Below are 273,824 nucleotides of genomic sequence, written 5' to 3' on the forward strand. Positions count from 1 at the left end.
TTCCTGTGTCTCGGCGGTGCTGGTGGGGGAGGAGGGAGGAGGGGAAGGAGAGGAGGCGACCCTCGCCCAGCTGCCTACCTTGGGTTGGTTGCAGGCGGCGTCGCCAGATGAAGCGCTGAGAGCTGGGAACTCCGCTGCTCCGGGTGGTGGCGTTACCGTTGCTGTCTTGCCAGGGGGAGGCATCACGCCACGCCGTGGCGTCTTCTGGTTGTTTTTCTGCCGCCCTCCCCGTGTAGCGCCGGCATTGGCTCCCTTGGATGGCGTCCTGGTCCCTGGCTGCGGCAACTTAATGAATTTGGCGGTGCATTCGCGGGAGCTGGTGAGGTGCGGGCCCCCGCAGATTACGCACATAGGATTGCAGACGTGGGGGGCCATCCCCTCAGTTCCAAGCCCCACGTTTTGGCCACAAATGCCGCATCTTTCCTTGACCGGGGTGGGACAGTTGTCCACCCGGTGCCCCAGTGTGCCGCAACGGTAGCACGCTGGCACTGTTTTTTTATACTCCTTGACGGGAGTCAGTTCTGCGTTATAGTGAACGTAACGCGGAACGGTGCGTCCCTCAAAAGTCAGCACAGCTACGTTTGATTGTCCCAGCTTGCGCACATGAACTAGTTCACCACCGCGCCACTGCACATTATGTTTTAGTGACTCACTGGTTTCTAAGTTGTGAACAGATATCACACCGCGACACACATCACCGGTGAGCTTGAGGTGGCCGTGAAATGCGAGCGATCCTCTGCTGGTGTTGAGTTGAAGGTCCGTGAGCAGCTTTTTAACCACCTCTGGGTTCTGCGTGCCACAGACGATGATATTTTGTTCCCAATTTGGTGAAATGGTGATGGTGTTCATGTGCTGCCTACCGATGAGTTGCGAAATGGCAGCGCCGAGCTCACCTTGCTGGAAGGCCGTCTTGAGGGAGACCGTACTGCGTGGCCGCAGCACGACCACGTAGTCGTCAGGGTTCATCCTGACCGTTGGCTTGGGAGTCCACTTCGAGACTGGTGGAGAAGTCTTCAGTGGAGGTGTAGAAGACGGAGCGCGAGCGTCTCCCGTTGTTGAATTATTGAGAGGAGTCTTGGGCATTGCCGCTCCTCGTGCGTTCTGCCGGCGGCGGCGCCGGCTCTCAACGACTTGGAAAAGGGCAGCTTGCTGCGCCGAAATGGTGGATGGGCCGTCCTCTGGCTGGCTTACAGGGACAGATGACCACGACAGAGTCGTGGGGTCATATCCGCGTTGTTCAGGCAGAGCCATGTTGAGAGGTTGGCCGGCAGGCGTCTCCGCAGCCAGCGGCGGAGGAGCCGGAGCCGTTAGGCTTGGCTCGACCGCTACGTGGTGATGCGGAGGGTTGCTCGAAATGGCCAAAAATTCGGCGTACCTGGGTGTGATCGGGCTCTCCAGGTTCCTGCTGACTTCACGGTTGCAGTCGCACAGGTTTGCTAGGCGTTACATCAGGTTGCCGCGGTTCCAGCCGAGAAATCGACGGAGCCGATGCACCACGCGTCCGATCGCTCCGCGCTCAAACGCGGCGTCCTCGCCGAGTATAAGGACAAGGATGCATTTGCAATTGCGGTGGTGGACGGGCGGGGACGCTTGATCGCCTCTGGATCAGTCAAAACCCGCTCCCCAGAAACTGCAGAGGAAGCGGCGATAGCACTAGCTATGACTAGTAGTAATGCTGACCTGATCTTCAGCGATTCCAAAAACAGCCATCCGAAATTTGGCGAGGGGCAGAATATCTGTCACAGCGGCGCGGTTGCTGAATCGGACCACGGAGCGAGGGATTACGGAGGCGGAAATTGTCTGGGTACCTGCACACTCTGGGAACCCTGGGAACGAGACGGCTCACATGAATGCTCGAGGTTTCGTCAGCCGAGTAGGTGAGCCGGACGTCCCGGGAAGGTCCACGAGAGATGGGCTGGTATCCTTTCATGACATCACTAATCATTTCAGACTTGAGCGGAGGATTTACCCACCCCCGGACAAGCAATTGGTGAAGGCGCAGGAATGCGTCTGGCGACAATTGCAGACTAGATGTTTCTTCAACCCATACGTGTTGAGCAAAATCTACCCGGACATTCAACCGGAGTGCAAATGGTGTCACGAATTGGCAACCTATGACCACATATTATGGAGCTGTAGCATAGCACCGCCACCGGCGGACATTATGCGTGATCCTTCCCTCGAGCAGTGGGTGTTGGCCAGCTCAAACCCGGTCGTTCAGACCAGGGCCGTGGAGTGGGCCACCCAGGTCGCCGTCAGCCATGGGTTGATGGCCATCCAACACGGAATCGGCCACACTGCTCTCTGACGAAAATAAAGTTTTTCCATCCGTCCATCCATCAGGGTAGGCGGCTGGCACGAGCGAGCTATTACACGAAAACATACAGCAACCGCTCCGATACCCTTTATGTCGACGCGGCAAAAATTCGAAACGAGGATATTTCACGGCAGTCGCAGCCTATGAAGACGGCACAGGGGGGGGACGCCGCCACTATCCGGTCTAATTCGCCTGCAGAAGCGGAAGGAGCTGCCATCGCACTTGCTCTGGCTCACTCCACCATTGATAAAAACGTAACCGAAATTTGCACAGATTCCCAGGCCGCGTACCGCCACTACCTGAAGGGCGTGGCGACGCCGGCAACACATCGTATTCTTGCCACAGTCACCCCTCTCGACCGAACGGTTACTCTGTCGTGGGTTTCGACCGCAGAATAAGAGATACGCGGTTTTGAGGCATCACACGCGAGAATGTGTGCTAGCCTTCGGTCGCAAGGATGCAGATGAACAGTGGAAGTATAAATTAGAACATGGCCGAGGTACTCGCGCTTTTTTGCATCACGGCGCAGGGGCGCGTGTCTGTGAAAGCAACTGGTTGAAGCAGCAGTCTGCTTCAACCAGTTGCTTCAACCACTGCTTCAACCACTGCCAGTGCAGCAGCACTGGCAGTGGCTTAGCCCAGCTATGCCAGGATATACGTAGCGAGACCTACAGTTCCCCGTGGTTATGCATGTTGTCGAGATTGTTGTTGTTGCTACAATGTTAAACAGTGAAGAAGTATTCGGTCAACACCACCGCATAGCGGCGGCTGGAGTATCCTTTTCGGCACCCACACGAAGCGATTGTGATACACCGAGTCGTATCACCTCAGCTTTTGTACACATAGCCGCGCATGCGCACATACGCTGTTTATCCACACGACCCCACACGCGGCCGTGACGGCTGCCGAGGTGTGACGTCATGCGCCGCGCACCTGCTGCCTTCTCTGATTGCCGCGCATGCACATTCACGCGAGGCGCCGGCGGCGGCGAACTCTGACGTCATGCGCCGCGCCCCTGCTGCTCTTGCGCGTGCGCACTATCGGCCTCCCAGGCTCACGGCGAAATTCTCGACTGGGCTGCGTAGTGTAGCTCTCGCTACAAAAACCAGCGTCGTTCTTTCTGCAGCCTAAGAGATTGACGCCCCAATCTTCCAGAAGTACCACTAGGCGGTCTAGCTAGGAGGCTGCCTACCCACCTACTGCCAACCGCGAACCGCTGCCCCATCACACCTCCGCTTATTTTCACTTTTCAAAAAACGCATCCACCACCACCCACCCACCTACCTTTACTCTACAGAAGCGCCAATAGCGCCAGACCACCTTCCCTGAGCCCTCCACAAAGCCTCCATCCGTAAGAAGTACATGCAGCAGCAGAACGAATAAGTGATCGCGTAATCGAATTCAAAGAAGCAGTGGGAAAGCCACCTGCTCTCCAGAAACACCACCCAACAGACACCTGTCCACCCCACATTCCTAGGTAAAAGGCCATCGCTATCCACTTAACCCGCTGCCATCCTCGACCCAGCTTCTTCCGACTTCACACTCCAGAAAAATTCTGTCACACTTGTGAACCCTTGGCATGGAGTAAAAGCATACGTTAGAGGAAAAGCTTCAACTTAATCCCCGAGGGTAAACCCAACTGCTTTCGCAAAATTCTGGCGTCATATATCTGATCGCCCCGTACAATATTCAAGGAAACCAGCCATTATTGCGCTGCCCCGTTGATTCCCAATGAAATGTAAAGACTCATCGCCAAATAACACCCCTTATACATCGCGGCACTGGTAGCGGTCACGTTGGACCAGTACAACACAGAATCCATACATTTCCTACTTTCTAATCATAGTGCTATGTTCTCTGCGACCTGTGGCGGTCACGTTTCGCGAACAGCCACTCACATTGGATGGATTCCTCTAATTCTCGAGAAAAGCACCGCGCCTTAGGATTTCTCATTCTAGTGGAACTGCGTCACCATTAGCTATGGCGAAAACTAACGCACGAACTACGCTTAGACTTCCTGCTTCTGCGGAGGTTGGTGTCGATGATCACGGCCCTCCATGCACTGCAGTGCCCTAAGCATCGAACTCCCCCTCTGTGGCGGCACATAGCGTAGCAATACAGTCTAGCCTGGCTCCGCTACGCATTGCAGAGCCCGCAAGCTTTTGCTGCCGACAGGGCATCCTATCGCCCTCCACGCCACCGATTTTTTTTCGGCTAAGCAACTAAGGGCAAATAAATGATTCAAGACCTCCGTAACAAAACTCTAAAGCAAGCGCTACAAAACTCAAAGGCCGATAATATTACTTGGTAGTGCGAAATTACAACTGCTGGTGGTTTCTCCAATTGAATGATCGTGTATGTTTTAAGCATGTCTGCTTTTTGAGGAGTTACCTTCGGAACGACAAAGGCGTCTTTGTAGTCTCTTAATTGAGCGCTTATGTGTCCAAACTGCCATACCATGAGCTAAGTTTCGAACAGGAGGTCTATTAAGCGCTCTCTCTTAGTAGTAATTGCATCTTCCGGTGTCATCATCTGCAGATGTCAGTGATGAAGTGTTTGTACTTTCGTATGTCTTTTGTTCAAATTCACATGTAGGGGGAAAGAGAAACTGTGTATTGTCGAAGCGAGTGTCAGGAACCGTATAACATTCTGGTTAGACACAATAAGAGAGAAATGGACGGCAAAGATGGGCGGTCATTGTGCAACTTTGCTTCTCACTCTTCGGCCACATTGGTTACGATGAGGTCAATCAGCATGGCAGACATTTCAGATCAGAAGCAACTTGGCAGTCCTGCCTAATAATTCTTTATTTTAGCTCACCGGCTCGCCAGGTTCAATCCACGTTTCGGAGAGACATCAAAACATATGCAGGCTTGGTAAGGTACGTGTTAGTGTTGTATGTCTTCTGTCATTTGCATTGAAAGAGCAGACATAAAGTCCGGCTAACAAAACGTTTGGGACCATCTCGGCACCTACAATTATGTGGTGGAGATTGCGATCATTGGCGTCTAAATTCATCGGCAAGTACTCTTCCCTGATTCCCTTTCCTGTTCTAGATTTAGAGTTTGAAGTCACCAGCATTGGTGAAGTTGAGGCCACCGTCTAATATTCGCAGAAGCGATCAGATGTGTCGGAGAACTCACGCGGGCAATGACTCCATGATTCTAAGGTCTAATACGAAGTGTCATATGAGCGACATGAGTGATAATGTAATTATTATGGGAACTAATCAGAAGCCTTCAGTAAGTAATCGGTCACAGGAAAATGAACTGCTGTACCCCCAATGTTTAAGTTTAGAAGCTAGCCGTTGACAGCCGGGTTGTAAATTTAACATGCCGTAAGCTACAGTAATGGCAACTAGAGTGGGAGAAAGCAAGACAGTTGCAGTTGTTTGGCAGTCCACAACATCTACATCAAACAAACAGCAGGTTTAGATCATGACAGGTGATTGAACCGCATGACAATTAGCGGATGCATTGCACCGTCAGGACTGATTGTTAACACTGACTCACACATTTCCGTGAAGAGGGTGATAGCTAACTGATGGTTTCTGCCCGTACCTTTCTATTCTTTTATGGCGGTTTAACGTCCCAAAGCGCCTGAGGCTATGAGAGACGCACTTACCTATTGGTCCGATAACACAGCTAAACAAGCGTTCAAATCATGCTAACCACCGCACTACGACTGATAGAAAACGAAGGGTGTAAACTTAACTGAGGGCATAAAAGCAGCATGAATGAGGGAACAAACGCGAGAGAAGGATATTATTGCTGACCTTGAGAAGAAGAAATTGATATAGCATTGGCATGTACTCTTCAGAGAACGCAAACGGCATTATACTGAGTGTGCAAAAAGCGAATTTTGAGAAGAAAGGTCTAGTCTGGTACGACATGAGCATGGAAACAGTGGTGGCAAATAAAAAATAAGGAGGCCGTATCTTCCACACGCTAAAAGCCTATTCGAGGTTAGTATGTTAGGCTTTAGTGGTCTCGACTCATTGGTATGCCACTGCAACTTTTCAGAAAATGGAGGTGTAATCCTGAACCGTATGCATTTCTATGAGCTAGCACGAATGCTGTCAACACTACTCATCCCCGTCAATGGCAGTCAGAGCTGCATGCGCACTGATGCACATATGCAATGGCCTGTGTCCTCCGCAGGGGGCGCGTGGAAGGTGAGCCGGTTTACGAGAAAGGCGACCCTTGCACAAAATGCGTGCATACGTTGTGCAACGAAGCGACCCAACTCTGTGTAAGTCCGATCTTTATATTGACTTATTTTACTTTGAACACTGCCGCCGCGGTGGCTCAGCGGTTATGGTGCTCGGCTGCTGACCCGAAAGACGCGGGTTCGATCCCGGCCGCGGCGGTTGAATTTCTTTGGAGGAGAAATTCTAGAGGCCAGTGTACTGTGCGATGTCAGTGCACGTTAGAGAACCCCAGGCGGTCGAAATTTCCGGATCCCTTCACTACGGCGTCTCTCATAGCCTTAGCTGCTTTGGGACATTAAACCCCGTAAACCAACCAACCAACCATTTGTTGCACACTTTTTGGAACGCCTTCTGGATTCCTCTATCGTGTTGTTGGTGTTAATGCATTATATATTTATTGCTGCGATTAATGTGCATTGTAATATGTGCGTAATAGTAAATTAGAGGCAAAAAAGCTCTACTCGGGGGTAAAAATTTCCCCAGGACACATGAGCAGCGACCGAAGTCAATAACTGTGTTTTAACGGCTACCTCGAGACCGCACCTGTGGAGGTTGTAGCCGAACTCAGTACGTGCTCTAATCTATGACAATGAAGTGGGGGTGGTCGTTGGAAGACATTGCATCTATGCGCACTGATAGCTTTTCACGTGTCCAGAATACTTCTCTCCTCAATTGTACTACCGTGAGCAAAAATTTTATAGCGCCCTGCGACCTTGCGCCGAACTATGATATACTCCATGCTGGCGCCGGCTCGAGAAGCACTTGTGATGTCGGGACCGGTGGACTGGCACATGCCAATCTCGAGCAGCGCGCGCGCTACTCGAGACTGATTGCTGCCGCTGCCGCTATTCCCCCCATCCCCAACCCAACCCGGGATGACTGGCAGGCGACCCTGCTCGGCTGCCACGACTTACAGGCCCAACAAGCCTTAGTCGGGCGCGCCCGGGCGGTAGCCACCGCCACTGGGGTCCCATTCTAGGGACCTCCATCTAGTCCTTGTAAGGATCCGTCACTAACGGACTGATCCAAACATACGTCCTGTCCATTTTTAATAAATGTTTTCACCACCACCACCTTAACCCAGTCGATGAGCCTGCGCTGATCTTCCGAAGCATTGCTGGGCAGTGCTGCCTCTCAGTGCTCGAACAATACGTGTGATGTTTTAAGGCGAAAGCCTTTACTGGCTCATGCACGCGGTGTCCGTCCTTGCGCTGGAATCGTGCCAACTGTGGCCCCTACTCCACGCAGCGGCGCAACCTCCTTCATAATTTTCTTCCCTAAAATTCTTTTTCTTCACTACGGGCCCTCTTTCTGTCCCTTCTTTCACTCCCACTTCCTCCCTTCCTCTGCAAACGGACGTCGGGTTTCCACCGAGAGACACGAGACAGTTACTACAGTTACTGCGTAATTTCTTTTCCTCAAATGGAATTTTCATTTTCTGCACTACGGACCCTCTTTCTCTTTCTCCTTTCACTTCCACTCCCTCCCTTCCTATACGGTGCAGTTCGGGTGCCCACAGCGACGGTTGCTAGGCAATGGCTCTTGCAGTCGCAAAAACAACACAAAAGCGCGATTCAGGCGTCCATTGTCCCAGGGAGCCAGTTATGAGCGCTTCCTTTCCTGAAAATGATCACAGTGTAAAACGTCAACGCCAACGGCAATGAACGCCGAACGGACAACGGCGACGGCGACGTCGCGAAACCGGCGCCAAAGAACTCCCTTTAAAACACTGCAATCAAATTAGAGACCGCAGTCACCAAAGACGATAAAAAACCGCACATGCGGGAAGCCCGCCACGCGTCAAGCGGTTCGGGAAAGCGGTGGTTGGTTGGTGGTGGTAAAAACATTTATTAAGAATGAACAGGAGGTATGTTTGGATCAGCCCGTAAGGGACCGATGACCACAAGGCTTTCGCCAAGCGCAGTTCAGAATTTCCAAAGCGTCTTCGGCAATTTTTGGGACCATGATCCATCCATCCTTTTTGAGCGAGCTCATTTACTTCTACAGTGCCATGAGAGTTTGAAGCCTACGTTGGTTTCCGCGCCAGGGGCATGTAACATAGTCTTGGGGCAGAGAAAGGGACGGTGCAGTTGAGGGCTCCCGACTAATTTTATCCAGCTGGGCTTCTTTACCGTGCACTGACATCTTATGCATTTCGTCCACATCGAAACGTGACCGCCGCGGATCAGATTTGATCCTAATTTTTCGGGATTAGCTGCCGAAACCGCTATCTTCTGCTGAGCAGTGCACGGTGATGTATAAGGATATGCACCCTAAACTACAGCGGCTGCTGTTTTGGCATCCATGCAGCCTGGCGAAAGGCTATGTAGCCTATGTAATCTGGTTGTTTCCCTGTCCATGCTGCATGTCGGAAACTGCGCGTTAGGCGCCAAAATGGCGTCCGTGACGTCCTGTGCATACTTTATTGTGTATTACATTGTATCGCTTGTATTATAACCCGTTGTATCGTACTGCATCGCATCACATCGTGTCCCATCGTATTGTATCATCGCATTGCATGCATTGCATTGTGTTTCATTGAGCGGTTAACGTCTCGACGCGACAGATAGGCAATGACGGACGGCGTAGTGAAGTGCACTGGACTAATCTGGACCATGGACCACCTGTAGATTTTCAGGCGAAAGCCTTTAAAACACTTTAAATCACTTTAAAACGCTTTAAAACACTTTAAAAAGCCTTTCAATCAACAGAAGGTTGTTAGCAGAGGTGCCACCTTTTTCTAGTCGGACCAGTAAAAAAAGTTTTGTGCTCGATAGGATCCGAACCACGATCCTTCCGTTCTGCAGCCGGGCGTTCTAATGGCTACGCTATTTGCTGCCAACGCATATGCAGTTGTCCTTGTCTAGAAAGCTGGAGAGTGTTTACAGAAAGGCGTCGAATTAGACGGATGCCTTCCAAACGCCCTCCAGTGTATCCAGCATTTAAGATTCGCAAACAATTGTGTACTTAACATCTTAACCACAGATCAGTGACACAAGCAGCAACACCACGCTAAAGACTGTCGCCTCAACGCACTTTAGGTCAACAAAGTGCCCCCCTGAATTTTTTAAGGCGGAAGGCTTTAATGCCTCATCGTTGCAAGGAGGAGCTGTCGACAGAAATGTCACGCTTTTCAATTGGTCGAAATGGTCGTAACGTCACAGTGCGCGAATTTCAAACGGGCCAATTGTACTTTGGCTAGTTTAATTGTTTCTTTGTTTATTGGGGTTTAACGTCCCAAAACAACTAAGGCTATGAGGGACGCCGTAGTGAAGGGCTCCGGAAATTTCGACCACCGGGGGTTCCTTAACGTGCACTGACATCGCACAGTACATGGGCCTCTAGAATTTCGCCTTCATCGAAATTCAGCCACCGCGGCCGGGATCGAACCCGCGTCAGCAGCCGAGCGCCGTAACTACCCAGTCCTCCCAGGTCTTGAGGTTCTCTAGGTCCCGCTGGGGAGGGTCCGCCGGGCAGAGGGAAATGATGTCGAGGGAAGAGGCGAGGGGTTCTGGGCATAGGGCGCATGCCAGAGGAGGGAAGGAGGGATGATAGTGGGCTATGTTAAGGGGTAAGCGGAGATTGTGTGTCTCTAGTCTGCTCCAGAGTGCTGCGTGTTTGTTATCTAGGGAGGGGTGGGGCGGGGGTATTGCTCGCGTGAGGCTCTGTATGCCTGGGTCAGCTTACTGAATGAGTGCATGCTCTCCTTCGTGAATCCCCGATCCTAGGCCACCTGAGCCCGGTTTAAAGAACCTCGAGCTAAAAGGTTGGCGGCCTCGTTTTCGGGATTCCGGGAGTGCGAGGGCACCCATATCAGCTCCACTCGGCGGGGCGGGGGTGCATCGGGCGAGTCCAGTATGTCAAAAGCAGGGACATGAACTCTGCCTCGAGCAAGATTTTGAATCGCAGTTTTAGAGTCACTTCAAATATACCGGGCGTCCGTGCGAGTGATAGCAAGTGCAATGGCGGATTCCTCTGCAGCCTCTGGGGACGTGTTAGGAGGGAGAGGTAGTGTGAGGAGGGTGGATGAAGAGGAGTCCACCACAGCTGCTGTCGCTTCATCACCCGTGCAAGCAGCGTCCACCCATACGGCGTCCGGCTCGGAACCGTATGCCTGATGGAGAGCCTTCGCACGGGCTCTGCGGCGCTGCTCATGGTGGGACGCGGTGCATATTTCTCGGGAGCGGCCTGATGAGAAGCCCCCAGTGAAGGGGTCGTGGCATGGCGAGGAGGGTTGGGTCGTTGGCCGGTATTTGCATTCCGAGGGAGTTCACGATATACCGACCTGTGGAACTTTGTGTGAGCCTGATATATTGGGCCTGTCGGCGGGCCTCCACCAGTTCCCCGATCTTGTTGTGGAGGCCCAGGCCTAGTAATCTGTCTGTGGGTGTGTTGAGAGGAAGATGAAGTGCTACCTTGAATGCCTTGCCAATCAAAGCATCCAAAGCGTGTATGTCATGTTTGGATAGTTGTAAATATGGGGTAGTGTACAGCACACGGCTGAGGACAATGGCAGAGCCGAACGGGTGACGGCGTTCACTAGACTCCCTGGCAGCGTTGCAAGACGCTGTCGCGTTCCACTCTTACAGCCGAAGCTTAACATCTTAAGCACACAGTGACACAAGCACCAACACCGCGCTTAAGGCTTCCGTCTCACCGCACTTTAGGTCAACAAAGTGCCCCACTGAATTTTTTAGCGTGTGCGTTAGATAAATATTTCTCCTTGTAAGATAAATATTTTTTTCGGTCCTTGGACCAGGTAGTGTATCTAGCTGCTAATTTTCATTGCACAGGGATGCGGATAACGATTTGACCACTTGGAACGACCGTTGGATGCTCCAGCGGTCAAGTTTTGTGGAGTGGCAGCAGGTTATCAAGGTGGCTACTTCACTCACGGTGGCTACCTGGACCACCGCTATGGAAGCAATGAAGAACGATGGTAGATAAGGAGGGAGCAAGGTGTCGTCTTCACTCATAGAGGCCCACAGACAAGCACAATACACTCGTGTAGCTCAGTCTTTCACACGATGTCATATACTTGACGTCCTCCAAATTCGCATACCAGCAGCCGACCTCACACTACTACCAGACTCCCACCCCACACAGGCACACAGCTCCTATTAAAACCCCTACCTCGGGACGCCCACACCCCATATCACTCGGCCCGCCGCATAGCTCGTGCAAAAACTCTCCACAAATACAATGGTTCGGAAGCCGACGCCGTATGGTTGAACGCAGCCTACAGGGGCAAAGACGCAAGCAATGCAGTCGTTAAATACACACTCCAGCCCATCGCCACCCTGCACCTTGCTTCCACATCCACACCGGAATTTTTGAGGAAGCGGTAATCGCGGTTACACTACACACACTAACCTCCGGTATGTCCTTACTGCCTCAAAAACTGCTGTCTTATATTTTAGACGACAGAGAGTGCATGAGACCATTTTCCGCATCCCCTGCTTACCCGCGATAAACCCGCCCAGCATTGCGTAACTGATCTGGGTGCCTGAGCACTCTGGGACCCCGGCAGCGAAGCCGCCATTGACCACGCCCAAGTTCTTGTGAACCGGGCGGCGGCAAAATCCACTCCTTCAGCGAGCTGACCAAAACGTATTGCGCCGAGCGTCATCTATACACCCCACCCCACCAGTCAGTTAACAATTGCCACAAATATTATGGCGCTGCATTCAGACCCGCACCCTTCCCTGCCCCTATTTACTGTCCCGGATTCCCCGGGAGCATACACCCCCTCTTGCACCGATTGCACCCACCCAACGCTACTCTTACCAACAATCTCTTTGAATGCCCTGTGAACCATCACCCGCGGGGCCTGCAGCTACGGACCACTTGGGAGGAATGTGAGATCCTACGGCGCTCTGGACCTGGCCAGGCAGAAGAACGCCACTGACCAGGACGCCCACGTCTTGGAACTCCATGAACTCTTGAACGCATAGTGTTGTGGGGTCGAGCGGGGACCCATGGACCTACGTGTCACAAAGCACTAGTTTATCTCTCTCTGTTTAAAGGGATGCGTTTAAGTTGAGGAGTACAGTGCGCACGTTGTGTATAATATCCAGCTCTCTACTGTGCATTGCGTTTAATAAAGCTTTTTTACTACGCCTGTAAAACATGCAAAATGATAACCTCTTTCCGGCGAACGGACCACTCGCAAAGTTTACAACCGGCTGTCGACGCTCCTTAGGCTTGCATCGCTTCCTTCAGAAAGGTTCCGGAGTGGTAAAATAGCGCATGCACAATGTGCGAGCTTTCAAACGTTCTACTACTGGCTGCGTTCAACCTCTCTTCTAGCTTTTTTTTGTCTCTTTAAAACCAGTCCATAAGCGCATTGTTACATGGAGAAGAACCGCGCTTCTATTGTTGGCAAACATATTACTGTTCATTTTGATGGTGCTTGAGCTAAAGCGATGGAAGACATTTTTCTGAGCAATGGCAACCGTTACACTGTCGATTGACTGCTGCTTAGTTCATGGTTTAGGGGGGTTTAGCGTCCCAAAGAGACTCAGGTTATGAGGGAGGCCGTAGTGAATCTGACATCGCACAGTACACGGGCCTCTAGAATTTCGCTTCTATCAAAATGCGACCGCCTCTGCCGGTATCGAACCCGCGTCTTTCGGGTCAGCAACCGAGCGGAATAACCACTGAGCCACAGCAGCGCTTCACCAACTGCTGTGTCTTCAATATCGAGGGACGAGGGGTGCCTGTATGGGCATCGGTACTTAAGGCATTGTTAGTCGGTAGCTGGCTCGCAATGATGATGACATCAGTCACCTCCAGTGTCAACATGGCGGTGAAGGTTACCTGCCCCGTGTCTATAAGGAGACAAGGACCGCTGGTGCCTGCTCAGTAGGGGCTTATTTTATGCTTTTTTCGCCTTACGAGGGACCCACTTGGAAGTTTCGTGAACCTCAAGTTCCTCGCTGTTATCGGACTCTTCCGCGCAAGCATCGAAAACTATCGACTGGTCATTCAAACCACGATCCTTAGAAATCAGCTCAGCAGTCCCCTCCAGGACTATAGGGAACGCAGATGTAGGAAGACCACTCATGGTGATTTTTTTTTCCTTCGGACAGAACGTTGATCGGCTAACCACACAAATAGTACAGTTCATCTCCACATCCTGACAGCGCTAACATCGGCACAGTTTTTCCTTGCACGCTATTGATAGGACCGTGGACATAAAAGGTGAAGCAACTTAATCAGTCTGAAAATTGATCACGACGTCCTGCTTCAATTAGTTTTCATGAAAACCGCCATCATTACGCTGTTGTTCCGACGTCAATGGCGCCATCTCCCGAACAAAACTTCACCTCGGAAGAGAAATTTAGGACTTTTGTTTTAGAGTAACATGTGTGAAACGCACGGATCGTTGAAGCTTTTTCAGCACAGGTGCCGACACTTCACTGTTGATCAACTAGCTTTCTGCGCCACCTGAATGCTCATATGCCGATGTACTGCGTTGTACATATGGCTGCGAGTCAGATTATCCCAAATGGCCGAAACTAATCCGCGGTTCTACAGTATGGCGTCTCCCATATAGGCCATATGCAACTTGGGAACTTTAAACTAAAAATACTTCTTTGCGTAAAGAATACCGCAAGATCGCCATTAAAAGAGGCTCCTAGGTCATTTCTAGGAACGTGCTTCTTCTCGGTGCCTTGAAAGATGGACAACTTTTTCAAAGTGGTGTGCCCTCCATGTTATTCTGTCTAGCGAATGTCTGCTGGCGAAACTGGCCTGTGTGCTTCCTAACAAGGTAAGCGTGAATAGATGGACAGGTCAGCGTAAGATGATTCTTTTCACGAAGGAACAAAGATATGGAGGTAAACTCCCATGACAGTTCTGTTCTTTGTGCTCAGTGCTAATGGCGCTCGGCTGCTGACCCGAAAGATGCGGGTTCGTCCCGACCGCGGCGGTCGAATTTGGATGGAGTTGGAATTCTAGAGGCCCGTGTACTGTGTTACTTCAGTTCGCGTAAAGAACACCAGGTGGTCTAAATTTCCTGAGGCTTTCATGACGTTGTTCTTCATAGCCTGAGTCACTTAGGGAAGTTAAACCCCCATAAACCAAACCGTTTCTGTTCTTTGTGCCGATGTCCCTTCATTGCGCCATGTAACGAGGAGGTATACCTAGGAGACATATTATATGCTGACCTTTTCTCCGCCTCGACATTGCAGAGAAACGAGTTCGACGAGATGAATGAACGGCACACGAGTGCCGACGACAGCGGTGCGCTGCTGGGCGCCCTGGGCATCGTTGCCTCCGTCATCGCCGTCTTAGTGGCCGTGGTGGGCGTGTGTTGCATGCGGAGTGAGCGGCGTAGCGCCGCCGAAGCAGCCGAAGAAGCCCCATTGGCTGGAGGCGGAGCAGACGAAGGAGCCGGAGGCGGTGGAGACGAAGGAGCCGCCGCCAAGCTTGCCTCCAAAGAGAATGAAAAGACGGAAGGAAAGACGGAAGGCACCGAAGGGATCGGGAGCCAAGAGGCGATCACCAAGAGCACCGGGTGATTCGCAGTTGTGCCTGGCTGCGGGCGCAGCTCTACTCGAGGTGCCATTGTGCGAGCGACTTACTGCTGACGACGATAACGATATCTAAAAACCAAAATAGAAGTCCAAATGCGGTTTTATGCAGCCAGTTTGGTACGGTATTTATTCATTTCCTTGCGCTACAGAAAATGCAGAGCACACAGGACGTAAACGCGAAACCTTGGTGTAGAAGGCGGTACTGTTGCTCATTTCGAAACAAGGAGGGAAACATTTGCGTGGAGTGTTAGGAGGTCGCTGTTTATTTGGCATGTCATTTGAGGAAGGGCGCAGGGGCATGTAGCGTTTGGTTAAAGACAAAGACGCGATTGAAGCGGAAGCCTTCAAATTTATATACAGAAAAAAAGCTTGCAATAATAATGGAGCAATGTTTAGGTAGTGAGGTGCTGGATGCAGTTAGTGAGCACACTCTTGTTGCAATACGAAGCACCTGAATATAAAAGCAAACAAAGCCTACGAAAGCCGCTGCTGTTCCCGGCGCCATATAGCTCATGAACCCCGCTTTAAGCTCCGTTATTTGTCAATATAAACTGCGGCTTCTAGTGAAGCGTGGCAGATGATTTTTTTGCTCCTCAAATGTCGAAGTTCTAAACACCTCGTGAATTTAGTTCTTTGATGAAAGCGTTTTTGCCGAGCAATGATTTACATTTTGTAGGAAGTGCTGGAGGCCATCACTAATTCGACAAGTAATGTGCTACGTCTCTGTGTTATTCCAAGTCTTTGCTACCTTCAGAATTTGTAGTACAGGGCTCTGTTAACTAGAGTACACGAGCGCAGATGATCGCATTGGTTGTTACGTCGCAATTTTTTAAACAGCGCCGGATGAAGACCAAGATGAATTTTTGGTCGCATACGGGTATATTACGAGAAAGAAGCACAGAAAACGTTACAGGACCTCCCGGTTAGACTAGCTTTATGTGCTTTGGCGTGCTAAAGAACAGTTAGCTTGTAGAATTAACAGATAGAAGAAACGTTTATGACCCTTATCCTACCTGATGTGATGGGCATGTTCAAAACTGCAAAGTTGTAAAGAAAAATATAGGCAGCCTTTGAAGACAGATAGTTACAGAAAACGAAGTCAAAACACCTTAAGGCATTAGCGTTAGCGCTGCGTCTATCTCTACCTTGGTTGAAGAATTACTGTTTTCACTCCCGCCTAATTTTGTTGCACTTGTTATAATGTATGCGCGATTGTTAATGGATTTATTAATTTACGGGTGTTTTCTTGGTAATTTTTTTCTTGTTTTCTTGTGCTATTTTTATTTCTTCATGTTTGCATGAAAGAATCTGGCATGTATTTATACGAGTGGTGATGCGAATAAACCGTAATTTCTGAGTGCGGTGTTGCATGTTTTCTTCGTTTTTTTCTGCGTGCGCCGTCGCGCAGTTTCGCCATCAACAATGCTTTCAAAAGGGCCGTCAGGGTTATTCACCCACGCAAAGAAACAAAGGAGTGGTAGCTGGGAATTTTCGGTAGCCGCGCACACACACCCATCCTGGTCAACATGCACGGAAGGGGGCGTGAGAGCAAGAGAGAAAACTTTTAATTAGCATACTAACTCGGAGGAGCCGGGTGGTCGGGGCCCCAGCGGAACAGCTGACTTGCGTACTAGCTGGATCATCCAAGCATGCTGGTCCAGGTCTCCCTCAAGCACGGGCTGCCGGTTACCACCCACGAGCAGAAGCCAGCCCACCTCTGAAATTTTTAACTCTAAGGGCTTCGCCAACAATTTTTTTTTGCCAACATCTTTTCATATATCGTAAGACTCCACTATAACAGTCAGTATATCCGGAGACGCCCCCTCGGCGGGCTTGCACTTTTTTGCTATCAGTCTTTTTCCTATCATCAAAGAAGTTCTTATTTGTTTTCTTTTGCAGTCTTGACTCCACGGAAAGGTGGAGAAACCTGGAGCGCCACGCATCGCAATGAGCGCCACGCATGGGAAATAGCGCGCCGGCATGCCGCTGGATGAAAACGGTCACCTCCTTGCCTGTCTCTACAACGGGCGCTCCTAGACAGTTACGCGCCAATCAAGTCTAACCGAAGCGCTAGTATTATGTACCATTTTTGCTCCCGACAGTACCGTAACATGACTCACAGAAAACTACTGCACACTTCTAAGTAACTTGAACAGTCAGTTAGAGCCGTTTTCAAAAGCTAATACTACAAGGCAGGTGTATGAACAGAAAACAATATTTTGGGGTTTGCAATAATTGTATCATTATCACTACTTTCAGAAATAGTGCATAAGATTCTCTCTAGGAATAATATTTACTAAATCATTGCCTTTTTGACGAAACTGATTTAATATTCTTGGAGCCATGGACCGCAACAGTGTCCCTTAAGTTAGTTCCACTAAAAGTGTTCAACCGATCCCGGACGCCGCGGTCGAATTTCGATGGAAGAGAAATTTTAGACGCGCGTGTACTGTGCGATGTCTCCAAGTTAAAGAACCCAGATGGTCGAAATTTCCGGAGCCCTTTCACTACAGCGTCCCTCATAGCCTTGAGTCTGGCGCCTTAGACCCCTCGGCCATGTGATATGTTTCACATGGTGTGGGCATGTACTCAAAATCCCCACCTCCCCCTTCCCCTACCCCTTCCAGAGAGGCATGGGAGACTGCCCTCCTCAACTGCTCCTCGCTTGAGTCCCAAAGGGCTCTGGTGAAACGGGCGAGAGACGGGGCTTTGTCATGCGGTGTCCCGGACTAAGGACGCCAACCATGTAGCGCGGCCACTCTGTGGCTTTCAAACTCTATCTCATCAAATAAAAGTTTTCACCAACACAATAGCCTGAGTCGCTTTTAGAGCTTAAACCCCATCAACTTAACAAGATAGAAAATAAGGAGTCTTCTTCACATAGCACTCGTTCACCCAGAAATCTTACAGTATACCACATGGTGGACCAAGAAATCATGCAGTCAGCAATGCAATCCCTTTATATATATATATATATATATATATATATATATATATATATATATATATATATATATATATATATATATATATATATAGGTTGCGAAAGCGTGAAGTACTAGACTGCTTATAAGAATATATAGCGAAGTACACGCTTCGTTAAAGGAAACATATTTATTCAACTCGACGTTTCGATCGGAAGACCGACCTTCTTCAGGAGTGATTTTACATTGTGCTTAACAAAGCAGAGGCCGCATCTGGACGTTGTATTTTCTGACTGAGTACCTGTTCCTCGGACTCTTTTTTTTTTTGGTGTATGTGTGTGTGGGTCGCACTGCCTCTAATAATTTTTTATGTGTATTTTTCTGCTATGTGCTTTGTGTTTCCCACTTTCCTGTTCTGTGCCCGCCCCTATAAAAGGGGATGCCTTCACAATGTAAAATCACTCCTGAAGAAGGTCGGTCTTCCGATCGAAACGTCGAGTTGAATAAATATGTTTCCTTTAACGAAGCGTATACTTAACTATATATATATATATATATATATATATATATATATATATATATATATATATATATATATATATATATATATATATATATATATATATATATATATATATATATATATATATACACGAGGGGGTAACCAAAAGAAACCGGACTAAATTTTTTGGTCGTCAAAGCTTCTGTTGTACCGCGTTTTGCCACTAGGAGCGCATAGAACGAACATTCTAGAGTCAGTAAGCCGATTGCCGTTGTTGAATGAGGTCAGACTAGTTTAGGCAGAGTTTTAGAGTGACGACTGTTTTGTGTGAATGTCGTTTTTGCAATGGCTGATTTTCGTGAACGGCGTGCGCCGGTGAAATTCTGATTTTTGCTCGGAAAAAGTTCAATGGAAACTGTTGAAATATTAAGAAAGACGTACAAGGACGATGCTATGGGGACAACTCAAGTGTTCCTGAATCGAATCCTGAATCAAAGCAACAATCATGCCAATGGAAAACTTCAAATTTACCTCGCCCCAAGAGTGCTCGTCAGGTGAAACCAAACCTCAAAACAATGCTGATTTGTTTTTTCGACGTGAGAGGAGTCGTCCATTGAGAATTTGTTCCGCAGGGTCAGATAGTTAGCCAGGCTTTCTACTTGGATGTTTTGAAAAGATTGGGCACAAGTGTGCGGTGGAAGCGGCCAGATTTGTGGCGGTCGGGTGACTGGTTTTTCCATCATGGCAATGCCCCTGCTCACACAGCCCTGTCTCTACGACAATTTTGGACCAAAAATGGCATGGCCCCTATTCCTCAACCCTCATACTCTCCCGAGCTTGCCCCGTGCTACTTTCTTTGTTTCCTAGAATGAAAAAATAGGTGAATGGAAAGCGTTTTGCTGATATTGCTGAGGTGAAGAAAAAAATGACGGAGGCACTGTCAAGCATCACAAAAGATGAATTTAAAAAGTGTTTTGAAAAATGGAATGAAAGATTCGACAAGCGTATCATTGCAAGAAGGGAATACTTTGAAGGAGATTGAAGGTCTGTGCTTAAAATGTGAACAAATAAGTTCAGACAAAAATAAGTCCGGTTTCTTTTGGGTACCCCCTCGTATATATATATATATACATATACGAGGGGGGACCCAAAAGAAACCGAACTGAGAACGCGCTGACATTCGTAGACGTAGTAGAGAGGTCTACCGCTAGACGGGGTTAGTAGAGACCTTCACGAAACAGCTGTGCAGACGACATAAATTTGTAGGCAAACATTTTAGCGTAGCACAGTGTTTGATTAGGAAGTTTTATCTCTGCATCATTGTTAAGCGCGCTACTTTACAACACAGTCACACGGAAAAACGAACAAATGTTTGTTTGTTTATGTTTGTTTGTTTGTTTATGGGGTTTAACGTCCCAGAGCGACTAAGGCTATGAGAGACGCCGTAGTGGAGGGCTCCGGAAATTTCTACCACCTGGGGTTCTTTAACGTGCACTGACATCGCACAGCACACGGGCCTCTAGAATTTCTCCTCCAAAGAAATTCAACCGCCGCGGCCGGGATCGAACCCGCGTCTTTCGGGTCAGCAGCCGAGCACCATAACCACTGAGCCACCGCGGCGGCGCCACTTACATAGAGCATTGCACAACTTTACAGGAACGACAACACAGCTAGCGAACACGCTCAGGGATCGATACGTGTGCACCACTGTGGACCCCCGGCCGGCGGCGTATTCGTATGCAGGCGAAGAGAACAGGAAGCTGGACACGAAGCTGAACACGAAGCTGAACAAACATGAAGTAATCCTGGACCACCTCAGTAACACCAACTGTGGCCACAAAACATTCCATTACATAAGAATTTCTTACAGACCGTCAAGCCTATATACGCATGGAAGATGCGGAACATGGGCCATACAGCATCGGCTCGAGGGGAACACCTCAAGGCGCTGTCCTGTCTCCCCTGCTCTTCAATTTGGCAATGCTTCGTCTTCCCTCGAAATTGTTTTCTTTGCCCGGGATACATCACGCTCTTTATGCGGATGACATTACACTCTGGGCCACGCAAGGTAACCTGGGCCACATGGAGTCCTGCCTGCAAGCAGCGGCGACCCTAGTCGACGACTACGCGGCCTACTGCGGACTGCAGTGCGCCCCAGCTAAATCAGAATTTGTGCACTTACGTCCCTCCCCTCGGGACACAACTCCGCTTCGCATCAGTCTCCCCTCGGGACCGATCCGCGAGGCCAAGGAGACCCGCGTCCTTGGTCTCTTCATACACCACCAACGCAGAGTCGATACCACCCTAGCCAAACTTCGCACAGTGGGAGACCAGGTGGGCCGCATGGTCCGCCGGGTCTCCAACAAGCAGGGTGGATTACGAATCAAGGATGCACTGCGGCTTGCCCATGCTTTCGTAGCGAGTAGAATCCTCTACTCAACCCCCTACTTGCACCTGCGCAAACATGATGATGACCAACTGGAGGTCATCCACCGGAAAGTCATCAAGCGGGCTCTCGACCTCCCGGTCACCACGTCCAACCAGCGACTTCTGGCCTTGGGCGTGGTAAACACATTCCGGCAGCTTAGAGAAGCTCACTTAGTCCACCAATACACGCGTCTTGCACAGACCATGTCCGGTGACCGCCTCTTGGACCGGCTACACATCAAACACGACTACTACATTGAGGAAAGGGATAGAGTGCTAAAACCGTAGAGATGCGCTCTGCGGGTCCGACCCCTTCCCCGCGACATGTCTCTGGACATGTCGCGGGGAAGAGACATGTCCTTAGAAGATGAGGAAGAACGCAACGGGCGATTGGAAAAAGACAAAGTGACTCTGCTCCGTCTCGTGCTGACCTGACTGGCTGGTGGTGTTCCTCGGTGCAAGAGTGACTTCTTTGTAACGTTACCTTACAATATTATCCAAATCGCTGAGGTGGCGGTGGTGAAAGCATTTATTTGGAAGGGACACAGAGTGGGCTTGGATCAGCCTGCAAAGGACCTATCCTTACTAGCACTAGGTGGAGGTCCCTAGTTGGGACCCCAGTGGCGGTGGCCGCCGCCCGGGCGCGCCCGACTATGGCTTGTTGGGCGTGTAAGTCGTGGCAGCCGAGCAGGATGGCCTCCAGTCTCCCCAAGTTGGGTTAGGGTTTGGGGAATAGCCGGGTTGAAGTGGCAGGTTAAATGTAAATCACTTTATTCGCCGGAAAGAGCTTTGTAAGAGGTTGCGTTAAGTGATCGAGAGTACATAGCTCTCGACGACTTTGTCAGCCGACTCTACTGCCAAAATTTGCGTTCTGGGATCAGGCAAGCCAGCACAGTCTCCCACTGCTCGAGAGAAGGAGCGGAACTAGATCACCCGGAGGGGGCTCTATTTTACAACCCGACAGGCTGTGATAGTAGTTGGCTCTTTTGCCACTGTGTTTACAGTTTGGGTTGTATAAATCCGGATAAATGCGCGCGAGGAGTGATGAGGTGCGTATCGATCTCTTCTGTAGACGGCGCCACGTAAGCTCTTGTTCTTTAGTCAAGCTTTTGTCCGGAGGGGGTAAGTTCTCCTTTGTAGTTTAAAATGATTGGTGCGATCATGATATGTGATCATGGAGTCCTTCGTAAAATTCAGGGATCCAGACTCATCCACTGCCCGATCGACGAAATCTAGGGCTTTATCGTGGGCTACGTCGTTCCCCGGATTCCCCGAATGGGCTGGGACCCATATCAGTTCGTTATAATTTGGTGGCGTTAAGGGTTCTAAGGGAGGTGTTTGTGATTCGCCTTTTTGAGAAATTATTGACAGGTACTTTGGAGTCACTGAGAATGATGCTCTCTTGGGTATGCGCTAGGACGAAGGCTATAGCCGCGCCTCTTCTGCCGTTTTAGAGGACTTCGTTTGACTGTTGCCGAGACAATGTGGTTACCATCCTCGTTCACAGCTACAATTGCAAAGGCATTCGTATGTTTGTATTCTGCTGCATCTACATGGAGTGTTCCAGCACACTGTCCGTATTTATTATGTAAAGCTTTGGCTCGAGCTTGTTTCCTATCCTCATGGTGTATGGGGTGCATGTTTTTGGGGAGTGGTTAGATTATTAGGGATGTCCTGTAGTCGCGTGGCAAGTCGACTTTAGCGTCTTTATTCCTAGGCTGAAAGTTAATTCCAAGCCTGATAAGAATACTCCTGCCACTTCTGTAATTCGCTATACTCGCTGTTTGAGCCATTAAATGGGCTTCTTTCAGTTCATTGTAGGTGTTGTGTATTCCTAACCTCATAAGCCTTTCGGTTGGGGCATTTTGTGGGAGTCCTAAGACAGCTTTGTAGGCCTGCCGTATCATGTTATTGAATTTGGCCTTTTCTGCTTTCTCAAATCTGGGATAACGGGTGGCATAGAGGGCTTAGTGGAAAGGGCTGCACTACTCGGCATAAATCTCTTTCCTTGACTTCTTGTATTCGATTAGCTATTTAGCTATGCGGCGGATTAATCACATCGTCACTTCTAGCATGCGTTTTAGCTTAGTGAGTGTGTCATTCTTCTTTCTATTTGTAAATACAACCCCAGTATCCTCATGGTTTGTACCTCTTTGACGGATCGTCCATCGACGTAGACATTTATTTGAGGGGGGGGGGGGGGGGGGGGCGAAGTCATAGTTCTCCTAAAAAGAAAAAGGAAAGGGCACAGGTCGGAGCCCTCTGGTGTTCCTTTGCATCCTAGTGTGACTGGGACAGACTCTATTGTTCCGACCGTTATCACTGCTGTTCTGTTAGTGAGCAAAGATCGGATGTTGTTGTACGTCCTTTCTTTGGGGTTGATTTCTGGCAAGTTTGTCAAAATGGCTTTGCGGGTGACGCTGTCGAAAGCTTCAATAATGTCTAAACTCAATATTTCTTTCGTTCCTATTCCCACGTCAGCTTCAATTGTGTCCTTGTTATGCTGTGAGAGCACGTCGTGTGCAGATAGTTGGGCCCTGAATCCTAACATTGTTTTAGGTAGTTGGTTCATGTCCTCCACATAGTTTTGTAAACTGTTGAAAATGACATGCTCCATTAGTTTGCCTAGGCATGATGTTAATGAAATTGGACGTAGATTCTCAGTGCTGACTTTCTTACCCGCTTTAGGAATAAAAGTGATTGTCGTGTGTTTTCCGTCTGGTGATCTGTTGCCTGCATGCCATTATTCGTTCACAAGGTATGTAACCACCGCGATCATGTTGTGTCTAAGTTCCTTAGTGTCTTATTTGTTACTGTGGCGCAGATGTCGTCGGCAGTTTTCTACTTGCGTACCAGACCTCTGCGTCTGAGATGTCGACATCTAAATATGGATTAGGAGTCCCCCGGTAGTCTGGTTGTATGGCACCTTCATCTGTGTTTAGATAGCGTTCTGCTAGCTCTTTGATTAGGTCTTGAGTTGTACCCTCATATTTATGTATAAGTCGGTGCAGTTGAGTTTGTTGCATGGGACGTGTTTGTTCTCGGTCAAGCAGGTGTCTTAGAAGGTGTGATGTCTTTTTATTTCTATGCTGTGCATTGATGCTTTCACATATTTGATTCCATTGTTGTGTTTCGAGAGTAAGTGCATGTTCCTTGATTCGCCTCTCGATTTCAGAGATCTTTTTGCGGAGTCGCTTTTTGTGTTTTTTTGCTTCTTAGAGGGTTTGTGGAGGCCTTTTTGTGCTGCCGCAGGTGTAAGAGTTTTGAGACTGCAATTTGGTCCGCTTTTTCAACTAGCACCACAAGACTAGCGGAGCTGACATCCTCATTCAGGGAGATAACCAAGCCGCCAAGGTTAGAGATCTCCTTTGGAGCTGTTTTATTGCAAAGTTCTCTCAACTTGCCCCAATCCGTGGTTCGTATTTCTTATGCTCTCCCTTTGAGTTTTATTTTGGGGAAAGTAATGCTAAGGATGAAGCAATCACTACCAAAATTTTGCCTGGTGTTGACCCACTTTGCATCCTTGTCGTTTTTGCACAGGGATAAGTCTGGAGATGTGTCTACGCATGCACTGTTAGCCATGCGTGTGTGGTCGCTCGGGTTGTTTAGCGTTCGAGCCCTAGTGATTAATTATTTGCCAGGGCAGTTCCATTCGCAGTTGCTTTGTTATATGCCCATGCTGGGAGTTGTGAGTGGAAGTCTCCCACAATTATTGCTTCAGCTCAAGCAGCCAGCTTTATTGTGTTTATCAACAGGTGCGGGAGTCCGTTGCCTTTGTTTCTGGGCGAGTTGTATACATTAAGGATGAAGAGATTTGTGTCTCCTTTTTTGCCTTGTCACTATCTCAAGTAGGCTGTAATCTTCTTCTGATTCGTTTATAAAATGTTGAACCGCGGTGATGTTTCTATGCACCAGCGTGGCTGTGAAGTAGCCGGCAGCGTTGCTCGTGTCATAATGGGGTGGCAGATATGCTTTATAGCCTGGCAGTGCAGCCCTGCCCCTAGCTTCTTTCAATGCAGTCACGTCTGGGGTTGTAACAGACGGTGTTTGTTGGATATGGAGCTACAGGTGGGCCCGCTTTCGGCGGAAGTCTCTGCAATTGCATTGCCAAATTTCAAATTTTTGGCTTGGAACCATTTTGGGGTATAGATGGTTGTGGGGTCGTGGACAGAGCCAAGAGGGGAGTAGGCAGGTCTCGATGGTAGTAAGCCTATCCATTATTTGCTCATGCAGGTGGCTATTTGGGATACTTGTCGCTCTAATGTTGCAAAGCGAATATCTATCTCTGCAGACTTGGCGGTAACGAGGCCTTGGTAGGTTTCTTGTTCCGTTGATATATAGCGCTAGTTCTCTCTGACAGAGTTTTGATATCTGCGCTGAGATTGGAAGGCGCTTTCGACGGCTGCGGGGGGTCGGCTTCCGACTCTGGGACTCTGGGCCGAAGACTGGGACGCGGTGGGGGAACTGGGGGAATTGCGTCTGTTTCCATCGCGTTATTGGTCGATGTGTGGGGCGCAGTGAGTGGCGTTCTAGCCACAGTGGCCGTATTTACCTAAGGCGCTTGTAAGAAGCGTTTAATTTCAGCCAACTCTTTTTTAAGGCGGGCAGTTTCTCTGTATCGGGATCGTAATTGGATTTGAAATTCCTTCTCTCGAGCGCCAATAGATTGGGAGGCCTCTGCCGGCCAGCTAACCTTTTGCTGGAGCGGCTATCGCTGCGTATCGCTGCATGGTTCCCCAGGGGCGGGAAGGCGCTGGAGTGGTTCCGGCTCTGGCTGCCTCCTTTTCCGGTAGCACCCTACTCCTTCTTCCTGAGCTTTGAATGGTGTTCGTGTAAAGGCGAGTGGTTGTCCTCTTGCTTGGGCAGGCCCACAGCATATGATAGGTGTCAGAAGACACCGCTCTACAGTGAGGGCAGCTGCAGCTAAAGATGGGGTCAGAATATTTTAGTGCTGCCTGGCACAGCAATGTATCGGTGAGAAAGCGAAGAGGGAGCCGCTCATCCGCCTTCTTGAGGCCGTTACACGAGCAGCTACACACTCGGCAACAGATTCGCTAGGTTGCTGACAGCGATACTGAAAACGATGCCTTTAATCACCAAGCGACATTCAGTTGAAAACTCTCTCTCCAGAAGAGTAAGTGTTTGCTTATATATATCTGGTGTCGCATCATCAGTGCAAGGCTGTGACTCATTTGTCTATCCTTGCGACGCGATTTGGGCGAAGTCGATTCTGCGGCTTTCATCTCCCAATATGTAAACCAACAATGACTTTTTACTTTCAGCTGGGGCTGGTGCTCCACCAGAAAAATTCAAGTTCAAAAGGCTTAAACCATTGTGTCCATGAGACTGGTGGGCGACCAGATCGTTGAAGAAATTGTTCTGGCAAAAGCACACCCATAAAAACGATGTAGACAGTGCCATTTCTTTTGCCCACTTCCAAATATTGGCATTATTAGGAGTCAAATACTGCAAAATATTCTTATTTTTTTTGCTTGAGGTCATTCTTCGTCACTCTAGTCAGTACTAAACGTGGCAATCAATGACGTAACACATTTCTCATGGACGAACATGGCTGCTCGACCTCCCCGAGTGCCAAGTCAATATTGAGGGGTCAAGCATCTCCCTCCTGAAACGATCACTGACGTTCAATACGGCTGCTCGGACTCCCCGAGCTTCAAGCCAGTCAACTTTTGATATCGCTGCTTCGCCCTCCCCGAGCTTCAAGCCAGAATGGAGGGTAAGCGTTTCCCTCCCAAATATGCAACGTAGTAGAGTAGTGCAGCTCTTTGACGCTGTAGGGGTCAGCTGCGCAATCAAGCAAATAGCGCCACGCGCTATTTTGTTTTTGCAATGAATGCAATAATTTCGCTCTCAATGAGGAGCGCAAACACTTTCCTTTGTAGTTTAGATGAAAGCTTGGTAAATTAGTAAATTGGTTTTTGAGGAAATGAAACAGCTCAGTATCTCTCTCACATACCTCGGTGGACACCTGAAAAACGCCGTAAGGGAAGGGAGGAAGGGGGGAGTGAAAGAAGAAAGAGAGAGAGATGTCCCGTAGTTGAGGTCTCTGGAATAATTTCGACCGCCTGGAGATCATTAACGTGCACCGATACCGCACAGCACACGGGTGCCTTTTGCGACCCGCCTCCAACCAAACGCTGCCGACGCGGTCGGGTGAACCCAGGTACCCCGGCTCGGTAGACAAGCGCATTAACCGATCCGGAGTCACACAATCCTATTTGCTGTTTGCTTTTGCTGCTACCATATACAACGCATTTATGGTAGGCGTCAGTCTTCTTCAAAGTCATACATGAAAATCTCGTCGAAACAGTTCTTGTCGCTTGTCCGTAATCGCACCACCGAAATGCCATGACACTAAAGCAGGCGAGATGCAACCCACAACTTCAGCATCCGCCGGGCCCTCCACGACCTGCGACTTCTTCAAGAGCGGCCTGGGCCTCTATGAAATGACGCAGAAAAGCTAAAATCAGCTGCACAGGAAAGATTTTGCCAACTGGTAATGGCAAAACATGCCAGCAGCCTGTTTGAAACTACGGGAAGAGGCGATTTTACTTTAGATTAATTTATTTTGCCCGATTACGTTAGGGGCTCAAACTTCGTTTGATCTCTCTCATCCTCGCGTCGCCAATGTTGTATCAACCGAGGCGGCCGTGCGAACAGACCACAGTTCGATGCGAACGATGACCAAAGACGCAATTTATTCGACGCGCGCAAGTATCCATAGATAACAGGCACGGAACTCAAACAGCCGATTCCCAACTACACTAACAAAAACAAGCAAACAGCGAAACAGTCAAATCGAAACCGATACTTAAACCAATGGATACAACAGGCCACGAAAATGAAAACGTACGCCGGCGGCCTATTTCTCCAGTGCCGCGTGTCTGCCACGTGACCCACCAGAAGGCTTAACTCATCACATGGATTTCGCCGATATGCAGCGAGTGCTTTTCTACTAAAAGTGACAGAAGCCAGCAGCCACAGAAACCAAGGGGCACAGGGGATTTTTTTGTTATTTATTTTGTGGTGTTGATCACTTTAGCATATTACTGAATATGTTATCGTTTAAAGATAACTGATTAGAAAAGCAGAAAAAAAAACAACCACCTGCCGCCGGTGGGATCCGAACCCACGACCTCCGAATTACGCGTCCGGTGCTCTACCTCTGAGCTACGGCGACGCTGTCAATTCTTCTGCTTTCAGGGGTATTTATCTTTACAAGTAACCTAACCTTGAGAGTGTTCATCAGCGCCACCCACGTTCACAAGCGGCGGACGTAGAACGTCCTGAGTTACCGCAGGTGTGACGTAGAACGTCATCGAACGGAGAGGGTGGAAGCTGCGTGAGAACCCTCTTATGCTTCCTAAGGCGTCAAGGCTGCCAGAATCGAGGCCCTCGCTAAGCAATTAAGCAAACAAGGAAAGGGGATGAGGGGCTCGTTATAAATATGACAGAAGCCAACAGCCACAGAAACCAAGGGGCACAGGAGATTTTTTTTAAGTTATTTATTTTGTGGTGTTTTTGGATTGGAAAACGTTTATTGTCAGCACTGAGCCCTAGTGGGTATTATACTAGGTGGCTTCGAGCCCATGGCTCTTGGCGACCTTGTGAGCCCACATATTACTGAATATGTTATCGTTTAAAGATAAAACGTCCCAAAGCGACTCAGGCAATGAGAGACGCCGTAGTGAAGGGCTCCGGAAATTTCGGCCACCTGGGGTTCTTTAACGTGCGCTGACATCGCACAGTACACGGGCCTCTAGAATTTCTCCTCCTCCAAAGAAATTCTAGCCGCCGCGGCCGGGATCGAACCCACGTCTTTTGGGTCAGCAGCCGAGCACCATAACCACTGAGCCACCGCGGTTTCTACTAAAAGAAGAGAAAGAGGCACCACAATTCAGTATCGATGATCTAGTTTTTTGTATATTATGCAACGACGTCGCACAGCACAGTGTCCTCATTTTGGATTTTAAGGTAATAAAAGGCGCAGTCAGTGTCTCACATCACGCTAGTCACCCCAACCGCGCCGTGAGTGGACAGAGGAAGATGGGAGAGAAATACTAAACAAAGAAAAGGGTGCTTAGAGGGCTCCGGAATAGTCTGCTGGGGTTCTTCAACGCGCTCTAACATCGCTCAGCATGCGGGCGTGTTTTGCGTGTCGCCTCCATCGAACTGCGCACCATGTTGAGGATTGGGTCACGCGTCCCCGAAACAATTCGCAAAGAAAAGGAGGAGAACTGCACGGATGGCACGAGGCGCGCGCACAGTGCAACAGGATCGAGAAGCAAGAGCTATGGCGATCGTGACGGCGACCTGGGCTCTCCTGGCCTTGATGACGGCGGCGAACAATGCACAACCAGGAGTGGCGGTCGGGCTACCCACCTTCAAGAAACTCCTGGCTATCCTGTCACCACGGGCCGCAAACCCGGACTGTGAAGTGGCGCTAGTCGGAGTGGGCCGAGATGATGAGGAAGCGATCGTAAACAAGCACAACGAGATACGGTCGAACATCGCCTCCGGCAAAGTGACAAAATTTCCAGCGGCTGCCGGCATGAACAAGCTGGTACGTTAACGAGCCGGTTGCATGCATTCATAAGAATCCATAGCGCTGCTGCTTAAACAAGTAGGACGCATGCTGATTCCTCGCCGTTTATTATTCCCAACTTTGATCTTAGCTTTGTTGTGCGCCACCGCGGTGCCTCTGTGATTAAGACGCTGGTCTACTGAGCAGGAGAAGCAGGGATCCAACCCGACCACGGCGACCGCGTTTCAATGGAGGCGAAACGCAAAACACGCCCGTGCGCTGTGCGATGTCAGTGCACGTGAAAGACCCTCAGGTGGTCTAAATGCTGGTGGAGACCTCCACCCGGCACGTCTTTTATTTCGAAAGCAATACTGCGCTAGGTTTTGAGCCTTTCAGCGTCGTCCCGGCGGTTCCACGTTTGACCTTTAGCTTGACCTCTGTTGTGGCGTTCATTGATGCGCTCAAACATAGACAGCGTTGTAGACTGCGTTAATTTGGAAGAAAGGAAAGACGCCTTACCATCTCTGTGGTTTACTGGACACCTCAATAGCACTTTAAGCTAATTCCGGCGTTCATTTATGCGCTCTGATATAGACAGCGTTATAGACTGCGTTGATTTGGAAAAAAGGAAAGGCGCCTTACCAACTCTGTGGTTTAGTGGACACCTCAGTAACACTTTAAGCGAATTCCGGCCTTCATTGATGCGCTCTGATATAGACAGCGTTGTAGACTGCGTTGATTTGGAGGAAAGGAAAGGCGCCTTACCAACTCTGTGGTTTAGTTTAAAGTCCCTGTATGAGCTTTTCTAAAAAAAGCAAAGCTGATCTAGGGACTTTAGTTTAGTTGACACCTCAGTAACACTTTAAGCAAATTCCGGCCTTCATTGATGCGCTCTGACATAGACAGCGTTGTAGACTGCGTTGATTTGGAGGAAAGGAAAGGCGCCTTACCAACTCTGTGGTTTAGTTGACACCTCTGTAACACTTTAAGCAAATTCCGGCGTTCATTGATGCGCTCTGACATAGAAAGCGTTACAGACTGCGTTGATCTGGAGGAAAGGAAAGGCGCCTTACCAACTCTGTGGTTTAGTGGACACCTCAGTAACACTTTGAGCAAAATCCGGCCTTCATTGATGCGCTCTGACATAGACAGCGTTGTAGACTGCGTTGATTTGGAGGAAAGGAAAGGCGCCTTACCAACTCTGTGGTTTAGTTGACACCTCTGTAACACTTTAAGCAAATTCCGGCGTTCATTGATGCGCTCTGACATAGACAGCGTTGTAGACTGCGTTGATTTGGAGGAAAGGAAAGGCGCCTTACCAACTCTGTGGTTTAGTGGACACCTCAGTAACACTTTAAGCAAAATCCGGCCTTCATTGATGCGCTCTGACATAGACAGCGTTGTAGACTGCGTTGATTTGGAGGAAAGGAAAGGCGCCTTACTAACTGTGTGGTTTAGTGGACGCCTCAATAGCACTTTAAGCTAATTCCGGCGTTCATTGATGCGCTCTGACATAGACAGCGTTACAGACTGCGTTGATCTGGAGGAAAGGAAAGTCGCCTTACCAACTCTGTGGTTTAGTGGACACCTCAGTAACACTTTGAGCAAAATCCGGCCTTCATTGATGCGCTCTGACATAGACAGCGTTGTAGACTGCGTTGATTTGGAGGAAAGGAAAGGCGCCTTACCAACTCTGTGGTTTAGTTGACACCTCTGTAACACTTTAAGCAAATTCCGGCGTTCATTGATGCGCTCTGACATAGACAGCGTTGTAGACTGCGTTGATTTGGAGGAAAGGAAAGGCGCCTTACCAACTCTGTGGTTTAGTGGACACCTCAGTAACACTTTAAGCAAAATCCGGCCTTCATTGATGCGCTCTGACATAGACAGCGTTGTAGACTGCGTTGATTTGGAGGAAAGGAAAGGCGCCTTACTAACTGTGTGGTTTAGTGGACGCCTCAATAGCACTTTAAGCTAATTCCGGCGTTCATTGATGCGCTCTGACATAGACAGCGTTACAGACTGCGTTGATCTGGAGGAAAGGAAAGGCGCCTTACCAACTCTGTGGTTTAGTGGACACCTCAGTAACACTTTGAGCAAAATCCGGCCTTCATTGATGCGCTCTGACATAGACAGCGTTGTAGACTGCGTTGATTTGGAGGAAAGGAAAGGCGCCTTACCAACTCTGTGGTTTAGTTGACACCTCTGTAACACTTTAAGCAAATTCCGGCGTTCATTGATGCGCTCTGACATAGACGCGTTGTAGACTGCGTTGATTTGGAGGAAAGGAAAGGCGCCTTACCAACTCTGTGGTTTAGTGGACACCTCAGTAACACTTTAAGCAAAATCCGGCCTTCATTGATGCGCTCTGACATAGACAGCGTTGTAGACTGCGTTGATTTGGAGGAAAGGAAAGGCGCCTTACTAACTGTGTGGTTTAGTGGACGCCTCAATAGCACTTTAAGCTAATTCCGGCGTTCATTGATGGGCTCTGACATAGCTTTGTAGACTGCGTTCATTTGGAGGAGCGGACGGGCGCCTTACCAACTCTGTGGTTTAGTGGACAGCTTAATAGCACTTTAAGCTAATTCCGGCCTTCCGTTCAGCCCTCAGGCTTTTGCCTTTCTCTACTGTAGTCGCTAAACTTGCTCGTAATTTGCTTTCACAACCTTCCGTGCTTAACCAAGCTAAGCCTCTGCCAATTTTTTCCTTCTCTCACTCCCTACTTTATCTGTTCCCTTTCAGCGCGGTTCGGGTTCCCTTTCTTTCTTAGTTGTATTTTTTTCTGCACATTACATCTTTTTCATCTCATTTCTTATTTCTCTTTCTTTTTTACTGGTTTCTACTTTTGTTATTCTTATTTTATTTATTCCTTTTATTTTATTTATCTAACTCATGCATTTACTAGAGGCGCCTTTATTCATGCTTTATTCATGCTCAAGCATTCGTGGCAGAGTCGTAGGGTCTCGCTGCGGTTCAAAAAGCGCCCGTGTGCTGCGCGTCGTCAGTGCACGTTAAGGAACCCCGGGTGGTCGAAATTATTCCGTAGACGTCCACTATGGCACCTCTTTCTCGCTTTCTTCTTTCATTCTCACCTTCCTCCCTTCTCTTACGGCGCGGTTCAGGTGTCCACCCAGATATTTGAGTCAGATACTGCGCCATTTGCTTTCCGCAAAAACGAAAGACAAAAAATTGGAAGACCCTTAAGCTTCGCCTTAAAGAGTGGAACGACGCCGCCGCGGTGGCTCAGCGGTTATGGTGCTCGGCTGCTGACCCAAAAGACGCGGGTTCGATCCCGGCCGCAGCGGCTAGAATTTCTTTGGAGGAGAAATTCTAGAGGCCCGTGTACTGTGCGATGTCAGTGCACGTTAAAGAACACCAGGTGGTCGAAATTTCCGGAGCCCTCCACTACGGCGTCCATAGCCTTTGTCGCTTTGGGACGTTAAACCCCATAAACCAACCAACCTAAAGAGTGGAACGCGACAACGTGTTGCAGCGCTGCCAGCTTTGAACGCATTTTTTAAAAGAGGAAATGTCTGGGTAATTTTTCTCACATCTCGGTAGACACCCGAACCCCGCCGTAAGGAAGGGGAGATAGGTGGGAGTGAAAGCAGAGAGAGAGAGAGAAAGACTCACAGCCCCGATTATAGGACGCCGGTTTGAATTCCTGCCGCAAGCAGCCCAGGATATCCTGTAATCTGCCATAGACATCACCACCACTCATTCAGCAAACACAGGCCTCCGTTGCTGTCCAAATAAATCGGAACTCCTGCAGCTAAAGCCCCTCCCGAGTGACCCCCAGACTGAACTGCACATGTACGGGAAACGAGTGCCCATTGTGCCTCAGGTGAAGATTCTCGGCCTTCTCATTAACAACACACTCGATGCAACCGCCACCCGTGAGCTCTTGCAAAGACAGACCAAACACGTCGCTGCACTTATCAGGCGGGTGGCAGCACGCAATCATGGGCTCTCTGAACGCGAGACCCTCAATATGACAAATGCACTAATCATTAGCCGCATTACATACCACCTTCCATACCACATACTCACTCAGCGGCAAACAGAACAGGCAGACATCCTAATACGCACGGCTGTCAGTCACCTCCGCCCTGCGTCTTGCACGGACGGTTAGCACAAAACGTCTCCTAGCCACTGGTATCGACAATACAGTTATCGAATGAATGGAGGCTCAACGCACCAACCAATTAGTCCTCCTGAGTCGCACAGAAACAGGACAACGCCTACTGCGATTGCTACGTCTCAATCCACCCATTCCCACCCCAACAAGTCCTACACCTTACATGATTTATCTGCGCACTCAGGATCACATATATCGGAAGCCCCTACCGCGGAATATGTGCGCTAGTCTCCTGTGCGGATGACATTACTCTATGGGTAACAAGAGGCAGTGACGCACAATTGGAAGAAACTCTACAACAGGCGGTGGATATTGTGGAGGAGCTAGCAGGGGAAGCAGGACTCTCGTGCTCTCAGCCCAAGTCCGAGGTTTTTGTGCTGAGGGATAAACCAAGAGGGATACATGCGAGGCACTATATGCCGCCACCACCTTTAGAGGTGAAAGTGGGGGGGAGTAAATGTCGCTGAGGTCCAAATGATCAGGATCCTGGGTATGTATCTGCAGACTAACAGGAAGAATAGCGAGTCCTTGCGAAGGCTTAAAAATACGGTCAATGCTACCGTGCGGCTAATCAGGAGAATCGCCAATCGTAAGAGAGGTGTTAAGGAAAAAGACTTGTGTAAGCTAGTGCAGGCATTTGTGCTCAGTAGAATAGTGTATGCGACGCCTTATTTGAAGTTGGACGCGGCGGAAAAAGGAAAGGTGGAGGCTATGATTAGGCAGGCGTATAAAGCGGCCCTTGGGTTGCCTCAGAATGCGTCTACCGAAAGGCTGCTGGGATTAGGGGTGCACAACACCCTAGAAGAACTACAGGAGGCGCACTTGGTGATGCAGCTCGGTAGGCTTTCAAAAACAAACGCAGGAAGGGACATATTGGAAAGGATCGGCATTGGAGTTGACGTTCCAGCCGGTGACACGAAAATTCAGATGAGGCGGGAAATGCACAAGGGCTTGTACATAAAACCTTTGCCCAAGAACATGCATCCAATACATCATGAGGACCGCAGGAAGGCAAGAGCCAAAGCTTTACATGCTAAGTGCGGGAAGTACAACGGGGCAATCTATGTAGATGTCGCCGAGTATGGTGGTGGTGAAAAACATTTATAGTGCAATAAATATTTACAGAGAGGTGATTGGGGTGGGCCCTATTGGCCCTTTCCCTTAACAATACTAGGTGGAGCCCCTATTCCGGGGCCCCATTGGCAAGCAACGCCGCCCGCGTCCGGTGAACCAAGGCCTTTTGGGTATTTAGGTCCTGACAGCCGAGCAGGGCCGCCTCCCAGTCCTCTCTGGTGGGGTTGGGGTTGGGGGGGATGGATGGGTTGGATTGACACGCCCAAACCATGTGGAAGGTGTCAGCCACCTCCCCACAGAACTGGCACGTGCCATCAAAGGATTCGTTGAAATGTTTAAGTACCGCCGGGCACAGTACAGTGTTAGTAAGAATTTTGATGAGGAGGCGCTCGTCAGCGCGATCCAGTCCCTTACAAGGGGCCGGGTAGCGCCGGTGCTCCTCCTTGTAGTAATCGGTGATGTGTTTGAATGTAAGGGCCAGACTGTCTGATTGGGAGTAGGCTTCCAAGGACAGGGAGATAGCCCGGGGAGAGAGTGCGCGGGCGGCCTGATCGGCCTGTTCGTTTCCCTGTAGGCCCTGGTGACCGGGGGCCCAAATCAGGTTGCGTGGAGTTGGATCTTCGCATCGGCAGCTATATTCCAATATGCGCCAGGCAAGCGGGGGAGCCCAGCCCAACTCGTAGTTCCGACAGGCCCCTCGCGAGTCGGTGATGATGTGTTTTGACTTGGGATTCGTGAGAGCCAGAGCAATGGCAATCTCCTCCGCGTGTGTTGCGTTGTAGGCTTTGAAAGTCAGCCCGTTAACTGTGTTTGTGTTGTGTACGACTGCGGCCGTGTACCACCCCCCGTGGTGTGGGCCGGTAACGTCCACGTAATACACGTGTTCTTGGTTACCATAGTATCGCGCCAACGCTTCCGCGCGCGCCTGGCGACGACCGCTATGGTCTTCTCTGGACATGTTGCGGGGAAGGGGTCGGACCCGGAGGGCGCGTCTCCAGGGTGCTGGCACTCTCTCCCTTTCCTCAATATGGTAGTCATGTTTGATGTGTAGCCGGTCCAAGAGGCGGCGACCGGACGTGGTCTGTGCAAGACGTGTGTATTGGTTGACTAAGTGGGCTTCTCGAAGCTCCCGGAATGTGTTCACCACGCCCAAAGCCAGAAGTCGCTGGTTGGACGTGGTGACCGGGAGGTCGAGAGCCCGCTTGATGACTTTCCTGTGGATGACCTCCAGTTGGTCATCATCATGTTTGCGCAGGTGCAAGTAGGGGGTTGAGTAGAGGATTCTACTCGTCACGAAAGCATGGGCAAGCCGCAGTGCATCCTTGCTTCGTAATCCGCCCCGCTTGTTGGAGACCCGGCGGACCATGCGGCCCACCTGGTCTCCCACTGTGCGAAGTTTGGCTAGGGTAGTGTCGACCCTGCGTTGATGGTGTATGAAGAGACCAAGGACGCGGATCTCCTTGGACTCCCGGATCGGTCCCGAGGGGAGACTGATGCAAAGCGGTGTTGTGTCCCGAGGGGAGGGACGTATGTGCACAAATTCTGATTTAGATGGGGCGCACTGGAGTCCGCAGTAGGCCGCGTAGTCGTCGACTAGGGTCGCCGCTGCTTGCAGGCAGGATTCCATGTGCCCCAGGTTACCTTGCGTGGCCCAGATAGTAATGTCATCCGCATAAAGAGCGTGATGTATCCCGGGCAAAGAAGACAATTTGGAGGGAAGATGAAGCATTGCCAAATTGAAGAGGAGGGGGGACAGGACCGCGCCTTGAGGTGTTCCCCTCGAGCCGATGGTGTATGGCCCGTGTTCCGTATCTTGTATGCGTATGTAGGCTTGACGGTCTGTAAGAAATTGTTTTATGTAGTTGAATGTTTTGTGGCCACAGTTGGTGTTACTGAGGTGGTCCAGGATTACTTCGTGTTTGACGTTGTCGAATGCGCCTTTAAGATCCAAGGCCAGGACCACCTTGTCGTTGTGGGGACATTCGACAGGATCTAAGATGTCGTGGTGAAGCTGCAGAAGTATATCCTGTGCTGACTTGTGAGGGCGAAAACCGAACATGGTGTCCGCGAAAGTGTGCTGTGTTTCGAGAAAATCGGAGAGTCTGTCGCGCACCATCGTCTCCATAAGCTTGCCGACACAAGACGTGAGGGAGATGGGGCGAAGGTTCTCCACATCAATAGGTTTGCCGGCCTTCGGAATAAAGGTCACGAGAGCCGATTTCCAATCGAGAGGGAGAGGAGTCTCTCCGTCCCAAATGCTATTGATGTATTTGAGAAGCGCGGCGTAGGCTGCGTCGGGAAGGTTGGCCAAGAGCTTGACCGTAACCCTGTCGCGCCCGGGTGCAGTGCCCCGCTTCATTTTGCTTAAGGCTGCCCGGAGGTCGTGGAGTTGGAAAGGCTTGTCCAGCTCCGTGTTCTCTTCGCCTGCATACGAGAACGCCGCCTGCCGGGGGTCCTTAGTGGTGCACAGGTATCGATCCCTGAGCGTGTGCGCTAGCTGTTCTGTCGTTCCTGTAAAGTTGTGCAAGGCCCTATGTAATTGGCGTTGGGTTTCCGTGCGTGTTTGTATTGGATCGATGAGAGCGCGGAACAGGCGCCACGTGTTGCGGCCAGACATCTGGCGAGCAGCCGCGTTGCACCGGTCCACCCAGTTAGTGTCGGCTAGCTGAGTAGCATATTCCGCTGCCTGTTGTGTGAGTTCGAGGATGCGGTTCTTTAGGCGTCTGTTATGTTTCTGTTTCTTCCATCGCTTCGTGAGGCTGCGACGGGCCTCCCAAAGGTGGAGAAGGTGGTTGTCCACGTCTGTTTGTGTTTCTGTGAGCTGTATCTGCTTTTCGTGTAGTGTGAGTGTAGACGTGAGCGATCTGGACCAGGCGTCGTATCCCGACTGGAGGGGGTCTACGATAGGTAGAGAGGTGCGGAAAGTCGTCCAGTCAGGGATACGAGCTTGTTTTAGTGGGCGTTTCAGGGGACGCATGTAAATGGTTGTGTTGATAATACAGTGATCACTACCTAGAGTGTCCTCTGTATTCAGCCAGTCGGCATGACGTATGTTGCGTGTAAATGTGAGGTCCGGGCAAGTATCTCGTTGAATGGAATTGCCGACACGTGTTGGGTTGGCGGGGTCAGTGTGCAGGGTGAGTCCAAGTGTGGAAAGAAGTTCCGCAAGCTTCCTCCCACGCCTATCCTCCCGGGGGTATCCCCATAGCCTGCTCGCAGCGTTGAAATCGCCGACGATTAGGAGGGGATCCCTACCCGCCACCTGCAGAGCTTGAGTGAAAATTTCATTGAACGTGACGTTCTTAAGTTTCGGTGGGCAGTAAATATTTAGAATGTGTACAGGTGGGTCAGACCGTTTTAGGGGCAGCACTGAAACCATCGTGTATGGGAAAGACGGTGTTGTTGGAAGTGTGACCTCCTGCGCAGTGTATCGCTTGTGAACAAGTATACATGTCTGCGGGTTGTGTTGAAATGTAGTGTAGTTTGTGAGTTTGGTACCGGCGCCGGATTCCTGAAGGGCAACCACGGCGACGAGGAACTCAAGGTTCTCAAGAAAGAGGCGGAGATGAATCCGCTTCTTGTGGTTCTTGAGACCCCGGCAGTTCCACTGCGTTAGTGTAAGCGGCTGAGTTGTTCTTGCTCGCGACTTAGGGTTGGGGGCCATGGTCGGAGGCGGAGGGTGGGGTCACGTTGTTTAGACTCCCCAGTCCGCTAGTGCCCGGCGCAGACGTGCAGGAGTCTTCCGAAAAGTCAAACTCATCGGGAATAGCTCTATTGAATTTTGAGGGGCGGTTAGCGTCCCTGATGGGTCCTACGCGTTTAAGGACGCGCGGATTGTCTTTTATCCATTTTTGGATAATGTGCGTTACGGCTTGTGTCACCTGTGCGATGACACTCTCCACCTGACGCGCGATGGTATCATGGATAATTTTGGGGAGGTCAGCCAATTGTGTTTCAATTGCGGTCACCCGGGTCTCCATGGCCGCGGCGCTACTCTCCACAGGAGGAGGGATCTCCCTGTCTGTTATGTTTTCTGCCTCGTCGCTCGACGCGGGCGGAGTATGGAATTGGGATTTGAGCGAGTTAAGCTCGCTGGCTAGTTTTTCGTTTTGAGCTCGCAAAAGGGCGAGCTCGCGCTTGAGTTCCTGTGTCTCGGCGGTGCTGGTGGGGGAGGAGGGAGGAGGGGAAGGAGAGGAGGCGACCCTCGCCCAGCTGCCTACCTTGGGTTGGTTGCAGGCGGCGTCGCCAGATGAAGCGCTGAGAGCTGGGAACTCCGCTGCTCCGGGTGGTGGCGTTACCGTTGCTGTCTTGCCAGGGGGAGGCATCACGCCACGCCGTGGCGTCTTCTGGTTGTTTTTCTGCCGCCCTCCCCGTGTAGCGCCGGCATTGGCTCCCTTGGATGGCGTCCTGGTCCCTGGCTGCGGCAACTTAATGAATTTGGCGGTGCATTCGCGGGAGCTGGTGAGGTGCGGGCCCCCGCAGATTACGCACATAGGATTGCAGACGTGGGGGGCCATCCCCTCAGTTCCAAGCCCCACGTTTTGGCCACAAATGCCGCATCTTTCCTTGACCGGGGTGGGACAGTTGTCCACCCGGTGCCCCAGTGTGCCGCAACGGTAGCACGCTGGCACTGTTTTTTTATACTCCTTGACGGGAGTCAGTTCTGCGTTATAGTGAACGTAACGCGGAACGGTGCGTCCCTCAAAAGTCAGCACAGCTACGTTTGATTGTCCCAGCTTGCGCACATGAACTAGTTCACCACCGCGCCACTGCACATTATGTTTTAGTGACTCACTGGTTTCTAAGTTGTGAACAGATATCACACCGCGACACACATCACCGGTGAGCTTGAGGTGGCCGTGAAATGCGAGCGATCCTCTGCTGGTGTTGAGTTGAAGGTCCGTGAGCAGCTTTTTAACCACCTCTGGGTTCTGCGTGCCACAGACGATGATATTTTGTTCCCAATTTGGTGAAATGGTGATGGTGTTCATGTGCTGCCTACCGATGAGTTGCGAAATGGCAGCGCCGAGCTCACCTTGCTGGAAGGCCGTCTTGAGGGAGACCGTACTGCGTGGCCGCAGCACGACCACGTAGTCGTCAGGGTTCATCCTGACCGTTGGCTTGGGAGTCCACTTCGAGACTGGTGGAGAAGTCTTCAGTGGAGGTGTAGAAGACGGAGCGCGAGCGTCTCCCGTTGTTGAATTATTGAGAGGAGTCTTGGGCATTGCCGCTCCTCGTGCGTTCTGCCGGCGGCGGCGCCGGCTCTCAACGACTTGGAAAAGGGCAGCTTGCTGCGCCGAAATGGTGGATGGGCCGTCCTCTGGCTGGCTTACAGGGACAGATGACCACGACAGAGTCGTGGGGTCATATCCGCGTTGTTCAGGCAGAGCCATGTTGAGAGGTTGGCCGGCAGGCGTCTCCGCAGCCAGCGGCGGAGGAGCCGGAGCCGTTAGGCTTGGCTCGACCGCTACGTGGTGATGCGGAGGGTTGCTCGAAATGGCCAAAAATTCGGCGTACCTGGGTGTGATCGGGCTCTCCAGGTTCCTGCTGACTTCACGGTTGCAGTCGCACAGGTTTGCTAGGCGTTACATCAGGTTGCCGCGGTTCCAGCCGAGAAATCGACGGAGCCGATGCACCACGCGTCCGATCGCTCCGCGCTCAAACGCGGCGTCCTCGCCGAGTATAAGGACAAGGATGCATTTGCAATTGCGGTGGTGGACGGGCGGGGACGCTTGATCGCCTCTGGATCAGTCAAAACCCGCTCCCCAGAAACTGCAGAGGAAGCGGCGATAGCACTAGCTATGACTAGTAGTAATGCTGACCTGATCTTCAGCGATTCCAAAAACAGCCATCCGAAATTTGGCGAGGGGCAGAATATCTGTCACAGCGGCGCGGTTGCTGAATCGGACCACGGAGCGAGGGATTACGGAGGCGGAAATTGTCTGGGTACCTGCACACTCTGGGAACCCTGGGAACGAGACGGCTCACATGAATGCTCGAGGTTTCGTCAGCCGAGTAGGTGAGCCGGACGTCCCGGGAAGGTCCACGAGAGATGGGCTGGTATCCTTTCATGACATCACTAATCATTTCAGACTTGAGCGGAGGATTTACCCACCCCCGGACAAGCAATTGGTGAAGGCGCAGGAATGCGTCTGGCGACAATTGCAGACTAGATGTTTCTTCAACCCATACGTGTTGAGCAAAATCTACCCGGACATTCAACCGGAGTGCAAATGGTGTCACGAATTGGCAACCTATGACCACATATTATGGAGCTGTAGCATAGCACCGCCACCGGCGGACATTATGCGTGATCCTTCCCTCGAGCAGTGGGTGTTGGCCAGCTCAAACCCGGTCGTTCAGACCAGGGCCGTGGAGTGGGCCACCCAGGTCGCCGTCAGCCATGGGTTGATGGCCATCCAACACGGAATCGGCCACACTGCTCTCTGACGAAAATAAAGTTTTTCCATCCGTCCATCCATCAGGGTAGGCGGCTGGCACGAGCGAGCTATTACACGAAAACATACAGCAACCGCTCCGATACCCTTTATGTCGACGCGGCAAAAATTCGAAACGAGGATATTTCACGGCAGTCGCAGCCTATGAAGACGGCACAGGGGGGGGGACGCCGCCACTATCCGGTCTAATTCGCCTGCAGAAGCGGAAGGAGCTGCCATCGCACTTGCTCTGGCTCACTCCACCATTGATAAAAACGTAACCGAAATTTGCACAGATTCCCAGGCCGCGTACCGCCACTACCTGAAGGGCGTGGCGACGCCGGCAACACATCGTATTCTTGCCACAGTCACCCCTCTCGACCGAACGGTTACTCTGTCGTGGGTTTCGACCGCAGAATAAGAGATACGCGGTTTTGAGGCATCACACGCGAGAATGTGTGCTAGCCTTCGGTCGCAAGGATGCAGATGAACAGTGGAAGTATAAATTAGAACATGGCCGAGGTACTCGCGCTTTTTTGCATCACGGCGCAGGGGCGCGTGTCTGTGAAAGCAACTGGTTGAAGCAGCAGTCTCTCAAGTTTGTTCGGCTCACCCCCCCCCCCCCCCCCATAATGCTTAGAAACTTGCAGAGGCGCCCGGCGAACGCTGTAGCCGCATTTCCGTACCGACGAAAGCCTGCACGTTCTGATAGTAAATGCACAAGAACAGTTAAAAACCTTGTAGACTGATGGAAGCTACGACCCCAATGAATTGTATTTATTGATGCTTCTGGGATTTTTCCCTCGCGGCCAACGCCGCCAACGACGACGACGACACCGGCTTTTCTACAACACGGGACCATTAATTAACGCTGCCGCATTAAAAAACGCAAACCACAAACACATGGAGACAGAACCGGTCACCAGGATGGGATGTTTGACTCAGGATTGGAGGCGCCGGGCTGCTTCTAGAGATCCCTACGACAGAGAACGTCCTGAAGCCGCGTTAACAAGAGATAAGTCGTGAAAGCGGGATGGTCTAGTTTATTAAGCCGATGAAGAACGGGAGGTACGTCTGGAGAAGAGGCCGAGTTGATCCACATCATTTTGGTTTGGTTTGGTTTTATGGGGTTTAACGTCCCAAAGCGACTGAGGCTATGAGAGACGCCGTAGTGAAGGGCTCCGGAAATTTCGACCACCTGGGGTTGTTTAACGTGCACTGACATCGCACAGTACACGGGCCTCTAGAATTTGTCCTCCAAAGAAATTCAACCGCCGCGGCTGGTATCGAATCCGCGTCTTTCGGGTCAGCAGCCGAGCACCATAACCACTGAGCCACAGCGGCGGCACACCATTTTGTGTCTCGCCTCCGACACGCGGCCACCGGGTGGCATGGAAATTAAAATCGGTTTTGAGGCAAGGAATTGAAGCAGGAATTGTCTGACATCACAGTGTACACCTCAACCGCTCCATAAAAGAAGGAAGAGATGCCGTAATGATCATGTCCGGAATAATTTCGACCACCTGGGGATCTTTAACGTGCACTGACAACACACGCAGGTCATCATAGTGGGTTCTGCATAGAAAGCCGGTGCACTTTGAGGCGTGCGTTGGACCGAACGCTGGTTGCGTTCGATGCAAAGCCTGTTGGCCACAGCCAAAGCTCTCGGCCGAGCATGGTAATAACAAAACATCGAAACCAGCATTGTGTTATACAACCGGAGCTATCGCTCGATGAACCCCTTAAGTTTTTGCCGCTTTTTGTGCAAATATTTTTTCCAATGTCATGACTGCTACTCAGAGCGTTAGCAGAACCGCCACTCGGAGGTTTAACGATCCAGGCGGATAAATTGGTTTTTGAGGAAAGGAAACTGCGCTGTGTCACACATATCTCCGCGGACACCTGAACCGTGCCCTGAGGGAAGGGAGGAAGGTCGGAGTGAAAGAGGAAAGAGAGGTGCCGTAGTGGAGGTCTCCGGAATAATTTCGAGCACCTGGGGATCTTTAACATGCACTGCCAACGCACAGCAGACGGGCGCCTCTTGCGTTTCGCCTCCATCGAAACGCGGCCACTGGCAGAAGTGGTCGCTGTCCTGGGCACGGTAATGCTGAGAGCGTGTCCGCGCTTCTGGAACAACAGCCACAGGGTAAAAAATTGATGGGGCTTAGCCTTAGTTAAGCCTGGAAGGTTGCGAAAGCAGGTGTTTTATACTGCATATGCAGCGCCTCTAGTGGGAAGAGCGCGGCGCGCCGTGGCAAGCGGCCGCCGTTACCCGACGAGCCGAGTTGGTAGCCCGTCTCTCGCTCCTGGTAGGACCTAACGCTGTGACGTCACTAGCGCCTCTAGCGGGAGGAACGGGGCGCGCCGTGGCAAGCGGCCGCCGCTACCAGACGAGCCGAGTTGGTGCCCGTCTCTCGCTCCTGGTAGGACCTAACGCTGTGACGTCACTAGGCATGGTACGACGTCGGGGGTCATTCTAAAGGTTAAACGTGGCAAGTGGCCGCCGCTACGCGAAAGGCCGTTCTTGGGAGTAGTATTGCTTTCGAAATGTTCATTGAAAACCTAGGCACTGCTTGTATGCTGTCAAGAGGAAAGCATTAGTGTGTGATCGTGTGTATCCGATCTCGATGGAGGTCGCGCACTCACGCCGCGGTGTCTCAGTGGTAATGATGCTCGGCTGCTGGCCCGAAAGACGCGGGTTCCCGTCCGTGGCGGTTGAATTTTAAGGCGGAAGCCCTTAATGCCTCATCGTTGTAAGCAGAAGTTGTGGGCAGAAATGTCACGCTTTTCAATTGGTCGAAACGGCCCTGACGTCAGAAGTGTGCGAATTTCAAACAGGGCATTTGTGCTTTGGCTAGTAACCATGCAACCAACTAAAGGGATCGTATAGTGATGCTCCATTGAGTTTAGTTAATAGCTTAATTACCGAATTAGCCCAATTAACCTTTCTAGTCAGGCCAGATAAATAAATAAAACCGAATACAAAATTGGTCAAGGTCGGGAATCGAACCCCGGTCTCCGGAGTGTGAGACGAGCATGCTAACCGCTCCGCCATGCCAGCTCGATGGTTTGGAATAAACAAAGGCGCGTCTAGTGAATACGGTGTCTTCGCTCACTCCCATCTTCTTCCCTTCCCGTTACGGCGAGTTTTAGGTGTCCACCGAGGTATGAGAGATAAATAAATTTCCTTACTTCAAAAACCAATTTACCGAGGAGCAAGGCGTAGAACCGAACGGGCGATGGCGTTCTATCGACTCCCTGGCAGCGTTGGAAGGCGCTGTCGCTTTCCGCTCTTAGAGGCGAAGCTTAACATCTTAACCACACACGAGTGACACAAGCAGCAACATCGCGCTTAAGTCATTCGCCTCACCGCACTTCAGGTCAACAAAATGCCCCCCTGAATTTTTATGGAGGCAAAATTCCAGACGCCCGTGTACTGTGCAATGTCAGTGCACGTTAAAGAGCGGCAGGGTGTCGAAATTTCTGTAGCCCATCACTACGACGGCTGCATAGCTTTGGGACGTTAAGTGCCCTAAACCACACAACAAATAAAACGAAGACGCGCCTCCGAAAATTACCACTTAAACTTGGTTTTGAGAAAAGTAAATTACGCAGTATCTATCTCACATCTCGATGGACACCTCAACCACGCCTTAAGGTGATGTCCGTTGTGTTTGTTCCCGAGCAACTCAGGCTATAAGAGACGCCGTAGTGAACAGCAACGAAAATTTTGACCACCTGGGGTTCTTTAACATGAACTCACATTGCACAGTACATGGGCCTCTAAAGTTTCGCCTTCATCAAAATTCAGCCGCCGTGGCCGGGATCTAAACCGCGTATTTAGGGTCATCAGCCGAGCATAGTAACCACTAAGCCACCGCGGCGGGGGGCTTACAATTGAAGGTGCTTACGCACTAGATTGCAATCCTTGTCGCATTAGCCTTGACTAGCACATGCAAACTAAAATCAACGAGGAGCTAAAATCAACAAGGAGGAGGATGAAAAAGTTTATTAAAGTGAAGGGGAATTCACCGAGCTTATGGGTGGGGCCCTCATTCAAGGGTCCCAGCCGCCTTGCAGACCTATTATATGAGGGCCCGTTGGTCCTCCTGTTTATCGCTGACCAGGAGCGCAACTGCTCGAGACCATCCATATTAATCAGCCCTATACAATTGACCAAAGGGAAGAGGTCCCACGCGATGTGCGAAGACGCATCAACGAGCACCCCATTCCGCGGAATATGCATCCCGCATATAACATCGAGAAGAAGAAAGCATGAGGGGAAGCCCTGCAGAAGAAATGGGACAAGCAAACTAACACCCTTTACGTGGACGCAGCAGGACCAAAGAATGGAGTCATGACTATTGTGGTCTCAACGCCTTCAGGGTCGATGGTGAACTGCGCCTCGGTGAAAACATCGAACCCCACTCACGCAGAGGAGGCAGCTATTGCATTAGCTGTAGCATCTAACCCCAACGCCGTTGTGCTCACTGATTCCCAGAACGCCTGTCGCAACTTCAATTACGGATTAATTCATAAGTCAGGGTTGTCATTGCTGACTAAGCATCCACCCAACCAAGCCTCAGTCATCTGGTTTCCCGGTCACCTGGAACTACCAGGAGGAAACGAAGCCGCTCACAGGCATGCCCGAGCTCGTCTATACCGGGCGTCTCCCCCTGATGACCATGAAGGGTGCCGTGACCTGATAGGTTTAGCAGTGTATGCTGACAATCTCGCGCCACACAGAACAGCCAGAAAGGAGTACCCAACACCACACAAATCCCTCAATAAGAGGAGAACACCCTTAGGAGACTACAAACCGACACATACGCAACACCAGCTAAATTACACCAGTGGTACCCTACACTATACTCTCCGCAGTGCCCACACTGTGGAGAGGTAGCTAACCTCTACCATATGGTGTGGGCATGCCAATTTAATCCCTAGTTGACCCCATTACCATCGCCTCGGAGGAGCAGTGGGAGGCTATTCTGCTCAGCGATGATCCTGACCGTCAGCACTGGCTGGTGGGGAGGGCCAGCGTAGCAGCAGCAGCCAATGGACTACCGGACTAGGCGGCCCACCCACATGTTCTGAGAATACTGAACAAATAAAGATGTTTTTAACCAATCAATCAACCCCACCACTCAAAAGATGTGCTTTTCGCGCGACGAGAAATCGTATAACACACTCAGTAGGCTGTACGAGACACGGTCCCTTTCAAATTTTGTGTGCATTTAGTGAGGAAAATTGGCGACGCATTGAGGTCAGTCAGAATGGGGTTTATACAGACGAGCGACATGTATACGGTTCTCACAAATAACGGTGCTGGGCTTGCTGTGTGCGTACTACGGCCGCTTGATGACATCGCCTTAATTTCGATGCGATCGCTGGGGTTTTCTGTACCATCTTCGAGTTCACCAACACGCGCCAGCGGCTTTTCTCGTAATGTAACTAGGAATTCTTTTGTATAGTAAAAGTGAATAATTCAGGAGGCGTTCTAAGGCGGTGCGTACGTTGAGAACGTTTTTGGAAGTACGAGGATGCATCAGCAGCCATCAGTCTTGAGATATATCCCTTAGCAAAAAACAGGATGTGCTTAAAATGCATTTTAAACATATTGTATTAATTTCTTATTTATTTCGCATTTTTTTGTTCCTATGCTTAAACAGCAATACGAATGCTTTCTAAGTATGCTACGAATAATCTATTGAACGTTCTTGAAAATACGTGCAAAGTACAATTTTGTCCGCTTAGCATATTTATAATGCATTAAAAGTATACTAAAAATCCCCATTGAATACATTAGATTACTTTAGAAATACACTAAAAATATGCATTGAATACATTAAAAATATATTCACTTTGGCTTAAAAAGGTCGACTTCACAGAATGATACAGGTTAATGCGTCAACTTGAGAACAAATTGTATAAGCGCAATTATCATCAATCTCAATGTACATGAGATTATAAGGTCACGTGACGGCATGGGAAGGGCAAAGATACCTACACAGCAAACCATGGCGGAAGGGCCGTAGCAAACAACAAATTCTCTTTTTTTCTTTACAAACAACGAATTCTCCGACAAGCGTCACACTTGGCTTGCCTTATATATACCCACTGAGAGCGACGCTCTATCTTGCCCGGTGAGCCGTTTATTTGCGGAAGGACTGTGGGCGCAAAAATTATCCGAGAAGTTCCCTGCTGGTCGCGTTCAAATTAGAAGGTGAATTAAAACAGAATGGCTTGTCGAAACTTGCGTCAGAAATAAGTCGGGAGTCGAACTGACAACCAACAGAAATACGGGCGTCTATGGGAGCCGGTCGGCCTTGCCGGTCGTGGTCCTTTTCGCTGGAATATTCGGGCCTGGAAATACCCAAGGTGCCTTTGCCGGTATCATGCTGTCACGTTCTCCGCACGTAGTGTAAATAAGTGGTGATTGCCTTCCTGCTAGAAGTTACCATAAACGAAAGGACTTCAGAACAGAAAAGGCATGGGCACGTTTGTAATTCATTGCAACACAGTAATCATAGCGCGGGAACAACGCAGGCGTTCTCGTCCGGTCTCGTATTTGTCCTTCGTTGTTCTCGCGCTATGATTACTGTGTTGCAAAGAAAGGCCGACAGGAAAGGGAGAGTTTTCACTGTTGCCTGAAACGTCATTTCGAGCTCTAGATTATTCCACGGTAAGATTGTTCCACGAGAAGGGTAATGCAAATATGTTTACACGGACTGCCCATTTGTTCGAATCGAAGTATACTTGGACGGATTAATTGCGTATATGCAAAAGTACACTTTAAAAACATTGCCAACACCAAAATGTGATTTCCCTAAACTCGATTTAAAGCATTAGGTTGTTCAAAGGTAGCTGGAAGTGTGCTGCAAATATGATAAGGCGGACTGCCCATTTGCTAGAGTTTAAGTATTCTTTGGACGAACTAATTGTGTATTTACGGAAGTACACTTCAAATACGTTGACAACACGCAAATACCTTTTCCCGAAACCCGATTTTGAGCACTCGACTGTTCAACGGCAGCTTGAGGTGTGCTGGAAATACGTTTAAAAGCACTGCCCATTTGGTTTAACTGAATTCAGATGAATTAATTTCATATTTGCGAAAGTACACTTTTAATACATTAACAAGATGCTAAAACTGCATGCATATACGTTTACAAGGACTGCCCGTTTTTTAGAATTGAAGTACACTCTGGATGAATTAATTTCATATTTCCGAAAATACGCTTTTAATACATTTACAAGATGCTAAAACTGCATATGTATACGTTTACAAGGACTGCCTGTTTTTTAGAATTCAGTATACTTTGGATGAATTAATTTCATATTTCCGAAAATACACTTTTAATATACTGACGAGATGCTAAAACTGCATACATATTTTTTGACGCATTTGAAATGTGCTCGAAGTATGTTTTAAGTGAGGTATTTTTGACATATTTTAAGTATATATTTCGAATACCAAGCATGAAATTTAAGGAACGTATTTTCTAAATATTTTTAGGGCACTCATGAATACAAAATATGATTAAAATACAATTTAAATACCCCACCGTATATTCCAAACGTATTAGGTTTTGCTCAGGAATGCCATTCTCTGGCCAGGGTAGTAGCCGTCGCATCCTACTTCGGCTTATTTATTACAACTCCTCATTGTGCTCTACCTGTTCGTTTATCTCTGCAGATGTGGGACGAAGGTTTGGCCAAGAAAGCCTTCAAAACAGCGGAATTCTGCGACCCTACCCGGGAAGAGAAAGCGGAAGATTTAAAGCCAGAGGGTGAGCTTTCTTTGATGCTGAACATAACTCCACGTCGAGGCTGTAGCCCGCAGTAGGGGGAGGGGAACCGTGCATTCAAGCAAAATGGGAATAGCGGTGGCTAGAAAGTCCATTCAGGTGGGCAGGAGCCCTGGCGCGCTCACGACCTCTGTGGCACTCCCGGTGACCCGCTGTTTGACTTCCGGTTCCGCAGCTAACGACACGGCCTACGCATATTCCGGATTATTGAGGTGAAGCTCCTCAGACAAGGGGCCTTTGAGGCGTGCTTATAGAACATGAACTATACCGGCTGTGAGGCCGACTGTCTTAGAGGGGACGTGGACAGCCGTTTACCTGGCTGCATATAGGGCGGATTTGGGTAGGAGGGTTGTTTGGACACTTATGGGTGGAACAGCGCAGCCGGACCAAAGACAGACAGAATGCAACTACACATACGAGTGCTGTTTCGTTCTGTCTGTCTTGCGTCCGGCTGCCCTGTTACACGCAATATGTATCTACACCAACTCGCACAAGTCTCCATTCTACTACAGAGCTTGTAGTTGCCTCTACATGGCTTCTTGCTTTTTGCTTAGGGCTTTACGTCCAGGTTGATATTTGGTGCGTTCTAAGAGATTTCTTGGTAGTTAACCATAAGGCATAATTTCCTGGTAGGTGACCAAAGCTGGTGTACTGGCCTAAGTATCAGGAGGGGTGGGGTACCCAGCTGCACGGTCGGTTAGTCCTCGGGTGATAATGTGAGCTGCCCCGCTTCCGGATAGTACGAGAAGCATGCGAGTTCCCTGAGCAGCTGTATGATATAGGGGCTCCTTTATCGTTGGAGACGGAATCTCTTTGACAGGATAGATTGCGGCGCGGGATGCCCTACATCTGTCGAAGCTGCCGATTTTTAGTCACTGAGGATGTCTCTGCCGGAGGTCGAGAATAGGGCGAAGACATTGGCAGCCTACTCAGCCTCTACCGACACGGCAGCACGGATAGCACCTGAGGCTAACGATGCCCCGTGGCGGTCTTCCACAGGTGCTATAAATGCGATTCTATGGATGCATTCAGCTTCGTCGACAAAGCACACGCCCTGTAGCTGACCGTAGTGTTTGTGGAGAGCTCTGGCTCGTTCTTCTCCCCTTTCATCTTATTGGTTAGAGTTTATTGTTAGAGGAATCGGAAGGAGCTTCAGCCGACTCTGTATGATCAGAGTAGTCTGGCAGAGAGCTGCGTGTCCTATGTAGAGGAGGTCGGGATAATATCATCCCGTGCATTTAGGACAGTCGCTCGTATTGGTCTGTGAGGTGGGCCTCTATTAGCTCGTCTAGAGAATCATCAGTGCCCAGTTGTAGTAGCTGTCGGTGGCAGTGTTGCTAGATACTCCTAGGGCCGGTTTGTAGCCAGTCCTGATTAGGCTGTCGAGCCGCTGTCTGACTGCCTAGGTTGGGCGCATGTGCAGTCCGGCTTCCGCTCGGCTTCGTTTACGCTATTGTGTTTGCTGGCGATGCGCCTCATCAGTGTGACTGTTCGCGTAACACAGACCTCTTGTGTTTTTTATGGTGTCGCATTTATCGCGTCGTCGTCTTCCCAACAGCTTTAGATCAGGCCTATCACCTGGATCGTGGCGATATCCGGTATGCTTTGGCCATTGGCGTGAACGCCGGGCCCGAGTTGGCCTCTTAGGAGGAGCAACTCGGACTGCTGTGGGGCGCAGGATGTGCCTGCTCCTACCACGTAATGTTCTTTGACTTCTACTGAGGACTGCAGTGTCGTCTCGTTTTCGGCATCGTTTTCTGCTGTATCTATAGTGCACTATCGCCCGCGTAGAACGTATGGGACAGGCAAGGTATTAAAACTAGTTTGGCCGGGTGGCAAATGGGGAGGCTGAAAAAAGAAAGGTGAGAGCACCACCCTCTGAGGAACACTCGTGCTGCCTATTGACAAAGCTGATGTCCTGAGGTGTCCTATGCCGAGATCCGCCTTACGGCTGGGCAGGAACTCGCCAATGTAGTTGTAGTGTTCCGAATCCTGAGCTCAGCACCTGCGAGATTGAGATGATCGCCTCATATTACACGTTATCGAAGGTTTTTGCGATGTCAAGTCCTAAGAGAGCGCTCGTGCCTCCTTTGATGGATGGTTGGATTACCGGTCTCCCGGAAGGATTTGTTCAAGCAGGACTAAATTAAGGGACGATCAGAGATTCCATGCGACAATTCTGCGATAGCAGTTGGATGTGCCCTAGATGATTGTTTTGATGTTTTTACTCTAAGCCCAAGTTTCAGACACGCGACAAAATTTCTCCTCTGGAAGAAGGCGGGCGGAGGGTTGGTATAGGTGGATGAGACAGAGGTGGGATGGGGAGTTGGCTTGTCTGCAGTACTTCTGGTGGGCAGCTGGCTTTTGCGCTTCGTTTTCGAATTCGACTAGGAAGGTGCGTTAGAGCACGTTAGAGCACGTGCGTTAGAGCTATCGCGTTAGAGCACGTGGACTTTCGGCGCCAACCACGGGGTTTTGAAAATGTAAGTCCAGGTGGTAGACTATCTAAGGATTGTAACATTACACGGAATGAAAGGGAGACATAAAGGGAGACTTTGTATGCCTGGTAGTGTTAAAGGCACTTAATTAAAAATGAAATGAAAAGAATTAAATTCATACGAAAACAACAAGAAAGTATTTATTAAGTAAAATGAAAGATCAAAAATTGAAATAAAAAGGAAATACAAATAAACAACAGTGTCAGTGTCTGCGAAGTGATGTCCAAAGAAAGCTCCAAGGCCGCTGGCATACCTATCGTGGCATACCCTTACGGAGGAGCTTAACTCCCCGCTTAATTTTTTGATTCAGCTGCTGCACGGGATTTTAGTGGACGGGACCCTTGTGGAGGACTGACGATTGGTGGTGGATACTTAATGCTTGTACATAGCGAAGGTAGCAGGGGCTGGATTGTTAAGCGAACGTGGCTGTAAGCGTTGTCATTTTTTTTTAAATATGCGCCCCCTTTCACTCATTCGTTAATCGCTTCTTCAACGGTCCGGTGTGCATATACTGTGAGACTGCTGGTGAGTGTTGGTGGTAAACTTTTTTCCAACTATGTACAGAGAGGGTTTGGGGTCAGACCTTACTGGTCTGACCCTGACAAATTCAAAGGAGGGGGGGGGGTCCCTAGTCAGGGATTCCCGTGGCTTCCGCAGTGTGCCCTGGGCTCGAGCCGCATCCTCAATTGGACCACCTTTCACCAAAATTTCCCATCCGACACCAACACGAGCATCACAGAGCAGCGATATGCAAACTGGTCCGGGTTAGTCATATCGCACCTTCGCTCCCACTAGAAGCAGATAGAGCTCACAGAGGTGGTCACGGACGTGGGCAACCACCTCCTCCACCTCTGGGAAGCGCGCCGCGGCCTCACGCGCCGCTAGAAGCGCCAGAAACACAACAAGAAGCTCAAAGCGTGCATTGTGGACCCACCTGGCAGGCAGCAGAGTACGCAGCCCAACTCGCTGACTCCACCTAGGTAGCCCGCTGCAACACAGCGGGGAGGCAGATGTCGAGCCGCAACACGGTGAAGTTGAAGTTGAATTTTATTTCTCGCTCTCAGTGGTACAAGTATTACTTACAGTATTACAGTATTACAAGCATTACAATGGTACAAGTACAAGTATTACTGGGAGAGAGAGGACGCAGGGAAAAAAGCTGCTTGAATGCAGCTTGAGAGGCACCCTGCGCCCACACTGCTGAGGCAACGTATTGCCTCAGTTGTTAGTTTACAAGACAGCTACAGGTGAGGCACTCGAAAACAATAAATAAAGTATCAACATGAATATAATATTTACAGTGCCACTTAAACATTAGTATCACAATCACAACAAAAAGCGTCATAAATACTCAAAAAACCAAAAGCATCACATAACCAGGTGTACAACAGCAGAATTCACACGTGTTACAGCTTTAATCACAGTTCGGAACAAGTTGTAATTAAACGTCTTCAAAAAGATACAAAATGGTTTTTAGGCTCTTTACCGTGATGCATTTTAGCGATATGTTGTTATTTTCTAAAATGTTTAGGTATTTCGACAGAATAAAAGATAAAGATTGCATACCGTATTTGGTCCGACAAAGAGGCAGTGACCAAGGAAAATGAGAGCGGGTATCGTAGACGGTTGAATAGCGAGACATTTTTAGAAGTGAGAGAGTGGTTTCATTGTTAGTAAAAACAGCAGTTTTGTACTTTGATAGCAATCTGAAAGGAAACAAAGAAGTGAACTTTAGAATGCCAAATTTAATGAAGTATGGATGCGTGTGGGTCTGCCTCGATACGTTTGCTATGAGTCTAATTGCCCGCTTTTGTACTGTTATTGGTTTGGATATGTTGTGCTGGGTCGTCGTTCCCCAAACTGTGAGACAGTAAGTCAGTGATGGGAGAAAGAATGCTTGATAAATGAGGACCTTTACTCGAGACGGAAGTGTGTCCCTATGTTGGCAAATAAGACCGTTGAAGCGATTCAGTTTTTTCCGAACATGATTGACCTGTTCGTCCCAGGTGAGACACTCTGAGAAGATAACTCCTAAGCATTTTATGTTTTTCACGATTGCAATTGTTTTGCCTCCTAATGATAGGGTGAAATTGGTGTGAACAGTTTTGTTTCTTGTTCGGTATAAGACGGCCTTCGTTTTTTTCAGAATTAACTTTTAGATCATTATTTCTTGACCACTCGTGAAGATATTCCAGAAACTTATTTGCTCGCGAAAATAATTCGGCTTCTGTGCTACCCGACCACAGTGCTGTAATATCATCAGCAAAGCCCACAAGGTCAACGGCAGGGGTAGAAAAGATGTCATTAATATAAACAAGAAAAAGTAAGGGCCCCATTATGCTGCCCTGGGGAACACCAGAGAGAAGTGGCTCAAGGCTAGATAACTTGTTATTATGAGAAACCATTTGTCTGCGATGAGCTAAGTATGATTTGAGCAGAGACAAAGTGACTCCCCTAATTCCGTAGTGTTCCGTGGCGGCTCTTCCGAGCCCTGAACATAACACATACCCTCACAGAAACGCAGAAGCAACTGCACAAAGCCATGCACTCATTCCAAGGAAATACAAAGCAGTTGGCACAGGCTCTCCGGGATCGCTACCTGTGCACAACTCAGGACGCCCGCAGATCGGCCTGCTCACAGGCAGGCAGGGAACACTCGGAGTTGGACAAGCCTTTCCAGTTACACGATCTGCGGGCGGGTGTGGCCAAAATGAAGAGGGGCACCACGCCAGGCCGGGACAAGGTCGCCGTCAAACTTTTGGCGAACTTTCCTGATTCAGCGTACCAGTGCCTTCTTGTATACATCCATGCGACCTGCACGGGGGAAACTCCGCTCCCGATTGATTGGAAGACGGCCCTTGTCACCTTCATCCCGAAGGCCGGGAAACCGATCGACACGGAAAACCTCCGCACCATCTCTCTCACCTCGTGTGTGGGCAAATTGATGGAGACGATGGTGCGGGATTGACTATCCAAGTACCTCGAACAACACAAAACCTTCGCGGACACCATGTTCGGATTTCGCCCACATATATCCGCACAGGATGTCCTGTTCCAACTCGACCGCGAAATCTTAAACCCCATTACACACCCCCAAAACGATAAAATTGTCTTTGCGCTCGACCTGAAAGGAGCGCAGAAATCGGAATTCGTGCATCTGCGTCCCTCGCGCACATGCTCGACCCAAATCAATCTCTCGTTGCACAGCGGTCCCATTCGCGAATCCAAAGAAATCAGTCTTGCCAAGCTCCGGCAGGTGGGGGGCCAGGTGGGCCGCATGGTCCGCCGGGTGTCCAACAAGCGCGGTGGGTTACGATGCAAAGACGCCTTGCGGCTGGCGAACGCATTCGTGACCAGTTGAATCTTGCATTCGACTCCCTACCTCCACCTGCGGAAACAGGAGGAGGATGCCCTCGAGGTCATCCTCCGCAAAATCATGAAACGAGCGCTGGACCTCCCGGTCTCTACCTCTACCAGCCGCCTTATGGCACTGGTGATAGTGAACACTTTTAGGGAGCTTCGTGAGTCCCACCTCAACAACCAATACACTCGTCTCACAAAGACAGAGTTGGGTCGCCGCCTTTTAGCCCGACTTCACATCCAGCACACTCAATTCACAGAGGAGTGATGCCGCCTTCCCGTACACTGGAGACGCGCCCTCCACGTGCGGCTCTCCCCACCAATATGCCCAAAGACGATCATAATGGAGCGCCTGGGTCGGGCGGAAGCCTTGGACCGCCATTTTCGGAGCAAACCAGGAGTCTTCTACCTGGACGCGTTCGACCCGGACCCCAGGGTATGGTACACGGCCGCGGTAGTCCACGAGGGTAAAACAGTAGCCGGCCTTACTTTCAAGGCCCAGACAGCAATTCACGCAGAAGGGGTTGTCATCGCTTTGGCAGCCTCTGACACCACCTCCAAATACATAATCACCCACTCGTGAGGAGCTTGTCGAAACGTCACGCAAGGGTGGGTTACTCCCCTAGCTTATCGCATTTACCAAAATTGTAGCCGAGACTCGGATCCTGCGCACCGATCTCTCGTTTGGGCTCCAGGTTACCAAGGCGTCCACGGAAATGAGGCAGCCGACGCCGCCGCCCGCGCGCTCTCTATCCGGGCATTTCCCATGAGACCCGACGCCGACCGGGACTTCGATTTCAATCCCATTTACACTTTTAAGAAAATATGCGATTATTACAGATCCACGCACCAAACTCTTCCCACCCCGTGCAAAGGGCTGGGGAAGGTCAACGAGCGGGTACTCCTGGGCTTGCTCACCAACACGATGTTGTGCCGGGCGACTCTACAGCATTTCGATCCTCAATTCGACGGGTGGTTCTCATACTGTGGGGAGGTGTCTGACACCTACCACATGGTGTGGGCCTGCCAGCATAACCCATTCCTACCGCCTATCCCAAACCCCACAAGAGAGGACTGGGAGGCGACCCTGTCCGGTTGCTGCACCCTCGAGGCCCAAAGGGCCTTAACGCAGTGCGCCCAGGCTGCGGCAAACGCCAATGGGGTGCCTGACTAGGCATTCCCCCTAGTGGTTGTAAGGGCGTGACCCTTCAGGTCACGACCCCCAACATCTCTCTCTATGATTAAATAAAAATGTTTTCACCACCACCACCCACTCCTCTTGGGTAGGGTGCGGATCCGGTGGGAAGGCAGGATTTGAGGGGCAAGCCCACGCCTTGTGATAGGTGTCCGAAAACACTTCCCCACAACGTGCGCACTCCCCTGAGAATGCGGATGGAAATGTTTTAATACTACGAGGCACAGTACCTCGTTCGTGTACAGGAGAAGCCTGCGCAACTGTGTCTTTTAGAGGCTTTTGCAGGGGGTGGGGTAGCGGCCGTGCAAAACTTTGGGAGAGGAGGGTAATCTCGCATTAAGTAATAGAAGGCGTGAGTTCCTCGTCCTGCACTGGTCGTAGGTGAGGCGATAGCCGGTGAGTGAGCGCGCGGGTAGCAGAATCTCACCTGCCTCATTCCCATCAATGCCTACATGCGCTGGGGCCTATACAATGGTGTGATGAGTTGAAAACACTGGTACTCACAAGTTTTCAGAATGTTGAAGGCCCTGTATAGGATGTTCAGTGTTACGGGAGGCGCTCCGAGAGTCGGAGATGATGATTCGAGACTCAGGATCTGCGGAACTAACGCGATGGCGATTTCCTGTTTAGGGCACGGAAGTAGAGGGCCTGAACAGATTTGCCTTGGTGGACGACGGCTGCGGTGTACCAGCCTTCGCGGTGTGGGCCAGCCGCATCCACGTAGAACTCTCCCGGCTTAGTGCCGTATTGTTGTAAGATGGCTGACGCCCGCACGAGGCGGCGGCCCTTATCAGTGCCTTTTCTAATATTCCTAGGGAGTGGGGGCATCTTCAAAGCGAAGGGCCAGGCTTCGGGGATCTCCACCCACTCTTCCGTACATTCTCTGTATGATCTATTGTTACGGCATACGACCTACGCTGACCAAGAGCACACTGCGCTATACGAATAAAGAAGAGGCGCGGGGCGAGCGCGAGGGGAGAGCGCGCTGTGCTAGCGCGAGACAGACCGAAAGAGAATCGCCGCGGCCGGTGGTGCCTGGGTCTCCTGCGTTCCTGTGTGCCTTTCTCTGCGCGGGCCCGCCGTCCCGTAACAATATGTATGCAGGCTTGGAGGCGACGGCCCCCGTCTGTTTTCCTGAGTCGCAAGAACTGATTATTAAGATCGGCGTCTCGTAGCTCCCTAACAGTGTTGCTCTTCTCCAAATTAAGGACATGCTGGTTAGATGTGGCAGGCGGAGATCGAGGGCTCTCTTGCAAATTGCGCGGAGAATTACCTCGCGGGCATTCTCATCGCATTTTCGTAGGTGAAGGCATGGGGCCGAATGGAGAATCCGACTCGTTACAAATGCTTTCGCCAGCCACACAGTGTCTTTGCATCGTAAGCACCCTTTTTGGATGCCCGGCGGACCATGCGCCCCACCTGGTCCCCCACCTTGCATAGTTTCGGTAGAGTGGTATCAATAATGCATAGCCTGCGTATATGAAGCCCCAGGACCCGTATTTCGGCGTGTTCCTGTATTTGACTGCTGCGCAGAGAGAGCACATTTTGGGATGTGCACTTAGGTTTGGGGCGAATGTGCACGAAATCAGATTCGCTCGGGGAGCACTCGAGACCACAACGACGTGCGTATTCGTCCACAATAGCCGCCGCTTGCTGCATGTTCGTCTCCAGTTGTCTCACAGAGCCGTGTTTCGCCCAGATGGCGATGTCGTCGGCACACAACGAGTGTTGTATGCCCGGGACCGCACTCAGCTGTGGAGGGATCTTCATCGTCGTCAGATTGAAAAGGAGGGGTGAGAGGACCGCTCCCTGCGGAGTGCCCCGCATGTCTAGTGAGTAGGGGCCATGTTATCAGCCTTGAATTCGAATAAAGACTTCCCTGTCTATGAGGAATTGTCGTATGTAGTGAAACTTATCTACAATCCACTTGGCAGAGGTAGGCTAGCATGATCTCATGGGTCACGTTATCGAAAGTACCCCGCAGATCTAATCCAAGCACTGCTTTGTTGTTGCTAGGTGCTCGATCTGATCAAGGGTCAAGGAGGACATCTTGTGCGGACCGGTGTGGTCGGAATCCGAACATGGTGTCCGCTAAGATTTTGGTCGTTCCATGTAGGCTGACAAACGATCGCGGACCATAGTCTCCATTAGCTTCCGCACACAAGAAGAGAGATGGACCGGAGGTTGTCGGTGTTGATAGGCTTACCTGGCTTAGATATGAAGGACACTAAAGCCGTCTTCCAAGCTATGGGGAGGGATGTTCTCGTTGTCGAGACATATATTTGAAAAGTCGCTCATAGGCCTTGTCTGGGAGGCTAGCTAGAAGCTTGACCGTCACCTTATCGCGGCCTGGGGCTGTGCCTCTTCATTTTGACTACGGTTGAATTTAGGTCTTGGAGCTGGAACTGTTAATGGAACCCGCGGGGATCCTGCTGGGTACGAAGATATTTAGCATGAAGCGTATCAGCCAGTCTGGTTGTATCTCCGTCAAAGTTTTGGATGGCTCTGGGCAGACGTTTCTGCGTCTCCGAACAGTCTAGGCACGGTGCAGGCGCTATGTGCTCCGGCTCGACATCTGTCGGGCGGCGGTGTTGCAGCGGTCCAACCAATTGGAGTCGGCGGCCTGGTGGTGGAGAAAAATTTTAATACTTAAAGAAAGTTTGAGGGTCAGAAAATCCCGCTGCATGGTCGATATCCTCAGTCCGGCGCACAAGCTCCGGGGCCATTACTTGTGCACCACCCAGGACCCCCGCGGGCAGGCGTACTCTTATGCAGGTTCTGAGAACGTTGAGCTGGATCAACCGTTCCAGCTCCACGACCTGAAGGCGGTCCTGGCAAAAATGAAACGCGGCACCGCTCCAGGTCGGGACAAAATTAGTCAATTTGTTAGACAACCTCCCCGACCCAGCATACCTGTCTTTATTGAATTACATTAACTCAATCTGGCTTGGGGAAGTGCCACTCCCCATCGACTGGAAGACCGCCCTGATCACCTTCATTCCTAAAGCTGGCAAGGCCATCAACACGGACAACCTCCGCCCTTCTCTCTGACTTCCTGTGTGGGCAAACACATGGCGACGATGGTACGTGACAGGTAGTCCGAGTTCATGGAATCCAAACACCTTTTCGCAGACACCATGTTCGGGTTTCGCCCACACAGATCTGCACAAGATCTCCTGCTACAACTCAATCGGGTTGTCCTTGACCCAGTCGAATGCCCTCACAATGACAAAGTCGTATCCGCCTTGGATTTGAAGGGTGCATTGGACAACGTTACCCACGAGATCATTCTCACCCACCTCTCTCAAACTTACTGCGGCAGAAAGCCTTTCAATACATTCGGCAATTTTTAACCGACAGACAATCCTACATTCGAATCCAGGATACAGAACATGGCCCTTTTCATTTAGGAATCAGGGTACACCCCAGGGCGCGGTGCTCTCTCCATTCTTATTCAATTTGGCTATGGTGCGCCTACCGGCCCAGCTGGGCGCTGTCGCCGGTGTGCAGCACGCGCTGTACGCCGATCACCCTGTGGGCAACGCAGGGTTCCCTTGGAGACATTGAGGCTAACCTGCAGGAGGCGGCGACCATAGTGGACGGTTATGCTCGCCGCTGCGGCCTCCAATGCTCCACCCAAAAGTCTGAATTTGTGCACATACGCCCCTCACCAAAGCGCACGGCCCAAATTTTATTGTCTCTTGAGACAGGTCCCATCCCTGAAAATATCGAAGTCCGGGTACTGGGGCTCTTTATACATCAAGATAGACGATCACAAACAACATTGGCCAATCTCCGTCAGGTGGGGGACCAGGTGAGCCGCTTGGTCCGCCGGGTTTCTAAAGGCCGATTCACACGACGGACCGTTCGTCCGCAGCCCGCGCAGTACGTGTGCATACGTCAGCACTTTGAGAGGCGCGCTAGATGCATGGATGGATGGCGGCCGACAGCGCGCCCCTCAAAGTGCTGACGTATGCACACGTAGTGCGCGGGCCGCGGGCGAACGGTCCGTCGTGTGAATCGGCCTTAACAAGCGCGGGGGGTTACGATGTAAGGACGCCTTGTGGCTGCACATGCATTTGTAACCAGTCGAATTCTATATTCGACTCAGTCGAATTCTATATTCGACTCCATACCTCCACCTGCGGAAGGAAGACGAGGATTCACTCGAAGTCATCCTCCGCAAAATTATTAAGCGGGCTCTAGGCCTCCCCATGAACACCTCCAACAAGCGCCTTCTGCAGCCGGGCATGGTGAACACATTTCGGGAGCTTCGGGAAGCCCACTTGACTAACCAGTACACACGTCTCTCGAAGACATCGTCGGGTCGCCGCCTCCTTGCCCGGCTACACATCCAACACACCACTCTTATGGAAGAGCGCGTACTTATTTCATCCCAGTGGAGATGCGCCCTCCACGTGCGCCCTCTTCCCGCGAACATGAACCATGAGGACCATAATGGCCGGCGTCTGGCGCGGGCGGGAAGCCATGGCCTGCCGCTATGGATCGAAACCCGGCGCATTCTACGTGGATGCCTCCGGCCCCCACCATGGGGGATGGTACACAGCCGCAGTCGCCCACCAATCCAAAACAGTGAACGGCCTTACTTTCCGAGCCAGTGACATAACACACGCGGAGGAGGTCGCCATTGCGTTGGCTGCTTCTGATTACAATTCAAAAACAATTATTTCCGACTCGCGAGGGGCATGCCGGAATGTCGAGCAGGGTTGGGTACCGTATCTAGCCTACCGCATTCTCCAAAACAGCGTCTACACCGGTGACCCCGCGCACAGGCGTATCGTTTGGGCTCCCGCTCACATGGGCCTTGAGGGAAATGAGGCAGCTGACGCCGCCGCCCGCGCGCTCTCTCACCGGACATTCCCCAACTACCCTGACGATCAGGAACTCGAATTCACTCCCACTTACTCCTTCAGAGACAATGTTTTACTTTATCAATCTGGCCACGGTCTTTATCCCCGCCCGTGTAAAGGTCTCTCAAAGGCGGAGGAGCGGCTTCTGCTTCGCCTCTACACTAATATTTTGCTGTGCCCGGCAGCTCTCAAACACTTCGACCATTCTTTCTCGGACAGCTCTCCGCACTGTGCGGAGAAGCCTTCGGACATCTACCACATGGTGTGGGCCTGCCCCTCCATCCCTGCTATCCCCCCTCACCCCAACCCAACCCTGGAGGACTGGGAGGCGACCCTGCTCGGCTGCTCTGACCTGCAGGCCCAACGGGCCTTGGTCGCGCGAGCCCGGGCGGCGGCCGACGCTACTATGGTCCCGAACTAGGGACCTCCACCTAGTATTTGTAAGGGCTGGCCCCCTCTGGGTCAGCTCATGCATAACCTCCTGTAGTATACCTGCACATAAATATTTTCCACCACCACTACCACGGCACGACGAGGCCCCCTCTCGAGACCGCTTTTTTAGAGCCCTTTGGGACTCCAGTGGGGAGTAGTTCAGGAGGGCAGTCTCCCATGCCTCTCTGGTGGGGGTTGGGGAAGGAGGAAGGTGAGGACGCTGAGTACATGCCCACACCATGTAAAAGATATCGCATATCTCTCCGCAGTGCGGGCAGCGCCCATCTGTGTTCGGATCAAAGTGCTTTGCTATGGCAGGACAGAGAAGAGTTCCTGTCTGCAGGCGTCGCAGAGTTCGCTCCTCCGCCTTACTCAGTCCCTTGGCAGGTGCCGGGTAGAGGCGGTGGCTGTCGCAATAATGCATTAGGATTTCGCGGAACCGCAGAAGCGGCTTATGAGCTTCTGAGTCAGGAGAGCTAGAATCAGAGGCCCGGTGTGTGAGTGGTCGGGCGGCCGAATCAGCGGCCCCATTGCCTAGTAGACCCTGGTGGCCCGGAGCCCAGATCACGTTTGTGCGAGTTGGATCGGCGGGAGCACATCTTAGAATTTTGGAGGCAAGAGGTGATACTTCCTCTACAAGATAATGCTCACAGGCCCGGTGAGAGTCTGTGATAACCGTTCTCGATTTTGGATTGCCGGCAGCGAGAGCTATTGCAACTTCCTCCGCTCGTGTTGAATTTGGGGTCCGAAAAGATAGCCCATCGACATTCATTACCCGGTGGACTACGGCAGCCGTGTAGAATCCCGCGGGCGACGGCCCTGTGATGTCCACTTAGTAGACGCCCTCTTTAGATCCATATTGCCTCTCAAGGATGCGAACCCGCGCTAGTCGTCTGCCTTCATGTGAAGCCATGTCCATGTGACGCGGGAGCGGAGCGACCCAGAGTATGTGGAGCCACAGCACCGGGATGTTCTCCGTCCCCTCTGGTATGCATGTGCGTTGGATGTTTAAGCGGTTTAGCAGGCGGCGCCCAGAAACCGTCTGCGATAGCCGCGTATATTGGTTCACGAGGTTGGCCTCCCGCAACTCCTGATAGGAGTTTGCCACACCCAACGCCTTCATATTGGCGTTGGAGGTAGCCACCGGGAGGTCCAGTGCTCGCTTTGTGGCCTTCCTGAAGATGGCTTCAATGCGCTCGTCTTGTTGTTTGGTTGTGCGTAGGTACGGCACGGCGTGGAAAACCCGGCTGGTCACGAAGGCATGGGTGAGCTTTAGCGCGTCCCTGCCCTGCAGACCACCCCGCTTGTTGGAAACACGGTGGATCATGCGCCCTACCTGTTCACCTATGCGCTTGAGTTTCGCTACAGTAAAGTCCGGCCTAAGTTTGTTATTGATGAACAGACCCAGGATCGGGAGCTCTGCCACTTCTCTGATGGGACCACCCGAGAGACATATGTGTAGAGACGTGTTGTCCTTGTGGTTTGACTTCACGTGTAGAAGCTCCGATTTGGCGGGAGCACATTGGAGACCACAATCGGCAGCATATGCATCGACTATGGAGGCGGCCTGCTGAAGGCGGTCATCCATCTCCCCAAGACTACCCTCGGTGGTCCAGATTGTAATATCGTCTGCGTAGAGCGCGTGTTTTATGCCCTCCACCTGAGCCAGTCGGCCGGGCAGGTGCATCGTGGCGATGTTGAAAAGGAGGGGTGATGACACCGCCCCCTGGTGCACGTCTTGTACCCATAGAGTACGGGCCGTATTCCTTGTCCTTGATCCGGAGGAGTGCCTGACGCGCAGAGACGAAGTCTTTGACATAGGCGAAGACATTCGCCACGCAGTTAGTGGTGTTCAAGTTAGACAGTATGGTACCATGTTTAACATTGTCAAACGCCACCTTAAGATCGAGGGCGAGAATGGCCTTGTCGTTTTGTTGCATGGCTGTTGGTCGTATTATGTCCCTGTGTTGCTGGAGTAGGACATCCTGTGCAGACATGTGCGGGCAGAACCCTTACCCTCCATGAATGGAGAGAGGCGATCCCGAACCATCGTCTCCATGAGCTTTCCCACACTCGAGGTCAATGAGATGGGTCTCAAGTTGTCCGTAGTCACAGCTTTACCCTCTTTGGGGATGAACGTTACAAGCGATGTTTTCCATTCGAGAGCGAGTGGACACCCATCCCAGATCTGATTTATGTATTGTAGCAAATGGAGGTATGCAGAGTCCGATTGGTTCGCCAACAGTTTCACTGTTATACAAAACGTACCCGGAGCCCCACCTCGGCGCATTTTAGCCAGGGCCGCCTTAAGCTCATGCAGCGCAAAAGGGGCGTCTAAATCGATTTGGCTTGCCAGAGCACGTGTACTCCGGTCCAACCGGGTCATTTGTGCGGCAGAGATACCTATCGCACAAAGTGTCCGCAAGTTGCGCCGTCATACCTTAGTTCCCGTGCAGAGCCCGCCGGAGCTGTTTTTGCGTCTCCCTTTTCGTTTGAGAAGGGTCGATGACGCTGCGTAAGAGACACCAAGACCCCTTCGAGCTCATCTGACGCGCTGCCGAGTTGCGACGTTCTATCCAATTGGTGTCTGTGAGCGGTGCGGCATATTCCGCAGCCTGCTCCGTAAGTTTTGCAATGCGAGCTCTAAGCTTGCGATTCGTCTTCTGCTTATTCCACAGTTTTGTTAACCTCCGGCGCGCCTCCCACAGATGCAGGAGGTGATTGTCCACTGCGGGGATCTCGACGGTGGTGTGAAGTGTTTGCGTGTCTTGTTTCTGTTTGTTGGTGACCTGTGTTGCCCACTCCGCATAGCCGTCGGAGAATAGTACGAGAGGGATGTCATGAGTGCGAAACTGCTGACAATTGGCTATTCTGGCCTGTCCCCATTTTTTGCGGGCTGCCTTCGCCAAAAGCATGATGCGGAGAAGGCAGTGGTCGCTGCCCAGGGTATCCCCCAGGTTCTCCCAGGTGGCGTTTCTAGTGTTCCTAACCAGAGATACGTCAGGACACGTGTCACGCGTGTCACGCGTGTCACGCGTGACCGATGGGCAACGCGGATCCGTGAGCAGCGTAAGACGAAGGGTGGAGATGAGCTCCGCCAGCTTGCGTCCCCTGGCTTTCTCGAAGTGATAGCCCCAGTGAAAACTGGGGGCGTTGAAATCCCGAATGATCATCAGGGGTTCTTTGTCAGCAAATTTGAGTGCACGATAAAAACTTTCGCTCAAAATAATGCGCGGCTTATGCGGGGGGCAATACACATTCAGTACATGTATTGACGGGTCGCGGCGCCTGAGAGGCAGAGACCTCACCATTGTGTATTCGCGCTCAATCTCCAGATCAAGATCGACCTGCATCGCGGTGTATGCTCTATGCACCAGTATGCAGGTCGAGGGGCGCTCCTGAAAAGAGCTATACCCAGATAATTTAGCATCATTGCCGTGCTCTCTCAAAGCAAGAAGCGCCGGCATGTCACCGAGGCACTGCAGGTAGGTCTGGAGATGTGACCGTTTGTTCCAGGCTCTGAAACCTCTGCAGTTCTATTGAATAACTTCGTCTACCCTCTAAACTCTCTTCTCTTCCCGCGATACATCACGCTCTTTTTGCGGATGACATTACAATCTGGGCCACGCAAGGTACCCTGGGCCACATGGAATCCTGCCTGCAAGCAGCGGCCACCCTAGTCGATGACTACGCGGCCTACTGCGTACTCCACTGCTCCCCAGCTAAATCAGAATTTGTGCACCTACGTCCGTCAGACACAGCTCCGCTTCGCATCAGTCTCCCCTCGGGACCGATCCGGGAAGCCAAGGAGATCCGCGTCCTTGGCCTCTTCATACCCCACCAACGCACAGTCGACACCACTCTAGCCAAACTTCGCACGGTGGGAGATCAGGTGGGCACGCATTGTCCGCCGGGTCTCCAACAAGCGGGGCGGATTACGAAGCAAGGATGCACTGCAGCTTGCCCATGCTTTCGTGAAGAGTAGAATCCTCTACTCAACACCCTACTTGCACCTGCGCAAACATGATGATGACCAACTGGCGGTCATCCACCGGAAAGTCATCAAGCGGGCTCTCGACCTCCCGGTCACCACGTCCAACCAGCGACTTCTTTCTTTGGGCGTGATGAACACATTCCGGGAGCTTCGAGAAGTCTACTTAGTCAACCAATACCCGCGTCTTGCACAGACCACGTCCGTCGCCACCTCTTGGACCGGCTACATATTAGACACGACTACCACATTGAGGAAAGGAAGAGAATGCCAGAACCCTGGAGACGCGCCCTCCGGGTCCGACCCCTTCCCCGCAACATGTCCAGAGAAGACCATTGCGGTAGTCGCCAGGCGCGCGCGGAAGCGTTGGCGCGATACTATGGTAACCAACAACACTTTTATTACGTGTACGTTGCCGGCCCACACCACGGGGGGTGGTACACGGCCGCAGTCGTCCACAACACAAACACAGTTAACAGGCTCATTTTCAAAGCCTACAGCGCAACACTCGCGGAGGAGATTGCCATTGCTCTGGCTGTCACTAATCCCAAGTAGTCAAAACACATCATCACCGATGCGCGAGGGGCCTGTCGGAACTATGAGCTGGGCTGGGCTCCCCCGTTTGCCTGGCGCATACTGCTATATAGGTCCCGATGCGAAGATCCAACTTCACGCAACCTGGTTTGGGCCCCCGGTCACCAGGAACTCCAGCAGAACGAACAGGCCGATCAGGCCGCGCGCGCTCTGTCCCCGGGCTATCTCCCTGTCCTTGGAAGGCTGCTCCCAATTAGACAATCTGGCCCTTACATTCAAACACATCACTGATTACTATAAGGAGGAGCACCGGCGCTACCCGGCCCCTTGTAAGGGTCTGGATCGCGCTGACGAATGCCTCCTCATACAAATTCTCACTAACACTCCACTGTGCCCGCTTAAACATTTCAATGCATTATTTTATGGCGCGTGCCAGTTCTGTGGGGAGGTGGCTGACAACTTCCACATGGTTTGGGCGTGTCAATCAAACCCATCTATCCCCCCAACCCTAACCGCACCAGAGATGACTGGGAGGCGGCCCTGCTCAGCTGTCAAGACCTAAAGACCCAAAAGGCCTTGGTTCAACGGACGCGGGCGGCGTTGCTTGCCAATGGGGCCCTGGAATAGCTGCTCCACCTAGTATTGTGACGGGAAAGGGCCAAAAGGGTCCGACCCCAATCACCTTTCTGTAAAAATTTCATTGACGATAAATGTTTTTCACCCCAACCAGCATTGAATGATTTCGAATTGTTCTAATTTGTTATCTTTATGAGAAGGTTTGCCAGACGTATTGATGTTTTTATTATTACGGTGCTGGGTATGCACTCGGTCCGGAGGCCGGTGCTGCCCCAGCTAGGAGCTGCATCAACGCCCGTACTCTGCCGCCTATTGGGTAATTTCCGTTATGTGAATTTTGAGCTTCTTGTGTTTTTGTCTGCCCCAGGGGTGGACAAGGCTGTGCCAGGCCTCCCAGAGGTGGAGGAGGTGGTTATCCTCCACCGGGCTCACCTCTGAGCTGTACCTGTTGTTCCACTGTTCTGAGATGATATGAGGTGCTGAGAAGGGTATCGTAACCCCGATCTCCGATCGCGAGAATGTTGGCATAGGTGGACCGAAATTTTGTCCAGTCGGGGAGAGTTGCGGTGGTGTGTCATTTTGCGAGTGGATTAGTGCGAAGGGCTTTAATGATAAGGTAGTGGTCGCTATCAAGGGTTTCCTCGGTGTTGCACGAATCTGCATATCTGATGTTTTTAGTTAGGGTTAGGTCCGGACTGGTCCGGTAATGTTCAACAGCCTAGCAAGGGAACAGCAGTTCGCAATTGGTAGCGAGCTGCTGGAAGTAGTAAGAGAATATGTCTACTTAGGGCAGGTAGTGACCGCAGATCTAGATCATCAGAGGGAAATAACTAGAAGAATAAGAATGGGGTGCGGCGCATATGGCAGGTTCTCTCAGATCATGAATGGTAGCTTACCAATATCCCTGAAGAGAAAAGTATACAACAGCTGTATCCTACCGGTACTCACCTGTGGGGCAGAAACGTGGAGGCTAACAAAGAGGGTTCCGCTTAAGTTAAGAACAACGCAGCGAGCTATGGAAAGGAAAATGATAGGTGTAACGCTAAGAGATCGGAAGAGGGCGGAGTGGGTGAGGGAACAAACGCGGGTTAATGACATCTTAGTTGAAATCAAGAGGAAGAAATGGGCTTTGGCAGGGCATGTAATGCGAAGGCAAGATAACCGCTGGTCTTTAAGGGTACCGGGGTGGATTCCTAGAGAAAGCAAACGTAGCAGGGGACGGCAGAAAGTTAGGTGGGCGGATGAGATTAAGAAGTTTGCGGGGATACAGTGGCGGCAACTGACAGAGGACAGGGTTAATTGGAGAGACATGGGAGAGGCCTTTGCCCTGCAGTGGGTATAATCAGGCTGATTATGAGGTCCGGACAGGTGTCACGTGACTAAAAATTGCTTATTCTAGTGGAGTCCATGGTAGAGAGAGGGTGTGGTAGATGGTCCTTGGCGATCACAAAATGAACAAGGGAGGGGAAAACCTCAGGTTGCTTGAGCCAACGTTTCGACAAGGGGACTTGTCTTCGTCTGGGCAAAGCGTTCATCATTGGCAGGGATTAAATAGCGCCTTCGCTCCGAGGAGGAAGGCGCCGGGGGTGGGGAAGGAAAGTGGTGTGAGAGGGGATGCGTATCAGGAAGGTGAATCTTGATTCGTTAAGCTGCAATAGTGGAAAAACTTATATCCCGAGGGTGTGTAATGAACAAAGGCTTTGAAGGGGCTTCGACGGTGGGTTGGCGCTGGGTGGACCTGAAAAACTCAGATAAGAGGATTAGTCAGCGTGGTACAGGGAAATGAGAACAAGGCAAACAAAATAGGCTGTTACTGGAAGGAGAAGGAAAGGGGGGACATTTCCAAGGAAGGACAAGGCAGGGGGGAGGGGGGGGGGGGGGGAATGGCTCGAGTTCAGAGAAAGCCAAAAGGTGGGGGCAGAGGGGGTAACAGGAATGTCATGGTTTCCGAGAGCTGATAGTAGGTGTTTAGGGAAAAAAAAGGTGAACAAAGGGAGAGGGTGAGAAAGCCGGAAATTTGGTGGAAGATATGACGTGGGAACGGTGCAAAGAGCGATAGTATACTCAGTACTTGTATTTGGGCGTGTTGGTTCATAACTTTTCAGGAGGACAAAGGGGCGCAACAAAAGACACCGACATAGAAGCAGACAGGGACAAGGGCTTGTCCCTGTCTACCTCCACGCCCGCGCCCCCCATCGCGCCCCTGTGTCCTCCTGAAAAGATAATATACTTATGCGAGGTTCTAGGAAATGGTCTGACCACGTGCAAGACATTTGTTAATTTAAAATGATGCTAACCCTGAAATGTACCTGAGAGATTCCAGGTTTCCTCTGGATATGTTAATCCCTGTTGGTTGCAGTGTTTTAAATTTGTGGATTAGGAATGCTTCTCTGTATTTTCTGTCCCTAGTCGATTTGAAGCCTGACTGAAGAATGAACAATTTGAGTTCGTCGAATTTGCGATGGCGTTGATTAAAATGGGTCGACACTGCCTTCTGTTCATTCCGTGTTGTGTCAGCCCGGTGCCCGTTTAATCTGGCACTCATTGTTTTCCCGGTTTCTCCGATATATTGTTTCTGGCAGGAGCACTGGAGCATGTAGATAATATTGGACGATGTGCAGTCAAAACTGGTCTTTATATCGAAACTGAAATCGCTTGCCGTACTTTTAACCGTAGTGTCCCTTTGTAAATGTTTGCATGTCTTGCATCTAGGTCGGAAGCATGAAGTTACTGTCGGTGGTGGTTTCTTACCGAGCCTAGCATGCACCAGGATGTCCTTCAGGTTTGTGTTGCTTCTGTATGTTACCCTATGTTACCCTCGGTGCGTCGGGAAATATTTTCTTGAGACGGTCGTTACCAGTTAAAATGGGGTGGTATTTCCGCAGGATATTGTTTATGTTTGGAAGCGCGTTTGAGTATTTCGTTATAAGTGCAGGAAGTCGTTGACTGTTAGCTTTTGTTCGTTTTTTAAGAACTACATCTCGTTTCAAAGTGGTTGCCCGTTGGACGCATTATTAAGGGTTGTCTGTGGATGATTTCTGGTGATTAGTGTGTTTTTTAGCGAGTGGAGGTGTTTCAGGTAGTCGTCGTCGTCGCTACATATTCTTCTTAGTCTCGTTGCCTGTCCTACGAATATACCTTGTTTGCAGTGTCTTGGATGATGGCTAGTGAAATCTAAGTATTGTTGTCGGTCAGTAGGCTTCCTGTAAAGTGTGGTTTTGAGCTTGCTATTTTCTAAATGGACAGTGGTGTCAAGGAAATTCACTTGCGTTTTCGAGGAGTTGAAGGTGAATTTAATGCTGGAGTGGCATGAATTGAAATGCGTGACGAATGTCTTCAGGGTCTCAGCCCCATGCTCCCATATCATGAAAATGTCGTCTATGTAACGCAGATTTTAGTGGTTATTGCAGTGTTTTTTTTTAGAAATGAATTTAGAAGTTTAGATTCTAGTAGCCCCATAAAAATGTTCGCGTAGGTGGGTGCGAAGGGAGTGCCCATGCTTGTTCCAAATACTTGAAGGTAGTAAGAAGAATCGAATTCAAAGTAGTTGAGTGTTAGTACCAATTCAAGTAGCGTGAGGTACACTTCAGTTTCGTGCGGGTGAGGACTTTGAGTTAGAATTTTGGAGAGTGCGTCGATACCTTCATTTATGGGAATATTTGTGTACAAAGCGGCGACGTCAAGTGTTACAAGTATGCTATCTGCCGGGATAATGGAAGCGTCATTCAGAGACTCTATTATGCCCAGAAAGTGCGGTGTATCCTCGACAAAGGAAGGGAGGTGGGCGGGAATATCTGCAAGATAGTTCTTCAGGAAAATTGATAAGTTCTCTGTGGGAGTGTTATTGTTTGAAACGATAGGTCTGCCGGGGATATCTGCGGTATACGAGTCTTCTGCGGAAACCTTATGGATTTTGGGAAGTAGGTAAAAGCGTCCTGCCTGTTTGTTTAGCGGATTTAAGAAGTGGTAGTCGGACTGCGTGATTAGTTCCCTTGATAATAAGTTTGCCCGTTTGTTCAGAATCAATTTGCAGAACTCTGAAGTGGGATCTGAATCTAATTTCCTATAATGACAAGGGTTGGTGAGTTGCCTAAAAGCTTCTTTTTTGTATTTTTCGGCCGGGAGGATAACTATGCTACCTCCCTTGTCTGCAGGCTTAATGACTATATCGGTTCTAGAAGCTAAGTCGTTCAGAGTAGCCTGTTCCGTTGGGGTGACGTTTCTGCGTTTTCGAGCTTGCTTTGTTTGGTCTATAATTTCTTTCGAGACAGATTTAATGTACAAGTCTAATTCAAGACTCTGCTGCGCTTCCGGCGTCCACGTGCTTTCGGCTTTGAGAGGGATGGGATTAAGGCTGGTTACTTCAGTAGGGTGAGCACGTGTTGACCACGTGTTACAGGAAAGAGCTAGGTTAGTAATCGGGGTGTTCGTTTTTTCGGCAAAGAATTCCTTAATTCGCAATCTTCGCGCAAATTCTGTGAGATCTCTGTGAAGTTCATACTCGTTAAAATTATTGTTAGTTGGACAAAATGTAAGGCCATGCTTCAGAATCCGTTTGTCGCTATCACTTAGGGATTTGGAAATGTCGACGATGTTGCTGTCAGTGTCCTGCGGCGGAAAAGGCGTGTCTTTTTCTGTATCGAAATTGGCGGGCGGTTGTTAAACTGTCCAGATGTATTCGCATCTAGCGGAAATTTATCTCTAATTTGTTTACGCTGTTGTTTATCGTGCAGCTTGCGTTCCTTTCTGGCTACAAAATCTGCTAGTGCCTGGCTTTCGTCCGAATTTAGTACTATCTTACTAAGTTGATCATCGAGGGAATTTAACTGCTCTTGACAATGTTCTTTTAAAATAGCTATTAATGAAAGGGATGCGTCATTTGAAACCTTTTCCCATCGAGCGAGGAGTTCAGGCCTGAGCGCACCGAGGGAGCACCTAACATTAACTCGAAGTCCTTTGGGTATTGTCCTGTGCTGCGAGTAGGATTTGTAAGGGTGTAAATGGAATTTGTAGTTAGTTTGTTTAGTGGCTAGTTTTCTGGCGACCAGGAAAATTCGTCTTGGTTATGGGTTATGCTTGATATTGGGTTATTGGGTCTTGGGTTATGCTTGATCTGTATGGAGAGTGAGACCTAACTTGGATGTAATTTCTGCCATCTTACGTCCACGTCTCTCATCACGGATATACCCCAATAACGGGCTGGTAGCTTTAGAGTCCCTAACTATAATGGGGGGTCCCTATTTGCTCTCTGCAGTGCTTGGCTGAAGATCTCTGCAAATAATATGTAATGTAGCTTCGGTGGGCAGTAAATGTTGAGAATCTATAATTGGGGATCCTCTTTGCGCAGTGGAAGGATCATCACCATTATGTAGAAAAAGGCCATGTTCAGATCGAGGTCTTCCAAGGAGGCAGTGAAATTTTTATGAACACAAATACAGCTCTGCAGGTCCTGCTGATATGAGGTAAATCCTGCAAAGGTGGCTTCAGCCTTAATAAGTGTCATTTCTAGTACATAGCGTCTGTGCTGTGTATTTGTGTTCTTGTCCCGTGTGTTCACTAAGCGCTAGCAAATGTGATTCCAAACGCTTTCCAACTAGCCCAAGTTTCCGCCTTAATAAGTGTCATTTCTAGTACCTAGCGTCTGTACTGTATATTTGTGTTCTTGTCCCGTGTGTTCACTAAGCGCTAGCAAATATGATTCCAAACACTTTCGAACTAGCCCAAGTTTCCGCTTAATAAGTGTCATTTCTAGTACGTAGCGTCTGTCCTGTATATTTGTGTTCTTGTCCCGTGTTTTCACTAAGAGCTAGCAAATATGATTCCATCCCCTGAACTTTGGAGGGCCACTACAGCAGGTAATTCATGGAATGTTGTCAAGAAAAGCTTGAGGTCGGCACGTTTAGCTCGCGCCTTGAATCCTCTGCAGTTTCATTGAAGAATTGAACAGCAAGTTATGGTGTGTTGCGAGTACCGTTCTTTCGTAGGGTTGCCCGCCATGATTGCAGCTAGAGTTTTCGGTAGAGAGGGGGGAGACCATCGGGAAGCCATCTGTACTGGAAGAACACACTTCTTGCACAGTAAGCAGGGAAAGGTAAATTCCCCGTCTTCCTCATAAGCGGGGATCGCTGGATCGTTTTAGGGCGATGACGCTCACTGTATTCGTTTTGGTAGAACGCTTAGAGAGGGCGTGCGGCTTAGCTCAGTGGCAGTAATGTCAGGAATGTTGTTGTTGCGACTGAGAGAAGGATGAAAAGGAAAGTGCACGGACCTACCGACTGGCTCGAGCGTATAGCCACCACCGCTGCCATTTTCAGATAGAGGAAAGTAAAAAGATAAGAGGAAAGAAGAGATGCGCGTCGCAACAACCGCGTCCGCTGAAGCGAAGACGCTGGCTGAAACACGGATACTCTAAGATCTAATTGGTTCTTCTTATCTAGTGCCGCCGTAATGGTCGCCGAGAGTTGCGTTTCAAAAGTGCCAATTCTAGAGTTGAGCTTCTAGCGCGCTCATTATCACCTATAGCGCAGTTTGCCATGGCTGCGCGGGGACCTTAATTGCTAAAGAGGATTGTCACTCTCCATGGCCTCCAGTGCGGGTTGTGGAGCGGGTGGAAGGGATGCACTACGCCGCGTTTCGGTGATGGAGAGGCGTTTTTGAACATTTGCTATCTGCGACTTAAGGGCAGTAATTTCCACATTTCCAGAGGGAAGAGCTGGAGAGGATAAGTTACTAGAGATTGGAGAGTTGGGTGGCATGGGCGGTTTAGGGGCTGCCCTGCCCAAGCCGCTCATCTGGGGTCGGTTCTTCACCACGTTACCCCAAGTCCGGGTGGGTCCGCTAGATTTACACAGCTCGGACTACTTTTCCGCGCTGGCACGAGGTGGCTGTGGTGGAGCTGGTGTTTTGGACTTGCTCCTTCCCATGGGAGCCAAAGTCTTGCTGTCGGGCGATGCCTTTCTTTCTTGTTTTTGCGAAAGCAACACTACGCCCACCGTTTCGCCACTTCAGCCTGGCTGCACTTTCGCTGTGGCGGCGACTCCATAAATTACCTTGAGCCGCCGCCTAGGAACCACAGCAGATGCCACCGCCGCGCTTCGCCAGACTAGCCACGCCTAACCACAAGCGAGTCCTAAGACTAGCCAGGCAGCCGTTGCTTTCGCAATCCAACCACGTTTAACCAGAGCTGAACCACTGCCATTTTAGAGCGCAGCTCTTAGCCGCCCGTTTTTGCGTTTCGCGGCGTCGCCGTCACCGTTGTCCGTTGTAAGCAGCAGTGGACACCCTTTAAACTGCGAAAGCAATGGAGTGGGACCTTAGACAGGAGAAAGTAAAAGCGCAACCTTCTCTCCTCCTTAGCAACCGGCGCGCCAGTTAGGGCGTAGCTTGGCTAATGATGATGATGATATCAGCTTTATTTTCCGCCAGATAAGTTCTCCAACTGGGTGGGATTGATGCACACGACCGCGCGACAAATGTCCAGCCGAAACACGTGGCGTCTCTCTCGAGCCCTAATCAACCCAACCCAAGCATGAACAGAACCAGAAAAACATGTGCAGCGAGCCATGCACGCTTTCACTGGCAACACAACTCAACTGCCACATAAACTTCGGAATCAGTATCTGTGTACGGCCCAAGACCCCTGTGCATCTGCGTACTCCTATGCAGGCAGAGAGAACCCAGAGCTGGATAAACCTTTCTAGCTCCATGATCTGCGGGCGGCTCTCGCCAAAATGAAAAGGGACCCTGCGCCAGGAAGAGATAAGGTCAGCGTCAAGCTTTTGACCAACCTTCCCGACTTCGCATACCAGTCCCTCTTCGACCACATGAATGGAATTTGGCGCGGGCACAGCCCCTGCCCATCGACTGGAAAACGGCTCTGGTCACTTTGATTCCTAAAGAAGGAAAACCAATTGACACAGATAACCTCCGCCCCAACTCTCTCACCTCCTGTGTGGGCAAACTAATGGAGACGATGGTGCGGGATCGGTTATCTACATATATTGAACACAAACATGTCTTTGCGAGCACCATGTTCGGATTCCGCCCACACAGATCCGCACAGGGTGTTCCGCAACTTAATCTGGAAGTCCTTGACCCCGCTCGAATACCCCCATAATGACCGGGTAGTACTCGCCTTGAATCTTAAAGGGGCATTTGACAATGTAACACACGAGATCATACGCACTAACCTAAGCCAGACCGACTGTGGCCAACAAATTCCGATACATAAGCCAATTTTTAATGGATCGTCAATCCTACATTCGAATCCAAGATAGCATGCTCCTCACCTACTCGGCACGTGGGGAACTTCCCAAGGCGCGGTACATAAAACCAGCCTGCAAACAGCGGCGACGATAGTAGACCGCTACGCCCGCCCCTGCGGTCTTCATTGTTACCCTCACAAAACGGAATTTGTGCACCGCCACCCCTCACAAAAGTGCACAGCTAAAATACCTCTTTCTCTTAAGAGTGGTCCCATACACGAAATTGATGAGATTTGGGTACTCGGACTCTATATCCACAAACACAGACGGCCAGACACTACATTTGCGAAACTCCCTAAGGTGTGGGACCAGGTGGGCCGCATGGTCCGCCGGGGTTTCCAACAAACGGTGGGTTTGTTGGAAACCTTGCCGCTGGCAAACCTTGCGGCCTTGCGGCTGGCAAACGCCTTCGTAACTAGTCGAATTCTCTACTGGACTCCTTATCTCCACCTACGGAAACAAGAGGAGGATGTGCTTGAGGTCATCCTTCACAAAATTATTTAGCGTGCCCTTGTCCTCCCCATCACTTATTTAAACAGCCGGCTTATGGCCCATGGGGTGGTGAATACTTTCCAGGAGCTCCGGGAGGCGAACCTTACAAACCAGTACACGCGCTTGTTACTAACGGAGTCGGGGCGCCGCCTTCTTGCTCGACTCCATATCCAACATACCACTCCCATAGATAACAGGTGTCACATCCCAGAACTGTGGGGACGTGCCCTCCATGTGCGGCCTCTTCTTGCCAACATGTCACACGAAGACCGTAATGGTCAGCGCCTGTCACGAGCGCATGCCCTAGCAAGACAATATGGGAACAAAACAGGTGTATACTATGTGGACGCCTCCGGCCCTCAAGGCGGGGGATGGTACACGGCTGCAGTAGTTCACAACAGCAACACAGTTAAGGGCCTCACCTTCAGAGCCCGCAGTGCAACACAAGCAGAAGAGGTCGCGATTGCTCTGGCGGCCTCACATTCCGATTCAATATACATAACCACCGACTCGCGAGGGGTCTGTCGGAACGTCGAACAAGGCAGCACTCCCTTCCTAGCCTGTCGAATCTACAAAAATTGCATACGGGATACGGCCCACGCACACGGTTACCTTATATGGGCCCCTGCTCATCAGGGGTTGGCAGGAAACGAGGCAGCAGACGCAGCCGCCCGCGCGCTCTCTCATCGGGCGATGTTTTCTCCTCCCCACCCGATCAGGAACCCGATTTTAATCCGGTCGATACGTTCAAACGTACTATCAAGATAGCCATCGCCTTTACCCTAGTTCATGTAAAGGCCTTAAGAAGGTGGATGGGGGGCTCCTTCTCCACCTTCTCACCAATACATTGCTGTGCCCGGCAGCACTAAAACATTTTGACCCCTTCTTTAGCGGCAGCTGCCCGCACTGTAGTGCGGTGTCTTCGGCCACCTATCACATAGTGTGGGCCCGCCCCTCGAACCCGGCTATTCCCCCCATCCCCAATCCAACCCGGGAGGACTCGGAGGCGACGCTGCTCGGCTGCCACGACTTACAGGCCCAACAAGCCTTAGTCGGGCGCGCCCGGACGGCGGCCACCACCACTGGGGTCGCAAACTAGATACCTCCACCTAGTGTCTGTAAGGATCGGTCTCTTACGAGCTGACCCAAACATACCTCCTTTCCCTTCTAAATTAATGTTTTCAGCACCACCACACACCATCTACGCCAAGAGTGAAATTTCAAGAACCAGAGTTCTTACAAATTATTCTTAAGGCCTCCGCAACCAACAGCGCCTCTTGCTCTTCGTTTTATCTGGCGTCAATCCCTACCTCTGCCTTACGTCTTCCACGGACGGTTAGCATGAAACGTCTCCTGGCCACTGGTACCCACAATACAGTGATCGAATTATAGAGGCTCAATGCACCAACCAATTAGTCCGCCTGAGTCGCACGGAAACAGGACAATGCCTACTGCGACAGCTACGTCTCAATCCACCAATTCCCACCCCAACAAGTCCTACACCTTACATGATTTCTCTGCGCACGCAGGATCACATATATCAGAAGCCCCTACCGCGTATTATGAGTGCTAGTCTCCATCACGGTAGGCGGCAGGCACGAGCGAGCTATTACACGAAAACATACAGCAACCGCTCCGATATCCTTTATGTCGACGCGGCACAAAATTCTAAACCAGGATATTTCACGGCAGTCGCAGCCTATGAAGACGGCATAGTGGGGGCCGCCGCCACTATTCGAACTAATTCGCCTGCAGAGGCGGAAGGAGCCGCCATCGCACTTGCTCTGGCCCACTCCATCATTGACAAAAACATAACAGAAATTTGCACAGATTCACAGGCCGCGTACCGCCACTACCTAAAGGGCGTGGCGACTCCGGCAACACACCGTATTCTTACCACGGCCACCTCTCTCGACCGAACGGTTACTCTGTCGTGGGTCCCTGGGCATGCCTCGATCCCCGGTAATGAGCGCGTTCATGCGCTGGCCCGAGAACTCTCCTCCCGGACCCCGGAGGATCAGGCACCCAACCCTGCGCAAGAAGCCCCTTCGGTCCTCTCTACATATCACCAAGTTACCACATGTTACAAATTCAGCCGCATGACACTGCCACCACCCCACAGTACCTTGTCGCCCTTATCCAGCGCCACATGGCGGCAATTACAGACAGGCTGCTTTATTTCACCCCACCGCCTCTCATGCTTTCATCCCACCTTTCCTCCTGATTGTAACACCTGTGACGTGCCCAAATCCACACTTTTTCATTACCTTTGGGAATGTCCTTCCCCAAAGGCAGTATCCCCCATCCCCAATCCCACTCATTCTTCCTGGGAGGCTGCTTTACGGATCGCTCAGCCCGCCGGCCAGAAATGGCTAGTGGATCGGGCTTTACGTGAAGCACTAGCCCGGGGTTCGGGATCGCCTCTCTCCATACATGGAGGGTAAGGGCCTCTTTGCAGACACTATGTTCGGGTTCCGCCCGCACATGTCTGCACAGGATGTCCTACTCCAACTACACAGGGACATAATACGACCCACAGCCATGCAACAAAACGACAAGGCCATTCTCGCCCTCGATCTTAAGGGGGCGTTTGACAATGTTAAACATGCCACCATACTCTCTAACTTGAACACCACTAACTGCGGGGCGAAGGTCTTCGCCTATGTCAGAGACTTCCTCTCTGCGCGTCAGGCACTCCTCCGGATCGAGGACGAGGAGTACGGCCCGTACTCTATGGGTACACGAGGTACACCACAGGGGGCGGTGTTATCACCGCTCCTTTTCAACATCGCCATGATGCACCTGCCCGGCCGACTGGCTCAGGTAGATGGCATAAAACACGCACTCTACGCAGACGACATTACAATCTGGACCACCGAGGGGAGCCTTGGGGAGATAGAGGACCGCCTTCAGCAGGCCGCCACCATAGTCGAAGCATATGCTGCCGACTGTGGTCTCCAATGTGCTCCCGCCAAATCAGAGCTTCTACACGTCAGGACAAACCACAAGGACAACACGTCTCTACACATATCTCTGTCAGGCGGTCCCATCAGAGAAGTGGCGGAGCTCCGGATCCTGGGTCTGTTCATCAATAACAAACTTAGGCCGGACTCTACTATAGCGAAACTCAAGAGCATAGGTGAACAGGTAGGGCGCATGATCCGCCGTGTTTCCAACAAGCGGGGTGGTCTGCGGGGCAGGGACGCGCTACGGCTCGCCTATGCCTTCGTGACCAGCCGGATCCTCTACGCCGTGCCGTACCTACGCACCACCAAACAACAAGACGAGCGCATTGACGCCATCATCAGGAAGGCAACAAAGCGAGCACTGGACCTTCCGGTGGCTACCTCCAACGCCAAACTGAAGGCGTTGGGAGTGGTAAACTCCTATCAGGAGTTGCGGGAGGCCCACCTCGTGAACCAATATACGCGGCTATCGCAGACGGTGCCTGGGCGCCGCCTGCTAAATCGCTTACACATCCAACACACATGCATACCAGAGGGGACGGAGAACATCCCGGTGCTGTGGCGCCACATGCTCTTGGTCGCTCCGCTCCCGCGTAACATGGACATGGCTTCACATGAAGGCAGACGACAAGCGCGGGTTCGCACGCTTGAGAGGCAATATGGGTATAAAGAGGGCGTCTATTACGTGGACATCACAGGGCCGTCGCCCTCAGGATTCTTCACGGCTGCCGTAGTCCACCGGGGAATGAATGTCGATGGGCTATCTTTTCGGGCCCCAAATTCAACACGAGCGGAGGAAGTCGCAATAGCTCTCGCTGCCGCCGATCCAAAATCGAAAACGGTTATTACAGACTCTCGCCGGGCCTGTGAACATTATCTTGCAGGCGAAATATCACCTCTGGCCTCGCAAATTCTAAGACGCGCTCTCGCCGATCCAACTCGCACAAAAGTGATCTGGGCTCCTGGCCACCAGGGTCTAGAGGCAATGAGGCCGCTGATGCGGCCGCCCGAGCGCTCACACACCGGGCTCCTCATCCTAGCTCTCATGGCTCAGAAGCTCATAAACCGCTTCTGCGGTTCCGCGAAATCCTAATTTATTATTGCGACAGCCACCGTCTCTACCCGGCACCTGCCAAGGGGCTGAGTAAGGCGGGGGAGCGAACTCTGCGGCGCCTGCAGACAGGAACCCTTCTCTGTCCTGCAATAGCAAAACACTTCGATCCGAACACAGATGGGCGCTGCCCGCACTGTGGAGAGATCTGCGATATCTTTCACATGGTGTGGGCATGTACTCAGAATCCTCACCTTCCCCCCTCCCCCACCCCCACCCGAGAGGCATGGGAGACTGCCCTCCTCAACTGCTCCACACTGGAGTCCTAAAGGGCTCTGGTCAAGCGGGCGCGAGACGGGGCCTCGTCATGCGGTGTCCCGGACTAAGGATACCGACCATGCAGCAGGGTTATTTATTTATTTTTTTTTAACCCTCAAGCTCTCTTGATTAAAGTTTTTCACCACCACCACTACCACTCCTGGACCAGTAGGGGACCACCCTGGAAGATTTTTTTTTTAATTTTTTTTGTGTGTGTGTAATAAAGTTGTTTCCATCCATCCATCCCCTTCCTCACGGTGCACTCAAAGCCTCCACAGTACGAGTGAGACCGTTACTGGGCCTTTACTTTTCTTAAAAGCGCTTCGCAATTTGTTGGCACGCGCTCTAGTGCGGACAGGGGATAGTGGCTTCCTAGATTTCGCCAATTTAAGTACCATGGTTTAAATGTCAGCATTTGTCAGACAGCTGGAGCGCTCACGTGCAAAATGTTTTACTCGCCGGACCAACTCGAAGAAGTGAAGCTGGCGCTAGGCATGTCTTTGGGTGGCCACTGGATCGATGTAATTAAATTTAGTTTGGTTTGGTTTATTGAGGCTTACAGTCCCAATGCAACTCAGGCTACGAGGGACGCCGTAGTGAACGCCTCGGGAAATTCGACCACCTGGGGTTCTTTAACGTGCAGTGACATCGCACAGTACACGGGCCTCTAGAATTTCGGCTCCATCGAAATTCGGTTAAAATGGACATGTTATTGTTGTCCCATTATCCGCGACGGCCGCGTTTCGATGCAGGCGAAGCGCAAGATTCTCCCAAGTGTTATGTGATGTCACTGCACAGTTAATAATAATGGGCATCACACAGAAAATGGATTCATTTTGAGCCTCTCCTCCATCGAAACGCGGCCGCCACGAATTACGTGGCTATAATGTGCCCATTCTTTTAGAGCGGAGCTCTTTGGCGCCCATTTCTGCGTTTCGCGGCGTCACCGTTGCCCCTCGTAACGAGCAGTGGACACCTTAGTCGTACGTTAAGCTACGAAACCAATTAAGCGGTCGCTGAAGTCGTAGGTGGTCGGCGTTCATTGTGTTCATTGGTATTGGCGTTGACAACGCTTTGCATTCGATCATCTTAATGAAAGAAAGGCTGCATAACTGGCTCCCTAGGTCTGTGGACACCTAATTTCCGCTTATAGGCACCCTGCACCCGCCAGGCACCGCCACCGTCGAGGCTGCGTTCAGCTCCCCCGCGCGGCCAGTTCCTCGTCCCTGTCAGGAAGGCTCGCCCCGCGACAGCGATGGGATGGCATCTGCTAGCGGCTGCCGCTGTTCGTAGAGGCGGGATTTCGACCTATGCATTCATGAGGCTGAAAAATTATTTCGAGGAGCGAATGTCAGGAAAGGAACGAAGCTTTTTGAAGCAGGCCATGTACACAATGTGAAAAAGGTGGTGTCGTGCGACGGGAGCGAATCTAGCTCTCCGGTGCATTGCGCAGACAAGCATCACTGCGCCACCGAAAACGATCAAATCAACGCTAAGAAATATTTCTATCTAATACCTGTCAGCGCTGCACCCACTCAATTTTTTTTTTTTATGTAGCTATCTTCCCGTAGACAGCGTGTAGCCGCCAGCTGCAGTTGCAAGGCAGGCAAATGTAAACACGCTGCTGCCGTTGCCGTGTTTTTGGAGCGGTGTGAAACGCTCTCCAAAACGAGCCACCTGCAAGCCGGGGGTGTTCCTGCATTTAGAAAGGCTTACCCTGAACTTTTAAAGGCGGCCAGGCGGCATAGCATTTAAGGTAATTAGAAAACTGCAGTTTCTGAGCGAACGGCGCAAACCTGACTTCATAACATTCTCGTTTGTCGCACCTCCGGTGTTCGATGTGGAATACCCTGTCCAAACTACGCCTTGAAATGATGTGCCAATTGCGTAATCTGCCACTCATATTTTCTCTTTTTTCAGCAACTGCCAGGCCATTATCGCTACAACACGTGCGTCAGTATTTTGGTGATATGAAATGTGGTGGTGGTAGTGGTTTATTTAAAAAAAAAGTGAAGCAAAACAGTGTTGCCAGCCGCGGCAATTGCTATCTAATATCTTAAGCACCCGAGCTGCAGCCGGCGGAAATGAAAGGGAAAGGGAGAGGATAGTGAGGAAAAGTATAGACGGGAGCGACAGCTAGAAAGGATAGGGGAGAGCTTTGTACACTATTTACAAAATACAAAAGTAATCAAGTTCGCGCCGCTCGCGCGCTAATGTCCAAACATTGTCCGAAAATAAGTGCGCGCGAGCGGCCACTGCGCACAATCACAAAAGATGTAAACTCTATGTACATAGCCGCGCGCACACATAGCGTCCTGTCTCGGACTAAATGAACGATGTTTTGCAAGCAGAAGGGAATGCGAGCTGCGGCGATGCGCCTGGGCGCACTGAAACTCCTGCGGAAAACATAAAGCTTTTTGACTGGGATTCTGCAAAAAAGGAGTATCCTGGCTATTTCATGCAGGATTCTTGCAGAAAGCTTGTGCTCAAAAAGCAGAATTTCATTGCAAGGTTTGTTTAATTTCTACGCATTTAGTACAAGTGCCCTGATTCTTCGACATTAGGATTTATGATTATTGTACAAAATTATCATCCAGTCGTTCAAACGTGGAGGCAAAGATTTATCAGGAGCATGTTGCCGTTGCCCCTGAAAACGTGCCTTTACTGTCGAAAAAGACGCTGGACGACAAGGCGCAGTGGAAGCGAGCAAGGATTCCGCGCATAGCTGAAACTAAGGTAAACGATTCTTTGCAGCGCAAAATTTGGGCTTCTTCCTCTGGTGTGACTGCGGGCGAGTTTCGGCGTGCCTTTTTGAGCCCACATATTGTTGACAGCCAGGTCAATGACCGAAAATCGTGCAAGAAAAGGGAAGGGTTCCCAGACCATTAGCATTCCTCCGAGTCTGCTGAATTTGCCATGAGTCAAAAGCCTGTCTAGGAGGTAATGCATGAGTCAAGTAAGCGTCTTCCGCATGGGTTTGACCAATGTTTGACCAGAAACCGCGCGCGCGTGTTGTCCGTCGCGAAGGGTGGGCCGTCTCCCAATGTCGCGTTGGAAATCCATAAAACCTTGTCCGAGGCGAATTTCTATATGTATTATTGCATCCTGCAACACAGCAATGTGTCCTGCTGTTGTTATGTGCCATTTTGAGCTCGGGAAGGAGGCGCACAACTGCTTCACGACGGCGCGTGCAACACAGCGAGAGCTGTGAGGCTGCCCCCGCCTTCCTGACAGGGACGCGCGCGCCGCCGGCAGTGGCGCGCGCGTCGCGCGGGAGTTAGATGCGCAGGGTGCCTATATATTATAGGTACGTGGGATGATTAGAGAGGCGTGGGCTGCATGAGTTAGCGCTGACAACGGCGAACGAACTTTCGCGATCAACCATTAACTGCCACCTGACAACCTGGCACGGTGGGAGGTGATGGTGAAAACTTCTATTAATCACAGATCCCGCGACCCCCATAGGCTACGGCCGCTTATCTGTTTTTTCAGCCAGCGGCCGCTTCGGCAGACTTGGTTGTTGCGACGCGTGTCTTTGTCCTCTTTTTCTTTTTCCTCTTATCTTTCAACTCTCTTCTATCTGCACGTGGCAGCGGTGGTGGCTCGGCTTCAGCCAGTCGTCAGGCCTGTGCACTTTTTTTTCCATCCTTCTTTCAGCCGCAACAACAACCCCCACAAGATTGAATAGCGTGAGCCCGGACACATGCCCGGACCTCATCTTCGTGAGGAAGAGCAGGGAGTTACAGTGGGGAAACCTTATGGAAAACCTAGGCAGCGATCACTTTATCCTCCGGACACGATAAGACGCAAGATTGGACAGGCGAAAACCACAGACTAGAACGCGTTTCGTGAGGCATGCACCCAATATGACAGCGGTATCCAATCACTGGAGGAATGCAGTGGCATGCTCAGAGAAACGCAAGAAAATGCACAGTGTAAAAAGAACAACCGCAATGCCCGATGTATACGCCCGCCTTCTCAGACTATGGGAAGCCAGGCGCAGTCTCAGCAGAAGATGGCCGAAACAAAAACACATGAACTAAGACTAAAGACAGCAGAAATTACGGCAAAGGCGGAAGATTAGGCGACGCAACCCGCGAAACAAAAATGGGAACAACTCAGCGACTCGCTTAGGGGAATTCTAGGCACGCCCAGAACCTGGAATCTCTTAAGAGGACTAATCGATACACCAAAATAAAATCAGAAAACAATAAAACCACCCACAGGTTCATCCACTCCTTCCAGCGATCAGACATCACCCTAGTGGAGAAGGCACGAGAAAAATGTTTCGGTGATCACAAATCCCCGCGATACCAAGGAACGCATCGGGGAGCCGAAAACGAGAAACTCGACCGCCCCATAACTGTGGAAGAGGTTTACGCGGCCATAAGAAGCAGGACGAACAGGAACACGGCAGCAGGAGCGGACAGAATCGACAACGCCCTGATTAGCAACCTGAGCGACGACCTCGTAATAGCTAGTAAGCTTTTTCTACAAACATTGGGAGGTGGAGACGGTTCACGAAGATTCAAAAAACGCAAAATAATAATGATGCCTCAACCTGGTAAAAAGCTCTAAATTCAAAACCTTATGCCCATATCACTCACGTCGTTTGTTGGCAAGCTTTACGGACGGGTGGTTACTATAAGAATGCAAAGTTACATGGAAGATCACGACTGTGTACCCCATACCATGTTCGGCTTGAGAGCAAAACTCTCGACGCAGGACGTTCTCCTCCAAATACAAGATGTCCTGCGAAACGTGCCCCGAACGGATGGAAATTTCATAATGGCCCTGGACATCAACAGGGCATTCGATAACGTCAGCCACGAAGCGGTCTTTACGGGCCCAGACGACGTGGACTGCGGACGCAGAATCCAAAGCTTCGTCAAAGACTTCCTGTACGATAGAATTTCCACCATCGGCATAGCAGACCTTCGATCGGACAAAATTCGCACTCCAAACAAGACAACACCCGAAGGGCCAGTTACCTCACCCACACTCTTCAATGCAGCTATGATTGGCTTAGCTCGAAAATTAGAGAAGATCGAAGACATCAGGCATGCCATGTATGTCGACGACATAACAGTGTAAACAAACACGGGCTCCCTCGGAGAGAAGAAATAAAGGCTACAGGAAGACTGCACAGCTGCAGAGACCGAGGAAGTAGCTGTTGCTCTAGCGTGGTTGGCACACGAGGGTGGCAGGGAGCCAAAAGACCGGCAGGACAGCTTGAGGATACATTACTTTCCGAGCATCCGACCAGACCGCGGAACTCCCGCCACCACCCAACGAATTCTCGGCCATAGTGAAAATCTATGGAGCCAGAAAAATGCGATATCCGCCGCCGCACAAATCTGACAGCAGAGAGGAACCTGTCACCTGGAGACTATTATAGGTGGGCTCTTACCCAAACCTACGTATACTCAGCAAAATGCACCGTACGATATACGCGTACAAATGTCCCTGGTGCGACGAAAAACCCACTCTATATCACATCACATGGGCCTACCAAAACATAGACGTGGTCCCAAAATACGAAACACGAGTGCGGAGCAGTGGTAGAATCTCCTGTCCAGCGACCGCTGTGAAGACTAACACGATCTGGTACAGCGAGCTCAACGGGCGGCAGTGGCCAGCGGAGCACTGGACTGAGGACAACCGGCCATTGATTAGAGGTGGACGACGTCGACAGAGAAGACTCCTGGGGACAGAACCAAAGAAAGAACGTCTTTAAAGATGCCCCCAAACCGCAGGAAAAAGCACTAGAGTGAAATAGTTTTCCTTTCTCTTCCCGAAGAAGGACGCTGCCTATCCCGTGTCCTGACCCAACCAACGTTACAGACACCAAGCCGCTATCTGTCTTATCTCAATCTATCGAAAAGCTGGAACAGCTGATGAGCTGCGCTCAAATTTCGCATTAGGCAGTACGTAATCGTCGGCGAAGTGTAAAATGCTCCCATGTGCTATGTGATGTCACGGCCGGTTAATGACTGACATCACATAGCACATAGGTTCATTTTGAGTCTCGCCTTCTTCAAAACGCGGCTGCCGCGAATATAGAGGCGATAATGTGCCCATTCTTTCTGAAGCGAAAAGCTTCATTACGAGGCTTGGAGCCGAGCTTCGCGTATGCCGTGAAACCGAATGGCGAGTTCTGCGCATACGCGAAACCGATTGACGTCAAGCGCAGTACAGGTCGCCGCAGCCGTCGCCGCCGCCGACTCCGCCACCTGTCCTTTCGGCGCAGTCGCGCGCTACTGAGCATGTGCGCCGCCTCCTCACTGCCGCTACTGATGCGCGCTCGCCTCCTCGCCACCGTTTGACCTTTTGAATCGAAAAGCTTCACTACGAGTGTCGGAGCCGAGCTTGGCGTGAGCCGGTGCACAGATTTGCCAGTTCTGCGCATGCGCAAAAACCGAGTGACGTCACACGCGGCGCAGATGGCCGCAGCCGTCGCCGCCCCTCGTCACTACTTAAAAAGAAACAGCGTCGAGCCTGGGAATCGAACCAGGGCCTTCGGTATTTGAAGTGGGAACGCGACCACTCCGCCACGAAGGCTCAACGTTTGAGCATGAATAAAGGCGCTTATCGTGAATGCATGGGTTTCATAAATAAGATAAAACGAGTGAAAGGGTAAAGATAAAAATAAAAAGCAATATAAATGAGTAAAAAGCTTAAAAATAACAATTGGAAAAAAAATATAAAATTATATTAGAAATAAAATATGAAAAATGAAAAATAAAAATTCAGAAGGAAAGAAACGAAAATAAAAATTACATGAAAAAAGTAAATGCAAAATAAAAACAATAACATAACAAAAGAAAGAGAAATAAAAATAAAATATTAACAAAAAAACTGCGCCAGGAAACGCTTTCGCCTTGCAACACTTTAGAGAGCCAAAGTGCCCCCTGAATTTTAACCGCGCCGATCACCGTCTCCTCCGCCACCTCCCCACAGGCAGTGTGTGGACGGCCGAACGCCTCCACCGTCATCGTGGTGCGCCCAGAGCACTGTGCGCGAACTGCGACAGCCATGACATCAAACCAAGCAACTGCAGCTTTTCGCTTGTATATCCAGGCTGAACCAGAGCTGAGCCACTGCCTATTTTTTTTTCGCATAGGAAACACGTAGGTGTGGAGTCACATGGTAGCGGCTGGGGGGATGAGAGAGAGCGGGTGTGTAGGTGTCTCCACGGGATCGGTTGGTAGTTGGTAAGGAAGGGATATTTGCGTGAACTCTGGAAACGTGTGCGTCCGCTCCCTCGAGACACCCAGGTCGAGGCTGCCCTGAGCGCGGCAAATTAAATCTAGACCTATTTATTGGCAGAAGTAGCGAGTGTGCTTTAGCAGCAACACTGAGGCTGGCTACGCGTAGAGTCCATGTTGCGAGTGGATTACGATACCATTCGGTTCATTTCATGCAGGAGAAGCAACTTTGGTTTCACTCCAAGAAGCGCACATTAGGTCATTCAAAACAATATTTCAGTCAATATGTCAATAATCTTTGTCGCCAGTTGTTTTTGGGCGATTCCTCCAAGTAAGGAACAGCGATCAACGAGAGGGATCAGGCTGCTGTCGCTAGTGGTGAAGAATGGTTCGCCCTGTCTGAGATCTTTGTACACGCTACAATCCGAGCATATGAGGTGAACACCAAACCTTTATTCCGGTAGCTGCGCTTTGAAACATGGTGATTTCGCTGAGCTTTAAAATGGTTTTATGTTGTTGTTTACACACGACCTCATTACGAAATGCGCAGAGGGGGATCCCGAAGGAAAGATCGCCCAGAACACGGGATCTATGGCCGTCACAGGCGACGTTTCGGGTGCAGGAGTCAAGATAATAGATAATTGGTTCAAAGCGGCGGAAACATTCGACGTCGCAGCCTTGGACAAGTACGCCGACCCGGCTGACGCCGATGCCAAGAGGTTCGCGCAGGTAAGAGATGAGATCTGATTTCGTACAAACCGCTTATTTTCTTTCAAACCGGGTTGAACAAGCATTCTACGCATTAATGTACAGGAATTGATACACCGAATTGATTGTGCGTAGTAATACAATAACATCAGCCATTCCGCCCCACAAAACCCGGCTGCGTTGCACGCGTCACAAAAAAGGCTCATTAGTCTGGACGGTCGTGACGTCAGTGCAATTTCATTCGCCGAGAGCAGCATACATGAACGATTGCGAAATGCAGCGGAAAAAAGACACTTTCGCCGAAAACAGAAACTTTTATCGGCAGGAATTGAACTCCTGCCCTTAGGGTCGACCCGCCGCGGTGGCTTAGTGACTAGGGCGCTCATCTACAGAGCCCGAGTTACCCGGGTTCGATCCCAGCCACGAAAGCCGCGTTTCGATGGAGGCAGAACGCAAAAGGGGCTGTGTGCTGTGCGATGTCAGTGCACATTAAAGATCCCCAGGTTTCCAAAAGTTATTCCGGAGACCTCCGTTATGGCACCTCTTACATTCCCTCCTTCCTGAAATTCCTTACGGCGCGGTTCAGGTGTCCACCAAGACATGTGCGCCAGATACTGTGCCATTTCCTTCAAACCAAAAATCCAAAAAAGCCCGTAGGTTTGCAAGTAGACCGCGACACCTCTCAGCCACTGTGGAGCGTTTGTGTAGAGCGATAGTTTAAGGCATTACACATGTGGGAGGCGAAACAGGGTCTGGAAAGGCGTCTTAAGAAACAAACATGGAATGGCTATCTTCGCAGGAGATTAGCGAGACATACTAAGGAAATAGAAAAGTACTCATTCAAACTATGTGAACAAGTGGGGAAACAAGCGATCGCATGGAAGGTGAAATGATCCTGGCCAAAACATGGAACATGCTGTGACACCTACTGGACCCTGAGAAGACAAAAAGCTAGGCAAGCCTTAGACAAGCGAAGGTCCGGCATGCATTCCAGGGAGATGACGAGGATGTCGTGGTACAACTCGCGTCTTGTTAGATCACGGTGTGCGGAAGGGTAGAAACATCATTCGAGCTGGTAGTGCTCGAGTATGTCCGTGTAAGTGGTGAGTAGAGAAGCGCGTGTCTTTTGGCTGCCTGTGAGTCAGTGTAGACAATGTATGCAGGGGCGGGGGGTAGGGTGGCAAAGTGAGTGATGGCATCGGCGATCCCATGTATTTCAAGGGCGAGAGTTGAGGGTGGGGAGGTGTATGGACCGGTTCTGTATGTGCTGGTTGTAAAGAGGCAAGGGTGGAAGAAAGCTGCTGTGGAGCCTGCGGTTTCCGTGAGACAGGCGTCTGTGTAGACCACCGCCGCAGCGTCCAAGGGTGTCTTGTGGTTGTATGCGTATGCCTGGCGGCGGCGTGCATGTGTGTGGGCGGACATATTCCGTGGAATGGGTGCGAGGCGGAGGTTAGGGGGATAGATCGGAGACTGCGGTGGGTCTGGGAAAGAGATGGGTGCGTAGGGAGTCTGGGAAAGTATCCACCGTATCCACCGCCCAGCTCGTGAGCTGGACAGGCGGATGTTTTATCTCTCCCGGTGCAGGTTAAGGAGGGCTTGAAGAGGATAGAAAAGGCCTGTACTGTACAGGGTGTCTGTAGAAGCCTGAGGGGCAGTTCTAGTGTTGCTTTGTATGGAGTATTGAGGGCCCAGATTAGTTTCCCTTTTTGTGTACTTGTAAGGGGGTAGTAAGAGATGTAGTAGTAGTACAGGATTTTGTTCACGACCAGCGCTTGAGCAAGTCGGCTGGCGTGTGTCTCGGAAAGGCCGGCATTGTTTAAGACTCCGCGGCGGAGTAAGTGTGTGATTAAGTGACATGTGCATATGGACTGATTGACGGCAGAGGTGAAAGTGTTGGAAGTCAGTGGCATACCAAGGATGCGACAAGAGTCGACACGGGGGATGCGCTCTCCGGCGAGGGTGAGAGAGATGGACGGGTTCATCGTCCGTTGATATTTGCAGTGTTATGAGTAGAGGTTCACATTTCTCCTGAATGGGTTGCAGGCCCGCTCGGGAGAGGTGTGAGGAAATGGTGTTAAGTGCCCGTTGGAGTGTGGTTTACACCTCTGCCAGTGAGCCAGTGGTGGCCCACAAGGTGAGACTGTCTGCATAGAATGGGATATTAAGGTCGCGAATATCGGTTAGGGCCCGGGCGAGCGGGACAATACCTAGGTTAAAGAGAATGGGACAGCACCATGTGGAGTGCCACAAGTGAGTGGGATGGGGTGAGGCAGTTTGTCGAGGGAGCGGGTACGAGCTGAGCGATGGGAGAGGATGGGAGTAAAATAAGAGTGAAAGAGCTACCGCACTGGAGCGCTCTGGAATAATTTCGACCACTTGGGGATTTTTAACGTGCAGTGACATCGCACAGTACACCGGCCCCTAGAATTTCGCCTCCATCGAAATTCAACCACCGCGTAAACTATAAACCAAGCAACCAAACAAAAGGCTAGCAGGCAGGGTGTAGAAATGAAACGAAAGAGGTGAGGTGAGGTGGCAGACATGCGGCACTGCAGCAATGGGCCGCAGTGTTCACTGGGTGAGCAAGCCCTCGCGATCAACAATTAACTGCCACCTGCCATGGTGGCGGGTGCGCACGCTGCCTGTCCATTGTCTCGAACGCACCCAAAGTTACAGAAGCCAAGCCGCATATAGTTTCCGTATAAGCCATAACTTTCCCTCTCTAACCAGGCTTAAGAGTAGCTGAACAGCAGCAAATTTTAAGGCGAAAGCCTTTATTGGCTCATTCTCCCGTCCGTCCGGCGTTACATCCTGCGCTTGGGGTGATTCATCCACGAGCGCCGCTGACGTCATCAAACGGATGACGGGTGGGAGAGATGTGAGATGATTACTGCGTAACTCCCTTGCCTCAATTCCAATTTTCATTTTCTTCATTACGGCCCCTCTTTCTTGTTTCGCTCCCACTTCCTCCCTTCCTGTACGGTGCGGTTCGGCTGTCCATCGAGATGACAGAGAATTACTGCGCAATTTCCTTTCCTCAAAAAGCGTTGCGTTCAAAGGTGTTGTTGTTGCGACTGAGAGAAGGATGAAAAGTAAAGTGCAAAGGCATGCCGACTGACTCAAGCCGAGCCACCAGCGCTGTCACGTGCAGATAGAAGTGTAGTCAAAGATAAGAGGAAAGAGAAAAAGAGATAAAAGACGCGCCTGGCAACAACCGCGTCCTCTGAACCGGACGCTGCTGCAAAAACCGGCAAGCCATTGAGAAAACGGATGGTGGCGTTCCGCGGACTTCCTGGCAGCGCTACAATGTCACGTTCCACTCCTAAAGGCGAAGCTTAAGTGTCATGAATTAGCAGTTACTTAGTAATTAGTAATTAATTATGTGTCACGTCATCCACTGGTGACGTTACCAGTGCCATAGCGGGAGTCAAAGTGATGCTGAAAACGCTTTCGCCTCTACGCACTTTAGACAGTCAGCGTGCCCTCTGAATTTTTTTTCACCTCTCTCAAGCCTCCAGCAGTGGTCCCCTAAAACCCGCTTATTTTCGCTGCACTCCTTCTTTGCAGCTCATCTGGGCAAAGACTCTCCGCGTTGGCTGCTCCCACATAGCATTCTCGAGCAAGGCCCAACCCGCCGACGGCAAGAAGGAAATGCTCGTGTGCAACTACCACCCCGGGTGAGTTTAGTCCGCTAAGAGGCGCAGTAATTAAAGGAATAAAATTGCGCAAAGGGGTTGAAGAAGAAAACGCAAGAGCCGTGAGGACAGGACAGCGCGCAAACTTCAAACTAGTTTTTATTTCCGAGACACCAGCTGCTTATATATCACAAATTCTATTATCAGGAAGATAAAAACAAAAAAATAATAAAAACTAGTTGGAAGTTTGCGCGCTGTCCAGTCCTCACGCCTCTTGCGTTTTTCTTCTTCAACCCCTTTGCGCAATTTTATTCCTTTAATTGCTGTTATGAACCAACTCGCCCAGACGAAGTGCTTATTGAGGCACAGTACATGTCTGTTGAACACGCGCTAAGCTTAACTATTACTAGCGCCGGTAGTGCACTGATATTAAGAGAGATATTTCGGCTCTTGAAGTTATTAGAGAGGGCTTAACTCACATTTTGCCCTTGCTTTTTGGGGAAACCAGGTGTTATAACACAAGCCTTGTAAGTTCGAACAGTTAACTCCCTGTTTAAATTGAGGCGCTGCTCCGAATAACCTGCAGGGGTAGCACGGGCCAGCAACCGTCCACAATTTGCCCTTGTTGAATTAGCTCCTTTGCGTTCTTCTCTGTCCGACGGATCTAATTATGCTCTTTCCTTCACAATCCTCTCACTTCCAACAACTCCTTTCGAATTAATTGCTAATATATACCCTACCTACTTTAAAATTACCAAAGCTAGCCGCATCTTCGTCGGCGCCTCATTTACGTCAGGCTGGAGGGACCTACTCTGTGTAAAATGGCCTCATGCCGGAGGGGCGGGGGGGGGGGGGGGGGGGGGGGGGTCGATCAAATTCTTGAATATTTGCATGGTCGCTCTTGACAGGTGCGTAAGGGGTCCGTACTGAAACATCTGCCTTCTATGCTAAAAAAACGCACGAACTGCATTATATTTGCTGCCTCGAAAACTGCCTGTACCGCTATTACTTCGGTGAGCCATGCAGCGGAAAACTGATACAGAAATTCGGAATGTATTCCGCACGAAATTCGCTGAGGATAATCTATCTGCACAATTATCCTTATCACAACCTTTGCGTGTTGGAGTGACATTCGCAGTTTTTTCCTCTGCACAATCAATTTACCCAGGGTTCGCACCTCCGAAATCGGAAAAAGTGGCGAGCCTACTTTACTCTCAATATTTTTTCTACCATTTTTAACTGAATCTTATAAAACCATCTCTCTTTTTAAGTTTAACACAACACGGATTCAGTAAAACTTTTCTGAAAAAACGCAACCCCTTTGCTTCCTCTTCGCCCTTTTCCATCTCAAACCAGCTGTACCACTTCTAAATTTCCCTAGTGCCGATACCAGAAAATTCTGGACAAGTCAACCTGAAATTGTTTCTGGACCCAGTTGTTGTATATACCGTGTCAAATATTCTAAGATTTCGCGGCAACAATCAATACATCCGCAGATATCCCCGCGACAGGGTTTGATTTTTTTTTTTTTCCTATTAACGTTTTTGCTCTCGTCGAAAACGTCCACTGGTTTTCCATGACAGTCTTAACTACACGAAGCTAGCGATGGACCAGCGCCTCCTCTATATTTACAATGCCAGTTGCATCGTCCGCTTCGCAATGGGAGCCGTCGGTACCCCTCACTTCAGTGAGTTGCCGCGATGTGGCGCTACCCAGATGGCAGCACTGCTTGGGTCATGCTTGCGTATGGGCGCGCGGTGGTGATAGCGCTGTCCTACTCCTAATCCTGGCGTCTGTCAGATTCTTGCTTCCTACCCCTTCTTGTGCAGCTCTCGCTTGAATCGCTGCGCGGCGCTTTTTCCAACGATAATCGGCTGGAAGGAGCGCACCGTTTGCAGAGGTGGGCTGTGGCGTTCGCTCCGCGTATCACTTGAGAATGGCAGCTCGCATACTTGAGGCGCTGTTTGAGGTGTTTTCGCCGCTTATTGCTCTTAATTGGCAGACGAGTAGAGTGTAATAAGTTTTAAGGTTCGTTCGTTTCGTCGCACCATGGTTAACGAAAATTGTTTGGCGCGGGTAAATGGTGTCCGCGATGCTGACGAGGTGTCCTCGCAGCAGCAGGAAAATGGCACTGGTTAATTATCTTCAGTATGGCTGCTGCTTTGAGTTTTTTGTGAAGTGTGGGAGATTTTATGCTTGTTAATGTGAAGCTGAGGAACTTCGCTGCACAGACAGTACAAATGAAGGGGACGTTTACGTGCATTTAATCACATATATTTCCAGCAATTTACAGCAATAGTATATACAATAATTTGCATCTATCTGCGGCTATTGACATTAAAACTCTTTGCATTTATAGCCATTTACAGTTATATAAATGGTATCTATTTGCTTGTATTTGCAGGTATTAACACTCTTAAGCAGTTTGCATTGTAGGGCAACCACTTTTGCATGCGCAAGGAGGACAAAATATCTCGTGCGCGAGCGGAGCTCAACAACAAATGAAACAAAACACACCTAACGCCCAGGTGGAGACGCCAGTTCGTGCGCCCTCATGTGTTAGTCGTCCTCTCTTGCGGCGTAGAACGACAACGCCAGTAGAAGAGACACCGACGCGGCGCCGAAGAAACGCTGCCTTGTGGTTCGCCCTTTACGGTGACTGCCCCTAACACGTGCTGAAGCGGTCTTGATTTCCGTTTTATCTGCGTCCTTTTCTTCAACTGTTCTTTTGTAGTTTGCATTGTTTTATTAGCGCCTGGTTGTAGTGAGGACCACGCAGAACTTCCGACATGCTTTGGCAAACAGCTGCTGCGCCGTGTATTTGCGAATGAAGTTCATTTTCCGATTCTCACAACAATCGCAGCTACAGACTGCCAAGGACAGCGAATAATCTTTATCTAGTTGTCGTAACGATGGCAGCTTATCCTAACAAAAGTACAGCTACGACTTGAAAGCTATTGCTATCTCGTAGTTTCTCTCTGTCCGCGACTCCGTGACTCTGTGACTCCTTTTAAAACCAGCGCTTCGCGATGACCAGCGCCACGGTGAGCAGCGCCACGAACAGCACGCTCCATGACGCGTCCATACCTGACAGGCAGCCTGATGATCATGCGGGATGCAGAGCGCCGCCTAGTGAAGAAAGAGAGAACGTTTAAAAAATTGTTTTCGTCCGCTTTCCGTCATTTGGCGCCACTTAGATGGTACTTTCCCTCACAGGAGCACAGCAGGCGCGAAGGCTAGTCAATGGGGGAGAGTAGGAAAGGAAGGTAGGAGGGGGCCTTGGACGTTTGGATCGTGCGTACTCGGCAAGCATTGTTAAAATAATTGAGGCGCTGGATGGACAAACTTCAGAACAAAGATTTTGCTATGCATCGGAAGTATGAACCATTAACTTCAATATTTTCTTAACAATACCTTACAATATTCCAGTTACCTCACAGTTAAAATTGATCATCAATGATCCCGAACTTTGTTTAGAAAAAGAGTTGTCTCCTGCTGCCTACGAATATTGGGCTTTCATATTGACCATAAACCTCTATGCTGCATGCGATGGCGAATAATCACATCACCGCATGCATCTCCACGTAACACTTAATATTGAGCAATACGGGAATGTGAATACTACTTTCTCCAAACCAAATAGAATACTAAGCGCTTGCTAAAAAGTAAATCCAATTCGAATCGCATAGTGAAGTAACCGAATCGAATATTTTGGATGAATACCTTGACCTCTGCGAATATTCGCATTAGACGAATAATCGTAGGAAACAGCGTAGAGTGGCGCCGGTGTGGCTTATGAACTTAGCTTTCACTATCGATAAACAACACTGTTCTCCGCTAGGTTGTACGCAACAACGAATAAGTATATACAGGTACAGACTATGGCCGTCATGTGTTCGTTTTCGAAAATCTGAAGTTGGTTTTTGAGGAAAGCAAATGGCGCAGTAATTGTCTCAAACCTCGGTGGACACCCTTACTGCACCGTAAAGAAAGAGATAAAGGAGGGCGGTGGTGATGGTGTACAACATTTATTTGTACTATTTACAAGAGAGGTATTGCTTGGACCGGGCCTGAAAGTCCCGGCTATCACAATCACTAGCAGGGCTCGTTGGTCCTGGAGAGTTGAGCAGCCGAGGAGGGCAGCCTCCCAGTCCTCTCGGGTGGGGTGGGAAAGCAGGATTGGCAGGGCATTGCCACACCATGTGGTACGTGTCCGCAGACACTTCCCCACATTGTGGACACTCGCCTGAAAAGGGCAATTGATACAGGAGACAGCTCTCCAGAACAGTAATAGCCGAAAATGAAATCAGTAGCCGCACCAGGCAACGAGAGAGGCGATGCCCGGTGGTTAAGCGCGCGGGCGGTAGCATCCGCTGCCTTATTTTCCTCTGTCCCCGCATGTGCTGGGGCCCAGATGATGGTGCGCCGGGTTGGGAAACCCCGTACTCACATCTACGTAAAATTCGGAAGGCACGATCTTGAATTTGCCCCTGTTCAAAACTGCAGCAAGCTCCATTTGAGTCGGTGATAATGACTCAGAACGCTGGATCCGCGGCTACAAGTGCGATAGCAGCTTCCTCCGCGAATGTAATCTTTGGAGCACGGAAGGTGACGCCCTGAACTGGGTTGTTTTGGTGGACGACGGCAGCCGTGTACCAACCCCCATGGTGTGGACCGGCCGCGTCCGTGTAAGATAACCCTGGTCGAGCACCATACTGCTCGGAAATGGACTCCGCTAGCGCGAGGCGCCGGCCATCATGGCCATTCTTTTTCATGTTATTGTGGAGGGGGCGAACATGCAGGGTGAAGCGCCAGGCCTCAGGCAGGGCTAACTGCACGTGTTTTGCATAACCGCAAATATTTATTGTTGAGATGAGCCTCACGCAGCTCCCCAAAGGTGTTCGCAATCCCCAGGCCGAGGAGACGTTGGTTGGATGTTTCAATTTCGAGGTCGAGAGCTCTCTTATAGATTTTGCGGAGAATCACTTCGAGAGCGTTCTCATCGCGTTTGCGCAGGTGGAAGTACGGTGCCGAATGCAGGATTCGGTTGGTTACGAATAGACTGGCCAGCCGCAGGGCGCCTTTGCATCGCAACCTCCCCCCCCTTTTTTTTTATACCTGGCGGACCATAAGGCCCTCCTGATCCCCCATCTTGCGGAGCTTTTTCATCATGGTGTCAATCTTGCGGTCCCTTTGTGTGTAGAGTGCCAATACCCTGACTTCCTCGGGTTCACGTATCGGCCCACTAAGCAGGGAGAGGGCAATTCTGGCTGTGCACTTTAGATTGGGACGTATGTGCAAGAATTCCTATTTGCTCGGGGAGCAGTCAAGGCTGCATTAGACGCCGCTTGCTGCAGGTTGGCCTCGATTTCTCCAACCAATCCGTGTGTTGCCCAGAGGGTAATGTCGTCCGCGCACAGGGAATGCTGCACACCGGGGACCTCACCCAGCAGGGTAGGGAGCTTCATCATGGCCAGATTGAAGAGAACAGGCGAGGACTGCTCCCTGTGGAGTCCCTCGCATACCAAGTTGGTACGGGCCGTGTTCACTGTCTTGGAGTCGGATATATGATTGCCGATCGGTGAGGAATTGCTTAATGTATTAGAATGTGTTGTACCCACAGTCCACTTGGGACAGGTGGAGAGGATGATATCATGCGTCACATGGTCGAAATCACCCCGCAAGTCCAATTCGAGAACCACGTTGTCGTCGCTAGGGTGCTCGACAGGATCACGAATCTCTCTATGAAGTTGCAGCAGCACCTCTTGTGCAGACTGGAGTGGGCGGAACCCGTACATGGTGTCTGCAAAGGCGTTGTGCGTTTCTAGGTAGCTGGACAGTCTGTCAAGTCTGGATAGTCTTCATCAACTTGATGAGGATTGCTGGTCACTGGCCAAAGCCCATAAAGATGGAAAGACGTTTCGGGAGCGCTACGGCTCCCTTGTTCACTATCATAGTGAACACTATCATAGATATTATCATAGACACTATCATAGATAGAAAAGTATACAACGTGGAGGCTAACAAAGAGGGTTCCGCTTAAGTTAAGAACAACGCAGCGAGCTATGGAAAGGAAAATGATAGGTGTAACGTTAAGAGATCGAAATCGGGCGGAGTGGGTGAGGGAACAAACACGGGTTAATGACATCTTAGTTGAAATCAAGAGAAAGAAATGGGCTTGGGCAGGGCATGTAATGCGAAGGCAAGATAACCGCTGGTCCTTAAGGGTAACGTAGTGGATTTCAAGAGAAATCAAACGTAGCAGGGGACGGCAGAAAGTTAGGTGGGCGGATGAGATTAAGAAGTTTGCGGGGATACAGTGGCGGCAACTGACAAAGGACAGGGTTAATTGGAGAGACATGGGAGAGGCCTTTGCCCTGCAGTGGGTGTTGTTAGGCTGATGATGATGGTGATGATGATCATAGATACTGAACAAGGGAGCCGTAGCGCTCCCGAAACGTCTTTCCATCTTTATTGACCTTGGCCAGTGACCAGCAATCCTCATTACCATGATTCCTGTCCAGACGATATGCCGTCAAACCCGCGACTACATTCTTCATCAACTTCCCCACACAAGAAGTGAGAGATGTTGTCGGTGTTGAGATGTTTGCCTAGTTTGGGTATGAATGTGACGAGAGCCGTCTTCCAATCCACTGGAGAGGCGTATCTCCCGTCCAGATGGTACTGAGCTATTCGAGCAACCGCTCGTAGGCCGGTTCGGGAAGGTTAGCGAGAAGTTTCACCGTCGCCTTGTCCCTGCCCGGGGCTGTCCCTCGTTTCATTATGGCCAGGGCCGCTTTGAGGTCGTGAAGCTGGAACGTTCGATCCAGCTCTGCGTTCTCAGAACCTGCATAGGAGTACGCCGGGCCACGCGAATCCTGGTCTATGTACAGATATTTATCTCGGAGCGAGTCAGCCAGTTTGGCTGTGTCTCCGCTGAATGTGTGAATTGCTCGTTGAAGATGTTTTTGGGTTTCGGTGCGGGTTTGAGTAGGATCAATGAGGGCCCGGAAAATTCGCCACGGGCTCCGGTTCGACATTTGTCGAGCAGCGGTGTTGCATCTGTATACCCACTTCGAGTCGGCGAGTTGAGCCGCATATTCTGCCGCTTGTTGGGTGAGTTCCGCGATGCAGATTTTGAGTTGCCGATTATGCTTCTGCTGGCGCCATCAGCGGACGAGGCAGTGCCGGGCCTCCCAGAAGTGAAGGAGGTGGTTGTCCTCCGCCGGGTTCGCCTCTGAGAGCTGAACGTGCTGTTCGGTATCTTTGAGCTCGCAGATGAGGTGTTGTGACCAGGTATGGTAACCTTGATCCGCTATAGTGGTAGGCTAGTGTACTTGGATCTGAATTTGGTCCAGTCAGGAAGGGTTGCTTTGTGGGGTCTTGTAAAGAGTTCGGTGCGGATTGTAGTTGCAAGAATGCAGTGGTCGCTACCCAGGGTTTCCTCGATGTTGTGCCATTCTGCATATCTAATATTTTTGGTAAAGGTGAGATCTGGGCACGCGTCGCGTGGCACGGAGTTCCGAATGAGAGTGTGTTGTGCAGGGTCCGTGTGAATAGTAAGGCCCAACGTTGACGCAAGTTCCTTTAGCTTTCGTCCTCGTTTTTCTTCACCTATGTACCCCCATAAGGGACAGGGGGCATTAAAGTCCCCAACGATTATAAGGGGGTCCCTGTTCGGCACCTTTAACGCCCGAATGATTATGTTCGCAAATGTGACGTTTGGAAGTTTGGGAGAGCTGTAAACGTTCAGTACGTGCAATGGAGGGCCGTGTGTGCGTAGTGGAAGGATCGTCACCAACCCATACGCTAAAATAGCTTCGTAATTCAGGTCCACCGGGGAGGCCGTATAATTATTATGTACGCAGAGGCAGCTCTGTGCATCCTGCTGATACACTGAGTAATTTCTGAGAGTGGCTCCGTCCCCCGGCTATTGGAGAGACATTAACAGCAGGAAGACTGGGGAACGTTGTTAGGAAAAGCCGAAGGTTGGCCCGCTTAGTGCAGTCCTTCAAACCTCTGCAGTTCCACTGTAAAATTTCGTCAGGGGCCGAATTGCTGCACGAGTGCCATCGCAGTTTATGAGTGTCTTCCATGATTATGACTTGAATTTATGCTTACTAGGAAGGGGCCTTCGTCTGAGCCGGGTGCCCCAGCGACAGCAGGTTCAGTCGCGCTGGGCAGGTTGAGGGCGGGCTTCTGTTCCTCATGTGCGACTTTTTGTCTACCAGCCTTAATACTGAAGCTCCTTATACGCTTGTGTGCGCCGGAGTGCATGGTAGTTAGAGTTTGTTTGGTTATGCGTGCTTCTATAAAGGTCGGAATTTTTTTAAGAGCCGCTTTGATGGTGGCTGTGATTTGCATTTATAAGGCGGAGAAAGCGGAGGTCATCTGGGCCTCCAGTGCGGTGACCCTCGCCTCAAGCGCGGACTGTGCGGATGCAGTCTGCGCGTTCGCCGGTGTGTCGCTATCCATCTCCTCCACCGCGTGGGGAGTGGGCATCTGGACAGGAAAATTTTGGTGCGCCTCAATCAGGGCAAGACGTTTCTGTAGGTTAGCGATTTCCTCTTTGAGGGCGGAAATTTCGGATTGCTCGGCCATTTCTGTCAGCGGTTTAGAAGGGCGGGATGAGGAGGGGCTCCCTTGCCCTTGCTGCTCACTTGGGATTCCTGGATGACGGCTTGAGCCCACGCCCGCGAAGAACCTGATGGGGAAGCACTCGTTCGTTTTTCCACATCGGCTTGGGGCGGCGGTGGTATTGTTTTAGGCTTGCCGGCAGATGGGCCGCCTGGCTTGCTCGGGTGCTGGTTTGCTCCCTTGTCCTTGGTGTCGCGCGGCCGCCGTTTCCGACGTTTACGGCGGCCCTTCTTGGGCGTCGTTCCCTGCTCCGGGCGGAGGTGCTGGGGTGTTCGATACTTTGCAACGCACGCGCTGGCCCCCGTCGTATGGGCTCCGCCGCACAGAGGGCATTTTGGAACACACTCGTGAGGGACCCGCACCCCCACAGTGAGCTGGGCTTGCTGGCCGCACACTCCACATGTGTCCAGTCTTGTGCCGGGGCAGGCGTCCATGCGGTGACCAACCACTGCGCAGTGACCGCAGGCCGGGATGGTGCGCGAATATCAGCGCACCATCCCGCACGTAGCACCATCAGCGCACGTAGCGCGGCTTCTGCTTCCCGGAAAAGGTGATTCGCGCTTTGTTTGACGTACTAAACTTGCGTACCTCCAGAATTTCGCCATGGCGCTACTGGAGACTTGAGCGGAGGGATTCCGCTGTATCTGTGTTTCGTACAGTGACCACGTTGTAACAGACGATGCCACCGTCTTGCCTCAGGTGGCCCGTAACTGGATCTCTTGAATTCCCCGATAATTTCGTCTGCAATTCCGACGTTTGGAGTGTAAATGAATATTAAGTTCTGGTCCCGTACCGGGAGAACTGTGAAAAATTTCGAGGAGTCCGGTCCGAGGTAGGCTATGAACGCCCGTCTATATACATTCTCCTCGGGAGTGAAGTTAGTATAGCGTGATATGTAAAATCCTGTATTGTCTCCTTTTCATTTTGTAATCTGTGTGAACAGCGCAACTTCTTGTATCAATGCATTCACTGTCTGTGGCATGACTTGTTTCGTTCAAAAAAAGCTATCCTGTCTTCACGCCTAATGGCCTGTGTTCCTTGCAGAGGCCGGGTGAAGGATGAGCCGATTTACGAAAAAGGCGACGCCTGCACTAAGTGCCCAGACGGCAGAAAATGCGACGAAGCGACCAAACTTTGCGTAAGTACCCCTCAAACTTTCGAGTGCATGGCTTTCAAAAGCACTCGTGAAGCGTTCTGCCGTTTCGTTGGCAACCGCCATTAAAGCCATTCTGTGTATCTGCCGTCCCCTTCCCAGACACCACTGTTGCGTCTACTATACTGCACGTCATGTGGAAGAACCCAAGGGATCAAAATTAATCAGCATTTCTCCCGTAACCTGCGTCTTTAGATCTGGCTTCTTTTACTCCCTCTTTCATTCCACCCACTAGGGTGCAGTTGTCGTGTCTACCAAGAGTAAGACAGTCATTGTGCCTTTCCTTTCATTATTCGTAGTTTTCAATTTTGCTTCTTAGCGCGACTTTGGCTTATGCGTTAACACTTGAGTGGAGCCGAGAGGCAAAGAAAAGCCCGTGGACGTAAATTTGGATGTTTGTTCAGGACCCTAATGAGACCGAAGTTAATCCGGAGTCCGCCACTGTACGAGGCTTATTTTAGCTCACAGCGCTGTGTTGGCATGTAAATGGTCACTAAGATATCACTTTCTCGCGGTGACTCGTTGGGCATATTGCGTTCGGCTACTGATGCCAAGGTAGCGCAATAGAGTCGCGTCCGCGGCAGCTGCATTTACATGCAGCCGAAATGTGCCGATCTTTATTGGCCGCTCTATGACCAGCACGATAGTTTTAGTTGATTATCACAGTCAATCACGCGGCCTATGCCTGCAAATGTGCCATTGACAGGAATCACGCGGGAGATTAAGCATATGAAAGTCACACTCCCACCTGATCAAAATGGGGTTCTACAAAATTTTAAACACACAAGTTGCAAGCACGCAAAAGCTTGTTTTTCCGCGCAGTTTATGCGACCAGGCGGCCACAATGTGGGTGATTGCCGTCGTCAGTTTCCTGATTGAATATTTCCCTTAATATTTTAGTCTCTAAAGTTAGACTGCCTGTTTATACTGGGATCTTAGAAGTGGCAGAGCTAATAGGCTATTCCAATCGACAGAATCTTCTCAGCAGGTTTATGTTCCAAGATGTCTGTCGCCTAGTTCAACATCCCAATTGCGCACGCAGTACGGTCATGGGTCGTGCCAAAATCATCCTTGGCGTGACGCAGCTGTAACGCTGGTCGGAAGCAGAATGGGAATAGATACCAGGTTTTTCTAATGTCATGCACTACTGGCAGCCGACATGCCATGAGCAACCGGTGCATCAAGCCGGGGAGGCGTCTTGCGCCAATGTACACAGCTTTCCACGCAAAGCTACTCGCAATCAGGCAAATTTTAAGGCTGATGTCTATCTCAAAAAATCGTCGCACTACAAGAGTTGTACCGAATGAAATCGAACAGAAATACGATTGCCACCTAAGCTTCTAGTCTAAATGTGCACACCAACTTCGACGACTAAGAAGCTGATAAATTTTATATTTACTTAGAAAATTAAGGTGACAAACACTTACTTTCTCACTGGGGATTGCCTGCGTCATGAACGGCTTTCGCTTTCCACAATGTGCTTGTTCTAAAAAATATTTTCTGCGTATAATCCTTTCCACCCTGTATACCTGTACTGCAGGAGTCAATTTTAAGTATAGCTTTCCTTTAGAGGTCACTTTTCATACTAAAGGTATGGCTTCAGATTTATAGCGCCTTACTGGGCACGGGGTGTACATGCAGTTCATTATGTGTTATTTTTGTGTGTTTTGAGCTGCTTTTGGCACATGCTATCTTAGTCTAACTGCTACAAAAACACTTATCTGGGTAGTTTTTGTTTGGATTAGAAATTTACTTTAAGCACTGGGAATCAAATCTCCAGAACCTGCTCATCTGCTAGCTTGTTGTGTTTACAAACTTCCCCAATCTTCTAATTACCTACCCAGCCCTGAAGAGCTCGTTAATCGCTGTAAATTGCACATGGAGACGCATCGGGTCTAAAAAATGAAAGCTAAGCTTTCAAGTCAGTTTCTAAACGAATCGAAGATTTACGTGGTGGTAGGGAAACACTTTAGCACGCGCACGCGTAGCTCAGGGATGCAAATAAAGGCACGTTTTTGAGCTTTGGAGAATGCGGTTTTTGAGTGGAGATGATCTATACTTTTATTAACAATTAAAAATGTGGCCATCTGATAATAAGCCATGGCAAAGCAGGTGAGCTGGCGATGTGCTTTAAGTGAACGGCTCGAAAGACTTGGGGAATTATCGTGATTCGTCTGGTTATCGATATCTGCCTACACTTGCATTACATGCCCCTGAAACCAACTTAAGGCCTCAAATGCTAGTTTTAAAATTGTCTGTGGCGCTTCTCTTGAACGTCCGGAGTCTGTGCAATATTGAAATCATTAAAAGGGCAGCAACAGGGATCTTTCCAGGTCGCCATGTTCTTATAAAGTTTACACGGTAGGTATTTCTCTCGTTCCTGATCTCTTGATACTAATGCTGTGTGACGTCATCGCTGCGTCACATGAAGCTGGCCACGGACAGATTCGGCTTTCTGCTTCAGTGGTTTTAGAAGGTTTCCACTGGATATTTTTGTTGAACACCGGTTTGTGGCAGACAGAAAAGAATGTAAGCAATGTGATGCGACCCTCAACTGAAAATGTTCGCAAACCCCCCGAGATTCCTTTTATGAAGGACGAACTCACCTTAAAATTCGTTCAGGTAAACACCATGACTTTCTCGATGTCCTTAGAATTAAACGCTCAGTACCTTATAATACGATTCTTGTTGGCGCCTATATTTATGATTTATTTTTTGTCGGCCATCGCACACACCTTAACCGCACTGTACAGGAAGGGAGGAAGTAGCAGTGAAAGAAGAAAGACGGGCCGTAATGAAGAAACTGAAAATTGCATTTGAGGAAAGGAAATTACGCAGTAACTGTCTCACATATCTCGGTGGACACCCGTCAAAACGCGGACACATCTGTCGACGCGGCTGCCGACACGGCTGTCTACACGGTTGCCGACACGTACGCAAACACGGCTGCCGACACGGATTGCTAACGACAGCATGAGGCATTAAAGTCTTTCGCCTTAAAAAGACATCAATGAAACTCCTGTGGAAGTTTTATGCGAAGCATATTACTAGAGCTACACTACAGCCCGTCGAGCGCGGCGGTGGAGCTACCATTGACCTTTAGCGTGATCACGTGACACCACGTGACAACATGACGTCACAGCAGAGGAGAGATGGGCTGCCGGCTCGCGCGGTCGGCCGCGGCGGTGGAGGCTCCACATCAGATGCGCGGCGGCTGACCACGTGACAACATGACGTCACAGCAGAGGAGAGATGGGCTGCCGGCTCGCGCGGTCGGCCGCGGCGGTGGAGGCTCCACATCAGAGTCGCTGCAGCTGACCACGTGACGCTACTGCAGCGGTATAAAGCTGAGCTTGCCTAGCTCTCCGGGCACTTACGAGGCGGCCAGGTGTTGGGATGCCGCCTAGAAGCAGGGCTGATTTGAACGAGAAGCGAAAGCTTCAGCGTGCCCCAGAGACCGATGAAGAGCGGGATGAACGTCAACCAAGGAAAGCCATGTATTACCAAGCCACCTTAATACAAGCCAAGCCATCAATATACTTCGCATCTGACTAGGCTTAACCTTAGCTAAGCCTGAGCCATTTTTTCTTGAGCCCTGATGTGAATGGCATTCACAGTTAGGTTATAAAACATTTATACCTATTCGTTTATTCATCACGCATGGTAGACCCATGATGAATTCCGAATGGTGTACTAACGATTCCTCCGCCTGCACATTGCAGAAAGGCGAGGAAGACGATAAAGCAGCGGTAACGGGTGGCGGCTCCAGCATGGCCGTTATAGGCATCGTCGCTGCAGTTGTCGCCCTCCTCGTGGCTGTGGCGGGCGTGTTCTGCATGTGCCGTGGCCGGGGCGGTGCTCCTGCCCCAGGAGCCGAAGGCGGCGCACCGGCTGGAGGCGCAGGAGACGAAGCAGCCGGCCATGATGATGGTCCCAAGCCGGACGGCGCCGAGGGGGCGGCGGGGAGCCACGAGGGATTAGCCAAGGCCGAAGGATGATGTGCTGAGCCCCGCTGTGGGGCGCCGCTGCTCCCACTGCTCGTGCTGGCAGCGTGCGACGAGCTTCGCACTGATCACGAGAGTGATGTGTACAAAGGAGAATAGAGACAAGTACTAACGGTCGTGCGCAGGCTAGTTGGTGTCATAATTGAACCTCAAGGATGCTCCGTAGCTTTAGGCACTTATAGTACATGGCGTCAACAACAAAGCGCAAGCAGCTAGGAACTGCATTCAATAGTAACGAAAAATCAAACAGATGAATTTCCTGTCCATCGCTCTCATCTGTACAAAGAACTCTATTCATCGCTAGATTAATAATCCCGGTTATGGAGAAAACTGAACTCATTCCTCTAGGGATAAAGTAGAGATTGCAGTTTCTAGTAGCGGTCAAGTGTTTGCGCTTCGTTGTTTATTCTGTGCCTGCGCTCTAATTCGTTCACGCGCAGTGTTCAGCACAGTCCACGTTTGATTTCCGCGCGATTTTAAGGTTTCTTTGCAGACGAGAGTTGCATTTGAAATGCTACGGAATGTGTACAAGGCGAGACGTTAAATATAAAGGACCTAAGGTAGACAAGGCGGACGAACGCAGTGGTTGGAAGAAAACGGCACAGCCTAGAGCACACTTCCAAAGCGTTGTACTCGGGGACATCTATCAGCGACTATCCATAGGAACCCGAGAAGAAGGGGACGACAGCTTCGGCAATTTGTCGTTCGCTCCTTGAAACCGCTCACGAGGCCAACGACGTTGGCCTGCAGTCGGCGCCTCCCGCAAGCTCCATCTGCTGCTCGGGCTCAGAATGTCGTCTCGTCACAAATGCAGGGCAAAATTAATGTAATATAATGGCTGGTAGCTGTACATGGGGTGTCTGTGACGGTTCTGATTTAGCGCACAGCTGTCTGAATTCACGTTTTCTCCACATACGAAGAATAACTGCAACAGTACACGCGCTGTTTGCCGCGCGCTAATGAACATGATGGTCTGCTTCTCTCCGTGTCGGTCTTTCTGAGAAACTACTCCGTCAGTACAATGGCCCTTATCGCGTGCTCCGTCAGGTGACCGACGTGACTTATGAGGTTGCCCCCCTCGCTCCTCCGTCGTCGTCCACCCGCCCTACCACTGACGTTGTTCACGTAGTTCGCCTCAAGCCGTACTGTGCACCTGCTCCGTCTTCCACTTAGCATCGTGACGATGCTTTCGCCGCCGTGAGTTATGTCAAGGGACAACGACGAAGACAGTGCTAGGCTCGTGCTCAGAGCGCGAAGAGGACGAAGTGTGTTGTGTGCGCTGTTGGCCGGTGGTGGTTCGACTAAGCTGCTGTCAGCTACCTCTCTGCGACTACGCCTAGTCCTCGTGTGCGTACCTCTACGTAACAATATGTTTAATGAAAAATGTAGGAATTCAAAATTAAGACTAAAGCTGCATACTACAGTCTATTCAGTAGCCGTATATTTCCTAATTTTCGCGCATGGTGCAGAGCCTCTTCAGACCCCCTGGCCTATAGAAAACCCCAATATTCAGCAGCTTGAAGATTTACAGTGTTGAACAACATTATTCTGAAGCATGCCAATGCAGATAGTGTGATTGTCGCTATCCCGCGTACAGGGTGTCTATCCGTTCTTAAACTGCATTTTTACCACGGTAAACAGCGGCCACTGAGCACTCCGTCAGACTATGCCATCTTATTACTTCCAGTTTCGGAGCTTGTAATTCCCTGCTGACTGTCTCCAAATTGGTATTGCGAAGTATACAAGTTCTCCTGTTGAAACGATACAGTTGTTGTCAGTTGTCAAGCTTCCCTGCTGACATATACTTAGTGCCTAAGACATGGCATCCTTTACGACGTAAAGCAGCGCAGAATCATTTCACGGGGCGCACGTTCTTCTTGGTGAATTCTTCTATGGGTTCGTATCCGACTTTTCACGGCGCGCACAATTCGCTCTCCATTACGGGCAATTATAAAGATTTCGTATTCCGAGTACTCCATTGTGGAAAAGCTTATTCGGGCTAAGACGAACCAAATCCGGATACAAATGCAAAATTTATTTTCTACCGAGCGATTTTGGACGGAATAATAAAACAAAAAGCTTTACTGATTCTTTTCACATTTGAGCAAATTCGAAGACCGACCTAACCTTAGTGACAGTTTGACGAGTATACTACTGTGCTTGTGACGGCTGCTGGAGCATCAGATTTGAGGTAGAAAATGTTCTCTTTCCCTGTTGAACGTGGAGAATATTAAAAACAAGCTGGGCGACTATAACGACATAGTGCATCCCTGTGATTGGTTGTGCATCACGCGAACCAGAAATGGACGACGAAAAGAATTCAAAATAATCAGTTCATAAGTTTTATTGCACAGGATACGAATTTTAGAGCGCAGCTCATAGGCGCCCGTTCCTGGCTGGCGTGTCGTTGTCCTTGTCGGCGTAACCAGTAGATCTTGCAGATCTTGCAGATCTACTGCAGGCGTAACTGGCAGATCTATGGCAAAGCGAAGCGCACAGCGAAGGGAAAGTAGCGGGGGGGGGGGGGGGGGGGGGGCACCCTCATCACGGCGGCCACCATACTAGGGAAAGAACCCGAGACAGCGGAGGAAGCCGCGATAGCGATCGCTTGCGCTGGCACCAAAGCTAGATACAATATTAGCGACAGTAAAACTGCAATCCAAAATTTCAGTAGAGGGAGGGTAAACCCCCTCACCACCAAACTTTTAACCCAAGGAGCGATTGATAGGACGATCAACATCATCTGGACCCCGGCGCACGAATCTGTCAGCGGTAACGAGGCGGCCCACAGTGCAGCTCGAGATCTCTACCTCCGAGCTGTACAGGATTGGTCGGCTCAGGCCGAACATGATAGAGAAGGGCGATTAATCTCGTATCAACAGATTACAGAACACATCAGGCAATGCCGGAGGTGTTTTCCCCCACCAAACACGGCGTTAAATAGGAGTCAGGCGACGGCGTGGAGACGCCTGCAGACTGGAGTATACCCAAACCCAGTACTAAATAAACATATCTGATCGGACAAAGTGTGGGGTGAGAGGAGCCCTCGACCATATAATTTGGGAGTGCACTTACTCCCCGGGCAGGGCGCAAACGTTAGCAGTAGGGAAGCCTGGGAAACCTTGTTGCGGAGCTCGGACCCTGAGCTCCAACTCACCGCCGTCCAACTGGCAGAAGAGGCCGCCTGCGAAACCAACCCGGCCAGCATCGACTGCGACCATACCGTGCGGCTGGGCCGCTCCTAAGTCCCCTCCGCCGTAAAGGGGGGTAGACAAAGCGGCCCAGGCGATGTGGTCCTTATCTGTCGGACAATAGAAGTTTTCAACAACACCAAAGAACTGAGCGAGGAGGAAAATACGGACGGCGTAGCGGCGAAAGACAGAGATGGATTGAGTGAGTGAGTGAGTGGGTGAGTGGGTGAGTGGGTGAGTGGGTGAGTGAGTGGGTGAATGAGTGGGTGAGTGAGTGAGTGAGTGAGTGAGTGAGTGAGTGAGTGAGTGGGTGGGTGAGTGAGTGAGTGAGTGGGTGAGTGGGTGAGTGGGTGAGTGAGTGGGTGGGTGAGTGAGTGAGTGAGTGAGTGGGTGAGTGAGTGGGTGAGTGAGTGAGTGAGTGAGTGGGTGAGTGAGTGGGTGAGTGAGTGAGTGAGTGAGTGAGTGAGTGAGTGAGTGAGTGAGTGAGTGAGTGAGTGAGTGAGTGAGTGAGTGAGTGAGTGAGTGAGTGAGTGAGTGAAAACATTATTTATCGGAAGATTAGAGTGATAGTCAGTAGGTGATGTAAAGACCATACAGGTTTCGGACCGCAGAGGTCGACTGAACGCCCTTACTTTAGCGCTGGGGTTGTCGGTGGCCTTTCCTGAAAGTTTTGTTTCTATTAGTTTTCATTGGCATTCACTACTCCACTTCAGTTTTTGTAGCATGCGAAAATCTTACAACAGTCAGAGACGTACTTTGAATTTATTTCGCTGGTATAAAACACCAAGCTTCGAATTCAACGCCAGTTAATGGGAAAAGCAGCGCCCATTCTTTATGCCACCTTAGGGCTGGTGTCAAAAATGACAACTGCCAGGAAAAGGTGGCAGAGCATGCGCAGCTCAGTCATAAAAAATCTGCAATGCACTCTGCTAGCTACTAATCTGCCCAGGCAAAAAAAAAAATGTGAACTATTGGCGCAATATTTCCTAGCGCACTAAACTCAGCGGAAGCTGTCGCTGAGCTGCTGCCCTCGGCTAACAACTGAAAATAGTCTAAGGTCAACCGACTTTTTGGCCACGTGAGCCATAAAAACGGTCGCAGCGGGTGGACTGGCACAATGCCAACCGCTGCTCACATGGGTGGTGCTGGCCCTTTGATGTCACGTGCCCGAACACAATTAGTCTAGCTCCACGTGCGGTTCCGCTAAGTAGCTGGAATGTTTTGTAGAAAAGCTCCACCTGGAATTGCGGTGCACATATCCCTAGAGTATGTGGAACAGCATTTTCAATATTTTAGCTGGAACTGCGTTCTGTATACCTCAAGTGGATGGCTGTTCTGGATGACTTTCTAGGCTACAGTGTTTTCTAGCCTCTGTTGCTCACAGTCCCTGAAACCTTATTTCGGGTGTACTCTGGACAGTGTAGACATAACTCTTCAGTGGTACTGAACAATGAACACAGTACGCAAAAGGCAGGTATATTGGGAAACATCTCTAATTCAATAAGTGCTGCAATTCTGTCACATTGAGACTCTCTCACACTTTCTGGGGCTCCTGGCACTCAAACAAGACATGAATGCTGTTGGATATTGACCATTTAAAGGTAAAGAAAATATATATTGCACCTTACTTCGTCAGTTTATGCTGGTACCACACATATGCACCTTGTGCTCCCACACCAAGGCCTCCCTTATGCACATCGTACTATATATCATGCCTAGCTTCCCCTACCTCCGCCAGGCCGATGTCTATCCGTGCCCGGGAGGACTGGGAGACGTCACTGCGGTCAGCGGACCTGGCCAGGCAGAAAATCGCCGTCAACAGGGCCGCATACCTCATGGACCTACACAACATGAACATTTAGACCGTCAGTGTGGTTGTGCGTAGACCCTGGAAGACTGCGGGCCTCGAATTCTCTTGCTAAATAAAGCTTCGCCACCACCACTACCACCGTATTGTGTCGAGAATTGAGCTCTCTAAAAGGGCACATCACTTAACTTGCACACGGAAGAATTGCAACAATTTACAGAATTTGAACTACAAAATGGCCTGAAATGCAAAGACCCCCACCTTCCCATTTCACCGTGGTGTGTGATAAGGATATTTCCAGGCGGTTATACGAAAATAACTGGAGAGTGTAACACAAAAGATAACTTGCGACCATGCTACTCAAGAAACGCAATGTGTCTGAAAAAAGCACAATGAGAAGTGTCTTTTATAAGCCTACAATAATTGCATATACGTCTGAAGGCATACGGTTGTAAACCCTCCTTAAAGACAATGTGGTATCATTCTAAACATGGTAAAACAGCGCGGAAAAAACACGAGGACGGAACAAACACGACAACACGAGCGCTGACTTTCAACTGACAATTTATTACGCACATGTGTACATATATAGCATTCCCGCCAAACACTAAACAGAACAAAAAAAAACACTGCATCATCGCTGAAAATATTAAATCTACATATCTACAATATTTTCAGTGATGATGCAGTGTTTTTTTTTGTTCTGTTTAGTGTTTGGCGGGAATGCTATATATGTACACATGTGCGTAATAAATTGTCAGTTGAAAGTCAGCGCTCGTGTTGTCGTGTTTGTTCCGTCCTCGTGTTTTTTCCGCGCTGTTTTACCATGAATAGTAATAACCAACTTGCCCACCTTTCTGTACTTCTAAATATCATTCTAAAAGCTGTTTGGCTATGACGTTTTTTAAAAATAACACATATAACACTTTTCAATGCGGACTTGGGGCTGGCATTGTATACTAGCTGGTGTGAACAGGAATAGACAACGTCTGAACGATAATATTTTCAGCACTTTTTCTGATATTTCGAAGAACTTTGTTGAACAGCAGTCATGAAGAGGTACAGTCGTACTCTTTCTTTGCAGAGTTTCATTGCTAACATGACATAGCGTGCGGAAACACCTGAAGATACATATTTTGCTTTTTTATTTCTTCATGCATGCATAAACCTCGGCGAGGCTATTGCAGGAGTGGAGCAATACATAACGAAACAATACAGAGAAATAAAGCAGTCTTAACACATCAGGCAGCTGGCTTGTAAGAGTTCTAATGAAAATGTACGGACGCTGCCGGCTAAGAACTTCGAAACGTCAATGGTATAAGGGAAAAAGCTTTACTTAAATAACTTAGTCGAGGCATAAAAGGGAGAAACGTTTAGGACGTGGTGCCTATTTGTAGATAAGGGTTTAAAAATGTCAGATAATTATCTAGTGAAGAAAATGAGCGGAATTGACTAAAGTATACATGAATTTGAGTCATTCAGGACGACGACGTGCAACAAAAGTAGTCAGGCCAACACTGCTAGCAAAAAAACACCCAAAAGGGAGTAAATGGCTTGTCCTCTAATGCACCCCCAAAAGGAGGTTTTGTTTACTCCATATGTATGGTGTTTTTTATTTACTCTCTTATATAAGGGAGTGCTTTTGGAGTGTAAGGAAGTAAATTTTTACTACCCACAGAAATGGAGCCCAAAAAATACGTCATGTTTATTTATCCTCATTCAGGCTCATTCCTACATCAGTGACAGCGGCGGAAAGGGGCAGTAGCTCTGCGGGCCTCCGGCAACCCAACTTGGCAAACTGCGCTGCCCTAATGTAACTTCACGTCATGCATTCTATTCGCCGTCGGCAAGCCCAGCGGCGGCGTAGGCGGCAGGAGTCGCCTACTTGTCGTCTCCTTTTGCTGTACGAGCTCGTTTGGTTGGTCGTGTTTGTCCATAACAGGATGTAGCATTATAATCAATAGTTCAAACTGAGGAGTTGCTGGGTAGTTTCCACGGTCATGCGCCACGCTATATTTGACTAAAAACCAGAGCAGAAAAGTTGAAAACACCCCTGACGGTAGCATGAAATGGCAGTGTTTGCTTTCATATTCACTTGACTGAGGAAAAATGTAGCCTCATGAGCTCAATCAGGAGCTCAGCGTTTACACTATGTTCTATCAGAGTTCCACGTTCATGAAACACATAAACTGTAACGGGGTGGCGACACTAGCAAAGGAAAGTCAGGTATGGCTAGAGCACTGCAGGCCTCACAGGAGCAATTCAATTATGTAGCTTACTGTAGCGGAAAACGGCGACAAGCCGATATCTTCTACCGCGGGAGGCGCCCGTGAAGGAGCAGAAGTGAGCAGAGATCCAGCGACAATGGTGACCAAACGATCTTCACTCAACGCCATTATCAGACGACTGACCAGAAGCAGACGAGACGCTAGGTGGCGGGGCAAATTGCACAAAATAGTGTTTTTTTACTCCATTTTGGCACTGGTGGAGTATTTGGCACAATTAACTCCCTTTCTAGACTGGAGTAAATGCAGGTGAATCCTCATTTTTACTCCCATTATTCCCTATTCGGAGTAAAATAAAGGACAGTCGACCTTTTTACTCCCCACTCATGGAGTAAAAGTTTTCACAAATGGAGTAAAAAAGGTGGCTGCCACCATTTATACTCCCTTTTGGGTTTATTTTCGTTTACAGTGTAGTTGGGGAAGCAAAATAGGCATTGAAACATTCATTTGCCTATAGGGGTACGAAGGGTTCATGTCCCGTGCAATCCATACATTCATTAAGCGCCACACGCCATACAACGTGTGAAAGAATGTCGCGAGGCAAGGTGGCACAGTGGCAGCAGTATGAACGAAGAAAAAGATGAAGATTCTGATGATGGGGAAATCCTCCACAAAGCCAGAAATAAAATTCCAATAAAGAACGGTGTCAGGCAGGGAGACACGATCTCGCCATTGCCATTCACCGCCTGTTTACAGGAGGTATTCAGATGCCTGAATCGGGAACAGTTGGGAGTAAGAGTAAATGGAGAATACCTAAGTAATTTCCGATGACATTGCCTGGCTAAGTCACAATGGAGATGAACTGCAAAGCATGATCAATGTGTTATACAGGCAGAGCAAAACGATGGGGCTAAAAATGAACATGCAGAAAACCAAAGTAATGTTCAACATCCTAGCAAGGAAACAGCAGTTCGCAATTAGTAGCGAGGTGCTGGTTGCCCGGCTACAGCTTCTGTGAGACGATGCTTCCTAAAGAAGGTAGGCCTGAGATGGGACGTTGCAGGCGACTATCGGAAGTGGACTCATGATAATCGCTTTATCGTGAACTTTTCCCCCATTTTAAGCGAGGCTTGTTTAGACTCCTTATAACTTTCTTTCCCTTTTACATTATGCCTAATGGCAAACATCTCGAATAAAAAAAAAAGTAGTAAGAGATTATGTCTACTTAGGGCAAGTAGTGACCGCTGATACGAATCATGCGAGGGAAATAACTAGAAGAATGGGGTGGAGTGCATGTGGAAGATTCTCACATCATGAATGGCAGTTTACCAATATCCCTCAAGAGAAAAATATACAATAGCGGTATCTTACCGGTACTCATATATGGAGCACAAACGTGGAAGCTAACAACTGGGGTTCCGCTTAAGTATAACGCAGCGAGCTATGGAAAAAAAGTAATGGGTGTAACGTTAAGAGGTCGGAAGCGGGCAGAGTGGGTGAGGGAACAAACGCGGGTTAATGACATCGTAGTCGAAGTCAAGAGGAAGAAATGGGCTTAGGCAGGGCATGTATTGCAAAGGCAAGATAACCACTGGTCCCTAAGGGTAACGGAGTGGATTCCAGGAGAAGGCAAGCGTAGCAGGGACCGAATAAAGTTAGGTGGGCGGATGGGATTAAGAAGTCTGCGGGCATACGGTAGTGGCCGCAACTGGCAATGGGCAGGGTTAATTGGAGAGACATGGGAGAGGCTTTTGCCCTGCAGTGAGCCTAGTCAGGCTGATGGCGATGATGATGATGATGTATGAGAACCAATTGCGCCATCGCGTCATTCTCTAAAGGTTGTGCATATGTGTCACCTCCAATTTTTGCATCCGCGACATCCGCCCCCCCCCCCCCCGTGTCCAACCTGCAAACGACAGCTTCCATGGGCACTCATCTAGTGTCGGAAACCGAAATTAACCTGGGTAGCTGGTTTCTTCGTGACTTGTGAAAGAACGCTGGACTTTGCTTTCACGAATGCTTCTTTCGACTGTTACAAAAAATGCCTCACGGTCGTCCTTCGCTGCGAAACGGACGCATAGCATTCGCTGGTGAACACGTTCGTGATTTTCAGAGCCGGTAATAAATTTTTTTCCAACGCTTAGTTCTTCCCCGCACCTTGAACAGGTCAGAGCGTGTGAAGAAGCAAAGCCACCACTGCTTTGTTTCTTTGTGCCAGGTGAATAACCATGATGGCCCCTTTGTGAGAGCATTGTTGATGATGAAACTGTGTGAAGGCGCACGTAAAGATAACGAAGAAAAGATGCAACAGGGCGCTTACTGAGAATTGATGGTTTATTAGGATCGCCACTGATATAAATACATGCCAGGTTCTTACAAACATATATGAAGGAATAAATATATAACAGAAGAAAACACGAGGAAAACTACCAAAAAAACGTCTACGAAGTAGATATATCAATAAAAATCACGCAAACAACGCGAAATTAAGCATGAATAAAATCAATTACTCCTTAACCGAGACAGACAGATCTTGCGCTAAAGCGAATCTTATTAAGCATTTTGATTTGGGTTGCTCTAATAACCGCTCCTGAAAGGCTGCGTTTATTATCCTTTGCAGCTTTCAATTGTTCAACATGCCCATCACATGCACTAGAATATGGGTCACAAGAGTAGCCTCTCTGTTAATTCTACAAGCAAACTCCTTCTTAGCATGTCAAAAAACAAAAAAGTCACAACGGGATGCCATGTAAGGTTTTCTGCGCTTCCTTCTTGTAACAGAACGTACATGCAACCACAAAATTTTATGGTCTTGTTCTTCATCCGGTGCTGTTTAAAACGTTTCGTCGCACCAACCAACGCAATCATCTGTACTCGCGTAACTCGCGTAACAGAGGCCCGCACTACAAATTCTCAAGGTAGCAAACACTTGGTGCAAGTGTTCTCTTTTGAACTGAAAAAACGCATAACTCAGTGACAGCCTGCAGCATTTCCTACAGAGACGGTAAATCACTGCTCGGCAAAGACGCTCTCATCAAATAACTGAATTCACGAGAACAACGAATTGAAACATTTGAGGAGCAGGAGAGGAACCGCCAGCCATGTTTCACAACAAGCAGTAATTCATATAATGACCAAGAACAGCCCTTAAAGCGGAGTTGCGTGAAATATATGACGCCGGGAACAATACCATCTTTCGTACGCTTAGTTAGATTTTATATCCAAGTGTTTGGTAATGTGTAACCAATGTAGTCTCTTACTACATGAAACACCTCATTGCCAAACTGTTGCTCCGAAATAACAAAGTTTTTTTCTAGATATAAATTTGGAGGCTGCCGCTGCAGTCGCGTATTTCAGTTTTCAACCATGGGAGGCAATTCCCCCTGCGCCCTTCCCCCAATGACATGCCAAATAAGCCATGCCCTACTAACACTCCACGCAAACGCTTCGCACTTTGTGTCGCCATTAGCAACCGTGCCACCTTTTACAGCAAGGTTTCGCGTCTACACCCTCCACCCTACGTATACGTCCTCTGTCCTCTCTGTAGCGCAAGGAGAGGAAAAAAAATACAACCCAGATTCGCTGCATACAAGCGCTCTTAGATTTATATTTTGAGTTTTATATAACGTTATCATGGTCAGCGCGAAGTCACTCGCACGTTGGCACCAGGAGTAGAGCTGCGCCCGCAGCCAGGCACAACAGCGAATCACGCGGTGCTCCCCTTGGTGGCCCCCTCCGGGCTCCCGATCCCTTCGTTGCCTTCCATCTTTTGTTGATTCTCCTTGGAGCCAAGCTGGCCGGCGGCTCCTTCGTCTCCGGCGCCTGCGGCCAATGGGGCTCCTTCGCCTGCGCCTCCTTCGGCGGCGCCGCGGCGTGCAATCCGCATGCAACATACTCCCGCCACGGCCACTAAGACGGCGATGACGGCGGCAGCGATGCCCAGGATGCCCAGCAGCGCGCCGCTGTCTCTGCCCGCGTACCGTTCCTGATTCTCGTCGAACTCGTCTCTCTGCAATGTCGAGGCGGGGGAAAGGTTAGCTTACAATATCTCTTCGGTATTCCTCCTCGTTTCAACGGGACAGAGAAGAGACATCTGCATAAAGAATATACCTATCGCGGTGGCCTTCCTCCGTATGTATCATTGTTCTCTCCTGAAAAGGACCACCTTGCGCCTACCCATCCATCTATGCACGCTTATTCTATAACGACTCTTTAACGAAGCACACAGGCCGACGCCAAACAATTTATCCGAAACACATTTCGCCAACAGACATTTGCGCTGTTGAACAGCGCGGAGGGCACACCACGCTGAATAAGTCGTCCGTCGCTGAAGGCACCCATAAGAGGCACATTCGAGGAATTGAGCTAAAAACATTTTTTACCCAATGGAAAAAGCTTCCAAGGGCCGTCGATGGCCCGTCAGCAAACCAGCTCGGGCCGTGGTTGGCGATTGACATTATCCTTCCACGAGCCGATCACCTCTTGCCGATGCCGGACCGTGCTCAGCACTATGACAGCCTAACGATGAGTTAGCTTTTTATACCAGAGAGTACACTAGAATGGCAGCTGTACAAAATTCTGGTATAAAAATGCGAGAAAGATGAAAAATACGGAAATGCATATAAAAACATACTACACCAAAGGGCATTCGCGAGTCAGAACAGTGTGGAGGACACCCCATTTTGAAAAAAGTCGTCCATTATACAAGGCACCCAGAAGAAGCACGTTCTTAGAAATGATCTAGAAGCGCAGTTACGCAAGGATGATGCTTGTACTTGATGCTCGTACGTCTACTCGGTTTAGGAGAGTTAATTCTTTAGTATAAAGATTGCTTAGTAGAAAGACAGGAATAGAAGTTCCTGTATCGGGAAATGGCGTCACGCATGTGATTTGATCGTTGATTTTTCGGCACCTGATAGTCACCTATAAGTGCGTGGTATTTTTGTGGAATAAAGTCAGCTGATGTATAGTGCTTGTGTTGCTTTCTACTACACTGTCGTCCCTGCTTTTAGCGCTACTATTATGTCCTCTCAATCCAACCACTAACTATCCCTGCTTTCTGCCGTAAATCCATACATGCACAAGGTCTTTCCACAACTTGATGAAGGTGGCTAATCGGGTGGACGTTCCGATTGTGTTTTCTGCCCCCAAGTAGCTTGCTTAGCTCAGCTATCGCATCATTTCGATAATAGAAATCAACCCTTTAAGAAGCGTGAAAAGCGGTTTGTTGACTGTGCCAACAACGTAGTGTATGAGATCCCCGTGTCCTGCAGTAAATTGTACACCGGCCAAACGTGAAAATGTGTTAATGACCGACTCAAATAGCATGCTAAAAATCTTGCTCATAATGAATGCACGCACCTTGCAGATCACTACTTTGCTTGCACCGTTTGTACACGACGTTTCCGTTCCGAAAAAGTCCTAGGCGACAGTATTGAAAAAAACCGCTCTCGAAACATTGCAGGCATTTTTTTATCAGAAAAGCGGGACAAGATCGTCTTAGTGATACCTCTCTTGCTCTCTCCGATAGAGAATTAAATTTTCTATAACACCTCTCTGTTACCTTCCTGCATGCTCATTGACAAGGTCCCTTGTATTATGCCGTCTGCGCAAGTTAGTGAGTATCTATATATATATATATATATATATATATATATATATATATATATATATATATATATATATATATGCTTTGATCTTTCCTTCAATAGATCATTTGTGAGTAGCGCCTGTGTTTCGTCTTGTGTGTTCTTTTCTATTCAGCGGCGTGTGTTCTGCGCTAAATTACATGAGCATAATACTAGGTTACTAAGTTTAGCTAGGTTAAAATCCTAACAGTTTTTTTGTTACGCCTGGAATTTATTACTACATACATTATATTTATTACATTGCTACCCGCAACTCATCCGAGGGATCCAAAAGGTGTGGCCACAAAGTATCTGCAAAGAACGTGTCCACAGTAAAATCAGTCAATAGATAGATCAAACCTACGCAGAGTTGGGTTGCCTCGTTGCACAACCTTTTTTCGCACTTTGTGCAGGGGTCGCCTTTCTCGTAAACCGGCTGGCCAACCACGCGTCCCCTGCGGAGGAAACAGACCATTGCATGTGCGCGTGAGTACACATGAAGCTGTTACTGCCATTGACGGGGATGAGTAGGGCCGACATCACACGTGCTAGCTCACAGAAGGCGCAGCGTTCAAGACTCCGCCCCTATTCTCTGCATTGGCAGAGAACTGGAAAGTTGCAGTAGCTGACCCGCAAGTTGAAGCCACTGAGGCTTCATATACTAGCCTAGAATAACCCGTGCAAAATAGTAAGATACGGCCTCTCTATATTTTTTATTTTTCACTACCGCTTGCGAGCTCGTGTCGTACCAGGCTAGGGATTTATTCCGAAAACCAGCTTTCTGCACACTCAGTAAATTGCCAAATGTGTTCTCTGAACAGCGCACAACAAATCTATATCCATTTCTTCTCAAATTCAGGAATAATATTCTTCTAACGCGTTTGTTTCTATAAATGGCGCTTATTTTATGCACTTACACTTTTCGCTTCCTATCGCTCGTAGTCTGGTGATGAGCATGATTTGCACCCTTGTTCAGCCATGCTGTCAGACCAATAGGCACGTACGGGCAGATCGTCTAGGTAAGCCACTGCCATTTTCAGGGATTAAGTCGCTGTTAACAGTGAGGACTGACAGAGTAATGCATCCGCTTATTCTCGTTCTGCTCACTCATCTCTCATGATCTAAACCTGCCGTTTTTTTTTTATTTATATATTGTGGATTTCCAAACTACTTCACTTCCCATACTTCCTCCAAAACGGGTTAACATTCCTTTGGCTTATGCCATGTTAAATTTACAAGCTGGCAGTAATACCTGTGCCTTATGTGTAAAAAATAAATCGACGAGTGTCGCCTTTCTGCCGAGTGGAAAGTAGCAAAAGTTGTCCCAGAGCTCAAGTCAGGCAATATTTCATTTACAGCAAATTATCTACCCATATACCTCACGTGTACGTGTTGCAAATCACTGGAACGTATTATTTTGAAATTTATGGGAAATTTTGTTGAAGCCAATAGCATTCTCCACAGAAACTAACCCGGATTTTGTAGTGGCTTGTCGCCGACTACACAACTAGTAAAGTTTAGTCATTATTTGCACGTCTAAATATGCAGTCCCAAATTATTCCTTTTTTCTTAGAACTAGCTAAGGGCTTTGATTGCGTCTCCGATGTGAAACTCCGCTTAAGCTCATAAATATGTTTGCCGACGGACTACTGGTATAGTGGATGCATAATTGCCTCTGTGATCGCTGTCAATTTGGGCAATATGACCACCATGCCTCTTAATTAGTTCCTGTTCTTTCAGGAGTTCCTCAAGGTACAGTTCTAGCTCCGATGTGAATCCTATTTTTTATAAAGAACATACAAATCAAAACTGAAGTGAAAATCCCGCTCTTCGCTGACGATTGGCTGCTATACTATAAAATAAAGGACGCTAATGACCAGGTAACGCATTAGGAAAGATTAGAGAGTGGTGCAAAAAATGGCAGATGACAATTTGGATAAAAACAGTTTCAATGTCGATTACAAGCAAAACTTCTAAATTAGATTATGCATACTCGGTGAATAATGTGATACTCAAGGTGCGGCTGAACATTGGCACTTTTGGTGTTCTGATCAATCACTTCTGACTTAAATTGGACTGCGCATGTTCAAAGCATCACTGGTAGAGCAATGACCAAGTTGTTCTTCCTTAAAAGGGCCTGCGATATTCCATATGTGATACGAAACTTCTAGCTTATGTCGCTGTTATACGACCAGTATTGGAATACGCGAACATAGCCTGGTTTCCTTACACCAAAGATAACATCAGAACACTCGAAATATTGCTAAGAAAAGCCGTGCGCTTTATCTTCTACTGCTATCGTCGTACACATTCACCGACATAAATTTTACAATCAGCAGTCCTTCACCTGCTGACCAGCTGTGCTAAATTACACCGTCTCAAATTTTTGTATTTAATGTTTAATAACCCATTAATATGTGCCCAGCAGACTGTCCATATTAATAATTCAAGAGCTACTCGACACAAGCACTCACTCACTCTTCAAGAATTTTTGGTTCTAATAATACCTTCTAATATTCATTTTTTCCAAAAGTAGAACGAGATTGGAACCAGTTACACCCATTAATTACAGTTCAGCCTACCGTGGACAAATTATCAAGCTAGCTGAGAGCTCTGTTCTTATGTTTGCTTCCGTATGAATCTGTTTTCTTTTCTTTTTTGCTTTTGTGATTTCTTCCCTGTATTTATGATATGCAAGTGCCATTCTTGTTATTTTCTGTCATTACTTCACTGTTTATGCCATATGAGTTGCCTGTGTGTCAGCCTATGTTAAGCTTCAAGGTTTAGTCACTGAAATTGTATTTCTGTGCCTTATGTAATTGTCCACTGCTATCAAAATCCTACAAGGTATTCACACTATTCCGAAATAAATAAAATGTATGAATAATGGTTGTTTCTCAATTCAAATATGATTGGAGGGTGCAGCAGCTCATGTGACCACGGACCAATTCCGTGACTCATTCAAAACTTCTGCATACTTCTCAAAATTATTACGCTATCACTTATGTCACTTATAAAACTCTTCTTAATGAATCTTAGAATCATGGCGTCAACACCTACGTGACCAGTTCTTCGAATTCGTGATGTCATCAACGAGGGTATATTAGACATCTAGCTCTACTTAACCAACGTAGATGAGTTTGAAATCTAAAACGGGCCAGAAAATCTGGACAGAGCACTTGCTGATGAATTTTGACGCCTCGACCACGCAACTCGACCAAATAATTGTAGGCGCTAAGATGGTCACAAACTACTTGCAAATTTTGATATCCGGGCTCCATGTCTGCTCTTTCAATCCAGATGATAAAGGCATACATCACTACCGCGTAGTAGCGCACGCTTCTGTTTGGTATCTCTCAGAAGCATGGATGAAACCGAACGTGGCTCTGGAGATCAAGGGATGCGACTATTGCTGCCGAGCTCGAAGGGAAACGAATAAATATGCAGGAATGCCAGTTTACTTCAGACTTGTAATTTCGGCCGTGCTTGTTGATCTCTTCATAAGCAGTATGGCCGAGGAGTATTGAGCAAAGATGGACAATGGATTATTCGTCACTGCCGTCTAATTCTTCTTATTGCAGCCCCTCAGAATGTCACACGATTCCTGACACTCGCTCCAACCATGCCCAGTTTTTCCTGCCCCTACCTGTTGGCTTGTTGGGCATTTAGACATCGATATCTGAAACAACAAACACTTTGGCAGTGACATCAGAAACACGTTAACAACGTTCATATGATGACATCGAAAAATGCAACTACTTCGAGACTGAGCTAAATAGACCGTTATATATGTAGAAGCTTCTACATATACAATGTATATGTAGATGCCATCAGTGTTGGAGGGCCAAATTCCTGCAGATTTAGTTTTATGCCTCCATTAGCAACCGGTTTTGTCAGCAAGGCTGCTGACCCAGAAGATATGTGAAATATATCCGACGGAAGTAGAAAGTCTTCAAAAGTTACGTGAATACTAATATATGTATACAAAGCAGCTGCTAATGTGTAGCATGTAAACTTTGGCGATAACTTGTTCTTTATGCGAATGGTTAGGAGAGAAACACTAGTACGAGACGCTCACATGACAATTTTCTAATCTGCGAATCTAATCTCAGATGAAGCACAGCAAGTCACACGACCGGCAGTACATAAATGGATACAAGATGGTGCCTAATCAGTTAGCTAGTTCACATGGCATACAAAAGGATGAGGTTGCATGGTAAGCTTCAGCGGAACTAGACACCGAGATCTAGGCACAAATTGGTGCCATTTACAGATGCATGCTGCAATTTGTTATTTGAAATCCCACGAAGCAAAGAGGTTGATGGTCAATATTCACAACCCCAACAGTTGCAGAAAGCAGGTAATGGTTCAACGGCAGGCACCCTTTTCTCAAAGACCTTTGGAAGATTTTAAAAAGGATAGTTGGCCTGTTGAAGGAAATCATGAAAAGTGTACAGAGAGGAAATGAAGCAAAAAAGTTGCGTTTATTCCGAATATTAATCCTCAAGCCATTGCTCATAGGAATGAAACAAGAAAAATTGATTAAGAGCAGAGCAGGCTCACCATTTGTACCAATTTCGAAAGCCCAAACACCGAAAAAAGCCCCAGAGTGTAAAAAATGGCGAATTTTACGACAGAACATAACGGTGGCGATTAGGTTACGTTGTGCAGACGGATGACGTGACTGAACTTCGTGTGGAAATATCCCGATCTTTAAGTCCATTTTTTGTTTTTTCAAAATATCCTTTGCGGAAATAATAGTGCACGAGGAAATTTTCGAAGCTGGAAGTACAAGCGCAGCTCCTGCGCTTCTTTTCGACACAGGAATTGGCGACGTAGTTGTCCTAAACTGAAAAATCCTAATGCGCGGTGTTTTCGTCGTGAACTCAAGAAATTCAGCCGACATGAGTGGATGTTCGCGAAACGTGACCTTCACAAGTCGCCAAGAGAATATAACACAGTGGATTGAAAAGAGAAAATATGTGAATTGATGTGTTGTACAGGACCTATGTGACCGCTACGAGTGCACCGATGTCACTTATAGCCCGAGTCGCTTTGGGACGTTAAACCCCAATAAACCAAACCGAACCATGTAAAGGGGAGTTATTTTCATTGGTCTCCAGATTCATTTGAGCATTAATGGAGCAACGCCATACTGACCGATTTTCTATAAACAAATTGTGGTATGATCAGAAATCTGACGCGGGAATTCTGCGAAAGTAGTAAGATTTATCTTTGCTGATTACTTTAGAACTTGTACTGTACTCTATACACTTTTACAACAGACGTCACAAACGCGGCAGAATTTTTCTAGAGGTTGAAGTCGGGAGGAACTGGGTCAAGGCTGGCAGCGGGCGGTTGGGTCGCCCTTTGCGAGTGGTGTGGGGAGGTGTATCGTGGGTGGGGCTTCTTGAGGGAAGCTGGTATTCCTACTGCGTCTTTGAACTCAGTTTCACCATCATTTCGTCGTTCCGCTGCTGTATAGACTTCTAGTGAAAGAAGGGTTTGTTGAGGTCGGCCTCATGGTATTTCTTGTTCTTGAAGGTAGGGTTATGTGGTTGGCTCGTAGATGCCGCTTGACGAGGGTGGAGGGGGGAGGGTTGGGGTGGTGTACAGGATCGAGGGTGGCGGTAGGAGAATGGGCAGCCTCCTATCATGACCGCTTCCTAGCTTAGGAGGTGCGCGGTGGGAGTGTGGCTGGTGGTTACTGCTTCTGGAAGGTGAGGACATCAATCTCCGAGGCTACAGACAGAACGACGCGGGTTTTTTTGCTTTGAAAAACTTGCAGAACTTTTCCAGTTTAAAAAGAAAGACAATAGGCCTGCTTTATAAACATCAAGAGCCGACATTTTGCTCTGGAAAGTCACGGTGCAGGCAACGTTTCAACACACGAGTGCATTTGTCGGCAGTGTATTGTGCACCTGCGGTAAAAAAAAAAAAAAAACAGGCCGGTTCAAACTCACGCGGGGTTGTAATTGCACACGAGGATTTCCGCCGGGTCTGCGTCGGGTTGGCTCTTGAGCGAGAACTTTATGTAGCCGCAGCCGATGCGAACACTCTTCGCCCAGATGAGCTGCGATGAAGGAGCACACGCACAGTGATTGCGCTGCGGGCGGTAGTGGTGGACACCAGAGAGAAAAGAAAACCTTTCTGGCTAATTACATGTCGACTGCAAAACTGGTTGGAATGCGTGCATGCGTGCTCCCCGCTGTTCAGTTGGCATGCGTATACGTTAAAGGCCTACTTGACCGAAATTTTTCAAACCGTAAAAAGGTTGTTCTTTCATAGTATACCCCCGTATTATGCGACCCACAAAACATTACGCTCCAGTTTCAAGCAGTTATGGTGCCAAAGGCACGCAAAAATCGGAGTTTACAATACCGAAACTGGAAAAACGGGCGCCATTGCTGCCCGCCGGAAGTGACGCATGTTTGAGACTGGAGTCCGGACAGGTTCGGAGCGTCTGCTTGTTGCGGCTCGAGCAAAGCGCTGGAACCGGTAGCGCGCGCAGCACTTTGTGCGATAAATACTGGTAATATGTGAAAACAGACATCTTAAAACGGATGAAACGCCCTAGAAAAAGTTTTAAATGTGTTTTATTTGCTGTAGTAGACTAGAAAACTCCTCGCTCAACCTCAGCGAAGATGATCGCGCTGCAATGCTAGTGGGCGTTGTTTGCCTGGCAGTATTCGATTACAGCTTGTGCAAAGTTCGGACATAGTGGAGGAAGGAAGCACATTCAAATGGAGGCCAAGTAGAAGTGCTTGTATTATCAAGTCGGCTTTTTTGAGTGGATACGCGCGTGTCAACAGACATATGCGCGCTCTGCTGTGCGTGTAATATGGTTATCTTGATTTAAAAGAAATGACCTGCCTTTTTCTTTTCCTTCTAATTAGTCTCCCCCGTCGAAAGGTATTCCTACCTGTGCATAGAAGTTTGCAACAGGTGCTGTGAACGCGACGTAAATCAATAAAAACAGCTGGATGTCTAAAAAGGGAGCTCAAGAAAATTAAGCGCTGCGTTAAGCAATAGAATATGCCATAAGCAAAATTTGTGTTGCAAAATAAATATATATTTTTCTCTTGGAGGACCGTGGCGTCAAATACGGTGTCGATGGTGGGCTGGTTCATCTTTGCGTGCCTCAGTCGGGCAAGCCACTGCGCGTTGCGAAATGCATGCCGATTCAGTTGAACAAAAACTTATGCGCTGCGTTCATTACTGTATTTACCTAAAACCACTTAAAACCCGTGTAGTGCATGGACGGAAAAGTTTTTCTAATCTTTTCAAACCACACAGCTGGGCAGAACGACGCGGTGTCCGGACCCCAGTCGACCGTATACGCCCACCCCGCAAATTACCGTAGGCAGTGTGTCTGTTCGACTGAGTAATAAGGCAGAACATATAATCAAAATTACGTGTTGTCTTCCTTTGGAAATATTATCATTCGAATAACATGCGTTCAATTCTATGAGGCCTTGGAGACACGCCTTAAATGGTAACGCTGAAGCTTCCTGTAATCGACCTCAAGTATGAATGGCGTGATGCAGTAAGAAATTAGACGTTTTCAGTAACGCTCATGCGGCCTTTCAGGATTCTCAGCCCGGCCTGCGAATCATCGAGGCAGCAGATACACATGACGGCTTTATTGCCCATTGGGCAGAGCTGTACCTGCAATAAACGCGTGCATATGTTGATTCCTTTTCAGAGGAAGCAGACCTCTCCTTAGACTCCTGCCTGGTGTAAACAACGTGCCGTCAAAAGGGCGTTGCTCGATGAGCAAAGCCGTCCACTTTAGCTTCTGAACCTGCTAAGCTAGCTTGTGACGAGTGGTTCCCCATACTCTTTATTCTCCTGATTAGAGACGCCTCGTAGCCTTTCTTCTCCTAATTATAACCCTCTCGGTTTGTGGAATGCTTTGCCGATCGGGCCAGAAACACATACGTGCTCGGATGCATGATGTAGACCGGGACAGGTCTGTTGACAAAGCCCAACCCACAAAAGGGGTTACACACAGTAGGTTAGCGCGAGGCAGAAACGTCAGCCACCCACCATTATCTTTTTTGAAGAAGAGAGGGGAATTCACGTCAAAACCTGAGCTCCAGACAGCTGACACCAGCTTTCAAGATCAGTGGTGAAGGGCAGTGGCCGAGAGGTATATGTATGGTCCTTTCCGCATTCCTCGTATTCCTTTCCGCGGCCACGCACTTCGTCGACATGATGCCAGCAGTTTATTTTTCTCGGAGACCATCGAGCTTAGCGGTGAAAACAGCCAGAAACGCGCCAGAAGAACAGCTTACAAGGGGCGCACACTCACTTCAGAACGCCTGAAACTTGCGAGCCGGCGATGCCGGTGTCTCAATTGTGCGTCATTTCCGGTCAGGTTTGTTAGTTGTCCAGCACACCGCTAGGGGACTGCGTCGTCTGCTACAGAGGGTTTTGAACGCTTGTAACTAAAATTCTAGACGCTTCACAGCCCTAATATTAAATATAAATATTGTTCATAACGTGCACACTATATCGAGCGCAAAATTAGCCGAAGTAAACTTTCGGTCAAGTAGGCCTTTAAGAGAGCCTCAATCAATAAAGAGACCCTTCAGTCAGTGTAGTCTGTCAATACTCAGTCGATAAAGAGACCTTTACTCACTTTTTTCGTTAGGCTTTCTTACGGAGGTTTTCTTTGAACGGCATGCATCCTATTGAGGCGGTCTTTCACTCAGCTTGCAGTATTGCCCTTATTCGGCAAAAACACCGCGGTCTGTTTGTGCGCCTCTGGGTGCGTTCGAAAAAGTCGCGTCTCAAGCCACCCACCCATTCACTTCAATCCACCCTCCACAGCCACCACCCCGCAGAAGGGAAAAGAATAAGCGACTGTGAAATCATGTTCGATGACGCAATGGGAAGGCGTTGAATGGAAAAACGAAATGTTGAGGCTGTTTCACACTTTATTCCGAGGTTAGTAATTTAGCGCTCCTTATTTCAGACACACATGACAGGACGGGCGCGGCCCCGTCATGTCTGTCGGGGCCGCTGAAGTAGCGCTGAACAATTCTGGAAACTATGCATCACCAACTAGCACGGAACATCTTTTAATAAGTGACGTTTCACATAGTCATCATCATCAGCCTGACAACACTCACTGCAGGGCAAAAGCCTCTCCCATGTCTCTCCAATTAACCCTGTCCTTTGCCAGTTGCGGCCACCGTGTCCCCGCAAACTTCTTAATCTCATCACGTTTCACACCGAGAGGGAAACTGAGAGCTCGTGGCCGCCGCAGCATAAAGTAATATACATACAGGACCCAGCGTAAGCCCATGCGGCCGACTTTTGTTCTCAGCGCACCTAGCTGAGGCGAGAAAGCAGCTTAGAGACAGTCGCTGCGCGCCGCCAAGTCTCGGCGGCCACAATTTCACCTTTCCATGCCAGCAGCTGTTTCTTTTTCTTGTATGTACAAGGCTATCTATCTGGCGGAGGCGAGGAATGCCGAGCTCGGCCGCAGCGCTTATGTTATTCTATCTCCGCGGTCCCGGGACATCTGCGGCATACAGCGAGCGATAACTAGGCGGTGCGCATGCGCGGAAAGAGCAGGCAGCCGTGATCATTGCGCATACACCTTTGCCGCCGATTCTCCCCCGCTGTTGGCGGCAGCGCTTCGAGCAGCGCGGCGGCCACGCCTTCCAAGTTTCCCTCTAAGCGTGAAACACTGTATACAGCCAACGCTGGTAACGCAGATCTGTCGCATCAAATTCTATATTTGCCTGTGGATTTCTTTTACACCGAAAAGTTGTTATTAGGAGCTGAGCCGCGATGGCCTTGACTGATAATGATGATGATAACTATTTTCCGCCAGATAAGGAAGCACCCTACTCCCCGTCCCCGGCATGCAGGCCTTGGTGACGAGGGCCGGGACCTCCGCGATTAGAAGCAGGCGATCCGACCCAACGACGTCACAGCCAAAGCAGCTGCCTCACGAGGAGGACCGTTGCTCACGCACCCGTGACTCTAGTCTTCTTGCGGCACAGTACAGGGGTCATTTGCCGACTGAGGATTAGGTGACTGCGGTAGTGTTGGAGCAAAATCATGTGATTGGGTCAAAGGCACTTCACGCGTCCGTGCCCGTTCCGTTTCGAGGATCGCTGCTCACGCACCCGTGACCCTTGTCTTCTTGCCGCACAGTAGAGGGGTCACGTGGGGCTGGGTGGCTAATGGTTCATTTACCGACTAAGGATTAGGTGACTGCGGTGGTGTTCCAGCAAAATCATGCCTCGCCTCACCATATTTGCGCGTCAAAGCGGACGCCGCGCGTGGTCATGGCAGACAGACGCGGGACCGACCGGTGAGCCGCAATCAGCAGTCGAGATTCGGCGCGCTTGCCAGCGTGAGAGGAAGAGTCGGCAGAGGCTGAATTCAGCCGCACGTGAGACGGAATGCGAAACTCTTAGATTTCGCTGATGAACGTTTCGTCGCCAAATCGGGAAAGGGAAGCATCCTTACCAGCTGCACCCTACAGGCAGTGCCCTGACCGTCTACGGATCCGCTGCCTGCTAAACATGCGCTGAAGGACGAACAGCGTACTCGCAAGACCGAACCGCAGCGCGAACGCCAGCGCGGGGAGAGTTTTACGCAAGCAGTAGCTTGAGGGTTGCAGTGTCTTTTAATGAGATAGCATCTACATTGTCTTCCAAAAACCACCCGATTTCACAGTGACGAAATTGCCCGATTGGACGAGAAGGTCGGGACGTCATCAGCACTGCAAAATTTGAAAATCTGAGGACTAGAATATTTGAATACCGTGCACTGGATTATCCTCTAGGATTGTGCTATAGATCAAAATATTGGCATGGGATAGTCGCTGGCTCATCTTAAGTCTTAAGTAAAAGTATACGCAGCGCAAAAAACAGGGACAGAAGACAAGACACAAACAACAGGACTGCCGCTGAACTAACCACTCGTTAACGAGTCGTTAGTTCAGCGCCAGTCCCCTTGTATGTGCCTCTACTGTCCCTGTTTTTGCGCTGCGTATACTTCTACCTAAGAAGAGGGATTATGCTAACCCCCCTCCCCCACTACTTCACCTTAATACTCCCACTAGCATGGGCGTCCGGAGGGGGGGGGGCAAGGGGGGGCGGCTGCACCCCCCTGGAAAATCACTCACTCGAACCGTGAGTGATGGCCGCACGTCAGGGACGGCGGTGCGCTCAGCCAAAGAGTAAAAGCGGCCCTGCTTCCACGCTTTGGGTCCCATCTGCAAAGTGCCGCGTCCGGGGACGCGTCGTTGCAGACATACAGCGGCACCGGCGAGCATGTGTTTCGAGCCGTCTTGAGATGTGTGCCTGTTTCTTTGATCTCTAGAGAGATAGCGACACGGAGGCAGACAGTGCACACCCCGGCCACCGATGAATTCTTCAGGAGGGAGGGACAAATCAGCCGTGTCCATCCCCGCTTTGTCGGACTGCTCAGGGGCAAGCGGGCGATGAGTTGGCGCCGCCGCCGCTCGCTGTCTCCTCCGATCCACGGGAGAGCGCAGTTCGGTACAAGCGCCGCTTTCAGAATTTTCGGCAAAGGGGATTAGCTGCTTTTGTTCACGGCGACGCAGTCTCCAGAGGCGCCCCCACACCAGCGTTCCTTGCGTCTTCTCCGGAAACCAGCGCCTTTGGTCAAGGCAGCCCGATGGCGCCTGCCTGGCTCGCCTGTCACCTCTGGCTGGGCCTCAAATCCCAACAGCGCCCATGTACTGTGCGATGTCAGTGCATGGTAAAGAGACCGTCCGTCCCTCATAGCCTGAGTCGTTTTGGGGCTCTGAACCTCATAAAAACACACAAAACAAATTTTCCGACCGGAGTGGCGAGTGTCCCTTCCCCTCGGAAGTCGCGCGGCGTTCCTTGCGTGTGCGCGCCTCTTTGTTTGTGCTTCGGTGTTTTTAGTGGCCGGTTGTCAACGAAGCTGAGAACAACCAAGACAGCGGACGAGAAAACGACGAGCGGCGAGTAGTGTGTGTGCAAATACTCGACTGTGCGGTTGCGCGAGCAAGATGGAGCGAGGTGTATGAAGCTGCGAGCGTGCATTTATCTTGTAAATAAGTTTTCGCTGCATACATAGTCATTTTTTGTTTTCAACGTACGCATTCAACCGTTTTTCCAATCAATGTGTATATATTTTTAACACTACCAACCCCGAGGAACTCCATAGCCAGCTTTGTCTCGCGCGGTCCCGAATGATGGATATTCGACGCTTCTTCAAGCGTCAGCGGTTGTCTGACGAAGCATTATCCAAATGCGCACCTGCAGATTCTGGTGTGACATGTGACAACGGTGTAGCATTTGAACAGAGTGATGCAAGCTTTTATCACCGGACAGTAGCTGATGTCGTCGACTCCATGGAGGGACTCTGTCAACAGTGAGTTCAGGTGATGCAGCAGGCCGAGATGATTCCATTTCTCCTTTCTTGGGATTCAAGTCCGGATTTGACCAGAGCGATGCAACCTTTCATCACCGGACAGTAGCCGGCGTCATCGTCTCCATGGAAGGAACTCCACCAGCGAGCTCCGGTCACGCAGTAAGCCGAAACGATTCCCTTTCTCCTTGCTTGGGATCGAAGTCCGGAGACAACATCAAGAAAACAAATAACTTGCCTCAAGAATATGACTTAGGAGAGTTTCTAGGCAAAGCTAAACTCACTGGCATACCGGACTTTTTGAAGTTACGTCTTCTTACTAAGCCATGGTCGCCAAATGTCACATATGATTTTAAGAAGGATGTAACACCTGGAAAGAGGCCTTTTCGACATCAGTGGCTGGGAGATTACGCCCCCTGGCTTGCGTACTCAGCGACAGCGAAAGGCGCCTTTTGTCGTTTTTGCGTCATTTTTCCTCCGCGTGTTCACCGGGGTACTCAAGGTAGTTTTATCGTGCGCGCTTTCAGTAACTACAGAAAAATGCACGAGGCGTGCAGGGATCACGTAAAATCCCAATGGCACCAGGAGGCAATGACGGCCTCACAGAACTTTATGGATGTGATGAAAGGCAAGCAGCTACCCGTTGTACAGCAGCTGAACAGAGCACTGCACGCGCAAGTTGAAAGGAACCGTGAGAAACTATTTCCAATAGTTTCCACCATTGTCTTTTGCGCGACGCATGACTTGCCGATTCGCGGCAAGCAGTCCGATAGTGGAGTCTTCAATGATCTGCTTGACTTTCGTGTAGAAGCTGGAGATACTCTACTTCAGGAGCACTTCGCTTCTTCTGCTGGCAATGCCAAGTACACTTCTGTCCGCGTCCAGAACGAGATCATCACAATCTGTGGCGACATCCTGAGAGAGCAGATAGTTACCGAAACTAACAAAGCGTTTGCTTTTTCCGTTCTTGCTGACGAAACTGCAGATATTTCAGGAAAAGAGCAGATGTCTATAGGCGTTCGCTTTATTGACAAGGCGGAAGTCGAAGTGTGCGTTCGAGAGCAGTTTTTGGGATTTGTAGAGCTGGAGCAATTAAACTCCGCTTGCATCGCCGCGGCAATCTTGAAGCTTTTGACGAATGTCGGACTGATTCTTTCGAACCTCGTTGGACAGGGGTACGATGGATGCTCTACAATGGCTGGAAAAGAAGCTGGAGTGAACAAAATTATACAAAAACAGTTCCCGAAGGCACTATTTTTCCACTGTGCAAGTCACAAACTAAATCTCGTCATCAACGATTTGAACGACGTCTCTGAAATTCGAAACACAATTGGGATAATCAAACAAACCATAAACTTCTTCCGCGAGAGCGTGCTCCGGAGAAAATTGGTGCCCAACATTCCGATGCAGTGTGAGACAAGATGGTCTGCAAAGTACAAGTCTATTAGGATCTTCTCTCAGCATTACGTGGCCATAGTCGAAGCACTCGAGCAGCTCGCGTCCACGGAATCATGCTCGAACGCTGCAACTAGACAACGAGCTCACATCCTCTACTGCGCAACAACAAGCTCATCTTTCATCGTCTGCTTGCATATTGTAGCGAAGTACAGCGCTCGGCTGTACTTCTGAGCCAATGACTGAGCCATGAGTATGACTGAGCCATGAGTATGACTGAGCCAATCCTGGCCGTTCTAAAAGAAAAGGATACGTGGTACCGCAAGTGGAGGCAACACAAAGATAATGTTTACTATCTAAATCAATTTAAGAGCCTGCGCAATAGATCCGTGTCGATGATGAGGGCACGTAAAAAAGCATATTACACGCGTCTCGTTGAACAGGCTTCCGGCAATACACGTAAGGTCTGGAAAATAATAAATGAAGTCGCTGGCAAACCCAGTTTGCGCCGGGTTCTTTCGGAGAGAATAGATCGCAATACTACAGAAATATTCAATTCCTTTTTCACCAATATCGGCCCGTCATTAGCTGCTCAACTTCCTGAATCGCAACAACAATATATTGCATCCAGTCCAGTTCTCAATACTTTTGGAATGTTTGAGATCGAACCCGATGAAATTACATCCATTATTCTCAGCTTACCTGGTAATAAATCTGCCAGACTGGATGGAATTTACCCACGCTTGCTTAAGGACAACACTGATATCTTGGTACCCATATTATGCAAACTTTTTAATCATTCATTAAAATGTGCAAAATACCCCTCCGTACTAAAGATTGCCAAAGTTGTCCCGGTATACAAGGATGGAGACCGATCCAACCCGTCAAGCTACAGACCCATTTCTGTCCTAAGTGTTATTAATAATATTTACGAAAAGATTCTATCTAACAATATTTGCAAATTTTTAGAAAAGTATAACTTACTCTGTCAACAGCAACATGGATTTCGAAAACACTATTCAACGGCATCTGCAGTCCTAAGTTTGACTCAGTTAATTAATACAGCACTACATGATAACAAACTGGCCGCCGTTGTATTTGTTGATTTAAAGAAAGCGTTTGATACCGTCGATCACGCTATTATGCTCAACAAGTTAAACCATTATGGATTCCGCGGTGAAGTCTACCGCTTACTTTCTAGTTACATTGAAAACCGTCAACAAGCTGTAATTATGAATAACATTATATCATGCCTTCAATATTTAAAGACAGGGGTTCCTCAAGGATCTGTTTTAGGGCCCATGTTATTTTCATTATATTTGAATGACTTGCCGAAGGTCCTAAGTTGCTCGGATATTTTAATGTATGCAGATGACACTGCGATCATAGTTACAGCTGACAACCATGAGGATCTAGAAGCAAAAACAAACACTGAATTGGAAAAAATTTCAAGCTGGTTTTTTACCAACAAGCTAACAATTAATTCAAGCAAAACCAAAACCAAATATATAGTATTTAGCTCAAGAGGAAAAGTCATCCATAGCAACCAAATTAACATTTTTATTAATGGCCACTCACTTGAACGAACACACTCATTTAAGTATCTTGGAGTCATTCTAGATGAACATCTTCACTGGAAAAATCAGATTAACGCCGTCTGTTCGAAGTTGGCCTCAGGCTGTTACGCCTTACTACAGGCCCGCGATTGTTTTAACACACAGACACTGCGTACCCTTTATTTTGCACTTATTAATAGTCATTTAACATACTGTATAGAATCATGGGGTTTGACATACAATACTTACCTTGATCCTATCCGGCGATTACAAAAACGGGCTCTCCGAATTGTAACACAAAGCAAGTATACCGAGCCAAGTAAACCACTTTTCCAGTTATTAAATATCCTTCCTTTTGGCCTTTTGCGCTCTTTAAAGATAGCGGTGTGTGTAAACAACATAGTCAAATATAATCAACCTCTCAATGCCTCCCTGTTTCGCTCATCTTCTCGACTCACAAGAAACCTTACACATAGTAACTTTAATCTACCACCGAATTATAACGTTTACAGCGAAAGATTGGTGCAGTTTTCAGGAGCCAAGGTTTGGAATGCTTTACCCCCAGAAATAAAACAGTCTCATGAAACAAATAGAGCATTGCGAACATACTTTATGAGCCTTATTTGACATATGTGACAATTGTCTTCGGTTTGTGTCTGTTGTACCATGTTGTTCATGAAAGATTTTTTTTTTCTGCTGTAAAATGCACATTATTTTATTTTTTCCTTGTTGTATGATGTATTTGAGTCTTTCGCCGTGATTTTGTGCTTTTCATTTTTCACAAGTGCTGTGTCATTGCCTTCATATATTTTGTTTCTGAACCCCACACTAGCCTCTGGCTATGGGTTCAGTCAGTGTTCTGGTAGTTTGTATGGCAAAAGTAGAAATAAAATGAATGAATGAATGAATGAATGAATGAATGAATGAATGAATGAATGAATGAATGAATGAATGAATGAATGAATGAATGAATGAATGAATGAATGAATGAATGAATGAATGAATGAATGAATGAACCAGCTACGAACATTCTGCAAGGTGTATCCATGGACTTCCATTCTGTGCATGGCCACATCACTGAGCTACAACGTATTTTTCGCGGCCACCGGACAAACGCTGTAGAGGAGTTCTCTAACATCATGAATGCAGCAAGGGAGGCAGCCAATCACTTAAATGTGGTGATATCTGTACCAAGACAAGTCTCTCGTCAGACCCACCGAGACAACTACGGGATTCAGTCGCCAGAGGAATACTACCGTGTGGCAATATATGTGCCGTACTTGGACTCCCTCACTGCTTCTTTAGCTCGGCGCTTTTCTGAAAGCAATGAGAGGAGCTTCAAACTTCTCCAGCTGCATCCATCAAAAATGAAGCACTTGAGCCGTGTTGAGTTCGCTGTTCTCGCCGAAGAACTCCAGTGCTTTTACGGCATCGACAACTTCAAGGAAGAGGCCATCTCTTGGTACGAGATGTGGTGCAACAAAACTGGGGACCCATCAGAAATAACTTACTGCGAGCTTCTACATCAGGCCAAGACATTCTTCCCTGGTGTTGCAAAAGCCATTGAGGTGGCTCTGGCTTTGCCAGTTACTATCTGTACGGTCGAACGCTCCTTCAGTACAATGAGGAGAGTGAAAACGTGGCTACGCTCAACGATGACAAACGACAGACTGGACGGCCTTTGTATGATGAGTGTGCACCGAGAGCGTGTAATGAAGCACAGAAATGAATTTATCACCAGTGTCATCACGCAATTCGCCCAGAAAAATCCGAGGCGTCTACAGTTTCTGTTCAAGGAAGACTGACTGAGTGACTGTCGTTGCGTGTTTGTGAACATATTGTGCTGTGTGCTGGTCATCAATCCGGGTGTGTCGAGAACCCGTATGCAGCAAGACTGAGCACTCTTCTCCACGAAGTGATAGTATCTTTTTGCATTTTTATTAATTTTAATTGTTTCTTCGTTGATAAACTCCAATGTATCTCTCCTAGCCTCGCTTTAATTTGCTGTTTGTAATTTTTCTTTCATGTGTGTATTTTACTTATTTATTTTATTTGTATATAAATAAATAAATTTACTCCGCAAATAGTGCCTTTTTGCTACGAACATACCCCCCCCCCCCCCTCCGGCGCCAACAACCAATGGGGCCCCCCCCTGCAAAAAATTCTGCGGACGCCCTTGCCCACTAGTGCACTTTAAACAACCGACTAATCCACATTATTACACTCATTCCACCTTAACTCCTTATCTGGAGTGGGCCTAATTCTAATATTGGCGGGGTGCACTAGAATATTCCAACTGCGATCGCACTTTCTTCGAATATACGGTTAAGGTCGCCCCGTTATTCCTACTTGATCCAAACGCGGTTGTATAGCATGGATACCTTACCGCTGCCTACGCGGCCACCTATGGAGAGTGCAATTTAAGCGGCCACGCTCGTTCTAGGATGTGTGTGTGCTCTTAATTTCTTTCCGTGTGTGCCTGCGGCTTGAATGTTATCTGCAGGCAAAATGGCCTGACACAGGAAAGCGGACACCGGAAAGTGAAAACGAAGACGTAGGATGATCCACTAAATCCGGCACAAATGCAGGAGATATTTCCGAGATGATTTTTCATCGGCGTCTAGGTGGAAGGAACGGCGCGTTGGGAGCTGCGCTAAACCAGAATCGGATGTGCAGAAGCGAAACACACGAGTTAAAAGATAGCGCAAATATCCTGTCTGAGGTATGGGTGGCTCGAAACCCAACGTCGCACAAGGATGGGTACAAGCGTTTAGCGGACCCGTCCCCGCTTTCTCAGTGTTTTGCGCTTGACAGAGGCTCCTCAAGCCCCTCTCCACCCTTTCGGGAGCGAACCCAGCTTCAAACACCTCAACATGCAAAGTTAGTCTATTACCGTGTTCACAGTGGGGTTCAGGTTACGTCCGTACGCTCTAACAAGCAGGTCTAAAGAGACGTACAGGTTTACTGTCACTGCTGTAAGCGACCTTTCGAAAGAAGTTAATTTTAGAGTATCACTGCAGCCGTGGGCAAATCTGGTTTCACCTACTAGTTTCCGACTTTGCAAGGAAAAGAACAGAATGCACCTACGAAAAATTATTTGCTGTTACACAACAGCGAACAGTCAAACAAACATTAGGTTTAAGGGAGGCGTAGCGCGAAAAAAGACAGGGACGAGACAAACACAAGACACAGGACTAGCGCCAACTTACAACTGAAAAAATATGAAGCGAATATGAAGATTTACGCCCTTTTAACCGTCCTGGGATTCCCGACAGGAATTGCCGTTTTTGAAACGCCAGTAGAAAACTCCGTGTAGCTGTCCTGTGTTTGCTGTAGTGCAAGGTATCGTGGTGCAATATGTTCTTGTGAGGTTTGACTCTTCTCGAACTGTGTGAGAATTAGATTTCGATCTGCATTTCTAGGACATTATTAATATAAAGCATAGTGTTGCCGAGCTAGCTGGCAACATATAGCCAGTCCTAAATGTTTTCGTCTGAGTAACCTTAACTAATCATGTTGCAACAAAAGTCATTGATTGACTGAGCCCTGTTCATGAGCATGATTAGCAGAATTGAAATAGACTGTGCGCAAGTGTTTTTAAATCAGTCGATCAATTCTTCGAATACATGTTTACAAAGCTCCTCATGTCAATACAAGTTTTATATGCCTTAAACAAATACACGTTTCAACAATAAAAGATAGGGAAATATATTTTTAAAAATTGTATGAATACTTCGAAATAGAACGACAAATAAATTTTTTTTCATATCATTCGGCCTATTCAGTTAACAAAGTGTTCAAACTGTGACGTCACCCTTACACAATGCAATACGGGTCTGTAAGGTATTTCAAAAAAAAATCAAATAAGAAATAAAAGTATTCATCCCCCACGACTAAAAGGAAAAGTGTTCAAAAACGTTTCTTGGACGTTACTGTCGCGGCTCACTAGACTGTAAATAGTGCAGACAGTTTTATTAAGCACCGCCGCGGTGGCTCAGTGGTTATGGTCCTCGGCTGCTGACCCGAAAGACGCGGGTTCGATCCCGGCCGCGGCGGTTGAATTTCTTTGGAGGAGAACTTCTAGAGGCCCGTGTACTGTGCGATGTCGGTGCACGTTAAAGAACCCCAGGTGGTCGAAATTTCCGGAGCCCTCCACTACGGCGTCTCTCATAGCCTTAGCCGCTTTGGGACGTTAAACCCCATAAACCAAACCAAACCAACCAGTTTTATTAAGACGCACTGATCAACGTCGAGTAGTTTAAGGAATTTAAATACGCAGGTTATCTGGCACTCAGAACATTTTCATAAGATTTCACAAGACACCTGGTAAGCGCACTTAGGGACTAGCTGGGAGAAGTTGGCGGCTTTCCGGGTTTTAGTATTGGTACCACAACATTTTAGCTTTCCAAGCCTAAAGTAGTTCTTCGTAATGCCCCTATTTTTCTTTTATTGACACGTGCCTCTAAAGATGGTTCAAAAAGGTGGGTGAATATTAATTAGTATATTTAACCAGGGCGTGTTGCTGTATGTTTTGCGACAACGAGCACCCTATTTTACTATTATACACCGAAAGTTTTACACAACTAGTCTTTTCTTTTCACTTTCAGATCAGTCTTTGTGCATCAAAATAATTGGGTACTTGCGAAGCATTGTGATGCATAAATAATTATTTACCGGCTCAGGTAAGTTCTATGAGGTGATTTTCATCTTTTAATATATTCTCCATCTTTACCGAATAAGAATACCCAATCAAAATGTGCCGCTCGTACTTTAACATTCCAAGTTCCAAGCACGACACATCAAAGCATAGGATTCTAATTTAACCCGCGTTCAATCCCGAAAACTTCCTTTTTCGAAAGCAGGTTTCATTTCATACCTGAGCGAACCTCTCAGCATCTGCGTCGGCTTGTTTGGCGTACTTGTCCAACACTGCGACGTCGAATTTCTCCCTGGCTTTGAACCAGTTCTGGAGAATGGCGAATCCTTTCTGCGATGATTGCTCCGTCTTCTTGACGAAGATAGATCCCGTGTTCTGGGAGGTGCCGCCTTCGTAATCTTCGTCTGCAGAGTCCGGAGTGAGAGCGCGCGTAAACAACAACAGCCACGAAAAAGCAATTGGTGCAGGTCATAGAGATCACATTTAGAAAGACAGCTGAGTAAAAAAGAAAGTTTTTTCATAGAATAGTAGCCTCATAAACTGCTCGAGCTTCGCGTGCAGAGGCGGGACGAACCCCTAGGCATCGCCACCGGATAACACTTGAGCCGTGTACGCCTTGCTAGTCCTTGCTGACAAGAACTTCGCACGTCTGACGACGAACCTAATCTATGTTTTGACAGATGCACTAAATGGCTGAGTATACCTAAGCCAAAACAGAAGGTAATGTTGCTCCAGGTTCATCGATGTGAACGAATGGAACGATATTGCAATAGAAATACTGGGGGTGCCACCGCGATGGCTCTATCGTATAACGCTCGGCTGCTGACCCGAAAGACGCGGGTTCGATCCCGGCCGCGGCGGTCGAATTCCTTTGGAGACGAAATTCTAGAAGCCCGTGTCCCAGTACACGTGCACTGACATGGTGTCTACTGCGCGATGTCAGTGCACGTTAAAGAGCTCCAGGTGGTAGAAATTTTCGGAGCCCTTCACTGCGGTATCCCTCATAGCTTGATGGTTGGTTTATTGGTTTATTAAGGTTTAACGTCCCAAAGCAACTCAGGCTATGAGGGACGCCGTAGTGAAGGGCTCCGGAAATTTCGACCACCTGGGGTTCTTTAACGTGCACTGACATCGCACAGCACACGGGCCTCTAGAATTTCGCCTCCATCGAAATTCAGCCGCCGCAGCCGGGATCGAACCCGCGTCTTTCGGGTCAGCAGCCGAGCGCCGTAACCACTGAGCCACCGCGGCGGGGCTCAGTGGTTACGGCGCTCGGCTTGAGTCGCTTGAGTCGCTTTGGGACATTAAACAATCATAAATCTAAACCTAACCATTAACCTTGATACTGGTCTGTGTGTTTGCCTTTTTATATTTGTTAATGTCACGAGACAGTTGCAGCATGATATCTTGCGTACAGAGCCCTCCTCTGAAGCCCACCGTAGTGTGCGGTAGGAGAGAGTAGTCTTCGGCATAGGCTTCTATTCTGTTAAGTACAACGTGCTCCTTTACCTTGCCTAAACAGGAGGTCAGGAAGACAGGCCTAAGGTTATCAAGGCTTATTTTCTTCTTTGGTTTGGGTATAAAAATTGTCTTTGCACACTTCCAGAATTGGGGTATGCTACCTGTCTCCCAGCACTGATTCAAATAGTCCGTGAATGCGGTGACCGATTTCAGATTAAGGTTTCGCTACATCTTATTATTGATTTTATATGGCCCGGCTGCAGATTTAGTCTTGAGTTGAGACAGGGCGGCCCAGATCTCTGCGTCCGTGAAAGGCTCATACAGAGTTTCTTTTTCGCATCCAGTGTATTTCGGGTACAATACAGCACCTTTATGAGCATCTTTATGAGCATATAGCAAAGGTGGTCCGAAGGGGTGCTACTTCGTAATGTTTAGCAGGACGGCCGTCAGTCAGCAGGGTCTCGAAGAACTAACACAACCATCGGAGCGTTCAGCGGTTGTCGTCGTCTTCCTTGAGCGCCAGCCGCTGAAGGTGCCTTAGCCGAAGGCCAGCCTTACATTAGGAATAATTTAGACCACTCGGAGTCCCTTCACGTTTACTGAAATCGCACAGTACAGGGGGCCTTTTTGCGTTTCGCCTTCATCGAAGCACGGCCGCCGCGGTTGGTCAGGTACTCCGGCTCAGTAGCCTAGCGCTCTAAACACTGAGTCATCGCTTTTACCCTCGCCCATGTAAAGGCCTGAAGAAGGCGGATGAGCGGCTCCTTCTCCGCCTTCTCACCAATACATTTCTGTGCCCGGCAGCACTAAAACATTTTGAGCCCTCCTTTAACGGCAGCTGCCCGCACTGTAGTGCGGTGTCTTCTACCACCTATCACATGGTGTGGGCCTGCCCCTCCAACCCGGCTATTCTCCCCTTCCCCAACCCAACCCGGGAGGACTGGGAGGCGACCCTGCTCGGCTGTCGCGACTTAGAGGCCCAACAAGCCTTAGTCGGGCGCGCCCAGGCTGCGGCCACTGCCACTGGGGTCCCACACTAGGGACCTCCACCTAGTGTTTGTAAGGATCAGTCCCTTAAGGGCTGATCCAAACATACCTCCTGTCCCTTTCTAATAAATGTTTTCACCATCCCCCCAACCGCGGCGACACGCGCGATTGAGTTCCCCGCTGAGGAGATAGAGGTGAGCTCCGCCCTTTCCTTTCCTCGAAAAACAATTTTCTCCAGGGCGCAGTTCAATTACTTTTCGGCATTTCACGACCTCGGAACAAATTATCAGTACAAAAACTTATTGCGTATTTTGTTTCTTCAATGCCACTTTTTCTCTTAGCGACTTTCCCAATAATTCATAGCGCAGAGCGAACAGATTAAGGATATGGTTTATGGTTTATGGGGGTTTAACGTCCCGAAGCAACTAAGGCTATGAGGGACGCCGTAGTGAAGGGCTCCGGAAATTTCGGCCCCCTGTGGTTCTTTAACGTGCACAGACATCGCACAGCACACCGGCCTCTAGAATTTCGCCTTCATCGAAATTCGGCCTCCGCGGCCGGGATAAAACCCGCGTCTTTCGGGTCAGCAGCCGAGCACCGTAACCACAGAGCCACCGCGGCGGGCTGATTAAGGATAATGAAGGCGTCTAAACCAAAAGCACAGTGTGAGAAGTTACCAATTTTGCACTCGGCGCGAGAGGATACGATCGGGGGAGAGGGGGGGGGGGGGGGTTGAATGGCCGAAGGCTGCGTGTAGAAATAGTGATTTCTTTCCACCGCCGTCTGTTTAATTCAGCTTAGGGCTGTAGATTTCTTCGCTGCTCGATACTAACAGATAGGAAATTTAGAAACATTTCGGTAAAGGTCACATGTCTTCTCAGCTATACCGCAGCACGAGCCTAATATTTTGAGCATCCCCCTCGCATGCGAGAAGTGCGGGGTTCGAATCGCAGTGCCCCCTGTACCCACTACCGGTATAATATGTACAGGCATTGCTCTGGCCCGGGGCTCCACTTATTTAGGGTGAAATGGTTGGGAAGTGGGTCTTTGGTCCAATATATAGTAGACCAAAACACCTTGTGCCATGGTGCTCTTAGGCGACATATGCAGTTAGGCTACAAAAAAAGCATCACAACACTTATTTCGGCGTCGGCTTCGGATCATGTTGGCCTTTTTTTGACAAGAATGGACACTAGAAGCATTTCGTGCTTTATAACGCCGTAAGAGAAGGTGGACTCTTGGTGCGCGTCCTTTCTCTATCTGATAAGAGCACTACCGCGTTGCTGCCATCACGTGACTATGCACTGCCATCAAGAAACTCACCGGTCTGCTTTAGATCTTCTTCCTTCCCTTGCCGGGTGGCATCGCAGAATTGCGCGGTGTTTTGGGCTTTCGTAGCCAAGGCTTTGTTCCACTCCTACAGAGTGAGAGGAGCACAAAAAGAGCAACGTGAGGACAAGTAATAACAAAGCCAAGTGAAGACGAAACTGCTGCACGAGACTGCTAACGTGACAAAAATTGGCTTCAACCTTCAGTAGACAGCTGCTGCTGCGCCCTTCCCTTCGTATGCAGCGCTCGCGAGCGCCTGATTTTTTGCTCACGGATTTCCACTACATAACCGCGGCTCTTTTGGTCTTGGAGACGCACTGTAAAACAAGACCGGGACAAAACCACTCTCTACTTCTAGCTCTGGCTTCTCGTATGCTTGTGTCACCTCGGCGAGGTTTGAGCCGCTTGTAGCCGAAAGGAGAAAATTCGCCCTCCTCTCGAGCGAGGTGAGGCCTGACGTGATGCTCTGTGATGTCGGGGCGTGAGAGCTGCGCAGTTCATCCCCAGCAGGGTAAAAAAAAAGGATAATACGCCGTCAAGAGGCAAAGCGGGTGGAACTAATGGTATTTTGTCGAGATTCTGATAACAAATCCGGCGCGAGAATGTGGCCACCGTTTTCAACGAACACGTTTTCCAGGTTCAATTCAATTCATTCATTTTCAACTCAAGGTTGAAGGCCCGCACGCGAAAAAGCTGTTTTATGACAGCTTGAACAGTGTCGTGAGGCCACTGCACAGCAGCAGTGGTCACAGAATAATTTAGATTGCAAGTTCACTTCTTCAGACATACTTTAAAATATATCCAGAATACAATAATTAACAAAAAATAGTTACGAGTGAAAATTGCAGGCAAGCGTTCTGCTTCAAGTCACAATGAAGACGAAAACATTGCGGAATTCGTACATGTCAACCTGCCTCTAATCCTGAAATGGTACATAGGTAGATTGGTTACAAAATGCTATCGCAATTGCTTTTTATTGAAGGTCTAAAAATATATTTGCCTCTTTTTATAATCGTTAAAATGAAATTAAAGCAGGCATTGCGGGGACTGACAAACAGTAAGTAGTGTGGTACAAACCACTTGTCACGGATGTGTGTACGACCATCGTTATTTGTCACCTGTTCCTTAGTTCAGATCTTTCCGTATGGTTGCCTTTCTTCGCGTGAGGAACAAAAAAAATGGCTGAGGCTTAACTTGGTTAACCCTGGTCAGATGCGAAGCATATTGATGGCTAGGCTTGGTAATACATGGCTTTCCTTGGTTGAATACTTGGTCATTTTAATACAACCACTAGAAGCTATTCGTCGTGGGGGAAGACAACGGCATGGCTACAGCGGAACGCCGACTAACCCCGAGACGCGCGTTGGGTGAGCGCCTGGATTGCCACGGAAGCCGCGTCCGCCTGCCCGGTGCAGCGAGCGTTTCACCTACACCGAGTGTGAACGCGCGTTCGAAATGCGCGGGAGTGTGACGTCACCATACCATGTGATTCACACGGCGTGCAACCGCAGCGACGGCACAAGTTGGAGCCCCGTTTCTCCACTGTCGTGACGTCATCGTGTCACGTGGTGTGACGTCATGTATCACGTGATTTGGAGGCGCACAACCACAGCGACGGCGCGAGGTGGACCCCCGTTTTTCCACTGCCGTGACGTCATCGTGTCACGTGGTGTGACGTCATGTATCACGTGATTTGGAGGCGCACAACCACAGCGACGGCGCGAGGTGGGCCCCCGTTTCTCCACTGCCGTGACGTCATCGTGTCACGTGGTTTGACGTCATGTATCACGTGATTTGGAGGCACACAACCACAGCGACGGCGCGAGGTGGGCCCCCGTTTCTCTACTGTCGTGACGTCATCGTGTCACGTGGTGTGACATCATGTATCACGTGATTTGGAGGCGCATAACCACGGTGAAGGGCTGAAGTGGTAGCTAAAGTAGTATGCTTCGCATAAAATAACAAAACGTGAGTAAAAATTACAAGGAACTTTAGCGGCTGAAGTGGTGAAAGGAGAAAGCCTGAGTGCTGCATTCTGCTACGCGATTGTTCACTTCACATTCTGTTGATGCATTAATTAACTGCCAATTAATGACGCTTAATCTTTGCCTTTAGGAGTGGAACGCAACAGCGTGTTGTAGCGCTGCCAGGGAGTCCACAAAATGCCACCACCCGTTCGGTGCGTTGCGTTGTCCTTTGAACGCAACGCTTTTTGAGGAAAGGAAATGGCGCAGTAATTCTCTGTCATCTCGGTGGACAACCGAACCGCACCGTACAGGAAGGGAGGAAGTGGGAGGCAAAGAAGAGAAAGAGGGGCCGTAATGAAGAAAATGAAAATTGTGTTCTGAGCAAAGGAAATTACGCAGTAACTGTCTCGCATATCCCGGTGGACAACAGTAGAAAATTGTATTTGAGGAAAAGAAATAGCGCAGTAACTGTCTCACATATTTCGGTAGACATCAGTCAAAATTCGCGCGCAGTGACGTCACGATCGTTTCGTTCAATCTGAAACGCAGATAAATTTGCTAACATGCCTTGGTCACGACAGTATCAGCCATTAAAGGAAAAAATGGGCAACGGCAAGGCGTCGGCATGCGTCCTAACCGTTAAGCCGCAGCGGCCTGCTCGGTAACCTACCAGAAAGTTCATGGCGGCCGCCTTTGGAAATTTCTCCGCCTTGCCGGTGGCGATCATCGACCGGAATTCATTGTGCTGCTTGAGGAGCGCTTCTTGTTCTTCTGGTGTGAAGCCCTCGGCAAGGATGTTGCAGTCCACGCCCGAATCCCGCGGTGCCAAGATGGCCAGGAGCTCCTTGAACGACGGGAGATGGACTGCCGCCGCTGGTTCCGCGTTGTTGGCCGCCGTCACCAAGGCCAGGAGCAGAGGCCAGGATGCATCCATGACCGCCATAGCTGTTGCTTCTTCATCTGAAGGCTCTCGCGCCATGCGCGTGTTGCACGGTCCGCGTTGTCCTCTTTTTCTTCTTCCCAATGTATTAGGCCTCTTGAGCGTGGGGTGCGTGCCCGAATTCCCGGTCTGGCAACCGTGTTCCTACATAAGCGGAACGCAAAAAAAAAAAACGCCGTTGTATTTTTCGATGTCAGTCTATGTTGAAGAACTCCAAGTGATCGAAATTTATCTGTGATATCATAACATATTCGCAAGCGACATGTATAGATTACTTGGAAGTGGGAGTCTCAACTGACGCGATAATTTTACTGAGGAAAGGAAAACATAAGGCCATAGAAGCAACAGTAACTGGGATGCCGCGACAAGATACCTTCTGAGATAGTAATGGCGCACACTGCACCGCTGGAGGATTGCCAGGCGAGGCCCAGCGAGAAGTGCACTGAAATGGAAGCCAGGGGTAGATCACATTCCATGGTATATATTACAGGTCAGCGAGAAGGAAAATCCGCAACCAGATAAGTCATTCACTAAAGAAGAACAAATTACAATGAGACGCTCAAAGACAAATATTTATTTACAGATAAACTTCAGGAGGTGAGGTATGAGCTGACCCAGAGGGGGTCAGCCTTCACAAGTACTAGGTGGAGGTCCCTAGTTCGGGACCCCAGTGCCGTCGGCCGCTGCCCGGGCTCGCGCGACCAGGGCCCATTGGGCCTTCTCTAACCTGCAGGCCCAACGGGCCCTGGTCGCGCGAGCCTGGGCAGCGGCCGACGCCACTGGGGTCCCGAACTAGGGACCTCCACCCTGTACTTGTGAGGGCTGGCCCCCTCTGGGTCGGCTCATACCTCACCTCCTGAAGTTTATCTGTAAATAAATGTTTCCCACCACCACCACCAAAGACAAAGAGCTACCCACACCTTGGTTTAATGAACAAGATACATCTACAGATTAGTCAAGATACATGCCCATTTTGCGGAGCGTCTTCGGCGCATTAAAATGTCGAGTAAACGTGGTTTCAATGAACCACAAACCTGTTTCACAAAGTTTGCGCATCTCAGAGAACGAAGCAGTATTGGAAAATCCAAACACGGCACATGAGCAGTGAGTGCAGGCGTTGTCCGACTAAAACCTCGACGACGAGAGGTTCCTGGTCATTAGGGCCCGAGCGAGTGCACCTCCAATGCAGTCTTAAACGGGGCGGGGCACTCCGCTCATCCTCCACCAAGCTATCAAGCCCCTTGGCAGGCGCCGGGTAGAGGCAGTGGCTGTCGCAATAATTAATTAGGATTTCGCGGAACCGCAGAAGCGGTTTATGAGCTTCTGAGCCAGGTGAGCTAGGATGAGGAGCCCGGTGTGTGAGCGCTCGGGCGAGTTGAGCCGATGTTGAGCCGGCGCGGCTTGGATGGAATCCGGGTATCTCCGGCTGAGTAGCCGAGCGATCTACCGATTAGTCCCTCCGTGCAGGAATCTTCCACTCGTACAGGAAAGTGTGTTTATTAAGGCGAAAGCCTTTAATGCCTCATCGTTGTAAGGAGGAGTTTCGACAAAATGTCACGCTTTTCAATTGGTCGAAATGGTCGTAACGTCACAGTGCGCGAATTTCAAACGCGGCCAATTTTACTTTCGCTAGTAACCATGTAACAAAAAATAAAGAACAAAAAATCGGAAAAGATATTAAAAACAAACAAAAAAATGTGAAAATAAAATTAAAGAAACGAAAAGAAGAAATTTAAACGGTTAGAATAAAAATAAAATCAATAAATAATTTGAAAAACTACAAAGAAAGGAATAAAAATAAAGAAATCATTGCCAAATAGTGCGCCAGGAAAGGCTTTCGCTTTGCAGCACATTAGAGAGCCAAAGTGCCCCCTGAAATTTTTTCAGGCCGCCCTGAAAAGAGGGCGGCCTGAAGGAGAAGGTGAGCTGCGCTGAACCGGATACACCACTTGTAAAGACATTTAAAAAATTGTAGGGGGCACTTACACTCCGTCTGAAGTGTATGACGTGATAACTTTAACGGGTTATTACCCGTATATGCAGAATTGGTCATTCTCTACTTCAAATTCATAGATCCCTAGGAGTCCTCATACAACTCCTGACGCAGTGATGCAGCGGCTAAGCAATGTGCGATCTAAGACGCTGCATTAGTCTGCCACAGCCCGATGCGCTCGATTAATAGGCAATGCGCGCTCCCCTTCGCCGAGACCGTCAACAGCAGAGCAGCTGAACACAACCCTAGATATTTATCAAACTTGACAAGCCTCCGAATGAGAGCGAGGGCGAAGATTGTCGTCACTCGGGGCTCTCTGGCTGCGGCGCGGCCCCGCAGCCGCTCCGCTGCCCTGAGCGGTTGTCCATGTAGTACTTTTGCGGCCGATCGTACATATTCATTATCACCGTCATACACTTAAAAGCCAAAGAGACTTTACATAACGTGACTATAAAGCACTGGCGATGTGCACAAATCTAAATGGTTATGAAGAAAAGAAAGGCACAGCAAATGTCTCGCACCGAGCGGACCCCTGAGCCACACCTCGGGGGAAGAGAGGCAGAACAGAATGAAAGAAATGAAAGAGGAAGAGGCATCGTAATGGGTGCTCTGAATATCTACCACATGCGCTTCTTTAATGTGCACTGATATCGCACAGCGCAAGCGTGTGTCCTTGACTATTGTAGCGACAGCTACACTACGTCAGCCGCTTCGCGAAGTCAGCGTGGCACTACCGCTCCACCAGCTGTGCGCATGCGTGGAGTGACGTAAATGCCCGCAGCTGGCAAGCACGCCGCGCGCCTCGACGCTGCTCCGACGGCGGAGCAGACGCCGCCCGCCTCGTCAGTTGTGCGCATGCGCGGAGTTGTTGTTGTTGAAAACTTTTATTGTCCAACAGGTAAGGACCACACTGCGTGGGCCGCTCTCTCGCCCCCCTTTATGGGGGAGGGGACTTAGGAGCGGCCCAGCCGCACGGGATGGTCGGATTCGATGTTGGCCGGGTTGGTTTCGGCCTCTTCTGCCAGTTGGACGGCGGTGAGTTGGAGCTCAGGGTCGGAGCTCCGCAACAAGGTTTCCCAGGCTTCCCTACTGCTAACGTTTTGCGCCCTGCCTGGGGAGTAAGTGCACTCCCAAATTATATGGTCGAGGGTTCCCCTCGCCCCACACTTTTTACATTTATCGTCCATGCAGTCCGATCGGATATGTTTATTTAGTACTGGGTTTGGGTATACTCCTGTCTGCAGGCGTCTCCAGGCCGTCGCCTGACTCCTATTTAACGCCGTGTTTGGTGTGGGAAAACACCTCCGGCATTGCCTGTAGTGTTCTGTAATCTGTTGATACGAGATTAATCGCCCTTCTCTATCATGTTCGGCCTGAGCCGACCCATCCTGTACAGCTCGGAGGTAGAGATCTCGAGCTGCACTGTGGGCCGCCTCGTTACTGCTGGCAGATTCGTGCGCCGGGGTCCAGATGATGTTGATCGTCCGATCAATCGCTCCCTGTGTTAAACTTTTGGTGGTGAGGGGGTTTACCCTCCCTCTACTGAAATTTTGGATTGCAGTTTTACTGTCGCTAATAATGTATCTAGCTTTGGTGCCAGCGCAAGCGATCGCTGTCGCGGCTTCCTCCGCTATCTCGGTTTCTTTCCCTAGTATGGTGGCCGCCGTGATGAGGGTGCCCCCCCCCCCCCCCCCCCCCCCCCATCTACCGCCGCTAGGGTCAGGTATCGACCGTGTCTGTCCCCTGCCGCATCTACGTAGGCGACTTCATTTCGGGGTTTGCCCCGATAAATTGTTTCTCTCGCTTCCGCCCTTTTCTGTCGCCTTTCCTTATTAATCTCAGGGTGCATGTTTTTGGGTGGGTGCGCCCTGATTTCCCTGTCAATGTCGATCCTTTCCTTCAGCCCCCTGTCTGTGGCAATTTCAATATTACTGAGAGTAGCTCTTCCCACTCGCGTCGAGCTGAGTCTTTCAAGTTTCGAGGTTTTAACCGCTTCCGTGATTTCTGAAATCGTATTGTGCAGTCCTAGAGCCAGTAGCTTCACCGTCGATGTACATGTTGGGAGCCCTAGAGCCTTTTTTACGCATTTCCTGAGGAGCGGGTCTATCTTGCTGCTCTCATCTGCCTTTAGGTTCAGATATGGCGTGGCGTAGCCCACTCTACTGATGATGAAGGCCTGTACCAATCTCAGGGTGTTTTTTCCTTGAGGCCGCCTCCCTTACGTGAGACCCTCCTGATGAGGTTTAATGTCTGGGTCGCGTGGTTTTCTAACTTGTTAATTGTGATCGTGTTTCTTCCGTGTGTTTGTAAGTGACGGTCCAATATTAATATTGTGTCTACTTTTGGTATCTCCCTTCCATCTACGTACACTTGTGGGTCAGAGGGAGGTTTGTTCCTGAGTGCTTCGTCATTATACACGAAGATTTCTAATTTTTCAGGCGAACATTTAAGTCCTCTGTCCTCCGCGTACTTAGAGATGACGTCTGCTGCCGCCTGCAACGTTTGATTGATCTCTGCGTCGGTCCCTCTGTTGATCAAGAGGTTGATGTCGTCCGCATACAGGCTGTAATTTAACTTGTAGTTCCCAATTTTTCGCAATTCCTTCGGGAGCCCTCTCATGGCCATGTTGAAAAGGGTGGGTGACAGCACCGATCCCTGAGGTGTCCCCCTTTTATCTAGCCTGATCACTGCGGATTGTATTTCCTGGAAAGTTATAACCGCCGTGCGGTCCGTTAAGAAATTTCTGATATAACCATAGGTTTTTAGCCCTATTCCTGCCTGCTGGAGCCCCTCCATGATGGCTTCGTGCTTGACGTTGTCGAAGGCCTTTTTTAGGTCCAGTCCCATAATGACTTTCGCATCTTTGGTTCTGGAATTAATGACGTTAGAGACGTTAGAGCACGCAGCTGTGTGCGCGCCGCGCGCCTACAATACGCTAGCATTTCGAGCCTTCAGCGTGGTGGCGCCGTGGCTGGTCACGTGGTTGGTCACGTGTTGCGGTTTCTGGCGGCGCGGCGCGCCGCCTAAACCAACGTTTTTAGATCCCTTTCAGTTTGCAAGCTCCTTCGCGCCGCGCCCGAGAAAGCGGCCCCCGTCCGCTTCCACTCACCACGCGGCGCTGCTGTCGCTGTCGGCCCGGAGGCGCCGGAGCGCTCGCGCTTGGCAGTTGCTGTGACAGCCTGTTCTCATCCGCGATAACATTGGGAGCGAACACGTCGAACTCAAATTTGCTGCACTTTTGGAGCTGTCACGTTGAAACTTCAGCCTCATGGTTAAAGAAATGTTTCACCTGGCTAGTAAGGGTGAGATAAAGAGCAGGCTGATGCCAGTTCGCAAAAAACCAATCGTTTGCATTGCGCTTTATCGCATCACGTTTGCGACGTTTAGCGCTGATGATATGCGTATGTTGGAGTAGAGCTATCAATATTTCTTCGGGAGAATGCACGAAACATTAATGAAAGGATAAAACTAGCGATGTTCCGCTTCTAGATCAGTCACGAAATTCCGGGCTATATTATCAACGAAGCACCGCACATGCGAGCAGCATTTTTCACGTTCTTTAGAATTCCAATTTCAGAGAACACAAGTATAAATGCAGACACACTTAGCTGGATGCAGGGAGGGAATAACTATAGAAGAGCTTTTTATTTGCAATGATAGCACAGACAGGAGCAGCGTACTGCACTTTCATTTTTAGAATGTTAATTTCATTGAACACAGACAAGCATTAAATGCAGACACACTAAGTCGGAAGCACGGAGGGAATGGCTACTTGAAGGCGAGCTTTTTTATTTGCAATGACAATATTTCTCTGTTCTCTAGCCGACGGTTCACGTCTCTCGCCTAGAAGTGGATGCGTGTCACTATGACAAAATGCAGCACTTGGCATGTAAAAGTGGCCATATGCTCTGCACATCCAAGCCGAACAAGGTTTTGCAATTCAAGCTCGTCTAGCAGCTCCCAAAAAACGTCCCTTTCAAAAACGGGACCTTCCTTCAAAGAAATCAGGATTGCTTTGTTTACAATGTTGGTAAACTCTAGCATCTTTTTGGTGGGATGCTTTAAGCACCCTTGCTTGAAGCTTTTTTATACTGTAAGATAAGCGTCACTGCCAACAACTGGCACAGGACAGCTGATATCTTCCATGCTGATATCTGCTGGCTGCTCCAAATCAGGCGGCGGTGACCATGGCGTAGACGCGAAGGGCCACGCTGGTCGGGCAAACAGCGTGGCGAGCGCCACCGCACGGAAGGAAACGGAAAGGCGACAATCCGCGCACCGCAGCTTTCAAACTGAAAGGGATCTAAAAACGTTGGCCTAAACTGAGTGGGGGAGGAGTGGAGAGGGAGAGAAGGTGGGAGAGAGTAAATCCACATCCAGGGACGAAGATGAAGAAGGAACCCCCAGCGAAACGGAGCGGCGGAAGTCTGACTTTTCAATTCGACTGAGCGAGTTCCACTCGGCCAGCTGTAGCTATCGCGTCATTGCAGGTTGACGAGAGCTAGACCACCGCCAATTTTTTCTCATCAATCGAAACTGTCCCTCTAGGTGGTCGAGTGCTATGTTCTGTCACGCGCTCAGTAACCGTATTCACGTGGACCAGAAGAGCACACAATGAAGACAATGCTGATAGCGCGCGTCACGCGCACAGCGCCGCAGGACTGGGCAGAAGAAGCAAGAGCTATGGCGACCATGGAGGCGACCTGCACTATGCTCCTGGCGTTGCTGACAGCGGCCAACAACGTGGAACCAGCGGCGGCGATCCAGTTTATGACCTTCAAGGACCTCCTGGATATCCTGCGGCCGCGGACCTCCTACGACACGGACTGCGACATCACCACCCCAGGGTTAACACCAGAGGACGAGCAAGAACTCCTCAAGAAGCACAACGACTTCCGGTCGAGCATCGCCGGCGGCACGGTGGACAAATTTCCAAAGCCGGCGGGCATGAACATGCTGGTAGGTTAACGTACGAGCCGTATGAGTGCGTAGCACAGTACGCGGTGGACGCTGCCTTATCCCTTGCTTTCTGTACTCCGATACTCTGCTGTAGGGAATGCCAACTCTTAAGGTAGGCGCCCACTCTTCAAAAGCCGTGTGTTTGATTCATTTTTCAAATTATCTTTCATGAGAGTGCCGATTCTTGTTTGAGCGAACTGCAACAAAAATTTGGTTTCTAGTTAACACCACTATGCAGGCAAGCTTGCAACGCCCTACACATCATGCGAAACTGAAAGTAACAGTTTTTCATCCAAATGAGAACGTAGTTTTTTTCATTACCAGTTGTTTTCGCATTGGTATTGTAGTTTAGGTCTTTCTATGTTTATTTTTTTTATTTTATGCTTAAAGCCCTCACAGAAGCGATGCAAGACGTTTCAACACATTTGATGGCTGTGTCAAGATACTAACTCTGAAGTTTGCTTTGTATCATGACATGTGTCGTTTCTACAACGGTAACAGATGTACGCTAGACGTTTTGAAGCACATTGGGATCAAACCTAGTGCGCACACAGAGGAGGCTCTATCGAGGAATACAGAGGAACCAACAGCGCAATTTGGAAATCTTCCCATAATGTTTCTCTATGATCTTCCTTTTCGTGTGCTGATGCCGGAAAACTTGAAAAAAACACAAGGAAAAGTGAGCTGCCACACGAACAAAATCAAGAAAACAAGATCAAAGAGGGGCTCAGCTACAATTATGATGGAGTTTAGCCACCTTGGACAATGGTTTATGACAGTTGTAGTTATTCCTAATCTTCACTCTCATTTTTCTCGAAACCCGCTTTTTGCCATTCCTTCTCACGCGAGCAATCTGAACTTTATACTCGTACAAGTGTGTTTATTGAAACTTTGTGCACTTCTTTTATACGAAGCCATGCAATGAAGCACAATGAATGAAATGCCGCAATCTTTTTTTACCGCAGCATTTCTTACGAAAGAATGTCTGTACGAGAAACATGTTTTGTAGTTCCCCAGTGACACAATAGCAGTTCATGGTATTGTAGTTCATTTCATTCATTGCATATATCCTTTCTTTATCTGTACAACAGCAAAAGCATTTTGACTTGCAAAGAACAAAATTAGACTTAAGACTCCTGGCGTCAACCCATAGTTCGTACTTATGGTTTTAAGGTTTATGGAGGTTTCACGTCCCAAAGCTACTGAGGCTATGAGGGTCGCCGTTGTGCAGGGCTCCGGAAATTTCGACCACGTGGCATTCCATAACGTGCACTGACATCGCGCAGTACGCGGGCGCCTAGAATTCCGCCTCCATCGAAATTCGACTGCCGCGGCAGGGATCGGACCCGCATCTTTCGGGTCAGCAGCCGAGCACCATAACCACTGAGCCACCACGGCCGCCCCAGTGGCTCCCCACTTGAAATTGGGCGGGCCTGCCCCTCCAACCCGCCTATTCCCCCCATCCCCAACCCAACCCGGGAGGACTGGGAGACGACCCTCTTCGGTTGCCCCGACTTACAGGCCCAATAAGCCTTAGTGGGGCGCGCCCGGGCGGCGGCCTCCGCCACTGGGGTCCCAATCTAGGGACCGCCACCTAGTGCTTGTAAGGATCGGTCCCTTACGGGCTGATCCAAACATGCCTCCGGTCCCTTCCTAATAAATATTTTCAAGTGGCTCAGTTATAGCGCTCTGCTCCTGGTCCAAAGACGCGGTCTCCATTCATGCCACGTTTGGTCGCATTTCGATGAAGACGAAATTCTAGAGGCCCGTGTGCTGTGCTCAGCCAGATCATCACGCGCGTGCGAGCTGTACATATGTAAATATGTTAATATGTAAATAGCCTTATTACAGTGCACCTTTCTACTATCCCCTCACTCCTTTCGTTTCACCTCTACACACTGCCTGCTATCCTTTATTTCCGCTGCCCCAGCTCAGGTGCTTCCAGCAGCGATAGCAGATACCGGGGCAAGCAAAAAATATTTTCCTTCCATTTATCATGTCATTAAAACCACTCACTACTAATGCTGCGGAGCCCTTTACGACTGCGTCCCTCATGGGCTGAGTCTCTTAGAGACGTTAAACCTTCGTAAACTAAACTAAACGCTAATACAAAATCTATTTCGCCTTTAGTCTTTAAACATTGTGCTGATGCTGAGAGAGGAGCGACCATCTGGAGGAAAGTGCCGAATAAGCCAGGAGGTGCTCCGAGGTGGTTCATAGAAAGCGAAGGATGCAGCAACAGTTACCCCCCGCGGTGGCGGCCGTGACTCAGTGGTTAAGGCACTTGCCTACCAAGCCGGAGTACCCGGGTTCAAACCCGACCGCGGCGGCCGCGTTTCGATGGAGGCGGAACGCAAAAGCGGCCCGTGTGCTGTGCGATGTCAGTGCACGTTAAAGATCCCCAGGTGGTCGAAATTATTCCGGAGACCTCCACTACGGCACCTTTTGAAGCGAAAAGCTTCACTACGCTAGTCAACACCACGCTTCGCGTGAGCCGGCGTATGTCGGAGCAAGAGTGACGTCACGCACGGCGCAGGCTACTGGGCAACACCCTCAATTCTTTAGAGGGTGTTGGCGCAGTGCGCATTTGAAAGGAGGGGCATATAAGGCGCGCTTGCCCATAGAACAGGCGCACGCTGCCGCACGCTATGCGTCATCGTTTGACGTTCGCCGCAAGCGGGTGTTTATCGCGGATCAACGCATCTTTTCGCTTCGAGATATCCATGCTTAACCTTAGCTAAGCCCCAGCCAATTTTTATTGCAAAAGCAATACTGCGCTCATGAACGGCCTTTCGCGTAGCGGCGGCCGGTAGCCACGTTTGACCTTCAGAATGACCTCTGACGTCATACCAGGGTGACAGATTGGCTACCAAGTCGAGTCGTCGAGCAGCGGCGGCCGGTAGCCACGCGTGACACTTAGAATGACCCCTGACGTCATACCATACCAGGAGCGAGAGACGGGCTACTAACCCGGCTCGTCGCGCAGCGGCGGCCGGTAGCCACGGCGCGCCGCGCTCCTCTCGCTAGAGGCGCTAGTGACGTTATAGCGTGACGTCATACCAGGAGCGAGAGACAGGCTACCAACTCGGCTCGTCGGGTAACGGCGGCCGGTAGCCACACGTGACCTGTAGACACGGCGCACTGCGTTCCTTCTTTAGACGCGGCACGTCGCGTTCCTTCCGTTAAGGCGCCAATATAGTCCGACGTAACGCAAGCGAGCGCGCACGCTGCGCTGCGTTGGTGAAAACAGCTCCGTCTATAGTTTGACGCACTGCAGCGGCCAACGCAACCGGCGGCTGCCAGCGTGCCCCGACGAGCCCGGCGCAGATTTGGCTCCTGCTCCAATTGCGCGCCGGCGCCGCCGACCGCGTCGACTCACAATGCATCGCGCGGAGAAAAATGGCGGATGCCAGCGCGAGCGGCGTGAGTGCGAAAATCTTTCGCACATACATTGAGCGCCTGCGCTTTCGCCGCAAGCGGTGGACTAGTAACACGAGAGCAAGTTTCTGTCGCGCGGATAACACCCTAGCCATATTTCATATAGTAGCCGCAATGGCGTGAATGGAGCGAAACGGATGAGGCGACGCGGAAAGAGGCGCGAACGGAATTCAAACTACCCGCCGTCGACGATCGGCGCGCGAGTCGGCGGTCGTTCTGCGCATGCTCCGAAGCGGCGCGCTGCGTCTGTTTTTTACCCTCGCACGCAGGCTGCGGGCGCGCTCCTACTCTCGACATCGGTCGCCATCTGTCGGCGCGCGCCGCCCGAGGGACTGCGGGTGGCGCCGGCGCCGCGCGTAGAACGCATGTTTACGTGTTCGCTTCTGCCGTTGTTGTGCTCCATCAGCTAACGTATGAGGGTGTGTGCTGTGCGTCACTACTCGCATTTTCCCTCTTCCAGACAGTACTGCGGTTGTCTTGTGCGCAGTTACTCGTTAACGTGACATCCGAGGGTAGTCGACCAGGTAGTGTACGGACTGGAAACCAGCACATCTAAGCAGATTTCTGCGCTGTCGTGTCGTTTGTTGTCGCCTTTTACGTGCGCTATCATCTATGATAATTTTATGCATCAGAATGTAGATCTATTGATTTGACTCAGTGGAGTAGTAACTGGATAGGCGAGCTGCAGACTGAAGGTTGTCCCGACGGAGCGCGTGTTTTCGATCACCAGTACGTGTTCGGCATCCTTGCGCTGAGCTTGCGCTTGTTCCCATTAAACACATTTCATGCACAGGATTGTAAGCACGACCGCTACCGATTTCAGCTGCTTTTTCCGCACGCATGTCAGAGGGATCTGGGGGGTAAAGGTTTATCTATAGTATCTTTCTGCTGTTGGTATCTACACTAGTTTGGTTTGGTTTATTAAGGTTTTACGTCCCAAAGCGACTCAGGCTATGAGGGACGCCATAGTGAACGGCTCCGGAAATTTCGACCACCTGGGGTTCTTTAACGTGCACTGACATCGCACAGTACACGGGCCTCTAGAATTTCGCCTCCATCGAAATTCGGCCGCCGCGGCCGGGATCGAACCCGCGTGTTTTGGGCCAGAGCCGAGAGCCGTAACCACTGAGCCACCGCAGCGGTGCGGTATCTACCTTATTCATAGGAAAATACTATGCGCGATTTCATTACATTTTCCACACTTAGCCAAACGGCTACGCAACGCTCTCACACGCGGCGAGAGCTCCTGAATAAAATAACGCAACTTCGGACCTCAGAATTAGTGAAAGCTGGATTAGCTGCTCATATCTATTCAAGTTTTGATAAATGAAGCGAAAGTACGTTTTTATGCACCAGGTTGCCTAAACCATGACAAAATTTGTTTTGTGTTGGGGCTGCGACTCAGTTGAGCTCACAGCGGTAATTAGTTGATAAACTGGCGCGCCAAGCCCTGTTTGTGAAAGGGGGGGGGGGGGGGGGCTTTATGGCCGGCCGGCAGGAAGGAATAAGAGTGCATGGGAATTGGAACTGCATACTAGCCGCACACCTAATGCTTGATATTGAACAAAAAGTTTCTTTGCGGTGGAGCACCAAGACGGAATACGATATAAGCACGAGCGCGTTCTAAGCGCCGGCACAATTAACCTGAATGTCAAACTAAATGTCATTGAAACGCGTCAGTGTTATCGCTTTGATAACGTAAATACTTCCTGCAACACAGCCACGCAGCGGAAGTATGCTCGACAATGTTTTTTTAGCGCCCGAAGCGCGGCTATATGCAGGCGCGGCCGCGGAACTGCCGCAGCCCCGCAGTCCCCAAAGAAACGCCCGCACCGCGGCGCGCCAATCGGTGCAAAATGGCCGCGCCCGGGAGAGGCTCAAAATTCTGGTCTAAAGGGGGTGGCGTTCCGGCCGGCACAGCGAAACCGGCGTAGCGCGACAGACTGCGAGCGACGCTAGCCCGCTCGCTGAACACGTCGGACTATAAACGCGCCTTTAGAGGCGCTGCGCTCGCTTTCGCAACCTACCAGGCTTAACCAAAGCTAAGCCCCCGCCAATTCTTTTCCCACCGTCCTGCCTTCCCTTACGGCACGGTTCAGGTGTCCGCCGAGATGTGTGAGAGAGATTCTGCGCCATTTCTTTTCCTCAAAAACCAATTTACTAGCAACAGTTATTTGCCGCAAGGGTGACGTCATTCCCATCCGGAGTACCAGCTTTCGCGTCTTAACCTGGTTTTTGTAATAGAGGTCTTCACCCTGCTTTTTCTGTACTTCTGTCACTGTGCAGGACTGGGACCAAGAATTAGCCAAGAAAGCCCAAGAAACGGCGAACTCTTGTGACGCCACCAAGCAAGGTAAGACCGAAGGCGTTAAGTAGGTGTGTAAGCTTTGTTAACAGCTGCACATAAACCCACGTCGTTGCAGCACCCCTGTAGCGCGCGTTCTACCAGAGGATGAAAATCATGGCGGAAAAAGATGCAGCCGCGCTATGAAAAAGGGCCAAAAGAGAACCAGACAAACGAAAGGAAAATTTTACATGCGAAAGCATGTAAAATTTCAATTGCGAAAGCAGCACTACGCGAGTCGCCAAGCCATTGCGCGGAGCTGAGGCAAGGCTATACTGCGCATGCGCGAGAAGCAGTGACGTCACACGTCGCACAGCAGGCGAGTCGCCGCCTGTCGCTGCGCGGGTGACTCAGAGGTGCCGCCGCCGCGCTCGCCAGTTGCGCATGCGCAGTAGCGGCGCTTAGCTAGGGTGCCGGGGCCGCCGCCGCTGCCGCGCGCTCTCCATCGCCTCTCTATCTCTCCTCGTTGCTTTCGCAGTCCTCCAGGTTTAAGCAGAGTTAAACCACTGGCAATTTTCATTGCTTACACACGGTCTCATTTCACACTGCGCAGACGGAGACGCCGCGGCTGATATCACACAGAACACGGGATCTGCCAAAGCAACGGACCCAGCCGCGAAGAATGGGATGGCGGTAATAGAGAACTGGATCAAAGGAAAGGAAAAATTTGACGTCGCTGCCTTGGATACATACGCCAAACCGGCTGACGCAGATGCTGAGAGGTTCTCGCAGGTATGAGATGGGATCTTCTTTCGAAGAAAACTTTTTATGTCCAGCGTGGATTCAACGTTTCTACGCGATGATGTGCCGGGATTAATACTTGCAGTGCATGTTACGGAGGGAATTATATCCATGTTCTCTCCCTGCAATCAAACGCGGTTTCAGGGTTTGAATCTCGCCTTATCATCATCACATCAGCCTGACGACGCCCACTGCAGGGCAGAGGCCTGTTCCAAATCTTCCCAATTGATTCGGTTCTGTTCCAGATCCCCTTGAATTTCTAATTCCAGCCTGACTGAAGAATCATAAACACAAGAAATGAACAGCGAGCTATAATATCGCAGTTTTTATACGGCCCGTGAGGTAATATTAAACGTCCAAACCACTGTTCGGCTGTGGAAATCAGAACCGAAGTATCATGAGAAGAGATATTATTATGGATCATTTGTGTGGCATAGGTAGGTCTCGCGTGATTTCCTGTCGTTCGAATGCATTATGCAACTATCCGAAAGCTTAAAACATACAACCAAGAATTTTGTGCCTGCGCTCTTTAAAAACAAAGATAGTTTACATGTACGCATGTTACGTAAATCAGGTACCAGATTGGTTATGTACACAGGCGTGCGCATGCCAAGCATTTATGCAGTCAATCCGTAAAAGAGATTAGCCTGTAAGCTTTTTCCCCTAAGTCAAGCGATCACCTCTGATGTCTGCAATGCACTTACTGTCCGCGTGCTCCTTCATTGCAGGTCATCTGGGGAATGACTACTCACGTCGGTTGCGGCTACATAAGGTTCAAGAGCAAGGCCCAACCCACCGATGACCCGCAGGAAATCCTCGTCTGCAACTACAAACCCGGGTGAGCTTGGAAGGGCTGCATTTTTTACCGGCAGGTGCACCGTACACCGCTCACAGACGCACGCCGCGGTGGTCAAACATTACCAGTACTGGGACGTTAGAGGAAAATGTGGGCTCTAGAAGTTTGCAGAGTACGCCTAATTGTCTTTCATGGCTTTTTCCTTTCAAGAAACCAATCATATCGCGTTTTCGCAATAACTTCGTTTTATATTGGTTCGATAGCAGCACTCGCCGACGGCTAATACAATGCACCACCTCTCATATATTTCCGCTTTTTAAACAACGTCGTTGCGTTCCCTCTGTGACGGTTCCGAATTTTTTCTCTGTCCTCCACAATGCTCTCACCTGCGACCGCTCATTAAGGCGCAAGCCCTACGTGGCTCAGCAGCAACGAAATCCGGCGCTGACCACAAAAGGGGCCACGAAAATTCAGTGTGACGTCATCATGTTCCCGGAACCGGAAGTGAAAGCCGGAAGTCAAGGGGTGGCTTGGTTAAAGTGCAACTTGTAGGCATTGTTAAGGACGAGGTAGCAGCATCCCACCGCTGCCACCAGTTTGTTACATACGAGGTAGCATGGTCGTGTGCCGGAGAGATAATGAGGGACGTCTGAGACGAGGCTGCTGGAAAAAGACAATGAGAGAGGACTTTATACAGGAATTTACATATTTACAAGTGAGCTGCAAGAACGCTGCATCACGACAGCTCATCAGGAGATCATCCGATGACAAAGAGCTCCTCGGCTGTGCCGCTGCCGGGGTTTTAAAAAGTTCCCTTCCCTAGGGTCCCTAGATGGGGGCCGGGCCTGCAGGGGAAGGAAGTTCTCACTGGCACCAATCACAGACCCTACGCACTCACTCACTCCCGAGAGATCACACCGCCGTAACGTGCTGGGAGAGGGGGGGGGGGGGGGGGGGGCGATGCCATCACCGTAGCGTAGACGCCGGAATGTCCATGAGCGGCGTTCCCGCGCATTACGAACGCGCGTTCACACTGGGTGTAGGGGAAACGCTCGCTCAACCGGGCAGACGGACGCGGCTTCCGTGGCAATCCAGGCGCTCACCCAACGCGCGTCTCGGGGTTTGTCGGCGTTTCGCTGCTGCCATGTCGTTGTCTTCCCCAGGACGAAGGCGAGACGTAACAGACTGCCCCGCTGGGGGAAGGAGATCCCGATGGACAGGGGACAGCATCCGCTGTCCGGAGGGATGTCGCTTGAGGCTGGTCTCAACCGGAGTCGGTTCTCTCTCGGCGGTTCTGGAGCTCAGCGCACCCCGAAGTCTTCCTTTGCATGTGCAGGTTCCCAAAGGGCACTGCAAAGTGAGTCGTGCTCCGCTAGCGTTAGAACCACGCCGAAAACCCAACCGCTCAGTCCGCAAGCACGACACAATCCCCACTACGCAATGCCAGGCTCTTTCCCTCTTACAAAGCCGATTAATCCCTGGGAGTGGTCCAGCAGCACTCAGAAAACTCCCACAGATCGGCACATTACACCACAAAGCGCATCTCAATTTAAAACAATAAACAAAACAAATAGGCTCAAAATCCTATATCAGGAAAAAAAAACACCAGCAAACTGCAACTATGATGCTGATTCTTGCGCTAGGGACCTCAACTTAAGCTATCGGCATTACCTTTGAGACTCCCCTTTTTGTGATGTATTCCGATTCGTAATGACCACATTTCATTCTGCATAGCAACATACTGCCGTCACCTTGCATATCCCCGCAAAGATTCGCTCATCATCGAAGCCAAAGTCACCTTAATTTCCCAAATTCCAAAAAAAATCAAGCGACTCCAGGCGCTTATGCTAGTGGCCTAAATGGCCCGTCTGGCTAGCACTTCGCGTTTTAGCGGACGCTGCTACACATGGGGGGCACCACTAGTGCATTTTTCGAAACAATCTTTGTCAAAAGAAACGCTTCCAATGTAAACAACGCGTCCGAAGCCTATTCCTGCTCAAAACTTTTTTTCTGCAAAACGTTTTGTCTGCAGGAATGGTTTAAAAAAAGATAAAAAGCAAACAGCAGAGACATCCTCGGAATCCGCTGCTAACGAGCCGCGCCGCGGCTCAAAGGGGTCGCCTATTCTTCAACCGCGCTCTGCGCGGACGCACACCAACAGTGGCTTTAGCAGCCGACAATCGACAAAAATCAACTGCTCTTCGACACCTGCGAGCCCCAGACGCCATGCAACTACGATTTGTTCCGCAACCCGGCAGCGCGTCATCAACACCCGAGCAGCGTCTGAACAATTGAAAGCAAGGGGTTGACGGTCGCGCATGAAAGAAACGACTGCGTGTACTCTCTCGATTCATGAGTACATTTCGCTCCTTTTTTTGACTGGAGCGCGCTCTGCTGCGTTCCCTCGTGAGGTAGCAGGGCGTTCTTCTCTGTGGGCGGCTCCAAGTTTCACGCGTTCTGCTACCGCAGCGTCGCCACAATGGGTCAGGTGACTTTCGCACTGTCTGTACACGCCTAGCCAGCCTGGCCTTTGTACGGCGCTTATCGCATCTGGCGTGCCGCGGTGACAGTCTTGGAGCATTACATGGTTGACCGGCCTTCACCCTTACGATGCTTTGGGCCCGTCCTTTGTCCTTTCTGTCCAGACTGCCCTTTCGCATGGCTCTCCTTGCGCGCGGTCGCCTTCCGGAAACTTTCCTAGCTGTTCTGTCCTGCGCGTTTCCCTTTCTCGCGGGGCACTCAGCCTTCTCATCAGCTTTTTGACTCAGCAGCGAGCCGCCTTTTCTACTAGAATTCGAACTATCGGCTCGCACTTTCAATGAGTCACTGCGTGTCGCAGCACTTAAGTGTCCCGACTGCCCTTTACTTTCTGCTGGGCATAACTTGCTCCCCTGAGGCTTGCTAATCGATCCTACTACCCTAACGCTCTTGCCCGGAACTTGACCTATGCGACGCTGTTCGGCTAACGTAGCGTTATTGTCCTTGGTACTACCTTCTCGATCGCGGCAATCAGCCTCCTTCCCGGAAAGTGCATGCTTCTCTGGGCTCAAAACCAACGCATTGCCCCTTTCCTTATTTTTAGCAGTGCCTACATTATCGCCCGAGCTCTCACGGTTGGCGGATCTGCACTCTTCCTCGTTTCTAGCCTTAGTGCCTACATTATCCCCCGAGCCCTCACGGCTTGTGGAACTGCACTCTTCGCTAGCTTTTCGACCGAACTCCTCGGTCCTCGCTGCCGAAGTGGCCTTTCTTTCCTGGACCAAACCTGTCCTATGCCGCCACTTCTGAGCAGCACTCGTGTCATCCGGCGACTGAGCGGAGCTCCTAACTCGGTCCCTGACACTATCGCGGTGTAGCTTACCACCGTCAATTTGGCCTTCCAAGTCTGCCTCCGCGGGAATTCGAAAGTATCGGAGGAGCGCACTTTTGGTTATCGCATAGTTGTGGGCATCCTCGTCAGACAACCTCGCCCAGACATTACAAGGTTCACATGGGAGGAATCCCATCAACACAATTGGCCAATAATCCTCGTCTAGCTGCTCCTCCATGCAAATTCATTCAAAATTTTCTAGAAAAGCTCTGAAATTTTCGCCTTTTCTAAGAACACTTAAACGAGATCGCACACTCATTCCTCTGATCGCGTTAAGTTCACGCGTGAGTTCCCGCATCTCTCTCGTATTCCTGTTCCCGCAGCTTTCTTTCGCGTTTAATCTTTCTGTTGAGACGCTTCATTTCCAAAGCGTATTGACGCTCGCGTTCCTCTTTCTCTTGTTTTTCTTTACGTTCCAGTTCCTATTGTTCTCTTTTTGCCAATTCTCTCTCCTCAATGGTCTCAAGGCATTCCGCAAGCTCATCATCTTCAGCCTCCAACGCAAGAATAGCCTTCAGCAGTTCTGGTTTTCCGAGTTTGTCTGATACATCCAGACCCAACTCTTTCGCAAGCTCCAGTAACTTTGGTTTGCGCAGCGTCTTCAAATCCATGGCTGCTCCGAGTGCTGCTTCTCTACTGCCCGCTATTGTCTTGCTGCAACTAACCCAGCAGCAACGACAACCCAATTACCAGCTCTGTTCCTGACACTAACAAAAGCCTGGCAAAACTCAGCAGAAGAAACTCCCGCACTCACCAAACCTCGAAGCCAAGAATCCAGCGCAGTCGTTCCGCTGCAGGCAACCAGTCATCACAAAAGGCTGTTGCACTGCCCCCGACTCGCCGTTCTCCTGCACAGCGTCTCGTTGTCCGCAACTCTCCGCTGGCGTCCGATGTTTCACGTCCCACCGCTGCCAACCAGTTTGTTACGGACGAAGTAGCAACATCCCACCGCTGCCACCAGTTTTTTACATACGAGGTAGCATGGTCGTGTGCCGGAGAGAGAATGAGGGATGTCTGAGACGAGGCTGCTGGAAAAAGACAATGAGAGAGGACTTTATACAGGAATTTACATATTTACAAGTGAGCTGCAGGAACGCTGCATCACGACAGCTCATCAGGAGATCATCCGATGACAAAGAGCTCCTCGGCTGTGCCGCTGCCGGGGTTTTAAAGAGTTCCCTTCCCTAGGGTCCCTAGATGGGGGCCGGGCCTGCAGGGAAAGGAAGTTCTCACTGGCACCAATCACAGACCCACACGCACTCACTCACTCCCGAGAGATCACACCGCCGTCACGCGCTGGGAGAGGGGGGGGGGGGGGGGGCGATGCCATCACCGTAGCGTAGACGCCGGAATGTCCATGAGCGGCGTTCCCGCGCATTACGAACGCGCGTTCACACTCGGTGTAGGGGAAACGCTCGCTCAACCGGGCAGGCGGACGCGGCTTCCGTGGCAATCCAGGCGCTCACCCAACGCGCGTCTCGGGGTTTGTCGGCGTTTCGCTGCTGCCATGTCGTTGTCTTCCCCAGGGGCCGTATTACGGAACTGTCAAATCAAAAACTTGTCAAAAACGCGTCAAAAACTCGTCAAAAAGCCCCGCCGTAGCCGCGCTCCTATTGGTCGGCCGTGGCCGGCGGCCATGTTGCTTTCTTGCGTCATGGGTGGCTGGCGTTTACGTCACGGACATGACAGAAGTGGTGACGTTGCACGCCTAATTATGCAGGCGCATTTTGACGTTTTTTTTTTTGACGGCTTCGAGGCGATCAAAATTGGACCGTCCCGTTTTTGACAGAAAATGGCGGCGGCGGCAGCGGTGTATGTGGCGATGGCGGCTAGGCCGGCGCGAGCAAACGGCGAAGGAGGGCATACGAAGACGCGTTTAACTTGCCGGACGAGCTGTTTCGACGCCTTTTTCGACTGGAGAGGCAGACTACGGAGTGGCTGTACGACGAACTCTGCGATGAACTGGGAGGTGTGCGTGCGAGTGCGCTGTCGGTGCAGCGGCGGGTGCTGTGTGCACAGCGGTTATTTTCGACCGGCGGCTTTCATGCAAGCTTCGGCAGCCGACGACACCTCTGTGCCACAGCTACATACGAATAAAACACTCTTATGCTGGCAAATAACTTTATTTTCCCCTGCAAATCGCACTTCGTGGTCGTCCGGTCGAGGAAAAATAAACAGACGACCACACATCACATACAACGCTTCACGCTTTGACACTTTTTTCATCGATCGTAACAGCCGAACAACACAGACCTTAACAAGTTGGCTTCGTCGATTTTTCCGCACTTCGAACAACCGCACAGTACCTTGATTTTCGTCGCCACGTAAGAAAACAGTATCACGGCGTGGAACAGCTGTTTCCGTGCAAAGCGGCTTGTTGACGTTTTACCGCCGTCTGCGCACCCCCGCGGCAGCAAAAGTTACCCACCAGGAAATTTAATAGCCTAACTTCTTGCGCTTCTTGTTCTTCTTACAATTTTTTAGCTTTAAACATCATTTTTTGGCAAAATAAAATAATAATTATTTTTATCGCTGTGCATTTCTTTACTCTTTTAGCAAAAATTTAGCAGACGGTCCCTCGTCGTGCAGGCAAATGCTTCGGGGCGCCGCTCTGCTGTAATTGACTGATTCCTCGTTGCGTCAATTTTGCGTCAGGCGTCGACGTCACATCGTTTCGTCATTTTGACGTCACTGTCAATAACTTTTGACAGATTTTTGACAAAGTTCCGTAATACGGGCCCAGGACGAAGGCCAGACGTAACAGCATGCGTCCTGTGGTTTTTCTAAAGGATTTCACCCTAGGGCATTTAGCATAAAGGCCTTCATCGGAAGTGCCTTTGAGAAATTAATACTAGTTATGAACTATTACTAATTAGCAAACAAATATAGTTAACTAGCAGCCAATGATGGCACACAAATGTTTTCGCATTCACAGCACGTAAGTAGTCAAGCGCCCTCTGTCCTTTTTCGCATTCGCGGCTAATGACTACATTTTGCCTGCTTTAAAGTTCCCAAACCTCGCCGGGTCTTTGCCGGTGCGTCGATTATGGGAGGCTGGAAGTCCCTGCGCTGAATGAAAGATGGAAGTTCCAGCCACAGAGGTTGAGTTTCGAATGAGGCGAAATGGAAATATTCGCAGGACTTTAAATTCCTTGTAACACGGGTTTCAGTGACAACTTCGCAATTCAAAATGTTCGCTACTAATCCCTTTGCCTCCATTTCGGCGGCTTTTACTGTCGTGCTCAATATGAGTTGCAACGCGTTGCAACGTGAGTTGCAAATTAGGTTTTTGCTTTTTAGTAAATCAGTGCACTTTCACATGCGCAAATGTTCAAATATACGGGTATATTAGAAAGAAAGAGAGAAAGAAAAGAAAGGAAGAAAGAAAGAAAGAAAGAAAGAAAGAAAGAGAGAAAGAAGAAAGAAAGAAAGAAGGAAAGAAAGAAAGAAAGAAAGAAAGAAAGAAAGGAAGAAAGAAAGAAAGAAAGAGAAGAGAGAAAGAAAGAAAGAAAGAAAGAAAGAAAGAAAGAAGAGAAAGAAAGAAAGAAAGAAAGAAAGAGAGAAAGAAAGAAAGAAAGAAAGAAAGAAAGAGAGAGAGAAAGAAAGAAAGAAAGAAAGAAAGAAAGAAGGAAAGGAAGAAAGAGAGAAGGAAAGAAAGAAAGGAAGAAAGGAAGAAAGAGAGAAAGAGAGAAAGAAAGAAAGGAAGAAAGAAAGAAAGAAAGAGGAAGAAAGAAAGAAAGAGGAAGAAAGGAAAAGAAAGAAAGGAAGAAAGAAAGGAAGAAAGGAAGAAAGAGAGAAAAGAAAGGAAGAAAGAAAGAAAGAAGAAAGAAGGAAAGAAAGAAAGATAGAAAGAAAGAAAGAAAGGAAGGAAGAAGGTAAGAAAGAAGGTAAGAAAGAAGGTAAGAAAGAAAGAAAGAAAGAAAGAGAGAGAGAAAGAAAGAAATAAATATATAAAGAGAGGAAGGGAGGAAGGAAACAAAGGAAGGAAGGAAGGAAGGAAGGAAGGAAGGAAGGAAGGAAGGAAGGAAGGAAGGAAGGAAGGAAGGAAGGAAGGAAGGAAGGTGTAAGGGATCGGTAGTGTACGCGGGGTCATCGGAACGCGGCTGGGGGCGCTCAAAGCGAAGCGTCTCCTATTTGGAACGCGGCCGCTCGAGAACGCGCCAAGAAGTACGGGTGTCCACCCCGCCCCGCGGTACCGATTCGCGCACGTGCTGGCACGAATGTCTATTTGTGTTTGTTTTTATTTTGTGGTGGAGAGAGTGCTCTACCTTACGGAAGCTGGAGGGCTGGCCATGCCCTGGATGAACCAATGATGTTAAGGCCGCAACATGATTGGAAGCTACGGAATGTGGGCCGGGCCTTTAGGGCTTTAAAACTGGGCCCCGGAGCCGGAAGCGAGGTTCTGCGCTAAGGTGAGATGCTATGCATCTTCGGCTATGCCGAGTAAGGGGCCTCCCCTAGTATTAGCCAGTTCCGCCTTTTGGTTGTTTGTCTTTTTGCCGTTGTATCTAATTTGTATCTATTGTAAATATATGTACATAAACTTGAAGTATTTGCCTTTATCCCTGCATCTCGACTCTTCGAGAGACCGTCTCTGACGGGGCACCCCTGGTACGAAGAAATAAGCTTCAGTCTTCGAGTTACCAACCGTCTCTGCGGGGCACCTCTGGTGCAAAGAAGAAGAAGAACCTGTGATCTTTACTGGCGCAGTCGACAGGATCATGCGGCCATCGGAAGATGGCTCAGGAAGAAGACTGAAGGCAGGGTAGAAAGGCGACGGCAGGCAACAGCAGCGTTCGAAAAAGTACCTGCAGAGAGAAGGCGGAAAGGACGCCAGGACCACGACAGTAGTCCAGCGACGCGGTACTGCGTCCGGTGAAGGAAAGCAGCGCGTCGAGAACTTGACGGTCACCGGAGGGTCACAGCAAGTGACGACAACGTGCACAGGACCAGCGGCGTGCGACAGCTCATCGCAGCGTCCGGTGAAAGTGGCGGTGGACTGCAACTCCAAGGAAGCTGGCAATGCGGATCGACGCATCGAAACCGTGAGTTTCCTTAGTCGCATTGTTCACGTCCCTGTGCTTGTGTTCGAGCCGGTAGGACAGTTGAGGGGTATAGACGACGGTATGGAGAGTTATCCATGCCGGCCCTCATTCGATGTGAGGTTCCAAGTGGAATTAGCGAAGGCGCGCTTAGCGTACTTTCAGGCTGAACTTGCGAAAGTGAATGGTGGAAAGGCGCCGCTGTGCGAGGAAAAACCTCAGGATGTTAAGTGCGTCCTGTAGGTATTAGAAGCAAAGCGCCAGCCGCTAGAGCTGGAGCTCGCTGAGCTCAAGGAGTCTAGGAAAGCTAGTGAACTAGCCAGGGAGAACTGCTCCGAGTCCCGAGAGGTGAGGCCGCCTGTGCTGGAAGACAAAGGATTATGCCTGTCAGGCACAGGTGAGGAAAACAGCCAGGCAGAAGTAAAAAGTGAGCCAGATTTCTGCGAAGCTGGAGTCGCAGTTCAAGAAAGCATCCTGATGGAACGCAGCGTCGCGGTGTTAGAGGCGGTGAACGCGCACCCCGACGATCCAGCTGCACAGGTTAGCTCTACCCCAAATGACACCAGGGACGCGGACGCGAGTTCAGGAATAAAAACTCGGTCACAGGCAAGCTGCGAAAAAGGGCAGTTGGTTCAGCGTGAAACGACCAGCGACGACAGACGTCCGATCGGCGAGCGAGTGAAAGGAGGAAGTCTAGCGTTGCCGCAGCGGCACACCGTGTCGGGCATAGGGCATAAAGTGCCCCGTAGCGCTATTGATGCCAGGAACCTTCCATCCGAGGCAAAGAACAAAGGTTGGCCTTATGGGCCGACGGGACCGAGCGCCGCGCAGTTGTTGAACGCACCCGACGTGTGTCCCACCAGGTCCTTCGAGGACAAGGAGATGCGTGGCGACTTGCCACAAGGCAAATTAGGGTCAAGCGACTGCGAGGGAGCTCAGGCAGCCTCAGACTATGCCACGAAGCCGGCAAGCGCCGATCAAGCACGGAGCGCCAATTTCAAGGTTTGCCTGTGCAGTAAAGGTGCAAATGGCCTCAAGCGAAGTAGAGTAGCAGGAGGCAGGTGCGTATCCTTCACGTTTAAAGTCAGCGCGTGGAGCAGTACGTTCCGTGCTGCAGTACGCCAAATCCCGTGTGGCAAAAGCGGCCGCACTGATATGATTGCACTGGACAGGGGCTATGCTCCTTACGCAGCACGCGTCTCGTATTGGTGCGCCGAAGAGAGCGTGCCCTCAAGGGCGTCGCGTGGTCAGGGATTTGGACCCATCGAGTACCACGACGTCTTTGATCCTGGAGGGCACAGGCTTTCGAGCTCTCGCCCCGCTGTGGCACCAGCCTAATGACCATAGCGACCGTTCCGCGTTAATCGTGTCGTTTGAGACACATGTTGGCTCGAACGCACAGAGGGACGCTCGGTGCGAGTAAGGAGGCTCACGTGGCCACTTAAGGACATCGTACGACTGTTAGTGAACGCTCCAGTTGCGAGTGTCGGTGTGTGTGTGTGCTCGTTTGCGAGCAGGACGTGCATGCAAGTGAACTGGGTACATGGACGCCGTGTTACGGCGCACACCAGGCATGCCACTGTATGTATTTGATTGTGTGAAACGCGTACCTGAATGTGTGCATTTCGCTTGTTTTGTTGGTGCGCGTGTGCATTTTGCGTCAGGTTTTGTTTGCCTGTGATGACACGATATGTGACTGCTCTATGTACGTCGCCCTCGCGGCGATTTCATGAGTTGGACCGATCCCTTGTTGCTGTAATTCTAAAAGTGGCATTGAGCCCTTTGTAGAATCTTGGGAAGGGCGTGTAAGGGATCGGTAGTGTACGCGGGGTCATCGGAACGCGGCTGGGGGCGCTCAAAGCGAAGCGTCTCCTATTTGGAACGCGGCCGCTCGCGAACGCCCCAAGAAGTACGGGTGTCCGCCCCGCCCCGCGGTACCGATTCGCGCACGTGCTGGCACGAATGTCTATTTGTGTTTGTTTTTATTTTGTGGTGGAGAGAGTGCTCTACCTTACGGAAGCTGGAGGGCTGGCCATGCCCTGGATGAACCAATGATGTTAAGGCCGCAACATGATTGGAAGCTACGGAATGTGGGCCAGGCCTTTAGGGCTTTAAAACTGGGCCCCGGAGCCGGAAGCGAGGTTCTGTGCTAAGGTGAGATGCTATGCATCTTCGGCTATGCCGAGTAAGGGGCCTCCCCTAGTATTAGCCAGTTCCGCCTTTTGGTTGTTTGTCTTTTTGCCGTTGTAACTAATTTGTATCTATTGTAAATATATGTACATAAACTTGAAGTATTTGCCTTTATCCCTTCATCTCGACTCTTGGAGAGACCGTCTCTGACGGGGCACCCCTGGTACGAAGAAATAAGCTTCAGTCTTCGAGTTACCAACCGTCTCTGGCGGGGCACCTCTGGTGCAAAGAAGAAGAAGAAGAACCTGATCTTTACTGAAGGAAGGAAAGAAGGAAAGTGTGTTTGCATCTAACTGCTTAGGTGCATTCGTACAATAATGAGGGAGGTGTTTAGTGTACAGATAAACAGCGTTATTAGAAGCTGTTCATCTGTGCTCTTAAAACCTCCCTCATTATTGTACGAATGCATCTAAGCAGTTAGCGACATTGTGAAATTAAAAACCAAGCTCTTTCGACTGTCCATTCTATTGCTGGTCACGCAGCCGATATTGCCGTGCTAAAGAACTGAAGACACAAACTGAGGATTCAGGAATTTGGCAGACCAAATCTATCGATAAGCTCAACCAAGTATAGCTGACAGAACAGTTATGTTAACTATCCTGTAGAAAAAAAAATTGGCTTTAGTGGTAATAAGATGCTCGCAGTAATCTGGAAGTCCGCCTTATATAAAACAAATAAACGCACGAGGTGCCGGATATGATAAATGAATGAGCAGAATAATAAACTGGAGCGCTTTACGTCGACCATTGTATTTATCAACCACCAGTTACCCGTATTCTTGAAGAAGGTACCTAACTAATGTGTTCTTTAGGTACCCGCCTATTAGACCACAACCTTGGCTAAACAGGGCTGATAATCAGGATGATGACCTAACTGCGAAGGACGGGATATAAGAGGTCTAACCTTAACGAAGAGGAGGAACTAAGCGTTGGCTAGGGTAGAAGCACGAGAGGATATTATTAGTCAACTCAAGCGGAAGCTGATACGGGTGGCGATGCCGCGCATTTAGCCTGTAGGGTGAACAGCACGAAAAACACAAGGAAAAAGGTAGGCAAAAAATGACAAACGCTGACTCGCTGTCAGCATTGACACGTCGAGCGCTAAGTGGGAGTCAGCGCTCGTCGTGAGTTGTCTACCTTCCTGTTTTAAAGTGAAAGCTCTACTGGCCTATTCAAGCCAAGGTAATCGGCGGCGCCGCAGTTTGACCTTGAAGTGAAGGAGCGGTGGAGGTGCCTCACCCACGTGACATACCACGTCACTCGCCGCAGCTGCAAACGCGTGCCGACCGCAGAGCCATGGAGGTAAAAAAAACTAGGAGAGAGTGCACTCAGCCTCTGCAAGCCATCCTCCTCTGACGCCGCTGCCGAGGGCCCTTTTGCGCACTGACTCATGGGAAATAGGCCCTCCTCCACAGTTACCAGACTGCCAACCAGCGGTGCTTTTTAGTGAACGTCCGTGCTCCGATGTAGCGCAGAAGCGCAGCGCCTGTGTTGCAGCTTTGGCGGAATGCGTACCGAGCTCGAGGTTGTCTGAAGGCTCCGCGTCTCAACACTTCTGTTGATTACACTCTTGAGTTTTTGGGTGCACTGTAGAAAACTGCAGGTAAACATTTCATCAAAGGGTGCGGCCGCGACCTCGTCACTGTTCAACTGCGGTTCATAAAGAGAATGAAGAGGAATTCCTTTCGTCGTTATACTCACATACGGAGCGTTTATTTCAGCGCATGCTATAAGCTGAGAACTCGAGAGTAGACGAAGAAACGAGCCTCTAAAAAAGGGCGCAGCGGCTTCCAGAGCACTCACGGCGGACGGACGTGTTTTGACGAGCGCTTCGGCGCGCTGCGCAAGATTCTATTTCTCAGGCGGACTTCGGCCCGCCCATGGGCCCGGCACAAGTCGTGCCGAATACGCTCGCGCACATACGCGGTTCCGACGTGAAATGCAGCAGTGAAGTATTTATCTCCCTCTCTCTGTCGGGAGAGAGTGCCGGCGGCTTTACGTCTGCCCCTGCGCGGGGTCTCCCGGCCACTGCGCACAATCACTTACAAAAAGAAGTAAACTGTATGTATACATAGCCGCGCGCTCGTAGCGTCCTGTCTCGGACTAATCGCGCGCGCGGCACGCTGCACTAGCGGCCGGGGTGGGGCGCCCGGCCGCGTATAACCGTCCGAGGTAGCACCCACGGAGCGTTTGTGTCACGGGTGCACTACCTGGCGAAGAGCAAGCGGGAAGTCAAGCCCGCCTGCTCGATGAACGCACAGAGGCTCACCATTGTTCTGTCACGGGTGCGCGCACTGCCGCGCGGCCACAGGAGCGCTTCGAGACTGTCCGGGATGATTCCCAACGCCCTGCAGGCCGCGAGAATCTCGCGACGCGGCACTGCAGAAGCGGCACAGCGAAGGAGCATGTGCTCCAATATCTCCACTGCGCCGCAGTCAGCGCACGCGTCGCTCGGGGACGGTGGCCGCTGCGGCGAGCGAGCAGTTTGCGCTCACCACGGAGCCGTCAGTTAACACAAGCAGATGGTCGCGCAGTTGCTCGTAGAACGAAAGAGCGAAACCGAAACCGAAATCCGGCTAAGAGCTACCACTGCCTTGTCACGTGAGGGCCTATTTCCCATGATTCTTTCCATTATATTTTTTATGACTAGGCTTCAAGATTGTGACGTCATGCTCCCTCCTAGTTTTTCTTCCTCCATGCGCAGAGCCGACCGCCGCCTTCGCAGCTGTGGCCACGTGACTAACCACGTGACTCGCCGCTAACTGGAAAAAGGAGCCGGCGCCGCTCTCGCGGCATTCCCATTGCAGTTCTCGCTACGGACGGAGCGAGTCGGACGGAGCCGTCGACGTCGTCAGGACGATTTCGCTAAACACGTTTCGCTCATCTAAACTGCGACCATTTTTCGCGTTGTTCAACGCCCAAGCAAGCAAACAAACCAACTAGCCCAACCTCCAATTCTTTCGTAACGTTCAGAACTAGCAGCCGGCGGTCGACTTGAGATCACAAAGTATTCATTGCGAAGAAACACACATTCTGGTGCGGCGCAGGTACGGGATGAGCGGTGAAGTGGCACAAATGTGATGGATCCGCGTATTTAACATTTTGCTCTGCTGTCGTAGACGAATTGTTCTGTTCTGGCATTCTGTTCTCCAAGTCGTCATCAACATTTTTGTTGTGTTACTAAGCTAACTGCAGCGTACACTAATACTTGTAATTGCAAGTCAGTTCGAGAGGCATCTGCCCTGAACCGGCCTCAGCTCTGGGCTCCACACCTGCAACTTCGTAGAATCTCTGCCCATGCTGAGAATAAATGGGGGAAGAATGTAGTACCTTCTACATTCACATAGGCAGGTGCGAACGTCGGCGCCTACAGGCCACCGCCAATGCGAGCTTCACTTGTGCTCATGCGCATGCGCAATGGGGTCCGTCTTCTCCGCAGGGGACGGAAGGACGGCCAGCCGGTTTACGAGAAAGGCGAACCCTGCTCCAAGTGCGCAGATGGCCGGACGTGCGACGACGCGACCAAGCTCTGCGTAAGTTGGTATCGTGTCACCTCACTCGTTGTGGGCTGCACAGCTCGCAAGCAACATCCTGTTTCACCAAGACACCCATGCAGGCCCCTGCACTGTCGTTGGCAGCCGCTACCGAAACCTCTCTCTCTCTCTCTCTCTCTCTCTGTTTATTTGCCTCTGTCTCCCGCTCCCTTTCCCAGACACCATTTGCTTTACTAAAAAAGGGCTATAAAAAAATTGACTGTGGCTTAGCTTGGTTAAGCCCGGTAATTGCGAAAGCAATATCCGTAGCTACGCCTTGGTTCAGCTGGTGGTGTAGCTGGTGGTGGTGCTTGTGGTTAGACTTGTTAACCACAAGCACAATCCAATCCAATCCAATATGCTAATTTGGTTATACAATCCAATCCAATCCAATATGCTAATTTGGTAGCTACCGGCCTCGCTACACGACGGGCTGAAAGTGCAACTAGCATTGCTTTCGCAAGAAAAATTGCAGAACTGCACATAAGTCTCCTTAAGAGCTGAAATTCGAAATCTCTTCCCAGTCCTATCTTTCTCCCTCGGTTTTATTGCGAAAGCAATACTACGCTCATGAACGGCCTTTCGCGTAGCGGTGGCCGGTAGCCACGTTTGACCTTTAGAATGACCTCTGACGTCATATCAGGGTGAGAGATGGGCTACCAATTCGAGTCGTCGCGCAGCGCCGGCCGGTAGCCACGCGTGACATTTAGAATGACTTATGACATCATGCCATGCCTAGTGACGTCATAGCGTGACGTCATACAAGGGTGAGAGATGGCCTACCAAGTCGAATCGTCTCGCAGCGGCGGCCGGTAGCCCCACGTGGCCTGTTGACGCGGCGCACTGCGTTCCTTCTTTAGACGCGACGCCCCGCGTTCCTTCCATTAGAGGCGCTGCGCTCGCTTTCGAAACCTACCAGGCTTAACCAAATCTAAGCCCCCGCCATCTTTCTGTATTTATTTCTCTTTTGTAGCTTTTTTATTTACTTTTATTGCGAAAGCAATACTACTTGCACTTTCAGCCCGGCGCGTAGCGAGGCCGGTAGCTACCATATTAGCATATTGTATTGGATTGGTTTGGATAACCGATGCATCACCACAAGTCAAACCGCAAGCACCACCACCAGCTACACTACCAGCTGAACCATGCGGTAGCTACGGATATTAAGGCGGAAGCCTTTAATGCCTCATCGTGATAAGCAGCAGTATAGTACACTATAGCAGCAGTTGTCGACAGAAACGTCACGCTTTTCAATTGGTCGAAACGGTCGTGACGTCACAGTGCTCGAATTTCAAACGGGGCCAGTTGTACTTTGGCTACTAACCATGCAACCAATTAAAGGGATCGTATAGTGATGCTCTAAGTGGGACTGAGTTTAGTTAATTGCTTACTTAACCAATTAGCCTAATTAATCTTTATAGTCAGACCAGATAAATAAATAAAACCGAGGAGGAAATTGGCCGAGCTTGGGAATCGAACCCCGGTCTCCGGAGTGCGAGACGAGCACACTACCACTCAGCCAAGCCAGCTCGATGGTTTGGAATGAACAAAGGCGCGTCTAGTGAATACGGTGTCTTCGTTCACTCCCATGTTCCTACCTTCCCGTTACAGCGAGGTTTAGGTGTCCACCGAGATATGAAAGACATACATTTCCTTTCCTCAAAAACCAATTTACTGACGAGCAAGGCGTAGAACCGAACGGGCGATGGCGTTCTATGGACTCTCTGGCAGCGTTGCAAGACGCTGTCGCGTTCCGCTCTTAGAGGCGAAGCTTAACATCTTAACCACACATCAGTGACACAAGCAGCAACACTGCGCTTAAGGCTTTCGCCTCACCGCACTTCAGGTCAACAAAGTGCCCCCCCTGAATTTTGCTTTCGCAATTACCGGGCTTAACCAAGCTAAGCCACAGCCATTTTTACTTTTTTTGTATGTTTTTGTTTTATGATTTTGTTATGACTATTTTTTCTTGTTTGTTTTATTTCACGACATATATGTTGCTTATCACCTGTTGCTCAATCAACTTTTATATTTTATTTTATTTACCATACAACTTACGAGTGACAGTTCTTGCAGACAACTTTCGTCCATAAACTTCCGTCTACAACTTCCGTCCACGCCTCTCATGAGACAAGAAAAGCTTACGCCTTAACAGCCGGAATACACAGGTTGCAGCCCAGCCTCGGCGGCCGCGTTTCGCTGCAGGAACGCAAAAGACGCCCGTGTGCTGCGCGAGGTCAGTGCACTATAAATATACACATGCGGTCAAAATTATTCCGTGGCCCTCCATTACAACACCCCTTTCTCTATCTCTCTCATTCCCACCTTTCCCCTTACCTCACGATGCGCTTGAGTCAGTCCTGATATACAGTCACCGCGCGTAAAAAGCTTCAGGGTGTCCGGGGTGGCTCCAGGTGCCACCATATCTGCGCCCGGAGACGATCTAACAACAAAGCTCTAAGAAACTTGATGACAACTCTATCCAAGCTATAACGAACCTTTTCAACAAGCACTCTAATGAAGGCACCCTCCCTGAAGAGTGCATCCACGCTCAAGTTACCGTCATCCCTAAACCAGGTAAACCGCCAAAACTATCACACCTCCGTCCAATCTCGCTCACCTCTTGTCTCGGCAAGCTTATAGAACACGCAATCCCTAACAGGTTAAATATTCACATGCAAAGCAACAACTTATCCCCCACACGATGCTGTGTTTTCAAAGTCACCTCTCTACACAAGACATGATGCTTCAGATATCGGAAGACATCTTCCACCCCCGTCATTGCAAACGAACGCGAGCGCTGGCGGCCTTAGGCCTTCAAAAGGCCTTTGACAACGTATACACACTGAAATATTAGACGCTCTGTCCAATCTGGGTGTTGAGAGTCGAATGCACTCCTACGTCGCCGTTTTCCTCCGGGATCGCACAGCAGCAATCCGGACTCGATCGGCCCCTTGATATTCTCCGCTTTCCCTCTGGGTAATCCAAGGACGCCTTAAGGGTCTAGCTGTCTGCCTTTCTAACATCACCCACATCCCGATGGCCCGCAAACATTCACAGCTTCCGAGTCTGTCATGTTCTTTCTACGCAGACGGCATTACCCTGTTGGCCACCACAGGCAATGTCGGAAGCGTGTAAGAAACTCTTCAGGCAGGAGCGAACACGGTGGCGGAGTTCACGGCCTCCTTAGGCCTCGCTTGCTCCCCTGCCAAGTCCGAACTCCTGTTACTTCACCCAACCCCAGTAAAAAAATGCCCAGGCTTAGCTTGCTTAAGCCAAGAATGCGTTGCATATTGCGCGGTCTTTGTACGCGAGGTATTGCTTGGCGGCACTCGGTTTTCTCAGCAGCTTTTCCTCCGTGACGTATGGATGGATGGATGGATAAGAGCGCCCCCTTTCAAACGGGGCGGTGACAACCGCCACCATGCTCAGCCGTCCTTTTTTTCCCTTTTCTTTTGTTTTTCCTTTCATTTTCTTTTTTTTCTTTTCTTTTTTTACGTGGATTGGTGACGTCACGTCACCACGTGACCACGTCACCACGTGACGTGACGTCACGTGGTTTGGTGGCTGCCCGGCCGCGCCTAAGGGCTGAACTGAGTGATTGCAATATGCTACGCATAAAAGGATAACCCCTCCATGCTCATCACTATAGATGGGCAGCCGGTGCCAGAAGTGCACAAGCTTCGCGTACTAGGCATGTTCCTGCGAGACAACGGGCGTAATACGGATACTATCTCCAAGTTCAATGTCACCACGCACCAGATCATTCGACTGACCAAACACATAGCCTATAAACACCGGGGCAGGCGCGAACACGACCTCCGAAGACTGGTACAGGCATTCGTGATAAGCCGTATGATATATACTCCCTGCCGTACGTCTACATCACCAAAAAAAGAGATAAAAAGCTAGATGAACTAATCAGAAAAGCCTACAAGGCGGTCTTAAGTCTGCCAAAACGTGCCCCAACCTTTCGTTTTTTAAACATGATAGTCCACAACGCGCTGAGTGATCTGACGGAAGCGCACCGCGTAGCCCAGATACACAGACTGTCTTCCACTACCACTGGACGCCACATTATAGCCCCACTCCAGCTCCGACCGATCGGTCCACATCCCATTAATTCCCACAAGGTTCCGCAATACTTCAGGGACCATATCACTATTCACCCCCTACATAAAAACGCATCCAGTCCACTACCAGGCTTGGCGGGCAGCCCGCGCCTTGCAAAAGCACAAGAAAACGAACCTACCGTAGTCTACGTAGACTCCGCACAGTACTCCCATTGTATTCCACTGCCACTCTTATCCTGAGCGATTCAAAAACCGCCATTCAAAATTTTGCCCTCGGGCGCATACACGCCGCCGCCTAAAACATTTCACCTCATACCACCAACCACCTCGCCTCATCCAAATAATCTGGGTACTGGCCCATTCTGGAAATCCCAGTAACGAAGCGGCCCATTCCGCTTTTCGAGCGTACGTCAACCGAGCGGCGCCTACCGAAGATCTAGGCAGCGCGAGAGACCGGCTGATCCCATATAACTACATCACGCTACACTACCGCGAAGAACGTCTACTTTGCCCCCCGCCACACACATCGTTGGCAGAACAACAACAGACGACCTGGCGACAACTCCAGGCTGGCGCCTTTTCCTCCCCAGCGCTCCTTGCGCTTTTCTTCCCTTCTACTCACGCCCCCGAATGTTCCCTCCGTGGGGCCCCACGATCTGCATTCGACCATATGTTCTGCCAACAACTGCAACCACCGGCCCAATGGGTCCTCGCGGAGTCAGAGTGGTGGGAGGTCGTAGTATCTTGCTCCGACCCAGCCTCGCAACAGAGGATGTAGTGCAGTGGGCTTAGACACGGGCAGCCGGCCACCACCCACGACCAGGAAAGCCCATCCCTGAAATTTGAACTATAAGTGCTCCGCCAATAAAGTTTTTAACCACCACCACCTTCAGGGTGTCAAAGTAAACTACATTTCACTACATTGCCTCTTCGATTTTTACTTTTTTTTTCACTCGCTCCTTCCTCAACTCCCTCACATGTCGTGTCTACCGATAGTCAGATAGTTACTCTGCCTTTCTTTTTTTTATAAGCAAACAATTTCGTCTTAGTTTATAAAGCGTTCGCTATTCTTGGCTCGTTCACTCAGTGGTTATGGCGCTCGGCTGCTGACCCCTTCGAAACACGCGTGTTTGATCCCAGCCGCGGCGGTCGAATTTCTATGGAGGCGAAATTCTAGAGGCCCGTGTACTGTGCGATGTAAGTCGACGTTAAAAAACTCCAGGTGGTCGAAATTTCCGGACCCTTTCGCTACGGCGTCTCTCACAGCCTAAGTCGCTTTGGGACTTTAAACCCCATAAACCAACTAACCGTTCCTCAGTTTCGCGCCGTCAGCCGCGTCGGCGCAGCCGCTGCACACAGTTGCGGTGTTTACACGAAGTCGAGAGCGCGGGTCGAGTTGATAATTTAAGAGAGAGCTAGTTTGGCAAGAAAAGGCGCGATTCGTTTTCACTTTCCTTGCGGCAGGTCTTCACTCTGTTGAGAATGAAGACCACTGCATACCTTGTGCCGGTGTATCGGAGGTTTTGGGGAAGCACCGTTTCGACTACTGTAATAATATAACTAGTTCTCCCTTACTGTCTTGCCGACGTGAAGATCCAGTCGGGTTTGTAGGAGTTGTAGTTCCGGTCTAGCTGTTGGTTGGTTTCGCAACAATACTCTTTGTCAATCAGCCCTTTTACCGAGAGATATGGAACGACGCGTAAGCTTTGATAGGTATTCATTTCCCTTCATGACGAACCCTTGCGGGTTGAGCTGCACGTTCTGACAATTCTCGTGGGCTTGCTGATCGTGAGGGTATAGGGGACTGGGTGTTTGTGGAGAATATTTACGAAATCGGTGTTGCCGTCGCCAATGTTTGCGACTCGATGAAGAGCTTCGACCAGTAGCGCTCCGCCATGCGTGGGAAGGCCTCGGGGATACTTGTGGTCTGATGACAATCTTGTAATGTTCTACCGGTAATCTTGCGATCAGGCTTCTTCCTCTACATCAGGCTTCTCCTTCTAGGGTAGAGTCAAGGGGCTGGCCTTTATTGTACAAGTATCGTTGGCTGCCGGTGAGGGCGGCGGCTTCGCCCCCCAAGCCTGATGCGGCGACGGCGACTCGGACCGGCGCCCAGCCTCCGTTTTCGTTTTCGGCGTCGCGCCGGCTCGGAGTCGTTGCTAGCTCATGAGAGCCGTGGAAGTCCACGTTCCATCGTTCAACTCCTCGTATGTGATCGGTTCACCGTCGACGGTGTAAAAGCACGAAACATGCATTCAAAGAGAGAGAGAGAGAGAGAGAAAAACTTTATTTTAACAGGAATTCGGGGCACGCCCCGGGGTCCCCGCACGACCCCACTGCACTCGTGTTTATGTTCCTAAGGTCCATAACACTGGTATCCCAGCCGGTGGCGATGGTCTGCACGGCCGGGTCCTCCGAGCACAGCAGTATCTCCCAGTCCTCCCAGGTCTTGAAGTTCTGTAGGTCCCGCGGGGGAGGGTCCGCCGGGCAGAGGGAAAGGATGTGGAGAGAAGAGGTGAAGGGTTCTGGGCATAGGGCGCAAGCAGGAGTGGGGAAGGAGGGATGATAGTGGTCAAAGGTAAATGGTGAGGGGAGAGTGTGTGTCTAGTCTGCGCCAGTGTTGCGTGTTTGTTATCTAGGGAGAGGTGGGGCGGGGGGTAGAGCTGGCGTGAGGCTCTGTATGCCTGCGTCAGCTCGCTGAATGAGTGGATGCGATCCTTCGTGAATCCCCGATCCGAGGCCACCTGAGCCCGGTTTAAAGAACCTCACGAAACTGCGTTCTTGCCGCTTCAACTTCTGTCGTCGTTTAATCGTCAACGGGACGCCGCGGTGGCTCAGTGGTTATGCAGCTCGGCTGCTGACCCGAAAGACACGCGTTCGATCCCGGCCGCGGCTGTCGAATATAAATGGAGGCGAAATTTTAGAGTGCCGTGTACTGTGCGATGTCAGTGCACGTGAAATAACCCTAGGTGGTCAAAATTTCCAGAGCCCTTCACTATGGCGTCCCTCATAGCTTGAGTTGCTTTCGGACGTTAAATCCCCATAAAGCCATAAAGCCAAAAAGATAGCAAGTAGCGCGTAGGGAGACAAGCGCCGAGAGAAGGCGAAAGCGGTGAAGTGGAGCCGCTGCACTGGCAGCGGCTACCACGAAACGCACTGCCCGAGAAGAGCCTCAGCAGCGGTATAGTTCCTATACACCAACACCATGTTTACAAAAAGAGCAGGCAATTCGTAGCTGGCGTCTACGACTAGGGCTGAAAACTAGGCTTAGCGTCCGTATAGATACATGGAAGTAAAAGTTGTGACGTATATTTAAAACCCCTTGGTAAGAGAATGTCTCCCAGCATTCGCCAGCTGCTTCTTCTTGAGTACACTGTGAAAAGAGAAAGATCTGCATTTCTGAAAGTTTTGTGTACATGGGTTTCTATGGGTCGCGTTCCCGTTCCATAGCCCCCGCTGGGAGTCACTGCTATGCGTAAGTGTTTTAAATACACACCGCCTTCGAAATGGCGCTTCATATTTTCACAGATTCTTTATTTATTTATTCAAGGTACCTACAGTGCCTTGAGAGGCATTGTTGTAGGGGGGAAAGTACATTAAAAGTCAAATTCAATACAGCAAAAGAGAACAGAACAGAAAAAACTTGTTCTAGGACTGATTTGGTTGTTCTTCACGAAGGCACGACATCATAGGTGCGTTGTGAAATCAGAAAACAGATTTGAAATCTTCTGCTTCTATGTATCGCCTGTTGCGCAAATAAACGCACGCGGTAGAATGCTTCTCCCTGCTAAACGGGCGCATTGTCCAAGCTGAAATTTCGCACAGCAGTGACATTTTGTCGGCAGAATTGTTTCATCCTACATTTGTTTCGGTTACTTGCCTGAATCGATCAAAAACAGTCGCGTATTCGCATCGTCTGCGGCGACAGCGAAGGGAAACATGCCGTTCTGTCAGCGATCGCACCGGTGGCGCCATCTCGTTTGTTGGCCATGAAGATTCAGCAAAGGAGAGAGGTTCGGGAGGTTTTAAGATGCTCTTTTAACTGTTTTTTAATGGTCCCAGAAAACTTAACGTGCTGAAAAGCTAGTTTGGCCCAGCTAAGTTTTCTGTGACCATTAAGAAACCAGTTGAAAGAGTGTCTGCAAATCTCCCGAATCCCCCTTTCGTTGCTGAATCTTCACGACCAACAAACGAGATGGCGCCACCGGTGCGATCGTTGACAGAACGGCTTAATTTCCTTCGTTGTCGCCGCGGACGATGTGAATATCTTACTTCTTATCAGGTAAGTACCCCAAGCAAACATGGTATAAAACAATACTGCCGACCAAATGCATTTCTGTACGAAATTATAGCTCGAACAATGCGCCCGTTTAGCTGAGAGAAGTATTTTACGGCGTGCGTTTATTTCCGCAACACACGATATTCCTGAGGGCGCTAAGCCTTTTTCTTCTGGTCAACTGCTTCTGGTCAACGCCGACGCCTTGTTTAGTTGCCGATGAGCGTTATAATGCTGTCGCATTAAAGGTGCACTTTTAAAATTTTGCAAAATATCTTGGGTAAAATCACTTCGTTTATATTCCTCATATTAAATGCGTGAGAAATGCCATTAGCCAGGGTATGCTAACCACTCCTCCGCATGGACACTGCAGAAAAGCAGCGACAGCGGCAGCAGCGGCAGCGGCGACAGTGCGAACACGCGCGCGGAGGAGGGCGGCTCGGGAATTGCCGTCGTGGGCGTCGTCTTTGCCGTCGTCGCCGTAGGTGTGGCTGTGGCGGGCGTGGCCTTAATGCAAAGTTCGGGCGCCGCCGCCGCCGCCGCCGCCCCTGCCACAGGCGATGCAGGCGAAGCCGGAGCTGCCGGAGCCGAAGGAACTGAAGGAGGAGAACACCCACCGGGCGGAGGTGCCGGGGAAGAAGGCGGTGAAGGAGCCCCCGGGGAAGCCCCCAAGGACAAGCCGGAGGGCGCCGAGGGGGCGGGAAGCCAAGAGGCAATCGCCAAGGCCAACGGATGACGCGTTAAGCCTCGTCGCGGAGCGGCATTGCTCTCTCTGCTCGTGTCGCTCGTGGTGACATCGTGCAACGAACTTAGTGGTCACCACGAGAACGTTATGTACAAAGAAAAATAGAAGTCTTAACAGGTTTTATGCAAGCCAGTTGGGGAAGCAATTAAGGCTTGAAGACGCTGCGCAGCAGTAAGCACTGAGGATACGCAGCATTAACAATGAAACGCAAACATGTGAGCACAGCATGGAAGCGATAGGAACAATGACAAATCAGAAAAGATGATTCCACTGTCCATCGAATATGTGTTCTAACCAAGACTAAGAAACTAAGCGATGAAGAAAGAGCAATTTGTCCTTCTAGGGATGAAGAAAAATTATTTATCTTCATTGTTTAACCGTAAGAGTCAATAGTAGCGCTCAAATGTTTGTGCTTCGTCCTTGACACCACGTCTTCGTCCCGAGTTGTTCGCGCGCAGCATTCGTTACAAAGTTTGATTTTCAGGCGATTTTGTGTTTTGTTTTCCTGAAGGAAGTTGCGCTTGCGACGCTCCGGAATCTCTGCGCGACGAAATGTTGAGTATGAAAGGGCCAAGGTATACATAGCGCCGATGAGTGCAATGGTTGGAAGAAATCAGTACAGCCGAGAGCGCATTTATGGTGCATCGTATTCGGCTAACTATCTGCGGCTATCCATCTGAGGCTAATAGTGCGGGTCGATGGTTTCAACATGTGCGCTGCCTTCAGCATGGTCATTTGGTAGAGACAGCGCTGGTGTACAAGCTGTCGCCTCGTGCTCGTTTAAGCTGCTGGCCGCAGGACATTGTCCGCTAGTTTAGGCATGTCAAAAATGAAGGGGGAAAACAACTAAATCGAACGGCTGGTCGCTGCTTAGCGTGGAATGACATGCATATTATCCAAACACTACGAATTGTTGCGATTTGATACAAGCTATTTGCCGCGTACTCGGAACACACAGTAATACTTTTAGCGGAGAAATGTATTTAAATTCAACAGTAAGGGTAAATATCCATTTCTTCTACATGCCCGCAGATTCCGTGTCGCACGCCATCTGCTGAGTGATTTTCGTACCGCACTGCCATTCGAAATCTCTTAATTCTATGTGCACGGCAGCTTGACTATTTCAAGCGACGTGCGATATAAATCCCAAGCATTCGGCTTCATAGAGTTTGATTTCTTCATCGTCCATGCAGGCATGGTGTGATGTGCAGTGTCCGTTCTTTACCTTGAAATAAATGCCAGAAGTAATCGAATTATTTTCCTATTTCGGGGTGCCGATTTTGTAGCATATTCTTGTTTATGAAAAGGACGTAAAATGTCCTCTGGAGACACGAGTTGTCCTGCTATTTGAAGGCCCTTCGCAGCTCTCCTACGTTATACAAGCCTCGTGCTATAGATAAGTTGTGACGTAAGGCAGCCCACAATTATGTCGCATGTCATGCGTTTTTCGTAGGATAGAGCTTTGCAATCGGTTCATTTCAGTCTTTTCTCCGCACTAAACTTCTCTGTCCATCTCCGCTTCAGAAAGCTTACGTATTCCAAGTACTTAGTTCACAGAAGTTTCTGTTATCTGAAATGTAGTTGTTATTTAAATGAGAAACCACATGCGGACTTGATATTGGACGGAGTAATGCTCGGCCGAGTATTTTCATGAATTCGAAGACCAACCTCACAGTAGTGATAGATTATTGAGTACCTAACTATTCTCACGAACGCTGCTATAGGCGTATTTACATTCCGCCAACGGGTGATGGTGGTGGTGTTAATGTTCAGGTGGCATGGGCCTTAGTGGCCTCTCAGCAATTGCTCAAGCTTTATGCACCCTGGCTCTCACAGGCATCATCCTTGTGCAATTACACTCGCATCTGCCACATGCACCACGAACTCCAGTATACGCACCGTCAGGCCCGCATACGCTACCTCCGCTGTAAGTACTGTAACAATACGACGGTGGTGTTTGTGGACAGAAGTCTCCTACTCACTACCCTCCAAATACGCTTTCGCGGTGGCAGACCACTCCTCCTCCCTTTACCTTGCTGCATCCTTTGAGACCCCTGACTCGGCTGCGACTGAGGCTATGGCCATCGCAGTCGCATCAAAGCACAGGACAAATAAACTCGCAGCTTCCACATTATCGCGGCCTCCCAGCCGCTGCGCCAGGCCTTCATCAACGGCCAAGTCCCTAAACTTGCCCTCCGTATTTTGGACACCCGCCACACTCAATCAAGATCGTGTCATCATCTGGCCTCCGGACGTGAAGGCCTAGGAGGCAACGTCAAGGCTGACGCACTAGCTCATGATTACACCAGCCAAGCGGAGACTCGCAGCGAAGACATGCACCCGCTTTTGGCCCGCTACTCTACACGCTTTGTGACCGTATAGATTCATCTACCCCCTCTTCACAAACACCTTCCTTCGCCGGATGCCTTCACGCTCCGCCGTATCCAGACACTCAAACTTTCCCCAACCACCACCATCTACACCGCCTCCACCCAATACAGTATAAGATGCATGCACATGGTGCGGCGCCACCCCTACATTCCTTCATATCGCATGAGCATGCACCCATAAACAAGACCACCTAAAGCCGCCTAATGCGGCCTTGGAGCAGTGGGAGGTGCGTGTAAAGGGCTTGCATGCGATATGCGCACTCACCCCCTCCTTGCCGCTAGAGAATCTAACTTCGCCTGGGAGCTGCTCGTTACTAAGGGATCTGTGGGTACGCGCTGTGTCTCAGAATCGTTCGCCCTTTAGTTTGTTTTCTCAACTTCCAGCCCTGCGGTTTCCCCATCAACCCCCGGTGAGGGTCTGCAAGAGGCGCAAAAGTGAAGCACGTACGGCGTTGAGCTAGCAGCCCAGTCTGCAGCGTAAAGAGTGAAGAGGGGGGGGGGGGGGGGGGGGGCAAGCGTGCACGAGCCTATCGGTGCAGCCACGCGGGTTTGTGTCACCCCTCCGAGATACTAAGAGGGGAAAGATTTATTGCACCCATGAAGCCGCGACATGACTACAGTCCCCTTGTCTTAATGGGCAACCGATCTGGTGCAACCTAGCAACGATCGTCTGGTTCGGAAGATCGGCAGCCGTCTGAAGAGTAAGCATAGTCAGACGAGACGGGGTTGCATAAGAAAACGCCGCCGGAACGAACCGATGCAGCGGCTCGTTCAAAAACGGTAACGGCCCGTTTGGGTTATACCACTAGCCGGATTCCGAGAGGTGCTAGCTCGGTCAACAGTCCTCTGGAAGACGTCACATGTGAACGCAGTTCGGTGCGGTTCAGTGCGCGGTTGTGGTTCTCGTCGGAAGCGGCTCGTTTGATTCCGATAGCTGCCTTAATTCCGGAAGGCTCCAAGGTCACCGGTCTTCGGGAAACCGGGGCACACGAGGAAGTGTTTGGATGTGTTGTCATGTGCCTTTCTTTCTATTGAGAAAACATATTGCTCGTTGAGCGAAAACCCAGCAGTCACCAGAAGGCTGTGGCAGAAACGAGACTCGTGTACGACGTCATCCCTTCCTGGAGCAATAGCCATCAAAAGGCGTGGGTAGAATGAACAATACCTCTGAACTGGATAAAACAGCAGACAACACTCAGGATAGGCGCGGCTAGACCCCTCCCTCGCGAGCACTAGAGGAGAGGTCACCGTCCCGACACACCTAATGTCGTACATGTACACAGTAGCGTGTCGGCCGGCCAGGTACCCCAGAAAATGCGACGTCCACTGTCTTATTAATGTGAACGCGGCTGATGGAGCCTTCATCATCCGAAGTTAAATAGCTCGCAACTGCATCATAAGGCGAGAAAGAGCGCAAAGCGGTGCCGGAAGCGGCAGTTCACTCTCGACGAACTTCGAGACCATCGAAACGGAGCGAAACGTGTGGAGCGAGCTGCTGCAGCGAAACAAAGTTCGCACTCCAAGCATCCGACAACGGCTCAGCGACAAGTATAAATGCTTTCCCATTTACACATAAGAATTGCTTAGGTGCCCCCGTAATTTCCTTTCGTAGGGGAGCGAGTGGCATATAACCCAGTGGGCCATTCATTTTGTTGTCCATTCCCAGATGGCCAGATTTTTGCAGCGAACTTGAAGTTTCTTTTGCACTGTGCATATTAGGGAGAGGGTTATGGCCCCTACTGAAATTGTAAGGCGCGCCATGCTGTTTGTAAAGAAATAAAGTTGTGTGTTTGCCGTGATTGGGTGATGCAAAGTGGGAGCCGGGCTCCTCAGTCTTTAAAACCGGCCCAGGAACCTGCAAAGTCGTTTTGAGTTAGGTTTAGATGGCCTGCATCTTCGGCAGTGGCTCAGAAGAAAGAGCTTTCCTGTAGCCATTTTCATATTGCTGTGCTCGTTGCTCAACCGGTTGTAAATATGTAGATTCCTGTACATAAAACACCAGTTTACATGCCCGGAAGTGCACGTGTTGCCGGATCTCGTCTGCTGCACCGTCTCTGATGGTGAGGCACGTTCAGGGGTGAAGAAGAACGAAACTAACCACTCTTCTCTATGCGGCTGGCCGGGGTTGCCCTGGAAGACCAAGAGGCGCTGATCACAATCTGCACAGCGTCGGCCAGAACCTCTGGGTTTTTGGAGCCTACACTTGCTTTGCTGCAACCACCTTCTTCTCTCTCAATAAATGTTTATTCCTCACTTCCTCCTCCTGTGTCATTGATTTCAATGTTTGTGTCTCTGCCAGTGACCCATAAGGCCAGTGTACCTCAGTGGCCCTCAGGGTACATGACTCCAGAGGCGTCTTCCAGTGGATGTTCAATCTCCTTAGGTTGCCCAAGAGCTCCTCACGCTCCTCGAAAAAACGCGGGAACGCTGAAAGGGAATGGTTCGCATCACCGGCAACAGCACAATTGGCGCACATAGGTGATGTGCGTATAGGCGGAATGTTTGTTTTTTTGGAAGCGCTATTGAATGCCTGAGGGCATAAAAGAAGTTGGGAAGGTAGAAAGAAAAAAAAATGTGTTAAATGAAGGAGAAAAGGTCGGCCGATCTAATGAAGGCGAGGAGAGAGCGGTGGTGTGGCCCCTGCATCCAAGCAACATATGAGGACCGTTTGTTCGGCGGGAGACCCGCTGCTTCCAGGTGGCGAATTCTCGTTGGGTTCAGCGCCGGGCAGACCCACAAAAAATGGTGAATATCAGCCTCAGTATTTTGCAAGTTGGAGGCATGACACCCTGGGCGGGGATATAAGTGACGATAGTGAGGCCACGTCCGATTGACGGGGAGAGCAGCTCTCTATGGGAGTGCACAATACCTGGGACGAAATAGCAGAGGCTGTCAGAACAGCTCAAAAGATTAAGCGAAACAACCACAGGCAGAGCCATAGTTGAAAGTGTAAGCCTGCAAACAGATAGGGGACTACGAGTCAAATCGAGCATTCCGCAGGACTGCCGAGAAAATCTAATCATTCCCCCACTCCCTCGTAACATGCATCCCATATTCAACACTGAAAGGAAAGAGAAGAGAGCAGAAGCACTAATCAGACGCATCAATCCGATGGACAGCAAGTCCGTTGCGTACGTGGACGCAGCAAGGGCAAGTCGGGTGCGGCGGTCGCCTCAGTGGTCGACGGCCGCGGTGCCTCCGTATCGGCAGCCACCATTAGAAGCCGCAACGCGGAAACAGCTGAAGAAGTTGCGATAGCGCTCGCTTGCGTTGGAACGGAAGCCAATTTTATAATTAGCGATAGCAAAACGGCCATCTATAATTTTGGAAAGGGTAGGATCTCGCCGGAAGCGGCAAGGATTCTGGCCAGTAGACAGCTAAACAGAAAAGTTAACCTAATTTGGAGTCCCGCACACGCGTCCATTCGTGGCAACGACGCGGCCTACGAGTTAGCCCGAGCTCTCTACTTACGGGTAGCTGTGGAGCCGCCCGAGTGCCGGAGCATGGACGAGCGTCCGCAAAATTATACGAAAATTTTTGAAAATTATAGGTTACAGAGGAGACTGGTGCCACCACCGGATAAAAGTCTAAACAATAGGGAGGCAATCGCATGGCGACGTCTCCCAGCTGGGAACTTCGTAAACCCGGTCTGGGCCTATCATGTTCATATAGATAAAGAAAACGATAAGTGCAAGCACTGTGGGGCGAGCGGGACCCTCGACCACATAATCTGGGAATGCGCTGGCTTCCCAGGGGCTAAAGAAAGTATAAATTGTAGGGAAACCTGGGAAGCCCTGCTGCGGAGCGAGGCCCCTGCTTCACAGCAACAAGCCATCTGCCTGGCGGAAGAAGCCGCGAGGAATCAAGACCTCTTCGCCCGGACCTCGTCACCAAGGCCTGCGTGCCGGGGACGGGGAGTAGGGGGCTTCCTTATCTCGCGGAAAATAAAGTTGATATCATCATCATCATCATCAGCCTCGACTTGGGTCCTCCGTAGCACAACCTCCTCTAATTGGATGACTACTGCAAGACGTACCAAAAGTGTGAGCCATTGTACACATGTACGTGAATCAAAGCACTTGCTCGGACGTGCTCCAGAACCCAAGACACGAAGCGCGAGCCCGACCCAGGACTACAGCTTCAAGCCCGGACCTGGCCTGGGTTCTTTGCATTGCCACTCTACTGAGCCGGGGCCCGGTCAGGCCCCCGAGCCCTGCAGCAGCTCAAGAGGTAAAGTGCTCACTGACTGCAAGTAATCTCGTGCTACATAAGTTAAAAATTGGCCGGCAAAAGCACTCAAATCGCATTACCACTTGAAACAATTGGTTTGGTAAACACACAAAGAGGTGGAGAAAAGGCAGGTTAACCCGCCCTGCTTTTTAAACAATGATGACTGTAAATAGCCACGAAGATCCGAGAGTCGATTCAAAAGCGTTACATGTATGCTTTTAATCAGCCGCTTTTTTTGATAGCCCACGGTGTGTAAATAACATCCTCGAAGCTGTATAGCAATGTCGTTTCTTTTTTTTTAAGAGCTTGATTTCGCAGGTTGAATTCATGGCCTCGTTTCTGTGGAGACGAAAAGCAAAAGAGCCTGTTTATTGTGCAGTATGCGTTTGAAGACCCAAAATGTTATAAGGCGATATGCTCTTCTCCACTGACGTTTTTCATAGCGTAAAGATGTCTTTTTTTTTTACGCGAAGGCAGGCCCCTGCCCGTCGAGCAATCGAATGAAGATCCTTTTCCAGTCGTTCTTAAAAGACCGAAAATGTCCAGTCGTGGTGTAGATAGGCGAGGACTGGATAGAACGCGGCAGTACACATCAACCAAAACGGGGATAGAAGCGACTGACCGTATACGACCTGCGGACTTTCGTAGCGTGACCAACAAATGCGGAAAAATAAATTAGGCGAAGGAATGAAAATACATTCAGAACACTACAGTGTTCGAAACATATAGCTTTACAAGGCCCTGAGCTCTAAAATGCTCAAACAGGAAGTCCAAAGGAAGGGCACGAGCCTCAGTGTAAAGCACATTTATGGCCACAAAACTAGGCAATCTCGAGCAGCAGAGGCACTCTTCGTCTACGTTTGTACCAATTTCAATATCGATGCGGAACGTTGTTTTGCTGTTTTTTCTGACCTCATTAAGGTGATGCTCTCTCTCTCCAAGGCATTTTAATTTGAACTGTGCGCTCGTTTCACCATTCTTTTCCTGCCGTTAGGGATTTCCTAAGAAGTACTGTACATTTAAGGTCCCCATCAAACCAAACCTCCACTCGAAACACTGATTTCTAATTGAATAAATGTTTAGGAGAATCCCCCAAGGTGGAGTAGATTTGTTTTTGGACACTTACGTTCCCTGTGAGTGTGTTTGCATAGGGCGACATCAGTTGCCGCAAATTATCTTTGTTTTTGTAGAGGGACGGATGTCCCTTTTTTGATCGAGAGTCCAAATAAACTTCTCTTAACTAGATTTGTAATCAGGGAGTAATTACTCCCTTATTACCGAATTTTAGGTTATACTGTAACGTACTTGCTGACGAAGGGGGGCTTTATTAGCAGGCACGAAAGGGAAGGCCAGGCAAGCTGGGGCAACAACAGCGACAGACTCCACACGGCGCGAGCCCTACTTCGTCGTCGTCGCCCTACTTCGTATGCGCCACCTAGCTGGCAAGCTTCGAAACGTCTTCTTTAGCCTGGAGGATGGGGCACGTACGTGGTACGAGAACCGAGAAGATGCGCTAACATCATGACATGAGTTCCGCCGACGCCTGCTCGAGACCTACACCAGCACGGATCGCCGAGAACGGGCTGAACGGGCTTTGCAGTCTCGCATTCAAATGCCGAATGAGTCTGTAGCCATGTACGTGGAGGATATGACTCGGCTCTTCCGGCGAGCTGACCCGGCCATGCCCGAAGAGAAAAAGGTGCGCCAACTCATGCGCGGCGTCAAAGAACAGCTCTTTGCAGGCCTCGTGCGCAGCCCACCATCGACCGTCGCTGCATTCCTTGCCGAGGCCGCGACGATGGAAAAGGTTCTTCAACAACGTTCTGCGACTTACAACCGGCCCGTGCATGCTGCTGCAGTCACCGAATCGTTTGCCACCGCGGGGAGCCACCCTGACGATTTGCGCGAACTGATTCGCACCATCGTGCGTGAAGAGGTCCTCAAGTTTTGCAGCCCTTCGCAGTCTGCACTTAGTTCGATTTCCGCTCTTGTTCGCGAGGAGGTGCAACAGGCGTTCAGGGGTCCTACCGTCGAAACACCACCACTGCCGGGAGACTACAGCCGCCCAACCTATGCCGAAGTTGCGAGACGCCCGGCTGCAGCTTCGCCACCGCCGATTCCAGTAACGCCTCCTGCACCGCTGTCCCCAGTTCCACCAGACTGTAACGTACTTGCTGACGAAGGGGGGCTTTATTAGCAGGCACGAAAGGGAAGGCCAGGCAAGCTGGGGCAACAACAGCGACAGACTCCACACGGCGCGAGCCCTACTTCGTCGTCGTCGCCCTGCTTCGTATGCGCCACCTAGCTGGCAATACTAGGTGGCAATACCTTACTTTCGAAATAGTTGTAAACTACAGGCACTAAAACATAACTTGCCTTCTATTCTTATCTAATACCAATCTCTAATTAATGTTACCCCAAATTAACTTAAAATGTGCTTTGTTTATAGTTATGTTGTATGTACATCAGAAAGCTATTCTTATCACCAATGCATATTTAGCGTTCAATTTTCTTTTCCCGCTGACTTTTTTCTTTTGTCATCTAGCAATAGATTCTGTCTGTTTGTACTTGCTTTGTTTTATCTAAATTGAGGCCTATACAGATTTGTTAAACACATTAATAATATCTGTTCAAAATTTCTCTTTTCTTTTATATTAATAGGCAAATCACGTTCATCCAATCTGCGTTTCGTCGTTTGCTGCCATTTTAGAGGTTCTTGAGCCCAGAGGAGCTGTATTCAAGCAGCTTTCATACCTTGGAATCTCTTCCGGATGTATAATTTTTCCTACAAGAATAAAGTGAATTGAATTGAATTGATTAAAATAAAGAAGAAAATGTACAGAAAGTTCTGTTTGCGCACAAATTATTTCTGTTCAGGCTTCATCGTCCTTGCCGCGACATGTCTACGCGCGCCTTGAGCACGGTAAGACGGCAGGAGACGACGTTCAGCCACTTAACTACTTCTGTCGTTTTTCATGGATACATTTTCAAAATTCACGTTTGGTTCCGATATTTTGTCGTCATCCTATGAAAATTTCCTTAATTATGCCACTACACCTTGGCCAATCTCCTTATGTGGGCATGTGCCATTATAGAGAGGAAGCAAAAGAAGAAGAAGAAGAACTGATGCACCACAGCTGGAAGCACATAATGCCGTCCTCCCATCTTCGATCTCCCTGCTAACAGGTCCCCTTTCGTTGCGTCGGCCAATCTGTCAGCCTACTCCCTATTAATAATCTTTTACCTCTAAAACTCTTAATCATTCCAACAGTTCACCGCCTGTGACTTGGCCACTCCCCCGTAGTGGGTATGTGCCATTCTACTTGAGGCCAACCAACCAACCAGCAAAGAAGGAAGCCTGCGTTCAAGCAAAGGAAGGTAATTATTCCGTAGCATGGCGTGTCGCTGCAGATACGAAGCGCAAGTCAGAAGGGTACTCCATGAAAGTTCTGCCCTTGATCCAGGGGTCGCCGCATTGTGCTGTCCCTAATCCTACTCTGTTTAATGTTATCACCGGCGTAGCAGGCCAGGGCCACGTTACCACCGGCCGACCTCTCCACCTTTCCCTCATAAAAATTCCTTTCTCTCTCTCTCTCACCGGCAGATATCGTACGCAAAATCTGCCCTTGCCACATTATTGGCCTTATTGTGTCAGGCCAAGGATCCCCCGACGCAGTGGTACAAAGGCTTTTTCACCCGTTTAGACAGTTTTGCGCAGCTCCACTTGGTTCATCTACCGATGTATGATTAGCTATTCACGCGCGACTTGTTCTTCGTGCTCACCTCGGAGAAATTAGTTTCTGTCGTGACAACAGTTGGTAATTCGTGTTTATGGAAATATTTTTTTTCGCTGATCATTTCGTTCTGACGGGATTGTCCAACCTAGGCATTGCATCGGCCGGAGGTCGCCCGTGGTCGTGACCTGCGATTTCCAGTCGCTATGACCAGGCGCTCGCAAAGCCAGCTCACGTCCGAAGGAGCCTGGTCAGGGGTGTCGTCGCACCGGGCGGTGTACTCGCACAAGGCGGCCTCGCTGGGCAGTGCGCACGCTGACACCGCATCAGCGGCGGCATCGGATGCCACCAGAGCCAGCGAGCGTCGCCGGTCCTTGCAAGGGGTCGACGGCGAACGGAACGGCCTGCCTTTGCCGGCTGACCACGACCACGATACGGTGAGTGCAGTGCCTCCTGTCCCGGGCGCGAACTCTACAGCCGGCCTTGAATCCAGCTTATTCCCTCAGCGTGACGTAGGCGCCGATTAAGCGCAGTCGCCAAACCATATATACACGCACTTCAAATCAAGAGCATCTCCCACTTACCTCAACATAAGAAGGGTCGAGCAAATAGCAGGTTTTCGGAACCAGAAAGAACGCGAATAATGGAACTTCGCTACCGAATCGAATACGAATAATGTAGCTACGCACGGAATCGAATACGACTCGCATATTTTTCCGACTATTCGCTACCAGCGATTAATCGTGCAAAACAGCGAAGCGCTGCAGGGGATGCTGTGCTGTGGTGCTGCATTTTAAGAAGTTGTATATCTATAGTCGTCTGAAAATGCGCAACACTAATCTTCGTTAGGGGAGCACCCGACACGATGTCATTAATTTAACTCTCTGATCGCCATGTCATAGGTGCTGGAAAATTATCTTTTGCTGCTCATGAGGACGACGAGTTAACTAGCCTCAGTAAATGAGATGGACGAGAGCTGCTTATGAGCCATGGCTTCCGAGACCGGTCATCAAGATAGAGTTGGCTAAACCTTGCTGAGCCCTGCCCCGTAGCCCAGTCTCGGAGGTCATGTGTTAACAGTACGAAAGCTTCCACACGACTTTACCGCGTCGCGGCGCTGAACATTCCATCCAGCGCAGACCGATTGCGGCAACATGCGCATTCAGCATCGGAGTGCGCCTCGTTATTGTAACAGACGTCCAAGAAAACTATGGCGTGCTTTATACGAAATCCGTGCCAATTCGAAATATTGAGAACATATTCGATTCGTTTCGAATAATTTCGAGCATCCACGACTTGACTCGTTCAGCGACTCAACTGGACCAATGTTGGGTTCAATATTGGAAAAGGTGGAATATTCGCACACCCCTACAATTAACCCTGCACTGCGCCAGCTCCGACAACCATATTCCCGTAAATTTCTTAATTTGCTCTACCAGCCTTGACTCTCTGCTGGCGCCTATCACGCTTTCCTCCTCTTTGAATCCACTGTGCTACCCTAACTGACCATCGGCTCTCTTTCATCTTAATCTTGTCCCGCATATGACTGCAGGTTTTTATTTCGGTTATGATATCATTTGTTGGCGTTTGTTGGCAAACCCACGCTGTCCAGTTCGTCGCTCTCATTATTACCCTATCGTTACTAGCTTTTATTATCGTAATGCATTGAGTGCCATACAGCGGTGACTATTGTTTATAAACTTGTAATGCAGCATTACTGGCAGGGGAGCTGCCAGTACGACTCGAGTGTCGGCGAATCGATAAAAAAATTTTGGAGATGTCTTTGGGCAGTATTAGTTTGAGAGTGTTACAGTAGGAGAATTGTAAAGTTAGGATACAGAGCTGATTCCACCAGCCTCTGGCCTTCCTGCGAGGCAAAGAAGCGACAAATATCGTTGTACGATCTCCCCCCCCCCCCCCGCACGCACAAACCATGATAGAGTACATCCATCCATGGTCCCACATCTCCCTAATCCGGCCGGACCGCACTAGCACGCAGCACACGCTTCTCGGGCATGTCTTCTGCACTGAATAATAACAGCATAGGGAAACAGGTGAAACTGTCAGTTTTGGGTCAACCATTGAGTGGGACATCACGGTGCTTAGCAGTGGTCGGAGGACAGGTGAGGCACCTGCAATGCTTAGAGAGGGCCCCGTGGAACACATTGGATCTACTACTATACACTGTAATGTATTGCTGAAATTAGGAGATACTAAAAGCAAGGCAAAGACCAGTGTCGAAAGAATAGCAAAACACGTAATGAATGATTAAACCGCGTCACTTCCCCATTTTACTCCAGCTCCTGCAGACACAGCGGGAAATTGGGGTGCCTTCGCGCTCTCGGGATGACTCGGCCATCCAGCGGAACTTTTTCCAAACTGTTGAAAATAGTCAAAATTTTATCATTCTGGTTCTAACCGCGTTGATGACTTGCCTGTACTAAAGCGGCTACCTTAAGCCCCTGCTGATAATTCTCAGAATTGCACCCGTGGAATCGAGCCAGACAGCTTCTGTCTTCTCGTTCATTGTTTTTCATAACTCCTCAATTTTATTCCACTAAACATTAAAAGCGGCCCCGTCGTTCCCAGCCAACCCACATTTTTTCTCTCTCTCTCTCAGGGTATGAGTGCCGACAGGACTTCCCTGAGCACGGGTGGGTGTGGCTTGCGACGGACGCAGGCCACCACTTCGCTGCACCGCATCGCGCAGCGGAGCCCAGGCAGAACTTGCCTGCTGGTCACACTGGTCGTGTTCGTCGTTGGCGCAGTGTTGGCCATTCTGTCGGCAGGGCTGCTCACCAGGAGCGCAGCCAGGGGCGGCGACGTCCATCGGCGTCTCAAGGTCCAGGGCAGCGAGCCGCTACTAGTCGCCCGATGCGGCCACGAGGCTTGCCGCCGGATGAGTGCGTTGCTCAGGGACTCCCTGGACGATCGAGTGCCACCATGCGACAACTTTCACGCGCACGTGTGCGGCTCGTGGTATCGGACACACCCGGGGCAGACCGTCGCTCAAGTCCTTGCCTCGGCCTTTTTCGACAACGTGACCAGACGCGCCAAGCTCGTCCGCATCCCTTTCGATGCCGCGCCCAGGAAGCAGACGGCTGTGCAAAAGGCCGCGAGGCACTTAGTTGCATGCGACGACATCGTTGCAGCGTCGAACGACCAGTCCGCTGACGTCAAGAAGATTCTGGTAGAAGGTGGCATCATGTGGCCTTATGGTGCCATGGAAAACAGGTCATTGGCGGACGTCCTCGAACGCATGCTCTACATGTCACAGGTTGTGAGGATACCTGTGCTTCTGGGAGTCACCCTGGCGCGCGCAGTCAATCGACCGATTTTCATTAGCGGGCCAGACAACGTTGTCACAATGCTGGAGGCGACCAGGGGACACATAAACAATTTGACGTTCGAGGAATACCGGGAGTACTTCCGGGCAGTATACGACAGTTTCTCAGAGAGCGATGACCAGTCGAACTTTGTAGATCGGTTCAACAACATCCGCCGGTTAGAATCAGTGCTGATATCATTCCTCAATGCATCAGTGTTCCATCGTGACTCCAGAAGAAAAGACGCCTGGCTTACCGACATAGACAGTTTTCAGCATATGACGCCAAATATCTCGAGAGATCGCTGGCTGCAGGTATTCCAAAAGTTCCTCAATATTTCAATGGACGACAAATACCCAATCATACTGCGAGGGAGGCGTTACTTTCAGGCGGTGTTCGAACTCCATCAAGAACTCGGCGAGACCGATTTCGCGGAACTCTACGACTGGCTATGCGTCCAAGCACTGATTCCATTCACCAGCGGGCGCATCATAGCGGCTGAACGGCGAGGCTCTGTTACTCTGGAGAGCCACAGGGCGCTCTGCTTTTCCAACAGCGACCGCATCTTTCATTACGCCCTTCAGTACCCTTATCTGAGCGACGTCGTCACTGCGGTAGTCAGAGAAGACATCGGCAGGCTAATGCAAGTTGTCGGTTTGTCTCTTACCCACATTCTTTCGCGTGCCAAGTCACTGAAGTTGAAGGTAAACTGCACAAATGACGCCGTTGCGTGGGCAGCAGAAGCATACACACGCCTCTTCAGGCGCTCGAGTCCTGAGAATTTCGAGGAGACGTACGCGCGCTACCCTGACATGAAGCTCAGCGCTATGAGTAATTGGATAAGCACGTCATCATCAACGTTCGCACTGAATGACGGTTTTGACAGGCTGGAGAATTTCGCCCATGCCATCCACGTGACTCCCAACCATGCGTGGAGTGAGCCTCTGGAAGCCAGTTACCTCGATTCGCCATGGTACGCATTGAGTGCGCCTAACGCCATCAAGATCGCCGGAATAGGTTCCCGCTTAGTCGGTAAACTTCTTTCTGAATTTGTGCTCAACAAAGAAGCTTGCAAGACGGCAGTGCTCGCCGAAACAGATGACATGTGGCACTGTATGGCAGCTTCGTTAGAAGACGACCTTCGAGAGGCGAGCGCCATCAAGAAAGGCGTCCATGCTGCGATGCTGTCCTGGGCAGCACTCTGGGAAGCTTACAGCGGTCGAATGCAATTCAGAGGCAACAAGACGGTTCTTGATGATTACCCGGACTTGCCGGAGCCGGCCTTATTTTTCGTATTTGGCTGTCTATGGTCGTGTGGAGAAGGCGTCGACGTGGCGGAGGCTTACTGCAACCTGCCATTAAGACATGACGCCAACTTCGCCAAGACCTTTTCCTGCCCTCGCGGTTCGCCCATGAGGCCCGAAGTTCAGTGTCGCAGTGTCTTCTCCCCTGGTGCAGTGGACAGTTTGTAGTCGCGTTATATGCCAGTGATTAGCTCCAAGGCTATGATAACTGAGGACGCCCTCTTTATACCCTACTGTTTGATAATAGCCAGAATTCAGTTTTACGATTGAAGTGAGGACAGTACTGTGCGCCAGAAATCATTGAACTTAATTGAAGGTTTGAATTTATTGGATGGAATTTAACAGCGTTTTATTTCATATCGGTCAGTGCAGCCAGTTGCGTGCAATGTTTCTGGCTTTGCATTGTTAAGAGCTGCAGATATGTAGCTGTTTTTTTAATGCTGCAGAAGCCTTAGACTGGCAGCTTTGATTCAAGACAGCATTAAAAAAACAGGAACGGAAGATTAGGAGCTGCCTGTGAGGCTATAATGCGATTCTTTTTGTCCTATTCAGTTCTATTCTTGCCATTTCCCTGTCTATCTGATTCCAACGACAGCGAAGATCACAGGGAAATTAAAGTGCAAAACAGTATCAAAAAGAATTTGAAGTCGAATAAATTGATGCCAACCTCCCCATACTCTCTGTTTATAACAAAGTACCATATCACCGCGCACGCATGTAGAAATAAGGGACGCAGTTACAGAGACGGTCAGGCAGAAGTGCCTTCGCGCTTGAAATGTGCCCGTTAATCATCTGTGCTCAGCGATGTTTCATACGAGTGCTGCATATTTGCGTAGTCCCTTCTAGTACAGAAGAACTGTTAAGTATAGTTGAATCTGGTTATAACGTAGTCGAAGGGGCTTCGGATTTTATCTTTATAGCTGTTACTTCGTTATAACAGTGCGCGGCCTTTGTCGCAACTGACGCATGCCAGCTGGCTTACCTGCCACTGGGTATAATGAGGGCAAGAAAGCCCGTATTCGGTATGCAACCGATGTACGTTGCAGGAGCCTTCAACACTCGCTCCCAAAATAGTATATAGTTACACGGACTGTTATGTCAACCCTGCCAACGCGCGCCCGTGTCCTACTAGCCGCTGCTAGGGCTTCAAAGCCTAGAAAACGGGTCTTGGAATCAGTTCCATTTTCTTGATGCTGAAAGGGTCTATGCAATAAATTAATTGAGATTACCTAAAGCAGACAGGAGAGAGACATTCTATCACCCGTCACCCCACCGCAAGAATTTTTGAGCTAGCACCAGTAACAACGAAGTTATAGACGATTAAAACAATGCTCCTCCTCTCTCCCCTCAACTCGCACACGCGAGGCAGCAGAAAAAAATAAAGTAAACAGCTCTGGAACTAGGCCCCGCCCATGATTACGTCATTCGCTGACGTTCGGTTTGCGACTTCCGGCTGTCGCACCCAGCACCCCAGCAGCAGCGTCTCTCCGGTCTCTCTTCGCTTACCTGGATTGCGGCGCTCGTCGGATTTCTTCGCTTGTCAGTGCGACCGGCACTGCGAGTGGCTCCCGAACTCCCGACAGAAATAGGCGGCAGAGGTAAATTGAAACCATATGCTCGAAGGCAATACCTAGATGCCTCGCGCTTACCCGAGGGGGTCGCGCAGCGGAACGAGTAGGCGATTTTCGCGGCTACCGGAAGCGTGCCCGTGACGTCGTGGCTGCAGTGGCTCCAGCGAATGACAGCGTGTGGTGGCCTGCCGAGGTCATGGGGCTAGTGACGCCTATTTTCGCGATTTTAGTTTCAAAATCGGTCACTACGAGGTCATCGATCGGCCCGCGAATTTAAAACAAAATGGTTTTTAAAAATTCATAATAAATTGGTGGCTCAGTTCCGAAGACTCATACTTAGTGTGAATGCTTCTTAGCATCATTTCTAAGCAATGAGCTCATTTAGAAGCGACCTTTATTTCGTTGCATAGTCCCTTGAAGCTAATACAGGCCGTTGAAGAAAATGGCGCGCAGCAGCGAGGTAGGTAAGCAACAATACTTCTGAGATTTTACTGAGGAGCTAGAGGTCAGACGACTGCAAGCCCTCGCGCCGCGGTGGCCTCCGCAGCTCAGTTGACTTGAGTAGAGGCTTCCGAGCGGCGCAACAATGCCTCCCACTGTTCGATTGTGGGTGGGTGTGTTGGCTGTGTGAGGAGAAGGTGTTGACATTCCCAAAATGAGTGTGGTAGCGTGGCTGGTTGTGTGCAGAACTTGCATGCTGGTGTGTATCTTACCTTTGTGTATTCTGGAGAGTAGAAGGGGGTGCGAACGCGAACTCAAGCGAACGCAGGCTTCGCCATGCGTTCGCTTGAGTTTCGGTCAGCGACTTGTGTGCTCATGGATAAAGGGTCCGCGACGGTCAGTATGCTCATGCAATTTCTTGATAAGTTTGTGGGCTATCCCCGGATCCAGATGCCATCTTTCGCCCAGTAATTTCCCTCGCCCGGTAGGCCACTTCTCGGACTCAGGTGTGGACACCTATACTCCGTTTCATACATAGCAGGCAACGCTGCGAAAGCTAGCACGCCTGTTCGCGCCGGCTAAGTCCGCATGCAAAAAGTAGTTTGCCGTACAACCAAAGCGAACACAAACATATTTCATAGCGACAAATCCTAAGTGCCCTGAGTGGCACCTCCTTTACTTCTTTTACCTCTTGCCACATCTTCAACCTGTGAATCGTCGAGATTTCTAGAAGAAAAAAGCACACCTGGCGGTATGAGAAGCGGTTGGTAGGGCGAATCGCTTCTCCTAAATCCGCGCCCAAAAAAGTAGTTCCTACTCTGGGAAAATTACGGCCAGAGAGCCCGAACACTTAGCGCCTCACTTCTTCAGCCACGATTTTCAATGCTGCTACATTGTTTTATACCGCTCTTTGTATTCGTCCCAACAATGACTGGCGCTTCGAGAAGAACGAATGATACGCGGCGGAGTAATATAGTTTCGCAGACGCACTACTTCAGCAACCTCCGCAGCGTTGCCTGCTATGTATGAAACGGAGTATAGATTTCCTGGCAGTCAGGAATGAGCTGGAGTCTAGACTAACGTGATTTTCGATTGTGGTGTCGGGGTACCTTCTAGAATGCGATGTGTTGCGTTTCGTCGCGAGTGTCTGTTTGGTTGGCTTCACCACTCAGTTCAGAAGCATACGGAGCAGTACAGTTCTTTGCATGACACTAATGTGTTGTGGAGATCGCGTACGCCAGACTGAAAGCTGTAATGATGGCCGCCTACTGGTCAACGAAAATTTTTCCCCTTTTGTTTTCGCCGCTTGGCACTGTGAAACCTGCAAGACCTCGACATCGTCAAGCATACCAAGAGCACTACCGAACCATTTTAATCATGTGACATGGAACCAGAGATACACAGTGCGCTCGCAGTGAGCATTATGCAACTAAGAGGTTAGACAACGAGGGAACCGCAGTTTGTCGCATTAAATTGGTACGGAAATGTTGCAGGTTAGACCACGGGGGAGCTGCGGTTTGCCGCATCAAATCGGTACGAAAATCTTGGCCACTGTTATAAATTTATTTACTAAAAGCCAAACGGCGAGTGCAGTGTGCTGGAGATTCGACATATTCTCTTGTAAGGAAATTTTACTTCGTAAAAACAAGATATACACTAAGCATAGTAGCTGCAATTATGAAATTATGAATTTTGTTATCTCGTCTTAATATTGTTTTTGTGGTTTGGTACGTGGTTTTTGCGCAATACTTTTTGGACTTGCTAGGAGTTTGAAGTACTGTAAAACAGGTAAAACAAATCTAGGCTTCCATGCGAGCTGCCGAAGGAATAACTATTCCTTCGTTACGCAACGCGCCTGCGACATTCTCTTTCCGTAAAACTTTTATGCACAAGAACGAACTGCTACAAATATTCCTATTTTCCTAGAACTGTTACCGAATGGAACAACCTTGCTGGCCATATAGTCGAACAGAATTATTTGTCCCATTTTGAGGCGCTGCTGCAACAAGTGACGAACTTTTGACTGTTCGGTTGCTGAGTAATTTGTTCTGACTTACTCAATTATAACCTTTTATATGCTTGGCTCTATGACTGCAGTGTATGTATTTTAATCTTGTGAAACGATACAGTACAGTGTGATGTAGTAATTTCGCTGCTGGTGACTCCTTGTCTGCTGTATTTTCTTTTCTTTGTCCTTTGGTGTTACACAAATTATGTACCCACCTGCGATGGTCGTGTTGTTCAAGAGCGCAGTGTTTGTAAATAAAAAAAATTATATCCACTATTTTGTTATAAGCCATTTTGATATATCGATGGTGGCAGTTACTGCCCCTTTGGTTTCCTCAAAACCAATTTTCACGCATTAATATTTCTTCTTTTGCACACCTCAATTCCGGCGTGGAACAAGATATCAAAGAAGGTGTGAAAGAATAAATGCCGAAAAGTGCCGTAGTAGAGGCACCGGTTTTCGATCACCTGGGGAACTCTACCCGTAGACCACCATCGACCACATCGACCACCACCGGCTCATTGAGTGTACCAAGAAGATAGCGGTCACAAACGGGGTCATCGACTGAGAGCCTTTCTTGAGACCGCTCTGACCGGCACGAAACGGCAAGACCAGCTTTCGCTGCTCTGGCGGCCCAGCAAGATCGCGGCGGCACATGGAACCCTGGAGTGATGGCTCCACTCGAGAAAACAAGCACACCATAGTTCCATATTAAAAGCTTTTCCTCCTTCTCCTGTAAGAACTACTTCGGGAAGAGGTCGACTTGCGGCCTCCATCTCCGTATGCTCCTGACAGGCGGAAGCTCAGCGCCGCACTGCTTGCATGTAGTGTACGATCGTTTCCCGTCAAAAACCACTTGAAGCCAGAATTTCCCTGCAATTTCAAGTCACGCCATCTTCTCCCGCCAACACCGGTTGAGACCAGATTTCACCGCCCTTTTCACATCACGCCACCTTTTTTGAGTCAAAACTGCAAATCCACCTATTATACCAACTTAACTGATGTCAGGTGCGCCAACTCCCAGATTTTGGGGAGTTGTCAAATTTTGGTGGTTGTCACACTGTCAGGTTTTGGGGAAGTGAAAATTTTGGGGTGGGCCAACGGCCAAATTGTTTGCAGATGGGCTAGCTCCAAATTTTTGGGTGTAGGCCAAATGGGATATGTCTTTGATATGGGCCAACACCAAATTTTTTGCGGTGAGCGAGCTGTGAAGTTTTTAGGGTGGGCCAAGTTCCAAATTTAGTCTTGGGCCGACTGCAAGTTGTGGGTTTAGCCAACTGCCAAATTTTTGGGGGTGAATGAACTACCAAATTTTGGAGGTGCTGAACTACCAAATTTTAGCCATGGGTCAAATGACAAATTTTAGCCATGGGTCAAATGACAAATTTTTGAAGAGGATCAACTCCCAAATTATTGACTTGGGCTAAGTGCCAAATCTTGTGCATGAGTCAAGTGGCACATTTTCTAGAGGTGGACCAACTTCGAATTTCGGCAGCTTTTCGGAATTTTAAATATGCCGGTGCTCTCTGCCAGATCCCAAATTTTGCGAGTCCTTGGAAATTTCAAACTTGACGGTGCTCTCTGAATTGTTCCTGTGGGTTGGCGTGACCCTGATGCCGTCATCTCCCAACTGACCAGTCATAGAATTTCGTTAGAGAAACCGGGTGGTTTTTGTAAGACAGCAACCTAAATGATATAGCATTAAAAAGTAAAATTTCGCGTTAGATTTCCTCTACAAGTTTGTTTCCCATGACAGCAAGCGATGGGCGGTATCATGGCATCACGGCTGTACTTTGCGGGACCCGACATCCTCCTCGATGTCGCGCTGCGCTCAGCATTTGGAGGAAATTATTCTGCGGCGCTGCAAAGCATCTGCAAAAACATGCCAACTTCAGCCGAAAAGCAAAATGGAAAATTTTCTTTCATCACAACAGATTTTGTGTAGTGTTATAGGTCATTAACTTGTAGTAACAACAGATAATTTTGCACTAACAACAGAATTTTATGTAGTTTCATGCTGAACTTTGAAGTTTTAGCAGACATATAGCATACATTCGCGAGTACAAAATATAAAAAGAAGATACTTAATGAATGCACGTCTTAATGCAACGCATGAACGCAATTGCCTTATCCAGAAGATTGCCTCATTCCGCACAGATGCACTCCGCTCGTTCTCTGCGTATCAAACATGTTTCTATAATTTTGCGGTGTCAAGATCCCTGTGTATACTTCAGGCGGCTCATTTGCTAAAAAAAATTTGCTTCAGGGTTTGTTGGGACAGTCGTGACAGCGGGCTGGGAAGTGACCTTTAGTGTGTTGTTGCGCATGGCGCTTTTGTTAACTCAGCCTTTTATTCATGCTTCTTTCGATTTTCCCTATGCATATCTTACCACATGTCAACGGAATCCGGTACGCGATCCCTTTTGCGCACTGAACAAAATGTTCGCGGTATTTTTTTTCTCACACCCGATCACGGGACTGTAAGATGATGCGAGATTGTAATATGGCCAATGTCTGATGGTCAGTGTGATTGAATCACTCATGCACACCTCCTCTGTCCTCCATCTGTATGCCGAGGTGAAGACGTAGCCTTTGGGTCAGGTCAGAGTGGTCGCTTTGTTATGGGTACGCAGTACGAGCGATATTGACCGGACGGTCCTGCACACTCGAGTATACTGTAGTGGGCTTCACCAGCCGACGCCTCCATGCCTGTTGGAGCCACAAGGGTGGCGACGGGTGAGTCGGGGCAGGCTCCACGGCGTATGGCATGGCGCCGTGTGGGTTGTCCCCACGTGCACATGTTGGCGCGGTCGAAAGAATGCGCTGAAATTTTCTTTGGTCACGCAGCAACGACCACTCTCGTTTTGACTGGGCCTGGAATGCCGGGAGCCGTGTCCTGCAGTCCACTCATTGACGCTCTCATCAAAGCCGGGGCCAGAAGTGGTCGGTGTTGTCGCTGAGACGGCCCGCATGCGACGAGCATTCGAGGTCCGGCTCACTCACCTCGAGCTTTTACGCTGCGGGAGGGGTTGGCTTTATTCCTCATACACCTTCTTTATTCATAGGTGGCACCAGCAAATACACACGGAAATAACGGAAATACTTATAGTTATCATCAGGTACGTTGAATGCAGTGCAGAAAGTAAAAGATTTTTATACCACTCGTTTTTGCTTTCATGCTCCACTACCGGCCGGTGACTCCTCGTCTGGACCCTGGTGCCGCGCTTCATGGAAGGAATGTGCCTTCCATCAATTTTCAGGAGCAGACACTACGTGTACATAAAAAAATTACGTTGTTGTTCTTGTTGCTGTTTTTGCCTTAGTAACATGGCGCATACCCACGACAGGGGATAGGCCAGGGTTTAGTGAGGAGAGCCAAAAGAAGAAGCTAAACTGGTGCCAAGGTAAAGTTTGTGCTAAATAGGAAAGTAGAAAACAAAAAGAAAAAAGCGGGAGAGAAGATCAGAGAATTGAATACATGAAGTTTACTGAAAGGTCTTTAAATGCGGAAATTTTGGATACCTTTAGCCAGGGAATCCGGTAGGTATTATGCAATTGTGGAGGCATTCGCAAACTTGGTGCAGTGCAAAACCTCTGGCGCTGTCACCGAAGGAGAGAGGAAGCGGGACCGACAAAGTGAGTGCAAACTTTGTAATGGGAATTTCTAGACACGTACTTCTCTGATGTGCAAACCTCTGACAAGAAAGTAGGAAATGCTCCAATGTTTCTATTTCTCCACAAGCCACGCAAAGGTTTGGGGGACTGAACCCGCATCTACACAAGCAACCATTTAAGCGGAAGATACTGCCCCTCATGAAAGCCATCGCTACCTCACACTGGCCGGATTTACATGCCCAAACCTGCCATGGGTACATGAGATCTTGGTAGTCAACGGTAGAGAGCAACGTATTGTTGCACAGTGTGGTAATATACTGAAAACGCAGAAAACGAGACGTTTCGAAAAAGATGAGATTAATGACGCTACAGGCGACCGGTGCATTGAGAGCTGATTTTGCTAAGAAGTCTACAGCATCGTTTTGAAAAATACCGCAGTGACCTGGAATCTAAACGAAGCGCACCTCTTTCACCCATCCAGGAATGAAACACTTTTTTTTTTATTCGAGCTGTTTGCCATTAGGCATAATGAAAAAGGAAAGAAAGTTATAAAAAGGAGTGCAAACTAGCCTGGCTTAAAAAGCGGCAAAAGTTCGCGATAAAGCGATTATCTTGAGTCCACTTGCGATAGTCGTCTGCAACGTCCCATCGCAGGCCAACCTTTAAGTGAGCGGCTCAAAAGAGCGTCCCGCGTAGACTCCAGCGCCAACAAAACAGAGAGACAATCAGGGGAATATCAACTGGGAGGCATTGGAGGGAATTTTCAAAGCAGCCAGCCTAAGAGCCATGAACTCCGCTAGAAATATGGGTGTGTAATCCGGGACTTGAACCGAATAGCTCCAAGAAAATACCATTCGCTGTCTCCTGGCCGGCTGCAGTCGCATCTGTAGCAATCACAGTGTAGTGCGGGAAATTGTCAAGGTGATTAGAGAGGAGTCCAGTTAGTGCTCTGGACGGCAGATGCTTCGCATTAGGTGTAAAAATATAATCAAAAGCAATATCAACAGGGCACGTTGCATAAGCAACTCTACGTACAAAGTTCAGATCCACACCAATGTTCGGTAAAAGGTTTTGAGTAAAAACAACTTGAGGGAGGCCGAACCTTGGGCAATGATGAGTGAGGAAGAGGACCGAGTGGGAGACAAAAATTAGGCGTAGCCACACCAGGAGCTGACTCAAATGCCCGCAAGAAAGCCCTCACACTGAAAAGGTGGCAACGGGAGTTAAGGGCGGGGATACGAGCGCCAGGTACAAAACTGCGGTGGAAAACGATTGAGCGAGACCTAGGCAGAGGCGTAGTGCGCGCCTTTCTAACAGCAGCAACGGATGAAGCTTATATTTATGAGAGCCAGAAAAGTGTATGCAGCCAAATTCCCTGTTACTTATTCGTAGTATCCTACCGAGTACACGCTCACCTTTCTCAGCCGCTAATCCATACTAGCATCATAAGGCTTACATACCTCAAAGATTCCACCTGTGGTATGTTGTCCGAGCGATAGTGTAACGAGATTTATAAAGGCATGCTGGATTGAAAAACTAGCACACTGCTTTTGTGCACATTTAATACCAAAATAATGTTATCCAGAAAAACCTCGAACGCTTTGAGGTAAGCCTGGAGAGAACCATATAGGGCATGAATGTCTGTTGCAAAGGCAAAGAAGGCTATGTAGTCTGCGTAAACATAAAGTGTAACGTCAGGGTGTACGGGAATGCCACACATCAAAATATTGAAAAGAAGTGGCGAAAGCACAGAACCTTGTGGCACACCTTTGGTCTGGACATAGGCGTCTGAAGTGGGAGCCGTAAGTGCAAAATAACTGCCGTCCTGCTAAAAATTCACGGATCCACGCATAAATGTAGAACAGCGCGTGTAGTAATGACCGTTTAGTGAGTAGGATCGGATGTACAACACCGTAGTATGCTTCAGCAATGTCAAGCGTCACTAACGCTGAAAGTTCGTTGTTGCACATAGCAAGGCGGATTCTTATCTCTAAATCAACATGGGCAGACCATATTGAGCATCCGAGGCGAAAGCCAATCTGGGCAGAGCTCAATGCGTTGATTTCTCAAATATGCTTTGACTCGGCTAGGCACAATTCTTTGAGCTTTATCAAATTGAAATTTAGAGGTATCGCCCGAATATTATCAATATGGAATCCTTTCTTTTAATCTTTTAAGAACAATATTATTTTCGCTACCTTCCAGGAATGCGGCAGCCATGCAGTTTCCAATGTTTCATTGGCTAGATTGACCAGATTGCATTGACCTGAGTGAACTCTTCAACTAAAATTTTGAGCATACCGAACTCTTGAACTTAAGTTTTCAGAATATTGGCACTGATATCATGCCATCCCGGAGTCGAGAACTGCATCGAACAAACTATAGTAAGTAGCTCTGATTTTTCAACGGCAGCATAATCTGAGCAGGGGTAGGGGGTGAACAGAGGGACTCTACACTGCTCCTGAAAACGTGATGCGAACCCTTGCGGGATTCGTTCTAACTCACCTTTCGCCGCATGTCGAGACAGCACAACAGAGCTTGTTAACTGCATAGCTAAGGAGTTCACATTCCGTTTCATAAAACGATTCAAACCCTTCCTATTGTTTGCGTTTGAAAAATTGATATTTAAACTTCGACTGTAGTCGTCCTTTCCATTTGCTATAGTTCTTATAAACGAGGCCGAGAAATTTTTCTAGTTGATCCAATTCGCCGAGCTCTGGTTATGCAAAAGGCTCCTTCATGCTCATACTCCTTCATGCTGAATTCTTCATTTTCAGCATTTCATCGCCTATCGGTACAAGCGCCGCCGGAATTGCATCGACACCATTCTTTCCAAATGAAATCAGAGGAAAGCTTTCGGCGGGCAGGCTGGCGAACTAAGCTGTCGAGCCCCCTTCCGGGTAGGCGAAAGACATGCCTACAAACAGCGCGACGGCAACCTTACATAACCCAAGCCAGTAGAGCTACCCTGGAACCTGGCCAAAACACCACGAACTTGGAACGGCCTCACCAAAAAAAACGCCCGGCACCACCAGGAAACCAAGCAGGCAGGTGGTGACGAAGCAGGGTCCGTAGAACGCAGTTAAGGACGGCTGGCCAAACGCTCGGTCGACGGTGCAGCGTGAGAAAAGAAGATGATAATGGTTGGTTGGTTGGTTGGTTGGCCTCAAGTAGAATGGCACATACCCACTACGGGGGAGTGGCCAAGACACAGGCGGTGAACTGTTTGAATGATTAAGAGTTTTAGAGGTAAAGGAGTATTAATAGGGTATAGGCTGACAGATTGGACGACGCAACGAAAGGGGACCTGTTAGCAGGGAGATCGAAGATGGGAGGACGGCATTATGTGCAAATTTGAATGCAACATATGGAATGGTTCAATTTTGTATTGACTGAAAGAGAGACAGAAAAAATAATAATAATAATAATAATAATAAATTAAAAGTTTGAGAATCAGAAAAATGAAAACAAATAGAAAAAGAAAAAAAAAATAAAAATAATAATAAAAAAAATGATATTAGCATGGGAGTCGCTGTGTTTCTAAAAGAAATTTTTGAACTGCACAGCGCGCACTCCTGTTGCTTCGTCCAAGCGAAGTAGCGCCAAAGGAAAGAACAACCTCAGAGGACACAGGCAGACCCAGCTGGTGAAACGGATTTTCTAATAGGCGCCTCCTCAAAGAAGAGAATCGGCGGCAGAACAGCAGGAAGTGATCCACTGTCTCAGGCTCGGCACAAAATGGACACAGTGGAGAAACCGCCAGACCAGATCTGTGAAGGTAGAAATTAAGCAGAGGAACTCGGCATCGCAAACGCGTGAAAGAGACCTCCAGTCTGCGCGAACTCCAGTCTTTGCTGCTCCAAGGGTGCAGAAGATGCTTGTATTCGGGGGATGAAGTAAGCGCCGAGGCTGAAAATTCCTGAAATATTGTGTAACTGCGAAACCTCACCTCAGCTGTATATGCGCAGGTTGGCAGGACAGCAATTATTGGGCCACAGAGAGAGGCCCTTGCTAATGAATCAGCAACCTCATTTAACTGAATGCCCACGTGACCCGGTACCCAAAGCAACCTCACCGAATTTAGATGAAGCGGGATCAGCTGCTTAAAGAGGCGTAATGCCCGAGACTCAGAGGGTGATGATAATGAAAAGCAAATAGATAGAGAGTCCGTCATAACCATGACTTTGGAAACGGCAGGATCTAATTTACGTAAGGCTAGAATGACAGCTAATAATTCGGCCAGATAAATTGGAGTGAAGTCAGGGAGACGGAGAGAAAAGGACCATCCCAATGCAGGTGATAATGTCCTCAGGCTTGGCTTTCATCGTCATCACCACATACCTACAGCAGGCGAGGGACTGGCCACGATGGACAGCGGATACAAACGCGCTCATGCACAAGGAGTGGAGTATCAGGATAATTTTGTAACTTAACAACAAACATTTGTACAAAAAAATACAGAAAGAAAAACTACTGAATTCACTTTCTAGCAGAGGAATCTTCTTCTTCTTCACCATTGGCACATACCCACGCGGGGGGATTGGCCAAGGTACGGTGGTGAATGCCAAGGAAAAACAAAACGGGAAAGAAAGCTAAGGGAAATAGTAGAATGTTTGAAATTAGAAAATATGTATGAATTGTTAAAGATCTTTAATAAAGAAACAAATTAGACATTTCAGGAATAAAATAAAATACGCTTTTTGGACATTCGGTGGAATTTTATATGGATTTAACAGGGTAAGCGACCAGTTGCAATGATGTAATCGTGAAGGTAGCCGCAAATAGTGCGTAACGAGAATCCCGTGGCGCTCGCACCAAACGAGAGCAGAACGGGTAGAGATAAAGGGACTCCTAACCTCGAAAGAGGGACTTCCAAATACTGTTTTCTCTGAAATGCGAACCGCCGGCAAGAGAGGAGATAATGGTCAATTGTTTCAACTTCTCTGCATGTGTTACAAAGGTTTGTCGTAGCGAACCCGCATCTGCATAAGTACAAGTTGAGGTGGGGGATTCTGTATCGCAAAAGCGTCATGGACACTTCACACCGCCTTGTCTTACATGAACGGACATTCCATGGGAACTTTAAATGTTGAAAGTCCACGGTATTCAGCAACGGATCACCCAAGCTGGCTGATATATGTTGGAATCGCTGAAAACGGGAGACTCCAACATAATAAGGTGCGGTACGGGATATATTACAGAGGAGATGATGATGATGATGATGTCCTCAGGCTGAATGTCTAACAGACATTTTCTTCTTCTTTCCCCTCTCATTTTTATTATGCCCCAGTATACAGACAATAAATACATGCTGAAATACGACACGGCTGAATGCTGATATATAGCGTTCTACCAAGCGAAATTATGATAGAGGTAGCGGAAACATTACGAATTGGGCAGGATTAGAAACGGAGAAAACTAACCTCAAAACCTCTCAGCGCTTACGTGGCAGATGGTACTGGAGGCGGAGGAAGAAGAAGGTACAAGGCTATGATAGAAGGATACACACTTAATAAATTTACAAAGAAGACACACAAGGGAACAAAATTGGAGCTCGGATCACAAAGCTGGAGCATCACCGGTGCAGCAGGCGTAATTTCAACTCGCTGGGTACTGCTGATGGCAGCCTGGTCCGTACCGAAGGCGCAGGAACAATAAGCTGACGTGGCACTAAAACAAGCTTGCCGCCTATATGTGGATGGTCCACAGTTATAAAAAGTGCATCTAAGGTCTTGCCAAGCTGCATAGTACACGACGACCACCTAACGCGAGTGACTGAAAGGCCAGTAAGCAACACTCCTACTAAACGCCTCTGCGCGATATGATAGTGTGGAAGAATGAAATACTTTTTAGATTTAAGCCACACTGACTGCGACTGACAGACTACAGAAGCGTACACGCCTTTCACGCAGCGAACATAAGCGCCTTAAATTGTATTTGCATGAAACGCCGTCTAGAAAAAGCCTCGTAATGAGATAACCCACGACATTTCTGTTAGCGTACGTTTCATGTCAAGACACCAAATTTAACGCATTCTTATCTTGTTTCTTTAGGAGCAGCACTGCGCTGCGACACCATACGTTATCGCTAATTATGTATCGGCACCCTCCTAGGCCGGACCGCGAATAGGAGACGACATTTTCTGGTTTCCCTTCTGCGCTATATCGTGCCAGTAACCTTACCCCGTTGAAAACCTCACCGCACAATCGCAGCTATGCGACACATATCCTTCATTGTCAATATATCAATAAATATATGGCCAGCGTCTCATCTCGGCAAGCAGTCATTCCCTTAAAAGTCTCCCTTACAAGATTCCCTTAGAAGTTCCTTCCGGACACGGCAAATCTAGGCCACCAGTGCACTAGAAGTGAACTGCAAGCGGAATATGTGTGTGGCTTGAAGCAAGTTGAGCACACGGCACTGCTATGACATATAGCTTATCAGGGACACATTCGCAATGACACGTCATCATTAACCTTTTCCTACTATGAATTATTTCCTTCGGCATGCGATAGCTATTCTGTCCTGTGCATTTCACCTTGGTCCAGATCTTCATTTCGCTGTGCAAGAGAATGAAAACCATTCGAGACCATTCCTGGTGTCCGTATCCATTACCGCCTCACAGCCGCAATCAAATTTAAGCCCTTCGTACTCGTCTAGCTCAGCCACTTGGTGACCGTTGGTTCCCATGCCGCGGGAAAATTAAGACGGACCACTGTTATCTAACACGCACGAATTTTCTTAGATTCCGACCCCCAGTCAACTGCTTCAGCGTGAACCGATCGCAAGTGTCGGATTTAACCTATAAAACTAAGGCATACTGGTTCATGCAAAAGCTCAAGAAGAAAGCGAACATATTCAAGTCTTTATTTGAAGTCGACTTTTTAATTTTGTTTCACTGTTATGCGCAAAATTACAGAATTTATTGTACCAAACAAGGGGGCGTTAAACTTCTTTCTCATCTTTTCTTCGTAGTAGTGACACAAGTAATCATTTCATATCGTGATTTCGTAAGAATAAAACACCCTCTTGGGGTTTCGATGGTAGCTCTATACTGTAGAGGCGATTTAACAACGGCCAATTGACCATAAAATTGTTCTTTTTTCTGAACAAAAATATTCACACCGCAGCAATTTTACTTCTTCGTCAACTAAACAATCATCATCACCCGTTTCGAACTTCTGGCACGCGCCTCGCGAGTTTCTGTGAGTAGCCCCGAAGAAGCAGAAGCGGGCGGCCTGTGCACGAAAATTCACCAAATACTGATAAAAGTACAAGAATATGGGCGGATGAAAAGTCCATCCACATACATTCTCTACAATTCGATTGAAAAAATATACCACAAGCTTCTTCAGTCAAAATCTAACCCCGCGGCCTGTCACTTCACGCGCCAGTTCTCGAGCTCGAATTGAACACAAGAGGGCGCCAAAGATACGTGAAAAAGATGAAGTGGGCGGCTATAAAAGTAGGCGCGAATCGAGCTCCAGCGTCAGCTGTCCGGGAGCCATGGCCGGGAACAGTACTCTGGAGCGTTACGCCAGCAAGTACTCTTTTTCACCATACTGTCTTCCATCCGTGACGTCGCGTACGCGCATCCTCATCTCCATCAAGTGTCCAGTTTAGCACCAGAATGTCCTACCACATCCTGCGTACTCCGAGGAAGACTGGGAGCAGCGTTTGCCGGGGACGACGCCCGCGGGAGGATGGACGGTCCTCACGGAACCTGGCCGGAGCGTTGAGAGGGTGGCCCCGAAGACGAGCCCAGTCGTGGCTTCACATGAGCTCCGCTCGTCCGCTTCTGATGACGTGGCATCTCATTTCCAAGGGCGCTGCAACACAAAAGAGCCGCAGCCGTTGAGCCGAGCAGTTCGGCTGTTACTTCGCCATAGCAGAGACCACGCCTGTCCCGCTCTTGACTGGAGAGCCTGCAGGATTCCTCCCCGGTCCTCCTGCGGCGCGCTGGTCCGTGTGTCCTCGGAGCGAGAACCAGCCATGCGCAACGTGCCTGACGGTCCCGGGACGCTGCAAGGTCTACCATGGAACCTGCCAGGGGCGTTGAAGGGGGAGGCCCCGAAGACGAGCCTAGTCGTGGCTTCACAATAGGCTCCGCTCGTCCGCTTCTGTTCATGGCCGAATTCCAAGGGCGCTGCAACACGAAAGAGCCGCAGCAGTTGAGCCGACCAGTTCGGCTGTTACCTGCCCATAGCAACGACTGCCTCGTGGCGCCGGTACTCTGGTCGCCGTCGAGGAGCGTAAAAGGGATCCTCTTGCACAGCCATGGCTGCTACAGTTCTGTCACCGCCAACTAACATCTGCCAGCATGCCGCCGCACCCACAGTTTGTTCGAGGTTTTCATCAGTGTTTACAGCGCAACCGCAAGGACTCTTCTACGCACAGAGTTAACAAGTAGGGTCAGTGTTCCTCATCCAGTAACTTATGGCATCGATTTCCTACAACGCATGGTCCTGACGGCCCCCGACAGCTTTGAAGTCTCATCTGGAACCTGCCAGGGGCGTTGAAGGGGGAGGCCCCGAAGACGAGCCTAGTCGTGGCTTCACAATAGGCTCCGCTCGTCCGCTTCTGTTCATGGCCGCATTCCAAGGGCGCTGCAACACGAAAGAGCCGCAGCAGTTGAGCCGACCAGTTCGGCTGTTACCTGCCCATAGCAAAGACGGACCTGTGGCGCTACACCCAGCGCCGTCGGGAAAGCTCAAGGGGGGCTCTCTCGTCATGCTGCCGCCCAAATCTCCCAACACTGGTCCTCACCATGGCTCCCGGACAGCTGAAATAAATATGCAAAACGAATTCTGCAGTCTCGTGTCCTTTGTCAGCTGCATCAGCTTATAAGCCAAAGCATGCCTCTGCATGAAGCACCTAAACCAATGCGGTTGAAACTATCCCTTGAGGTCGCCCGCAGGCACAACTACAAAGCAAGGCCAGTAACAGGTCTGTTGGGGCAAAGGTAAGAAATAGCTATGGCCTGTCAGATCTTGTCTGCACGGAATAAGGGGTGTCTTCATGAAAAAAGGCGCTCTAATTTGTTAGGCCTTTGCCATTTATTCGCCGCCTAAAGAGTGAATCTGCCTTTCCAACAGCTTCTCCTCACGGCTGATATCTGGAGTTATTCGCATTATGGCGGCAAGCGTCTGCCACTGTTCTGCGCCATAACTACCTGCGGTAATCCCTTGGGTTAGCCTACCGAAAGAACCAGTGAGCATCGAGATGATTTCTTTATTTGGCATGCTTGATGGTAAGCACTCACTCAGTCCATTCACTGTTGATATTGATATTTTCTCCTCGCTTAATGCGCTAAATTTATGAGGCCAGACACTCTCAATGCCCCATTCAACCCGCAAAACGCCTTCTGCTCAAAAAAGTGGTACAGAAGACAAGGAAGATTGTGCGAGCAGAACACTATTCAGATGAAATGACTGAAACTAAAAGTTAGCTGAGAGTTAACTACTGCTGAACCTGGTAGAGAGCGAAAGCTATGGCTATCGGGCAACTGTATGTGGTTGACTTTCACTTGCGAAGTTCCAAAAAAAGAGATGTCTACAGTTTTTAGATATTCGTTTAAAGTTCGGTGGGGATCACGTGTGTTGGCGGTACTCTCCACGTGTGCAAAAACGACTTTTACCATATGATTCTGCACACTCTAAAATAATAAAGAGAAGCATTGTGAACTTATGCCTAGAATCTGCACTAGATAAATCGTGCGAACATGAAATGCAGACCAGCTTTGACGGCCAATTGGCACGAATATTGGACTCGGGCTACCCTCAGTCGATCGTGACGGCTGTTGCCGAAACCCTCCTGAAAAAGGTAAAGAAGAGCACGACGTCCACGAAGACGAGGGAAGTTGAGCGCACTGTGCATCCGGAAGTTGCCCCCTACCTGCACGCAGTCTCGCATAACTTGAAAAAAGTAGCGAATAGGTTTGGGGTGCCACTCGTTTTTTCGGCTCCGAAAAAGCTTGGCTAACTGTGCCCTCGTATCTCCGGTAAGGAGGCTACAAAATCTGGATGCGGGAAAAAGCATACCAAGCCCCATGTACAGTGCCAGTCAGGAGTGGTATATGAAATTCCACTGTCATGCGGAAAAGCCTATGTCGGCCAGTCTGGCAGATGTGTCAATGATCGTTTGAGGGAGCATGAAAGGAATTTTAAGAACGATGAGGATGTTAACTTAGTAAAACATTGCAGGTCTTGCCAGGATTGTTCGCCTCATTTTGACGGTGCAAAGATTCTAGGAAAAAGCAAAGATCAAACTGCACGTGAACTACTAGAAGCGTACCATATAAAGAAAAAGGGTGATTTTTGTGTAAGCGATACCTCTATTCATTTGTACAAAGCGGAATGTGATCTTTTCTCTGCCACACGATAAGATGTATCTGATGGGTGATAATGTATCGTTGTTATTCATGGCATGTGTACTTTCCTGCGCGCGCATTAGCAGCGGAATCTATATATTTCCCATTGCTGGTGAAATAAAATCAGTTGTGAGTGCAGCGTTTGTCCGTGTCGTAAGTGTTTTCTTCCTTTGTGCTCGTCTTCTTTACGCTGCAGTGATGTGGAAGTATGTGGTTTGGCGTCTGTAACGTCGAGTGCGTTCCGGACAATGGATACGCAGCGCGCCCAGCCAGCCACCCTGGCAGGTGGCGTTTAAGATCGCGAGTGTTAGCTCACCCAACGAACGCTGCGGCATATTCCTGCAGTCGCGCGTGTCTGCCACAACGCTGTCAGCGCTAACGCAAGCTGGCCACATCTCTCTCTCTCTCACCACACACGTACCTAAATTGGTAAATTGGTTTTTGAGGAAAGGAAATAGCGCAGTATTTGTCTCAAATATATCGCCGGACACCTGAACCGCGCCGTAAGGGAAGGGAGGAAAGTGGGAGTGAAAGAAGAAAGAGAGAAAGAGATGCCGTAGTGGAGGTCTCCGGAATAATTTCGACCACCTGGGGATATTTAACGTGCACTGACATCGGCGGTGTGATGGAGGTTGCAGGCTGCGGGCTGCGGCCGTGTATCTGCTTTTTCAGCCAGCGTCCGCTCCGGCGGACGCGGTTTGTTACGACGCGCGTCTGTACTCTCTCTTTTTCTTTTCCTCTTATCCTTCAACTCTCTTCTATCTGCACGTGGCAGCGGTGGTGGCTCGGCTGGAGCCAGTTGGCAGGCCCCTACACTTTCCTTTTCAACCCTCTCTCAGTCGCAACCAACCGCACAGCACACGGGTGCCTCTTGCGTTTCGCCTCCATCGAAACGCGGCCGCCGCGGTCGGGTTCGAACCCGGGTACTCCGGCTCGGTGGACGAGCGCCTTACCACTGAGTCACCGCGGCGGTACCTCAAAGCGCGATTCAGGAGTCCACAGACCCAGGGAGACAGTTATGCGCACTTCATTTTCTTAAAATCATCGGAGTCTAAAATGTTGCCAACGCCGACGCCAATGAACACAACGAACGCCGACGGTCTATGGCTTTAGTGCCGCGTTTCTGGTACAGCGTTGTCAATTCCAACGCATGCAGCGCACATCTGTCACTTTTAATTCATGAGGTAGAGTTTGGGAGCCACAGAGTGGCCCCGCTACATGGTCGGCGTCCCTAGTCCGGGGCACCGCATGACAAGACCCCGTCTCTCGCCCGTTTCACCAGAGCCCTTTGGGACTCAAGCAAGGAGCATTTGAAGAGGGCAGTCTCCCATGCCTCTCGGGAAGGGGTAGGGGAAGGGGGGAGGTGGGGATTTTGAGTACATGCCCTCACCATGTGGAAGATATGACAGGTCTCCCCACAGTGCGGGCATCGCCCATCCGTGTTAGGATCGTAATGTTTTATGATTGCAGGACAGAGTAGAGTACCTGTCTGCAGGCGCCTTAAAGTTCGCTCCTCCGTCTTACTCAGCCCCTGTTCAGGGGCCCGGAAAAGGCGGTGGTTGTCGCTATAATGCGTTATTATTTCCCTGAATCGCAGCAGCGGCTGGTTAGTCTCTAAGCCAGAAGAGCTGGGATGAGGAGCCCGGTGAATAAGCGCTCGGGCAGCCGCGTCAGCGGCCTCATTACCTCGTAAGCCCTGATGGCCAGGAGCCCAAATGATTCTTTTTGGTGTTGGATCAGTGGCAGTCCGTCTTAGAATGCAAGCAGCTAAGGGGGAGATCTCCCCTACCAAGTAATGATCACATGCTTTTCGGGAGTCCGTGATGATGATTCTCGAATTGGCGTGGGCGGCAGCAAGCGCTATCGCTACTTCCTCGGCTCGCATTGAATTCGGGGCTCGAAAGGAGAGTCCATCAACGTGCATTTGCTGGTGAACGACAGCGGCCGTGTAAAATGCCGTGGGCGATGGCCCTGCTGCGTCTAAATAATATAGACCGGGTCGGGAGCCGTGTTGTCTCTCAAGAGCCTGAGCCCGCGCTTGTCTGTTTTCGGGCATGTCGGTGTCCATGTTACGGAGGAGCGGGGAGACCCACAGCATATGGCGCCACAGTACTGGGATACGCTCCGCAGCGGTTTAGCAGGCGGCACCCAGGGGCCGTCTGCATGAGCCACGTGTATTCGTTCACGAGGTGGGCCTTCCGCAGCTCCTGGTAGGAGTTTAGCACCCCCAATGCCTTGAGTTTGGCATAAGATGTAGCCACCGGGAGATCCAGGGCTCGCTTAGTTGCCTCGCGGATGATGGCGTCTATTCGCGCCTCGTCTTGCATAGTAGTGCGGAGATATGGCACGGCGTAGAGGATCCGGCTAGTCACGTAGGCATAGACGAGCCGAAGCGCGTCCCTGCTCCGCAGACCGCCCCGCTTGTTGGTAACGCGGCCGATCATGCGCCCTACCTGTTCGCCTACTCTCTTGAGTTTCACAATGGTGAAGTCCGGTCTGAGTCTGTGGTGAATGAAAAGACCCAGAATACGGAGCTCCTCCACCTCTCTAACAGGACCTCCTGACAGAGAGATGTGAATTGCTGTCCTATCCTTTGGTTCGCTCTGACATGCAGAAGCTCTGATTTCGCTGGAGCACATTGGAGCCCACAGTCAATAGCATACGCATCGACTATGGAAGCGGCCTGCTGAAGGCGGTCCTCCATGTCCCCAAGGCTCCCCTCAGTGGTCCAAACTGTAATGTCATCTGCATATAACGCGTGTTGAAGTGTCCACTGTCCCACGGGGCCACTTATGCACTTTTCTTTCGTTTGCTTTATCTGAAGGTCAAATGAAAGTGAAAACCGCAAGCGCCGCGAAAATGTCGGATGTCCGCGTAGTGAAGCTTGCGCTTCAAAATGTACGCAAAATTCTACTTATCCGCCTCGTGCCCTTCTTCTCCTAGAAATTACCTCTGTGATTCTCCTTAGCATTCGACAGCAAACCTTGACCATCAATCCCACCGCGCTGGGTATGGGCCATATTTACTGAGGTCAACAAGAAATATTCCGATTCCGCTCCGACTCCTCCCCCAACCGTCCGTTTCCTTTTGCCAACCTCGAGCAAGGTCACCTATACCTCTGACCGTCGCCGTAAAATCCCTCACCTTTGCTAAGAATCCTCTCCCAGATTCCTCTCAGATTCCAGCTAAGATTCCTCTCTAACGGGACGACCATAGCACCGACTATAGTTTTGGTCCGCTAAACTATAGATGCCGACGCATCACACACTAAAGTGGTACTTTGGGCCAGTTGGTGTGACATCAGCGCACGGGCGCTTTTTGTTTCGCCTCCATCGAAACGCGGCCACCACGGCAAGGATTGTACGCAGGTTCTCCGGCTCAGTAGCCTAGGCTTAACTCCTCGACCACTGCAGCAGGTAGAAGGTATATGCGGGAGCACGTTTCTGAGTGCGTTGCCAAATCGAGGAAAAACTACGGCGGATCTTGTCCTCGCGAGCAGGCGTAAGCATCAAATGCATTGCAGAAAATGCGTAGCGCGTCGTGGCATGCTGCGATGGGTGGCTGCGTTTGCTACAGCGCTGTTCCGCCGAACCGCTATGATGTATTGCGCCTAAAGTTCAGTTTCTGTCGTTCACCAGGTGGACGGTTCGTCCATGGACCACCTTATGCTTGAATAGCTTCCGTCTACACGTAAAGTTCCGTCTTCATTCTTACTGGTCAAATGTTTTAGGGGAAACCCCCAAGGTGGAGTAAATTTGTAATAAGGGAGTAATTACTCATTGGCATCCACCCGAGCGCAGCCATACGGCTACAAAGGAAAGCTATACAGCTTTCTCAGAAACTTCGTAGTTAAAGAAAAATTCGTCCTGGTCCGGGGTTCGAACCCGGGACCACCGCTTCACCGGAGCAGTCACTCTACGAACTGAGCTAATCAGGACGGCAAGCTTATGGTAGGGCAAGAGCGAATTGATCAATAACTCGAAGTGGGAACAGTGTTGGTCAAATGTTTAGGGGAATCCCCCAAGGTGGAGTAAATTTGTAATAAGGGAGTAATTACTTATTGGCATCTACCCAAGCGCAGCCATACGGCTAGAAAGGAAAGCTGTACAGCCTTCTCAGAAACTTCGTAGTTAAAGAAAAATTCGTCCTGGTCCGGGGTTCGAACCTGGGACCACCGCTTCACCGGAGCAGTCGCTCTGCCAATTGAGCTAACCAGGACGGCAAGGTTGTGGTAGGACGAGAGCGAATTGATCAATAACTGGAAGTGGGAACTGTGGCGGTCAATGTTTTAGGGGAAACCCCCAAGGTGGAGTAGATTTGTAATAAGGGAGTAATTACTCATTGGCATCCACCCGAGCGCAATCATACGGCTACAAAGGAAAGCTATACAGCTTTCTCGGAAACTTCGTAGTTAAAGAAAAATTCGTCCTGGTCCAGGGTTCGAACCCAGGACCACCGCTTCACCAGAGTAGTCGCTCTACCAATTGAGCTAACCAGGACGGCAAGCTTATGGTAGGGCGAGAGCGAATTGAACAATAACTCGAAGTGGGAACTGTGTTGGTCAAATGTTTTAGGGGAAACCCCATTCTTACAGTATACAGCCTCCCTAGGCACCGCTGTGAATCCTTTCAGTATCTCTCGACCACACTCAGCGTTTAGTATGCCGATCTCTCTTGCTTTTCGTCGGAGACTTCAACGCCACCTACCCAGCCTGGCGTTACCCCCGCTCGATATCGAAATGTTCTCGTCCCTACTCGCTCCTACAACTGTCGGGTTTCTCGCTTCTAACCGACCCGACGCTGCCTACCCGTCTCGGCAACTCTGTCACCCGCGACACCCTCACCCTGCTTTTACGCACACCCCACCATGACTGGCAAAATACGCGAGAGTCTCTGAGCAGCGACCATTACATCCTGGCCAATACTCTCTACATGGCCCCTCTGCGCACGCCTCTGCGGTCTGGCTGTCTGCATTGTCGACTGGGTGGCTTTCCGTGACGCCCGTGGTACCCAGACGCCCCTAGCTTCTACTTCCGACATCTCGGCTTGGGTTCGTGAGCTCCACACGGACGTGGGTCGGCACACCGAGACTGTTCAACTGCCCACTCACCACTCTGGCTTACAAACCCACCTCCTACATTTTTAGAAACCACGCAAATGCTTCGTTCATCGCTAGTGCCGTCAACGCCACAGTCGCTGCTTGAGGGTCTGCATTGCTGCCCTGACCACCCAGATCAAGCGGCATGCTGCCGTTGTTGCTCAACAGAGAGGGCATTGCATGTGAAACTCGCTCAGTGGGCTCCTCCTGCACCGCTCGCATTTGGCACCTCTTACGGCATCTGCTCAACCGCACTCCTTTGCACCATCAGGCCGCTCAGACCCTCCGACGTCTCCTTCAGATCGACCCACCCTAGCACGGACACCGAATTGCTTAGTAACCTTCGGCATCAGCTCAGCCCGGCAGCCGTGTCTCCGTGCCCTACTTCGATGTATTACTCTGGTTATTCCACTCCCGCTCTCGATGCTCCTTTTGCGGTTGAAGAAATCAGCGCCGTACTGCAGTCGCGCCGCCGTCGTTCCAGCCCTGGTCACGACCGCGTCACGTACACGCTTCTCCAAAACCTCGACTCTGATTCCACAGGCGCCTTTGAGGCGGCTTTCTTTAACATACACTGGCAGGCATGCGCACTCCCCGCGGAATGATGCCATGCCGACGTTACTTTCATTCCTAAGCCCGACAAACCGTTCACGCTGTCCGGTCTTCGGACCATTTCTCTTAAATCTTGTCTCGGTAAGCTCTTTTAGAACGCCGTCCTTCGCCAGCTACAACCCTATCTTGAGATCCACGCTTTCCTTCCATCTACACAGTACGACTTTCGCGTCCACCTCTCGACCAACGATGTCCGGCTCCGGCAGGAAGTCCTCGAGGCGCTCTCTTCAACCTCGCTAAGCACGGTGCTGGCCCTTGATCTTCACGCTGCGTTCTACAATGTTTCCCATGCCGCGGCTATATAGAACCTTGCTCGCTAATCAGTGCGGCGCTGTTATACTTACGCGTATGTTCAGGCCTTCCTCACCGACCGCACGGCCACGGTTTGCATTGGCTGCCTTTTGTCCGCGCCGTTCTCCCTGCTGGCGTGCGGTGCGCTCCGGGGCTCGGTTCCATCCCCCGTTCTTTTCAACATCGCAGTGGCAGGGCTATCGTGGGCGCAGGCAGGAGTGCCCGGTCTCCGCCACCCCGTTTATGCTAATGATATTACTCTCCGGGTATTCACTGTCTCCGCTGGCCACGTCCAGGAAATCTTTCAGGCTTGCCTCGACAAGGTAACTTACATCGTGCTCCGGGGCCTCACATGTTCTCCGGCAAAACCTTAGCTCCTGCTTCTCCGAGGTCGCCACTCATTTGACTCAGACCGCTATGTCCAACTCTGCTGCTGCTTGTCAGAGTTCTCGCTCCCTCGTTGTAGATCACGCTGCTCGCTATCTACTGAAACCCCTGCGAGCCACTCCACTGCCCACTACTCTTGTGAGGACTCTGGGCCACAAGCCTCTCGAAAGCAGTCAACAGGAAGCATACGCCCTGTATACGCCTTGGCTAGAGCAATGGCCTACCGAGCTGATCCCCCTCGGAGCATTCGGACTCGTCACCCAACATTTCCGCTTCATTACCCCTGTATACGCCGAGCTCCATGCCTTCTACCACTCTCCGCCCGCTGTGAATACCACCCGGCACAAAGTTGTCTGGCTCGTTCTGGGGCGGTCTCCCGCGCCAGCTTCAAAGCCACACCTTCCCCAGCCTTGGCCGACTGCACCGTAAATATCCTACCCGATACCGCCCTGAGTGCCCTCTTTATGGCAAACTCATTACTCTTTTTCACACGGTATGGGACTGCCCAGACATCCAGGCCGTCCCTCTATTTCAAATACCTGTATTGACTGGGATCGTGTCCTTAGGTCGCCTGACCTAGATGGCGAGTGTTTGCTGGTTCGCCGGGCTGAAGCAACCTCTCGAGCCGTCGGGGCCCTGGACTAAGGGCTCCGGTCCCCATCCATATTGCTTGTTGACTCTCTGCACGTCCTCAGAGTAAAATTTTTCACCCCCACCCCCCCTACGCCGTCTCCCACGTCTATTCTTAAGCGCGCTTAGCCTCCCTGGCTGCTTGCACGGCTTGGGGACGACCATCCTCATGTGAATCATATCCCTACCTATTGAGCTGGTACCTGAAATCAGTTGACACTTTGCTCTTACACCGTCAGCCTTCCGTCCCGTGTGCGTCCTTCATGTATGCGCGTCTTGTTAACAGAACCCGGGAACCAACTGGCTAAGCAAGAAGTATTACTGAGCTCCTGGTAAGCGCGCCCAGCGTCCATCGCCTCTTTTTGTGCTTTACATCGCTGAGGAAGTGACCATTCCAGGAGTGGCCGCAGAAGACAGCTCCCTCTACATACTCTCGGACTCGCGAACAACATTCAGAAACTACGCTGAGGAAGAATAACCCCACAGGCAGCCAAAATTCTTCAAACCACCGGCACGAAGCAATAAATATCTAATGCACCATACATAACAATTCGGGCCAGTGCCGGTTTGCATTAGCGGTGGTTTACAATAACGTTTTCAGATTGTTATTTTTGAAACTATGAGGGATAAACGTGCGGTCAGTGGACATGGATTGGGCAGAAAGATGCATGAAAAAGCAATCAGTAATAAGACAATTATAAAATAAAAGTAAGAGTGCTCTGTCATTAGCAATGCGGATAAGATAGTTAATGTATCAGAAGAGTTCCACACATATCTATACGGTAACAAATGTAGTCAGAACGTTAATGAGACAAGCAGTAGCACACAGCAACGGGGCATTCCGCCAGTAACGAAAGAGGAAATAAAGAAAGCCTTAGGAGCAATGCAAGGGGGAAAGTAGCTGGTGAGGATCAGGTACCAGCAGATCTCTTGAACGACGGAGGGGAGGTTGTGCTAGAAAAACTAGCCACCCTCGACACGCAATGCCTTTTGACCTCGAGAGTACCAGAAGCTTGAAAGAAAGCTAACATTATTTAATGCATAACAAAGCAGATGTCAAGGACTTGAAAAGTTACAGACCAATCAGCTTACTGTCCGTCGCCTACAAGGTATTTACTAATGTAATCGCTAATAGAGTCAGGAAAATCTTAGACTTCAATCAACCAAATGATCAAGTAGGTTTTCGTACAGGATACTCGACAATAGACCCTATTCACACTATCAATCAGGTTATAAAGAAGTCCGCAGAATATTATCAACCCCTATATTTAGCCTTCATTGATTACGAGAAAGCGTTTGGCTCGGTGGAAACCTCAGCTGTCATGCAGGCACTGCGTAATCAGGGTGTATAGAAGAGTCTTACGAGATAATACTAGAAGGTATATATATCTACTTCACAGCTACCACAGTCCTCCATAAAGTAAGCAATAAAATTCGAATAAGGAAATCTGTCAGACAGGGAGACATGATCTCAGCAATGCTATTCACCGCCTGTTTACAGGAGGTGTTCGGAGGCCTTGATTGGGAACAGTTGAGGATAGGAGTTAATGGAGAAAACCAAAGTAATGTTCAAGTGACCAGGAAGGGAACAGTAGTTCACAATTGGTAGCGAGGTGCGGGAAGTACTAAGAGAATACGTCTACATAGGGCAGGTAGTGGCAGCTGATCCGGATCATGAGAGGAAAATAACTAGAAGAATAAGAGTGGGGTGGAGCGCATATGGCAGGTTCTCAGAGAATATAAATTGCAGTTTACCTATATTTCTCAAGAGAAAAGTATAGAACAGCTGTATCTCACCGGTACTACCCTATGGGGCAGAAATTTGGAGGCTAACGAAAAGGGTTCAGCTCAAGTTAAGGACAAGGCAGAGAGCTATGAAAAGAAAAATTATTCATGCGACGTTAAGAGACCGGAAGCGGGCAGAGTGGGTGAGGGAACAAATGCGGGTTAATGACATCCCAGTCGAAATCAAGAGATAGAAATGGGCTTGGGCATGGGCTGTTTGGCTGGTTGCCGCCTTCCGCAGTGTGCAGGTTCTGCCGACGTCAAAAGGTCACGTGGGCCACCTGCTTTTTCGCTCTCAGCTCCGACGCCAGGTTTCCTGCGTAATACGAGCCTTAATGCTATAGCGTAAATACTTTTTTTTACTTTCAATGGGCAAGATTATGCCGCGAAATTGAAGGCCACCAACATTGAAGGTGAGCCCAGTTTTTTAATTTCATTTATCGGCATTGTGGTTTTCGAATTATGGAACGTTAAATATAGGCGTTTCAAATGTCGTTGAGATGGCCTTCCCGCGTTGCATATTCATAAAGTGACGTCTCTGCCCTAAGTATTGTCGCCAAAATCGCGATAACTGCTTCTGCACCAAAAAAACCCACAAATGGCATCGGTATATGCTGTCTTATGATTGCAAGCGACAACATGTGTAACGCGTATACACCGCGGAATGTCGGCGGCGTCAAAGCATGCAATCACACACATCAGATGCCACAGAAGCTGCGACAAATGTGCAGTCGAATGCTATCGCATTCCACTCGTCAGGTAAGTTGCACGTCCCCATGTAGTTTATTTTCTTCTTGGCCTGAGGGGGGGGGGACTACTCATGCCTCACATCCCCTTCTCTATTAACGTGATAGCTTCATGGGTCCCGTTGCGCAGAAAATCGCGCAGGGGTGGCCCACGCGGCCACCCCTGGAGAAGCAACCTAAATGGTCTACCCAGGTCATGTGACCTTATGGTGTCATCACAACCTGCCCGAAAGGTTGTGAGCAAACTAACCATTCTGGCAGGTGGCAATTAAATTAATGACTGATTACCAGACGTTGTTCGGGAAGACCCACATGGGTCGCACAAGGCCCACCGCTGGCAACACCTGCCACCGCAGGGGTAGTGGCGCATCCCTTAAGCGCTGCAACATTGCACATAGAGTTGTATGAGGACTCCCAAGGAAATACAAATATAAAGTTGAGAATGTATAATTCTGCATATATGCATATTAACTCAATACCGCTATCGCGTCATATATTTAAGGGAGAGCTTAAGTGGCTCCTCCAAAAGTTTTGGCTCCATACTTCCCACCGGCATACGACAAGCGTCAAAGCGTTCATATCTGCACCTTACACACATATAAGGCACTCTTTAGCATATGGTAAGTACCCTTCGGGGTAGCACAGTGGCTATGGCGTTCCGCAACTGTGTTGGGCAGGATGCACGGGTTAGAGACCCGGCCTCGGAGGCTGATACCCAGGTTGGAGAATGGGTACGAAAACGCCCGTGTACTAAACGGGTACACGTCAAGGAACACTTTCCGTAGAACTCCACTGCGGAAGTAGGGCATTCAATAATAGTGCTATAAAATGCAAGTAACACTAATAGTAATGCTCTCAATAGAGAATAAAATAACAACGCAAAATAAAAACAATTAATTCTGTAACTGTGAAATAAAAGCAATTTAAGATAAAAAGTAATAATACTATAACTGCAAAATAATACTAAAGTAAACCTATAATGTTCATTCTATAGCTATCGCTACAAAGTTGGGTGTATTGATATGTGAATATGTTCTCGTGTAAAGTTTCCGACATGTATATACCTGGGGAGGGGGTGCATTTCCTGGAAAGTGGTGGTGGGTGGGATTTTATATATTGGTGCTTACTGCTTGCTTTTTTGCATAGCGTTTTTATTGCTGCGTGGCACTTGGAAGAGAGAAATAACAGTTAGTGCGGCAATTTTAAGCATGAAATGCTTTTAGCTCCCGTTGTCGGCAGTGTGGTGACGTCACGCCGAGACCGAGATCCACTCATCCGGGCTCTGAAACGAGAACATCCGGGCACCGTACGAGACTTGAGATTTGTTGTTGTTGTGACTGAGAGAAGGATGAAAAGGAAATTGCACGGGCCTGCTACTGGCTCTAGCCAAGCCACCACCGCTGCCAACGTGCAGATAGAGGAGAGGTAAGAGATCAGAGGAAAGAGAAAAAGGCAAGAAAAGACGCGCGTCGCAGCAACTGCGTCCGCCGGAGCGGACGCTGCTGAAAAAAATCAGATAACCGGCCGAAGCCGCGCCCGCCGAAACGAGACTCTCTAAGCCCTCCTACGCGACCGGCATGCATGCGCCGGTTGGTCTCCAAACGAGTCACAAAAATAACTGCTGCCAGTGCCTTCTCAATGTTTATCAAGATATCAGTCGAGCTGTCGTTTGATAATGCACGGAATTATAATTTCCGACTTCTAATAACTCGTGCAAAAAGCACATACATGCCACAATATTTAAGCATGAAATGCTTTACGGTGCGGTTCGGGTGTACACCGGGATGACAGAGAATTACTGCTCCATTTCCTGTCCTCAAAAAACGTTGCGTTCAAAAGGCAAAAACGCATCGCGCCGAACGGGTGGTGGCGTTCCTACCTTCCTGTAAGGTGCGGCTCGGGTGTCCACCGAGATGGCAGAGAATTTCTGCGTAATTTCCTTTCCTCAAAAAGCGTCGCGTTCAAAGGACGAGGCATCACGCCGAACGGGTGGTGGCGTTCCGCGGACTGCCTGGCAGCGCTACAACACGCTGTCGCGTTCCACTCCTAAAGGCGGAGCTTAAGCGTCATTAATTAGCAGTTTATTAGTATTTAGTCATTAATCAGTCATTACACACTAATCAGTAATTTGTCATTACTTCGTCATGAATTATGTGTGACGTAATCCAGTGGTAACATCACCAGTGTCACATACGCAAAGTGGTGCTGAAAACGCTTTCGCCTCTACGCACTTCGGACAGTTTCGAACGCGCTGCATATACATTCTTGTCAGGCCTGCGTCTCGTCGTGTCCGCGCGCACTTCGCATTATTCCAGTAAACATTTCATGCTTACTCTACTCTCGGTTACGGGAGAGGTAGAGTTTTCTTCTATCTTTTTTTTCCGCAATTCCCGCTGAGTGTTCAGATTGGCCTGCAGCAGCTAACCTTTGTCTCTTTTTCATAAATTACTTCATTTTTGCTGTCTCATTTCATACTTTTCTGAATGCAATTTCATACCATTCCTTTTCTGACTTCAGTTCGCGCTTTGGTGCCCTTTCGGTAACGGCTCCGAAATTTGCGTGCAAAACTAAAAATGTAATTCAGACGGGATCATATTTCCTCGCTATGGACCACAAATCTACACATCATCAGAAATGCATGTCGTAGTAAGACCTGCCTATCCAAACACAATTATGCACTGAACTTCACTCTCGAAATGCGCCCGTCAGGCATCCGAGATGTCCACCAGAAATTCACATGACACATGCATGGGCCTCTGCATCGAGCACTGCTATCATTGAATACTGCAACCAGCCTGTAAATTTTCCTTTTTCTTTATGCCAAAAGGCGAATTCTTGCTATAAACGAGAAGCCGTCTGCCACAGAGGTAGCGAGGAGCCATGGAGAATATGAGGTTCTAACACTATTGCATAAAAGATGAGGTACAGGGGCTACTTTCTATTGTCGGCTCCGGGAACCTGTAGCGAGACGAGGCGGGCAGATTGAAAAGAAAAACAGCAAATGATGCCTGGGCGAAAGCACTATCAAGACTGGAGAGGGGCGCCAGTTGTGTGCTCAGCTGTGTTGACCTTTACCAGCCTTGGCCTCTGCGGTTACGTGGCGGGTCGAGTCTCTCGTCGCATGCGTGGGTACGTGCAGTCAGGACGGAGTAGGAAACCGCAGTCGAGATGCAGCTGCCACGCATGACAGCGAAACGAGTGTTTAATTAGCAGCCTGGCAAACAGAGCAGCAAATCGGCTATTGGACGCGCGTATGAAAATGAGGAAGGGAGAGCTGCAGTGGCCGAAAAGGCGACAGCGTGACGCGCCAGCCAAACTAAGGCACAACCGCAATCAGCTATCACTCCAATCACGAATACGTCTATACGGAAGTAAAAAGATAGTAAGCTCCACTCTAGCGCACTGCCTTTTAAAAAAGGCAGTGCTCTATAGGGCAACTTACTCCCTTTTTAGACCTTTCTGTTTGGAGGGCAGAGAGCGAAACGCCGCAGTAATGCATGTCACACACCAGAAATGGTTGGAAGAGTAGCACTAAATCCCTGCTCGTTGTTGGCCCAAAACATTATGCGTTCTCGTGGCCGAATATTTTAATCTCTACCTCCTAATTTTTTATGAATGTTGTGTCTTTCTACGGCGGCCCAATACTCAACACGCTTGTTCTGTTTGCTCATCGAGGCCTGCCTGTCAGCTGTGGTGGCTCAGCGAAAAGAAGATGACACAGATAATGAAGCTGATTGTTAGACGGCAATCAGCCTTCGAAGAATGCAATCCATGCTGAGGTGGCATAGTAGAGGCATTTAGCATAGCGGATACGCGCTAGCGTATTGTCGGAAACTTAAGCGAAAGAAAAGACGGGCACGTGGCATAGACAGGACACAGCGCTAAGTGGCGACTGAATTCTATTGACGACAAGAGAAGAAACAAACGACAGGGGAAGAAACAAACGCGTGAGCGAGCCGTTTCCATCCAGGGAGGACATTTCCTTATTTGAGATATTAACTGATGGTGTACTGTCGCTCTGTACGGCCTACTGGCGGATCATATGGGCTTCTACAATCTGACGCATGAAACGGTCCTTGCTCTTGGTTTCAGCTGTGGGCTTTCTGAATAATGGCTCATATGTTTTGTCGGGACACTCATGGCAGGGCTCCGGCAAGAGGACGTTACTTCGTGCGCCACAATAAGCTTGAGTTCCTCCATTCTTTCATTTAGGCACCTTCGAGCCCGCCCCATGTACACCCGAAAGCAAGTCAATGGAACACGATGCACCACCGCATCTGTGGTCTGCAGAAACTTATTCCGATGTTTCCTTTTTCATCCTCTTGAGCGGCTGGGGTATACGTGTTCGTTGTCTCAGTCAACAGCTTGTCTGGGACAGGGAAAAGCGACCTCACATTTGCTGTACTGGAAACTCTCCTGAAGCGTTTCACGCCAGCAGCGAGCTCCCACCCGGTCTCCTTGCAAAACTTTGGTTGTCGCCTCCCTGCCCCTCGATCCACGCACACTGCAAAAAGCGGCTTGCTGCCCACTTCTGCTTGGAGCTGCCGCTCCTGTTCCGGCTGCCCTGCATTGGCCGCCCATCCACTCGCCACCACTTGTGGCACTTCCTCCACCACTTCTCCCGGCTGCCACTCAAAAAGCGGCTTCCGCGGAACTCCACATTGCCGCCGTATACCTTCACTATGGCTGTAGCGACTTTTCAACGCCCGCATCGATCTGCACTGCCCTCCGCGAACCACAATCAAGCGTTCTTACACCTGCTGCCTCTTGAGTTGTCAATGTGTCGTGGCAAGGAAGCTGACTGCATTCCGCCGAAGGCGAATCAATTTTCCTACGCCTCTGATGAGCAGGCTCCTTCGCCAAACAAGGTTTCGCTTTTCACCCCGCTTTACCGTCAAGTCCGGCACCCAAGCTCTCTCACACATGGCACCGTAGTACGTACTCCAGCAACAGTTTCGTTGAGACGGCCTGCTCTGTAGCTGGTGGTATCCGGGTGAGAACCTGGGGCGCTGCGCCACTGCGCACCCGCCACCTGGTCGCTAACTTGCCAAAGTGTAGTCGGCGGACAGGTGAGCAAGGACGCAGTGGCACAAGGCAGGTGTTGTCATGTCCTCCTTTCACTTTTGCTTGAAAAAACACACACACACCAACAAGCACCTTAACCTAGCAGAGCAGTGCGGCACCGAAACACATCATGCCAGCGCACATATCAACATTTGGCCTAATTACCCAAATGGACTGACATTTTTTTTTCAATCTGCCCGCCTTATCTTGTTTAAGTCCCCGAAGCGCTCAAGACAATGCAGCCGCCTTATACCCGACCTTTTGAGCGATAACTTTAGAAACTGATGTTCTACTTGCCTCTTCGCTACCTCTGTGGTAGATGGCTTTTTTCTCATCGCGCAAATTCGCCTTTTGGAATAAAAAAAAGGCAAAAGGTACAGGCTGGCTTTAGTACTGATTGCCAACACGGTTCGATGCTGAGGTCCATATGTCCGCATGTGAATATTTGGTGGGAGGCTTGGGAGCCTAACGGCCATATTTCGAGCGCGAGCAGTTTTGTGCATAATTGTCACTGTAATGGCAGGTCTTATTACGACATGACTTTCTGATGATGTGGTGATTTTTGATTAATGGTGAGGATCATGTGATTCCATCTCAGTTCCCGCATCGTTTCCATGGAAATTGCAGAGAAAATCCCGAAAGCAGATCAGAGCTCGAACTGCAGTCAGAAAAGGAACGGTAAGCAATTTTATTGAGACAAGTATGAAATGAGACAGCAAGAACGGGTTGAGGTGCGACAAAGGGGCAAAAGTAAGCTGCTGCGGGCCAATCCGAACACTCAGCGGCAATTGCAGAAAAAAATATATATATTGCCGCACTAAATGTATATTTCGAACTGCCACGCAGCAATAAAAACGTTATGTACAATAGCAAGAATACGCACCAATAAACCAAATCCCACCCACCACCACTTTCCACGAAATGCACCACCTCCCCAGGTATATACATGTTGGAAACTTAACACGAGAACATATTCACATATCAACCCGCCAAACTTTATAGCTCACGAAATTACACGCCAGACTTCACTATAGAATGAACATTGTCGTTTAACTTTAGTATTATTTTGCAGTTACATTGTTATTACCTTTTATCTCAAATTGCTTTTATTTTACACTTACAGTACTATTCGTTTTTATAATGCGTTGTTATTTTATTTTGTATTCGGAGCATTACTAGAAGTCTTATTTGTATTTTATAACGCTATCAATGAATGCCCTACTTCCGCAGTGGAGTTCTACGGAAAGTGTCCCATTACGTGTACCCATTCTTTCGTACCCATTCTGCAACCTGGCAACCTGGGTATCAGCCTTCGAGGCCGGGTTTCTAACCCGTGCATCCTGCCCAACGCAGTCGCGGAACGCCATAGCCACTGTGCTACCCCGAAGGGTAAGTACCATGGGCTAAAGGGCGCCTTATATGTGTGTAAGGTCCAGCGATAAGCGCTCTGATGCTCGTCGTATGCCGATGGGAGGCATGGAGCCAAGAATAGAGGATGGGAGGGGAGGTGCGGCATGAGTGGTTCCCTCTTCCCTCCCCCCCCCCCCCCCCGCCTTCAAAAAATAGTCTCTGGGTCCTTTAGCGTGCTTGCCGCCCCCCCCCCCCCCCCCCTTCCCCTCCCGAGAAAACAAAATGGGTGGTTAAGCTGTGAGCCACTACCCCGTCGGGTGGCTGTTTTAAACACAGCCGGCTTTGCGGAATAGGTCATTAACGCGAACAGTCATTAATTTAATTAATCGCCACCTGCCACGGTGGGCAGATTATGGTGACGTCACAAGGTCAGGTGACCTATATGACCCCATAGTTGGCTCATCTGGGGAATTTTCGCTCATGCTGCCGGCGCCGACGACGACGACGCTTGGTTAACCGCTCTTACAGGACCTTAATAACAAAAAAAAACTTCGCCGCACTTTAAGTTTACTTACTCCCTCTCACCACCACTAAACAATAAAAATCCAATGCACACAAACTCTGAGTGATTTTTTTTAACCTTCAGAGATTTTTATGTTCGAAAACTGAGACATACGTCTGTGCAAGCGTACTATACCCCACCGGCGGCATGGGGTTGTTTTTTCTTCTGCTTTTCTAATCAATTAGCTTTAAGTGATAACATATTCAGTAATATTCTAAATCACACAATTGCACAAAATATATAATTAAAATTAAAAATCCCCTCTGTCCCTTGGTTTCTGCGGCTGTTGGCTTCTCTCATATACTGCAAGACGGTCGTTATGTGCAGTCTTTGCCAAAAATATACAGCCCAAGGGGTTTGCTTCTGAGCCGCGTAGCGGTGATCTTTAAGCACATCTGACAGTCTTAAGTAGAGATGTAAAATTTCAAGAAATTTTGAATGGCATTAAAAAAAACGTTCTTTTCAGGGTTTTTTTCATGAAAAATTGGAAATTTTGCAAAACGTATCAAAAACAGATTTATTTGCAACAGCACAACAATCAATAATAATGCTCCAAAGTTCAGTCGAATATGCAGTTATAGATGTTATATTGTGAAACGAACTTCTTGTTCTATTGCACCGAGAAGATAAATAATGATTTGCACTTCAGGCGAATATGGAGATATATATATCATATCTGTGGAACGAACTTCTTGTTCTATTGCACCGAGAAGATAAATAATGATTTGCACTTCAGGCGAATATGGAGATATATATATATCATATCTGTGGAACGAACTTCTTGTTCTATTGCACCGAGAAGATAAATAATGATTTGCACTTCAGGCGAATATGGAGATATATATATCATATCTGTGAAACGAACTTCTTGTTCTATTGCACCGAGAAGATAAATAATGATTTGCACTTCAGGCGAATATGGAGATATATATATCATATCTGTGGAACGAACTTCTTGTTCTATTGCACCGAGAAAGGGAACATGAAAACTGATCTATAAGTCACTCCATATCGCACTCAGAGTCACTGTCGCTTCGGTGGATACGGCCCTACGCGCAGCAGCATGGATTGAAGCTGTGTCCACAGCTAGGTTCGACTGCACATGCACAAGCTTACGAACGCGTTCCCCTTAAAGTCTGTTGCGAATCCTTGTTCGCACGTTTCCGAAACGTGACCAGTTTCGTTCGCAGCTGGCGGATGATGGTGGTATCTGCAGCAGTCGGCAAGCCAGAGGAGTTAGCGGCTGGTTGGTGCAGAGGCCTTGCCACCAGGTAGATGGGGCCACGTGCTTCGCTGAGTCCCAGACCCCTGTCCTGGAACAAATTCCTGCGGATGTCCTGTACATCTGCTACGTTGGAAATCAAGAAGCTAGGCTTGTATTTGGCTAAAACCGCTTACGCGCACAGCCTATGTTATTTATGCCGTGTGTGTCGCGCTGTAGCATTTGCAGCCATTTTGTTCTACTTGAGCCGTGAGTTCAAGTATTAGTGTGTTTTTACGTCAAGCCTGGATCTTATATGTGACCTGGCCTTCAACCCGCATACTCGCAGCATGAACGTTTTAAAAGCACTACCTGGCATCGGCGATGACGACTGCTCACCAATCGTTCAACGATGTACACTGTAATGGTTTTCAAAGCAAAATAGAAAACCTAAACTAAAAGCAAGCAATTATAAAACCTTGAAATTGCATTGTGAAATTTTCGAGGTTTCTTTCCATTTTTCCTCGTCTGAAAAAAAAAAACGAAAAAAAAACGGTTTTTATCCAAAATTGCAGTGCTTTTTTTTCAGGCCTTCACATCTCTAGTCCTAAGCTTGGGAGGGTTCATGAATTAAATTTTTCCTTCCCTCTCAAGATTAGGGTCCTGAGGAGCCGCGCTGCAGTACTGAGAAGCAGATCCCGTGGGCCGAATACTTTTTACAAAGACTGTACATGATGGAGCTAAACTGAAAGAGGAAGAATTAAGTAAAAATTAGGTAGTAGACTTTTTTTTCGTTTCAGGAGGCTGGATTTAGTTGTGAAATTTAAAGCTCCTCAACATCAAAGGTTAGCCCAGTTACTAAATTTTCTTTATCGCCAATGGGGCTTACTGAGTTTTCTTTCCCGCGTTACCTCTTTATAGAATGATGTCGATTGCATTTGAAATGTAGCAAATACAGAAGACACTCTCGTATTCATGACGCAGAAGCAGTTACCGCCATTTCGGCTGCAATTCTAGGCGCAGCGAAATGACTTTATAAATATGCAATGCGGGAAAGCCAATTCAAAGAACCTTCGTACGTTTAATTTTGATCGATATTTCGAGCCACATGGCCGCTAAAGGAAATTTAAAAACTCGACTCACCTTCTATGTTGACGGCCTTCCTTTCGAAATATAATCGTGTCTCGTAAGATAAAAAGTTAAAATGTTGATTGATTTATTTTGTTTTTTTTTTTAATTGCCTAATTGCATTACTCTTCCACGTACCTAGCATCCACCTCTCTGTGCAACCCACTTGCAATGACCGCACCGACGTATGTCTCATAGTTGTGAAAATAAAATTGTGTAAATGTTAAGAAAAAAAAATGGCGGGGACATAGCTTTGGTTAAGCCTGGTATGTTGTTGTTGTTTACATATATACAGAAGTCTGGTATGTTGCGAAAGCAGGTGTTTTATACTCCATGTGCAGCGCCTCTAGTGGGAAGAGCGCGCGGCGCGCCGTGCCAAGCGGCCGCCGTTACCCGACGGGCCGAGTTGGTAGCCCGTCTCTCGCTCCTGGTATGACGTCACGCTGTGACGTCACTAGGCATGGCATGACGTCATGGGTCATTCCAAAGGTCAAACGTACCAAGTGGCCGCCGCTACGCGAAAGGCCATTCTTGGGAGTAGTATTGTTTTCGCAATAAAATTCACCTTGTATGTCAAACCCCTTCCCACTAGCACTTTCCATGTAATTCAGTACGCTCCAGGGTATAACGGATGTTTTTTTTTCTTAACTATTTACAGATTGTTACTTTGAAACCAGCAAGAGATACTCCTGTGAGGTCTGTGCAGCTGAATTTCGCAGCGAGACTGCCATTATCTAATACGTGACCGAGATCAGTGATTAAACGTTTCATTAACTGAAATTAGCTAATCAACTTTTTTTTCTTCTCATTTCAACGGTCGATATTACAGTAAGAAATTGAAGGCTGTCAACATAGAAGCTCCGCCCAATATTTAAATTTTATTGATCGGGAAAATATTTCGAAATGTTTAACGTCAAAAATGCACGTTTTGAGCTTATTAAGTTGGTTTGCAGCAACGCACATTTTTAAAATGGAGTCGCTGGGCGTAGCATTTTCGCGGAAATCCAGTTAACTGCTTCTGCGGCATAAAACAGACAAACGGCTTCCGTATTTGCTGCATTACAGTTGCGAGGTACGCAGTTTTAAAAATATCCATTGCGGGAAGACACTTTACGAGTTAAAATATGCGTATTTTTTACGTTAAATATTTTCAACAATTTGCCGATAAAGTAAAGTTAAAAAACTAGAGTCAGCTTTTTAGCTGACGGCCCCCAATTTCTTGGTATTATGTTGCCACCTAAAATAGAACTTAGAAAAGTGGATTAGTAATAATTTTAGTTAATTAATCGTTTCATCACTGAGCTCTGTCATGTAGTACATAATGTCCGCCTTGCTGTACAATCCACCTGCACAGACCGCATCGACGAATCTCTTGCAGGGTTTAAAATAACGATCTGTCAACAGTTAAAAAAACACCTGGCATATACATAACGAAACCTTAACACGAGAACTTATTCATACAGTAAAGGTCGTCCGACGGCGCGCTGTTTCGAAATATTCTTGCGGAACGGCTAGTATCAGAACTGTTCCCAGAAGCAATCACGAGTGTCGGAGTATTCAGGTAGTTGCTGAATTCTTCTTTGAGCGTCAGCCGCTGCAGGTTCCGGAGCCGAAGATCTGTCTTGCAACTAACCCCGGGGACAAGGCGCCATCCTGGCGGCCTCTGGGGATGGGATGAGGGCGAAGTCGCTGTAAGGTGCGATACGGTCGGTGTCGACATTTTCACGACCACGGCGACGGTCATCACTGAACAGCGCAAGGTGTTCGATGAGGTAATTTTCTGGTGATATTTCCTTTAGAATGTGCTAAGTACCTTGCAGTGACGTAACCAGAAATATTTTTCAGGGGGTGTTATACGTCGCCGATAAGAAAAATAAAAAGAAAGAGCATGCGCCTAAGCAATATCTTAGTAGCTTTCTGCTTTAATAAGGCTGAAGGGTTAGTTGTTTCGTTTACTGTAATATTGACGTAAAAATACGACTGCATGCACGACTCCGAGGACTTGATTCATAAGAACATTCATTTTCTCACACAGAAAAATTCACTGGTGCGAAAAATCGCGGCTAGTAACAATGTTTCCGCAGAATATACAAGAACATAAAAACCTCTGTTCTGCAGCAAAGTCAGAAGTGCAAACGAATGGCATTTCTCAAAACTTCTACCCCATGCATGGGAACCTAATCCCGGCCGCAGACGCCCTTCTAAAAAAAAAAAGCTGCTTTTTTATTCTTGGCATAATTTATGATCATTTCAGGACAATTCAAAGGTTGAAAAAGCCGGCTGGCGGTTAAAGGTATGTTCAATTGGGTGAACTGTGCCAACAGTTAACAGGAGTGCCATACGTCGTACGATGGCGAAGAAGAAGGACAATTTTCTGCAATAACTGCCGCTTCCTCTTATACAGCCGCGACAAAGTACAGTCTTTGTCAAAAGTTTAGAGCCCAGAGGGTTTGGTTCTAAGCAGTGCAGCAAGGCTAGTGTGGCATTCATGGGAGGCCTACCGATTGGAGTGGGCAGGACCAAAAATCTTCTTACTTTCAGGAGATTTTGATCACTAAGGGTGCATTACAAGCCTCTTGGTGTGGCTCAGAAGCAAGCCCCCTGGGCTCAAAACTTTTGAAAAAGGCTGTACATCGACGTTTTCGGGCATAAACCGCCAGACTTCTTATTTTTGTTTTCACATTTCCACACATCGATGCGGTGTGAAAATAGCATGGGCGAAAAAAAATCGTTAAAAGGAGGGGGTGGAGGAAGAAAAAATTTCGTGGGGTGTTCTGACGCCAAACCTATCCCCCCCCCCCCCACCCTGACTGCGCCCCTGACAGGAAGCACAAAGAACCAGCACATCACCCAAATGCGTACGCTTAATTCATTAAAAGAAGGGAACCACGTGGAAGATTCTCTTGATGCCGTCATGAGCGCAAGCAATTGCACGCGAATGTCCTGCGCTTACGGCTTTTTACACTGCGGTGGATAAACTACGCTGGGCCATTTTCGCCTGCACAGCGTATAAAAGGCGACGTATTGCCTGGATCAAACGAAACTCGTAAAACTAGATTTCAAGAATCCAGCTTAAGAAATTCAAATACCAGCACAGTTGATTTTTTTACCAGCACAATACCAGCACAGGGATCTTCTTGTTTAGGAGGGTGAAGGAGTACCTGAAGGAACAATAGAACAAAAACAGGTCGCAATCCATGAACAATACTTAACGACGATAGCACAACGAACTAGATGTACATTTGAAGGATGAATTCCAGAGAAGCAAGAAGTTCACTCGGTACTATCGATGCAACCTTGTGAGACGACAAGCGTATCTACCCCCGATGTATTCAGGTAAGTAATGGTGGTTTAAAAGAATAGGTTCTGTCAATAATCTACATTACTTGGAGTGAGCATTCTTCCTCTTTGATGCATGTACAGTGCTAAGTGCGCGTCTATTTTCTCTCATTTGGAATATTACGACCGGCCTTCAATTGTCTTTTCTCGCGTTTGTTTCGGGCAGAGAGAATACATAGCGGAAACTTGAAAAGGCCTGCTGTAGCCTTTGCCTGCTCAAGATGATCCAGCCATGAAAAATCGCTTCCGAAAAAAACAGTAATGTTATCAGAATCTTGAGTTGAGCTTGAAATTTTTGGAAATCTCCCTTAGCCGAATAGTTACTAAGCCTCATCCTTCTTAATTAATGATAATATTCCGTTCACTAAATAGACATGCCGTTTAAACAGCCTACAACCGGCATATTACACCTCCATTGGATGCGAGACTGTTATGTCATGCGCGTGACATTTTCCAAAAGAAGCATTCATAAATTACAGGATCTATGTAGAATGTATGTTCGCCTTGAGGGAATGCAGCCATAATATAATATAAACCTGGAAAATATGTATAGCACCCCGCCTACCGCGATTGTCAAGTCCGAAAGGGACCCAGCTGGCAGCCGCGCACTTTCGCAGTGAACCCGCGTGCTTCTGTCCACGAAAATGAGTTCGTCAAGCGCTAGCACGAACTCGCGTCATTCTTTAATACTTTAAGATTTTGGTACAAGCATTCGCTTTCTTTTAGGCTTTCTTTTTGTGGCAGCATGTTCCAAGTACCATTAAAGGGACCCTGAAATGGTTTATTCAATCATATTTTATTGCAACAACTCTGTAGAGGTGGTCTCTGCGAGTATTCTAGTCTGATTCGGAAAGCTGCGCGTGGAACCAATAATTTACAAACAATTTTTCAAACTTGCCGCTCACAGCCGATTAGGGCGACACCTCACCGCGCGTTTTTACCCGCCCCTACCACATGACGTAAACTGGGCAGCCTTGGCCATGCACTGGGCGGACCTTATCATTGGCTCTGCCATATGACGTCACGCGCAATTTTTGCAATATTTCATTTGAAACTGAGCACTGATGCTCCTTGAAATACTATTTTAATGATTGCTTATTATTTTTAAAACACACGTATACAGAGGTAAGAATCCAGCGCATTTCTTGAAATTAATGTGGTACTTCCGGTAAAGAAGGAAATCCGTCTGCTCACAAAAGCACGTCAAATCTTGGCGCCCGCCTTTGCGAGTTTCCTAGCTGCGCCGACGAGTCGCTGCTATAGTGTACTAGAATTATACATATCGCTGCTGTCGTCGCCCTGTGGGTCTCGGTATGGCGTGTACTGAAAGGCTCGAAGCCCATCTCAGCGGTGGCTGCACGCAGCCGCGCTTCGAGCTCCGGATCCATGCCGTTCGAGCAGCGAGCAGGAGACACATGTGCGAAAAACTTGGCCGGCGCGCCGCACCGATCGTCATCAGAAAGACTGGCAGCTATACTCGAGCAGCGACAAAGCATGCCTGCTTATGTTGGGAGCTGTCGGCAACGGCATCGCTCGCGGGCTCTCCGAGCTCTGCTGCTGCCTGGCTGTCGTGGTCGTCGCTAGGCCTATAGCTCGTTTCGCGTCTCAGCGGCTGGCGCCTCAGAAGTCGCCTGAGCTATAATAAGAGGCTTGCTCTACACATCGCTTTACTGTCAACCGCATCATCTCACAATAAAGTAATAGTATGGTCACTTTCCGCGACGCCTTCAGCAGCGCAGCGAGCGGGCGCCAGGCGAGCCGGACCCCAACGTAGGTCCAGCGGCAGCTGCAAGGCGGTTGTGGCCAGAAATTTGCTCGTATCACAGTTGTTACCTTTACCAGCAGCTCAGTATCGGTCAGAGATCCTCAAAAATGACACATTTTTCTCATTTCTTGGCCTAGGGCTTATTATTTACGTCAAGAACACTCTTTAGCTCATTTTTTATGACGCCGGCTGACGTGATCCAGGCCGGTCGGCCGGCCAGCATGCTCGGCGTACTTGACGTTCGCACAAGGAAATACAAAACAGCCATTCTACCAGAGATGATGCTTCCTAGATTCGAGCAACGACAACATGTCTGTTCAAAAGTGGAACTTTCGGCAACGACACCAACTGCGGCAACGCCGGGCGACGAACTGCGCTCTGGTCCCAGGCTGCCCTTGTCGTCGCTAGGCCTAATGGTTTCGCATCGAAGCCGCGGATGACGGCGCTTCGAAAGTCGCTTGTGCTATATCAAAAGGCCTACTCTTCACATCGCTTTACTGCGAACTCGTCCCATAATAGAATATATATTCAATTTCCACGACGCCTTCAGCAACGGAGCTAGCAGGCGAAGCGCCGCAGCAGCACCAAAGCGGCTATGGGATGAGATTTGCTAGTATCGCATTCATCACTTTTACGATCAGCTCGGTATTGGCCAACGACCGTCAGAAGTGATGAATTTTTGACATGCATCTATCCCACGGCTTGCTATAAACGTGAACAAATAATACTAGCGCATTTTTCACTCGCCGGCGGCTGGCATCAAGGCTGGCAGGCCGGCCCGGCGCGGCTCGGCCCCGAGCGCCCTGAGGAGTGCGCTGTACGTCATCACGACGCCGCCGCTCTCCGCGCTCGATTTGGCTCCCGCTTCCCGTCGTTGCGTCTGCCGCGCGCGGCTCGTCGTTGACATCTAGCAAGTTGCACGCAGGCGACGAGCTGCGATCGGACGTTGCGACGCCGTTCACAACAGCGCACCGCAGTGAATCTCACTCACTTTTCGCACATGTGTCTGCGACGACCGGAAGTAAACGAGCAGAGTGCCATTGCTTGACGTATGCATGGGCGGAGCATCAGCCCGTCTATTCTTTTTTTTTTTCGGAGCGAGCCCCGGGTGTATGAGTTGAGGGTAGTATGTGGGGGAGAGGAGGAACATCATTTTTAATCGGCGATATCTTCGGTGTTGATGGAGTTCGCTTAACAATTTTTGCGGTGCGGCGACAAGTGATGGAATACCGATCTCTCGTGGGCTTTTGCTAACCTTGGCAAAGAGCTTTTCAGGGTCCCTTTAAAGAAATCATCGCGAGCCGTTGTTTACCCGGGACAAGGTCGAGAGAAATGAGGAATAAATGATCATGAAATCTGGTCTGACGGGGCCAAAAGTGACCGCCGTAATTTGGATGCCGCGATAGTCTTCATTTCGTCGTCTAGGAGGCGCTAGCTTTACTAACGGATACAGTCTCGAATCGAGTGTGTTGAAATATCCGAGACCTTGAACGCTGCGACCGGTTGCAGATGTAGGGCACTGCCGGAGAGTTCGATGGACGGCAGCTCCCTCGTACTAGACATTCAGCTGTGCTTGTGGTGTCATTCTGTTTCCGGCCACGCCAGTGAACGGTCGCAGAATCATGAGCTCCGGTGGAGCGGCGATAGCGGCCCTTGCTGGGCGCGGAAACAGGTCCGACATGGAAGCCGATAAAGATTACGAGATTATTTTGCCGAACCTGCCAACAGGACGTGTTGTTCTCAACACCGTGTTTTTGCACGGCGACGTGCGAGCGCGGCCTTACAAGATCGAAGATTTTCGTGACGCCCTCGCCCAAGCGGGTGCGCTCCCCGACGTAGTGGCGTTGGGGGCGTACCAAATCAACCATGTTTGGGCGGTGACTCTCAACAGTGCTGAAGCAACAAAGCGATTGGCGGCTTTCAAGGAGCTTGCAGTTAAAGGACGCCGGTGTCTTATATTCGACCCCGAGGACCAGGTGATGAAACTGCGGCTACACTGGATGCTGCACGGCGTCGCCGACGAAGATATCCGGACTGCGTTTGCGGCCTTCGGGAACGTCACAGAGGTAACCCGTGAGCGTTGGCGTGTGCAAGGTGTGAAAGAAAAGGGCTCCACCACAAGGATAGTTCAGCTCAAGCTGAAGCCTGGAATGAAGGCGGACGACCTCCCCCACCAGATACGAGTCGCCGGTGAGCTGGCCCTTGTGGTCGTGCCTGGGCGGCCCATGCAGTGCCTGCGTTGTCAGGGTAGCGGACATGTCCGACGTGAGTGCAAGGTACCTCGCTGCTCACGCTGCCGACGTTTCGGACATTCGGAAGATGGGTGTGTCCGCACATACGCTGCCGCAACTGTGCCAGCGCTCAGAGAGGAGACACCGGAAGACATTATGGACGTCGTCGAGGCTGAGGAGGCAGCAAAAGGGACCGATGGTGTGGAAAGCTCTGCGGTGGCCCCCACCGTGACAACTCCGACGACCACGGAAAAGGAGGCGGGCGAGGGCGTGAACAAGACACAGGCACTGCCATCCGTTGTTTCGGAGGCGCCTGTGAGCGAGGAAGCGCCCCTTCAAGGGACAAGTGCTCCGGAAACATCGGCGGCTGAGAACACGAATGCGGAAAACGGCGGCCGGTCAACGAGCGCTGGAAGTGCGCCGAAGCGCCCGCACGCCGACGCCGGTGACGGAGCGGATAAGCAGCCCCCTGGCAACGCCGAGGAACCACCAGCGAAAACTGTGCAGGGACGACGACCTTCCTTCAGACCGCAACCTAACGTCGCGACGGGCCGGAGGGCAGCCGAAAAGCCGCTCTCACAGCACGTCCAGCCCCATAATTATGATGGCGGCGGGACTTCTGGAAGCGTCTAGCGACGTGCTAGGCGCGAAAGGTAAGCATCATGCTCCCAGCGTCCTTCTAAAGTACGAAAATGGCGATGCAACAGTCACTGAGCGTAGCAACGCTTAACGTCCGTGGGTTTGCATCGAAAAGAAAGCAAAGTCAAGTATACCGTATTTTAACGGACCAGGACGTGGACGTGTTGGCGGTTCAGGAAACCAAAATAGAAGGGGAAGAGGACACGGGGAGCATGGTGCAGCGTTTCACGTCGAGGTACGATGTGGCTGTTAGTCACGCGGTTGGCACATCGGCCGGGTGCCTTCTGTTCGTTAAGAAGTTGCCAGGACTGACAGTGCAAGAAGTGATTTCATGTATGCAAGGCCGCTTTATTGTTTGTGACTTCGTTTTTCATAACAGCGAATGGCGCGTTCTATGTGTTTATGCACCGAATGCGGCTGATGAAAGGTTAAATTTTTTCGTGAGCATCCAGCGATATCTAAATAGTGGGCGACAACTCGTCGTTATGGGCGATTTCAATTGTGTCTTAAGTGCTCGAGATAAGACAAGTAGCCGCGCCTTTAGAGACGTAAGCACGGATGTTTTGTCGCAGCTAGTTGGCGAATTTGCTCTAGATGATGTAGCGGAGTGTTTGGAGGGAGCGCGCAGCGTGAAATACACGCATTTCCAAGGTTCTAGTCATGCCCGGCTCGACCGTATTTATTTATCGTTGGATGCGATTCCGAAATGCCAAAATTATGTCGTTATGCCAGTGTCTTTTTCGGATCACTGTCTTGTGAAATGTACCATCGGCCCTAGAAACCGAAGGAAAAAATTTGTGTGGGGACTGTGGAAGCTAAACTCCAAACTCTTAGAAGATGAAGCTTTAGTTGAAGTAATTGCAGGGAAGCTTAAAGAGATAGAACAACGGCCGTGCCCCACCATTGGAGAGCAGTGGGAATGGTGCAAACAAGAAATTAAGATGAAAGCTATAGAAAGAGGCAGTTGTATTCGACATGACGAAAAGCGAGAAGAAGCTTGTTTAAGGGCGACACTAAATCAGTTAATAGCGCACGAGTGCAAAGAGCCAGGGGTCTATAATGACGATATCAGAAAACTGAAAAAGAAAATTGAGTTATTAGATGAAGATCGATATCGAGGAGCGCTCGTTCGCGCCAGGGCTGAAAGATGCGCAGCAGGCGAGACGCCCACTAAACGGGCTCTCGGTCTCGAGAAAGCGCATGCTCGTCGAAACGACATAGAAGAAATAGAGTGGAACGGCAACCTCGTGACAGATAAAGACGGCATTGCACGTGCGTTTTACGAATACTATCAACAACTGTTGGCATTTCGCGACATGAACATGGACAGGTTTAAGCGCGTGTTTCTTTCTTCCTTGCCACGACTAGATGCTGACTGAACAGAAAGTTTGGAGCTGCCCATTTCCGAACATGAAGTTGAGCGTGCCATTGATAATCTAAATCCAGGGAAGTCGCCAGGGCCTGATGGCTTGAGCGCGGCTTTTTATAAAGCATTTAAAAAAGTGTTGTCCCCATTGTTAGCTGCAGTATTTAACGAAGGCTACGATCTTAAATTGTTGCCGCCTTCTTTTGCGTCGTCACATACTGTACTAATCCCTAAAACAGCACGAACTGAGAAATTGAGATTGGTGACGTCATACAGGCCAATAGCCCTAACAAATGTTGATTACAAGATACTAATGAAAGTACTAGCAGCCAGATTACAGACCGTTATTAAGGAGATTGTTGGGCCTCACCAGACTTGCGGGATCAAGGGAAGGACCATTGCTACGAACATACATAAGGCAAGATGCGTACTGGAGTGTTGTGATGCAACATGCGGTAGCATTGCGGTTCTGCAACTCGACCTTGAAAAAGCGTTTGATTGTGTTTCACATGATGCCCTGTTTGCAGTTCTAGATTACATTAATGTGGGTTCTGTTATCAGCGAGGGCGTAGCCTTGGCGTACCGAAACTGCACTACAAGATTAATTGTCAACAAGGAACTTGGTGCACCCGTGAACGTGCGACGTTCGGTGCGTCAGGGTTGCCCCCTCAGCCCGCTTCTGTTCTGCATTTATATTGAAACTTTGTGCTTGTCAATCCTTGAGAATGAATCTGTACAGGGCTTCCAAGTCCACATGACGCAGGTCAAACTTTTGGCGTATGCTGATGACGTAGCCGTCTTCTGTACGAACAGAGAGAGCGTTAGCGTGGCAGTCGAAGCCGTGAAAGATTTCAGCACGACCACTGGAAGTCCGGTGAATTGGGGAAAGTGTCTAGGGTTTTGGCACGGAGAGTGGCCATCGACGCCTTACACGTTTGCCAACGTGACTTGGGCCACAACACCGGTTAAGTACTTGGGTGTGCCTCTAGAATGCTATGAAGACAGTGAGCCATTTTGGCGCGATCAAGCCCAAGAAATCTGTGAGAAGGCTGACAAATGGAGCGGTGTGCCGCTGTCTATCTTTGCACGCGCAACGGTGTGTAATCTGTTTTTTGTTGCCAAGTTGTGGTATGTAATGCAAACGCTTCACTGTTCCAGGTTAAACATTCAGAGGCTGCATCGGGTATTTGCCGCTTTTGTTTGGGCGTCGAATTGGGAACGGTGTAGACGGGATAACTTGTTTCGGCGTGTCAAAGACGGGGGTCTTGGGCTAGCACACTTATTCGCCCGACAGCTCGTAAACAGATTCATTTTCTTTCGCGACGTAAATGATCCATTTCTGCGCACTGTTTGCCAAGTAAGGCTCGTGCGGGCGTTGCCAAATTTTGTTGTTGCCGCGGAAAGTATGCCAGGGCGCCTTTTTGGTTTTTTAAGAGAAGTCGTAAACAGCGTCAGAATTTTGACAACTCGTTTTTCGATTCAATATTTGTGTTCAGTCAATAGGAAAAAATTGTATAAGGATGTGTGCGATGACTTTTTCTCCGTTCCTGTGTACAGAGCCTTGTACAACGGCTATCCGGGTCAAGATGTATTGAAGCGGGTCAAAAGGATGCCAGTTTCCCCAGGAGTAAAAACGTTTTTCTTTAAGCTGCATACTGGAACGTTGTCGGTAAAAACATTTCTTGAAGACAGGGGTTTTTTTCTGCCATGGGGGTCGCTTTGTTTAATATGCAAACAGCCTGAGACAATAGATCATGTTTTTGTACACTGTTGGGAGGGGGTTTATTTTTGGGACGTGCTGCAAGGAACCCTTAAAAAAGACTTACCGTTAGATACACATAGCATCAAGTTCCTATAAACAGATAACGAAGACGGCATACCTTTTGATACCGTCATGTTAATCGGTCTGCACAGCCTCTGGCGGTCCCGGATGGCTGGGTATCATTTAGACCCCGATGCTCGCCCTGCAAGGCTCTACGTTCGTGAAAGTATGCATGCCTTTGTTGAAATGCACAAATTGAAGTGTACAGTTCCAGAATGGCTGCCAAGATTAGAGCCCTTGATCCATTTGAGAGAATTTTAAAACGACAACGTCATCCCACCTAAGGATGACAGCTTCCTTATTACTATCATTTCCACGTGAACTTTTGGCTGTGAGTTCGCTTTATTTTTTCCGTGTACGATTTTGTACTGTGTAAGTATCCGGAAATAAAGAAAAAAAAAGTGCTTGTGGTGTAGTGGTTATCACATCCGCCTAACACGCGGAAGGTCCCAGGTTCGATCCCTGGCAGGCACACGTTCTTTTTTATTCTTGCTCCGCAGTCATGCAGCTACTGTAATGTTTAATGCCCGGAAGATGCATTTGGGCTGTGAGGCACGTTGTAGTGCAGAACTCCAGATTAATTAATACCATCTGCACCTCTTATCATGCACTGTCTTCATGCAGCGCGCAGGAGTTTTTGTATATCACTGAAATACGGCCGCCGCGGTTGGTATCGAAGATTTGACCTCGACCTCATCACCCGAACGCCGAACGCATCGAGCCACCGCGGCAAGGTAGTGTTGATACATTAATATCGAGTAAAGGATCCATAATTGTCGGGCTAATTTGCCAAAAACTCCTCCACTACGTAAAATGGCAAATATTCTGCTTTTGTGAATAGCAGAACGTCTGTCAAGAATACTTTACTCGAAATGCCTTCTTAGGCGGTGGACATTTTAGAGCGCAGCTCTTTGGCGTCCGTTCCTGGGTTTCGCGTCGTCGTCGGCGTTGTCGTCGGCCTCGTAACCAGCTCCGCCCCCCTTTCATCCCTCCAGCGCTAGCAGCGACCGACTGATACCGCTGGATGCCGCTGACGCCGCTAGAGAGTCAAGATAACGTGACTGCATAGAACACCGTCGCCGCCATGCAGAAAGAGGAGGAAAGGGTCCCCCCCCCCCCCCCCCTGTTCTTGTGTGGCGGATAGGGTGCTCTTCAGTTGCCGACGCGCCGGTTATTTCACGTAGGCCCCGGCACGTCGACGAATACGTGACCACCTTCCCACGGCTAGACCTTGTTCTTAGCGCTGCGGAAGCGAGGGTATCATATTGTTTGTGTCGGCATCGGCGGCGTTGTCCCTGAAACCAACTCCACAGCTGGGGTTGACTCACTATCGAAAAGGTGAAACAGCTTATTTGCTGCGCTCAAATTTCGCATTAGGAAGTAACGTAATCGTCCGTAATTTTTTGTTCCTCGATTAATTAGTCGACTAGAGCACAGAGCTTTTCGATTTTAACTCTATTTACCGGAGCTTCGTTCGACAGCAGCTTCCTTGTACTGTACCCTCAGCTGTTCTTGTGGTGTAGTTTCGGTGGACGGGGCTGTAATCAAAGGCGCATTCTGTGATCACTTCAAGATATGCTGGGTCATTCGCGAAAAGCCGAAAGGGGCTTCCATAGTGAAATCTTACCACTTATGCCGAAACTTGACGATGGCAAAAAGCAACGGTTTCTGGCACGGTAGCTTGGAAGTTACGCCTGAACACTATTCTCGAATGCGCTGCTCCACCACTTCACCGTTGTATTTAGGAGTACCCCTTGACTCTTGCCGGGACCAAGCTCCGTACTGGCATGACCAAGCATCGAGGGCCAAGGAAAGGATGACGCATGGCAAGAAAGACAATTATCTATGTTTTCGCATGCGACTATATGTAACCTGTTCATTATTGCTAAAGTGTGGTATGTGATGAATGTGCTCAGCGCTTCCCGGGGAAAGCGTTCAAAAAATGCATCGCGCTTTTGCCGCTTTTATTTGGGCTTCGAAATGGGAAAGGACGAGTCGAACAATTAAACTTCTTTCTGTTAACTTCTTTCTGTGAAACTTCTTTCTGTGGGCTCGGCCTGACGCACTTATTTCTGAGGCAAGTTGTCTCGCCTTTTTATACCTTCGGGATCGAAACGATGTGTTCCTCCGAACCGTAATGCAAGTTCGGCTTGGTCGACTTCTACCTGACTTCCTTCTAAGTTCTCTAAATGTAAATGGTGCAATAAGAGGGTACCTTCAAGAAGTTGTGCTCGCGTACAAAATGCTGCATGTTCGGTTTTCCATCGAGTGTTTGTGTTATGTCAAGAAACAAAATTGTACGCGAACTTAGTGGACTCAATGCTTCCTCTACGGCTATGCCGTTTACCATACTATGCAGGCTCAGTAGTCGATGTACTTAAAAGAGTTAAGAAGATGCCAATATTACCATCGATCAAATCCTTTTTCTTTAAACTCCACACTAATACCTTATCGGTGAAAACATGGATGCACGATGAAGTCCTTTACGTCCCTTGGTGAACAAACTGTTTCCTGCGCCACAAACCTGAAACCTTTGAACATGCGTTTTTTGACTGTTGGGACACCATTTCTTTTCCGGGATGTTCTTCAGAGAACTTTGAAAAAAAAGAACTACCACCAGGTGCATATGCCATAAGATTTTTACCCTTTCACGAAACAGATGGTTCTCCATTTGATGCAATAATGCTCCTGGGCCTTCACAGCTTGTGGAAAGCCAGAATGGATTTTAACAATGCAGATGTACAAGTGAAGCCTGTGCGGGAACATTCCATTCCGCATGTTGTGCGGTTCAGGGAAGTGTATAAGGCACTTCCTGATCAGCCGGAATGGATTGGTGTGCATGATGGTTTGGCAAGACTGAAAAAATTTTAACATACCCTGTCAGGCAAAGGTGTGCGGGCACGTTAATTTTTTATCGTTCATCGTGTCTGTTTCAGATGTCGAAGTCGGCAGTAAAGAAAAAAATGCTTGTGGTGTAGCGGTAATCACATCCGCTTAATGCTCGGAAGGTCCCAGGTTCGATCCATGGCAGGCACAAGTCTTTTTTTTCTTGCTCCGCCATCATGCTGCTAGTACATTGTAAATTGCGGTGTTTAAAGGGCAACTGAAGCGGTTTTAGAATTCGATGAGTTTAAGGTTGCTGAATATGCAAAATGTGCAGGTAAAGCCTGCGAAATCGTTTTGCTCTAGCATTTGAAATAGTGGCGTAATCACCGAATAAAGTCGTCTTCGGCGTTCAGTTTCTCTGAAGTGCACAGCGACGGGCAGAGGCCCCGATAATGACGTCACGTATGACGGCACTGCGTTTCCAGCGAAGAAACGGTTATTCCATGGAAGAAAACCGATGACATCGAAGGTGAACCTCACGATACATTCTTTGGCGCTTCTGACGACGCACAGCAGCATGCAGGCGTAAGCAGCGGACATCTGAAATTTTGGCGACGATGACGTCACTGCCGAGTTTCCTCGCACTACTCCAACGTAGTGAAGAGAAGCCTAAACATCGTCGCGCTTCTAATCGACGATAATGCCACCATTTTAAATGCTAGTGGAAAAATACTTTGCATGCTTTATCTAGAAGCTTGATAGATTCCAATTCTTGAATAACCGCGAATTCTCAAAAAACCGTTTAAGCTTCCCTTTGATGCCCCGCAGCTACATTCAGGCTACGATGGGCGCTGCAGTGGAAGCCTCCAGACTGATTTAGAGCACCTGGACTTCTTTACCGCGCGCTGACATAACGCAGTGCACTGAAGTTTTGTACTTCATTGGCATTTAAATACGGGCGCCGCGGTCGGTATCGAACGCGTGACCTCGAAATCAGCAGCGAAAAGCCAGAGCCACTGAGCCATCGCACCGGGTTAGTTATGCCGGCGGTGTCAAAACTTGAAGAAGTTGTAGTTGAAGTTTATTTCCTTTGTTACGAAGGAGGAGCCGGGACTAAAAGCTGTGGTGACAGCTTGACAAAGGGTCCCGGCTCATTTACATTCCCGACAGTACAGCAGGAAGACGATGGCTATACTCATACATACGTACATACATACATAAAAAATATATCAGCAAGATGAATACATCACTCACTGCTGAAAAAAAATAAATAAATAAGCATTTTACACACCACTTATGCACATCATGCACTAAAGAACACACAAAAAAAGATAATGTCATAAATCATCACAAAAGAACACCGCAAATAAAATTAAATAAAAATAATAAACGTGTTTTACTAAATAAATTATTTAGTAAAACACTTTTGATTACCACGAATAATATAATGAGAATTCCTCCACCATCTAGAAGAGTAAAGCGTCCGTCAAGTAGTTTGCCCAAAACAGCAACCTCCATTTTTTTTTCATATAACAATTAGTCTATTACAACGCAGAACCGGACGGTTTTAATGGCGCGTCAATAGTAGGCGGTTTCAGACCACCTAACCAATTGCAAAAAGTTCATTGCACTGTCAACTCCGTCGAAGCCCACATCATAACAGCACCGAAGTAGCTGTGCCTGTGGTGTAGTGGTCATCACATCCGCCTAACACGCGGAAGGTCCCAGGTTCGATCCCTGGCAGGCACATGATATTTTTGTTACTCTCATACTTAGATCACAACATTTGTGGTTAGTTTATGAAACCACGCAAGCGTGTTATCCTAAAAGCCATTTTATTTAGAATTTCGTCTGATCACGTTTAGTTGCTCACTTGAAGTAATAAAAGAAACAGCACAAAAAAACAAGAATAGAAATGAATCATTTTAAGGATTGCAAACCGTAAGTGAAAATCAATTGGATAAAAGTTACAAGCTATATAATTTGGCTAAAACCACACTTTTTCGCTCATACTTCTGGACTGTCTCCAGTTTGTCGCAAAATAACCGATTCGGACAAAGAGTTGAACGGTGTTCAATAGAAGGACCTGTGGCTTTTGTATAGTGTCTCTAAATAACCTATTGATCTTGTCTGGCACAGGGGCTCCATTATTTCGGAAGGATCTCATTGTATGGTCCATTTAATCATCTGTGTAAGGCATCTGTACTTAAGAGCTGCCATAGTCTTTTATGTAATTGTGTGTGTGTGTCTGTAAATTTGAGTTGTTTATCTCTGTGTAATAAAATTAATCTAGAACGTGCTGGACACATTCATCAAGTGTACTTGCGTGCTATACATCTGCTATAACAAGGCTTCCTCTTTTTGAACCATATTTAGTTGTTTTCTAGCAATATCGTACAGAAGGGCAAAAATATTACCGCCAAATTTCTTCCTTCCGTTATCCCATACCAGCAGCATACAGGCATTTGAGCTGGAAGTGCGCGTAACTGCGCAAAAGTGGGCATATAATAGGCGTTGCTGGCTAGGCTATGCTAGGTAGGCTATTTAAATGTCGAGGAAAGAGTGCAACTCGAATTGGTCAATTCTCTTGCAGTGCCACAAGCCATTCAGAGATGCTGATCTTAGTGCAAAAGCCTCTTTCAATAAGTCAACTCGTGGCATGATCTCCGAAAGTTTGTATGCTTGCGGTGTTTATGGGTTTATGCCAAGTGAAACTATTACATACAAAGAAATGAAACAAACATCCCCAAATGGAATTCGAACCCCCGGCGGCCCGAACACATCAGCTTCACAGGCCGCTTCGCGAGAGCAGTAGACTAGGACGCCGCCGAATACGCAATGTGGCAAATTGCTACACACTCTCGCGCTGTGCATTGCACATCTTCTCCATCCAATAAGCCTAATACCAATATCAAACTAATATTCGTGCTTTGACTTATGTGGCGGTACTGACAGAAAGATACGCACGACACACGATGGCATGAACAACGTTGTCACAGAAACAAGGCACTAAAGCAATACGCGTTGGCGACATTGCTTCAGAAACACGGCAATGCAGCATAGAACGCCGGCGTACTACACTAGCTAAGTTCGCATTGACGATGACAGAATTGAAGACGCGCATAACTGACTCTCTGGGTCAGTGAGAACCTCAATCCCGCTTTCGGTTAATTGAGAAAAACTGCTTTTCCACAGTACATCATGCTTAAAAATGCTATGCCGTCAGGAAGTTTTCTTTTGACAGAAAGTTTCGAAAAGATATCAGCTGGCGTTGTACTGACATTTACTTCCGTATGTCACTGTCGCAAGGTGTTTTTGCGTCACACTTAAGTAATAACGTTGGAATTACATTCTGTCAACAAACTTTAGTTTGGAGATTATGTAGAAAGTCTGGCGGTCGCTTAAGCAGGCCCATGCTGCGAGGACTTCCAGCTCATTAGTATTCGAGCAGGAGTTCGAGTGAACCACTGTGGCTTAGAGAATATGTCTCAGAGCACTCCCCTTCCAAGATCGCAACCGGTTGCACTGCACTTTCCCTCCGACCTCCCTCTTGACGCTGGCATTGTTATGAGCGCAGAACAGCTGTGCTTGTGGTGTAGTGTTTTGCAAAGAACCCTAAAAAAAGGACTTGCCATTGACACCGCGCGGAATTCGGTACTTGACTACTGAAAGTGATGTTGCACAGTACGACCAGATTATGTTATTGGGCCTTCACAGCATTTGGAGGAGTAGAATGGCTGTTCGACACTGTGACTTGGATGCACGATCGGTATGTGATTATTTTGTGGAACATGTGTATAAATTAAGAGAAGTCTTGAAGCAACAAGATTACGCTGATGATGTATTGAGTCTGATGGACCAACTTGTGTTAATGAAAGTCCATTAGACACGGTTGTCTGCCAAGGGGCATGACAACTACGATATTTTAGTTATGTATTCATTCATGCAATAAAGAAAAAAAAAAGTGCTTGTGGTGTAGTGGTTATCACATCCGCCTAACACGCGGAAGGTCATAGGTTCGATCCCTGGCAGGCACAGAACTGAATTTTTTTTTTCATACTGCCTACAAACTCATGTACATTTAGCTCTAGGAGCTCATTCCGTTCTTGAACCTGCTTTAACTAACTCGATAACAAATATTCGTGAAACGTTTTATTCAGTTTATTTTATGCCTTTCGAGGTGAGATCCTTAAAGGAGGAGGTGAGGTAAATTACGAGCGGCTGTGCGGCTTCGGGGACACATTCCACATATATTTGAAGGACACCTGACATTCGTTGAATATTTTATCTACTTAGATGATTCAAATCAGTTTTCTTTCAAGGGCACAAATATTGAAAGCTTTTCATTATTAACCGTTAAGCATCATCCATTACGACAGTTGGCTTGTGTCATTCAGTTAACGAGCTACACCGCTTATCGGGGAAGGAGAAAGTTGCGCACTGATCTCGTTTTGTGTGTCGCTTTATAGAAGGTGTTTGGCGACTGTGGAACGCACGTGATGCGATTGAGACGGTATACACCTTGATGACTCCTACAAAGAGTAGATCGACACATTCCATCCGCCGGTTGCCAAGTATCCCAGCTCTCTTTTTCTATTCCCACTTTATTCCAATGTCTTCTATCTAGAACACTCGCTGCAGCATCCGAACTTGCGCAGTCTGTCCGTCCCAACAAAGCGATGCAGTTTATCCCCTCAAAATACCGGGAAAATTAATGCTTAATTTCCATGTACACTGATTTATCTGGTTTGTTGGCGCGCAGCCTTGATGCTGCTTTGAATCCTGACATTTTCAGCCTTCCGTATATTAAAAACCTCGGGACGATCAGACATATCATCCGGCAATTCCGAGAAAGCAGCTGGATTTATCCTTGTTTACTGTGATGCGGCGACACTAATGAATGCTTAAATTTAAGCCGAGGTTTCACGCATGGACATAATTTCTCTGGAGGGTGAATTTGGGTCCAGTGTGGCGGAAAGTGGACAGTCACCCCCCCCCCCCCCCCTTCTATTCCACATTTCCTCACCCCCGCCACAAGGATGTGAAGTGAGGAAATAAATTGTTTGTGGCACTTCTCGAGGGCAGCCGGATTTCCCAATGCGTCTATGAGTTCGATTTTTCTTGCTAACGTTATTTATTGCCTCAGGGTATAAAGGCAGATGTGAGAGTAACAAAAATCGAGTTCAAAGACGCAAAGCAAAATCCGGCTGCCCTCGAGAAGGCAATTCTATTTCGCCGCCGTTTTTGCGTTCCGCTGCTCCTCGGGTGAAGCGCTTGTGGGGGGTGAGGGTCAGTTAGTTGGTAGTGAGCAGCGCTTCTGGAAGGTAGAGTTGGGTGAGTAGGTGATGTATGGCGCCAGTTGATGGGTGAGATGGAGGGAGGTACATCGAGGGTTGGTCGGCTGGAACCTTCCCTTAACATCCATCAGATTCACGTGAGCGGGAGCACACTACAAATGCTTTCACAATGAAATACAAGCACGTCAAACTAATGGGACTATTTTCCGTTGACAGCGTCTATCCTCAACGGCCAACTATTTTTTGTGTTACTCTATTCTTAAGTACAGACCGAAAAAATAAAGGAAGTCTTTCTGTGCCTGCTTGTACACGTGCCGTGCACTGACAATCGTAGGAGCCTACGCTGTTGTCAATAAATTGAAAGCGTTAGAACTGGTTCCCTCTTGGTATGCGCCTCAACAGCACCGCTAGGATGGGACTAATTGTGAAAAAAAGGCCAAAGCTCGAGAATGCACGGTAATTTTTTTTCATAAATATCTGTATACTAGACTTCGGCACAGGCTGCAGAATCCCAGTGGCACCATGTCCGAGCGCTGCTTTCTTTCAGTCAGGGCACATGACGGCAGGGGCAGTGCGGTACGTACGCATTCGCGCATTCAAGAGACATTATCGAAAACCTGAGTTTTATTTCTGTCAGTGGATAATCAGTGTTTAAAATGGGGTTTTTCAAGCTGAAAAACGCCAAAACGGAAATGAAATAAGTCGTGCGTCGTAAATATGAGCACTTCAGTTCCCCAACAAAACAGTATGTGCATAAACTGAGTCGTCCATAATAACAAAGCGTAAAGAAATATTGTTTTATAAATGTTAAAAAACACGCCTTAAGAGTAAGGCCTGCTTCTGTGCACCGCAGTGACAGTAAAGTGGAAATGGGCAAAATTTTTCAGAGCTGGTAGATTGTCTCAGTATTGATGCTATATGAAGCACTGACAGTCTGGTGACGTACTTCATATTCTCCTTTTCACATTCCACGCATCACCATAACACATCTGTACTCAGGGCCTGGTGCCGTACCTCCTTTTATGCTTTTCCTCATCCCACACATCTCCATTACTTACCTCTGCACACTGCCCTCTGAGCAACTGAAGATGGTCAAAGCATTTTCTTTCCAACGATTCATGCGATTGAACAGATGCTAATGCGCGTAGATCGGTCACCTTCGCAGTGTAAAGCATGAAACCGTAAAAAAATTCCCACGGACACTTAACAGTGCTGACGTTTGGATACTAGAAAGCATTGCACTCCCTGGGTGCGTTGACAGCGTTCCGCACCCCCCCCTAACGCACACACACACGCACACACACACACACACGCACACACACACACGCACACACACACGCGTATGAAACCACGGAACGCTCTGCAACGAACGGTTGCATGCCTCACAATTTTCATGACAAAGTCTGCGAAGGCATACAATTCCACGTGTCGATGTCGTTCGGTTGAAATTCCTGTCGCAACCTAGCCTCCAACTTGATTAGTGTATGTAAGCTATGTGCTATGAAAAATCGTAATTCACCACCCGGTGCATTGTGTGACAAAAGGTTGCGGCAAAAATTTTTGTGTGCGTGTGCTTCTGTGAGTGTATGTGTGTGTACCTTTCTCTGTCTGTCTCTGTGCGTGCGTGTGTGTGTGTGTGCGTGCGTGTGTGTGTGTGTGTGTGCATGTCTCACTCTCTCTCTCTGTGCGTGTGTGTGTGTGCATGTCTCTCTCTCTCTCTGCGTGCGTGTGTGTGTGTGTGCATGTCTCTCTCTCTCTGTGCGTGCGTGTGTGTGTGTGTGCATGTCTCTCTCTCTCTCTGTGTGCGTGCGTGTGTGTGTGCATGTCTCTCTCTCTCTCTGTGCGTGTGTGTGTGTGTGTGTGTGCATGTCTCTCTCTCTGTGTGTGCGTGCGTGTGTGTGCATGTCTCTCTCTCTGTGTGCGTGTGTGTGTGCATGTTTCTCTGTGTGTGTGTGTGTGCGTGCGTGTGTGTGTGTGTATGTCTCTCTCTCTCTCTTTGTGTGCGTGCGTGCGTGTGTGTGTGTGTGTGTGTGTGTGTGTGTGCATGTCTCTCTCTCTCTCTCTGTGTGCGTGCGTGTGTGTGTGCATGTCTCTCTCTGTGTGTGTGTGTGTGTGTGTGTGTGTGTGTGTGTGTGTGTGTGTGTGTGTGTGTGTGTGTGTGTGTGTGTGTGTGTGTGTGTGTGTGTGTGTGTGTGTGTGTGTGTGTGTGTGTGTGTGTGTGTGTGCGCGCGCGCGCGCTCGTTTGCGTGGGCGCGTGTGCTTGCGCACGTGCGTGCGTGTGTGTAATTTCGGTGTCATCTATCTCTGTGTAATAAAATGAACCTAGTATGTACAAGAATCATTATTCAAATATGTTTGCGTACCGTATATCTGCCATGATAAGGCATCTTTCTGAGGCATATTGACTTGTTTTATAGCAATATTGTACGGAAGGGCAAAAATATTGCTACCAACTTGCTCACTTACTGTCCCACACTGTCAGTGGAACGTGCACAGGCAGTTGAACGGGAAGTGCGCGCAGTTGTGCAAAAGTGGGCATACAATCGGCGTTGCTGGCTAGGCGCAGGCTAGAATTTCTGGATGCTGCTGTGGGCTATTTAAATGCATGCTGTGTTTGTGGGTTTGTGCCAAGTGAAACTATTACATACAAAGAAATGAAACAAACATCCACGAATGGAATTCGAACCCGTGGCGGCGCGATCAGATCAGAACCCAGGTGGTCGAAACTTCCGGAGCCCTCCACTACGGCGTCTCTCATAGCCTGAGCCGCTTTGGGACGTTAAACCCCAATAAACCAAACCAAACCAGATCAGCTTCGCTGAGCGCTGCGCGACAGCAGTAGGCTACGGCCGCCGCCGAACACGAAATGTAGTAAACTGCTACACACTCTCGCACTATGCATTGTACATCTTCTTCATCCAATAAGCCTAATACTACTATCTAACTAACATTGGTGCTTTTTCTCATGTGTCAGTAGGAACCGAAAGATACAAGCTGCGCACGTTGGCATGAACGACGTTGTGGCAGAAATACGGCACTAATGCAATACGCGTTGGCAACATTGCTTCAGAATCACGGCAATGCAGCATAGGACGCCAGTGTACTACATTAGCTAAATTCGCATTGACGATGAAAAAATTGTCTGGGTCAGTGAGAACCTCAATCGTGTTTTCGGTTACTTGAGAAAAACTGCTTTCCCACAGTACATCATGCTTAAAAATGCTAAACTATCAGAAAGTTTTCCTTTGACAGAAAGTTTCAAAAAAAAAATCTCAGCTGGTGTTGTACTGACATTTACTTCTGTATGTCACAATCGCAAGGTGTTTTTTTCGTCACTCTTAAGTAATAAGGGTGGAATTATATTCAGTCAACAAACCTTACTTTGGAGATTATGTAGCAAGTCTGGCGGTCGCTTAAGCAGGCCCATGCTGCGAAGTCTTCCAGCTCATTAGTAGTCGAGTAGGACTTCGAGCGAACCTCTGCAGCATAGAGAATGTGTCTCAAAGCACTCCCCTTCCAAGACCGTAACCGGTTTTACTGCACTTTCCCTCCGACCTCCCTCTTGACGCTGGCATTGTTATGAGCGTAGGACAGCTGTGCTTGTGGTGTAGTGGTTATCCCATCCGCCTAACACGCGGAAGGTCCCAGGTTCGATCCCTGGCAGGCACACGAACAAAATTTTTTTCTCATACATGCCTACAAACTGCATTTACATTTAGCTCTACGAGCTCATTCCCTTCTTGAACCTGCTTTAACTAACTCGTTAACAGATATTCGTGAAACATTTTATTCAGTTCTTTTTTATGCCTTTTGAGGTGAGATCCGTAAAGGAGGAGGTGAGGTAAATTACGAGCGGCTGTGCGGCTTCGTGGGCACATTCCACATATATTTGAAGGACACCTGACACTGGTTGAATATTTTATCCTCTTAGGTGATCCAAATCAGTTCTCATTCAAGGGTACAAATATTGAAAGCTTTTCATTCTTTATCGTTAAGCACCATCTATTACGACAGTTAGCACGTGACATTCAGTTAACAAACTACATGGCTTATCGGAGACGGAGAAAGTTGTGCACTGACCTCGTTTGGTGTGTCGTTTTGCAGGAAGGGGTTGGCGACTGTTCGACGCACGTGATGTGACTGAGATGGTACACTCCTTGATGGTTGGTAGACAGAGTAGATAGACGCGGTCCATCCGCCGGTTGCCAAGCATGCCAGCTCTCCTTCTCTTTACTTACTTCCTTCCTATGTTTGCCATCTAGAACACTCGCTGCAGAATCCTAATTTGTGCAGTCTGTCCGTCCGAACAAAGCGATCCAGTTTATCCCCGCCAAAAAGGCGGCAATAAGATTGCTTAGTTTTCATGTACATTTATTTGCCTCGTTTGAAGACACGGAGCCTTGATGCTGCTTCAAAGGCTGACGTTTTCTGCCTTCTGTATTTTAAAACGTACGGGACGATTAGACCTCTGATGCGGCTATTCTTCGAACGCAGCTGGATTTATCCTTGATTATAACATTGATGCTCTGACTCTAATGAGGGCTTTAACTTTAAGCCGAGCTTTCACACACGGACAAAATTTCCATTCGGGCTTTTGGGGCCCAAATTGCTCTCCCAGAGTAGCCTCTCCCGACCAATCATTAACTGACACCTGCCACGGTGGGCAGTTTGTTCGCACCACGGTGGGCAGTTTGTTCGCACCCCGATGGGTTTGCTGTTGCCTTCCACGGTGGGCAGGTTATGGTGACGACACAAGGTCACGTGGGCCACTTGCTTTTTCGTTACCAACTCCGACGCCAGGTTTTCTGCATAATAAGAGTCTTAACACTATCGCGTTAATATCTTTTTTTTACTTTCAGAGGGCAAAATTTATTGCTGAATTAAAGGCCTTCAAAATTGAACGTCCGCCCAGTTTTTAAATTTTCTTTATCGGCAGTGTAGTTCGAATTATCCGACGTCAAATATACGCGTTTCAAAGGTCGTTGAGCAGCCCCTTCCCATGTTGCATATTTATAAAGTGACGTCGCTGCACTGAGTATTGTCGCCAAAATCGCAATAACTGCTTCTAGATAAAAAAAAAAAGCACAAATGGCATCGGTATTTGCTGCATTATATATGCAAGCGACACCATGTGTAACGCGGGAGAGCTAACTCAACGAGTTTTAAGACGCGGAGAAGCTGCGACAAATGTGGAGTCGGATGCTATCGCATTCCACTCTTAAGGTAACTTGCCATCCCCTCCCCTTCTCTGAATCTGAAATCTGAAATGAATCTGAAATCAACACGCTGTGTGGATTATGATGGGCTGCAAATAAAACCGCTGAAGTTTGTTGCAGACCTAATAGCCCCGTATCTAGCTTTCATTTTTAATCAGTCCCTTTCATGCTCTATTTTCCCTAATGAAATGAAAAATGCCAAAGTAACAGTTATCTTTAAAGGAGGTAATAAAGCCGTATTAACCAACTACCGCCCGATTTCCGTACTTCCGGTTTTTTCGAAGGTATATGAAAAGATTATTCTAAAAAGAATGGATAGCTTTTTTACTAAACACAGCTTGCTAACAGATTCACAGTTTGGGTTTCGAAAAGGACGCTCTACCGAATCTGCTCTCCTCTCACAAAAAGAATTTATCTTGCAAAATTTTGAACGCAAATGTCTAACTCTCGGTATCTTTGTTGATTTCAGTAAGGCTTTTGACTTTCTTAACCACACTATTTTGCTTGCTAAACTAGAAATGTATGGTGTTCGAGGAATGTGTCTCCATCTTCTACGGTCATACCTCACTGATCGAAAGCAGGCTGTTTTCTGTGATGGACACGGATCCACTCTCCAGGCTATAAACTGTGGCGTGCCTCAGGGCAGCCTTTTAGGTCCTTTTCTCTTTAACGTTTATATAAATGACCTCGTAAACATTGACAGTGACGTTAAATTCATTCTGTACGCAGATGACACCAGTATTTTCTTAACGGGCTCCTCAACAGATCATTTATTAAATCGCGGTAATGCTGTTCTTAAAACTTTGCATGCGTGGTCCGTTCAAACTGGGTTGTCTATTAATACCAATAAATCTAAAGCTGTTTTCTTCAGACCTAAAAACATCAAAATTAACTTAAACGATGATCTTCAACTTGGTAACCATAAAATAGAAATAGTGGACACCTTCAGATCACTCGGGGTAATTTTTGACGCCTGTCTGAGCTGGACCGCACACGCAACACATCTTCGTAAGAAATTAGCTCCTTCCGTTGGTTTTCTTGCTCGGTACCGCACTGAATTTCCTCCCTGTATAAAACGAATGATTTATCATGCCCTATTCCAATCACACATTAACTATTGCCACATAGTTTGGGCTACCACATCCAAAACAAATCTACAGAAAATTCTAATTCTCCAAAAGAAAGCTATTAGGATTATCGAAGGTGCCAGTTTTACTGCCCATACGGCTGAATTGTTTATTAAGTATGAAGTAATTCGTGCAAATATTTTTTTTCAGTACCGCCTATTATACTATCTCAAATTTTCTTCACCATCAATATGTAATTTTTTGCTTAATATCGTAATGTTAAAGCCCATAGAAAAGTATGTTCAAACCCGATCAACTGCAAAATGGACACTTCCACGCACTAGAACTAATTATGGTAAACAAGCCCTTATTTTTCTTATACCTAATGTTCTAAACAGCTACGAATCTAACCAGCTTAGCATGTATAACCTCCGACCACATGATTTAAAAGTGTACTTTGTAAATAATATTCCATAACTTCTTATTATATATTGTAGTTTGTGTATTTATCGGTGTCCTTTTCCCATTTCTCATCAACCCAGCAGTGTGTGTAACTTTCAAATGCATCTTGTTCAGTTTTAATTGTTTTTTTTCTAGTTTCAAACTACATCTCTGTGTAGCAATCCGTTCAATTGTAAATATTAATTCTTTCTATAGTGTGCTCGTATGCGACCTGCCACCGTTGTATGAATGTGTTTATCTTATTTATTATGTTGTAATGGCTCTTAGATGAGCCACAGGCATTTTCAAGCTATTTTCTTTAGCTTTTGGCCTGTGGCTCATTCTAAAGAATGTGCACATTTTTGAAATAAAGTTTGGATTCAATAAAGTGACGTCGCTGCGCTTAGTATTGTCGCCAAAATCGCGATAACTGCTTCTAGATAAAAAAAAAGCACAAATGGCATCGGTATTTGCTGCATTATATATGCAAGCGACACCATGTGTAACGCGGGAGAGCTAACTCAACGAGTTTTAAGACGCGGAGAAGCTGCGACAAATGTGGAGTCGGATGCTATCGCATTCCACTCTTAAGGTAACTTGCCCGTCCCCAAGTAGTTTATTTTCTTCTTGGATTGGGTGGGGGGGTGGCGGGACTGGCACTACTCATGTCGCCGATCCCCTCCCGTTCTCTATTAACGTCTAAACGTCAAGGGTCCCGTTGCGCAGAAAATCCGGCGTCGCCGGCGTTGCCGGTGTTGTCGACATCGTGGAAGGCATTGTAAGCGATAAACATGGTGGTTCAGGCAGCCACCCCGTAGAAGCAACCTAGACAGTCTCCCTCGGTCATGTGACCCCATGTTGTCATCACAACCTGCCCGGAGGATTGTGAGCAAACTAACCACTCTGGCAGGTGGCAGTTAAATTAATGGCTGATTGCGAGATGTTGCTCGGGAAGACCAACATGGGTCGCACAAGACCTACAGGTGGCATCACCTGCCATCGCAGGGCAGTGGCGCACCCTTTAAGCGATGCAACATTGCGCATAGAGTTGTATGAGGACTCTCAGGGACATATGAATGTAAAGTTGAGAATGGCCAATTCTGCATATATGGGTATCAACTCATTAACTCATCACGCCATGCCCTCAAGGCGGAGCTTAAGTGGTTCCTCCAATTTTTTGCCTCCAGCTCCCACCGGCATACGACGAGCATCAGGAGCGCTCATAGCTGCACCTTACGCACATATAAGGCACCCTTCAGCACATGGTACTTACCCTTCGGGGTAGCGCAGTGGCTATGGCGTTCCGCGACTGTGTTGGGCAGGATGCACGGGTTAAAGACCCGGCCTCGGAGGCTGATACCCAGGTTGGAGAATGGGTACGAAAACGCCCGTGTACTAAACGGGTACACGTAATGGGACACTCTCCGTAGAACTCCACTGCGGAAGTAGAGCATTCAACAACAGTGCTATAAAATACAAGTAACAACACTAGTAATGCTCTAACTACAAAATAAAATAACAACGCAAAATAAAAACAAATAATACTGTAACTGTGAAATAAAAGCAATTTAAGATGAGAAGTAATAATATTGTAACTGCAAAATAATACTAAAGTAAACCTATAATGTTCATCCTATAGTTATCGCTACAAAGTTGAGTGTATTGATATGTGAATATGTTCTCGTGTAAAATTTCCGACATGTATATACCTGGGGAGGTGGTGCATTTCATGGAAAGTGGTGGTGGGTGGGATTTGATATTGGTGCTTACTGCTTGCATTTTTGCAAAGCGTTTTTATTGCTGCGTGGCAGTTGGAAGAGAGAAATAAACATTTAATGCGGCAATTTTTTTTCCGTAATTCCCGCTGATTGTTCAGATTGGCCCGCAGCAGCTAACCTTTGTCCCTTTTTCGTAAATTACTTCATTTTTGCTGTCTCATTTCATACTTGTCTGAATGCAATTTCATACCATTCCTTTTCTGACTTCAGTTCGGGCTGTGATTTCCTTTTTATAACGGCGCTGAAATTTGCGTGCAAAACCAAAAATGTAATTCAGACGGGATCATATTTCCTCGCTATGGACCACAAGTAAACACATCACCAGAAATGCATGTCGAAATAAGACCTGCCTATCCAAACACAATTATGCACTGAACTTCACTCTCGAAATGCGCCCGTTAGGCACCCGAGATGTCCACCAGAAATTCACATGACACATGCATGGGCCTCTGCATCGAGCACTGCTATCATTGAATACTGCAGCCAGCCTGTAAATTTTCCTTTTTCTTTATGCCGAAAGGCGAATTCTTGCTATAATCGAGAAGCCATCTACCACAGTGGTAGCGAGGAGGCATGGAGAACATGAGGTTCTAACACTATGGCATAAAAGGTGGGGTACGGGGGCTTCTTTCTATTGTCGGCTCCGGGAACTTGTAGGCATGCGAAGCGGCCAGATTGAAAACGAAAACAGCAAATGTTGCAGGGGGCGAAAGCACTCTCAAGGCTGGAGAGGGGCGCCCGTTGTGTGCTCGGCTGTGTTGACCTCTACCAGCCTTGGCCTCTGCGGTTAGGAGGCGGGTCGCCGCTGAGTGTCTCGTCGCATGCGCGGGTGCGTGCAGTCACGACAGAGTAGGAAACCGCGGTCGAGATGCAGCTGTTATGCATGCCAGCTAAACGAGTGTTGAATTGGCGGCCCGGCAAACGCAGCAACAAAGCGGCTATTCGACGCGTGTATTAAAATGAGGAAAGGAGAGCTGCAGTGTCCGAAAAGGCGACAGCGTGACGCGCCAGCCAAACTAAGGCACAACCGCAATCAGCTGTCACTCCAAACGTGAATACGTCTATACGGAAGTAAAAAGAGAGCAAGCTCCACTCTAGCGCACTGCCTTTTAAAAAAGGCAGTGCGCTATAGGGCAGCTTACCCGCTTTTCAGTCCTTTCTGTTTATAGGGTAGAGTGCTAAACGCCGCACTAATGCATGCAACACACCAGAGATGACAGAAACAGTAACACCAAGTCCCTGCTCGTTTCTGGCCCAAAATGTTATGCGTTCTCGTGGCCGAAAATTTTAATCTCAAACTCCTAATTTTTTATGAATGTTGTGTCATTCTACGGCGGCCCAATACTCAACACGCTTGTTCTGTTTGCTCGTCGAGGCTTGCCTGTCAACTCTCGTGGCTCAGCGAGACTTGCAATGAACTTTCTATTCACATATTTAAAAGACATTGGACATCTCGATAAGCTTTAAATTCACTTGCACGTTACCTTCATCCATTATTCATGCAGTGAATTTCGTCAGCCCATTTGACGGACTATGCACTCCATCATTCCATAGGTTACATCAATACTCGCCATTGCATCCTTAGTACCCATTTCATGGCCCCATTTTATCTTCACTTTTTTTTTACCTCTTCCACTCTGCTCTCCTTCTGTCTTTATCTCCCAAATTCCCCTCCCTACGCAGAGTAGCATGCCAGCGATTTTTAAACGCCGGCTAAATTCTCTGCTCTTCATTAAAGAGTCTCTCTCTCTCTCTCAGCGAGAAGAAGATGACACAGATAATGAAGCTGATTGTTACACGGCAATCAGCCTTCGAGGAATGCAATCCATGCTGAGGTGGCATAGTAGAGCCAGTTATCATAGCGGATACGCACTAGCGTATTGACGGAAACTTAAGCGAAAGAAAGGACGGGCGCGTGGCATAGGCAGGACAGCGCTAAGCTGCAACTGAATTTTAGCGACGACCAGAATACATTTGTACAGAGTAAATTTCAGGTTCTTCTCTTCCTTTCCGTGCACCAGGGGTGCCTCGCCAGAGACGGTTTGTTCACTCGAAGACTGAAGCTTGATCTTCGCACCAGGGGTGCCCCGTCAGAGACGGTCTTGTGATGAGTGGAGATGCAGGGGTGAGGCGAATACTTGAAGATTTATATACAGATATTTACATTGCATATACAAGTTTAGGCACTCGAGACGGCAAAGCGATACACAACAACAAAAAGGTGGAACTGGCTAACACTAGGGGAGGCCCCTACTCGGCATAGCCGAAGATGCATAGCACCTGAACTTAGCTCAGAACCCTTATTCCGGCTCCTGGGCCCGGTTTTAAAGACCTAAAGGCCCGGCCCACATTTGGTGGCTTCCAATCATGTTACAATGTTCACATGATTGGTTTATCGAGAGCCTGGCCAGCCCTCCAGCTTTCGTAGGGCACAACGCCCTTTCCATTGCAAAATAAAAGTAAAAACAAACACAAATACACATTCGTGCCAGCACATGCGCGAATCGGTACCGCAGTACGGTGGACACCCGTAGTTCCCAGCGCGTTCGCGAGCGGCCGCGTTCCAAAAAAGGAGACGCTTCGCTTTGAGCGGCCCCAGCCGCATTCCGATGACCCCGCGTACACTACCGATCGCTTACACGCCCTTCCCAAGATTCTACAAAGGGCTCAAATGCCACTTTTAGAATTAGACCAACAAGGGATCGGTCCAACTCATGAAATCGCCGCGAGGGAGACGTACGTAGAGCAGTCACATATCGTGTCATCACAGGCAAACAAAACCTGACGCAAAATGCACACGCGCACCAACAAAACAAGCGAAATGCACAAATTCAAGTACGCGTTTCACACAATTAAATACAGCGCCTTGACTGAAGTCCAAGTTGTCGCGCTGCGACCAGTTGCACCTGCATGCACACACTCGTCCTCGCGAATGAGCACACATGCACACATACACTCGCAACCGGAGCGTTCATTGGCACTTATATGGGGTCCGTAAGCAGCCACGTGAGCCTCCTTGGTCGCACCGAGCGTCCCCGTTTGCGTTCGAGCCACTACGTGTTAATCAACCCGATTAACGCCTGACGGTCACTCACTCATTAAGCTGGTGCCACAACGGGGCGATAACTAAAAAGTTGCTGCCCTCCAGGATCGAAAACGTTGTGGTACTCGATGGGTCCAAATCCCTGATCACGCGACGCCCTTGAGGGTACGCTCTCTTCGGCGCGCCAATACGAGACGCGTGCTGCGTACGGAGCATAGCCCCTGTCCAGTCTAACCACATCAGTGCGGCCGGTTTTGCTACACTTGATTGGGCATACTGCAACACGGAACGTACTGTTGCACACACCGACTTTCAATTTGAAAGCCTCGCCCTTGCCTCCTGGTACTTTGCCTCGCTTCGAGCCATTTGCCTCGTTCCTGCAAGGGAAAACATTGAAATTGCCGCTCCCTACTTTATAGGAGCTTGCCGGCTTCACGGCATCATCTGACTCTGAGGCTGTATGAGGTGACTCGTAGTCACTTGATCCAAATTTGCCTTGAGTCAAGTCGTCACGCATTTCCTTCTCCTCGAAGGATCTGGTCGTACGCCCATCGGGTGCGTTCGACAATTGCGCGGCGCTCCGCCCGGTAGGCGCAACAGGCTCACCTTTGTTCTCTGGCTCGGATGGAACGCTCCTGCCATCACTAACACTACGAGGCACTTCCTGCCACCTGCCCGACACCGTCTGCCGTTGCGGCAACGTTAGACTTCCTCCTGACACTAGCTCCGTGTCGGAGGTCACACTCTCATTCATAGAGCCTGCAGGAATTATATCGCTGCCCTGATTGCTATCGGACAGCTTGGTCTCGATTGCCCCCGGAACATCGGAATTTGGTTGTTCCTTTTCGCTGCTAGCCACTCGTGGTGGCGGAGGAGCTGTGACATTTTCACGCCCTTCAGGAATTTTATTTTCACTTCCTGCGCTTTTCGCCGCCTTTCCTAGCGAAGAGGCGTTCTTGCATATCGGCTGCTTGTTTAGAGCCACCTGGCTGCTGCTTCCTTCACCTGTGCATGACGAGCACAAGCCTTTGCCTTCCAGCGCCGGCTGTCTGGACTCGGAGCAGTTCCCTCTGGCTAGTTCACTAGCTCTCCTAGACTCTTTCAGCTTAGCCAGCTCGAGCTCTAGCTGCTGGCGCCTTGCTTCTAACACCTGCAAATCCGGAGGTTTTCCTCGCATAGCGGCGCCTTTCCTCCATTCACTTTTGCAAGCTCAGCCTGAAAATAAGCTAAGCGCGCCTTCGCCATTTCCACTCGGTACCTCACATCGAGTGAGGGCCGGCATGGATAACTCTCCATGCCGCCGTCTGTACCCCTCAACTGTCCTACCGGCTCGAAAACATGCACAGGGACGTGAACAATGCGACGAAGGAAACTCACAGTTTCGATGCGTCGATCCGCATTGCCCGCTCCTTGGCGTCGGAGTCCACCGCCACTTTCACCGGACGCTGCGAGGAGCTGTCGGACGCCGCTGGTCCTGTGCACGTTGTCGTCACTTGCTGTGACCCGCCGATGACCGTCAAGTTCTCGACGCGCTGCTTTCCTCGACCGGATGCAGTCCCGCGTCGCTGGACTACTGCCGTGGTCCTTGCGTCCTTACCGCCGTCTCTCCGCAGGTCCTTTCTCAAACGCTGCTGTTGCCTGATCGTCGCCTTTCTCCCTGACTTCAGTTTTCTTCCTGCGCCGTCTTCCGATGGCCGCAGGATCCTGTCGACTGCGCCAGTAAATTTCAGGTTCTTCTCTTCCTTTCCTTGCACCAGGGATGCCCCGCCAGAGGCGGTTTGTTCACTCGAAGACTGAAGCTTGATCTTCGCGCCAGGGGTGCCACGTCAGAGACGGTCTTGTGATGAGTTGAGATGCAGGGGTGAGGCGAATACTTGAAGATTTATATACAGATATTTACATTTCATATACAAGTTTAGGCACTCGAGACGGCAAAGAGATACACAACAACAAAAAGGTGGAACTGCCTAATACTAGAGGAGGCCCCTGCTCGGCGTAGCCGAAGATGCATAGCACCTGACCTTAGCTCAGAACCCTTATTCCGGCTCCTGGGCCCAGTTTTAAAGACCTAAAGGCCCGGCCCACATTTGGTGGCTTCCAATCATGTTACAATGTTCACATGATTGGTTTATCGAGAGCCTGGCCAGCCCTCCAGCCTTCGTAGGGCACAACGCCCTTTCCATTGCAAACTAAAAGTAAAAACAAACACAAATACACATTCGTGCCAGCACGTGCGCGAATCGGTACCGCGGGACGGTGGACACCCGTAGTTCCCGGCGCGTTCGCGAGCGGCCGCGTTCCAAGAAAGGAGACGCTTCGCTTTGAGCGCCCCCAGCCGCATTCCGATGACCCCGCGTACACTACCAATCCCTTACATACAGTGAAGCCTGATGAAAAAAACGAAGAGGGAAGAAACCAACGTATAGGCGAGCTGTTTCCATCCAGGGATGACATTTCCTTATCCGAGAGATTAACTGATGGTACTCTGTCGCCCTGTACTACCTTCGGGCGAATCATAAATGCTTCTACAATCTGACACGTGCAATGGTGCTTGCTCTTGGCTTCAGCTGTGCACTTTCTGAATAATGGCTTGCGGGTTTTGTCGAGACACTCATGACAGGGCTCCGAGAAGAGGACGTTTCTTGGTGCGCCACAATGAGCTTAAGTTCCTCCATTCTTTCATTTCGGCAACTTCGAGCCCGGCCTATGTATACCCGACAGCAAGTCAATGCAATACAGTACACCACATCTTCTGTGGTCTCAAGAAACTGGTTCAGATGTTCACTTTTTAATCGTCTTGAGGCCTGGGGTACGTGTTCGTCATCTTAATCGACAACTTATCTGGGGCAAGGGAAACTGACCTCACATTTGCTGTATTGTCAACCCTCCTCGCTTTGTGTGAAATGCGTTAGAAGCGTTTCACGCCAGCAGCCAGCTCCCACCCGGTCTCCTTGCAAAACTTTGGTTGCCGCCTCCCTGCCCTTCGATCCACGCAGTCTTCAAAAAGCGGCTTGCTGCCCACTTCTCCTCGGAGCTGCCGCCGCCTCCCTGCACTCCTGTTCCGGCTGCCCCGCATTGGACGCCCATCGTCTCGCCACCACTTGTGGCAATTCCTCCACAGGTTCTTCTGGTTGCCACTCAACAAGCCGCTCCCACGGAACTCCACACCTCCGCCGTATATCTTCAAACAAGGCTCGAGAGGAGCCACGCGTGGACGCTTCACTCTCCTGCCCGACTTTGATACCGTCCATAGCCTCTACCCCCCGCTTCTTACAGCGGTTTCCGCAATGGTTTCCACGGGACACTCGGCCCAAGTTGCTCGGCGTTTCCCTCTTCCACGGTTTTCGACGCACTTCTCATGCCTGCTCAGGCCTCAAGCGGCGCCTCACGTCCGGCAGACGTTCGCCCTTTCTCGTCTTCGGCAGCATCCGCCAGTCTTTCTGCACCCCTGAATGGGCGCCGATCCTTTCCTTGACAGACCTTGTCGTCCGGCAGATGCTATGACTGCTGCGACTGTTATATTCAACGCTGAAGCCCCCGAATCCTGCATCGCCTTTTCAACGTCCGCATCGATTCTCACTACCCGTCGCGCCCCACATTCAAGTGTTCTTGCACCTGCCGCCTCTTGAGTTGTTAGTGTGCCATGGCGACGAAGCTGACAGTAATTCCCCGGAGGCGTACCAATTTTCCCAATGCACGGATGCGCCGGCTCCTTTGCAAAACGAAGGTTTCGCTTTTCAACCCGCTTTACCGTGAAGTCCAGCACCCAAGCTGCCCACACAAGGAGCCGTAATACGTACTCTAGCGACAGCTTCGTTGAGGCGGCGTGCTCTGTAGCCGGTGGTAACCAGGCGAGAACCTGGAGCGCTGCGCCACTTCGCACCCGCCCACCCGGTGGCTTACTTGACAAGGTGTAGTCGGTGGACAGGTGAGCAAGGAAGCAGTGGCATAAGGCAGGTGTTATGGCAGGTGTTGCCATGTCCTCCTTTCACTTTTGCATGAAAGAACACAAGCACCAACAACCACCTTAACCTATAGGAGCGCAGCGCGTCACCGAAAGACATCATGCCAGCACACATATAAACATTTCGCCTAATTACCCAAATCGACTGGCATTTTTTTTTCTCCTATGTTTGCCCGCCTTATCTCCTTTAATTTCCCGGAGCGCCCGACACAACACATCCGCCGCATACTCGACGTTTTGTCCGATAGTGTTAGAACCTTATATTGTCCATGCCTCCTCGCTACCTCTGTGGTAGAAGCCTTTTTTCTTATCGCGCTAATTAGCCTTTTGGAATAAGAAAAAGGCAAAAGGTACAGGCTGGTTTCAGTACTTAATGCTAACAGGGCTCAGTGCTGAGCGCCATGTGTCCACATGTGGATATTTGGTGGGCGGCTTGGGAGCCCAACGGGCATATTTCGAGTGCGAGCAGTTTTGCGCAATATTTTTTCCTGTAAGGACAGGTCTTATTGTGACATGACTTTCTATTGATGTGGTGATTTTTGGTTCACGGCGGGGATGATATGATTCCGCAGAATTCCGTTTTTCAGCGGCATTACCGAAAGGACATCAAAGCCTGTACTGAGCCGCCGCGGTGGCTCAGTGGTTATAGTGCTCGGCTGCTGACCCGAAAGACGCGGGTTCGTTCCCGGCCGCGGCGGTCGAATTTCGATGGAGGTAAAATTCTAGAGGCCCGTGTACTGTGCGATGTAAGTCAACGTTAAAGAACCCCAGGTGGTAGAAATTTTCGGAGCCCTTCACGACGGTGTCTCTTATACCCTGAGTCGCTTTGGGACCCCATAAATCATAAACCAACCAAAGCCCGTACTGCAGTAAGAGGAGGAACGGTTAGCAATCGCATTCAGACAAATATGAAAGGAGACAGCGATAATGGACTAATTTTGCGAAAAAGGAACAAGGGTAACCTGCTGCGGGCCAGTGTGAACACTCACGGGAATTGCAGAAAAAAATGCTGGAACACTAAATGTTTATTTCCCTCTTCCTACTGCCACACAGCAATAAAAACGCTACGCACAATAGCAAGCAATACGCACCAATAAATCAAATCCCACCCACCACCACTTTCCACGAAATTCACCACCTCCCCAGGTATATACATGCCGGAAACTTAACACGAGAACATATTCACATATCAACACGGCAAACTTTGTAGCTCACGAAATTACACGCCACACTTAACTATTGAATGAACATTATAAGTTTATTTTAGTATTATTTTGCTGTTACATTGTTATTACTTTTTATCTTAAATTGCTTTTATTTTTCAGGCACAGTATTATTCGTTTTATTTTGCATTGTTATTTTATTTTGTAGTTAGTGCATTAGTAGTAGTGTCACTTGTATTTTATAGCACTGTTGTTGAATTCTCTACTTCCGCAGTGGAGTTCTACGGAAAGTTTCCTTTTACGTGCACCCGTTTAGTACACGGGCGTTTTCGTGCCCATTCTCCAACCTGGGTATCAGCCTCCGAGGCCGGGTCTTTAACCCGTGCATCCTGCCCAACACAGTCGCGGAACGACATAGCCACTCTGCTACCTCGGAGGGTAAGTACCATGTGCTAAAGGGCGCCTCATATGTGTGTAAGGTCCAGCGATAAGCGCCCTGACGCTCGTCGTGTGCCGGCGGGAGGCATGGAGCCAAGAATAGAGGATGGGAGCCGAGGAAGGGAATAAGTGACCCCCTCCCCCCCCCCCCTTCAAAAAACAGTCTCTAGGTCTTATAGCGAGTTTCGCACCCCTCCCCCATCCCCTCCCCGGTGTGACGTCACGCTGTGACGTCACTAGCGCCTCTAGCGGGAGGAGCGCAGCGCGCCGTGCCAAGCGGCCGCCGTTACCCGACGAGCCGAGTTGGTAGCCCGTCTCTCGCTCCTGGTATGACGTCCCGCTATAATGTCACTAGCGCCTCTAGCGGGAGGAGCGCAGCGCGCCGTGCCAAGCGGCCGCCGTTACCCGACGAGCCGAGTTGGTAGCCCGTCTCTCGCTCCTGGTATGACGTCCCGCTATAATGTCACTAGCGCCTCTAGCGGGAGGAGCGCAGCGCGCCGTGCCAAGCGGCCGCCGTTACCCAACGAGCCGAGTTGGTAGCCCGTCTCTAACTCCTGGTATGACATCACGCTGTGACGTCATTAGGCATGGTATGACGTCAGGGGTCATTCTAAAGGTCAAACGTGCCAAGTGGCCGCCGCTACGCGAAAGGCCGTTCATGGGAGTAGTATTGCTTTCGCAATAAAATTCACCTTTTATGTCAAACCCTTCCCATTACTACTTTCCATGAAATTCAGTACGGCCCAGGGTATACCGGATGCTGTTTTTTTTAACTATTTACAGATTGTTACTTTAAAACCTGCGAGAGATACTCCTGTGATGTCTGTGCAGCTCAATTTCGCAGCGAGGCTGATATTGTCTAATACGTGACCGAGATCAGTGATTAAACGTTTGGTTAACTGAAATTAGCTAATCAACTTTTTTACTTCTGATTTCAACGGTCGATATTATAGTAAGAAATTGAAGGCTGTCAACATAGAAGCTCCGTTCAATTTTTAAATTTTCTTTATCGGGAATGTATTTCGAAATGTTTAACGTCGAAAATACACGTTTTGAGCTTTTTAAGTTGGCTTGCCGCAATGCACATTGCGGAAAATACTGGGCGTAGTATTTTCGCGGAAAATCAGTTAACTGCGTCTGCGGAATAAAACAGACAAACGGTTTCCGTATTTGCTGCATTACAATTGCGAGCTACGCAATTTTAAAGATATGCATTGCGGGAAAACACTTTACGAGCTAAAATATGCGTATTTTTGACGTTAAATATTTTGAACTGCATTGCCGATAAATAAAAGTTAAAAAACTAGAGTCAGCTTTTTTGTCAACGGCCTTCAATTTCTTGGTATAATGTTGGCACCTAAAATAGAATATAGCCTGTGGGGACTTTATGAGGGTGAAGTCGCTGTAAGGTGCGATACTGTCGGTGTCGACAATTTCACGACCTCGGCGACGGTGATCAGTGAACAGCGCAAGGTGTTCGATTAGGTAATTTTCTGGTGATATTGCCTTTAGAATGTGCTAAGTACCTTGCAGTGGCGTAACCAGAAATATTTTTCAGGGGGTGTTATACGTCGCCGATAAGAAAAATAAAAAGAAAGAGCCTGCGCCCAAACAATATCTTAGTAGCTTTCTGCTTTAATAAGGCTGAAGGGTTAGTTGTTTCGTTTACTGTAATATCTACATAAAAATACGACGGCATTGCAGGACTCTGAGGACTTGACTCATAAAGAACATTCATTTTCTCACGCAGAAAAATTCACTGGTGCGAAAAATCGCGCCTAATAACGATGTTTCCGCATAATATACAACAACATAAAAACTTCTGTTCTACAGCCAAGTCAGAAATGGGAACGAATGACATTTCTCAAGACTTCTACCCCATACATGTGAACATAATCCCGGCCGCAAAGGCCCTTTTAAAAAAAAGCTGCTTTTTGATTTGGGCCATAGTTTATGATCATTTGAGGACAATGCAAAGGATGAAAAAGCCGGACGGCTTTTAAAGGTATGTTCAATTGGGTGAACTGTGCCTTCGTTTGACAGCCATACGTCGTACGATGGCGAAGAAGAAGGACAATTTTCTGCAATAACTGCCGCTTCCTCTTATACAGCCGCGACAAAGTACAGTCTTTGTCAAAAGTTTAGAGCCCAGGGGGTTTTCTTCTAAGCAGTGTAGTAAGGCTACTGTGGGATTCATGGGAGGCCTAACGATTGGAGGGGGCAGGACCAGAAATCTTCTTGCTTTCAGGAGATTTATATCACTAAGGGTGCATTCCAAGCCTCTTGGTATTGCTCAGAAGCAAGCCCCCTGGGCTCCAAACTTTTGACAAAGGCTGTACATTGATGTTTTCGGGCATAAACCGCCACTCTTCTTATTTTTGTTTTCACATTTCCATACATAGATGCGGTGTGAAAATAGCATGGCAGAAAAAAAATCGTCAAAAGAAGGGGGTGGAGGTGGAAAAAATTTCGGGAGATGTTCTGACACCAAACATATCCCCCCTGACTGCGCCCCTGACAGGAAGCACAAAGAACCAGCACATCACCCAAATGCGTACGCTTAATTCATTAAAAGAAGGGAACCACGTGGAAGATTCTCTTGATGCCGTCATGAGCGCAAGCAATTGCACGCGAACGTCCTGCGCTTACGGCTTATTACACTGTGGTGGATAAACTACGCTGGGCCATTTTCGCCTGTACAGCGTATAAAAGGCGACTTATTACCTGGATCAAACGAAACTCATAAAATTAGATTTCAAGAATTCAGCTTAAGAAATTGAAATACCAGTACAGTTGAATTTTTACCACAACCGCGCATCGCAAGGGATCTTTTTGTTTAGGACGCTGAAGAAGTACCAGGGGGAACAATAGAACAAGAACAGGTCGCAATCCATGAACAATACTTAACGACGATAGCACAACGAACTAAATGTACATTAGAAGGATGAATGCCAGAGAAGCAAGAAGTTCACTCGGCACTATCGATGCAACATTGTGAGACGACAATCGTATCTACCCCCGATGTATTCAGTGAAGTAATAGTGGTTTAAAAGAATAGGTTCTGTCATTAATCTACATTACTTGGAGTGAGCATTCTTCCTCTCTGATGCATGTATAGGCGAAGTGCGCGTCTATTTTCTCTCATTTGGAATATCATTGTGTTGGTACCGCCGGCCTTCAATTGTCTTTCTCGCGTTTCTTTCGGGCAGAGAGGATACATAACAGAAACTTTAAAAGGCATGCTGTAGACTTTGACTGCTCCAAATGATCCAGCCACCAAAAATCCCTTCCCAAAAAAATACAGCAATGTTATCAGAATCTTGAGTTGAGCTAGAAATTCTTGGAAATCTCCCTTAGCCGAATAGTTACTAAGCCTCATCCTTCTTAGCTAATGATAATATTCCGTTCACTAAATAGACATGCGTTTAAACAGCCTACAACCGGCATCTTACACCTCCATTGGATACGAGACTGCTTTGTCATGCGCGTGACGTTTTCCAAAACAAGCATTCGTAAATTACAGGATCTATATAGGATGTATGTTCGCCTTAAGGGAATGCAGCCATAATATAATATAAGCCTGAAAAATATATATAGCACCATGCCTGCCGCGATTGTCAAGTCTGAAAGGGACGCAGCTGGCAGGCGTGCACTTTCGCACTGAGCCCGCGTGCGTCTGTCCACGAAAATGAGTTCGTCAAGCGCTGGCACAAACTCGCGTCATTTTTTAATACTT

General features: G+C 49.2%; 5 protein-coding genes, 4 non-coding genes and 1 pseudogene across 11 annotated transcripts; 8 read left to right on the forward strand and 2 right to left on the reverse strand.

Moving 5' to 3' along the window:
• Positions 1-6,457: 6,457 nt before the first annotated feature.
• Positions 6,458-16,038, forward strand: LOC149370727 (uncharacterized). The gene is made up of 2 exons (XM_089578476.1): positions 6,458-6,568; positions 14,723-16,038. Exons 1-2 carry the CDS (start codon positions 6,458-6,460, stop codon positions 15,050-15,052), a joined length of 441 nt encoding a protein of 146 aa, XP_089434602.1. The 3' UTR covers positions 15,053-16,038.
• Positions 16,039-29,234: 13,196 nt separating this feature from the next.
• Positions 29,235-104,889, forward strand: LOC149370728 (venom allergen 5.02-like). The gene is made up of 6 exons (XM_089578489.1): positions 29,235-29,504; positions 48,817-48,910; positions 87,235-87,413; positions 90,960-91,069; positions 100,709-100,802; positions 104,540-104,889. Exons 1-6 carry the CDS (start codon positions 29,235-29,237, stop codon positions 104,813-104,815), a joined length of 1,023 nt encoding a protein of 340 aa, XP_089434615.1. The 3' UTR covers positions 104,816-104,889.
• LOC149370729 (uncharacterized) lies at positions 59,161-63,007 on the reverse strand (annotated as a pseudogene).
• A 9,431-nt stretch (positions 104,890-114,320) lies between the features above and the next one.
• LOC149370730 (scoloptoxin SSD43-like) lies at positions 114,321-163,747 on the reverse strand. 3 transcript variants are annotated; one of them, XM_089562965.1, is made up of 7 exons: positions 162,749-163,747; positions 159,728-159,974; positions 144,084-144,497; positions 141,441-141,534; positions 137,889-138,073; positions 118,036-118,126; positions 114,321-116,053 (listed from the first exon to the last, which is right to left on the reverse strand). In XM_089562965.1, the coding sequence occupies exons 3-7, from the start codon at positions 144,390-144,392 to the stop codon at positions 115,548-115,550; spliced, it is 1,185 nt and encodes a 394-aa protein (XP_089419091.1). In that variant the 5' UTR covers positions 144,393-144,497; positions 159,728-159,974; positions 162,749-163,747; the 3' UTR covers positions 114,321-115,547. The 3 variants fall into 3 exon arrangements, with proteins under 3 accessions (XP_089419091.1, XP_089419083.1, XP_089419098.1); XM_089562972.1 differs by lacking the exon at positions 162,749-163,747 and adding an exon at positions 123,635-123,744 and having other exon boundaries at positions 115,632-116,053; positions 159,728-162,742; XM_089562957.1 differs by lacking the exon at positions 162,749-163,747 and having other exon boundaries at positions 159,728-162,742.
• Positions 151,012-182,566, forward strand: LOC149370731 (CRISP/Allergen/PR-1-like). Its single transcript, XM_089562979.1, has 7 exons — positions 151,012-151,305; positions 157,030-157,096; positions 157,641-157,819; positions 158,557-158,666; positions 172,665-172,758; positions 179,475-179,488; positions 181,504-182,566. The coding sequence occupies exons 1-7, from the start codon at positions 151,030-151,032 to the stop codon at positions 181,841-181,843; spliced, it is 1,080 nt and encodes a 359-aa protein (XP_089419105.1). The 5' UTR covers positions 151,012-151,029; the 3' UTR covers positions 181,844-182,566.
• A 9,783-nt stretch (positions 182,567-192,349) lies between these two features.
• Positions 192,350-197,502, forward strand: LOC149370732 (endothelin-converting enzyme 2-like). The gene is made up of 2 exons (XM_089562945.1): positions 192,350-192,643; positions 194,827-197,502. The coding sequence occupies exons 1-2, from the start codon at positions 192,413-192,415 to the stop codon at positions 197,002-197,004; spliced, it is 2,409 nt and encodes an 802-aa protein (XP_089419071.1). The 5' UTR covers positions 192,350-192,412; the 3' UTR covers positions 197,005-197,502.
• Positions 197,503-245,256: 47,754 nt separating this feature from the next.
• On the forward strand, positions 245,257-245,329 carry TRNAV-AAC (transfer RNA valine (anticodon AAC)). The gene has a single exon. It is a non-coding gene; the product is annotated as a tRNA-Val (tRNA).
• Positions 245,330-249,357: 4,028 nt separating this feature from the next.
• On the forward strand, positions 249,358-249,430 carry TRNAV-AAC (transfer RNA valine (anticodon AAC)). The gene has a single exon. It is a non-coding gene; the product is annotated as a tRNA-Val (tRNA).
• Positions 249,431-251,645: 2,215 nt separating this feature from the next.
• TRNAV-AAC (transfer RNA valine (anticodon AAC)) lies at positions 251,646-251,718 on the forward strand. The gene has a single exon. It is a non-coding gene; the product is annotated as a tRNA-Val (tRNA).
• A 4,856-nt stretch (positions 251,719-256,574) lies between these two features.
• TRNAV-AAC (transfer RNA valine (anticodon AAC)) lies at positions 256,575-256,647 on the forward strand. Its single transcript has one exon. It is a non-coding gene; the product is annotated as a tRNA-Val (tRNA).
• The last annotated feature ends 17,177 nt before the right edge of the window (positions 256,648-273,824 follow it).

This window comes from Amblyomma mixtum, chromosome 1 (genome assembly GCF_055824585.1).
Source record: "Amblyomma mixtum isolate Tamu chromosome 1, ASM5582458v1, whole genome shotgun sequence".
NCBI lineage: Eukaryota > Metazoa > Arthropoda > Arachnida > Ixodida > Ixodidae > Amblyomma > Amblyomma mixtum.

What these genes read in the sequence shown, in the direction of transcription:
- LOC149370727 (XM_089578476.1), top strand. Translation starts at nt 6,458, where the DNA reads ATGGCCTGTGTCCTCCGCAGGGGGCGCGTGGAAGGTGAGCCGGTTTAC. An exon ending in ACGAAGCGACCCAACTCTGT is followed by an intron (nt 6,569 to 14,722) that starts GTAAGTCCGATC and finishes TCGACATTGCAG; the next exon opens with AGAAACGAGTTCGACGAGAT.
- LOC149370728 (XM_089578489.1), top strand. Translation starts at nt 29,235, where the DNA reads ATGGCGATCGTGACGGCGACCTGGGCTCTCCTGGCCTTGATGACGGCG. An exon ending in CTGCCGGCATGAACAAGCTG is followed by an intron (nt 29,505 to 48,816) that starts GTACGTTAACGA and finishes TTATCTCTGCAG; the next exon opens with ATGTGGGACGAAGGTTTGGC. An exon ending in GGAAGATTTAAAGCCAGAGG is followed by an intron (nt 48,911 to 87,234) that starts GTGAGCTTTCTT and finishes CGAAATGCGCAG; the next exon opens with AGGGGGATCCCGAAGGAAAG.
- LOC149370730 (XM_089562965.1), bottom strand. Translation starts at nt 144,392, where the DNA reads ATGGCGCGAGAGCCTTCAGATGAAGAAGCAACAGCTATGGCGGTCATG. An exon ending in CGGCCGCCATGAACTTTCTG is followed by an intron (nt 141,535 to 144,083) that starts GTAGGTTACCGA and finishes CTCACTCTGTAG; the next exon opens with GAGTGGAACAAAGCCTTGGC. An exon ending in ACGAGGCAACCCAACTCTGC is followed by an intron (nt 116,054 to 118,035) that starts GTAGGTTTGATC and finishes TCGACATTGCAG; the next exon opens with AGAGACGAGTTCGACGAGAA.
- LOC149370731 (XM_089562979.1), top strand. Translation starts at nt 151,030, where the DNA reads ATGGCGACCATGGAGGCGACCTGCACTATGCTCCTGGCGTTGCTGACA. An exon ending in CGGCGGGCATGAACATGCTG is followed by an intron (nt 151,306 to 157,029) that starts GTAGGTTAACGT and finishes GTCACTGTGCAG; the next exon opens with GACTGGGACCAAGAATTAGC. An exon ending in TTGTGACGCCACCAAGCAAG is followed by an intron (nt 157,097 to 157,640) that starts GTAAGACCGAAG and finishes CACACTGCGCAG; the next exon opens with ACGGAGACGCCGCGGCTGAT.
- LOC149370732 (XM_089562945.1), top strand. Translation starts at nt 192,413, where the DNA reads ATGACCAGGCGCTCGCAAAGCCAGCTCACGTCCGAAGGAGCCTGGTCA. An exon ending in CTGACCACGACCACGATACG is followed by an intron (nt 192,644 to 194,826) that starts GTGAGTGCAGTG and finishes TCTCTCTCTCAG; the next exon opens with GGTATGAGTGCCGACAGGAC.